The sequence below is a fragment of the Heteronotia binoei genome, chromosome 11 (assembly GCF_032191835.1).
Source record: "Heteronotia binoei isolate CCM8104 ecotype False Entrance Well chromosome 11, APGP_CSIRO_Hbin_v1, whole genome shotgun sequence".
Lineage (NCBI taxonomy): Eukaryota > Metazoa > Chordata > Lepidosauria > Squamata > Gekkonidae > Heteronotia > Heteronotia binoei.
Window position 1 is genome coordinate 10,024,111 of NC_083233.1, and position 288,358 is coordinate 10,312,468.

The 288,358-nt window shown below is 47.7% G+C and overlaps 3 protein-coding genes across 3 annotated transcripts; 1 reads left to right on the top strand and 2 right to left on the bottom strand.

Annotated features, from left to right (window-relative positions):
• Positions 1-50,644: 50,644 nt before the first annotated feature.
• ZC4H2 (zinc finger C4H2-type containing) lies at positions 50,645-76,213 on the bottom strand. The gene is made up of 5 exons (XM_060249931.1): positions 75,991-76,213; positions 64,543-64,714; positions 62,186-62,358; positions 56,426-56,588; positions 50,645-53,624 (listed from the first exon to the last, which is right to left on the bottom strand). The coding sequence occupies exons 1-5, from the start codon at positions 76,041-76,043 to the stop codon at positions 53,511-53,513; spliced, it is 675 nt and encodes a 224-aa protein (XP_060105914.1). The 5' UTR covers positions 76,044-76,213; the 3' UTR covers positions 50,645-53,510.
• Positions 76,214-89,308: 13,095 nt separating this feature from the next.
• Positions 89,309-159,536, top strand: ZC3H12B (zinc finger CCCH-type containing 12B). The gene is made up of 6 exons (XM_060249624.1): positions 89,309-89,350; positions 150,986-151,726; positions 152,806-152,945; positions 154,132-154,366; positions 157,060-157,166; positions 158,107-159,536. Exons 2-6 carry the CDS (start codon positions 151,125-151,127, stop codon positions 159,528-159,530), a joined length of 2,508 nt encoding a protein of 835 aa, XP_060105607.1. The 5' UTR covers positions 89,309-89,350; positions 150,986-151,124; the 3' UTR covers positions 159,531-159,536.
• Positions 159,537-165,478: 5,942 nt separating this feature from the next.
• Positions 165,479-216,940, bottom strand: LAS1L (LAS1 like ribosome biogenesis factor). Its single transcript, XM_060249984.1, is given in 13 exon segments — positions 165,479-165,793; positions 179,731-179,875; positions 183,382-183,737; positions 190,489-190,636; positions 191,384-191,596; positions 193,570-193,655; positions 202,517-202,626; positions 205,735-205,781; positions 210,489-210,677; positions 212,158-212,239; positions 212,768-212,837; positions 213,765-213,890; positions 216,704-216,940. Coding segments are annotated over 13 exon segments (1,854 nt in total). The 5' UTR covers positions 216,895-216,940; the 3' UTR covers positions 165,479-165,702.
• Between the last annotated feature and the right edge of the window lie 71,418 nt (positions 216,941-288,358).

Here is a 288,358-nt window from a genome sequence, read left to right on the forward strand (position 1 = left end):
TGAATTGTACTCTGAACATTCTCTGGAATTGTTCTGCGTTTATCAGTTTTTAAAGAAATATGTATTAAATATGTCCCATTTTTATTATTTCATTAGCTTCCCCGTGATGAAGCTGCACACAAAACACATAAGGCTGTTGCAAAAAAAATTCTAAGGTGGCCCCTTTATGAAACGTCTAGAGAGATACTTAGTTATGGGCTGAAGTATTTAATGTACTTATTGCCTACAAGCTCTAGGAGACCCTGAAGGACTCAGCAGCCTGAAAGAGTATTATCTTAGGTCAAATAAGGGTCTAATCAGGACACTCAGATGGGAGGAGGGATAGAAAGGAGCACTTTTGGCAAGAAAAATGTTTGGGGTCACTGAAGATGAGAAACTCCTCTTATCAAGATTCTCTCACTGGACATTATCAGAGTCCAGATGTCATCAAAGGGAGATGGAAATTAGTCAACACGCAAGTGCTTCTGTTCTAGCAGGTGTTGAGTGATGTGTCAAAATTAAGATTTATAGGCAAGATGCTTATCTTAAACAAAGCTTTTGAAGACAATGGGGTCACACGCTCAGATGGTATATAAGGGCTGAATTTTTTTCTATATCTTGCTGTCATCTCAGAGAGCTAATACTGTCTGGGAGGGCCAGCCAGAAAAGGTTTTCTCCTGTAGAGATCCTGTTAGATATCTATAAGAGAACTTAGCATTTCTGAGAGCTTTTGAGACTTAGCCTCTGAAAATGCTTAACAGACTTGGAATCTAGCAGAGACTTAGGAGCTAACAGGTATCAGGTAAATAATAAAAGCCCAAGCATGGTGGCAATTCTCAGGATTTTTATTGGATGGATGTGGCTTGAGCAGGATTGGCTCACACTGTCTCTGCCGTGCCATTGGCTGAATCTGCTCTTCCCCGCCCACCGCCAGCCCCATCAGGCAAGAACCCCAGCAGAAGGCCAGTGACCTTCGACGGAGAGTTCTCTTCTGACAGGAAGCTTACTGAGCAGGACTACTTCTCCTCAGGGCCTGTTATAGGAAGTTCAGGACAGTCCATCTGAGAGCAGGCAAGGAGGTGTGAGAGTATAAAACAGGGGAAAGATTTGTGGTGCCTGGCCACCCTCCCCCAGCTACGGGCCTGTGTTCATGAGAAAACAGTAGGGTTCCTTCTCTTATGTTCAGAGTAAGAAAAAGAGCAAGGACATGGTAGCCCCATTGCGAGAGCAAGAAAGTGAAATTGTAACAGGTAATGAAGAGAGGACCGAATTGCTCAATTCCTACTTGGCAATTCCAACATGGCAAAAACAGAACATATAAGGAGGGTATGAAGTTCCAAATTAGGATCAGCATAGGGATAGTACATAAACACCTAGTTTCTTTAAATGAAACTAAGTCCTCAGGGCCAGATGAATTGCATCCAAGGGTTCTAAAAGAGCTTGCGGATGTAATTTCTGAGCCTCTGGCTAGTATTTCTGAGAATTCTTGGAGAACAGGAGAGGTGCCAGAAAATTGCAGGCAGGCAAATGTTGTCCCCATCTTCAAGAAGGGGGAAAAAACTGATCCGGGTAACTACCGACTCGTCAGCTTGACGTCTATACCTGGAAAAGTTTTAGAACAAATAATCAAACAGTCGGTCCTGGAACATTTAGAAAGAATGGATGTGATTACTAAGAGCCAGCATGGGTTTCTCAAGATCAAGTCATGTCAGACTGATCTCTTTTTGAGAAAGTGATTACCTTGCTGGATCGGGGGAATGCTGTAGACATCATTGATTTCAGTAAGGCTTTTGATAAGGTTCCACATACTTTCTTTGTTGATAAGTTGGTAAAATGTGGTTTGGATCCTGTTACCGTTAGGTGAATCTGTAACTGCTTGACGTCTGCACCCAAAGAGTGCTTGTGAATGGTTTCTCATCCTCTTGGAGAGGAGTGATAAGTGGAGTGCCTCAGGGATCTGTCCTGGGACCTGTTTTGTTGAACATATGAACATATGAAGCTGCCTTATACTGAATCAGACCCTCGGTCCATCAAAGTCAGTATTGTCTTCTCAGACTGGCAGCAGCTCTCCAGGGTCCCAAGCTTAGGTTTTTCACACCTATTTGCCTGGACCCTTTTTTGGAGATGCCAGGGATTGAACCTGGGACCTTCTGCTTCCCAAGCAGATGCTTTACCACTGAGCCACCGTCCCTCCCCAAACATCTTTATCAATGATTTGGATGAAGGAATAGAGGGAATGCTTATTAAATTTGCAGGTGATATGATATTGGGAGGGGTTGCAAACCCAGAAGAAGACAGAAGCAGGATACAGGATGACCTTGACAGGCTGGAAAACTGGGCTAAAATCAATAAAATGAATTTTAACGGGGACAAATGTCAAGTTCTGCATTTCTGTAGGAAAAATCCAATGCATGGTTATAGGATGGGGAAGACTTGTCTTAGCAGTAGTATGTGCGAAAAGGATCTAGGGGTCTTAGTGGATCATATGGTGAACATGAGTCAACAGTGTGATGTGGTGGCTAAAAAGGCAAATGCAATTCTGGGCTGTATCAACAGAAGTATAGTGTCCAGATCACGTGATGTAATGGTATTGCTTTACTCTGCTCTGGTAAGACCTCACCTGGAGTATTGTGTTCAGTTTTGGGCACCACATTTTAAGAAGGTTATAGACAAGCTAGAACAGGTCCAGAGAAGGGCGACGAAGATGGTGAGGGGTCTGGAGACCAAGTCCTATGAGGAAAGATTGAAGGACCTGGTGATGTTTAGCCTGGAGAGGAGGCAGCTAAGAGGTGATATGATCACCATCAAGTACTTGAAGGGCTGTCATCTAGAGGATGGTGTGGAATTGTTTTCTGTGGCCCCGGAAGGTAGGACCAGAACCAATGGGTTGAAATTAAATCAAAAGAGTTTCCAGCTCAACATTAGGAAGAACTTCCTGACTGTTATAGTGATTCCTCAGTGGAACAGGCTTCCTCGGGAGGTGGTGGGCTCTCCTTCCTTGGAGGTTTTTAAAGAGAGGCTAGATGGCCATCTGACAGCAGTGAAGATCCTGTGAATTTAGGAGGAGGTGTTTGTGAGTTTCCTGCATTGTGCAGGGGTTGGACTAGATGTGGGACCCAGGGGGCCAGCACAGCGGCCCGCCGAAGCAGCCTGTCACTAATAACACAGGTCGAGATGCAGGACAGGAACCCGGAAGTGACTGACAGGCTGCTTCAGCAAGCCGCTGCGCCGGCCCCCTCGGTCTCACAATGATGGGACTGATGCCACAGGGACGGGCTCGAAACACTCTATAACCCCTCAAAAGAACAGCAGTCTAGCTCGCTTCTCCCGAGCCCTGCCGCCATAAGCCTCAAGGGTGCTCATTTTGCGGCATTTCCCGGCGGGAGGGTGGCACCCGCACGGGACACATATCAAATGAAAGAGGGGGCGCAGGGCTATCAGAAACAGCTGGCGGAGGGAGTCGGGAGACCACCCCACTGGGGGATCCACACCCCGAAAGTGATGAAGGTGGCGCAGATAGAGCCAACAGAGCAAACAGGACAAAATAAATAGGCTGCATTATGCAGCACAGTTGAGAAAGTGCCTTATCCCATATACTGATGAAGTAAATACAGGATTTGAGAACAAAATTGCACCAGAAGACACAAACACAAAGCTCCCTTACACTGAATCAGTGCTTGGGTCCACCAAAGTCAGTATTGTCTACTCCAGGGGTGGCCAGAGTCGCTTAACAAAAGAGCAACACAGAATAAAGGTCAGATGTTTGAGAGCCGCAAGACATGAACATTGGATATTTGAAAGCCACGGAAGGAAGGAAGGAAGGAAGGAAGGAAGGAAGGAAGGAAGGAAGGAAGGAAGGAAGGAAGGAAGGAAGGAAGGAAGGAAGGAAGGAAGGAAGGAGGGAAGGAGGAAGGGAGGGAGGGAAGGAAGGGAGGAGGGAGGGAGGGAGGGAAGGAAGGAAGGAAGGAAGGAAGGAAGGAAGGAAGGAAGGAAGGAGGAAGGAAGGAAGAAAGGGAGGAAGGAAGGAAGGAGGGAGGGAAGGGAGGGAGGAGGGAGGGAGGGAAGGAAGGAAGGAGGGAAGGAGGGAGGAAGGAAGAAAGGAAGGAAGGAAGGAGGGAGGGAAGGAAGGGAGGAGGGAGGGAGGGAAAGAAGGGAGGAGGGAACGAGGGAGGGAGGAAGGAAGGAAGAAAGGGAGGAAGGAAGGAGGGAGGGAGGGAAGGAAGGGAGGAGGGAGGGAAGGAAGGGAGGGAGGGAAGGAGGGAGGGAGGGAGGGAAGGAGGGAGGAAGGAAGAAAGGAAGGAAGGAGGAAGGAAGGAGGGAGGGAAGAAGGAGGGAGGGAGGGAAGGAGGGAAGGAAGAAAGGAAGGAAGGAGGGAGGAAGGAGGGAGGGAGGGAAGGAGGAGGGAGGGAAGGAGGGAGGGAAGGAAGGAGGGAGGAAGGAAGGAAGAAAGGAAGGAAGGAAAGAGGGAGGGAGGGAGGGAAGGAAAGAGGGAGGGAGGGAGGGAAGGAAGGAAGGAAGGAAGGAAGGAAGGAAGGAAGGAAGGAAGGAAGGAAGGAAGGAAGGAAGGAAGGAAGGAAGGAAGGAAGGAAGGCCGCCCCTTCCCGCCAGCCGCCCCCCCGCTTTCGGCCCCCTCCCTCCCTCCCTGCCTTCCGGCTTACCTTCTCCCAGGGCGCGGCCTCCCCTCCAGGCGGGCGGGCTGGCCAGGAGGCGCAGCGGCGGCTGGTGCTGCTGGCGGCGCTGCTGGCGGGGCTGGCGGCGGCTGAGGAGGAGGCGGCCGAGCCCACCGACCCGGGGCCTCCCACCACGCAGGCGCCGCCGGCCCGCCTCCTGCTCCAGCCACGGCCTCCACCACCGCCTTCGCCGCCGCCGCCGCCTCCCCCTCTGCCGCCGCCGGGGCCCTACGCCAGCTAGAGGAGCCGGCGGGCCGCGTGCGCGGTCGGGGAAGGCGGCGAGTGAGGGACCGAGCGTCCCTGCGTGTGCGCACGGCGGTGTGGCAGGCCCTACGCTGCCCACTCTGCTGGCCCCGTGCATGCGCAGAGCCTGCCACACCACCGTGCGCACGCGCAGGGACGCTCGGTCCCTCACTCTCCGCCTTCCCTGACCGCGTGTGCGGCCCGCCGGCTCCCCGCTGGCTAAACCGGGATCTCTAATGGTCCCGGTATAGCCAGCCCGGGAGGTGGGAATTGGGGGCCAGAATCGGGACTTTCCCGGGCAACCGGGACGATCTGGCTACCGTAAAGGTTACTTACATCTACTGAGGCATGTAGATTTATTATGCATCTACTGAAAGAAAGGAAAGAGGAAGAGAGGGGGGAAGGATGAAGGGGAAAGTATGGATGTAACAACAATTAGAAATAGCATGCTTGACAGCAACATCACCCCAGAGTCAGAAACGACTGGTGTTTGCACAGGGAACCTTTCCTTTCCTATTGTTCATTGATGTATGTAGGATCATAAGAAGTACTGGAATGTTGAGATTCTCCTCAGCCCCTCCTCGGAAAAGACTCTTTTGAAATGGAGCATTATTGAGGCTGGCATCTCTGTGGGAGGAGGCCTGAGAAGTTCTTTACTCATACGAAGAGAAGATAAATGGGCACTACAAGCACTTTTTACAAGTACCTTCTATTACAAGCACTTTCTGTCTATCAAGTTTGTAGTTTTGACTGACTTTCATGAACTTTGGGATTGAATTCATCACTTTCATGAACTTTGGGGGTGTGAACTGTATTTATAAATAGTCTGTTATTGAATCTGTTTTGGAATTAGCAAATATACGGTGTTTATGAATATATGTTAGGTGGCAATTCGGTTCATCATGGTATTATATTTGTCGTTTTCCTGGTATAAGCAGGACTTTCTGAATCACCCTCATCATCAAAAGCTTGTCCTGGGCCCGCCCTCTGCATTCCTGATTGCCATGGCCTGAGCCTCTCCCCTTGCAGCCAAAATCCACATTTCAAGGTACTTGGCCTGTTATCCTTACCTTGGTCTTAAATTATATAACAAGACAAGCGGGAGCAGGTGGGAGATATAGCTTTGCCAGAGAGAGGAGCCGGCTAATTTGTTTCAGCTGAGTGAATTTAAGAGGGTGGAAGGTCCTCTTTCCCACCCCCACCCCCAGGCAGGCTCCTCCTCCTTTTAAAAAAAACTGCTACTGACCTGGAATTGGATTCTTTGGGTGGATAATTGGAACCGTTTTCCCACACAGCTTACCTCAGAGTGAAGTCCCTCTTCACCGCGCAGCGTCTGCTCGGATTTCCCACCACCTGCTCCACAAAAGCAGGAAGAGCCATGGCTTTTGCATCGCTAACGTCAACTGGGTTTTAGCGATTTACATTTGCGACGCAAAAGGCCCGGCACTTCCTGCTTCTGCGGAGCAGATGGTGGGAAATCCGAGCAGACGCTGCGCGGTGAAGAGGGACTTCACTCCGAGGTAAGCTTTGTGGGAAAACGGTTATATTCTAGATCCAGGTTTGAGTGAACCAAAAAGGAGGAAAGAGCAATCCTTGGCATTGATTGGGCGGTGGGAAGTGCTGCCAAGTCACAGCTGCGTCATGGTGACTCCGTAGGATTCTCAAGGCAAGAGACATTCAGAAGTGGTTTGCCATTGGCCTGCCTTTGGATCGTGACCCTGGGCTTCCTTAGTGGTCTCCCATCCAAGTCTTAACCCAGGGCCAGCCCTGCTTAGCTTCTGAGATCTGAAGACGCTGGGCTAACCGAGGCCATCCAGGTCAGGGCAGGGTTCACTTAGTGCTTTAGAGCAGGGGTCCCCAAACCCCAGGCCACAGACTGCTATCAGTCCGTGGCCTGTTAGCAACCGGGCTGCAGAGTGAGGCAGAGATGCCACTCTGCCCCTTCTTCCCAGCTTCACTCTGAGACTCCCTCCCCAAGAAGAAGAAGAAGAAGAAGAAGACGACCGCAGATTTATACCCTGCCCTTCTCTCTGAATCAGAGACTCGGAGCAGCTTACAATCTCCTTTCCCTTCCTCCCCCACAACAGACACCCTGTGAGGTAGATGAAGATATTTGATTTATATCCCGCCCTCCACTCCGAAGAGTCTCAGAGCGGCTCACAATCTCCTTTCCCTTCCTCCCCCACAACAGACACCCTGTGAGGTAGATGAAGATATTGGATTTATATCCCGCCCTCCACTCCGAAGAGTCTCAGAGCGGCTCACAATCTCCTTTACCTTCCTCCCCCACAACAGACACCCTGTGAGGTAGATGAAGATACTGGATTTATATCCCGCCCTCCTCTCCGAAGAGTCTCAGAGCGGCTCACAATCTCCTTTCCCTTCTTCCCCCACAACACACCCTGTGAGGTAGATGAAGATACTGGATTTATATCCTGCCCTCCACTCCGAAGAGTCTCAGAGCGGCTCACAATCTCCTTTCCCTTCCTCCCCCACAACAGACACCCTGTGAGGTAGATGAAGATACTGGATTTATATCCCGCCCTCCTCTCCGAAGAGTCTCAGAGCGGCTCACAATCTCCTTTACCTTCCCCCCCCCACACACAACAGACACCCTGTGAGGTAGATGAAGATATTGGATTTATATCCCACCCTCCACTCCGAAGAGTCTCAGAGCGGCTCACAATCTCCTTTCCCTCCCCCCACCCACAACAGACACCCTGTGAGGTGGGTGGGGCTGAGAGGGCTCTCACAGCAGCTGCCCTTTCAAGGACAGAATCTCAGAGCTGCCTACAATCTCCCTTCCCTTCTTCCCCCACAACAGACACCCTATGAGGTGGGTGGGGCTGAGAGGGTTCTCACAGAAGCTGCCCTTTCAAGGACAGAGAGCGGCCTACAATCTCCTTTCCCTTCCTTCCCCACAACAGACACCCTGTGAGTGGGTGGGGCTGGAGAGGGCTCTCCCAGCAGCTGCCTTTTCAAGGACAGAGAGAGGCCTACAGTCTCCTTTCCCTTCCTCCCCCACAACAGACACCCTGTGAGGTGGGTGGGGTTGAGAGAGCTCTCACAGCAGCTGCCCTTTCAAGGACAACCTCTGCCAGAGCTATGGCTGACCCAAGGCCATTCCAGCAGCTGCAAGTAGAGGAGTGGGGAATCAAACCCGGTTCCCCAGATAAGAGTCTGCACACTTAACCACTGCACCAAACTGGCAGGTCCCCATTGTGCCTGGGATTTCCAGGGTGGTTTCTTGCCACTGGATTGTCATGCTAGACCTTCCATGGCGTGGTGGCCAGAGCCCTGGCAAGACCCTCTCCTGCTGCTGAAGTCAGTGCTGCTTGCCTTTGGCAGGGTGCCTTGTTGGGTCCTGCCTGCAGCTGCCATCCATCTGCCAGAGGCCCAGTGGGCCCATATGTATGGGGTAGGGTTTCCAAGCCTATGTTGGAAAATACCCAGAGAATTTGGGGGTGGATTTGGGAGAGGGCAGGGTTTGGGGAGGGGAGGGGTCTCAGCAGTGTGCAATGCCCTAAAGTCCACTATCCAAAGCTGCCGTTTTCTCCAGGGGAGCGGATATCTGCCAGCTGGAGATCAGTCGTAAAAGCTGGTGATCTCCAGCTAGGGTTGCCGAGTCCAATTCAAGAAATATCTGGGGAATTTGGGGGTGGAGCCAGGAGACATTGGGGTGGAGCCAAGATCAAGGCTGTGACAAGCATAATTGAACTCCAAAGGGAGTTCTGGCCTTCATATTTAAAGGGACGGCACACCTTTTCAATTCCTTCCTTCCATAGGAAATAATGAAGAATAGGAGCACCTTCTTTTGGAGCTCATAGAATTGGACCCCTTGGTCCAATCTTTTTGAAACTTGGGGGGTATTTTGGGGAGAGGCACTAGATGCTATACTGAAAATTTGGTGCCTCTAACCCCAAAAAACAGCCCCCCCCAGAGCCTCAGATACCCTCGGATCAATTCTCCTTATCCTTCTTCCACAGGGCCTGTGTGGGTTTCTCAGCACCGCGGTGACCTCTGATTTGGCTCAAAAAGACAAGATGAAATCCCTCTTTCCTTTCCAATGTTAACAGCAGAGCAACAGGTTTCAAGACAAAAACCAAGTGCAGGTTAAAGAATGAAGCCCTCTTTCCCTTTCCTGCTTAGCCCTGAGGCAAACGGAGAATTCCTGAGGCCGCAATTTGGATTTTAGAGACCGGCTGAGATGCATGATCTTTGCTTCATCTGCTGGAGGCCTCCGTGGCTGGCCCAAAGTCCTGCAGTGATCTTCATAACTGAAGTTCAAGCTGCATGTTGTGTGAAGTCCCTTCCTGTGGTTCCTCCAGAGCAAGCTGAATCTGAGTGGAAGAAGAAGGCATGGCAAGAAACCGCTATCCTTTCCCAGTTCAGAATGACTTTCCCCAAGTCTACCTTTCCTCCCCCCCCCCCAAAGCAAGCAGATTCATCACTTTCTTTTTTGCAACGTTTTTCAGAAAGAAATATTTTTTGCCTAAGTGTATTTGGCAGCTCATTCTGGAGTTCCGCAAAAGTCATACCTTCCCCTGTCACAAAATGAGAACAGAGATGGCATGCGTCAAGACAGGTTCTGAATTCAGCGAATCTCACGGTCAGCTTGTATATGATGGAACATTTCTTTCATCAGAGCCCTGTTTTTCCCAGCGATTCTTCTGCTGTTCTTTTCCCCCTTCCTTCCCATAAAGGGAAGCAAGACAAAGGCTGGGCTCTAAGACAGAGCAGAGAAACCCACCTCAGTGGAAAGGCAGATAATGCAGAAGAGATCAGTAGTGCTGAAGTGGAAGTAGGATGCAGAAGATATTGAAGATATTGGATTTATATCCTGCCCTCCACTCCAAAGAGTCTCAGAGCGGCTCACAATCTCCTTTACCTTCCTCCCCCACAACAGTCACCCTGTGAGGTGGGTGGGGCTGGAGAGGGCTCTCCCAGCAGCTGCCCTTTCAAGGACAACCTCTGCCAGAGCTATGGCTGACCCAAGGCCATTCCAGCAGGTGCAAGTGGAGGAGTGGGGAATCAAACCCGGTTCTCCCGGATAAGAGTCTGCACACTTAACCACTACACCAAACCAGCTCTCCAGGGGGCTGTGGATGGGACAGAGAAGGCAAACTGCACAGGTCTTCTGGAGGTAGGCCCAATCAAGGTGTGGGCAAGTGTTAGGATTGTGCCTTTCACAAGCAGGAGACCAGGGAGATCCTCTATTGGCTGCCATCACTCTGGGAAGGGTCTGTCTGGGAAGACCTAGAGCACCCACCCAACCCTTGTGTCTTCCTTCTTAGCAAGTACCTTTTCACTGTGACCGAAGAGATGTGATGACCCAGGCAGCGTAAGTTTATTGAAAGTGCTCAAAACAAGTGGTTTTAGTTATTAGTGCAACAGTGAAAGTGGAAAAATACAGTAAAGTGGTGCAAAGGAAAAAAAAAAAAGCTCTGATGCAACTAACAATATGTTCCCTTCCTTCTGCATCCAGCTAACTCACCACTTTTGGAAGAGGGAACTCTCATGACTGCAGCCTTCTTTCCAGCTCAGCCTTTCCAGAGAAAGCACACTTCCCGCTCTACCTAGTCCTTTTATTGTTTCCTTCCAGGCCCACCCCTTTTTTCTTCAGTGGGCAATTTTTCCCTCCAAAACTTCTGCCCACCCAATCAGAGAGACAGAAGGGATCCTGGGAAATGTAGGCCTGATTGCTACTCTAACCCAGGCTTCCCTGGAGCTTGTAGGTTACACTAGGCCTAGGATCATGACAGTGCCCATGACCCTCTTGAACTACTCAGATTCTGCACACAGACTTTCCACAAGCAAAACATGCACAAGTGCTCTGGCAGTTGGCAGGAAAAGTTCCAGGCACCCTGGCCCAGCTCTATGGATGCTATTGCTATGGAGTGGGTGCAGTTGCTGCATGTTGAAGTAGCACTAATAAATCCAGGCCCTGCTGTACCGGAGGGGAGAGAAGAAGGCAGCCGATGCTGCAGCTCTGTGTCTTCCTGAAGTGCTTCTTTATGCTGAGCTGATCTGCCTGCCAGCAGCCATTAATCCCAAACTATTCCTGGGTGGGAAATTCACATTAGAGAGTCCATTCTTTCCCCCTTTGCTGACAAACAGTGTGAAGAAATGCATTTTTCCCGGGAGCTCTGAAACACTTGCAGAAAGAGGAGCACCAACCAAATTTGGCTGGGATCTGGCTGGTGACAGTATGAGCTTGGGAGGGGATAAATCCCTGCCCCTCTGCAGAGAACGGTCTGGGAAGGAGGATGGAAGGCTTTCCAGGCTCATCTCAGCTACCTCTTAGGAAATGCTAACGGGTCTAGCTAGAGACAAGGGGAGCAGCAGTTTGGAGGAATGAAATGCAAGAGAGACGCAGGAAGGATATGCTTAGAATTTCCAGAAGTTTCTTTGAGCTGGCCTGACCATGTCAGTGGGAGGGAAAACAAATATGCAGCAAGAAGAAGGTCTCTCTCCCTTGGGTGTGCACACAGACCTCTCCACTGGTAAGGCAGCCATTGACCATGTGCTTGCCTCAAGAGCTCAAGCAAGCTTCAGAGTACTGAAAACTCTATAAGGATCTGTAACTTCCTAACAAAAGGGAGCCTGTCCTATAGTTTAACAGAGGTTTAACCTGGAGGTTGGCATGTACAGAAGGCAAAATAAGAAGGGGACAGCAAAAGATGAGATGGCTGGGCAGCATTACTCGTGTAACTAACACGAATTTGAGCAGACTTCGGAGGATGGTGGAAGACAGGAGGGCCTGGCGTGACTTTGTCCATGGGGTCGCAAAGAGTCAGACTCGACAAGACCGGTTCAAGGTATTTTTTGACCCCAAGTGGAGGAATTTATCCCCTCCCATGCTCATACTGTCACCAGCCAGATCCCAGCCAAGTTTGGTTGGTGCTCCTCTTTCTGCAACTCCCAATAGCTCCTCAGTGTCTTGGTTAGTGTCAGGTTCCCTGACAATTGTTTAGCTGCTCATACTTACACTGTATTATCATGTATTCACTGTACTGGTCATTTGTTGCATTTACTCCACTGGGCATATATTCACTGTATTGCCTTGCCAAATATTTACACATTCATCCTATATGGTAGTGTCTGCATGCTTGTAACATTTCCCTTAAGTTATGCAGGATGTGACTATCACAGAGAGCTGGCTATCTGGTAACTATGGTAATGATTTGAATTAGCAGAGTAACCTTGAGCACTCAGGGAAGATGTCTTGTGTTTACATCAGAGCTTGGGAAATGTAACAGACTTTGGGGGGAGCTTAACTTCTGCACGCCTTTTGTGTTTTCTGCCCTGTCTGTATACAAATTGTTCTCGGCAATGGCTCTTCAGCAGAAGGCCATTGCTTTGTACCTGACTCTCATTAAATCTTGACCATATTCATGTGTGTTTGAGTTCCTGAGGTCAGTATCTGGCAAATCCTTCAGCCAGGGGACTAGCCCTGCAAGAGGTACTAAGGCTTGACACACACCTGCAATGCCACAGCAGGAAAAAATCAGAGAGGCATAGTGGTTAGAGTGCCAGAATAGGATTGAGAGGACCCAGGTTTGAATCCCCACTCTGCTCACCCAGATGGAACCCTAGCTCCCAAACTTCTTTTTTGAAGTTTAAAAGGAATCCCAGGATAGTCTTACAAGGACTTCCACTTGAATGTCTAGCTTGTCCCTCATAGGTGAGGCTTCTTGCCAGACAACCTTTGGTCTTTTCCCATTTCCAAACAAATGTGTAGAATTTAGGGGGAGGTGTTTGTGAGTTTCCTGCATTGTACAGGGGGTTGGACTAGATGACCCTGGAGGTCCCTTCCAACTCTCTAATTTTTTAAAAAAAAATTAACATTAAAATTTAAATTAAAAAAAAATAATATCATGAGATTACCCATGTGTTGATCACCCCGAATATATTTTACATGCTTCCTCTCTCCACACTTGAGACTAGGGTTGCCAATCCCCAGGTGGGGGCAAGGGATCCCCCAGTTTGGAGGCCCTCCCCCAGCTTCAGGGTCGTCAGAAAGCGGGGGGAGGGGAGGGAAATGTCTGCTGGGAACTCTATTATTCCCTTTGGAGATTTATTCCCATAGAAAATAATGGAGAATTGATCCACGGGTATCTGGGGCTCTGGGGGGGCTGTTTTTTGGGGTAGAGGCACCAAATTTTCCGTATAGCATCTAGTGCCTCTCCCCAAAGTACCCCCCAAGTTTCAAAAAGATTGGACCAGGGGGTCCAATTCTATGAGCCCCAAAAGAAGGTGCCTCTATCCTTCATGATTTCCTATGGAAGGAAGGAATTGAAAAGGTGTGCCGTCCCTTTAAATGTGATGGCCAGAACTCCCTTTGGAGTTCAATTATGCTTGTCACAGCCTTGATCTTGGCTCCACCCCAATGTATCCTGGCTCCACCCTCAAAGTCTCCTGGCTCCACCCCCAAAGTCCCCAGATATTTCTTGAATTGGACTTGGCAACCCTACTTGAGACAGTAGACAAAGCAACAAATAATTGGAAAAGAGCACAATCCATAAAACACACAATTCTTTACCAGGGACAGTCCTCAGTTTCTGTTGTCTCTAATAAAATGCTGCCCCCGTTTTACCTTTTAGAGAGAGTTTGAGGATGAATTTTAAACATGAGATTAGTATACTTATGCTTGATTCTTTAAGTTTCAGCTTTTCCTCCTGGTGGTTTGATGGTAGAAAGAGCCATCAAGTCCCAGCCAACTTATGGCAACCCCACAGAGTTTTCAAGTCAAGAGACTCAGAAGTGGTTTGCCTTTGGCTTCCTCGGCATAGTGACCCTGAACTTCTTTGGTGGTCTCCCATTTGAGTACCAGTCAGGACTGACCCTGCTTAGCTTCTGGGATCTGATGAGATCCGGCTGGCAAGTAACGGCCAGGTGAACACATGAACATATGAAGCTGCCTTATACTGAATCAGACCCTGGGTCCATCAAAGTCGGTATTGTCTTCTCAGACTGGCAGCGGCTCTCCAGGGTCTCAAGCTGAGGTTTTTCACACCTATTTGCCTGGACCCTTTTGAGTTGGAGATGCCGGGGGTTGAACCTGGGACCTTCTGCTTCCCAAGCAGATGCTCTACCACTGAGCCACCGTCCCTCCCCAAAACATATGAACATATGAAGCTGCCTTATACTGAATCAGACCTTTGGTCCATCAAAGTCAGTATTGTCTTCTCAGACTGGCAGCGGCTCTCCAGGGTCTCAAGCTGAGGTTTTTCACACCTATATGCCTGGACCCTTTTTGGGAGATGCCGGAGATTGAACCTGGGACCTTCTGCTTCCCAAGCAGATGCTCTACCACTGAGCCACCATCCCTCCCCGAACATGAAGATCAGTTCATCAAGGTCATTATTATCTACTCAGACTGACAGTGGCAGAGGTCTTTCACATCACCTACCACCTCATTCTTTTAGCTGCGGAAGCCGGGGATTGAACCTGGGAGTTTCTGCATGCCAAGCAGATGCTCTATGACTGAGCCACAGCCCCTCCCCATTAGGGAAAAGCAGAATTGATGCTTGGTTGTTAAATATTTCAGAGAAGGCAACATGGCTGCTAGTAACACAGGTGTCTAGTGCAGATGCATGACAGAGCCAGCCCTGAGGACACCAAACACCAGCCCACTCCTGTCCTTGAATCTCACCATAATCTTCTCTTCTTCTTTCCTCAAGCAGAGCAAATCATGCAGAGTGTCACACCATCTCCTACAACTGGCTTGTGCAGAACTGGCGCCGTGACGGAATAATTCATCTTTGCCTAAATCAGGCTTCACAAAGGGAAAAAGGGAACCTAATGCCTTTGCATAGGATTGATCATAAAATTACAAAGATGCAACCCGGCCAGAATTGCTAGGAATGGCTGGGCTTCATTTTGGCAAAAAGGCATTCTCCAGAGGCAACCAAATGGGTTTCCAAACACTGCTTCCATGTTCTTTCTTTGCAGGGAAAGATAGGGAGGGGGATGGCTAGCCCCTTTTTCCTTTCCTTCTCCTCTGTGCCTCAGGGCCCCAATCCAAATCACATGGCAGCCATTAGACTTTTACAATGAGGAGGGTGCAAACAGACAACCAAAACATGGGGAGCAGGATAAACCCTTTTGAACCCCACCAAAGCCTCCCACTTGCACAGGACACAACATTCAACAGATGCCAGGATGGTTCTTGAGAACCAGGATAGGAGGGTGAGGGCCGCCTCACACAAGCAACTTAAATTCCCTGGGAGGGCACTCAGGAGCAGCGGCTGCCTTTCCCACACCCTGGAGAGGTCCCACCAATCAGCTGATCGCCGAGGCCTTTGAATCACCCGGAAGGCCAGTGCCTGCCCCTGGTCAGTCTCCCAATTGCATGAAAGCGCCGGCAGAAGCAGCCAAGCCAGCCTCCCCCTCCATTTAAAAAGCCTGGTCAGCAGGATCTTTAAATTGTGCAGGAAGGGCAGCAGCTGCTCCTGCCATTCTCCCCTTGTGATGTGAATAACGGGTGGAGGAAGGGCAGCCTTCAAGCCTTCAGCCTTCAAGCTGGTCTCTGGGCTGATTTAAAGGCCCCGCCAATCAGCTGATTGGCAGGACCTTTCCCGAGGGTAAGAAGGGCAGCCACTGCCTGGGAGGAAGGAGGAGACCCCCACTTTCCCAGCCTGGCCCTGGTCCTCAAGTAGGGTTGCCAAGTCCAATTCAAGAAATATCTGGGGACTCTGGGGGTGGAGCCAGGAGACATTGGGGGCGGAGTCAGGAGCAAGGGTGTGACAAGCGTAATTGACCTCCAAGGGAGGTCTGGCCATCACATTTAAAGGGACAGCACACCTTTTTAAATTTCTTCCTTCCATAGGAAATGATGAAGGATGGGGCACCTTCTTTTGTGGCTTATAGAATTGGACCCCCTGGTCCAATTGTTTTGAAACTTGGGGGTTATTTTGGGGAGAGGCACTAGATGCGATACTGAAAATTTGGTGCCTCTACCTCAAAAAACAGCTCCCGCAGAGCCCCCCGATACCCGCAGATCAATTCCCCATTATTCCCTATGGGAATCATTCTTCATAAGGAATAATTGCCCAGTAGACATTTCCCTCCCCCCACTGCCGTTTTCTGATGACCCTAAAGTGGGGGGAAGGGCCTCCAAACCTGGGGATTGGCAACCCTCTCTCTCACACAGACAGACACTGGGTCTGGTTCCTCCACAACGACATCTGAAAAGAACAGGGGATACGCTGCTCCCCCCCCCTCTCTCTCTCACACACACACAGTTGCTCTGAAACAAAAGCAAAACAAGCCGAAGGACTGTGTCGCTGATCCTTCCCATGAAGTACTTCCTGCTCAACTTTAAAGGCACACGCACATTTTGAAACAGGACCTGTTAGGAGATTTCTAAGCCTGCCCAAGATCTAGAGCTGCGTGGTGGCTGTGGGGGTGGGGGTGGGGCTTCCCCCGCTGGCCAACTGGCTGGGGGTGGGGGGAACTGGAAGCCTGTAAAACCAGGGGATCCCTCACTGGGACCTGGGGATTGGGAAGCCTATCCTCAAGAGCCATCCTGGCATCTGTTGAATGGGCTCTGCTGTTAATTTTTTATGCCTGCACAAGTGGGAGACATCGGTGGGTGCCAGGGAGGGTTGTGTGTTGTGCTGTTTCTTAAATTTTAGACTGCTATTAATTGTATTTATTGTTATTCCTACATTGCAGTGACCATCCCTGAGCCCGCTTGCAGGAAGGGCAGGATATAAATCCAAAGATAAATAAATAAATGGGAGGGGGGTGTATTTTGCATCTTATGCAGAGGCAAGTCTGAATTGCCATTGAGCCTTCAAAACCTTTCCTTCCTCCTCCTCCCTTCTGCCGTCATCACCCATTCCGGGGTCCCAACCCACCATCTGACAGCCGCTACATTACAAGGTTGTCGTAAGGATGATCAGAGGCCCCAAGATAGCCTGATCTCATTGGATATTCGAAGCTAAGCAGAGAACACCAAGGAAGACCAGAGTTGCTACGCAGAAGCAGGCAACGGCAAACCAACTCTGAATGTCTCTTGCCGTGACAACCCGACAAGGCCGCCATAAGTCAGATGCAACTCGAGGGCACTTCCCACCACCACATAAGCACTGAACAAGAGTGACTTCTTCCGATAGTTCAGTCTTTTTGGCTAAAGGTTTTGTCTTACGTTAAAGATATTACAAGCATTATAGTTCCAATGCGGGCAGATATTATGCTTCTTAACAACTGGTACTTAGTTAAAGCTTTTCCTTCAAAAAAATCTCTGCTTATTACTCTTATAACGGCAGCCAGAGCCTTTTTTGAGCAGGAACTCACAGGAACACAGTTCCGGCTTGCTTGGCATCAGGGGGTGTGGCATAATATGCAAATGAGTGCCTGCTGGGCTTTTTCTACAAAAGAGCTCTGTATGGGACAATGGTGATGTCAGGAGGTGTGGCCTAATATCTAAATGAGTGCCTGCTGGGCTTTTTCTACAAACGAAGCCCTGGCGGCAGCTAAATCCATTGTTGCTCAATACTGGAAATTTTCCCAAAATCTCAGTATAGACTGTTGGCCTTCTAAAAATTTGGGACTACATAACAGTGGACAAAATCACTGCTGATTTAGATGTTACTGACCCTGTAAAAGCTGCCCAGAACTTCTTTGCCAAATGGTATCCTGTACTTTCAAAACTTGAAGATGAACCCATATACAGTACACTAATTCAATTAACAAACATTCCATATACAAGAGTATTTTACTCTCCTGATCCATATTTACTGTGTGATTTGACTCTCCCCCTTGCTGTAGTAGTATTTATTGTCAGTTTGATTAATATATAAATGTTATTTTCTACATTATACTTTTTTTAGTATGTATATTGATTTTTTGCTTTATGTATTACCCTTTTCCTTCCTTTAATAGTTAATAAAAATTGTTTGTGGGGAAAAAAGAGTGACTTCTTCCCACTCTGAAACATGAATGGCATTGTAATTAATGCACTCCACATTTGCTTAACCCAATATGCCTTTTCAAAGTCCTTGTGGTGTGCGCACGTTGTCTGTGTTCCACAGCAACTTCACCTAAACAGCAAGAGAGCACATGACAACTCAGAATGCCCCCTCGCTGCCCCAGAAGGTGTGAGATGAACTCATTTAGATAATAATAATAATAATAATAATAATAATAATAATAATAATAATAATAATAATAATGTTTTATTTATATCCCGCCCTCCCCGCCGAAGCAGGCTCAGGGCAGCTCACAACATATAACAAATACAAAATTACAATATAAAACTTTATCTCAGTACAATATATAATTTGCTAATTAAAACCATTATAATTAAAACCATCAAAATTAAAACTAACATTTACAGCGCTATGTTCTAAGTGTTCTCCTCGGTAGTTTATGATGGCCGTACGTAGCAGACTAAAATCCACATTAAGCGAAGGCCAGTTGGAAAAGGGTAGTCTTGCAGGCCCGACAGAATCTTTCAAGACTCCACAGGGTCCGCACTTCATCCGGTAGTTGGTTCCAACGTGTAAGAGAGGCTTTGGTATCAGGAAAAATCCCAGCGGGGTCCTGACCCAGCTGGTTGAGCAGTGTCCCATCCCCTAATCTGCTTATGCAGCCCATCAAATCGACAGACAGAGCAGCAAGGCTTAAAGCACAAGCATCCCCAGTCAAGGCGGGTGGGGCAGCTGATGTCCATCCAGACTGCAATGCTTAAAGAGTAGCATTAAAAATCTTAGCTTAATGAGTCTGGGCTGAGGGGAGGGGAAGATCGCATTGCCTCCAGATGGAAGAGACGCAAATAAATTGTTTTTGCTTCTAATCAGAAACAATCCACCACGGATTCCATGAAGGATGTTTTCTATTGCACAAGGGGAAGGGTAAAAACAGAAGGTTCTGTGCTTCACTATAACATATTTATTAACAAAAGAAATCTCTCTAAAAGATCCAGGTAAAAGTAGAACGTGCAAAGCAATATGCGTTTGCTAGCTCCAGGTTGGAAAATACCTGGAGGTCTGTAGGGTGGAGCCTGAGGCAGGTAGGAACGGGGGAGGGGTTTCAATGGGATGGACTGCAATAGAGTCCACTTTCCTACATGGCCATTTTCTCCAGGTGAGCTAGGGTTGCCAAGTCCAATTCAAGAAATATCTGGGGACTTTGGGGGTGGAGCCAGGAGACATTAGGGGTGGAGCCAAGATCAAGGCTGTGACAAGCATAATTGAACTCCAAAGGGAATTCTGGCCATCACATTTAAAGGGACGGCACACCTTTTCAATTCCTTCCTTCCATAGGAAATAATGAAGGATAGGGGCACCTTCTTTTGGGGCTCATAGAATTGGACCCCCTGGTCCAATCTTTTTGAAATTGGGGGAGGGGGTATTTTGGGGAGAGGCACTAGATGCTGTACTGAAAATTTGGTGCCTCTACCCCAGAAAACAGCCCCCCCAGAGCCCCAGATACCCGCAGATCAATTCTCCATGATTTTCTATGGGAATAAATCTCCATAGGGAATAATAGAGTTCCCAGCAGACATTTCTCTCCCCTCCCCCCGCTTTCTGACCACCCTGAAGCGGGGGGAGGGCCTCCAAACCGGGGGATCCACTGCCCCCATCTGGGGATTGGCAACCCTAAAGTGAGCTAATCTCTGATGCCTGGAGATCAGCTATAATTCCAGGTGATCTCCCACCAGCACCTGGAGGTTGGCAACCTTAAAGTGGAACCAACTCCTATCTGTTTCTAAGATGGGGCCTGGCTCTTCTTGACTCTGTGGCCTCCACTAAAGTTAAAGTTTCTGCTGTTTGCTTTTTAAATTTCAAATGCTGAGCCTCCCTTCCTCCCTCCCTCTTTTCCTCCTTCCCTCTTTTCCTTCCTTCCTCCCTCCCTCCCTCCCTCCCTCCCTCCCTCCTTCCTTCCTTCCTTCCTTCCTTCCTTCCTTCCTTCCTTCCTTCCTTCCTTCCTTCCTTCCTTCCTCCCTCCCTCCCTTCCTTCCTTCCTTCCTTCCTTCCTTCCTTCCTTCCTCCCTCCCTCCCTCCCTTCCCTCCTTCTTTCCTCCCTTCTTTCCTCCCTCCCTCCCTCCCTTCCTTCCAAATTTATCTGCCAGGATTTCTTAATCAAGGTGGAGAACTGATTCAGGGAATGCAACTGACCACATCTCTTCCCAGGGCCAAGGGGTGGCCAGGTCTGACTCTAGAAATTCCTGAGGAGGAAGGCAGAGTTTGGGAGAGAAGGTCAGCAGGCCTGGGATGCCACAGGGGGACTGACTGGCACAGCTGGGAGATCAGTTGTGATTCCAGAAGGCTCCCAGGCACTCCCTGGAAGTCGGCTTCCCTATGGAAAGAGCCACCCCGGCTTTCTTTGATCTCTACAGGGGAAGAAAGCACACGGTGAGGGATTCTTAGCAGGAACAAAAGCAGATTGATGTGGCTCTTTCAGGGATGCCAGCCTCCAGGTGGGACTGGGGATCCCCCAGAATGACAGCTCATCTCCTCGGAGGAAGTGGATGCTTTAGAGAGTGGACTCCAGGGCACTGTAGTGTACCCCGCTGATAGGGTTGCCATGTCACCCGTGGTCACCGCCAGGGGATGGGGGGCAGTGTTACCAGATCCAGGTTGGGGAACTCCTGGAGATTTGGGGTGGAGCCTGGGGAGGACAGGGACCTCAGTGGGGTAAAATGCCATAGAGTGCATCCTCCAAAGTACTCATTTTCTCCAGGGGAACTGATTCTGTGGTCTAGAGATGAGCTGTGATTCCAGGGCATCCCCAGGTCCTACCTGGAGGCTGGCATCCAAACCCACTGAGGTCCCTGTCCTCTCCAGGCTCCATCCCCAAATCTTCAGGAGTTTCCCAATCTGGATCTGGCAACCTTACTCCCCCATCCCCTACCAGTATCCAAGGTAGGCCTGGCAACCCTGAACAGCATATAGGGAGGAAAGGGTTAAAGTCTCTCTTCCCCCCCCCCCCCATAAAGCATTCCTGCCAGCCAAATTTGCAAGAATAAGAAACTGTGAAGGCAAATCTGTCAGGCAATGCTTCATTGAAGTCAACTGTACTTAGTAATAATGTTTAATCCATGCTTACTAACACTAATGCTTAACAAGATGCTAGTTATTAACGATTGCGCACTGCACTAAAAGGAGGGGTGGGAAGAGGGTTGCCAAAACTCCAAAGAGCAGCCTGGCCTTTGAAGTGTAAAATACCAGGCTGACCGCTCCAGCGCCTTCCGGGCGGGCGAGAGCAAGGACACCAACAGGAGGGAGGATGTAACTATGCCTGAGGGAAAAGATAACCGGTGTGTGAAAGTAACAAGTGCAGGACGAATGTAGATTTATTATGAGAAGTAGTTTGTAGCCCTAGTCTTTGATGTATGTTCATAAATACCAATGATTCCAGTTACTCGTTATCAGTTTCAATGAACATGTGCAGAGAGCAACATTGTTGTAATCAATAAATGAAACTTAGTTTTGAACAAAGACAAGCCTGATCATTTTGGATACTTCAATGAATCCTTTGCTGACAAAATCTCTCTCTCCAAACACACACACACACACACACACACACACACACGGACTTCAAAGTAATTTTAACTGAAATAACAGAAACCAAGTCTGTCTGCATTGACTGATATGATAGCATTGCAAACAGCTGCCATAAAGCAAGTGTCAATAAATATCTATCTATCCATGTGCTCTCTCTAGGTGCGTTCACACTAAGGGCGCATTCACACTACACTAAAAAATGCATTTTGCAACTAGATTTTTACTGCATAAGAACAGCAAAAATCCAGTTGCAAAACGCATTATTTAGTGTAGTGTGGATGCACCCTACGACTGTTTGCAAGTGGATTTTTCCATTTCACGTAGTAAAATCTAATAGCAAATTGCATTAAAATGAATTTTGGGTGTGAGAATGCACCTTCTCTCTCCCTGTCTCTTTCGAGCAGTCAAGCTGCTGAAGAGGAAAAGGAGCCTGAGGGGCATAATTTTGAGAGGGAAAATACCTGGAAGAGAAAGAGTTAAGTACCCCTGTCCTGCCTGTCTTCCCTCCTGATTGCTTCCTTTGACTGCTGTTCATCAGAAAAGAGAGAAAAAGTTGAGGCCAAGAATCGTGGCCTTGCTTGGTGACAGATTCTGTGTCACACAGTAGCCAAAACCCAGGTGCCATCAAGAGGTCCACCAGTGGGGCCAGAACTCCAGAAGCCCTGGCCCCCCAAGCACCAAGAATACAGAGCATCGCTGCCCCAGTCACAGTGCGCCCTCTATACCTTGTAGCTAAGATGGACCTCTGCTCCAGATGTTTATCCAGTCCCCTCTTGAAGCCACCAGAAGTTTCTGGGCCAGTGAATTCCACATGTTTAATTACTCATTGGGTGAAGAAGTGCTTTTTAAAATCTGTTCTAAGCCTACTGCTCATGAATTGCATTGAGGCGTCCACAGGCTCGTGTATTGTGAGAAAGTACATCTATCTCTGTTTTCTCTGTCCCATGCAAAATTTTGTAAATTTCTATCATGGCATCCCTTAACTGTTGTTTCTCCAGGCTAAAGAGCCCTAATAGTTTTCATTGCCCTTTTCTGCACCTTTTCCAGTGCTATAATATCCCTTTTAAGGTGCAACACCCAGAACTGTACACAGTATTCATTTGAAGCCACACCATAGATTTATACAGGGATGTTATGATACTGGCTGATTGATTTTCAGTGCCCAAGACTCTGGAAGAGATCCTCCAAAATGGGCGAAGGAGAGCTCACTGTGCGAAGGAGACAAGGGCTCTCATTCCCTCAAGCTGCCCGGACGATTGTGGGCCCATCTGTTGGTATCTTTAATCTCCTCTCCCTTCATTCATTAGTTTGTGGAGCATGGGGAAAGGATAGGGGAAGGTCATCGTTCCTCAGCTGGTTTTGATTGGACACATTGTCTTTCCCATGACAGCCTGTCAAATGCCCAATGTTCTTCTGATGGTTCTGAAAATTGAAGTTACCAGAACATAATTTTTTTAAAAAAATTATCATGGTATTTCCGCCCCCCCTCCACTAACATTTGTGGGTACAGACCCTGGTGAAGCCAGAAAAGTTTTGTTAAACAAATTGTAAATGATCCCTTTTGTTAAACTGATACTTCCAGAAGAGCTGGGCTGGCTTTCACATTGTCCTACACCCCAGGGCTTTTTTTTGCAGAAAAAGCCCAGCAGGAACTCATTTGCATATTAGGCCACACCTCCTGGCATCACCATTGTTTCACCATTTGTAGGGAAAGTCCACCGGAGCCTCATTTGCATGTTAGGCCACACCCCCTGGCACCAACAGCCGGAACTGCGTTCCTGCCTACATCAAATAAATAATCATAATTTGTAGTCTGATTTGTTCTCTTGCTTTGCATAACTATATCCAAGGCTGCCAACTCCAGGTTGGGGAAGTCCTGCAGACCTGAGGATGGAAACAGGTGAGGGCAGGGTTTCGGGAGGGAAGGGAGGGAGCTCAATGTGTGTGTGATTTCATGCAGCCCCCCCTCTGAAGCTGCCATTTTCTCCCGGGGAACTGATCTCTGTAGGCTGCAGGTGAGTTGTGATTCCAGATCACCAAGCTCCACCTGGAGATGGGCAACCCTATTTATATCCCAGCTTCTTTCCCATAGAAGAGTCCCATGGCGCAGAGTGGTAAAGCTGCAGTACTGCAGTCGGCGCCCTCTGCTCACGACCTGAAGTTGATCCCAGCAGAAGCTGGTTCAGGTAGCTGGCTCCAGGTTGACTCAGCCTTCTATCCTTCCGAGGTTGGTAAAATGAGTCCCCAGCTTGCTGAGGGGAAAGTGGAGATGACTGGGGAAGGCAATGGCAAACCACCCTGTAAAACGTCTCCTGTGAAAATGTTGTGAAAGCAACATCACCCCAGAGTTGGAAACGATTGGTGCTTGCACAGGGGACTACCTTTACCTTTGAAGAAAGAAAAAATGTATATCGAATGGGATCAAAGTGGCCAGAGAGATGACACCTTATTCTTGCTCTCGTTCTCCTGCCAGCTGCAGAGTAGCTGTCTGGCAATGCCTTATTGGGGGGCGGGGTGCATGCCCCCCTGGCACAGCTTCACAGATGACTGGAAAGGGCAGCCTGCTCTCCCCTGCAGCTGTTGGATGGATGGCTCCAATGCAGCTAGGGTTGCCAACTGTAGGTTGGGGAACTCCTGGAGATTTAGGGGTGGAGCCTTGGGAGGGTGGGATTTGAGGGGGGGACATCAGTAGGGTAGAATGCCACAGAGCCTACTCTCCAAAGCAGTCTTTTTCTCCCGAGGGACTGAATCGGATGCTTCTCCCAACTTCAAATATTTGAGGCTCTGCTGTGATGGAATTTGAACCCAAGCATAAACAGTGGACTGGGGTTGCCAACTCCAGGTTGGGGAATTCCTGGAGATTTGGAGGTGAAGTTTTGGGAGGGCAGCGTTTAAGGAGAGGAGGAGCAGGGTCTAAGGCCTCCAAAGCAGCCATTTTCTCCAGGGAAGACTGATCTTTGTCTTCGGATGATCAGATGTCATTCTGGGAGGTCTCCAGGGCCGGCAACCCTTGATGCAACCCAAGAAAAGTCAGGCAAAGGGGTGCCAGCATCCCCCTTCCTCTCTCTCAGCCAGGGTGCAGCGATTCACTTTGGACATTTATTTGTCTCAGCTATTTCTTTTTTTTTGGTGGGGGGGGCAACTTTTAATCTGAAATATGAAGCTGCTGCTTGAAGAACAATACATGGGTTTTGATATGAGAAGAGGAAAGGATCGGCAACGGGCTCAAAGCGGTCCCTTCTCCACCCAACAGACCAGCCTAGCATCACCCACTGATCCCGATCAACAAAATCAAGTAAAGCGTGGCAGAATGTTTGAAGGGAGCCAAGGTGTTCCTTGAGGTATTTCTAGAAAGTGCTCATTATAAACAGACCTTGGCCTTTGAGAAAGGCTGGTTGTTTTCCTTGGTCCAGAAGGGAACCCCTCCTTTCCCAGGTATTTTGTTGGGATCCAGCAGCCCCTCCTAGTGCGGAAGGGCAGCCGCAACACAGCTCTCTTTCTTCTGCTCTCTGCAGAGGCTGCTGATCATGGGATTGGGGAGGATTCTCCTCTGCTTGCTATAGGCTTGCATTGCTTCCCTCAGCCACAGCAGCCCTGCACTGATTGCAAAGGCAAAGGGCGATGCACTCTTTCTGCTAAAGAGGCACTACAGAAACATCACAATCAGATAATAGATCGTCAGCCTTGACCTGGGTGGCCCAGGCTAGCGCGATCTCATCAGACTGTGGAAGCCAATCAGGGTTGGCCCTGGTTAGTCCTTGGATGGGGGCCCCCCAAGGAAATGGTTGAATGGGGTCATGGCACAGAGGCAGGTAACAGCAAGCCATCTCTGTTCGGTTCTTGCCTCGAAAACTCTAGGGCGGGGGTGGCCAACATTAGCTCTCCAGATGTTTTTTGCCTACAACTCCCATCAGCCCCAGCTGTCAAGTCTGTGTACAACTCTGGCTCAGTCAAAGAGCATTCTGGGTAGAACCAAAGTATATTCAAATGCTGCTAGCTCAAACTCTCCCTACCCCCCTTCCCTTTATTATGTAGTGTTGCTTTGAAATGGAGAGATGTGAAAGTCTTATCTGTGCCTTCTCAGGCCTGGTTCGGAAGGGAGTCAGGAGTCTACTATGATCAAGGCCAAGCAGGCCTGAGAACGAATTGGTAACATCAATGTGTGAATGTTCCCTGCATAACTCCCCCCCTAGGAATTCCTTTGAAGTATCCCTTATATGCTGGTATCTACTGTATGTTCTTTAGTCTTTCAATACTGGCCTAGCCTCAAGTAACAGTATCAATAAACTAGTTTCTTTGTATCAACAACGACTCGTTATTGAACCTGCCGACTTGACACCAGCCATTGGCCATGCTGGCTGGGGCTGATTGGAGTTGTAGGCAAAAGAACATCTGGAGAGCTACCGTTGGCCACCCCTGCTCGAGGGGGTTGCCAGAAATTGGCTGCAACTTGGCAGCACTTCCCACCCCCCAATAGTTTATCAAGCAATGAGAAAATGCTCCAGCATCTGTAGCGCATGAAAAGTCAGGCTGTGTCGCGCGCGAAGACTTCGTGTACACACCCACAAGATAAAGCAGGCATCCAAGCCACCCCTGCCACCAGGAATCTAACTCTGAGAGTCTCTCGAGAAAGAACTGGACCCTGAAAGACAATCACAAAGCATTCCCAAAAGGCAGGGTGTCAAACAAAGTTGCTAGTTTATTGATAAGGATGCACTTGGATAGCTTCAGATTGAAAGACTAAAGATCATACAGTACAATGCCATCATATAAGGTACACTTCAAAGGGATTCTTAAGGGAGGGGCACTATGCAGGGCACATTCACACATTGATGTTACAATTTCTTTCTCAGGCCGGCTTTAGCCTTGAGCGTCCTTTGGCTCCAACCTCCCCCCGATGCCCAGCCTGAGAAGGCACAGATTATAGCTTCCCATATTCCCATTTCAAAGCAAGGCTACATAAAAAAGGAAAAGGAGGGGGGTTAGGGAGAGGCTTAGCTAGCAGCATTGGAATACAGAAAGGCTTTACCCAGAAGGCTCTTTGCTTGAACCAAAGTACAGTACAGACTTGACCAAGGTTTTACAGAGACTTGACACAGGGAGCGAGAGAGACCAAGTTGCCAACTCTGGGTTGGGGAATTCCTGGAGATGTAGGAGTGGAGCCTGGGGAGGGCAGAGTTTGGAAGGGGAGGGATGTCAGCAGGAGTAATGCCATAGAACCCACCCTCCAAAACGACCACTTTCTGCAGGGGTACTCTGTCGTCTAGAGATTGCTTGTAATTCCAGGAGATCTCCAGTCGCCACCTGTAAGCTGGCAACTAGGACTGGCCCTAGATTGTCTTGCACCCTAGGCAAGGCTAACTTCTGGCAACCCCCCCCCCCCCTCCACCCCGCGCTGATAACATCACTGAGTCACATCGCCTAGGTTTGCCGAATAGTGGGCTGGTCCTGGTGGCGACCCAAGCCCCCTGCTAAGCCAGGCAAGTTGGAGAGTCAGCGGTAAATCAGCGTCGCTTGTCTTTTTGCTGGATTGTAAATTCGCTCAAGCAGAACACAAACATTAGGGTTTGTAGAATCTTTCGGGCTCAAGTGCCGTGTTCTACTGGAGAAAGTTTTCCTTCCAGACGTTTCGTTCTCAGCTGCGGAGAACATCCTCAGTGGCGTTGCAGCCGGAGCAGGTGCTCTGACCTTCTTGGCTGCTGTGCACTGAGTGGGGCCAGGGCTGCTGGAGAGCTGCTATTTCTAGGCTGGAGGGGGTGTGGTGAAAGGGCAATTGGTTTGTGGATGTGCCCATTGTTTGGTGGGGCTTTAGAACTTTAGAACACAGACACAGGGGCTTTTAAGGATCTGCTGAGCTATCTTTCAGGTGGGTCACTGTGTTGGTCTGAAGCAACAGAACAAAGTCGGAGTCCCGTGGCACCTTGAAGACCCACAAAGTTTAATTCTGGGCATAACCTTTCATGGGAACACACAGCTTATACCCAGAGTTGAACTTTGTTGGTCTTAACAGTGCCACGGGACTCCAACTGTGTTCTGAGCTAACTTTCAGTCTCCCAAGCACATTTGCACCCTGCCCTTCCTCCAAAGAGTTCCGGGGAGCAGACATCTGTTTCCTCTCCACAGTTTTACCCTCCCAACAACCCTGTGAGGTAGGTTAGGCTGAGAGAGGTCACCTAGCCAGCTTAATGGCATCGTGGGATTTGCACCTGGGCCTTCGTAGTCCAGTCCAACATTCTCTCCACTTAGGGTTCCCAAGTCCAACCCCCAAAATATCTGGGGACTTTGGGTGTGGAGTCAGGAGACAATGGGGTGGAGCTAGGGGGGAGGGGGGGAAACGGCGAGCCGCTCCTGCGCAGCTGACGCCTCTTCTCTGCTCGCCGTGGTTGCTCCTCCGAGATGGGCTCAGGCTGAGCCCATCTCGGAGGAGCAGCCACGGCGAGCGGAGAAGAGGCTGCCACACCGCTGCCACCTCGCCCGCTCCGCCTCTGGGGTGGAAGCGGAGGGGGGGGTGGAGGCGGGCCAGGGGCGTGGCAAGCCGCGAGTCCAGGTCCTAGAAGGGCCCGGATTCGCGGCTCGCCATGCTCCTGGCCTGCCTTGCCCTCCCCTGTGCTACTGCCGCCTCTTGGCTGCTCCTCTGAGATGGGCTCAGCCTGGGCTCATCTCGGAGGAGCAGCTGCGGTGGGAGAGGAGGGGAGGGGGCAACAGTGGTGCGGCGGCCTCACCGGCTCCGGGATGCGGCGGCTGGCCATGCTCCTCGGCGCCGTTTCCACCCCCTCCCCCCGCTTCCGTTTTTTGGGGGAGCGGGGGGAAGAGGGTGGAAATCCTGGGGTCCCCCGCCAGGGCGGGAGGGTTGGGAAGCCTATCTCCACTACACCATGTGAGCTCCTTTCTTTCTGTTCTCCTGCTGAGTCTGGACAAACGGGTGTTTGAAACACTACAAAACCCCTGGAAACCATGTAAACAAAGATAAAGGTGTAGGCAGCAGGCACACAGGGAGCAACAATGCCTCACCTTCATTTAGGGTTGCCAACTCTGGGCTGGGAAATTCCTGGAGATTTGGGGGTGCAGTCTGGGGAAGGTGGGGTTTGGGAAGAGAGGGACCTCAACAGTGTACAATGCCATAGAATCCACACTCCAACGCAGCCATTTCCCCCAGGGCAGCTGATCTTTGTTGTGTGGAGAGCAGTTATAATTTGGGAGATCTCCAGGCCCCACATGGAAGTTGGCAACCCTGTCTCCATTGTATCTTCTTCATTCCACAGAGACAAAAAAAGTTCCCTCCCTCCAATTCTGAAAATGCTCCAGCAGCGTCCCGTTGTAATTGAAAGGTTTCCAGGCAGTGACAATCAATGCTACTGTTTGTGGGGCCTTCTTTCATTCTTCTTTTCCATGCCGACAGTTCAAAGGCATCTTTCCAGGTTGGATTTTGCTGCCCTGAATGGGGAGAGAAATAGCCTGGACTTTTTTCAAGCCTTGTCATCCTTTATTTCCCTTGGTGCTATTATTATGGTTTTGCACAGAGTTACAGCTCCTTAACCGGAGACAAAAATTGATTGGCAGAACATCGAAGCCGTCTTTTCGGGAGATGTTTAATGAGCCTTGCTTGACCCTTCTTGGAGAAGCAGCACATTTGCAAAAGTTGCACTGCTAAGACGGAACGTGAAGAAAAATCTCCTGCAAAACGGAAGCGTGTGTGTTTGCGTGTGTCCCTGCGGCCTCTTTCTGTCAGCCGTCTTGAGTTGCCAGCCTGCATCTCTTCTTCTCTCTTTCATGTCTGCAAAATGCCCTTGTGGGATTCTGCTGCTCTGCCTTGATCATTTCCAGGCAACATCGTCTCCCTTCTCTCTTTGACCTGCTGCCCCACACTCGCTTTTCTCCTGACAAACTCTCAGCTCCAGCATCCATCCCAGTCCCTTGCTTTTTTCGAGTATTCGGCACACTCAGGTGAAGGGCATCCTAAAAATAAAGGACTCTTGCATTTGTTGAGAATAAAAGAGGTGGCAAGAATGGAGGGATGCCAAACTCCAGGAGGGACCTGGGGAATTACACCTCCTCTCCAGACTGCAAAGATCAGCTGCCCTAGAGAAAATGGATGCCATGGAGGGTGGACTATACAGTGTTATATCCAACTGAGGTCCCTGTCCTCCCCAGGCTCCAGCCCCTCATCTACCGGAGGTTCCCAACCTGGATCTGGCCACCTTACCCCTCATCCCCAACCCGTGGCAGTGCCAGTGGGGGGGGGGACTGGCACCCCTACCCTATTCAGTTCTTGTGCTGTGGTGGCAACTGAGGCCAAAGCAAGGTTTTTTAAAACCTGCAAAGCCAACCAGATCTTCAGCCAGAAACTGTGGCAGTCATCTTTAAATTCCTGCATCTCCTCCAGGGCCCTAAATTCTTGTGCTTTGGACTTTGTGCAAATCCAAGTGGTTGTCAGCTAACCAGAAGCCTGGGACCTCCACTGGATGGGTGGGGCTGAGCAAGCCTCAAAAGGGTGAAGAAAAACTTCTTTCCTTCTGTCAGACTGGAGGTTTGGTGGCTCTGGAAAGGAGCAAGGCTTTTATGGGGCTTTCTAGTCAGAGTTTGGGGGTTGACTGAAGGGAAGAAAGCTTATTTTTGTGTTACAAAGAAGCACCCTGTGAAGGGCTGCTGCGTCCTGACTGGTGGGTGTGCAGGTTCTGAGGAAAGGGGCTCTGGAGGGGAAAGAGCAGCCTGGAACCTGCTGAGGTCCACCCGGCCAGAGGGAGGGGAATCCAGTCTCCCCTCTAGGGCTATTAACTTTACTTGAGAGCCAGCTTTGCTTTGCATATCTAAGTCAGGCTTTTCTTGAGCAGGAATGCACAGGAACACAGTTCTGTCTAGCTTGGTGCCAGGGGGTGTGGCCTAATAGGCAAATGAGTTCCTGCTGGGCTTTTTCTACAAAAAAAGCCCTGATCTAAGTTATCTGCACATCATATTTACCTCATTAAATGTTTTATTTTCTGCTAAATAAACCATTCATGTTCCTCTCTCTGGGTCTTGCCTGTCAAGTAGGGCTGCCAAGCCCCCGGGCCAGGCAGGGGTTTTCCTGCCCTAGAGGTTCCCAACCCACCAGCCCAATGTGTGGGGAACCTCCCCCGATGTCGCTGGCACAATGTCGCCACCCACAAGTGCCGTCATCGCACCAGCCACTCTAGGCGGTTCCGGGAAAACTCGATGGTTTTCCTGGACGCTCTAGCATTTCGGGAGGAAAACTCTATGGTACAATAGGTGCCATAGAGTTTTCTCTCCCAAATTGCTAGAGTGTCTGGTAAAACCATAGAGTTTCCCCAGAAACGCTGAGAGTGGCCGGCGCATGACATCACCGGCGCAATAACGTCACTTGCAGGAGATGTCATTGCACCACGTGCACTTTGCACATGAAAAAAAGTCCCCCGCTGGAGGCCATGGGAGATTTGGCAACCCTACTGTTAAGACAAAAATCTAAGAAGCAGGGGTCTCTGTTTACCTCACATATATATAAGTACAGTCTGGCAGATTTCCAAATAAGAGACCTTCAGGGAGCACATAGTTTACACACTATCAGCTGTCTATTTGAAGCTTTTGTACCCCTTTTTATTTGATTGTGGGTAGGCTTGCCAATCCCCAGGTCCCAGCAGGGGTTCTTCTGCTTTCCCAGGCTCCTTCCTGCCCCCAGTCAGCTGGCTGGCGGTGGGGGGAAGCCTCGCCCCCTTAGCTGCCATCTGACTTTCCACCTCCGGAGGCTTCAGTCTCCGATTGAAAGGCTTTCTCTTGGGATGGTGTGTCTGTGTTACTTGGAAGAAGTTGTCAGCAACTCGTGAGTGGAGAGGCCAATCCCTCGCTTCAGAGTCACCAGAAACGGGGTTGGATGGGGAGGGAAATGTCTGCTGAGCACTTCATTATTCCCTATTCAGTGATCGATTCTCATAGGGTATAATGGGGAATTGATCTGGAGGTTTTGGGGGCTCTGGGGGAGCTGTTTTTTGAGTTAGAGGCACCAAATTTTCAGTATAGTATCTAGTGCCTCTCCCCAGAGTACCCCCCAAGTTTCAAAATGATGGGATCAGGGAGTCCAATTCTATGAGCCCCAAAAGAAGGTGCCCCTATCCTTCATTATTTCAGCAGCAGCCCCATGGTTATCGGATAACCTCCCCAGAGGGGTGCACCTGAACCCCACATTTCAGGAGGCAGCTGAAAGATGGTTTTACTTAGGAAAGCCCTATATGGCCGAGGACCTGCCTACCTTAGGGACCGTCTTTCCCCATACAAACCCCAGAGAGCGCTGAGGTCAGCTGGGAAGAACTTGCTGACTATCCCCGGGCCGAGAGAGGTAAAGCTTCAGAGCACCCGTGATCGGGCTTTCTCGGTTATGGCTCCACGCCTATGGAACTAGCTTCCGGAGGATCTGTGGGCCCTGCGGGAATTTGAACAGTTCCGCAGGGCCTGCAAGACCACCCTGTTCCGATTGGCCTTCACCGATTAAGGGAAACTGCTAGTGAAACCTATACAATAGCACCAGTATATTAATTTTAAAGATTTTATTGATTAAAGAGTTTTAGTAGAATTTTAATTAATGTTAATTAGTTATGTTCAAATACCTTGTAAAACTAATATATTGATTATGTTGTTAGCCGCCCTGAGCCTGCTTCGGCGGGGAGGGCGGGATACAAATAAAAATTGATCGATTGACTTAGGACTGCATTTGATTAAAGCGGCCTTAAATTGCGATTTTAAATTTTGCCTTTATGTGTGTTTCTATAATGTATTTTTTAAAATTTTTATGTATTTTAATGTATTTTTAATTCGTACTGCAAGACATCGTGAGTTCCATAAGGAAGAAATAAAGTTTTAAATAAATTAACAAAGAAGTAAATACTCAGCGAGTTTGAGCCAATACGACTAAGTGGAACTACAACTAGACTCCGGCCGATTCCGCAGTAGCCTTTGCTCCGGCTTCATGTCGGTTTTCGCATGTTCTGACCCACATCGGCTGTTTGACCCACCTCTAAAGCAGGGTCGCCCTGCGCCAAGGAGATCCTCATTTCCTGAGAAGTTTAGTTTTGTTCCGGGCTCGGGGTTCGAGATTTCTGTGCAAAACTCATACCAACGAGCTGTAAAGTTTCCACGTCAGTAGAACACACCCACAAAAATCCCACGCCCATGATCCTGCCCTGTTATTTCGTCATAAATTTCCTCCAAAGCAGAGGGAAGACTTTGTTGCCTCTAGGCCCTTTCTGTTGGCTCTCCAGAGCCATTAGTTGGGCATCTTGTGAATAGGTTTGCCAGGTCCAGTTCAAGAAATATCTGAGGGCTTTGGGGGCAGAGCCAAGAGGGAGGGCAGGCCAAGCATGACTGAACTCCAAAGGGAGTTCTGGCCATCACATTTAAAGGGACCACACACTTTTTAAATGCCTTCCCTCCATTTGGAAATAATGAAGGATAGGGGGCACCTTCTTTTGGGGCTCATAGCATTGGACCCCTGGTTCAATCTTTTTGAAACTTGGGGAATGTTTTGATGAGAGGCACTGGCTGCTATGCTGAAAATTTGGTGCCTCTGTCTCAAAAAACAGCACCCCCAGATACCCACAGATCAATTATCCATTATACCCTATGGGAATCGGCCTTCATGGGGTATAATGGAGTGCCCAGCAGACATTTCCCTACCCCCCTCCACTTTCTGATAATCCGGAAGCGGGGGAGGGCCTCCAAACTGGGGGGTCTCCTGCCCCCAATTGGGGATTGGCAACCCTACCTGTGAGCTATGTGGACCACTGCTCTGATCCAGCAGGGCTCTTCTTAAGTTCTTAGCAGCCAGCACCAAAAAGTGATATGAACATATGAAGCTGCCTTATACTGAATCAGACCCTTGGTCCATCAAAGTCAGTATTGTCTTCTCAGACTGGCAGTGGTTCTCCAGGGTCTCAAGCTGAGGTTTTTCACACCTATTTGCCTGGACCCTTTTGAGTTGGAGATGCCAGGGATTGAACCTGGGACCTTCTGCTTACCAAGCAGATGCTCTACCACTGAGCCACTGTCCCTCCCCAAAACATATGAACATATGAAGCTGCCTTATACTGAATCAGACCCTTGGTCCATCAAAGTCAGTATTGTCTTCTCAGACTGGCAGCGGTTCTCCAGGGTCTCAAGCTGAGGTTTTTCACACCTATTTGCCTGGACCGTTTTTAGTTGGAGATGCCAGGGATTGAACCTGGGACCTTCTGCTTACCAAGCAGATGCTCTACCACTGAGCCACCGTCCCTCCTGCAGATGTCATCACCTGCACCCCCACCTGGTTCTGCTCTCCATTCAGCAGTTGTGTGCCAGCTGTGGGCACTTGTGGGCTTTGTGCCTCTGCAACCACCTCCTGAACGGAGCTTCATGTCCACCCTTCAGCAGTGCTAAGTGGGGGGAGTTGGAATACTCCCTGGGATCCACTATGCAAGCAAGCAGAAAAAACTAGTTATATTTCCATGTACTAGTATTGGGGAGACGTCACTGGGGAGCACATCTATCATATATAAATTGCAGGTGGAGGTTCCAGTACCCCAGAGTGTCCTTTTCACATGTACAAGATGTTGGTCAGTACACGCTTGATCGCTGAAAAGAAGTGTCTTGCTGACCCTCTGACAGAAGCAGTGACATCTTTCATTCATGCTGAAATGAAAAAAACACCAGAAGCTTTTTTCCCAGCTTGTCAATGTCTTTTTTTTTTTAATTTTGTAAGCACAGTCAGGACTGGGAACAAACCCTCCATCATTATTTGTTGGCAACCCTACAATTTACTGCCATTGACAAGGCAATAAAAACTCCCATCAACGTTGTCCATGACTTTCAGATTCCAGGGGCCTCACCAGACTTTGAATCTCTACCGACACAATAATATCAAAATAACGAGTTCTCCATTTGCTTGGTTAAAGCAAAACCCTGATGTTTACGACTCCAGAAATGGAATTTGCTTCTTGACAAAATGCTGCAAACGAAGCCCTCTTTTCAAATAATGAAAGTGACTTTGGTAACTGGAAGGCTGGGTGTTCTTGAACTCAAGGCAGTTGAAGCCTGACCTAACAAAGCTTACAAAAGACGAGATGGCCACACTTGTTTATCCATGCTTTCGCCTTGTTGATGCATTATATTCTATTTTTAGCCTGCTTTCCCACCAAGTATCGCAGGAAGGAGAATACAGTATATAGGACACTTTGATTTAAAAAAAAAAAAATGCCTTCCAAAGGGGATTCTCAGGGCCGAGCTTGATGCCTGCAGTTTTGTGACTGGATTTCCCAGCTCTTCCCCCTCCCCACCCCCCAAAAATGCAATGATGAGGTGCACAGTGGCTTGACTCTGATTGGAACTATGGCACGAGGCAAAGGAAGCAGTGGTTAAACTCCCCACAGAGACACACAGGCACACCGTTTTTCCAGCCTGAAAAAGCCCCGGGGAGCTCTTATTTGCTTTGTTGGGGGAGGAATTATGAGAACGGATATGGGCATGAGTGCTAGAGTTGCCAGCTCTGGATTGGGAAATATCTGGAGATTTGGGGGTGCAGCCTAGGAAGGGTTTGGGGAGGGGCCTGAGTGGGGTATAATGCCATAGACTCCATCCTCCAACGGAGCCATTTTCTCTGGGGAACCAGTCTCTATTGTCTGGAGAGCAGCTGGAATGCTGAGAGATCGCCAGGCCCCACTTGGCAGCCAGCATCCCCGTGGCCAAATACAGATATGACCAACAGCTCTCCAGGACCATTTTGGTTTGGAAAACTGAAAGCCCCCCTCCACTTGTCCCCATATCCCGATCAGAATCAGGCTTCTGAAGACCCACTGATTGCATGTTTTCAAACTCCCTGCCCCCCTGGAAGAGCCTTGCTCATGGAACTCCAGGGTGGCCACGCCCTCAAATAGGGTTGCCAAGTCCAATTCAAAAAATCTCTGGGAGGTGGAGCCAGGAGACTTTGAGGGTGGGGCCAGGAGACATTGGGGGCGGAGCCAGGAACAAGGCTGTGACAAGCATAATTGAACTCCAAGGGAGTTCTGGCCATCACATTTAAAGGGACAGCACACCTTTCTAAATGTCTTCCTTCCATAGGAAATAATGAAGGATAGGGGCACCTTCTTTTGGGGCTCATAGAATTGGACCCCCTGGTCCAATCGTTTTGAAACTTGGGGGGGGGGGTACTTTGGGGAGAGGCACTAGATACTATACTGAAAATTCAATGCCTCTACCTAAAAAAACAGCTCCCCCAGAGCCGCCGAAACCTCCAGATCAATTCCCCATTATACCCTATGAGAATCGATCTCCACTTAGGGAATAATGAGGTGCTCAGCATACGTTTCCCTCCCCCTGCCCCCCGCCGTTTCTGGTGACTCTGAAGCGAGGGATTGGCCTATCTACTCATGAGTTGCTGCCAACTTTTTCCAAGTAACACAGACACCCCATCCGAAGAAGAAGCCTTTCAATCGAGGCCTGAAGCCTCCGGAGGTGGAAAGTCACATGGTGACTGTGGGGGTAGGGCTTCCCCCTGCCGGCCAGCCGACTGGGGGCGGGAAGGAGCCTGGGAAAGGCTGCCTTCTCACCTTTCAGAGAGGGTGCTGCCTTCTTTCATGCTGCCTTCTTGCCTTTCAGAGAGGGTGGCCAACCTTCTGATGGGGCCTTGAGATCCCCCAGAATTACAACTGATCTCCAGACTACTGAGATCAGTTCCTCTGGAGAAAACTGCTGGCTTGAGGGGCAGAATCTATGGCATTATACCCTGTTGAGGTTCCTTTCATTCTCAAACTCTGTCCTTCCCTGGCTCTGCACCCAAATATCCAGGAATTTACCACCCCAGAGTTGGCAGCCCTACTTTCAGACCCCGTTTCTGCTTAACTTACAGATTCTACATTTGGAGTGGCTGATGTGTTAAGGATGTGTGCTGTAGCCTGAAAGGCAACAGGGCTGATAATATGACTGTTCTAATGAGGCTTTTAATAAGCAGCCAGGCTGTAGAATGCTCCTGCAACTTTCTCCCACAAATAGAACTGCTCCCAAGGAATCATGTGAGGATGGAGCCATGTTCCTCCTCCCTCAAAGGTTCCCTTGGGGACAGATGTTAGACCCTGAATGTTCCACTTTAGTATCTCCAAACCTGACACACATTTCAATTTTACATCTAAGACCACAAGCAGCGACCTTCACATATTTGCAGCTGCCTGCAGAGATGGCTGGCTCTCCAACCAGCATAATTATTCTCTTTTTTTTCATTGGCCTCCTGTTCATCCTAAACATTTTAAGAGGAAGAAAGGCTCCAAGAGCGGAGCAAATTAATTTCTAAAAAAAAGGCCTGGCATGCCAGTAAATGGACACTTTTAGGTAATGTCAGGAAGAGAGTCTAGGCAGGCAACAAAAATCATGTGGCACGATTTTACAGTTCTCATCTCTAGAGGGGAGCCTCATAATATTGAGAGCTGGAAGAAGCTTCTTCCCAGTGAATGAGTATGTAGCTTGCCAAGATAATATTCACAGTAAACTGTTTGTGAGTACATAAATCGGGGAAACAGCCTGACTTCAGTGCCACACACCAAATGCCCAATTTCATAGGAACGCCTATCCATGTGTGAGGATGTCATGATCTGAAGCCTAGTGCAGCCTAGAGGGCAGGGAAAAGCCTGCCTAGGAGGTAGACACAGGAGACGACATCTCCCAGGCAGTGTTCCCTCTAAGCTGAGTTAGCATAGGCTTCCCAATCCCCAGGTCCCAGCGGGGGATCCCCTGGTTTTACAGGCTTCCCCCACCCCCAGCCAGCTGGCCGGTGGGGAAGCCCCGCCCCCTCAGCCACCATGCAGCTCTAGGTCTTGGCCCGGTTTGGAAACCTGCAAACAGGTCCATTTCAAAATGTGTGCGTGTGTGTGCCTTTAAAGTTGAGCAGGAAGTACTTCATGGGAAGGGTCAGCAATGCTTGTTTTGCTTTCGTTTCAGAGCAACTGTGTGTGTGTGAGAGAGAGAGAGGGAGCAGCACCAGATCCAGTAAGTGTGTGAGCATGTGTGAGAGAGAGGGTTGCCAATCCCCAGGTTTGGAGCCCCTCCCCCGCTTTAGGGTCATCAGAACTGCTCAGCAATGTCATTGAGTGGCCACGAGTTCTTGTATTGTGAGAAAGGGAGAAAAGTACGTCTCTATCTTCTCTATCCCATGCATAAACTTGTATTTCATGCAACTGAATTTATTTATTTATAGCGATCATAGACCAGCACACAATTCATAAAAGTTCAATTCATAACCAATAAAAGGTGATATAAATATACAATAATTATTATACACTAAAATATACCACCTAAAATATACATAAAATACGAATGCAGACTTTAAGACACTGACAGTGAAGATGTAAAATTAGTGTTAAAACCAAGGATAAACGAAAAACCCTGTCTAGACCTCTTTGTTTCTTCCCTTAATAAATAAATTATTTATTCACTGCCTAAGCCAGCATTTAAAACAGTAAAATCATACAAAATTAAAACTGTGTCCATAAAAACATACATAAAAGGCATAAATACTGTTATAAAACTACAAATATAACAAAACATGGCAGTTACAGCCAACAGATTGGCAAAGGTGTTTAGCCATTTCCTGACTGAATTATTAGAGTTTTCCTTATAATCTTGTAAACCTCTATCATTTCACTCCACTCAGCCATCGTTTCTCCAAGCTAGAGAGTCCCAAACGCTTTAACCTTTCTTCATAAAGGGAAAGTGTTCCAACCCTTTAATTGTTCTAGTTGCCCTTTTCAGCACTTTTTCAAATACATGTGCATTATTAGGCTCCATTTTTCTGTTGGATCAATTTTTTTTTTTGTTCTTTGGACTGAATCCTTTTTTGGGGGAGTATTTTTATTGATTGAAGTTTTATTATTGCATGTTGTATTTTTACTCTTTGGAAGCCAGTAGGCTATAGGATATTGAATGTTAAGAACATATACATTAAATGACCCAAATAAACACTGTCCAGGGCCTTGCCCGGCCTCCATTTCTCCCAAGAGGGGATTGGATCAACATCTGGAGCAGAGGTAGGCTTCCCAACCCTCCCGCCCTGGCAGGGGACCCCCGAATTTTCAGCCTCCTCCCCCGCTCTTAAAAAATCTGGGGGCGGGGGGAGAGAGAACATACCTGTAGGCATCATGTTGTTTTACAGCTTGGGGTCCATTTTTAAAATGTGTCCCTTTAAGGCTGCACAGGAAACAGGAACGGCCCCTCCCTTTCTTTTCCTGTGCAGCTTGCTTTCGTTTTCACAGCGAGCAAATTCTGCTGGAAGAAGACCAAGTACGGTAAGTATTTGTGTGTGTGTGTGCGCGAGAGAGAGAGGAAGGGGGGGATTCCCTGGTATGGAGGCCCCCCCCTTTAGAAAGCATGTGGGGGGGAGGGAAATGTCTACTAGGCACTCTATTATTCCCTATGGAGAACGATTCCCATAGAGAATAATAGGGAATTGATCCATGGGTATTGGGGGCTCGGGGGGGGCTATTTTTTGAGGTAGAGGCACCAGATTTTTAGTATAGCAGCTAGTGCCTTTCCCCAAAATACCCCCCAAGTTTCAAAAATATTGGACTAGGGGGTCCAATTCTATGAGCCCCAAAAGATGGTGCCCCTATCCTTAATTATTTCTTATGGAAGAAAGGCATTTAAAAAGGCGTGCTGTCCCTTTAAAAGTGATGGCCAGAACTCCCTTGGAGTTCAATTATGCTTGTCACATCCTTGTTCCTGGCTCCACCCCCAATGTCTCCTGGCTCCACCCGCAAAGTCTCCTGGCTCCACCCCCAAAGTCCCCAGATTTTTCTTTAATTGGACTTGGCAACCGTAAGCAGAGGTCTATCAGTGGCTGCTGATTTCGGGAGGGGTATTGAAAGACCTGAATCAGATTGAGGTGACGAGACAGAAGATCCTACAACAAACTAAAAACTGATAAATAACCAAGCCCAGATGGCATACATCACATGTGAACTTGTGGCTCTCCTGTCAAAAATATGTAATCTGCCTCCATTTCTGATGACTAGAAGGTAGCTAATCTCCCCCCACTCCCCATCTTAAAAAAGAGCTCCAGAGGAGATCCAGGAAATTACAGGCCAGTCAGTCTGACGTCAATCCTGGGTAAGCTAGATCTTCTGCACTCAGTCATTGCGCAGTCGGTTGGTGAGTGGGTGAGAACCCCCATGTGACTGGGGAACCCCCATGTGATTGGGCCTATGCATTCATATATGCTACAGCAACAAGGGATCTTGTCCCCATACTCCAAGAGGTATGTCTACAATCATAGAAGTTCAAATAAAATATATACCGCAGGTTAGGAAAGGCACAAACCGGGGGCGGGGGGGGGGGGAGCCTGCATGGTTAACAAATGAAGTAATGGAAGCTGTAAAACGTAAGAAGGATTCCTTTAAGTGGCAGAAAGCTAATCTAAGTGAGGTTACTAAAAGGGAACACAGGCAAATAAAATGCAAGTCTGTGATGAGGCAGGCAAAAAGGGAATATGAGAGCATATTTCAAAAAGCATAAAGACCAACAATAAAAGTTTCTTCAAATACATTAGAAGTAGGAAACCAGCCAGGGAGGCAGTGGGGTCCTTGGATTACTAATGGGTAAAAGGATTACTAAAGAAGCTCCCAAAGGCTCAAAGTACCCACACCATGGAGAAGGTGTGGGAAAGGGTGACCGCTGGGCCTTTGTGTGATTTGCTGGCAGGGGCAAGTGGAAATTACCAGTCCTCAGAGCAGGTTACTTATCTTCCCTGAGTCTTTCTCCATTCAGTCAGGAAGCCGCTTGCTGCACATGAAAGCTTATACCCAGAATTATACTTTGTTGGTCTTAAAGGTGCCACTGGACTCCGACTTTGTTCACTTCCTACAGAGGATCGTTTCAAAGGGTATCTGTGTTGGTCTGCCGAAGAATAGAGATATCTTACTCTCAGAGACATCCATTCCTACTTGCGCCTGATGAAGAGAGCTTTGAATCTCAAAAGCATCCTATGACATTCTTGGTGCTCTCTAAAGTGCTATTGGACTCAAATCTAATGATTTGACAGAAGCAGCTGTTTTGCTTTTTCTCCCCAATGCAAGAGCTTCAGGATCTCCAATGAAGAATCAGTCGAAAGAACAGATAGATAGCTGGCAATAAGGTAAGTTGAAAGAATGGATGCTTGCCTGCCGGATCGGAAGGCGGGAGGAAGTGCCACCTGAAAAACACCATTGCTCTGCTTAGCTGTTTGTGTGCATGCAGAAATACATAATGCTTGGCCACCACCTTGTGCTTAAAGAGGCAAATTACACTTCCTACAGTTTCAGTAAATATTTGGCTTGTACAATTAGTGCTGCCAGCTAAAGGCTGGGAATAACCTGCAGATTTTGGGGGGTAGAGTCTGGTGAGGGTGGGGTTTGGGGAAGGGAGGGGCCTCAGCAGAATATCATGCCACAGAGTCCACCCTCCAGAACAGCCACTTTCAGGGGAACTGATCTCTGTCATTTGGATCAGTTGTAATACTGGCAGATCTCCAGGTGTCCTCTGGAGGTTGGCAGCCCTGTTGCATCTCCATTCCATAACTTGCCACTGATGCTGCTTTTACAGTATGGTAAATCAAACCGAAACCTCCAAGATATGTAGAAAAAGAGTGGAAAATAAAAGGACATTGGACAATTTTTGATAATGATTAAGTTTTTTTAAAAAACAAAAGTATAATTTTTGGTTTTTTAATAGTTAAAGGTACCTTTAATATTTGGTTTTTTTAAGTAAATAACACTGGTGGGGGGTCAAGTAACGGGGGGAGGGCTGGGGGGAAAGTAAGATATGGGGTAGAAGAATTTTTCTTTTTTAGATCTTTATAAGATGTAGATATAGTTTTACTACCATATGTTACTAATAAAAATTGTTTATTGACAAAGAAACCTCCAAGTAAAATATCAAAATGACACTTATTTCATATAGCCATTGCTATCACACAATTTCCAAATTCATAACATAGCTTTCCAACTTTTCCCATAGATAATTCAACTTCATACATTAATCACGGCTCCAAGAATCCTTAACAACAAAACTGAAGTGTGTACACTGGTATTATTAGAAAGTCTCCAGTACTACCATGCTGTAATAAGTTGCAACTTCCTTGTGCAAAATATATGGACCAGTGAGTGTCACCCCAATGAATAAGTGACAACGTACTTTCTGGATTTTAGCTCAAACAGAGGAGTGCACCTTTTAGTTCTGTTGTTAAGGATTCGTGGAATCATGATCGACGTATGAAGATGAATTATCTATGGGAAAAGTTGAAAAATTACGTTATGAATTTGGAAATTGTGTGATAGTAATGGTTATATGACATAAGTGACATTGTGACATTTTACACAGAAGTTTGTGTTTGATTTACAATATCTTGTACCCCGTTAATTTGCTTTTAAACACAGGACTGCATTGAATCAATGGTGTTATCTATGTGGCCCTGAAACTGATGGATTCAGATCCCAACCCAGAATGTGTTTTGGAGCTGACATTTTTATGGTAACCTGGAAGGGTGGTCCCTCCAAAAGTAGAAGCCCTGTGCCACTACAACAAGCAGGGCCATACAAAGGAGAAACCTAAGTTGGGGGAACAGTTTGGGCTGCCAGCTTTGCTCTTTGAGCAGGCTGCCTATGTGTGTTTTCCTGTTTTCTCCTCAAAAACAAACCTGCATCAAAGGCCGTGCCTTGTATGTGCTCACCTTCAGAGGTGAGATGGGCCTAGGGTAGGGTTGCCAATCCCCAGGTGGGGGCAGGGGATCCCCTGGTTTGGAGGCCCTTCCCCCGCTTCAGGGTCATCAGAAAGCGGGGGGAGGGGAGGGAAATGTCTGCTGGGAACTCTGTTATTCCCTATGGAGATTTATTCCCACAGGAAATAATGGAGCATTGATCCATGAGTATCTGGGCCTCTGGGGGAGCTGTCGTTTGAGGTAGAGGCACCAAATTTTCAGTATAGCATCCAGCGCCGCTCCCCAAAATGCTCCCCAAGTTTCAAAAGGATTGGACCAGGGGATCCAATTATATGAGCCCCCAAAGAAGGTGCCTCTCTCCTTCATTATTTCCTATGGAAGGAAGGCATTCAAAAAGGTGTGCGGTCCCTTTAAATGTGCTTGCCAGAACTTTGGAGTTCAATGATGCTTGTCACACCTTTGCTCTGCCCCCAATGTCTCCTGGCTCCACCCCCAAAGTCCCCAGATGTTTCTTGAATAGGACTTGGCAACCCTCGCCTAGGGACAAGCCTTTTTGCTGTAGTGGCACCTCATCTACTCCAACCACCAGGAGTGCACTCCAACAGTTTTGTAAGTCACAATGGCTCTGGACTGGAAGTAAATGGCCTGACCCACAATGTCACTTGGCTTCATTGTGACCCACAAAAGTGTTGGGAGGATCAGAACACCATGTCTCAAATGTTCTTGTAGCTGAGAGCATTATGATCCCCCCACAATGGAAAATGGCCCTGTTATATCCCAGAGTTGTCTCTCTATGTGTTTGTGGGTGTGTGTACACAGAGGCTGCCAAACTCTGGGTGGGAACTGGAGAAATCTCCCAAAATTACAACTGCTCTCCAGGTGACAGAGATCAGTTCCCCTGGGGGAAAAAAACGGATGCTGCGGAGGACGGACTCTGTGGCGTCACATCCCTACTGAACCCTTTCCCCAAATTCTTCCCTCTCCGGCTCTACCCCCAAATCTCCAGGAATTGCTCAATCCAAAGTTGGCAACCTGAAAATAAATTAAGAGTAAATTAATTTTATATTTTGGTAATTTATTCTTCGTTATTAGAAGGCTGATAAATAATTCCCGTTTATTTGTTTTCAATATAAAATGCATGATAGTAGAACATCAATCCTTCTATTAGAGGATCTTGTAAAGAAATGAAGGCGTCAGTACAATTAGCATATAAAGAAGAGCCTGATTAATATTATGTTGTAAAAGTCACTGAAACTAATAAAGGTGACAGACAGTTAATCCAGTAAGAGGAGCAATGATCCTTCTTTATTCTTAGAAAACCATATGTGTCAGTAGAGGCTCTGTCAGAGAGTAAAGTTCCACCCATTAGTCCTTAAATGTATCCTGTTCATTAGAAAGACATTTGCTGATCAGTTTCACTGCACTGTGGAGTGTAGAGAACGCAGGGCCGTCTCTGCCGCTAGGCAAACTAGGTGATTGCTTGGGCGCCCGTCTTCTGAGGGCACCTAACTGGGTGTCCCCATGTGACACGGTGATGTTATTAGTGCAGTCTAAGGCCGGTCCTGAGAGAATGGCAAAAAAAGAAAAGAAAAGACTCGTTGTCTTCTGCAAAGTCTGTCAATTCACCAAGAAAACGAATAGTCTCCCACTGTTAGGCTCTTTAGGTAGTGCTCCAGATAGGGTTGCCAAGTCCAATTCAAGAAATATCTGGGGACTTTGGGGGTGGAGCCAGGAGACTTTGGGGATGGAGCCAGGAGACATTAGGGGTGGAGCCAAGATCAAGGCTGTGACAAGCATAATTGAACTCCAAAGGGAGTTCTGGCCATCACATTTAAAGGGACAGCACACCTTTTCAATGCCTTCCTTCCATAGGAAATAATGAAGGATAGGGGCACCTTCTTTTGGGGCTCATTGAATTGGACCCCCTGGTCCAATCTTTTTGAAACTTGGGGGGTATTTTGGGGAGAGGCACTAGATGCTATACTGAAAATTTGGTGCCTCTACCCCAAAAAAACAGCCCCCCCCAGAGCCCCAGATACCCGCAGATCAATTCTCCATGATTTTCTATGGGAATAAATCTCCATAGGGAATAATAGAGTTCCCAGCAGACATTTCCCTCCCCTCCCTCCGCTTTCTGATGACCCTGAAGCGGGGGGAGGGCCTCCAAACCGGGGGATCCCCTGCCCCCACCTGGGGATTGGCAACCCTAGCTCCAGAAGGTATCTGTAGCCATGCTCCTTTGTTGCTTGCCTGTGCCATGAGCCAGAGCTACAGTTTTCACTAAGGAGAAGGGGTGGCTGCCTCCCCCACAGAAGCACTCCCATAATGTCCCCTCCCCGCCTTCCAGTCTTTGAAGAGGAACAGAAGAACTCCTTCAGGGGTCTCAGACACCTGCCAACAGAAGCATTAGATCAGGGGTTCCCAGGGTGGCACCCATAGTCATCGTGGTGCTGACATCTTTCCTGGGTCCCACTGAGGGTTTTTCGAAAGTGGGCAGGGCTAGATGAAGCTTTTGTCCTGCAGGGCTTCTGATTGGCCACTGGAGATATGATTGGCGGTGTAGATGTTTTAAAAATACAGCAGCTGCCACGAGAGCACTAGAATCTTCACGGCAGGACTGGAGGTACGCTGGGCTTAAGCAAGAACATACTTGTAAAGAATACGCTCATTTATAAAAAGGCACTCTGTTAAGCAGCGCTTCTGCCTGAAATGCTGAAGAGTTAGAATTACACATAAGCTCACTCCCAGACATTTTGTGGTTGGCTTCACCTTAAGCAGCAGCCATTTTGTGGCTGTGCCCATCACCCTGTGTCAGAATTCCAAAGATTTATTTATTTATTTATTTGTTCGATTTATATCCCGCCCTACCCCACCAAGGCGGGCTCAGGGCGGCTTAGGATGGCCTTAGGATCAGAAAGGTCTGGAGCCACTTGCTGTAGCAATTTGGGCCAGGCACGGTTAATATCTTATGGTAAAATGCTGTAAGCCACTTTGAGACCCTTGTGGCCTCACATTGCAGTGTAAAAATAACAGGTCATGATACTTGTCGGTTTTGTTTTCTAGGGCTACCAACCACCAGGTTACACCCGGAAATAATCTCCCTCTATTACAGTTGGATAAAATGGCCACTTTGGAAGGTGGAGTCCCTTGTCACCCTCCGTAGGCTCCACCCCCAAATCTCCAGATATATCCCAACCCAGAGCTGATAACCCTGTCTTAAATTCAGATGGGCAGCCATGTTGGTCTGAAGCAACAGAACAAAGTTTTGAGTCCAGTGGCACCTTTAAGACCAACAAAGTTTTCATGTGCATGCACTCAGAATTAAACTTTGTTTAAGGATCTAAGGAGTGGGGAATCAAACTCCCTTCTGCAGATTAGCGTTCCCCCTGATGGAACTGGACTTGCCCAAGCTGTTTAGTAAAATACACCCTGTTTTCCACTGCAGTCTTATCCGTCAAGATCCGGGTGGGTCGAAGTGGCACCCTCGGGACACCGAACCGGAACCTATTCTGGTGAAGGGTCAGAAACATCACGAAGTGAAGGAGATTCTCGACTCTAAAATACAACGGGGGGTTCTGCACTACTTGGTCCGCTGGCGCTATTTTCCACCCAGTTGTGACGAGTGGGTGAAGTCCTCTGATCTCAAAGCTCCTCAGTTACTTAAGCAATTTTACCTACTGCACCCAGACAAACCCCGAGCAAGAGCTTAGGGGGGGCAGTATGTCAGCCAGTGTTCCATTGAAGCTAATTCTGCTGTTTGAAATGTTTATTTACTGCTAACTAACCCTGTAAATCTCTGCCTACTAACACTAGTGCCATTGTAGAATGTGAGGGGGGGTGGGTGGGAAGGAAGAAGTGATTGAGGTGCCAGAGGCCCGAGAGGTCTTTGAAGTGCAGAAATGCTCGGATGCTTCCCAGGCACCTGCTGGAGCTGAGCAAGGACACCACCGGGAGGAAGACACAGTTTACATATGTAGGAGATAAGGAGTGTGTGAACTGGGTACTTCCAGGAGACAAACTGTTACTTTATTATGAGAAGTGATTTAAACCCCTCTATGCTTTGATGTACTTCCATAAATGCCAATACCTGCCTTTCCTCGTTATCAGTTTCAAAGAACCTGTGTAGAGAGTAGCATTGTCGTAATCAATAAATGAAGCTTTACTTTTGAACAAAGATAAGTCTGATCATTCTGAAACTTCAATGAACTCTTTGCTGACATGGATGGCACCTGGAAGTGACGTTATCACACTGAGTACATCATGGGGAGACACTCTAGCATTTGGAAAAAAAACTTTATGATAATCGTAGAGCTTTTTCCAAAGTGCTAGAGCATCGCCCTGCGATGTGCCCAGTGTGATGTCACTTCTGAGTGACATCTTCACGCCATGCATGCAGATCCCCCACTGAGAGCCAAGTAAGACCAGGTAACTGTATATAGAACCTGCCTTCCAAAGCAGCCATTTCCTCCAGGAGAACTGATATCTCTTGCCTGTAGATCAGTTGTAATCCCAAGAGATCTCCAGCCATCACCTGGAGGTTGGCAGCCCTATAAATGCAAAGCCTGTATGGCCAAAGATAAATCTCCGGAAAAGTAGAAGTCTCACACTCCATAACCCCTTTGTCATGCTCTCTTCTGCTGTCTGGAAAAAAGCATCTGTCTTTTGCTAACTTCTCCCCCCCTCCCCCCGTTTTGAGATGCCACACCGAAAACAGAAAATGTCCCTGACAAATGCAAGTCCAGGAGCTTATTGTATTGCAGATTAAACTACAGCATCTCAATAACATTTTAAAAAGGGATTTCAGGTCCAGGCCTTTGATAGCTAAAATATGCCGCAGAACAAATTGCTCCACTTGACTGTGGAAGATAGCATAGACAAAGTGCAATCCATTAAAATACTGTACAGTTCTTTGCTTTCTTTTTATCTTCAAGGCTAAGGATCAGAGAGATGCTGGTGAAGAGGTAATTCAAAGGAGTCGGTTTCTGCCTTGAAGTGCTTAAGCAGGGCCTAACTTCTTTCAAACCTTTAATTGAAACCAAATGCACTCCAAAAAGACTCACTCCCATCTTTTCATGTGCCTCTTAGGTGCCAATAACAGCATTCACTCTCCTCAAGATTATTTCTTCCCTTCCCCATTTTCCTCCCCTTGAAGTCAGTTGGCCAGCATTTGCTACCCAGGGAAAGGAAGAGCAAGTCTTATTTTCTTGCATTAGAAGCCTGATATTTCCTTTGAACAGTCTACAGCTCTCTTTAAGCTTTATAGCAGTCTGTAGCTCTCTTTCAGGCTACCCAGGGAAAGGAAGAGCAAAGTCTTATTTTCTTCCATTAGAAAATGGATGTTTTCTTTAAACAGTCTGTAGCTCTCTTTTAGGCTTTATAACAATGAGGATCTAAGGAGTGGACTGAGAAATGTTGTGGATTAGATTATTCAGGGTTATGATGTGTAAAGGGGTTCTTCAGTTGCTCTCATTTAGAAGAATGAGAAGACTTGGCTATTACACTCTGCTTTTCTCTACCGTAAGGAGTCTCAAAGCGGCTTACCTCGCCTCCCTTAAGGAATTGCAAAGCGCCTGCCCTTCCTCTCCCCACAAACGGTACCTTGTGAGGTTGGTGGGGCTGAGAGAGTTCTGAGAGAACTAAGACTGGCCCAAGGAGGCATCATGTGGAGGAGGAGCGGGGAATCAAACTCCCTTCTGCAGATTAGAGTCCACCTCGTGTAACCACTACACCATGCAGGTTCTCTTTAATCACATGCACGGCATGTCATTGTCAGAGTTACGCTCCTGAGTACCACTGCAAATAAGCGCACGTACGCACAAAAGATCTCGTTTCTCTTTGGCTTGCTTTCCCAGTTGCAGGTGGTAGAAAGTGCTGAAAGTCGCAACCAAGATTTTCCAAGGCAAGAGATGAACAGAGGTGTGATTGCTTGCCTCTTTGTAGCAACCCTGGACCATATCAAGGGGCCAGTTGCAGGAGGATACAAAAATGCAGCTCATAAAATGAATACTTTTGCATCTATATAGCAGCATGTTTGTGTAATGTATAATCTGTAATTCTTACAACAAGCTTTTGAAATATGTGGCAGGTTGATACAGTCCTTATACTGAAGTTCGCAGTCTGAAGATTACCTGAGGACACCTAGTGAGTTCATGACATAGATCTGATTTGGACTGAAGGATTCCTGGAATTCTCTGCTGGGTGTCAAGCATCGATATTTCTCAATAATTAGTCTTTTGTTGTTAAATCAAAAGTTGCTTTATTGTAGAAACTCAGAAGCTTTACCAAGGACAGAATCCTTGGAAGTAATGACGTATACATGGTTACATAGTTACTATATAGGATTATTTCAAAGGATAGTATACAGATGCAGTTTGAGTCACGGGTTCAAAAGTTACTACATAGTATCTCTTTTATTACTAAGGAATTTAGGCTATTAAAAACATCTCCCTTTCTCACACTTCTTCCAGACCTGATAAGAACCGTCTGTGTGAATCTGGGGGAGAGGCACCTCACAGCCAGGCTGTAGCGTAAACATCCTTGGGCTAGATAGATTTACTGCTTGCCCAAACATTGTAAAAAGGAGGGGGGGGCGGTGGATACTAGCGGCCTGCTCTCTGTCTAAGAAACCATCCTGGCACTTAGAAATATGTATGCTTGACACAGGGACAGTCATTCACATCTGCCACTCTTGAAAAACTTTTGTCAGGGGTTGGCAGCTGGTTAACTCCCTCATTCATAGCCGTGTCCCTTGGACACAGTGACAATCTCATTTAAAAAATGAAAAACTAATGGAGAATGCTTTCTGCTTCATTAATGGGAACCTGATGCATAGCATGCAGGTGCGGGGTAGAGAGCTTCTTAGAGACTCTACGGAATCACATCCTTGCTGAGCTTCCTCCCCTTCCCATACCCTGCTGTCTCCAAGATGCATTCCCAAATCTCCAGGAATCTCCCAGCACAAAGTTGGCAACCATATGAAAAACAAGGACCTAACTTCACATGACTTGTGACCCAACTAATAGTCCCATGTGCATGGAGAGCTCACCTGAAAAAAACACTATGGGGCCCAATTTTTTCTCTGGAAAAACAGTATCGTTTTCCCCCTGCCTTTCCTCCAAGGGGTGCCAGACTCCCATGGAGGTGGAGTCCTCCACCACCAGGCCTTACCCCCTAACTAATGATCAGCTGGCCAGCAGGGGGACTTACCAATAGAAAGAGGAAGGCCCAGGCCACATCATTGGTATCACACAGGAAGTGACATCATCACACCAGCGACTTCTGGGTGATGCTTTGGTATTTGGGCAAAAACTCTTGTGGTGGAAGCTGGTTTTCCATAGAGTTTTTGCTCAAATACCAGAGCATTACCCAGAAGTCACTGGTGTGATGTCACTTCCTGTTTGCCAGCAACATGACCTGGGCCTCCCTCTATTGGTAAGTCCACCTGCTGGTCAGCTGACCAGCAGCTGAGGGGAGGGCCTGGCGGCTGGGAACCCACCTCCACGTGGATAAGCCTAATTTTGTCAGTGCTCAGCTTGAATTTCGTATGAGAAGCGCAACTGGAGTTGAAGAATGGATGAAATATGCCATCAAATGGGCTGTGACTTCCAACCATAAATCTCAGTCTGTGCTTGATATGGAACATTAGTTCTGGTCACTTTTTGTCAGGTTCTCATATTCATGGCAGAAGTTTCCGTGTAGAATTTTGGAGTAGAGTATTATTTTATTTTGATCTACTCACCGAGAGTCAGTTTCCAGGTTGTGTACGAGAATATCATTATACCATTTGACAGGGTGAATAATCAGAAAATCTTTACTCTTCTTCAGACATCCAGCAGGGCCCTCTTCACACTCCATGAGAGGCCTGGAATTTTAATTTATATTTACTTCATTTATACCCCAGCTTCCTCCCTGACTGGGACCGACATTGTTCTCCTCTCCTCTTTTTTATCCTCACAACATCCCTGAGAGAGAATGTGTGTGACTGGCCCAAGGTCACCCCAACTGAGTGTGTGACTGGCCCAAGGTCACCCTTGCTGTTCTCTGGAAATCTGCATTCAGTTGGGTGAATTTTTCCTTTTCACCTTTGCTTTTTGCTTTCCTTCTTTCCTCAGCTATTTGTAAAGCCTCAAAAGACAGCCACTTCACGTTCTTGCATTTCTTTTTCTTTGGGATGGTGTTGATTGCTGCCTCCTGTACAGTATCACAAACCTCCGAGCATAGTTCTTCAGGCACTCTATCAAATCTAATCTAATCTAGACTTCAACTATTAGTACCTTTACTTCTTTGCCATTTTAAATCCTTGCTGAAGGAGGGGGGGGGAATCAATTAGGATTTGGGGGAAGACCTTTTCCTACAATATTCGTTAATCCCCCTGCTTTAGTTCTTACAGCTTCAGAAGCACCAGATATTTTATAGCATGCTGGTTTGTGGGAAAGGGAAATTAAGAGCAAATTCTAATCCTCCCAGATGTTCCTGCCCCATGAAAATGTGATTGCATTACAACATCACAGGGTACAGAAGCTAGTCAAAAACACATCAAATGACCAGGGATATAAACTTTACTGACAACCTTGGTTAAAAGAGCATATATGTACACATTAAATCTTCAAAAAGACAGACACACGTTGAGCACAAAAGGCACATAAAAATTAGTGGGAAGGGGAGGGGTTAAAACAAACACTGCCTTTATTTAAAAAATGACATTTCAACAGTTGGAATCAAAATTTAGAAAAGCCGCCACAATTACCCACTCCAAAGGATGCCTCTAAAATGGCGTCGACCTCAAAGCTAAAGATGCTGTTGAGATCCAGCTGAAACCAGCTTCTATTGGTAGGTCTGGAAATGCCGTTGAACGATACTGAGCTCTGCGATCTGCAGCTGAATGTGCTTACAGACTGGGGGCTTCATTGATCTGCATTGCTACCTGAGGTGCTGAAGTTTTCTGCACATGGGTGGGGATAGTGGATGACGCCACCAGTCACGCCAAAGCCATCCCTGGCCTGTGGCATGGCCCAATAATAGATTGAGGCTGCCTGTCGGACCTGGGCCAGGCCATTCAGAACCTAGGAGTCTGGACTGAGTTCAATCAGGTCTAGATAGAAACAGAGTTTGCCCAAACCTCTTGGAGCGGTTTATACACACATAGGCCTCGTAGCAAAAGAAAATTGGCACAAAAAGTTCCAACCGGAGTTCTGCAAAGCACAGCGTTATCTCTGTTCTGTCTGGGGTGTTTAAATGCATCGCCCCTTTAAGAGGTTCTCAATGTCCCTGGAGCAATCAAGAAAGAAGGCGACTGTTTAAACTTAAAACACTAGTTATTCTAATCACAGTATTGTCTCCCTTGCTCTCTGCTTCAACATCATCCTTTTCTTACGCTGCTGTAGGGTGAGTCCTTGCTTCTGTTGCATTGAAGATGAGCCAGGCCAAGTGCCTCGAAGGACTGAGTCGCATGTACTCCTGGCAAGCAGACATTTTTATTATACTGGAGCAGGAAGGGGAATAAATCTGTACAGTAAGAAGATGCCATGACTGGGATGCCCCAGGCTGCTCTGCCCTCATCAGATCTCAGAAGCTAAGTAGGGTCAGCCAGGATTAGGGCTTGGACAGGAGACCACCAAGGAAGTTCAGAGTGGCTATGCAGGCAGGTAATGTCAAGCAATGGCAAAGCCACCTCTGAACATCTCTTCCCTTGAAAACTCTACAGAGTTGCTGTAGGCTGGCTGCAACTTAACAGTGCTTTCCAGCACCCTAAGAAAACAATCTTTTACAGAGCTTTTTTTGTAGCAGGAACTCCTTTGTATATTAGGCCACACACCCCTGATATAGCCAATCCTCCAAGAGCTTACAGTAGGCCCTGTAAGAAGAGCCCTGTAAACTCTTGGAGGATTGGCTGCATCAGGGGGGGTGTAGCTTAATATGCAAAGGAGTTCCTGCTACAAAAAAAAGCCCTACTTTTGCATCTCTTGCATCTGACAGGGCTAGACACATTCAGAGATTTTGGGGGGAGGGGACACAGAAGCCCCACAGGATCCTATTCCACAGGTGAGGAATTAAGCTTCCTGAGAAATTCAACTTTCATTTTGAAAAGAACAGGCCCCGGTCCTTGCAGATGTGGAAACAATTTACAGCTAAGAATGCAGGATGTCCCTGGTTCAAATTTGGCCTCTGCCATGCACTCACTAGATGGCCTGAGGCTCTCCTTCCCAGGGTCTATGGAGAAATACTGGCCTGCTTCACAGGGCTGTTGTGAGAACTGTAAGACTGTGTGCTTGAAATGCACTGCACACTGAAAGGCCTATCAACATTCTATGTATTACTGACAGAGATGATTTTCAATCCTACCCTTTGTCCAAGGAACTCAGAATAAAATACATGGCTTTTCCTTCCTCTGTTTTGTGACTACAATGACATTGTGGGGACGTTTGGCTGCGAGATGTGACTGGCCCAAGATCATCCAGCAAAGGTTATAATTGAGCTGGGATTTGAACCTGGGTCTCCCCAGTCTTAGCATGAGACGCCACACGGCATCAGCGCTGTGCTTGGAATTGTGTGGGAAACGCTGGCTGAAATCTCAAAGGGCAGACGGGTGACTCAGTAAGATTTCCTGTCCTCCCGAGGTGCAGCTTCGACATCCTTCACAGCTCCTTGGCTCTCTGAGCGACTAGCAAAACTGGCCTCAATTATGCAAAATGGCAGCATTAAGCCAAGTATGAGTAAAATGCAAACGTGCTTAATTTCCATAATGCAGACAGGAAGCTTAATTAATGCAGACAGGAAGCAAACTTGAGTTTTTGTTGAGGTGGAGCTTGAACTACCTTGGCTCAAAACTCCCGTTTCTTTTAGCTGGGAGACATCTGCAACAAGGAAGCATTTAGTAACCTATCCCACAAAATCCATAATATATACAGCTGACCTACAAAGCTCTTAAGACTACTGGACGGCACAGGATCCAGGCGTGACAATAACGGTTGTGGTAAAAACCATACAGAGAATCACAACCGATGACATGTCGGCAACTGGGGTAGAATAGGGCCAGATCGGTTTACTAGACGAAATGCATTTTGGCAAATGGATAAAAGCTATCCTTCCCATATAAAATGTCCTTCTGCATTCACAGTCTGCCTGTACAGATTCTACTGGTGTGCAGAATTCAAAAGAAGGAATGACCGAACGGTGATATGGCAGCACTCTCAGCTTTTATCTGACTATAAAGAAACTGATCAAAGGCTGGTTGGGGATCAGGACCAAAGGGGAAAACGTTGTGCTTACATCACATGAAACAGAAACAAAGCTTCGGTCACCCTCGTCTTTGTGTCCCAATGAATGTTTACAGTTCTACCAGAGAAAAAGGGAGGGGGAGGTCTGGTGGGGTCACGAGCTTCTTTGCCGAGAGCTCCTTCCCCCTTCTCTTCATTCATCTTGTTTCCTCTTGGGCTTCTTCGGATTCCGAGACCGGCTTTTCGCTTTGCACAGCGGGCAAATGGGCGCGTTCCGGTGGATCTGCTGATGGCACGACAAGCAGGCCTGAAAGGTGAGCACAGCATCCCCAGTTAGTAACTCCGCTTTGTTGTACGACAGAGACAGACCGTTTCTTCACCTTCTGGGGGACTGCAAAATCCCTGGACAGGCTGCTGCTGCTGCAGCTGGGGCAGTGGCCACTGAGCAGGCGGAAGGGGGGGCTGGTATTGCCTCCCCTCTGCTGACTCCTTCAAAAAGCTTGACAAGGCCATTTGTTCAGTTAGCTCAGGGCCATCTGCAGGAAAAGAGTTCCATTTGAGTCCAGGAGCACCTTAGAGACTTACAAAAGTTTCAGGGGATGAGAGCCAGTTTGGTGTAGTGGTCAAGTGTGCAGACTCTTATCTGGGAGAACCAGGTTTGATTCCCCACTCCTCCACTTGCACCTGCTGGAATGGCCTCTGGTCAGTCAGAGCTCTTAAAGGAGTTGTCCTTGAAAGGGCAGTTCCTGTGAGAGCTCTCTCAGCCCCACCCACCTCACAGGGTGTCTGGAGTGGGGGGAGAAGATATAGGAGATTGTGAGCCGCTCTGAGACTCTGAGTGGAGGGTGGGATATAAATCCAATGTCTTCTTCTCTTCATTTGGGAGTCTGTTAGATAACATGAAGGGATCTTTGGCTCTTGGAAGTTTATACCCTGAAACTCTTGTTGGTCTCTAAGTTGCTCCTGGACTCGAATCTGTTTCACTGCAGTGGCTCTCCAGAGCCTCCCAAGACCTGCACCTGGAGATCCTTTTAAGTGGGACAGAATCTGGGACCTTCTGCATGCCGAGCAGGTGCTCTACCGCTGAGTTGGGGAGGGACGGTGGCTCAGTGGTGGAGCATCTGCTTGGGAAGCAGAAGGTCCCAGGTCCAATCCCCGGCATCTCCAAAAAAGGGTCCAGGCAAATTGGTGTGAAAAACCTCAGCTGGAGACCCTGGAGAGCCGCTGCCAGTCTGAGAAGACAATACTGACTTTGATGGATCAAAGGTCTGATTCAGTATAAGGCAGCTTCATATGTTCATGTTCATATGTGTGTATGTGTTGCGGCCCCACCCACAAATGACCTGCTCTACCAGGCTGGGGACATTGGAAGACACCCTTCCTGCTATAACAGGAGAAGACATCCCAAAGGAAGAGGATGTCCCTTTATATGCCTTCTGGCTAAGAGTGCGTTGAGCCACATGGTCCAGGGACTGCTGTCTTCCTCTGTCCAAAAGAAGCACAAAACGCCACCTCTGAGAGACATATAAAGCCTAGGCAGAATCAGCTACACCCATGAAGCTGCCTTATACTGAATCAGACCATTGGTCTCTCAAAGTCAATATTCCCTACTCGGATTGGCTCTCTGGGGTCTCAGGCTGAGGTCTTTCACATCACCTACTGCCTTGTCCTTTTAACTTGCGATGCCAGGGATACAACCTAGGATCTGCTATGCCACATCCCCACCACAGTTACTCATGACGATCAACTCAGGCTAAACAACATCTGGTTTGCTCTCTTGCCTGGAAACCAGGATCCTGAAACAGGATCAAGCCGTGGTTTAGACTCCTGATGGATGGCAAGAGCACAATCCAGCCTGTATAATTTTGCTTGACTTGGATGTCCACCACAACGGTGGCTTGTTCCAAACTGTGGCTTGCTATGAGTGAGGGAAGGAGGAACTGGGGGGGAGGGTGGGCAGAGCACACAAGTTTGAAGCCTTCCTGGTTTGGTCTCGTCCTAAATAACAGGGCTGTGTTCCGGGCATCCAGCTATAGAAGAAGAAGAAGAAGAAGAAGATATTGGATTTATATCCCGCCTCCACTCCGAAGAGTCTCAGAGCGGCTCACAATCTCCTTTCCCTTCCTCCCCCACAACAGACACCCTGTGAGGTAGATGAAGATATTGGATTTATATCCCGCCCTCCACTCCGAAGAGTCTCAGAGCGGCTCACAATCTCCTTTCCCTTCCTCCCCCACAACAGACACCCTGTGAGGTAGATGAAGATATTGGATTTATATCCCGCCCTCCACTCCGAAGAGTCTCAGAGCGGCTCACAATCTCCTTTACCTTCCTCCCCCACAACAGACACCCTGTGAGGTAGATGAAGATATTGGATTTATATCCCGCCTTCCAGTCCAAAGAGTCTCAGAGGGGCTCACAATCTCCTTTCCCTTCCTCCCCCACAACAGACACCCTGTGAGGTAGATGAAGATATTGGATTTATATCCCGCCCTCCACTCCGAAGAGTCTCAGAGCGGCTCACAATCTCCTTTCCCTTCCTCCCCCACAACAGACACCCTGTGAGGTAAATGAAGATATTGGATTTATATCCCGCCCTCCACTCCAAAGAGTCTCAGAGTGGCTCACAATCTCCTTTCCCTTCCTCCCCCACAACAGACACCCTGTGAGGTAGATGAAGATATTGGATTTATATCCCGCCCTCCACTCCAAAGAGTCTCAGAGCGGCTCACAATCTCCTTTCCCTTCCTCCCCCACAACAGACACCCTGTGAGGTAGATGAAGATATTGGATTTATATCCCACCCTCCACTCCGAAGAGCCTCAGAGCGGCTCACAATCTCCTTTATCTCCCCCCCCCCCCACAACAAACACCCTGTGAGGTGGGTGGGGCTGGAGAGGGCTCTCACAGCAGCTGCCCTTTCAAGGACAACCTCTGCCAGAGCTATGGCTGACCCAAGGCCATTCCAGCAGGTGCAAGTGGAGGAGTGGGGAATCAAACCCGGTTCTCCCAGATAAGAGTCCGCACACTTTAACCACTACACCAAACTGGCTTGCAGTGGCTTGCCACCCAACCAACTGAAGTGGATTCTGTTCTGCAAGGCCGTACCTTCATAGGCGGGGGCTGTTGTCTGAACGTGGCCGTCTGCCTGGTGTCCTGCTTCCGGGCCACCTGCAGTTGTTGTGCTGCAGCCGCAGCCGCAGCCAAAGACTCTGGGATGGGCGGTTCCTGGGGCTCCGTTTGCCATTCGGCTTTCTGCTTCTCAAAGTAACTAGACAAAACAAGCCAAACAAAACGCACCGTTCACAATTACAGCCGTCTTTTTTTTATTCCTGCAGCATTTCAGAGCAGTGTTTCCCAACCTATGAGTTGAGACCCAAAAGCAGGTCACAGGCCAGCTTTCCCTAATGGCCCTCCCTGCCCTTCCCACTGCTCTCTTTGTATTCTGGACACTGAAATCGAACCCTGAAAACAGAATCTTCCACTACTTGGTATTTTTTCTTCACTGCATGTTCACGTTGATCAAGTGAAACCTGATGACAACGAGAGTGCGTTTCTTAGTATCTCAGGGAGGATTAGAAGGGGCAATAGAGGAAGAGGTGGGGGTCAAAATCTGGAATGCAAGCCCCCCATGCAAAGGCTGTGTCTGTCAGAATGCTGCTTGCCGGGGGTTCAGAGTGGGGGCAGCTGTGCTTTTCATACAGCGTTTGTTGATTTCTCAAAGGTCAGCCACTGTAGAAAATGGAATGCTGAACTCAGTGGGCATAGTTTGCTTGGGGTGTCTTGGCCCAGCCCTGGATGGGTCACAATACTAAGTAAATGTGAACTGGTGGGTCACCATAATGAAAAAGCTGGGAACTGCCGTTTTAGAAAGTCTTGACCCGTAAGGTTAAAATCTGCATGGAAGCCAGAATGGAACCAGTTCATTTTACTCAGGCCTTGATTGGCCTCAGTTGACCGTGGAACAACAGAAAAAAAAAACACAAGGATAACTCAAATCAAAGTAGAAAGAGACAAAAGCTGTACAAAAGAGCTGCAAGCTCTGCTCAAAACCCTGGGATTCGGAAACCGCAGAGCCACAGCGTTTAATGTATCAGCACCGCTTTGGGATTCTGGAATTTGATCCATTGCCCTCAGTGGTTCAGAAATGCTCCAGAAGGACCTGCCAGTGCAGGAGCTTATCTGCGACACCCCGTGAGCTGCCCAATGGATCTCTCACGCCTGGAACCCCCTCCCGGAAAGAGCCCATGGGGCCACCTTCTTTCGTCAAACCCCAGCTCAACACTTATTCTCCTCCTGCGGGGCCCCTGGCTTCACCCTTTAGCTCTCACCCCAGCAGAGGGCCAAACGACACGGGGCGGGCAAACACAACGGCCCTGCCTTTGCTGAGAAGATGCCTGGAGGAGGAGGACGGCTAAGAACAGAGAATCAGCAGCAGAAAGGAAGTGGATCTTTGCGCCACCTGTTTGCCTGCTCCAAGTCACCCCTTTCCCTCCTGCCTTCACTACGGATTTCAAAAGGGCCAAAAAGGACCCCCCCCCCAGCAGGTGTGACTGTCGTTCCTTGTCTTAATCCCTTGTTACCCCCATTCTTGCTCTTGCCTCCCTTTCTTGATATCAAAACTGTAAGCTCCTTGCAGTAGAGAGCACTGTTCCTTATGTTACCTTGATAATAGAAGAAGAAGAAGATATTGGATTTATATCCCGCCCTCCACTCCAAAGAGTCTCAGAGCGGCTCACAATCTCCTTTCCCTTTTTCCCCCACAACAGACACCCTGTGAGGTAGATGAAGATATTGGATTAATATCCCGCTCTCCACTCCAAAGAGTCTCAGAGCGGCTCACAATCTCCTTTCCCTTCCTCCCCCACAACAGTCACCCTGTGAGGTAGATGAAGATATTGGATTTATATCCCGCCCTCCACTCCGAAGAGTCTCAGAGCGGCTCACAATCTCCTTTACCTTCCTCCCCCACAACAGGCACCCTGTGAGGTAGATGAAGATATTGGATTTATATCCCGCCCTCCACTCCAAAGAGTCTCAGAGCGGCTCACAATCTCCTTTACCTTCCTCCCCCACAACAGACACCCTGTGAGGTAGATGAAGATATTGGATTTATATCCCGCCCTCCACTCCGAAGAGTCTCAGAGCGGCTCACAATCTCCTTTACCTTCCCTCCCCCACAACAGACACCCTGTGAGGTAGATGAAGATATTGGATTTATATCCCGCCCTCCACTCCAAAGAGTCTCAGAGCGGCTCACAATCTCCTTTACCTTCCTCCCCCGCAACAGACACCCTGTGAGGTAGATGAAGATATTGGATTTATATCCCGCCCTCCATTCCGAAGAGTCTCAGAGCGGCTCACAATCTCCTTTACCTTCCTCCCCCACAACAGTCACCCTGTGAGGTGGGTGGGGCTGGAGAGGGCTCTCACAGCAGCTGCCCTTTCAAGGACAACCTCTGCCAGAGCTACGGCTGACCCAAGGCCATTCCAGCAGCTGCAAGTGGAGGAGTGGGGAATCAAACCCGGTTCTCCAGATAAGAGTCCACACACTTAACCACTACACCAAACCGGCTCTCCGAATAGTGAACAGCGAATCCTAAAAGCCTTAACACATTTATTCTTCCAATAAACAGAATCACTTTGAAATCTAACAATTTCATTTTGGTGTAAGCTTTCATGAGCTGGAGGTTGAGATGGATGAAGTGATAACTTCAGTGGAGACAAAAAGATAGATAGAGAGGTGGGAGAAATGTTTCTCGGAAAAACTTAGCTTGACCTTGTAAAAACAGCAGACATTCAAAACATACCTAAACACTCAGGTGACCGCTTCAGACATCTGGCCAAGGTGCTCACAAAAGCTTACAGCAAAATAGGTGTGCCACTCCGCGAGGTGACAGACAGCTCTCTGTAGTTACTGCTGCAAGGTTACCCTTTTGTAAATTCCAAAGTAACAGTTTGATATGCACAGTTAAATAGAAAAGGCGCTGGGAAAACCCGGAAGTGACATCAAGTAGTAATAGGAATCACTGGAAACTCTGTGATTAAACCATAGTAACTGTATTAGATGAATAGCTAAATAAAGAAATCCATGTAAACCTTGGAAGTGGCATTGGTTCTAGAAATCACCGGTAAGTATGATAAAATCATGGTATGATAGGGTTTCCGGGTTTTGGCATCACGAGCTCGGTGGGGTCCGCGGAGCTTGCTCGCGGCGCCCCCCCCCCTGAACCGGGCAGTAGGAGGGGTGCCACAACTGTGGCGCCCCAAGGAAGACTCTGGAGGGGTCTTCTGATAGAAAAGGGCTCTCTTCTTTCTGCCCCGATGCTTCTCCGTTGCAGTCGCCATGATGGCAGCAAGAGATTAATACCCGACTGCTTTTTTTTCTAACAAGCTTCTACTATAACACATCATATTTCTACCTTAAACATCAAGATGCTACCTTAAACATCAAGATGCAATTACAGTGCAATTAAGTCTTTCTTTTTATTACCACCAACTAATGGATCTTCTGGTATAACGTCAATCGGGACTGTTCAAAAAAAGGGGGAAGAGGAGGATATCCTCCCCCTTCTCTCTTCCCGAGTGAGGCTTCAAAATGACAAAGAACAAACTTAACAACACTTAAGAATTTAAACGATCTGAACAGGGATATTTGAATGGATTTGGCTTACAACTAAACAAGCTACAATAAGAGTATTATTTTATCTTAATACGGTCTGAATAAAAGTCACGTATATTTTTAAGAGAAATGCTTCTGGTATCTGATTGGGATGGAATTGATTACAAGCGGACTGTAAGAGGAAAGCACACAGCCAGAAGAGATTCAGAAAGATCGATTACCTGGGACTTGGAGTTGGGTTTTTTTAGCTTTGATTACCAGACTGAGTTTAACTGTAGAGAAGATGGCGATTCAACCAAATGAAACGTTTGGAAAAAAAAAAGATATTATGGTTGCCATATCTTCCTTAAAGAAGGAAATCGGTCTGTTGGCAGACTTAATACAGAACAAGGTGGAAATCTTTGTTTTAAAACACAGCTAAATGGAAAATATATACGAGTGGAGTGATGAAGGGATCCCAGTGATGTCTATGGAGATGAAAGAGCTGGATAAAGATCCAGTAGGAAAGGAGTCAAAAGAATCAAAATGGAGACATTGTGTGTAGCTACAAAAAGGAGGCAGAAATCAAGCTGGATTAAAGTTTTTGCAGGAGGAAGTGATAGCGTGGCGATCTCATCATTTTCAATAAAATGGATATATGTGCTAAAAGGGAGAAAAGGCAGACTACTTTAAGAAGACCAAGTCGTGGAAAGCTTTTAAAAAGAAGGGATTATAGATTGTTGCTCTTTCTTGTAATTGGCTAACATGGAATTAATAAAAAGGAAGAAAAGGGCATTCAGCCTTGAATGGCTCAGAAATGACAAGTGAGACTTCCAGAGAAGCGTGACTTCGAAATGGCAAAGAGACTCTTAAAATCGGAATGCTTCTTTTCTGCTTGCTCTTTGATTTGTGAAGCGTATATTTTTAAAGTTAAATAGAGTAATTTAATAGAGAGTGGATTATAGAGAGGTATGATTTTTTTCTATGGGTTAAAATAAATAAGTGTGAGAGAGGAGGCCGTTTTCACTTAGAGATTTGATTTTTTTTTTAAGTCAAATAGAGTATTTTAATAGAGTGGATTATAGAAAGTATATATTTTTTTTATTTAAGAAAAATAATAAGTATGGAAAATGAGGCTGTCATTGCTTATTAAATTTGCATCTGTCGTTCTTTCCCTCTTAAGGTAATATGGAAATAGGAGATATAGTCCCCAAAAAGTTTAATGAAGTTAAATACTTAAATATCTACCTTAGATAAATAACTAATTTGTGTCAATTTATAATAATCTAGACAACACAAGTATTTGGAAGCTTTAAAGATCTGCTCCTGCTTATTTTTTTTAATAATAGATCCTGTTGATATTGTAACAGATAAGTACTGTCTACTAGTTTTATTTTGGCCTTTTGTTATTTCTATTTCTATTTTTTTATGTTGGAAACAGTTAAGGTAGTATTAAAGATAAAATGATTATACTCATCTTCTCTGCTTATGATTATGGTTATTACTGTTAAAATTAGTACTTATCCCTAATATGGTTAAGATTACTTAGTGGCTTTTATTTTGTGTTGGCTTTGATGCTTTTCTCATTTGTTGGTAACAAAGATGAATTAGATTCACATTATAAGCATAAATAGCAAAAAAACCCACTATAATAAAATAACATGACTGTAGAATGTAATGGTTGTATTGGATTAAAATGTAAGACTTGCAGGTAGAAAAAATTTAATATCAGGTTTGAAAGGTAGAAATGTAACAGCTATATCTATTCCTTTTCTCTGTTTTGTTCCCCCCCCCCAATTCCCTTCCTTTTTTGCTTCTGTATCCCTGCATTTTCCCCCTTTATACTGAAAACCAATAAAAATTAAAATCATGGTATGATACATACAGCTAAATAAAAAAGAGATCTTGGAAACTCTGAAATTGACATTGGGCTGCTTTAGGAATCACTATGACAAAACTACTGTACCTACTGAAACTCTATGACAATACTACTTTAATGGTAAATATGCATCACTGAATGAAGAGATCTGGGAAACTGGGGAAGTGATATCGAGTAGCTCTAGAAGTCACTGGAAACTCTATGATAAAACCACAGTAATAGTATGATATGCACAGCTAAAGAAAGAGAGATCCTGGGGACTTAAGAACTTGTAGCCCAGCATACAATCACAACTCGATTTTCCTTTGTGAAACTACACGAACACACACACACACATCCCACCCCCCAGCTCACCCTGTGCCCAGTCAAAACCAGTGTGCCAGCTTACTCAAGAGAGAGCTTCTCTTCTTCCTCACACAAGTCGGGCAACCTCTGCAAGCCCAGCGTCATCCTCAAGGCGTCCACGTGCTCCTTCAGGGGCTTGTACTCCTCGTGCAGACGGCGGGTGGATTCCAAGAGTTTGTTCAGGTCGTTCTCTGACTGCTTGATCGTGTTCTCCATCTAGAGCCAAGAGGAAGCAGGCATTGGTCAGTGCGGACCATTATGTTTTGAAGAGCTAAAAAAATGCTTTAAAACGGTTAGCCAAACGTTTCACTTGCAGGAGTGGCATGCACTTTCCCTTTTTTAGTGAGGAAAAAAAAATGTGCCTCCATGACTAGTAGCCTGCAAAACACTAAAGCACAGTATTAGCCATTAGCCTTCCAGGATTTGCTCACCTACTCTCAAATTGCATGCCCACTAAGCACTGTAATGGAACAACACCATCTATACTGAGTACAGTATGCTGAATCAGACCCTGGGTCCATCAAAGTCAGGATGGTCAACTCCAGGGGTGGCCAACGGTAGCTCTCCAGATGTTTTTTGCCTACAACTCCCATCAGCCCCAGCCAGCATGGCCAATGGCTGGGGCTGATGGGAGTTGTAGGCAAAAGACATCTGGAGAGCTACCTTTGGCCACCCCTGGTCTACTCAACACTGGCAGTGGCTTTCCAGAGGTCTCTCACATCAGCTGTTGCCTGATCCTATCCACTGGAGAAGGCAGGGATTAAACCTGGGACCTTCTGCATGCCAAGCAGATGCTCTCCCACTGAGCCACAGCCCCTACATCTGGGGGACTGACATATGGGTAGCCCTTCCGCATGTCAATGGGAAAGCTGGAAGGGATAGCAGGCTGCCAACACCAGTGGGCAGACAGCACATCAGGACAGACAAAAGGAAATACTACTTTTACACAGAGAGTGATTAAAATGTGGAATTTGCTGCCCGAGAAAGTAGTAATGGCCACAGGCACAAACAGCTTTAAAGGGGGATTAGACAGGTTTGTGGAAGAGAGGTTGATAAGTGGCTGCTAACCCTGGTGACTGCACAGAACCTCCACATGCAGAGGCAGTCAGCCTCGGAATCCCTGTGCCAAGGCAGGAGGCAACATCACGGGAAGGCCTCAGCCTCTACCCTGTTGTTGGTTGTCTAGAGGAACTGGTTGGCCACTGTGTGAGGCAGGATGCTGGACTAGATGGGCCATTGGTCTGATCCAGTGGGGCTCTTCTTATGTTCTTATGATTAAAATGAGGAATTCGCTCCCAAAGGATGTCATGATGGCCACAGGAATAAACAGCCTTATAAAGGGATTAGATAGCTTCATGAGGAGAGGTCTACTAGACTAAGCTACTAGGCTACTAGCTATCAGTAAGGGGGACCTCCGCATTCAGAGGCACTAAACCTCTGAAAGCCAGAGCCAGAAGGCAACATCAGAGGAAGGCCTTGGCCTCTGTGCCCTGTTGGTGACCCTGTTGCTTAGCCACTGTGTGTGAGGAGAAGGAGAAGAAGAAGGAGAAGAAGAAGGAGGAGAAGAAGAAGAAGGAGAAGAAGGAGAAGAAGAAGAAGATGATGATGATGATGATATTAGGATTTATATCCCGCCCTCCACTCCGAAGAGTCTCAGAGCAGATCACAATCTCCTTTACCTTCCTCCCCCACAACAGACACCCTGTGAGGTGGGTGGGGCTGGAGAGGGCTCTCCCAGCAGCTGCTCTTTCAAGGACAACCTCTGCCAGAGCTATGGCTGACCCAAGGCCATGCCAGCAGGTGCAAGTGGAGGAGTGGGGAATCAAACCCGGTTCTCCCAGATAAGAGTCCGCACACTTAACCACTACACCAAACTGGCTCCACCAAACTGAGACAGGATGCTGAACTAGAACTATTGGTCTGATCCAGCAGGGCTCTTCTTATGTTCTTATGGAATTACGTGAAATTCGCTGGATGCCTATAGGCATACAAAGCTTTAAAAGGGGATTAGATAGATTCATGGAGGTAAGATTATCAGCCATGGTTTTAGATAGATTCATGGTAAGAGTATCAACTATGGAGGTAGATTATCAGCTACTAGCATGGTTTTACCATAGAACTTCCAGTGATACCTAGAGCTACCCCATGTCACACCTGGGTTTCCCCCAGATATAATGTTACAGCACACACAATGCCAATTATTTTTTTCATTCTCCCACTGCTGTGGTAGGCAACGCAGGTTGCCAGGGGGAGGCTTCCCACCATAGCCGGACACCTGGCAGCCCTGCTTCTGACAGTAGAGCAGCACTAGGCACACGGCCTGCCTACTCGGGCTGATCTCCCCACACATAAAAAGCCACCCTTGGAAATTCTTTTTCCCCACGCCTGCCTGCCACTTACTACATTGATGTCCGCATGTATGAGGCGCAGTTCCTCGACGTGGGCCATCTTCTCTTGCAGCAGCAGGTCCATCTCCTGCTTGTATTCCTTCAGGTGCCTTTCCTCGGACTCCAGCGCCTCGAACTCGGCCTTCAAGCGGGCCTTGATCTTTTCCATCTGCAGAGTCTTATTTCTACAACAGAAGCAAAAGCACAGGAAAGATGAGAAGAGAGTGGCATCAGGGTGTGCTAAAGGGGAGGGACGGTGGCTCAGTGGTAGAGCATCTGCTTGGTAAGCAGAAGGTCCCAGGTTCAATCCCCGGCATCTCCAAAAAAGGGTCCAGGCAAATAGGTGTGAAAAACCTCAGCTTGAAACCCTGGAGAGCCGCTGCCAGTCTGAGGACACAAGACTGACTTTGATGGACCAAGGGTCTGATTCAGTAGAAGGCAACTTCATATGTTCAAGGATCGGGGCAGGTCACTGGGGGTGAAGGTGAATGAAGTGCGACTAAAATGGTTTGCAAGGATCAGAGGCGTCACTAGGGTGGGTTGCACCCTGGGGTGTAACTGATTCAAGTCACCCCCCCCCCCATTGGGCATCACCCCTTTTGGAGGGCTGCGTCACCCCCTCCACACACAACCCCGCCCACTTCACATGGCCCCTCCCTCATCCACCCTCTGGTCACATGACCAGCCCCCGTAATCCAAGATACCAGTTTTGCAGCATTTAAGTTTCCCCCACTCACCCACACGCTTTTAGCTGAGCCGGCGGCAGCGCCGCCCCGGTTTCAGAATCCCGGCCAGCCCACACACAGCAGCAGCGTTCTAGTCCCAGGGCCAGCCCCTTCCTGTTGGGGGCGGTCATGGGTCAGTGCCTGGGGCCAATGAGAATGCTCTGGGGGAGGGCCGATGGCCCCCTTGGCCCCGCCCTAGTGACGCCGCTGGCAAGGATTAAGCCCCCAAGAAAGTGGACCCTCCTTGCCTCTTGGTCAACTGAAAGACAATTGCAATGGGAGACTGAGAGTGGGAAGGGCAGTCAAGAAGGAACTAGAAAAGATCCTTAAGGGATGCTTTGCTAGCAACCAAGATCAACACAACTCATACTATAGTATTTCCCCATTATTATGAATGGGTGTGAAAGCTGGACAGCGAAGGTAGCTGACAGGAAGAAAATGGGATTCATTTGAAATATGGTGTTGGAGGAGAGTTTTACAGGCATCAGGGACTGCCAGAAGACAAATCAGTGAGGCATATCAGCGGATCAAAGAAAATAATGCTAGGAGAAGTTGAAAGCGGTAGGAAAAAAGAAAGACCCTGCATGAGATGAACTACCTGACTAAAACAAGCCACGCCCTCAGTTCACAAGACCTGAGCAAGGCTGTTCAAAAGAGGATCTTTCGGAGGAGGTCATTAATTCACAGGGTCACCATAAGTCAAAAGGGACCTGACAGCACTTCCCACACACATCTGATAGGCAAGTGGCTGGCTGAATGCCTATTAGTAGGGTAACAAAACTGCAGTGTAAGGCTTTCTGAAGACTTGTGTGTTTAGGTGTGTGAGGAAGACTAGGCTTTTAAGCAGTGAGAGAAAGAGGTAAAAAGGGGGCATGGACACATATGCACAGCCTGAGCGTGCTCATTCCCTTCCTGTGGCCACAGAATGTTGAGGGCAGTTGAGCATCAGCCAAAAGAAAATAAGGTGGCAAGCAGGGATGGGGAGGAGTGGGCTTGCTTGCCACCTTATTTTCTTTTGGCTGTTGCTCAACTGCCCTCAACATTCTGTGGCCACAGGAAGGCAATGAGCACGCTCAGGCTGTGCATAGGTGTCCATGCCCCCTTTCTATCTCTTTCTCTCACCTTATATGTGCCCCAACAGCTTTGAAGATCCTAGAATGGGCAGTGGAAAGAGGGCTGGAGGGTGTATGCCGTGAAGCCCATATCTCCCGCTCCTAGGACCTGGGTTCTTGAAATGACCAGCTTCGGACATTTTTCAGCAGCAGACTTGGGAAAAGGGATAAAAATGCAGTAACTAAGTAAACATTCACCTAGGCTTCTTCGCACTGGCACATATAAACTGGCCTGCTATCTGTGCAAATAGCTCCTTGGGCTTAGACAGCATACCCACAAGACACCAAACATGGTCTACAAATCTCTGGCATGCTAACAAAGCCCATGTAGCTGCTTTGCCTGGGCTGCAGAGTGCAGCAAGATGAGGGCTCTGCCCAAGCCTTTGCCGGCGCTCCTAGTGGAGAAGAAGCAGTTAAAGAGTTTTCCCTTTGATAAAAGAGACCACTGCATAAGAAAAGATTCAGGTGAGTGGCCATGTTGGTCTGAAGCAACAGAACAAACCTGAAGTCCAGTGACATCTTTCAGACCCCAAAAGTTTAATTCTGGGTATAAACTGTTGTGTGCACGAAGAATTAAACTTTGCTGGCCTTCGAGGTGCTACTGGACGCCAGCTTTGTTCTGCATAAGAAAAGGTTTCTGGCCTTGGGCAGCAAAACAGAAAGCCTGGGAGGCTAGAATGTGCTCCGGCACTGCTCGTTGCCCTCTGGAAACTTCGTTACGTGTTAGATTCGAATCCAGTAGCTCCTTCTTGAAAGCTCCTACCCTGCAAATCTGGTTGGTCTTTAAGGTGTTCCTGGACACAAATCTGACTGTTCCACTGCAGACCGACATGGCCGCCCTCTGAAACGATCTTTGAAAGTTATGAAAAGGTGTATATCCTGCCTGCCTACAAATCTGTAACCAAGACAGCTCACAACATAGCAAGAAATGATAATAAAACGAACCCCAACCCTATGAGCTCAACAGCAGAGCTCTTGCTTGGCATTCAGAAGGTCCTGAGCATCCAGGTAAGAGAGCTCAGGCCGCAAGGAAAGTCCTCTCAAAAGCACCGGTGAGACCCTGCCAGTCTCAGCAGACAATATTTGGGCAAGAAAGAAGGAGGGAGGAGGAGGAGGAGGAGAAGGAGGAGGAGAAGGAGAAGGAGAAGGAGAAGGAGAAGGAGAAGGAGAAGGAGAAGGAGAAGAAGAAGGAGAAGGAGGAGAAGAAGAAGAAGAAGAAGAAGAAGAAGAAGAAGAAGAAGAAGAAGAAGAAGAAGAAGAAGAAGAAGAAGAAGATGATATTGGATTTATATCCTGCCCTCCACTCCGAAGAGTCTCAGAGCGGCTCACAATCTCCTTGACCTTCCTCCCCACAACAGACACCCTGTGAGGTAGATGAAGATATTGGATTTATATCCCGCCCTCCACTCCGAAGAGTCTCAGAGCGGCTCACAATCTCCTTTACCTTCCTCCCCCACAACAGACACCCTGTGAGGTGGGTGGGGCTGGAGAGGGCTCTCACAGCAGCTGCCCTTTCAAGGACAACCTCTGCCAGAGCTCTGGCTGACCCAAGGCCATGCTAGCAGGTGCAAGTGGAGGAGTGGGGAATCAAACCCGGTTCTCCCAGATAAGAGTCCGCACACTTAACCACTACACCAAACTGGCTCTCCAAAGACAAAAATGAAGATCCCGTGTGAGGCAGCTTGATAGGTTCAATGGATGGACCCAGATCTTTTTTAGGTATTAAAAGCACCCCCACCCAATAGCTTCTTCCAGTCCATTGATTTATCACAGTCTGCATCTAGAGAGGGGGCAAGGGAGGCGAAGAGATCACTGATATTGCCTATGTTAGAGCCAGACTACATGTTACATTTGCCGCATAATCTGCACGGGGACAGGCAAACCTTTGACAACTGTGAGTTCTCCATGGGAATTCAATTCAGAAGTGCCACAGGGACACAGTTTGGACCACAGAGATGGCACAGAGCAGGGGTGGCCAACAGTAGCTCTCCAGATGTTTTTTTTGCCTACAACTCCCATCAGCCCCAGCCAGCATGGCCAATGGCTGGGGCTGATGGGAGTTGTAGGCAAAAAAACAAATCTGGAGAGCTACCATTAGCCACCCCTGGCATAGAGGGAGCCCTTAGTGCCCTGCATCACACTCCTGATCCAAATCAAGCCCCCACAGAACTTCTACATTGAGGTCCCACAAGGAACTTGCGGCTGGTGAATGGCTGATGGTACTGTGCTAATGGGATGTGCAGTCTGTGCCACAGACGTATACTTAATCTGTGTTCTCTGACTTGCTTCCAGTCAATCAATTTACTGAAGTTTGACCACTTCCCCCAGATGATGCTTTCGCGCAGCAAACAGAAAGAGAAGCATCCAAGGATGTGTGGAGAAAAAACAGAAGTGGCAGCAGCGAGCTCTCTTCTGAGCCAGGCATTCAACATTTTATTTATTTATTTAAAACAAATATCAGCCACCTCTTCATTAAAAAGCACCCTTCTCAAAGCAGCTCACAGAAGGAGGGAGGGAGGGAGGGAGGGAGGGAGGGAGGGAGGGAGGGAGGGAGGGAGGGAGGGAGGGAGGGAGGGAGGAAGGGAGGGAGGGAGGAAGGAAGGAAGGAAGGAAGGAAGGAAGGAAGGAAGGAAGGAAGGAAGGAAGGAAGGAAGGAAGGAAGGAAGGAAGGAAGGAAGGAAGGAAGGAAGAAGGAAGGAAGGAAGAAGGAAGGAAGGAAGGAAGGAAGGAAGGAAGGAAGGAAGGAAGGAAGGAAGGAGAGAGAGACATTCAGAAGTACAGCTTGAAGTCAAGATGAAGAGAATGGAGAACTGGAAAATCTGGAGAATTGTTCTAGGTACAATAATATGAAATTTAGAGGTCTTCCAGAAGGCTGTACACATTTATTTCATTTTATTTGCTTCACTTGTACTGTGCATTTTTCATTAATAGGGACCCCAAAGTGGCTTGAATCATTATCTTCTCCATTGTATCTTCACAACAACCCTCTAAGGCAGGTTAGGCTGGAAGTGTGTGGAACATGGGGATGGAACAGCAGTCCTGCCAAACTGGCTCCGGCAAACGCTGGGTTTTGGAGCTGATTATAGAAAGTGAATGCTGGGAGGTTAACACATGAACACACGGAACTGTCTTATGCTGAATCAGACCTTTGGTTCATCAGAGTAACTCTTGTCTACTCAGACTGGCAGCAGCTCTCCAGAGTCTCAGGCTGAGCTCCTTCACACCATCTACTGCCAGATCTTTTAACAAGAGATGCTGAGAATTGAACCTGGAACCTTCTGCATGCCAAGCAGATGCTCTCCCACTGACCCGCAGTGCAAGCCTAAGCAGAATCACATCTTTTGAAGCAAATGATGCCAAAGAGCTTTAATTCTGCTTAAGACTGCACTATCAGAAATTTTGCTGGTGACTTTAAAACAGAACTACCGATGAACAGATGCAGGGCTTTTTTTCTGGAAAAAGAGGTGCCAGAAGGGAAAATGAGGAAACACACGGGTACCCCTCATGAGCTTTTAAACATTTTTTGAGAATTTTGTTTCCAGGAAGAGGTCCTGGAACTCCGTTCTGCTGCATTCCACTAGGGAAAAAAAGCCCTGCTATTATGTTAGGAAAACTGAGATATGTAGGGGGAATTACCTCACATCAGAAATGAAAAAGTGCCAGTCCTTGGAGATCGTCATAGAAGCTCTTTGGAAGTTCCCCCTCCTCAGTGGTGTAATCCCAGCCCGCATTGTTTTCCACTCACTGCTTTTTACGCTCAAACAACATTGGTTGTTCCAGTCACAGGACTCCAGAGCCATCTGTGGCTTGGCCCCCAAGTGCTCCTACCTCGATGCTTTCGAAACTAAAAGCCCAAGGACTGAACTGGGAACTTCTGCAACTAGGAGGGACTGGATCCCTCAGCCACACTGATACAGACGTGTGGCAAGACTCCCTGCCCTCAGCAGAGATGACCTGTTGTGCCTCTGTGCAAGTCCCGGCTCAGAGCTTTCCACCTTCCAAATCAATGCTGATCCCTGTACATTGAATGGGATTAGATTGTTCAGTTTTCCTAATACAGAGATGTGGCAAAGTGACCCACTCTCAGAAGAGACTGCACATCGTGTCTCTGCTTAAGTCCCTGCTCTGTGTTGTATCTTTTCAGAACAGCGCATGGCACAGTGACACTGCAGTGGAGCTCCTCTTACTGTTCCGCATGCTAAAAGGAGGGGGGCATAAGAGTTAAACACGTCTCCCATTCTAACTTATCAGAGGTTCGAAAAGAAACAGGGAGAGAAAGCTTAAACGGATCCGGTAAGCTGACAACTTTGCTTTTCTTATGTAAAGCAATGGTACATTCAGGGGTCTCTAAGGCATGCTTTCCTGTGGGGTGCCTTTCTTTTACCCTGGCCTCTGAATCCCATCCTGAACTTCAGGTGCAGGCCAGCCCAAGACTATCTGGCAACCTTGGCAAGGTTAAACAGATGAATTGTGGGGGAAATGATAAGCACAACATTTCCAACAGCATCTTCAATCCATTCAACCTACAGACTAATGCCAGGCATGCTAAAAATTGAAACAGGCAATACGCTTATTAACTTATTTCTTTATGTACTTCATTTATAGTCTGCCTTTCATAAATAGCAGTTCTCTGCTATGATTATTTTTATCCCACCCTTCTTTCAATCTCCGGCATCTCCAACGAAAAAGGGTCCAGGCCAATAGGCGTGAAAAACCTCAGCTTGAGACCCTGGAGAGCAGGGGAGAGAGAGTGGCTCAGTGGTAGAGCATCTGCTTGGGAAGCAGAAGGTCCCAGGTTCAATCCCCGGCATCTCCAAAAAAGGGTCCGGGCAAAGAGGTGTGAAAAAACCTCAGCTTGAGACCCTGGAGAGCAGGGGAGGGACGGTGGCTCAGTGGCAGAGCATCTGCTTGGGAAGCAGAAGGTCCCTGGTTCAATCCCCGGCATCTCCAAAAAAGGGTCCAGGCAAATAGGTGTGAAAAACCTCAGCTTGAGACCCTGGAGAGCCGCTGCCAGTCTGTGTAGACAATACTGACTTTGATGGACTGAGGGTCTGATTCAGTAGAAGGCAGCCTCATATGCTCATATATGAGGTGCCCCCTCTCCCCCGGCTGCCCGCCGCCGTCCCTTCCCCATGCCTGCTGCCATTCGCCTCCCCACACCGCTGCCATTCGTCTCCCTGCAGCCGCCTGCCACCCTCCCCTCCCCCGCAGCCGCCTGCCTGCCCTCCAGTAGCCGCCATTTAGTTCCCCTCGCCCACCACCACCCCCTGCCCGCCACCGCCCACCCTCTGCGCTGGCTGCCAGGGGTGGGCGGTGGCGGGCCAGGCGGGTAGGCCTGGAGGGCCGATGGCAGGAACTAATATGAGCAGGCATCTTTGCCGAGCCAGCAGCCAGCACGGGGGGAGGGGGGTGGCGGTGGGCAGGGGACGGCAGCGGGCGAGGGGAAGTAAACGGTGGCGGCAAGCGGGCGGGCAGCCAGCAGGCAGCTGTGGGGAGGGGAGGGCAGTGATGTCATTATGACGTCACTGGCGTGTGCACGCTGTGCGTGTGCAAAAAAAACCCGGGGGGGGGGGGCGGAGGTTGGGGATTCGGCCTAGCGGTTCAGGCACCCCGGGCCTGCCTTTATTCCCCAAGGACAAAAAGTCAACACACAGCCCCCTTTCAGAGATTTCTGTTGGGAACTGGAAGGACGATGATCAGTGAGAACAGGCCGGTGCTGTATGTCAGGGGAGCTACAATTTCCTAGAAGCCGGAGAAACTGGATCACTCCATTCCAGTGACAAAGGAAGGCCTTGGGGAGACTTCAGCCTGACAAACCAAGCTCTGCCCAGTCCTGGAGAATATCCCATTGTCCTCTTGCTCACCTGCTTTCCTCCTCCGGCTTGGGCGGCCACTGGCTCTGTGCTCCACACTGGCACCTGGCCAAGACTATGGCAAAGAGGAACCAAGGAGGCAGCTGCACCAATTGCTGGTGACCACATGCACTGCTGGCTCCCTCCGCTGTTGGCGCAGGAGCAGTCCAACGCTGCGCAGCTTCGGGGGAAGTCTGGGACAGAAGCAGGCCAGCAGCGGCATGTCACATGAGGTTACATGACATCACTGAGTCACATGGGGAGCCCCTCAGATTTGACGCCCCCGAAGGCCAGCACACTAGGCAACCACCTATTTTTCCTAGTGGCAGGGCTGGCCCTGGTAACAGTGCACTCAGCACAAATGGTGGTGGGAAGAGCCATCAATTTTGGGCTATATCAACAGAACTAGTGTCCAGATCACATGAAGTGATGGTATCGCTTTACTCTGCCCTGGTAAGACCTCGCCTGGAGTATTGTGTTCAGTTTTGGGCACCACATTTTAAGAAGGATATAAACAAGCTGGAACGGGTCCAGAGGAGGGCAACGAAGACGGTGAGGGGTCTTGGAGACCAAGCCCTATGAAGAAAGGTTGAAGGAGCTGGGCATGTTTAGCCAGGAGAGGAGGCGGCTGAGAGGTGATAGGATCACCATCTTCAAGTACTTGAAAAGCTATCATATAGACTCTATAGAGGATGTTGTGGAATTGTTTTCTGTGGCCCCAGAAAGCAGGACCAGAACTAGTGGGTTGAAATTAAATCGAAAGAGTTTCTGGCTCAACATTAGGAAGAACTTCCTGACTGTTAGAGCGGGTTCCTCAGTGGAATAGGCTTCCTCGGGAGGTGGTGGGCTCGAGGTTTTTAAACAGAGGCTAGATGGCCATCTGACAGAATGAAGATCCTGTGAATTCGGGGTAGGTATTTGTGAGTTCCTGTATAGTGCAGGGGGTTGGACTAGTTGACCCTGGAGGTCCCTTCCAACTCTATGATTCTGTGATCAAGTAACAGCCAACTGATGGCTACCCCACAGAGTTTTCAAGGCAACAGATATTCAGAGGTGGTTTGCTGTTGCCTGCCTCTGTGTGGCAACCCTAGACTTCCTTGGTGGTCTCCCATTCAACCAGCTTCTGCAATCTGATGAGATCAGGCTAGCCTGGGCTTTATACAAATACCATCCCTCGTTAAACAGTATATGATAACTGAAACAAAGTAAGCGGATGCCTAATCAAGAGTGGTATGAAGAATTATTGCCGGGGCACAACTCTTGGCTAGCATGCCAGCAAGGTACAGAAGCCTCAATATGAAAGGTAAATTTCTCATCACAGACAAAGGGCACAATCCAGTGTGAAGTTCTCTGGCACAAACTCCACTGAAGGAGCTGCACATGTACAGGAGAACTTCCTAGTCAACTATATCTCTAATAATTCCCAAATCTGTGTGCTTGGTTTCAGCCTCCTGCGAAGTATTGCTTTGCATCTAAATACAACATTAACACCATTCTTGATCATACATGTTACATGTCAACAGCACCTTCATCTTCACGTCTGCAAATTTACCAAGACAATCAGTATCATATAAAAACAATGTTTGTCAGATGTTTGATCCAACAACTCCTAGAAGGACGGCATGCTTACTCTCTCCCAGTGTATGGACTTATCGTCACCACAGCAGGCTTAGACAATAGACAAACTGGCCTTATACTGAATCAGAGGATGTTTGGCAAGGTCAGTATTGTCTATTCAGACTGGTGGTGGCTCTCAGATGGAGGTCTTCCACCTCACCTACTGCCTGGTACTTTTAATTGGAGGATTGAACCTGGGACCTTCTGCATGCCAAGCAGATGCCACTGAGCCACAGTCTATCCCCTAAAGGGAGATAGAACCATGATGCGGTGTTCAAATTATAACACAGGCACAAATGCCACCTTTGAAGCTGAAGAGAAGCAACCTCTGCTCCTTTACTGCGGTCTGTGACAGGCTCTGTTACAGAGCATGACACGGACACAATGTATTGAAAGGCACTGCATTAAAACTAACAGTATATTGGGCTGTGCGGGAGAGTGAAGGATCCCAGCTGCTCTCATTGTGGAGGCTGCCTCTGCGGAATGCCCATTATCTCCCCCACCGCCTTTAGTGTCACATTCCTCCTTCTTCTAATCCAAAGGACCCCAGTATGGGCTTGCTCCCATTCAACAATCCTCTTCAATATACAAGGATTGTCTTGTGCACACATGAATGTGTCTCCCTCCTGTGAATTCTGCCTGTCTCTTGCAATGGGATCTTAAATTATCTCTCCGAAGTCATTTTAGTTTTGCAAACAATTGTGCACCTGCTGCCCCAGGTGTTTGTTATATGGATGGCTGCCTATCTATACATTTTCAAGCATCTCCAGAGCTCAAGTTTTGCTCTTTGGTTTTTGCTGGGATTTTTCAAACGCTCTCAGGCTGCCCGCAATCCTATGCCCACTCCCTTATGAATGAGCTACACCGAACAAACCAGATCCTTATTCTGAATAAGCATAAACAGGGTTGGGCTGTGAATGTGACGAATCGAAGGGTTTGTTCCCCGCCCGCCCGCTCCCATCCTTCCAAAGTACACATGAACACATGGAGATAGTTTCAGAGGCAGCAGAATAGCTAGATTTGAAATACCTGGCAAAGGGAGTTTTCAGTGTAGAAAGATTACACCCCACCCCCCCAATCTTGTTAATCTCTAAAGTGCTGCTGGACTAGATGAATGCATGGAGTTGCCTTCTGCTGAATGAGACCTTCAGTCCGTCAAAGTCAATATTGTCTACTCAGACAGGCAGCGGCTCTCCAGGGTCTCAGGCTGAGCCACTGCACGTCATCGACTACCAGATCCTTTATCTAGAGATGCCGGGAGATTGAACCCGGGACCTCCTGCATGCTAAACTGATGCTCTGCCACTGAGCCACGGCCCAGCCCAGCGCAGCCTGGGGACCCCAGGGCCCAGGGCAGAAAGGCTTCAACAACCTATAACTTGCATGTGAAGCCATACGGTTCTCATCTGTCCACCGCTGCCGCACTCAGCCAGCCCGCAGCCACAATAACAGAACAGGGTTGCCGTCCCTATTTGGGGTGGCTCGGTGGCAGAGCATCTGCTTGGCAAGCAGAAGGTCCCAGGTTCAATCCCCGGCATCTCCAACTCAAAAGGGTCCAGGCGAATAGGTGTGGAAAACCTCAGCTTGAGACCCTGGAGAGCCGTTGCCAATCTGAGTAGACAATACTGACTTTGATGGACCCAGGGTCTGAGTCAGTAGAAGGCAGCTTCAGATGTTCATCTTCTGAAAAGCCCCAAAGAGGACATATCCCCCACGACTGACTGCAAGCGACCACTGCGACAAATCTCATTTCCAACGCTCCACCTTTAGGCTAAATGCTAGAGGGGGGTCCCCTAAAAAGAGGACATCTGGCAACCCTAGAATAGAATGCCATTCTCTGCAGAATGCATTCTGGGTTTCCGCTGCGTCTCTCCTCCTCTTCTCCGTTTGCAGCTTCTTTCCGAGGAGCTCCGCGCGAGGAAGGCTTCGTGCGTGCCCGGCCGCTCCTCACTTTCGCATTTGGGATAAAAAAAAATCCCCCCTCCCCGGACTTGCCCAAGGAGAGCAAAGGGAGGCGGCGGGAGAAACCAGGCTGGGGCTCCGCTCCCCTGCGCGCAGCGGCTCTTACTCCCGAGCAAGCCTGCACCGCCCGGGGCCCCCTGCAGCCCCGCACAAAGGGGACAGATGCAAGGCGAGCCAGACGAAGCGGCACCTACCGGATCTCCTTGATGCTCTCCAGTTTGCACATGAGCTCCTGCTCATCGGCCATGCTGTTCTGCCTCCCCCCTCCCCCGACGCCCCCCTCCCGGGTTAAAGCTCCGGTGAAAACGCACAAAATGCCCAGAAAGGGGAAGAAAAGGGAGGGACGAGGGGAAGCCGATACAATAGACACAAGGGAGTCGCCCCGCCGGGCTGCTGGGCGCAAAGACTGCGGTGGGAGCGAGCGAGCGAGGTCTTCTGGGAGTTCGAGTCCCGGGCCTCCCGGCAGCGCAGGCTCCGGCGGCCCCCTGGAACTACGAATCCCGCCACGCACAGCGCGGAGCGGCTCGTCTCCCTTCCGGCTCGCGGGCCTGTCCATTTGTCTACAGCTAATCCTGGCAAAGGGGGGGCGGGGCTTGGAAGGGGTCTTTTGTTGGGCGACGCTGCTGCCCGTCAAGCGTTCCAAGCCGTTGCGGTGACCATTGCATCCTCGCGAACAAAAGGCAAGCGCAAGTCGGAAGAGGAGCTCTTCTGAGAACTGCTGAACCTTTTTCAGCGATATCGGAACGGCAGAGCTGGAGGCATTCCTCCTTCTTCTTCTTGCTGTGATGTCGATGGGTTTGGTTTTCATAGTGTATTTGAAATTGATTTTAATGCGGAGTTCCCACTTGGGCAAACTAAAATCAAAGCACGGTGGAAAAAAAACCCCACACAGTGATGATGACGAATTGTCAGAGAGTTGACCGATAGGCACGCGGTGTTCTGCGATTCCAGCTATTTTTATTATGGTGGAGCAGCCTTTCCTTCTGGAGTAGGATTTTTGTTTTTATTCTGATAGGCAGCTGCCGTGTTGCGCAACGTGAAATGTGCAGAGTACTCGATCCTTTCTCTTATAAAAAGAAGCTTCGTGTTATTGTTGGGGGAGAAACCAGCTAAACATGAGCCATGGCGGGGTAAACTGTCTTACACTGAATCAGACCCAAGCAGGAGACACCTTTAAGTCCACCTAAGCTTTATTCAGAATGTAAGCTTTTGTATGCTCTTAAGCAGACTTCATCAGACTTGTCCATCATAAGAACATAAGAGAAGCCATGTTGGATCAGGCCAGTGGCCCTTCCAGTCCAACACTCTGTGTCACATAAGAACATAAGAGAAGCCATGTTGGATCAGGCCAATGGCTCATCCAGTCCAACACTGTGTCACAGAAGAGAAGCCATGTTGGATCAGGCCAATGGCCCCTCCAGTCCAACACTCTGTGTCACATAAGAACATAAGAGAAGCCCTGTTGGATCAGGCCAATGGCCCATCCAGTCCAACACTCTGTGTCACAGAAGAACATAAGAGAAGCCATGCTGGATCAGGCCAATGGCCCATCCAGTCCAACACTCTGTGTCACAGAAGAACCTAAGAGAAGCCATGCTGGATCAGGCCAATGGCCCCTCCAGTCCAACACTCTGTGTCACATAAGAGAAGCCCTGTTGGATCAGGCCAATGGCCCATCGAGTCCAACACTCTGTGTCACATAAGAACATAAGAGAAGCCCTGTTGGATCAGGCCAATGGCCCATCCAGTCCAACACTCTGTGTCACATAAGTACATAAGAGAAGCCCTGTTGGAACAGGCCAGTGGCCCCTCCAGTCCAACACTCTGTGTCACATAAGAACATAAGAGAAGCCATGTTGGATCAGGCCAGTAGCCCCTCCAGTCCAACACTCTGTGTCACATAAGAACATAAGAGAAGCCATGTTGGATCAGGCCAATGGCCCATCCAGTCCAACACTCTGTGTCACATAAGAACATAAGAGAAGCCACGTTGGATCAGGCCAATGGCCCATCCAGTCCAACACTCTGTGTCACATAAGTACATAAGAGAAGCCATGTTGGATCAGGCCAGTGGCCCATCCAGTCCAACACTCTGTGTCACAGAAAAGCACAAGAGAAGCCCTGTTGGATCAGGCCAATGGCCCATCCAGTCCAACAGTCAGTGTCACATAAGAGAAGCCCTGTTGGATCAGGCCAATGGCCCATCCAGTCCAACACTGTGTCACACAGTGGCCAAAAAAAAATTATACACACACACACACACACACACACACACTGTGGCTAATAGCCACTGAAGGACCTCTGCTCCATATTTTTATCTAAACCCTTCTTGAAGGTGGCTAGTCAGTGGTCAGTGTTGCCTCTTCAAGGTCTCTGCTAGAGGTCTTTCACATCCCCTGAGACCTGAAGTGCTTGAGGCGCCGAGGACTGGATCTGGAGCCTTCAGCAAACAAAGCAGATGCTCTGCAATTGAGCCAAGTTTGAAAGTCTTCAGAGGCGCAATATCACAAATGAAAAAGGGGATTGGAAACACTTTGCATGGCAGTAAAAACAGCAACAAAACCTCGAGCATTTCTGAAAGCATGAAGGCATCCAAAGTAATAAGGCCGCCTGGTGCCCAGATGTAAGCACATCATTTACTTTGGTTACAAAAAGGTCTAGATGCAGTTTTTAAAAAAATGTTTCCAAGTGGATTCCAGTACATGGCTTGCCTCCAGAGAACGAAGGAGAAAAGGCAAGCCACGCTTCGTGAACACACTTTGCAGAACTCAGTGCTCTTGAACTCTGCAGGTTTTTAATCCTGGGTAGGAAAAGGGAGGTCTTGACCCAGCTAGAGAAGACTGTGTGTGCGTTAAGTGCCATCAAGTTGATTCTGGCTTGTGGTAACCCTGTGTCCTATGAATTAATGGAACAGCCCTGTGGCGCAGAGTGGTAAGCTGCAGTACTGCAGTCCTAAGCTCTGCTCATGATCTGAGTTCGATCCCAGCGGAAGCTGCGTTCAGGTAGTCAACTTAAGGTTGACTCAGCCTTCTATCCTTCCGAGGTCGGTAAAATGAGTACCCAGCTTACTGGGGGGAAAGTGTAGATGACTGGGGAAGTAATGGCAAACCACCCCATAAAAAGTCAGCCGAGAAAACGTGATGTGACGTCACCCCATGGGTCGGTAACTGCTCAGTGCTTGCACAGAGGACTACCTTTACCTTTTTATGAATTAATGATCTCCGAAGTGTCCCAGCCTTGCTCAAATCTTGCAAACTGTGGGCCTTCATTGAGTCCGTCCATCTCATGCCTGCTCTTCCTCTTTTCTTGCTGTCTTTGACTTTTCCTGAGATTGCCTTTTCCAGTGAGTCTTGCCTTCTCATAATGTGACCAAAGTATGATAGCCTCAGTTAATTTATTTATTTATTACGTTCGACTTATATCCCGCCCTCTCCGCAAGCGGACTCAGGGCGGCTGAAGTCAGCTAAGTTATTTTAGGTCCTAGGGAGAATTCAGCCTTGATCTAGAACCCACCTCTTTGGTTTTTTGGAGGTCCAGGGCATCTGCAAAACCTCTCCTCCACCACATTTCTAAGGAATCGACTTTCTTCCTGTCAGCTTTCTTCATTGTCCAACTTCCGCACCCATACATAGTAATGGGGAACACTGTGGCATGAATTAACTTGACCTTGGTCAGCAATGACACATCCTTACCCGTAGGCATCTTTTCTAGCTCCTTCGTGGCTGTCCTTCCCGGTTCCGATCGCCTGATTTCTTGGTTGCAGCCTCCTTTTCAGTTGAGGATGAAGCCAAAGAACAAAGACTCTTGAATAATTTCAGTTTCTTTGTTGACAGCCTTAAATGTCATGTGATTCCCCAGAAGTCATTACTTTTGTCTTCTTGATGTTCAGCTGTAATCCTGCTTCGCCACTTTCTGCTTCTAGCTAAAGGTATGCAACTGAGACCCTGAATTCAAGGTGCACAATGCATGTCTCATAGGTGGTCAGCAGAGCTGTCGCTTGTGACTTACAGGGTCTCCTCCTCCCCTGAGGCTGGGGAGAGGGAAAGGAAAGGTCCCCTGTGCAAGCACCAGTTGTTTCCAACTCTGGGGTGACGTTGCTTTCACAACATTTTCACGGCAGACTTTTTATGGGGCGGTTTGCCGTGGCGCAGAGTGGTAAAGCTGCCGTACTGTGGTCTGAACTCTCTGCTCATGACCCGAGTTCGATTCCAGCGGAAGCTGGGTTCAGGTAGCTGGCTCGAGGTTGACTCAGCCTTCCATCCTTCTGAGGTTGGTAAAATGGGGGGGGGGGGAAGTGTAGATGACTGGGGAAGGCAATGGCAAACCACCCCGTAAAAAGTCTGCTGTGAAAACGTTGTGAAAGCAACGTCACCCCAGAGTCAAAAACGACTGGTGCTTGCACAGGGGACCTTTCCTTTCCCTTCCCCAATGCCTTGACAAGCTGCTGGGATGGGAAGGCTGCCTGAGAGAGACATTTTGACAGGTGGCTGCTTGCTGTTGTCATAGCAACTGCAGCATCTCAGGGGATCCAGTGAGCTGCACACGTAGACTCACCTGCCCCCTCTTCACCACTGTGATGTCCCTTGGCAGGGCCTGGCAATATTCTGGGGGAGGGGCCATGGCTGAGAGGGAGAGCATCTGCTTGGCATGCAGAAGGTCCCAGGTCCAATCCTGGCATCTTAAGTTAAAAGGATCAGGTAGGAGGTGATGTGAAAGACCTCCGCTTGAGACCTTGGGAAGCTGCTGCCAGTCTGAGGAGACAGCGCTGACCTTGATGAGCCAGTGGTCTGATTCAGTGGAAGCTTCATGTGTTCATGGACTGGCCCTCCTGGCTTGAGTCAAGGCCCATGCAAGCCTTTCTGAGGTGCATTTCTGGGAAAGGCAGGATATAAATAAAGTAGATAAATAAAGTGGATTGTTTCCCCGAAGTGCCTGTTAATAGTTATACAGTTACACAATTGGTACATCCTAGAACAGGGAGAACAGAAGTCGATCAAGAAAAGATTATACCAAACTGGACGCTGATGAGATAGAATTCTTTGTGTTTGTTTCATGATTAGTTGCTAAATATTGTTTGTAGCTACATGTATTCTGCTCTGAGGAAGCCTACTGAAACAGCAATGAAGATCCTGTGAATTTAGGGGGAGGTATTTGTGAATTTCCTGCATTGTGCAGGGGGTTGGACTAGATGACCCTGGAGGTCCCTTCCAACTCTATGATTCTGATTCTAGGCGTTTGAATGAGCATGTCTGCAGAATCATGACCTTTTATGCTATTTGTCTACAACTTAACACGAGTATAAGAAAGACACAAAGGACATTTATTGTCTGTTGCACTTTATTTTTACCGGATGATGCTTGAGGTGAAGAGGACCAAGCAGATTCCTGCAAAAGAGAAGAGCTTCAGATGACTGGACTGTGCTTGTTGTTACCATTGTAGAGTCATTCCTTGAGGCTCATGCCTATCTGAATACACAGAAATGTATTAATAATTATAAAACACTTGGAAAATGTACATAGTCTTTGGTAAATATATCACAGTTGTTGTTATTTACTTTCTATTCACTAATCCTGTGATCTTTGGTTACTTCAACCTCTTGGTCGTGGCTGGAGATCTCCTGGGATTACAACTGATCTGCTGGCAACCAAGATCAGTCCACCTGGAGAAAATGGCTGCTTTGGAAGGTGGACTCTAAGGCATTGTGCCCCATTGAAGTCCCTCCCCTAATTCCACCCTCTTCAGGCTCCACCCCCTGCACAGCTCCAGGTATTTCTCAAGCCAGAGTTGGTGGCTCTTTTGGAAGGGTGCGTGAGTGTGGGAGGCTGGGATGATTTGAGGCTTTCCAAAAGAATCCAATTGGTCTCAATGGCCAGTTTTTTTAAAGCACTGTTGCGCTGAGGCAGGCATTAGTTTTCTTTTGTTGGTTTCAAAAGACCAGCGGAAAAACTGAAAAAGTGGGCCAGGGTGTATGTTTGCCAGAAACACGTTCCTTTGATGTGCTGTTTAATTAGAAGAGCTGATTGCTTTGAGGGGGTGAGGGATGAGAGCTTCAGCGGGCCAGAGAATCTCTGGTTGCTAAGACACTGAAGGAGGAAGAGCAGAGGAGAGGGGATGAGGAGGGAGGGAGAAGATTCCTCAAGGCACCTAAGACATGAGCAGTGGCCTCTATGAACGGTATACCCACTCATTTTGATTACAGTTATTCTCCCACCGCCCCAGGTGACATTTGGAAGCTGGATAAATGCTCTAAAACTGGTTTCCTTCAGGTTCCTATCTCATCACCAGAAAAGAAGCTGAGTAAGGCGGCAGTCTTCAACTCCTCTCCATTGGCAGACGTCTATGCCAAGGCAATTTGATCCTTATTGACTCCTACAGGAAGAATCTTAACAGCAAAAACTGGCGAACTTGCAATCCGTCTCCTAAAAACAAATGCTTTCTAATAAAGTAATTCAGAGAGATCCAGGTGGGCAGCCGTGTTGGTCTGAAGCAACAGAGTCCAGGGGCACCTTTAAGACCAACGAAGTTTTATTCTTTCATGCACACAAATCCTCCAGTGAAATTGGTAGGGTTGCCAATCCCCAGATGGGGCAAGGGGATCCCCCGGTTTGGAGGCCCTCCCCCCGCTTCAGGGTCATCAGAAAGTGGGGGGAGGGGAGGGAAATGTCTGCTGGGCAATCGATTGTTCCCTATGGAGATTTATTCCCATAGAAAATCATGGAGAATTGATCTGTGGGTATCCGGGGCTCTGGGGGGGGCAGTTTTTTGAGGTAGAGGCACCACATTTTCAGTATAGCATCTAGTGCCTCTCCCCAAAATACTCCCCAAGTTTAAAAAAGATTGGACTAGGGGGTCCAATTCTATGAGCCCCAAAAGAAGGTGCCCCTATCCTTCATGATTTCCTATGGAAGGAAGGAATTGAAAAGGTGTGCCGTCCCTTTAAATGTGAAGGCCAGAACTCCCTTTGGAGTTCATTTATGCTTGTCACACCCTTGCTCCTGGTTCCGCCCCTAATGTCTCCTGGCTCCACCCCCAAAGTCCCCAGATATTTCTTGAATTGGACTTGGCAACCCTAGAAACTGGACAAACAACTGCTTTACACGGTACATAGCTTATGGGATCTATTGACACAAGATGTGATTGTGACCATCTGTTTAGATGGCATCCTGTATGGACAAATTTTTGAAAGCTGCGAATTCATAATTATTACCCGTGAGAGCTCAATAAAGCCTCCATGCTCAGCGGCAGAATACCTCTGCATACCTTGTGCTAGGGGCAAGCAGTGGAGAGAGCCTTCATTCTTCGTTTACAGTTTCTGTGAACCATCCTGCTGACCACAGAAATGCAATTACTAGACTGGCTGGATCTTTAGCCTGATCCAGCAGGGCTCTTCTAATATGTTACTCCCCAGGAACCTACTACATTAGTATCATAATGCCCCTGTATAAATCGATGGTGCGGTCTCATTTGGAATATTGTGTGCAATTCTGGTTGCCGCACCTCAAAAAGGATATTATAGCATTGGAAAAAGTGCAGAAAAAGGCAACTAGAATGATTACAGGCTTGGAACACTTTCCCTATGAAGAAAGGTTGAAACGCTTGGGGCTCTTTAGCTTGGAGAAATGTCAACTGCGGGGTGACATGATAAGAGTTTTACAAGATAATGCATGGGATGGAGAAAGTAGAAGAGTCTCAGAGCGGCTCACAATCTCCTTTACCTTCCTCCCCCACAACAGACACCCTGTGAGGTGGGTGGGGCTGGAGAGGGCTCTCACAGCAGCTGCCCTTTCAAGGACAACCTTTGCCAGAGCTATGGCTGACCCAAGGCCATGCTAGCAGGTGCAAGTGGAGGAGTAGGGAATCAAACCCGGTTCTCCCAGATAAGAGTCCGCACACTTAACCACTATACCAAACTGGCTCTCCAGTAGAGAAAGTAGAGAAAGAAGTCCTTTTCTCCCTTTCTCACAATACAAGAACTCGTGGGCATTCAATGAAATTGCTGAACAGACAGGTTAAAACGGATAGAAGGAAGTACTTCTTCATCCAAAGGGTGATTAACATGTGCAATTCACTGCCACAGGAGGTGGTGGCGGCTACAGGCATAGCCAGCTTCAAGAGGGGGTTAGATAAAAATATGGAGCAGAGGTCCATCAGTGGCTATTAGCCACAGTGTGTATATATATGTGTGTGTGTGTGTATATATATATTGGCCACTGTGTGATACAGTGTTGGACTGGATGGGCCGTTGGCCTGATCCAACATGGCTTTTCTTGTGTTCTTATGTACTAAGTCAATAGATTTTTTCACTCAAGCACACATGTGACTTTGATGAAAATAATAAATGTAGATACATTTAGACCTACTTTCCATAAAGATTTAAGAAGGGTCATAAATCAACTGACTCACTTCGTTATTAAAGGGCAAATCAATATGTGATGAGAGAAATGAAATTTCTCATCAAAATTTTCCTTTCATAAATTCCTTTCATAAAAATTCTTGACCAATTCCGCAGGGCCTGCAAGACTACTCTCTTTAAGATGGCCTTCGCTGAATGCTGAGCAAATGATAGATTCGCTGCTGTTGTATTCCGCTATCAATTTATTAAAAACCTGTAATTTAGCACCATAACTGTTAATTTTAATTGGAATGTCGATTTAAATGATGGTTTTATAATGTACTATTTATTGACATATGATTTTATTGTATTGTATTGAACCAGTATGTTGTGAGCCGCCCTGAGCCTCCTTCGGCGGGGAGGGTGGGATATAAATGAAATCATTATTGTTATTATTATCGCCTCAAGAATTACACACACCTCCTTGTACCTCAGTCTTCTGGACTTTCTGTACATTAGCCCCACTTAATTTCAGTATAATGCTTGGCTCACTTGTAGAAACGCCTTCAAAAGCTCAGCCGGTGCAATGGGCCAGGCAGTAAACAAATGTCGTTGGCTGCCTCCAACCTTAGGTCTCCTGAAATGAATGGATTTAGACTGGAGTAATGCTGCATAGGAGTTCATTGTGTGTTGGCGGCACATGTGTGCAATCGCCTTCCTCTGTGCAGCCACACTGGACTTCCCTGGTGGCCTCTTGTCCAGGTATTAACCAACCAAGGCCAACCCTGCTTAGCTTCCAAGATCTGATGAGACTGGGCTAGTCCCAGACTCCATCCTCAAATCTTTAATAATTTCCCAACCCTGAGTTGGCAGCCCTAGCCTGGAATAAGCCTCCTTTCCTGGCGGGATTTCCATAAATACATTTGGGTTGTCCTCTAGCCCTTCAAACGGATGCTTCTGCCACTCACGGAGGCTTAGTTAGCCCTGCCCCCGGAGACTGGCCATGCAACTCCATCATTCGCTATCTAATCTCATTGTCAGAGCTGCTTACTAGCTGAACAAAATGTAGGGGTTAAACGCATTCATTTGGCTTCCTTATCAGTTAAAAGGGCAACGCAATTTCAGATTTCTAGGCAGCATTTCTCTTCCCCCCCCCCAAATGTTAACTTTTATTACAGATAAATCAGATACCACTATATCATCTTAATCCATCCTTAAACAAAAATAATAATAAATGAAGTTCTTACATATGTATGTCCCATTTCAAAAATAAATTAGGTTGTTATACACTGGGTTGGTAGGTATAATTTCTTTCTCCAATAAATATGTAACTATTGCGTACCAAAGTGCTACAACTTTTTTCCGCCCATATAGTACTGGTGAAACATCCATGGTGGAATACGCAAGTTTAGAAAGAATAATCCCAAAGTTTTTTCCTCCGATTTGCAATCATTGGAGCTATAGGACTTTTCCAGTTATAGGCCAATAGAGTCTTTGCAATTGATAACAGAACTGAGATTATCTCTCTATGTCTGTACTCAGCTCCAGATTGAAATGGCAGCGTTTCTGAATGTTAAAAAGACCAATGGAAAATTTTGGGTTACGACTTTAAGAAAACTGCAGAGACGTTCTTGCTTGGATTACAATTAGAAAAATTTCCAAAGGAAGACAGGACTCTAATCTGGTACTTGCTATCAGCTGCTAGGACATTGTATGCGCAGCTATGGAAACAAGAAAAAATACCAGAGAAATGGGACTGGACCATGAAAGTTTTATCATGGAGTGAAATGGACAAACTAACTAGAACGCTAAGAGACTATGACTTAGAGATATTCAAAAAGGAGTAGAAGAAATTTAAAGGATATATGGAGAAAGAGTGGAACGTAAAAAGACATTGGACAATTTTTTAGTATTAATGGAAATATATATAAATATATATGTATTGAACTTTGATCAGTTAGAAGTACCTTTAGTATTGAACTTGAATCTATAACTCCGGGGAAGTCAACATTGGAGGGAGGGGGGATTGTAATGCCATATGGGTTAGCACTGAAAATTTAAAATTAAGATTTGTAACCATATGTTATCAATAACTTGTTAAAACACGAAAAAAGACCAATGGAAGTAGAAAACTGCCCTGATCTGGATGGCTCAGGCTCGCCAGATCTTGGAAGCTAAGATGGGTCAACCCTGGTTAGTACCTGTGTGGAAGACCTTCAAGGAAGTCCAGAAGCCGGCAATAGCAAACCACCTCTGCGTATCTTTCCTTGAAAACCCAATGAGGGGTTGCTATAAGTAATCTGCAACTTGATTCTACTTTACACCCAAAAGTAGAAAAGTAGTAAATTGAGGAGAAGAGTTCTCAGCTAAGTGCTAGTTTTCTACTAGCTTGGAGTTTCTTGTTTTCAAACTAAAAAAGTGAAAGTACAAATACAACAGGAAAGATTACAAGAAGAACATTAACGGGAATCAGCGTTTCATGTTGATATCTGTTCTAATAGTCCATTAGTGGAAGCCATTTCTGTCCAAATCTGGCAGAAGAATTTCTTCAACGAATTTTGTCTGCAAGGGTATCTGTTTCTTCCAAATCCAAAGTTATAAAGTTTGTATGACATGTAGTATTTTGGCCAAAAAATCTTAGTGGCAACAAAGATTTACCATCAGTTTTATAGCATCCTAATAGATCAAATCAGCCAGTGTGGGCAGAGAAATGATATCTATGTGGGGTTGCATATGGGGACAGCTTCACCAAAAGCTTTAGTTGCCAGTCTCTAGATTGTGGCAGGAAATCTCCTGGGATTACAACTGATCACCAGGCAACAGTGATCAGTTCGCCTGCAGAAAATGGCTGTTTGGGAAGGTGGACTGTATGGCATTATACCTTGCTGAAGTCCCTCCTTACCCCTTCTCAGGTCCCCCCCCCAAACAAAAAAATCTGTGTTTCCCAACCCAGAGCTGGCGACCCTGTGTCACTTGCATGTGGAGTGAAGCATCTCTTGTACCTGGCTTAGTCTGTTGGAACACTTTATTTAATCTTGCAGGAGTAACATGTTGCCCTGAGCTTTTCATGGAGTAACTAAACAAGATGATCTTAATTACAGCATATATCTTACTTCAAATATTGTCAGAAACGACAGACTCCACATCCTTTCCCCGTGATCCTTGCTTCTGCAATATTGAATAAACTGAGGAAAGAGCCCCCTTCTTTCTTAGGTTACTCAGGACTCATTAAGACATCTGTAACTGCACTCCCAGTGTCGATAAGAACACAATGGCTAAGTTCAAAGTATTGGAGCCAGGGTCATAATCCGTAGGCATGCGTGTTGATTTCATTTATACCTCACCTTTCTCCCCAATGAGGACCCAAAGCAGCTTCCATCACTCTCCTCTCCTTTGTTCTCACAACAACAACCCTGTGAGGTAGGTGAGGCTGAGAGTGTGTCTGGCCCAAGGTCACCCAGCCAGCTTCTGTGGCACAAGTGGAGATTTGAATCTGGGTCTCCTGGCAGCAGCCTGACACTCTCTTAACCACTACACCACACACATTCTTTGTTTAGGAAAAGGGAATATAACCCAGTGCTTGCAGTATGGCCTTTAACATTTATTTGTCGCTTTTCTCCCTTGTGGAACTCGTGTCCTGCAATATGAATCAAATGTTATTTAAAATGCAATAAAAACAACTATTATCATACCCATAAAAGTCCACAATTTAAAATCTCCAATTAGGACTACCAATAAATAAAAACTAAATCAGTCAGATGCAGTCCTAAATAAACCCATCGTCAACTGCCTTCTGAACATCAATGATTTATTTATCAATTATGCAGCAGCCCTTGAGGGGGTTGCTCCATAATTGTGGGGCTGCCACGGAAAAGGCCCTTTCTTGGGTATGAATGAAAAAAAAACCTGTCTTGACTTACAGCCCCAAAATGGTCCAGTGGAACCTCCTGCTCACTCTAGTCATCCTTGGAGGCCCTGCTTCGGTTGCCCCTCACCTCTGAGGCTAGATGTGGGGCAGGGGGTGACCAGGAAAGGGCCTTTTCTGTCATGGCACCAAAACTCTGGAACTCTCTCCCCTGGGCAATTGGTCTTGTCTCCCTCGATCAGTGTCAGGAGATGGATGGCAGGGCCTCAGTTAATTATTCTCAGCATTCTACAATTAAGGATACATCAATCTCCAACGGGCATATTTATTTCCTTCACTGCTTTCCCCCTCACCTCCCCAGATTAAGCCCAAACAAATGGTAACCACAGATACACCAAACTTGCTATTTGGTCGTTGAATGTGTTAATCATCTTCACTGTGCCGCATGCTAATTTATTGCTCACCCTCCACGTCAGGAGTGGCCAAAGGTAGCTCTCCAGATGTTTTTTGCCTACAACTCCCATCAGCCCCAGCCAGCATGCTGGCTGGGGCTGCTGGGAGTTGTAGGCAAAAAACATCTGGAGAGCTACCGTTGGCCACCCCTGCTCTACGTATATGTATGGACTACTAATTTCCTATTCACTGTATCCGAAGAAGTGTGCCTGCACAACAAAGCTGGTCTCTTGAATAACAACTCTGTGCAGTCCTTGCAGGCGCCGCCGGACTCAAAGTTCGTTCTAATAACTTGCAGTTAATAATAAGTCGTTGCAGTTATTATTAGCTGAGCGGCGTGTTGCAGTTCAGCCTCCTCCCGTTCCACTTTCCCTTGGCCTCCCCGAGGGCTGAGAAGCGTCCTCCCTCCTTCCGCAGGCTCCACCGAGCAGCTCCAGACCGCGCATCGCCAGCGACCGGCGGAGCGGGTCGGCTTTCCCAGCGCGCACGCGCTCTCGGACAGCCGCTCTTCGGCTCCTAACCAAGCTGGAGCCGGCTTCAGTCGCGCGCACGCGCAGGAACCCCCCCCCTTCCCCCTTCCACGCCAAGCCGGAGCGGCAAGGGCTATGTGTCACGGGCGCATGCGCGGCGCTGTAGCCTCTCCGGAGCGGCGGCGGTAGTAGGGGCTGGGCGCGGTTGCTAGGAGACGGCGCCCGAGCGGCCTTGCTGAAGAGAAGCCGCGCCAGAAGGAGCCGGGGAAAGGTGGAGGCGGCGGCAGCAGCGGGGGCCCGGCGGCTCCCCCCCTCGCCCTGGGGCCGGCGCCGCTTCTCCCCTATGCCCGGGGTGCCGCCGGGCGGGAGTGTCCGCAACGGGGCCCCCGAAGCGCCGCCGCCGGCCTTGGGCACCGCATCGGGAGCAGGAGCGGGTGAGGAGGAGGAGGAGGCAGTGGGGGCGCCGGGCCTCTCTCTCTCCCGGAGGGGGCGGGGCTCCGGCGGGAGGCCGCGGCGAGCTTCCCCCTGCAGGGGCAGTGCACCTTTCTCCGCGCAGAGGGGGACGGGAGGGAGTCGCTGCTTAGGTGGGCAAGCAGAGAGGGGCCATCGCCTGCTCCAAGCCATCCTGGGACACTGGTGGCCAAACTGTGGCTCTTCCACGCACCTTCTGTGCCTCTCGAAGCCCCCAGGGCTCGCTTGGCCGGCTTGGAGAAAGCGTTTGTCTCTTGAAATCCCTCTGCCCAGCCAGCTGGCAGTTTGGAGGATGTGCTTAAAGTTAAAAGAAGTTGTTCTCTTGCAATCTGTGCCTCCCTCCCCCCCTCCCCCACCTATCTTCCTTCCCTCCCTCCCACATCTGATGTTCGTTTCTCGTGGCTCTCAAACATCTGATGTTTATTCTGTGTGGCTCTGACATTCAGCAAGTTTGGCCACCCCTGTCCACGCAGCTGGCTGTTGGCTAGATGGGCCTTTGCTCACATCCATCTGGGTTCTTGTTACGTTAGGCGGCGGGACTCGGAGCAACTAACTGCTCGTGCTGAGTGAGGAGCTTGCCCCAGAGTTTGACAGCATCTCTGTGGAATGCTGTTCTGGGACCCTACTCTTTGAGAACAAAAAAATGGCATTCCTGAATCCGACCAAAGTGTTTTAAAGTCCTAACAGCTTGAGAGGCTCATACCTTGAGACGCTCAGGGGAGCGATGGTGGCTCAGCGGTAGAGCATCTGCTTGGGAAGCAGAAGGTCCCAGGTTCAGTCCCTGGCATCTCCAAAAAAGGGTCCAGGCAAATAGGTGTGAAAAACCTCAGCTTGAGACCCTGGAGAGCAGGGGAGGGACGGTGGCTCAGTGGCAGAGCATCTGCTTGGGAAGCAATCCCCGGCATCTCCAAAAAAGGGTCCAGGCAAATAGGTGTGAAAAACCTCAGCTTGAGACCCTGGAGAGCCGCTGCCAGTCTGAGAAGACAATACTGACTTTGATGGACCAAGGGTCTGATTCAGTAGAAGGCAGCTTCATATGTACCTTTGGGACTGCCTCTCCTGACATGATCTTTCCCGTCTTCTCCAACCTTCATCTCGGAGCTTATTGAAGGTCCCTGGTCCACGAACTGCCTGCCTTGTGTCAACATTGCCGAGGGCCTTCTCAGTAGTGGCCCCTGTTCTGTGGAACCAGCTGCCCAAAGAGGTTCAAGCCTTGTGGGACCTCCCTAGGTTCCACTGGCCATGCAAGGCTGCTGTTTTTCAGGTGGCCTTTGGGTGATTGTGATCTACCAGGCAGCTGGTATACTTCAGCTGTGTCTTCACCGTCTATGTATCCTACCCTGCTTGATAGTGGGTAGATTTTTAACTTTATTTACTGTATCTTTTTATTGGAGTATCTTACATGCTGTTAGCTGCTACAAGTCCCATTCAGGGGAGAGGGAGTGGGATAGACATTTGATAAATTAATAAAATAAATAGATTATGTTTCTGGTAATGATCATCCCGATGCTTCTGGGAAGACCAGTGAGCAGAATAAAGGCGATGATTCTCCCCTGTTTGTTCCCCACATCAGAACAACATGGCTCCATTTAGCTGTAATAGCTACGTTGATAGATGTCCTACCCATGGATTTGTTGAGAGCTTCTTAGTGATCACTGCATTTTGTGCTCATTAGTTCCATAAGTTCACTTGGGTGAAGAAGTCTCTGTTTCTGTCAATCATGATATTATTGCCAGTGAGCTTCGTTGGGGGAGCCTAATGTCTGGTATGATATGATATATCCTCTGTACGCCATTCATAATTTTATAAATCTTCCTTCAGCTTCCTCCAACCCCCTGATTGTTTTAGTATCCTGATTGTTTTAGCTCTAGGATATATTTTCGGAGAACAAGTGCACAAAACACAGTACTTTAAATGTGGCAATACTAGTGATTTTTGCAAGCACATTATGATAATTGCTGTTTTATTTTCAGTCTTTTCTTAATTTGAATTTGCTTTTTTTTACTTCGCTGTACGCTGAGTTGATGTTTATACTTCACTACAGCCGGTTTGGTGTAGTGGTTAAGTGTGTGGACTCTTATCTGGGAGAACTGGGTTTGATTCCCCACTCCTCCACCTGCACCTGCTGGAATGGCCTTGGGTCAGCCATAGGTCTGGCAGAGGTTGTCCTTGAAAGGGCAGCTGCTGTGAGAGCTCTCTCCAGCCCCACCCACCTCACAGGGTGTCTGTTGTGGGGGAGGAAGGTAAAGGAGATTGTAGGCCACTCTGAGACTCTTCGGAGTGGAGGGCGGGATATAAATCCAATATCTTCATCTACCTCACAGGGTGTCTGTTGTGGGGGAGGAAGGTAAAGGAAATTGTGAGTCGCTCTGAGACTCTTCGGAGTGGAGGGCGGGATATAAATCCAATATCTTCTCATCTTCTTTCCACCACAATTCCATGATCTTATTCCTGGGAAGAAGGGTTAGTAGAATATGTAAAACAAAGTAGGAGTCAAGGAGCACCTTTAAGACCAGCAAAGTTTTATTCAGAATGTAAACTTTCATGTGCATGCATACTTCTTCAGATGAGGAACCTTAAAGGTGCTCCTTGACTCCTGCTTTGTTCTACTGCTTCAGACCAACATGGCTGCCCACCTGGATCTAGAATATGTAAAGTTAAACTAGTTTGCCTATTGCAAAAAAAGGGTCTATGCTTTTTATCTGGGGGAGTGTGACAGAACAGAGTTCTGAAACTTTTTTTCTGCTGGGGGAGTGTGACAGAACAGAGTTCTGAAACTTCTTAATGAAAACAAAATTTTCAAAAAAAAAAGTTAATAAAGGTCATTCGTGCGTTTCTCCTTCCATTTCCCTCTTGAGAGTTCAGACACCTCTTATTTTCAGGGAAAAAGCCCTATTAGTAGACTCTAGAGATTTCCTTTTGGAGCTGAATAAATGGGTGAGCTCTTTTTCCTCTTGATCCATATTTACTGAATTCTGTGCATCTTGATGTATCACCTGTCACGTGATACCTGATGGCTTCTTTGTAGGCTATATGCAATGTGACACCACTGATTATCACAATTTCTGTTGACCGTATGCCTCTGTCCTCTTAGTTTTACAGTAGCCCATTTTGGCTGGGACACTCGGGCATTAGCATATAAAGTGTTTTGTGGTTGTGTCCCTCGTTAAAGATATTTCATGGTGTGTGCCTTTTCCCATATATGTTGATCTGGCTGTAATTAGTTTGTGTGTACTTTTATACCACATGCCCATGTAGCATGTGAAATAGACCATCATCACGAAAGGGCATCTAATTCCAAATAGGATGCACTTCAGCCTCCTAGTTATGTGTCTCTCGCCCCACTGGTTTGGGAGTTCCTGACTTTAAAAAAAGTTCCAGGAGTTTGATTGCATTGCAGTTCAGATGGAGAACATCTATTTTGTGCAGTCTCCCATTGCCCAAAATATGTTCTGCATGTCTAGAAAAATCTAAAACATTCCTCCGAGTGCCACCATCTCATCATTGTATTCAGGTTCTATAGCTCTCCTAGGCCACCTGTAGCTAGGTCTTGCGTGTGACAGGGTGGTGCTTCGAAAAACACTGCCTTGGGGACACTGGGTCTCCTCCTCCTCACGAGCAGTCTATATTTGGCTCCTAGGACATCGTGACTACATTTCCTAATGTCACCGGTGCCCATGTGTACCATAATAATTGAGTCCACCCCCACACCATCCAACAGCATACCTGTGTGGCTTGTGATGCCAGCAAACTTTGCACTAGGCAGGCATAACACTGTGGGGAAAACATGCCTGTCATTGTGTATCTGTCAAAATGAGTAAGTGAGTAAGCATTCTTATCAGCTTTGAGAAGAGTATTTTATGCATTTTAATATATATGTGTGAGAGATTTTTTTTTTAACCTAGTGGGTTGTGTCCCAGATGTCAGCTGGCCCCATGTTTGCTACCTTTAGACATAGAATCATACGATCACAGAGCTGAAAGAGGCCATGCAGGCCATCTTGTTCAACCCCCTGTTCAATGCAGGATCAGCCTAGAGCATCCCTGGCAAGTGTTTTCAAAGAAGGGAAGAGGGATGACCCGGGAAACTACAGGCCAGTCAGCCTGACTTCTATCCCAGGGAAGATACTGGAGCAGACTTTTAAGGGATCAATCTGTGAGCATGTAAAAGACAACTTGGTGAAGTCAGCATGAATTTGTCCCCAACAGATCCTGCCAGGCCAACCTCGTTTTCTTTTTCGATTGAGTGATGAGCTTACTGGATTGAAGGAATGCTGATGATGTTGTATACCTAGATTTCAGTAAAACTTTTGACGGGGTTCCCCATGATGTTCTGATGGGCAAACTAGAGGACTGTGGACTACTCAATGAGTAGTTGTCAGTGGCATTTCATCTGAATGGAGGGAGATGTCCAGTGGGGTGCCGTGCCACAGGGTTCAGTTCTGGGCCTGGGTACTTTTCAATATTTTTATAAACGAGGGTGTGGAGGGTGAAAAACTAGAAAAATTCGTTGCTGGCCCTGAGCCTTTAATCTATGTCAGGCATAGCTGAAGAGTTAGTCTAAGCGTTATTCTGCAGCTAGGACAAATGCAGACTAGGTTAGAAAAAGAGTGGTTATTTTTGTTACCCTGATTTCCACTCTGCCAAGGTCTGCATGGACATAAATTAGGTTGACAAGTTGCATGTTTTGTTAGTTATAGAATTGGCTTGGATCTTGCTAAGTGGTCCAGGTATAGTTATTCTTTCAATTTTACAGAGAAGGGAGTAGAGATTCAGCTGTTCCCGAAAGATTTCAGAGCTGAGTAGGGATTTGAACCACATCTAGTTCTACAGGCTGTCCAAAAGCTGCCCACCATGTTTGTAAAGGTAAAGGTAGTCCCTTGTGCAGGCACCAGTCATTTCTGACTCTGGGGTGACGTTGCTTTCACAACTTTTTCATGGCAGACTTTTTATGGAGTGGTTTATCATTGCCTTCCCCATCTACACTTTCCCCCCAGCAAGCTGGGTACTCATTTTACCAACCTCGGAAGGATGGAAGACTGAGTCAACCTCGAGCCAGCTACCTGAACCCAGCTTCTGCTGAGATCGAACTCAGGTCGTGAGCAGAGCTTAGGACTGCAGTACTGTAGCTTTACTGCAGTCCTAAGCTCTGTACAGGGCCACTGTATGAGAGGGTGCCACTGTGGTATGTACACATGCTGTTGGACTGAGTTGAAAAGGAGTTTATATTTTGTGAATATTATTAGCAGAATTTAGACAAACCTTTTTTGACCTTTTTAAGTATTGCAATCAGAAGGGGACAAGAAAGTTCACCTTTTAAAGGGAACTAAGGCAAAATGTCCAGTGACATGTTAAAGACTTACAGATCCCCCCACCCCCGCCACTTAATCCTTCATAAATCAGACCTCAATTCTTCAGATAAGTATCGAGTGCAGAGTCATTTTACAGATTAATTTATAACCCAGAACTTGTTGGTCTGTAGGGTGCTGCTAGAATTCTGTTGTATTTTGCTGCAGCAGAGTAACAAAGCCACAAACAAGGATACCCTTTGACAGTTTTCAAAGCGGGGTCAGTGCTTCCAAATTGACTTTTTGCACGTAACCGTGTTGATCTAGTTACATAGCATTTGTGAGAGCAACTTCATTCGTAATGTGATCATGGGCAAAAGGAGATACCTCTTTACACAGCAAGTGATTGAAATGTGGAATTTGCTGCCAAAGGATGTGGTAATTGCCAGAGACATAGTTTTAAAAAGGGATGAGACAGATTTATGGAGGATAGACTACTAGCCATGGTGACTGAAGGAACCTCCATGTCTAGAGGAAGGAAACTTCTGAATACCAGTGTCAGAAGGCAACATTAGGGGATGCCGTGTTCTTGACCCTCCAGAGAAACTGCTTGGCCGCTGTATGAAACAGGTGCTGCACTAGATGGGCCACCAGTCTGATCCAGCAGTTCTCTTCTTATGAGTAACTGAAGAAGAAAACGCCAAAGTACTAAGAAGCAACAGGCCATTTGCTGTTATAACTCAGTGATAACTCAGCAAAGAGAGGGAAACCATGGAACAACTGTGAAAATTTTCACAGTTTGGGAGGGGATAGGGAGAGTCCCCTTCTAGATAGTGTAATTTTTGTCCTGGAAATCAAGACAGGAAAATATTTGGCAGTCTTCTGAAGCCCACATACTTTGGTGTGGCTTTGTCCTCAGGCCTCCTGAACTGGGGGAGTAGGCAGTAGCATAGCATGAACAAGGCAAGCAGAACAGGAGTCTAAGCCACACTCAACACCATAGCTGGTTCACTAAGCCTTCCTGCGTTTTGTGTAAGAGTGTCCCAGCTGTTGCTTCCTGTGTTTGAGGGTGGCTGCCTTGCCCAAGGGATCAGGCTTGCTGTGTATGTGACTGCCCAGGTAGGCAAAGTGCTGGCCCAGAAATTACCATCATGCCTAACCCTTGTTCTACCAAACAGTTTATTTAGTGTGAACACTTGGGATTTTGTTGAAGGAAATGAGTGGCTTGAGAATAAAAATTGAAGTAGTGGACTCCATCATCTACCTGAAATTAGTCTGAAAATCTAGGGGGAGGACAGGAAGGTAGTATATTGGGTCCAGCCAGGTTTTTGTCTGGTGAACAAGGGAAGAGGCAGGTCCCCTTTAACCACTTAAATGGTTGTGCTGGGAATCATGAGACCTGCATGGATAAGGGCCTATGGGGCACGAGCTAGGATGGAGGGGAACTGGGCGCGATCCTGATTGGGCGAAAAAGTGGCTTAAAAATAAAATGGTTTGTGCTTGCATTTCGTTGATGAATCTCGGCTGTAGCAGAAGTTGTCTGTGCATTATAGAGACAAAGCAATCTGGTTACAGTTTAGTTTTCTTTCAAGGTGTATATATTTTGATTTTTATATGGATCATGGAGAGCCAGTTTAGTGTAGTGGTTAAGTGAGCGGACTCTTATCTGGGAGAACCGGGTTTGATTCCCCACTCCTCCACTAGCACCTGCTGGAATGGCCTTGGGTCAGCCATAGCTCTGGCAGAGGTTGTCCTTGAAAGGGCAGCTGCTGTGAGAGCCTTCTCCAGCCCCACCCACCTCACAGGGTGTCTGTTGTGGGGGAGGAAGGTAAAGGAGATTGTGAGCCGCTCTGAGACTCTTCGGAGTGGAGGGCGGGATATAAATCCAATATCGTCGTCTTCTTCTTCTTCTTCTTAAAAAAATCCTCCCAATTGTGAAAAAGTTTTTGGGAGTATTACGGCAGCATCATTACGTTGCATTTGATTAGTTCATCCTTGCATTTGATGAGTTCATCCTTTAAGCCAGCGGCTCCCAACCTTTTTGGCACCAGGGACCAGTTTCGTGGAAGTCTATTTTTCCACAGACCAGTGGTGGTATTTGGGGTTTTGCCCCCCCCCCAGGTTTCCCCCCTGTCCATGCCCCATCCCTGCCCTCCATGGGGGTCTTTAAATGAGGGGTAGGCGAAGGTCCTGGGTGGGCGGAAGGGGTGGCAGGGCTGCTCTGCTTCGGTCTGAGGCTGCCCACAAGGGGAGGGAACCTTGGAGTGAGGCCACACTGCCTCTTTCTTCTGGCCGGGCCGTGTAGTGCCTCTGCCTCACTCCGCGGCCCAGTTGCTAACAGGCCACAGACCGGTACTGGTCTGCGGCCTGAGGGTTAGGGACCCCTGCTTTTAGCAACTGGTCTGATCTGACTAAGTGTGTCCTCTCCGCACCCCGCACACCCCTAATCACACATTAATGCAGCAGTCAAATGTGATGAAATGTCAGTGCTCAAACCCTTCTCTGTTGCAAAATACCCTCAATGGGAAGCATTTTGCATTTGAGGAAAGGCAAGTGTGTGTGCCCTGTGTTTGCTAATCTGGAGAGCGCAGCAAAGCAGGGTTGTAGTTTTTTTATGGGGAGGGGAGATTGCTCCTTACTTTTCTGTCTCTTCTTTAATGCAAATTGCCCCTTGTTAGGGGAAGTAAAGGGCTACACCTCTGGAGCTTCCTTACACAACTGTAGTGTAGTGTGTAGCTTGCCCATCAGCTGTTCAAAGCCCTAAACAAATGTTAACTGAGGTCAGTTTTATTTATAGGTGGTTATGTCATTACAGTGAAAGAATCCTAAATGTTGGATAGTCAATGCTGATCTAAGAAGAGTTTCTTAGTTTTCTCAGAAATGGAAGTACCAAGAAATACAAGCATTTTCCATCAGAATATAATGCATCATTTATCTTGCAAAGTGGGCCTTGACTCACAAATCTTACGCCACAACAAATTCAGTCATGCGCAAGACTATCTATGGTTAATAGGTCTTTTGAAAGTACTGTGTGAGTAAAAAATGGAAATATATTTTGATTTTCTTGTTACTCTCTCCTCTCCAACTATTTCTCCCCCAAAGTTAACTCACAGCCTAACTGTACCTGTGTCTAGCCTCCCCCTCGGCATGTGGGTCTGACATTGTCGTGGTTGACATTTAGGCACCAGGCAAAGTTTGTCATGTTCTGATGTCGTGTGTGTGTGTGTGTGTGTGTGTAATATCCTTTTAGCTGTTGTTCTTATATCCCTATAGAATTTTTAGTCTGCTTGCTTGCTCGTTTTTATTTATGGGATGGTTTTGAGAATTGTCTTTGTGGTTTTATTTGTTTTATGAGTTTTCAGCTGTCATGAGGAATTTCCATGAGAGGCTGGATGGATTCTTGAAATAATCAGTCCTCTGCCATAAATGTGCTTCCTGTTTATATAAAAAAATGCATGGGTTAACTGGAAGCTCCCGCTAGTTTTTTCAAATGTTTTGTTCCTTTTTCTGAATTTGTCTTACAAACTTTCTTGTAAAGATTCTGCATGTGCATACTGAGAACTAAATTCCATGGAATTCAGTAGATCTTACTCCTTAGTAAATGTGACTGTAACCTTAGTAAATAATTGCTGAGATTTTATGGACATCTGACACATATGAGGCTGCCCTATACTGGCTCAGACTGTCAGTCCATCAAGGTCAGAACTGTCTACTCTGACAGGTAGTGGCTTTCCCAGGGTCTCAGGCAGAGGTCTTCCTCACTACCTTTTAACTGAAGATACCAGTGATTGAACCTGAGACGTTCTGCAACGCTGAGCCATGGCCTTATGTGCGTTTACCTGAGAAAAGATTCTACTGAAATTAATGGGACTTTCGAGCTAATGTGTGCAGGATGTGGGTGTCAAAATTGCAAAACAGCTCAAAATCCTAAAATCAGATCCTCAAGCCTAACCTCATTTTACTTGGAGTCATGCGTCTTTATAGAAATTAAAGGTTATTCTAGAGCAAGGATACTGAGCGCCTGTGAAAGTTTTACAATACAGTCCTAAAAAGAGTTATTCCAGTCTAAACTCATCAATTTCAAAGGGTTTATAGTAATTCTGTTTAGGATTGCATTGCCAGTGGCTTAAAACATTTAGCTTTTTTGGTGAATGCATCATGAGCGTGAGTCTTTACTTTTAGATGTATAATCTTGAAACTAAATTATAACTTCCCAGCAGTACATCCTGTTTTGCATCCCTCCCTTTTGATGCACGTTATTGTTTCCCACATGTTAGTGTTATTAATGCATAGTCTAAAAGCACGTTTTAATATACCCAAATTATGTTGGCTTTATTTCTTCCATTAGGGAAGGTTCCTAATTTGGAAGAGCCCTTGTAATATTTTTGTGTTGCAAAATAAAGCAGCCTATATGCAATGAGCAGTTATGTGGTGAGTTTAATGTGGGATAATTTATGCCTATTTTGTAATGCTGCAATTCACAACCATTAAAATCAATGGGAGACTTACAATTGGTCTCACTGGGAGGTGGATTGCAGCCAAAATGAATAAACTGAGGCACCAGCAGGTTAACAGTACAATCCTAAACAGAGTTATATCCTAAATTCTTTGAATTCAGTGGGTTTAGAAGGATTGAACTCTGTGTAGGATGATTCTGTAACATACTGGTTTATAGTGTGGAGTGATACAGGGCTGGTGCTGGAGAAAGACTAGCAATCTCATAATTATGATTAAGTGTCTGGGAATGGGTTTGCTCCCTCTCTCTTTTGTGGTCTCATGTCACCAGTCTACCATCTCTTGCATCAGGGCTGTTTTTGGTTGAGGAAAAAAAAAACCCTGCAGGAACTCATTTGCATATTAGGCCACACACCCCATCATCACCCTTGTTTCACGCAGGGCTTTTTGTGTGGGGAAAGACCAGTATGAACTCATTTGCATATCTAGCCACACCCCCTGACACCAAGCCTGCCAGAACCGTGTTCCTGTTCAAAAAAAGCCCTGGCTTGACTTAATGATGAGCCAGCAGAGTACGTGTTCCTAAACTACCCACAGTTTATACAAACTAGGGCTTGAAGTTTATATGCAAGCCAGTGATTGAGAATCGTGTGATGCTGATTTGCTTGAACATATGAACATATGAAACTGCCTTATACTGAATCAGACCCTTGGTCCATCAAAGTCAGTATTGTCTTCTCAGACTGGCAGCGGCTCTCCAGGGTCTCAAGCTGAGGTTTTTCACACCTCTTTGCCTGGACCCTTTTTTAATAATAATAATAAACTTTTATTTATACCCCGCCCTCCCCGCCTAGGCAGGCTCAGGGCGGCTAACAGGACATGGTAGAAACCATGATACAAATAAACAATAGATAATACTGTTAATAATTTAAAGAATAAAACCAATAAAACAGTAAGACATTAAAATACAGTCGAATGGCATATAAGATGGCTCGTTATTATTGATCTTATCAAGAGTTCTGTCTTAAAAAGCTAGCCGGGAGAGGACAGTTTTGCAGGCCTTACGGAATTGGTTAAGATCCCGTAGGGCCCGCACCTCTTCCGGCAATTGGTTCCACCATTGGGGGGCCTTTGTAGAGAACGCCTGTTCTCTGGTAGCTTTTAATTTAGTTTCTTTTGGCCCAGGGATTTCAAGAAGATTTTTTGAGCTTGATTGCAGTGCTCTCTGGGGAATGTATGGAGAGAGGCGGTCCCTAAGGTAGGCAGGTCCTCGACCATATAGGGCTTTAAAGGTAATGACCAGCACCTTGTAACAAACCCGGTAAACAATTGGCAGCCAGTGCAACTCCCGCAGCCCAGACTGCACATGTTCCCACCGAGGCAGTCCCAGTAGCAGCCTGGCTGCTGCATTTTGCACTAGCTGCAGTTTCCGGGTTCGGTACAGGGGCAGCCCCATGTAGAGGGCATTACAGTAGTCCAACCTCGAGGTGACCGTTGCATGGATCACTGTAGCCAGGTCGCTACGCTCCAGGAAGGGGGCCAGCTGCCTTGGCCTGTCTAAGGTGAAAAAGGCGGACTTGGCAGTAGCTACTATCTGGGCCTTTTTGGAGATGCCAGGGATTGAACCTGGGACCTTCTGCTTCCCAAGCAGATGCTCTACCACTGACCACTGAGCCACCATCCCTCCATCAAGCTTCATACTTGATGTCAGCAAGAGGGGCTGGAAGGAAGGAGGAGGGAATAGATGCACATTGATCTACAGCAGTTTTCAGTCTTTCTGCAGTAACAGCCATTCTGTACCAGGTGACCTTTCAAAGTAAAATATGCGCAATCCAGCTATTTCTAAATATTTTTATTCGTTGACAAAGCTGTTTAAGTTGTAGCACTGGCATTCCATGCATCTTTGTATCACTTGCTCATTCTGTCATTTAAAAAAAGTTTTAAAAAATGTTTTTAGTTTATCTCCTCAGTAGTTGAAAGCTTCTAAAAACGTTTATTTATTTTATTTTGTACTTTACTTTTCTCACCAGTGGGGACTCAGAGCAGCCTACATTGTTCTCACCGTCTCCGTTTTATCCTCCTAACAGCCCTGTGATCAGGGCTGGTGCCAGGGTTTTTGGCGCCCTAGGCCCCACCCCCATGCCTGCCCTGCCACCCCTGCTCAGTCTCTTCCCCGTTGCCACCTGCCCGTAGTACTCCTGGCCAGGCTGGGCAGCGGAGAGGCGGGTGGTGGCGAGGGCAAGTCTGATGGTGGCAGGGCTGTGCAGCAAGGGAGGGCAGGCACTGAGCACTTCCAAGCACACACACTGCCCTGCTGCCACTGCTCAGCCTTCCCTGGAAGCACAGACCTGGGAAGGCTGAGTGAGGGCAGCAGGGTGGTGCATGCACTTGGAGGTGCTCAGAGCCTGCCCTCCCTTGTCATGGAAGGCAGCAAGGGGGAGCGCACTGGAGAAGGGGCACCAGGGGCAGCGGGGCATGTGCAGGGGGAGGGGTGTCCCCAGCCCACCCCTGTGGGCAAGTGGTGCCCTAGGTGGTCACCTACCTGGGATAATGGGAAGCGCCGGCCCAGCCTTTGATGGAGGTTAAGCAACCCAAGAGAAACCACGGCTAAAGGAAAGGAGAACCACAGGTTCTGTGATACACCAGCCTCAAAAATACTAAATACAAATGATGACTCTAAACAAATATCGAATTAAATAGAAGTTTTAAATAACTTCAAAATCCAATTACAGAAATTCCCGAACAGTATTTCAAAATGGGAATCCAACAGATGAGATGAAAACCTATTTTGTAAACACAGTCCAAAATGACTTAGAAGAGAATAGTCCAAAATTGTCTTCACTAAATACAGTAATTGAAACAATGTCCTCATAAAGTGGGGCTAGGCACAGATATCCTCAGTGTGCAGCTATGCACGATGAATCCTTAGTGCGACGGGATGGTGCTCAGTTGTCCCTGTTTCACTGATGCGTCTTCCAGCTGCATAAAAGAGTGCCACAACTTTTTTATAGTACAAATTCGTGATATGAAAGGGCTAAACCAGTTCAAATACAAATATAAATACAAAATGTTAAATGTAATTTTAATCCCACCTTAATGCTGCTAGAATCAGGACGTGGCAAGAATGCTTCAAGACACTTTCATCTCTGTAGTGCAGTAGCTAAAGTCTTGCATATCGTAAAACACACAGGTAGGTACTTAAAAACACAGGTGTAGGCCCATCAATAAGGTTAGGCTGAGTGGCTTGAGGACACCCACCAAGTTTCCATGGCATGTGGAGATTCGGACTTGGGTCTCCCAGATCCAGTCTCACCATAACACCACCCTGGCGTGTGCTGCTTCTTGGAACAGAGTCACTAAAAGGAACCAACATGTATCCTAGTTGTGAGAAGGGGCTATATTGCCTTCATGTCCTGTGTTTGGGGTTCTGGGATAACTTGGCCACACTGGGAAACGGGTTGCTAGAACAGACAGTCCTTGGGCCTTATCCAACAGGGCTGTTCTTATGGATTTTGAACAGTACTGTGTTCATTACACAGGAAAATAATGTCCAAGACTTGTGGATAAGTTTAAACACAGCAGCGGCAAATGTTGCTATGAAACCAGGGTGCCAAGTCTTTTAAAAATTACTTTTATTTTGGGAGGAAGGATGTAGATTTTTTTATTCGTATATTTTTAAAGATAAATTGAAAAAAAGAGCATCTACTATAAATGTTTGTTTAGCTCACAATCTTAGTCTGAATTACTTGAAGGTGTTTATGATATTCAACTGCCTGTTTCAGTGTGTTGAAAATTCTTTTAGGCTTGGTGGCTTGCACTGTGCGTGGCTTGAACAGATTTTTATGAATTGTTCATCACAAGCACAAATTACAATTTTGCCTAACACAGTTCAGCCCACATTGGGAAGGTTTGTAGTGGCATCCAAATTACATTTTGTGCTCAAGATGAACAATTCAGACAGCCTGCTTGTCAATACACAGCACAGTCTGGCTTGGATTGGCTAGCAGCTGCCCCCTTCCATTGCTTTCTGCTTTCATTTGCTTCTGTCATAAATGTCCCTATAACTGTTTGCTTGTTGTCTCTTCTTTTGGTACGTTGAAATTTGCAGTCATCCATGCATAGAGTTTAGAGTAACTTACTATTAGGTCAAATACTGATCCGTAAGATTTGGGGGGATGGTTTTTATTCCTTTGGTGCATGCACACTTTTTTTTAAAAAAAAGTTATTTCCATAAGAGCCAAAAGGCTCTTATAATTGTAAGGCTTCTTATAATCAGAGTACCTTTGTTGATCTGCAGTAGAAGAGCTAGATTTGAGTCCAGTAACATCTTAAGAGACCCACAAGATTATGGTGGTATGAGCTATTGAGAGTTTTCTAATAAGGGAGCTTTGATCGTCAAAAGGTGCTATCCTGAACATCTTGTTGGTTTTAAGTTACTGGACTCGAATCTAGCTGAAAGTCTTAATTCATATTAACTGAATATCAACATTTGTGGGTAAAAGCATGTACTAACTCTGAGCCTGGGAAAATAATAAAGTGGCATGGCAAACTGCCCCCCACCCCACCCCAGGTCTGCTTAGATTGGCAGTGGCTCTCCAGTATAATATCCCCCTTTGACTGTGGGTTCCCAGGTTAGAGTACTCACGAGGTCAGGTTCATTGAGTAGAGACAAGCTGGCTCAGAGCATCAACCCTTTATTTGCAAGGACACAACTCTAGGAAGCCTGAGCTTCAGCTGTCTATATAGGAAAACTGAAAGTGAAATTGATCTCCACTCCATTGAAACACACTGCGGCACAGACAAAGCTGCAAGGAAAACATGGAATGGATCTTCCATCAGGGTTCTATATGTCTGGGCACAGAGACCTTAATGGAAAATCTGCTCCATGTTCATCCTGCAGCTTTGATGGAGAGTCTGTTCCATGTTTTCCTTGCAGCTTTGTCTGTGCTGCAGCCTGCAAAGACAAGACAGGGAACTGAAAGAGCAGGGAACTTCAAGCAGGGAGGAAGGAGAAGAGTGTGTGTGTGTGTGTGTGTGTGGGGAGGCTGATTAAAGCCCTGAGCAGGCCAGTTGTGGTCTGCAGGACGGACATTTGACACCCCCAGTCTAGATAATTTCTGTATCCTAAGGCAGAATCCTGCTTGCATTAAATTGAACAAGGACTGACTTCCTTTCCCAGGGATTGCGGTGTGCCACAAACACAAGTTTGCCTCATCCTGCCTTTTTTTGTTATTCAGATAACAATTCAGATCAACCAGATAGCCAAGGAATGAAGCGAAGCTGCATGCTGTGGGGGGAAAGCATAGCTGCATTCTAAATTCCCTTCGGATTCTTAATGTGAAGGTTTGCCGTTGAAGCCACAGGTACACAATGTGTAATTAAGAAAAAGTGCTCTACTATGATTTAAAGAAAACTGTACATTCTGCTTTGTATGTGAGGCTTGGGAATGTACATTTGGTGGCCCCAATTGCCTGCCTTCTGCTGCAGCATTTAAAAACAACAACTTTTTAATATTCTGAAACACTTGGGTACAATCTAGAAGAGGTGACTGCACTTGCTTAATGTAAGAGCCACATACGTAGAATAAATGTCAGATGTTTGAGAGCTGCAAGACATGAATGTCAGGTGCTTGAGGGGAGGGAGGAAGGAGGAGGAAGAGTAGAAGATGACATTGGATTTATATTCCTCTCTCCACTCTGAATCTCAGAGTCTCAGAGTGGCTCACAATCTCCTTTATCTTCCTCCCCTGCAACAAACACCCTGTGAGGTAGGTGGGGCTGAGAGAGCTCTCCTAGAAGCTGCCCTTTCAAGGACAACTCTGTGAATGTTATGACTGACCCAAGGCCATTCCAGCAGCTGCAAGTGGAGGAGTGGAGATTCAAACCCGGTTCTCTCATACGCGAGTCTATGTACTTAACCACTACACCAAATTGGCATTACACCGAACTGTAAGGCAGGCAAATAGATGGGGGAGGAAGGTAGAGGTGGAAAGAAAGCAACTTTAACTTTCAAGGCATTCTCCAAGCTGCTGGCTGGCTTGGCTTGGAGAAGTGATTTAAAGAGAGAAATGCCTTTTCCAAGCCAGACAGTGGGGGCTTTGAGAGCCACACAATATGGCCCTTTTCACACTTACCAGTGGAAGCTGGAAGGGAGTCGGTATTGTGCCGCCTTGCAGTAATCCGAGACAGGGATGGGAGTTTTCAGGCACATGTTTTGTTTCCCGGTAGGGTTCCGTGATTGAAGCAAGCCATTTCACACTGTTCCGCTTTTATCTCGCTTCCACCAGCGCCAGCCGTTTTCGCCTGCCGGCGCGCGATCTCCGGCTTATTTTTTTTTTTTGGAACGTCGGGCAAAGATTGCTATAGCGCTATAGCGTCGTATCACAACAGCACCACCGTAGAGATGGCTAGGCTCCATTGAGATAAGTTACCAAGTTTCAGCGGCGGCAATCTATGGTGATGCTGTTGTGATATGTCACTATAGCGCTATAGCGATCTTAGCCGACGTTCCAAAAAAAAAAGCTGGAGATCGTGTGCCGGCGGGCGAAAAAGGGCGCGAAAACTGCTCCCGGGTTAGATACTGGACATTTCACACAGCGCCCCATAGTGATTTCAACCCGGAAGGAGGGGTTGAAAAGTGGAAGAAGCTGCTCTTTGTTAGTAACGACTCAGGCATGCCTCACTACCGGGACAGCCGCAGGACTGTGTGAAAAGGTGACAGTATTCCGGTAGCAGCCAGTTACTGAATCGGGTCTGTCTGAAATGCCAACAGAAACCCGTTACTGTTCAGTAACTGACCAGCTGCCATACCGGAATACTTAGGCTGCGTGAAAAAGATCTATGTTGAAAGAGCCACATGTGGCTTCCGAGCTGCAGTTTGGCCATCCCTGATCTGGAAGGAAGTTCTTCTACGCAAACCTCACTGAAACACAGAAGAGCCGTGTTCAGTGTTGTGTTACTTGGATACCTTCAGCTAAGACTGTTCTCTGGTAAAGGGGGAAAGATATCTTTTTGAACAGTTAGTGTATTTTTCTTACTAGTGAAGAGGTTTTAGTTAGTGCCTAGCCCTCGATGACAAATGGTAGGCTGACGATTTGATGGAATGCTTCTGGTGATTTGTACAGTACTGAGTGGTCTTGATGGGCCACAACAGTTTGGCACCAAAACATCAACCCCTCTGTAGCTCTCAGTGTTAAGTCACGACCAGTGGATCTGAGCAGAGATGCCTCTGGGGTGGAGCCAGTGGCTACCTTTGCTTACCTGATGCTCCATTTTTTCCTCACTCAAGTTCTTTTTTTAAACTTCTTAATTTGTAACAGTTTCTATTTAAAGGAAGAGTTCCTGTTTAGAATAGGAAAATGTTGAATTGTTAGAACCATGAAATGGCAGGATACTTGAAGGGAAGCAAAAGGATGTGACTTAAGGGGAAGTTGTTTAGTAGGTGAAAGCTTTTGACCTTAACTGCTCTTCAGCGTCTTCATACTTTTCAGTGCTAACCATTGATCGACACTAAAATAAAACCAGTCACACTGCGCCACCATGATGTGCCTGTCACTTGCGCGGGGGGGGGACCCTTCATTTTTATGAAGACCGCTTGGAACAGTGGAAGTACTCCCGGAGTGAGAGTCCCAATCTGCTTGCAGATGCATGTCCAGGTGTATGGAAGGCTGCCTCTCAGAGCGACAGACAATTCTTTGGGTCACTGAATCTTAACAAAGTTTATTATTGGTGTGTTGCTGTCAAGTTGGACTTCTAGATTACTGAGCAGTTGCCTTAAGTGATGCATGGGCACGGAAGCAGTCAGTTTTGCATGCAGATTAGAGCCAGGACTCTAATCTGGAGAACCAGGCTTATGTTAATTTTATTTTATTTTTTGATTTGATTTGATTTATATCCCGCCCTCCCCACCGAAGCAGGCTCAGCCGAAGCGGTTTGATTCCCTGCTCCTCTGCATACAGCCAGCTGGATGACCTTGGGTCGGTCACAGTTCCGTCAGAGCTGTTCTCTCAAGAGCAATTCTCCCAGAGCTCTCTCAGCCCCACCTACAGGCGTCTGTTGTGGGGAGAGGAAGAGAAGAAAATTATAAACCGTTCTGAGACTACGAGTGAAGGGCAAGATATAAATCTTATCTCCTTTAAATAGTAGCCTTTTGTGCCTCGAAAAGTGTCTGAGTGAAATTGCTCTCCTTCATTTTTGGCAAGTTTAGCTATATCAGTTTGTGATGGGTGGGTGTTGTCACTGGGACCACACAAGGAGTCATTGCGACGCCACCTTCTCCACAAGGAATAGTGTGGTTGTAGCTCAAGTGGCAGCTGTACTGCTATTTGGATATAATAGTGCAAAATCCCTGTCACAGGAACTGACTCACCTGCTCTTGCTGTAGTGCTGACAAAGTAGTGCTAAGTCACATTTTTCCTAGTCTGCTGTGGAAGTGGAAGAATATGCAGCAGCACCAGCTGATAGAGAAGTCAGCTAAAGTCAAAGAAGCGTTGCAAAGCTATCTTAAGTTGCAACCTGCTGAAGGGCACTCATCTTTTAATCAAATGCAAATGGACCCCTGAAATAGTTTGTCCACTTCTGGAATTCAGATGCTTAGGCATCACATATCAGGGTTGGGAGTTTTTTTTTTTTTAGCAAATATTTTGCCTGCTCAGTCTGGAAGCTCTAATTCAAGGTAGAATTCATAATGTCCAGTCGCCACAACAAAGTGGAATAACAGCCTGAAATAAAGAAATTATGTTGTGCCTTTATTATTTGAACAGATTTTTTTGAGTCTTGTGAGTTTGTTGTAGCAGCGTTAAGGATATCTCTTAAATATCAAAAACAAAAGTGCATCTTACTATTTATTTTGTTCATATACTTCTCTTCCTGAAAGGTCCCAGAGAGCCTCATAACAACAGGAAAATGCTATATATCTACTGCTGACAAAGGCGGTAGCCTCTGGCCATGCCCAGCCGACCTGCGCCCCGGAAAATCTAGATCGGGCATTACATGCCGTGGCTGAGTGGCTCAGACTGAGCAGGCTGAAGCTTAACCCTGCGAAGACAGAGGTCCTTTGCCTGGGTCGCCGCGGCCCGGGAAGGGGAATCCCCCTACCAGCCTTTGACGGTGCGCCACTGATAGCGGCGGACAGGGTCAGGAGCTTGGGGGTGCTATTGGAGCCTTCCTTAAAGATGGAGGCTCAGATAGCAGCCACTGCCAAGTCCGCGTTTTTTCACCTTAGGCGGGCAAGGCAGTTGGCCCCCTTCCTGGAGCGTGACGACCTAGCAACAGTGATCCATGCTACTGTCACCTCGAGGTTGGACTACTGTAATGCCCTCTACATGGGGCTGCCCCTGTCCCGAACTCAGAAATTGCAGCTGGTGCAGAATGCCGCGGCCCGGCTGTTACTGGGTCTCCCAAAGTGGGGACACATTCAGCCGGGCCTTCGGACCCTGCACTGGCTTCCAGTGATGTACCGAGACCGGTACAAGGTGCTGGTTATCACCTTTAAAGCCCTATATGGCTTGGGACCTGTCTACCTGAAGGACCATCTTTCCCCTCATGTTCCCCAGAGAGTACTGAGGTCGGGAACACAAAATCTCCTTACTGTCCCTGGGCCGAAAGAAGCCCGCTTGAAATCCACCAGAGAAAGGGCTTTCTCTGTTATGGCCCCTACATGGTGGAATCAGCTGCCGGAAGAGGTGAGGGCCCTGCGGGACCTTGTCCAGTTCCGCAGGGCCTGTAAGACGACCCTCTTCCAGCTAGCCTATACCTGGCTTGAGAATTTAATGCACTTGCCAGATCTCTTTTATATATATTTGGAATATTTATTAATCTTTAAGGTTTTATCTGTTTTATCTGTTTTAAATGTTTAATCCTTTACATGTTTAAATATTGTTTAATTTTTATGTCGGATCTATTATTGGAAGCCGCCCTGAGCCACTCGTGGGAAGGGTGGGATATAAATTCTAAATAAATAAATAAATTCTTGGAGGCAGGAAGGAGGCAAAAACACAGGTGCAGCTGGCAAGACATTCTCCCAACTAGCAAGAGGGGCACTGTTTCCCTTATGCCTAGTCTCTGGGCTTCCTAGGGGCAGCTCAGTGGCCACAGTGAGAAAACAGGGTGCCCAACCAGATGTACCAAGGTTTGATTCAGTAGGACTGCTCTTGTGTTCTTACAGCCTAGATACAACCTGTATAGACACATCCAGGATGTCCTTCAGTATGCCAGATAATGGCCCTTTATAGGGTAAAGTTAGTTGTTTGCAAGAGTTAGTGTTTTCATTGTGCTTTCGCTGTTCAGAATTTTGCCACAGTCATTGCAACAGCCTTATAACGTGGGCAAGTATTAGTATCCCCATACTGCAGAGAGGGGAGTGATGGTGAGACTTAGAGGTTCACCTGTGACTACTTAATGGATTTAGATTTGAACTGGGGAGCTCTTGGATCACAGTTCTGTCTATTAGCCACTGTATGTTACCTGACCTCATTAGTTCAGTTGCTTGGGGCTTTTGAGTTTACATAGGCAAATAAGTAATCTGTTCTAACAGATCAAGATGGGTAACCATGTTAGTCTGTCTGTAGCAGAAGAAAAGAGCCAGAGTCCAGTAGCACCTTGAAGACCATCAAAATTTGTGGTAGGTCTGCCATAAATGTGCCACAGATTTTGTTAGTCTTTAAGAGTGATAATATTGTTCCACATCCTGCCTTTCCTGAGAGGTGAGAAATTTGAGGGCAGCATTGACAGGGAAGAGAAAGATCTAGACTCCTTCTGGCAATTTATCTCGATACCTTTTGAGCAGGCACTGCATGGGCAACAGAATATGCAAGCAATCTCAGCTCTCAGCATCTGACAGAATTATCCAGACAAGTTTTGCTTTCTACAGCTCTCCCAATGTCCATTAGTTGCAGGCCTGGGCGAGGTATTTTGTCACTTGAAGAAAGCTACACCCCTTGCCTCCTGGTTGTTCCATGAGACCTTTGACTGGGGCCAAAAGCAGATGCCAGCTGGCTGCTAGCTGGGAATGATCTGAGCACTGGTGGCCCCCTTCCTTGTGTCACCATGAGCAGACTGCTTGGGTGGCTTGACTAGAGAATGAGCTCTAGTCAAGAATGAGTGTGAGTGCTAGTAACTCTGGCACCAGAACTTCTGTGATGTTCCTAGGAGAAATCCCTTTCTCTCTCATATTGCCTCATTTGGCAATATTGCCTCGATTGGTGTGGCCCAGGCTAGCCAAATCTTGTAAGATCTTAGAAGCTAAGCAGGGTCAGACCTGGTTAGTATTCAGATGAGAGACCACCAAGGAGACTCAGGGTTGCTACGCAGAGGCGGACAATGACAAGCCACTTCTGAACATCTCTTTCCTCAAAACCCCTACTGGGTCACCAGAAGTCAGCTACGACTTAATGGCACTTTCCACCAAATCCAGAATAGTGGGTGGGAGGTCTCCAGGAGGATGCAACTCACAGTAGGGATTAGGGGAAATTGTGCATCACTCTGGAAAGTCTGATCTGATCAGGATGGGATGGTGCTTGGAGGAGAATAACTAAATTCGGGTGCCCTCTTCCCCTTTCCAGTTTTATTGTTTGCCCCCTCACTGAACGAAAAGATAAGTGGGTATTTGGATTTCTTCAGCTGATGTAATATTTATAGCAGCCATTTTAAATGTTTCTATCACCTCTGTTCCAAGCCAGCTGAGACTGTAGGAGATCCATAAATGGATCTTCGAAGTGATTTTTATTAGCAAATAATTACGAGGGCATCTAGAGCAGGGGATTAATGTGGGAGAAGAGTATGTTTAAGAAAATTCTCCCTTTGCCCTTTTCATTGGCCCTCCCTCCAATTGCTGCGAAGATTACTTGTATGTTTTCTCCAGCATTTTTTGTGAGGCTGGGAAGATGGAACACATTTTCCTCGTGCTCTGTCCTCATTCTGTCTCTCCCTCTGATGCTGCCATTTGCCGATAAAAGGCTCATCTACTCGAACTCGGTCTGTGTCTGCTGAGATTTTTTTTTAGAAATTAAATGGACTTAGGTACTGTTATAGAAAATTACGTTACATCAAACATTGTTTTACTAATGTTTTCTGTTTAAGGCTACTGAGGCATGCGGTTCTGTCATCTTTTTTTTTTAACTACTAGGAATTGCTGCATCTTCCACATGGGACTGAAATTTATTTATTTATTTATTTATTACTTTGCATTTATATCCCGCCCTCTCCGCAAGCGGACTCAGGGCGGCTTACAGTATCATAAAAACAATCATTCCATAAAACATATAAAACCATAATACATTTATCAGTTAAAACTATTACGCTATCTCGATCCAGTCTGGCGGTATTGGGTTCTGACTATGACCACCAGCTTCTGTAGGATGTCCGGTGGCAGCTCATTTTCAGTCAACCAGAAATGCCTGTCTAAACAGTTCGGTCTTACAGGCCCCAAAGCATGAGTTTTGCTCTTTGAGGAATAGAAAAGATCAGCTTTAATTGTAAGTTAAATTTCTTTGGTTGGAAAGACATCCCATCCCTTAAGAACATAAGAGAAGCCATGTTAGACCAGGCCAATGGCCCATCCAGTCCAACACTCTGTGTCACACAGTGGCCAAAAAAAAATTATATATAGACAGACAGACACACACACACACACACACACTGTGGCTAATAGCCACTGATGGACCCCTGCTCCATATTTTTATCTAACCCCCTCTTGAAGGTGGCTATGCTTGTGGCCGCCACCACCTCCTGTGACAGAGAATTCCACATGTTAATCACCCTTTGGGTGAAGAAGTACTTCCTTTTATCCGTTTTAACCTGTCTGCTCAGCAATTTCATCAAATGCCCATGAGTTCTTGTATTGTGAGAAAGGGAGAAAAGTACTTCTTTCTCTACTTTCTCCATCCCATGCATTATCTTGTAAACCTCTATCATGTCACCCCGCAGTCGACGTTTCTCCAAGCTAAAGAGCCCCAAGCATTTCAACCTTTCTTCATAGGGAAAATGTTCCAGCCCTTTAATCATTCTAGTTGCCCTTTTCTGGACTTTCACCAATGCTATAATATCCTTTTTGAGGTGTGGCGACCAGAACTGCACACAGTACTCCAAATGAGACCGCACCATCGATTTATACAGGGGCATTATGATACTGGCTGATTTGTTTTCAATTCCCTTCCTAATAATTCCCAGCATGGCGTTGGCCTTTTTTATTGCAAACGCACACTGTCTTGACATTTTCAGTGAGTTATCTACCATGACCCCAAGATCTCTCTCTTGGTCAGTCTCTGCCAGTTCACACCCCATCAACTTGTATTTGTAGCTGGGATTCTTGGCCCCAATGTGCATTACTTTGCACTTGGCCACATTGAACTGCATCTGCCACGTTGACGCCCACTCACCCAGCCTCAACAGATCCCTTTGGAGTTCCTCAGAATCCTCTCTGGTTCTCACCACCCTGAAGAATTTAGTGTCATCTGCAAACTTGGCCACTTCACTGCTCACTCCCAACTCTAAATCATTTATGAACAAGTTAAAGAGCATGGGACCCAGTACTGAGCCCTGCTGCACCCCACTGCTTACCGTCCTCCACTGCGAAGACTGCCCTTTTTATACTCACTCTCTGTTTCCTATTACTCAGCCAGTTTTTGATCCACAAGAGGACCTGTCCTTTTACTCCATGACTCTCAAGCTTTCTAAGGAGCCTTTGATGAGGAACTTTATCAAAAGCTTTCTGGAAGTCAAGGTAAACAACATCGGGTCTCCTTTGTCCACATGTTTGTTCACCCCCTCAAAGAACTGTAACAGGTTAGTGAGGCAAGATATTCCCCTACAGAACCCATGCTGAGTCTTCCTCAATAACCCGTGTTCATCAATATGCTTACTCATTCTGTCCTTGATAATGGTTTCTACCAACTTTCCCGGTATTGAAGTCAGACTGACTGGCCTGTAATTTCCCGGATCTCCTCTGGAACCCTTTTTAAAGATGGGGGTGACATTTGCTACCTTCCAGTCCTCAGGAACGGAGGCAGATTTCAATGAAAGATTACAGATTTTTGTTAGAAGATCAACAAGTTCAACTTTGAGTTCTTTCAGAACTCTTGGATGTATGCCATCCGGACCCGGTGACTTATTAGTTTTTAATTCGTCTATCACTTCTCTTTTGTCACCTCAATCTGACTCAGGTCTTTCAACACCCCTTCCAAAATTAGTGGTTCTGGGGCGGGCAAAAAGTTCTCATCTTCCACAGTGAAGACGGAGGCAAAAAATGCATTCAGCTTCTCAGCCATTTCCCTATCCTCCTTCAGTAATCCTTTTACCCCATGGTCATCCAAGGGCCCCACTGCCTCCCTGGCTGGTTTCCTGCTTCTAATATATTTGAAGAAATTTTTATTGTTGGTCTTTATGTTTTTTGCAATATGCTCCTCATAGTCCCTGGTAGCTGCTGATTCTGAATTGCAAGGCCATTTCCAGTTAACAAAGGGTTAGCAACTGGAGCGCAATCCCCGATGACCCATCACTGGAGCTGGAGCTGCTGCTGGAAGTGCCCAAGCCAGTTTTCTTTAGTAAACTGCTATGCCAGATATACTTACTTGCTTTCTGTATGATCATATTTTAAAAAGCTTTGCTAAAAAAAAGTAGGGCTGCATGTTTAATATTAACACTACAAAGATCCCATGGAAATATATTTGTAATAATTGAATTGCATACTTACATCTTTAATAACTATGGCAGACTTCAAAGTGGTGCCCAGGACAATCACTGTGCATTAGTTAGATATGTGTATACATGCACATATGCAATTTTAACACTCACCCAGTTAAATGGAGGAGCAGAGTTACTACCCAAGCAAGCAGTCTCCCATTTAAATGAGGTTTTTGTAGGTGGACAATGATTTTGGAAAACCTTGCGCTTACCTGAAGTGCTAATGGTGCTTGATGGCCAGTTGGGAAAAGCTGCCAGGTTTTGTGAATAGTGTTAAGTGTTGCTTTATTAGGTAGATGGGTGAGGGGAAGGGAGGCTGGGTGTGGACGGGGTTAATCCAAGGTGAGGAGATCTGGGGGGGGGGGGGATCCATTGTCCTCAATTACTCATCACTTTAGTGTGGGGAGGAGATTGTTAGTCGGTCAGCTGCTCTTATATGTTCAGACTTGTCTTTGGCTTGGCATCCATTTTGTGTCAATTTAGGCCTGGTAGTACATTGCCGCTTATGATAGTTGATCTGATTTATAACATTAGGAAGTGTGTTTATGGCCTTTCTAGTGCAAGGCTTTGCCCAGAATTTACCACAAGACTTCTTGAGTAAATGCAAAAGAAGCTTTTAATGAAGAATCAGGTAGCAAACAGTTGTAGCAGGTGCACGCAAGACTACTTGTCTCACCAGACTGACAATATGTGAAAGATACAGTCCAAATATAGGTTACAGGTTAATGACTTATTTCTCCTGCCTAAACTTCTCCCACACAAAAGTCTTTGAAGTAGTTCCCAGGCTCCGGTATTGCTTTCCCCCAGAGTCACATTCTAGCTTTGCAGATATCTTCAGTTGATACCTATCTTCTGTTACTAGGAAGACATGATTAGGCCGTTGCTTTCCAAAATGATCTACTCTCTGTTGTGGCCTCATTTTGTTACTAACACTATTCCACATCTATAAAAGAATATAATTAATATATATAAAGGTTAGTAAATATTAATATTCTAATACATAAATTAGTACAGGCATGAATACATGTGTATAACTGTGTATATGAATACAGAAAACAATATAGTTACCGATATATGAATATGCTTTGGATAATTGACCATTCATCAGCAATAACAATACTATTAGGAAAATCAATAGACTGTTTCTGGATCACAGATCTCAAACAAATCTTTGACAGGGACTTGTACCTGCCATCTAGCTATAAACTGCCCCTCAGTGAGAAGAGGGGTCTGTCTGCTAACAGCACTGGTTCCAGACTTTTGCTTCTTGAGACCGCTGACCCCTCCCCCTGGGAGCTGGAGTATCTCTCTCTCCCCCTGTCCTTGAAAAATGCCCCAGCAAGCTACACATTCCTTGTATGGCTTCTCAAACAATTCCAAGATGCCTTCCTATTGCAAGAGCTTAGCCATCGTCCTGCCGATTGCTGTGGGGGTTTGAGCTGGTTTTTTTTTAGAGAGAGCTGGAATCCACACATATCCCAAACTCTCATGGGACTGTCAGGTATAAGTACTTGACAAGGATTTGTTTCATAGCTATACTTTGTGTAGACTTAATTGATTTTCTCAATAGTATTATCATTGTTGATGAAGAGCCAATTAGCCAAGACGTGTTTCTAGTTACCCTCACATTGCCCTAACTGCATTGTCATATGTGTCTGCACCTATAACTGCACTAACACATGTCTGAGTATTTGTAATGTTATTAATTACTATATATTTCTCATGTGATCTTGCTATCTTTCATGTATGAGAAGGAAAGCCACCATAGGGGGAGAGAAGTCCCGGTGGGAAGCTCCAGCTGAATCTCCTTTCTCTAGCAACAGCAGACAAGTACCGACTGAAGATGTCTGTGATTTGAAATGTGGCCTTGATGGATAGTAACGCTACGGCCTGAGAATTAATTCAAAGATTTTTGAACGGGAGGTTTTAGGCAGGAGAGGTGATGGGCTGTTAACCTATAACCTATATTTAGCTTGTAAGTTTCATTTTATATTAGTCTGGCAAGGCAGTAGCCTTGTGTATACATGCTACAAGTGTTTGCTATGTGTTTCTTCATTAAAGCTTCTGCATTTACTCAGGAAGTCTTGTGATAGATTCTGGGCAAAACCTTACAGAGATATCATAGTCTCACAAGAGTCTGACCATCATTTTGGTTGTCTGAGCAACTGTGGTAATTGGCAGGCCTGCAAGAGCATCCAAAATGATGGCCAGACTCTGGTGAGAGAAGGGTATTCAAATTGTGAGTCTGTGAAGTTGGTTTGTTGTGTTGTTCTTACACAGGACTAGTTTTTTGTTAGGCACCTGGGATGTTGCAGAGGGAAGGACAGTGGGTGGGCAAGATGAACAGCAGCTGCCTCTTTTGTCCTAGTGGCAGAGGAGACTGCTAAGAGGCGTCTCAAACCACTGAGAAACCTCTGACAGGACTAGTTTCAGGTGGGTTGCTGTATAAGTCTGTCGTCGTAGAACAAAATTTATCAGAGTATAAGCTTTCATGGGTCAAAGCTTACTTCTTACCTCTGACAGAATGAGCTTTGACTCACAAAAGCTTATACCCTGGTAAATTTTGTTGGTCTGTGTATATGGAAAGTGCCATCAATTTGCAGCTGATCCCAGCAAGGGGCTTTCAAGGCAAGTGAGAAGCAGAGGTGGTTGGTCATTGCCTTCCTCTACAGCAGGGGTGGCCAACAGTAGCTTTCCAGATGTTTTTTGCCTACAACTCCCATCAGCCCCAACCATTGGCCATGCCATAGGCAAAACATCTGGAGAGCTACCTTTGGCCACCCCTGCTCTACAGTCTTCCTTCCTGCTTAGCTTCCAAGATCTGACAAGATCAGGCTATACCATGCTGCCTTCCCTCCCCTTTAAGGCGGTACCAGTCTTGAATTTTGTTCTTTGAGAGGAATGTGGAGTAGCACTCTCTCCTGTCTGGTATTACTCTTGCCCCCTTGGAAGATGCATGGTGTGTGTGTGTGTGGGAGTAATAATGCTGCTTTTCTCACAGTAAAGGAGAAAGTGAGTGTAGTTTTTTCTTCTGCATGATACCTACAGGGAAGAGGCATTTGGGGAATTTTTTGCAGATGAGTGGTCAAAGAGGGACCTAACACATTAAGCTTTCCAATGGTACCACCCATGCCGTGGCTGCAGATATGGACAGGAAGTGGAACTACTTTGGAACATGGCTTTGAAACACACAAAGCCTGCGATCCTGCAACGGAACGCACAGTGCCTGCGATGGACGGAGAACTCTTTCTGTAGTCCAAGAAGTTCTTCCATGTTGGTGGGTGGTTATGGTCACTAGCATCATGCATAAGAAAAGGCTTGAAGTGAAAAATGGGGCTTTAATTGTTGGGATTCGTTTTTCATTTGGTAAAATGTTGAGTCAGCTGATCTTTTGAACTATTTTGTGTCACCCAGTAAACTTTCCCAGCCCCAAGCACTTGTGATTTTGATGAGTCACCACTTGTCTGTGCTTAAGAACATACAGTTTCAAAAGGGATTATATCGTTTGCCTTAATTCTAAGCAATTTAACAAATCAAACAAAAAAGATTAGATCAATAATTGGAAGTATTACCACACTGCCAATTACTATTTATTTAAAATATCACCACTTCTCCATTTGAATTTGCTGGGGCAGCAGACATGGTCAGATGAAATGATTGCACTTTACTAACACAGCCCAGACAGGAAAAAAACCCAGTTCCATAATTCATGTGCCTTGTCTTGGTTCTTGTGCTGCCCCCTGAAGGAAAGGGAAGAAAACAGGTGTTCTGCACAGTACTTACCGCAAGGCCCCGTACAAGGCTAGTGGTGCTCTTGGGTGGACAAGTGCTAGAGGTGACTAGAAGAGCTTTCTCGCAGTTTAAGATGGCTCGCCAGCTGCAGGCATTTTTGGAGAAAGTCTCAGTAACATGACTCAGTAACAATGAGATGCCATAAAATGGGCTCTCTTTGATGGTGGTTGGAAATCTCAACTAATACAAACCATGGTGGCCAGAATGTTACTAGGGATCTGCATAGGCTTCCCAACCCCCCCACCCTGCCGGGGGACCCCTAAATTAGCAGCCTAATCCCCCGCTCCCTAAAAATCTGATAGCGGGGTGGGGGGTGGGGTGGAACGGCGTCGTGTCTCTTTCCCTGCCTGGCTTCAGGCTTCTCCCTTCCTCCGAGTCACAAAGACCCGCCCACCGCCGGCCTGCTATTCGCTCCAGTCCGGCCTCCCTTCACGAGGTGCATGCTGGAACTTGTAGTCCTTGCATCCTCTCACGTCTGCTGAGCATTATTCTCTATGTGGAGATTGATTCTCATAGGGTATAATGGGGAATTGATCTGGAGGTTTCGGGGGCTCTGGGGGAGCTGTTTTTTGAGGTAGAGGCACAAAATTTTCAGTATAGTATCTAGTGACTATCCCCAAAGTATCTCCCAAGTTTCAAAACGATTGGACCAGGGGGTCCCATTCTATGAGCCCCAAAAGAAGGTGCCCCTATCCTTCATTATTTCCTATGGAAGGAAGACATTTAAAAAGGTGTGTGGTTCCTTTAAATGTGATGGCCAGAACTCCCTTGGAGTTCAATTATGCTTGTCACACCCTTGTTCCTGGCTCCGCCCCAATATCTCCTGGCTCCACCCCCAAAGTCTCCTGGCTCCACCCCCAAAGTCCCCAGATATTTCTTGAATTGGACTTGGCAACCCTAGATCTGCAATAACACACATGATAAGCTGCTGTTGAAAACTTGTTTCCAGTTTTGTTTCCAGGTGCAATTTAAAGCTCTCAGTGGCTTGGGTCCAATATACCTGAATTGTCTCCTCCTGTATAAACCTACCGAAGCCCTGAGATCATTAGAGCAGTGGGTGCTTACTGTGGAAACCTTCGCTTCAGAAGTTTGACTGCCTGGAGTTAGTGGAAGGACCTTCTTGGACACTGCCCCCAACCTGTGGGTCTTAGAGGAAGTGCAGTCGGTGCCAGGGCCGGTGCGTGGGAGTAGGTGACCTAGGCAATTGCCTAGGGCACCAGCTCCCAACAGGGGCGGAGGGTGGGCGCCCCCTCCCCACTTGCACCGTCCCTGAACCTCTGACTGGATGCTGAGGGGTCGGAGAAACTCCCACGACCCCTCAGTGCCCAGAAACAATGGTGCTTTCAGTCCTCTGCCCTCTCCAAACTCAGAGAGTGCCAAGGACTGAAAGTGGCATGCGCTCTTTCTGGGCACTGAGGGGTTGGAAAAACTTCCCTGGCCCCTCAACGCCCCAAAACAATGGTGATCTTCTTCGTGGTCTCTGTGCAGTCCCACACATGGGTCTTGCCGCAGGCAACGGATCCATACCTCGGAGCTCCAATAGCTCGTCTATAACGTCTTTTGGCGCGCTTTCCTCCCGCCCTGGGGAGCGGGCAGCGACCGCGCATGCCTGGAGCGGGGGGAGAGCGCCCATTCCACTCAGTTTCTTTCCTACCGCCGCCCGGACAACACCCTCCTCGCTGCGTTCCTCCTTAGCTCGTCCGTTACCTCATCTCTTATTCCTTCTTTCACTACTTAGTATTTTCCTCTTCTCGCTACCCTCTTCGTCCCAGAAAAACAAAAAAAAAAAAAAAAAACCGCTCCCTGCGCTATTCTCTCCTTTTTCCCTTCCCTCCCCTCCCTTGTCCGGGGCGCATGGAAGGGAAAGTTACCTTTAAAAAGTGCACGCGCTGTGGGACCAAAATCCCTTCGTCAGACGGCCACAGCCACTGCCTGTTTTGTTTGGGCGAAGCTCATCGAGTTGACTCCTGCCCTCACTGTGCGAACTTCGGCAAGCAAGCCCGGAAAAACCGTGCAGCCAGGCTCCGGAGTTTCCTTATTGAACTGTCCCTGAGGGCTATGCCCGCCTCGGACCCGCCGCCTCCCCAACAACAATCGGGAGCTTCGGCCTCTGCGGACGTGTCTCTTCCTAAGCAGAAGCACAAGTCCGTTAAAAAATCTTCGAAGCACGCCGATCCAGGCCATAAGGCTTCGAAAAAATCGCGCCATCTCGAATCTTCCGATTCGGCGCCCAAAAAATCTCGCCTTTCCGAATCGGCTGATTCGGCTCCGAGGAAACTACACCACTCGCACTCGGCTCCTAAAGAGCCTCGGGCTCCAGTTTCGACGCCTATGGATACCACGGCCTCGACGCAGCCCGCACTTCCGCTTGAACTGTCGGCTCCTTCTGACGTCATCACCGACATGCCGCAACTGACTCCTCACTCATCTACAGCAGTAGAGGTCATACCGGTCCACTCTCGTTCGCCTTCAGTGCACAGCGTGGTCCCTGCCGACTTCATGCAACCCGACCTGACTACAGATTCGACTCAGGCCTATCTTAAGCCTCCGCTTCGGATCGGATCCTTCCGAGACATCGGGATTTCTCCCCTGTATAGGGATTCGGCCACTCAAGCTTCAAATGAAGGCCGCGCTCGCTCACCTCTTCATCGAGCCCTATCTCGGTCGCCGCCTCGTAGAGGCCGCTCCAGATCGCCACGCAGGCGCCGAGACTCCGACTCTTCGGGCCAGTATCGACAATACTACGCCCTTTCGAGGTACGACCGCCATTTCTCTCGGTCCCCTTCTCCTAAACGTCGGTTCCATCGCCATCCTTCTCGGTCCCCATCCGTGGAGGGTTCCGATTTCTCAACGTACTCTGCTATTCGATACGCGGATTCTCCTAGACCCCGTGATCGACCCCGTGATTCCCTACGATGACTCCGGGATTCCCCACGACACTCCCCGCGCTTCCGCGATGTCGAGCGCTTTCCCGATTCGCCTAGGATCCGTGATCGCTACTATCCGCGACCCCGTGGTCAAGATCGGGCCCGAGAACCTTATCCGATCCGAGAACCTGATTATTCTCGTTACTCCCCCCGACTCCGTGAGCGACTACGGGAATGTATACAGCAATCTCGGGACTCTTACCAGGCAGAAGGTGCTAGACCGCGCACTCCGTTAGCTTCTACCTCGACTGCTCCTCCGGTCCATACCCACACGGACCAACGCGACCAGGTGCTGAAGCCTCAGACCGCCCCTTCGGACCCGATTCCGCCACCGCCCCCTCCTTCCGGTGACGACTCCCGTTCCGACGCCGACTCCGTAGCTTCATCTGACTCCGAGGACCACCCAGACTCGGTAGTCTCGGATTCGGCACCACAGCCCCGACTCTCTCCATCTGATGCCTCCAAGGCCTACCTCCATCTGATTACTGCTATGGCCGAGGCTTTAAACATTACCCTTCCGTCGGACTCACCTAAGGTCTCTGATATCGTACACGACCTTGTACAAACGGACTTTCCACCTGGTTCACTACTCCCTATGCTACCGGTGCACCTCGAAGGCCTCCGTGAGACCTGGGAAAAACCAGCCTCCATTCCCCCTACTTCTAAACGCTTGGACTCGCTTTATAGGGTTCATGCTCCCGAGGCTAAATTTCTTGCTTCCCATCCAGCACCCAATTCCATTATCGTGCACTCAGCCACTAAGGCTAAGCCCTCCAGACATCCAACACCTCCAGACCGAGAGGGCAGGAAGCTGGACACCCTAGCCAGAAAAATGTTCAACCTTGCCTCAACAAATTCGAAACTGAACAATTATCTTGCCTACTTCTCGGCCTACATCTTCCATCTGGCCAACCAATTTACACCTCTCATCCCTTCCCTTCCGGAACCCTCTCAAAAGGTGGCCTCTGGGCTAGTATCAGAACTATCTAGGGTATCGAAGCAACAAATAAATTCCATTCGCCACGCTGTCTCCTGCTCTTCAAGGGTTTTTGCGTCATCTGTCGCCCTTCGCCGTCATGGCTGGCTAAGGTCCACCAACTTACAGCCGGACATTAAGCAAAAGATCGAAGATCTCCCCTTTGATGGCCTGGGTCTCTTCCATGCCTCTACTGATGAGGTTCTCACCTCAGTGGACGACGGGCGCAAGCGCGCAAAACGTCTGGGAGTTTCTCAACCGTTCTCCCAGCAGCCTAACCGTACAAGATCCTGGAGACCATCATTCCAGAGGCGCCAACGATCTCCTAGGCGCAATGATTTCTGGAAACGGAAGAGTGGACAACAGAAACCTGCGTTTCAACAGAGGCCTCGCTCACAGCAGCCCAAAAAGTCCTCCCTTCCTTCAAAGCAGTCTCTTTGACTCTCCTCACACTCTGACGCCCCGCACCCGTCTCTCACCCTTCCTTCGAACTTGGAATTCGATAACAACAGACTCCTGGGTGCTGACCATCGTGCGCCTAGGTTACGCAATCGAGTTCATTTCTCCACCTCATCACCATTCCTTCATCGCTACACCCCCGTCTTCTCCCCTGCATCAGGAGATTCTGGACTTACTGCACAAGAACGCCATAGAACCCGTCCCTCCTCTCCACCGAGGGACAGGCTTTTATTCAAAATACTTCCTAGTCCCCAAGAGGGATGGAGGCAGGCGCCCCATTCTGGATCTGAGGAGGCTCAACAAATACATCCAATACAGGAGGTTCAGAATGATCTCCCTGCAGTCCATCTTGCCCCTCATACCCAGGAATTCCTGGATGGCCTCTCTCGATCTTCAGGACGCCTACTTCCATGTGACCATCCGACCTCAACATCGGAAGTATCTGCGTTTTGCCATGGGCGAGGACCACTACCAATATGTTTCCCTACCATTCGGCCTTTCCACTGCGCCCCGCGTTTTTACAAAGTGCATGGCAGTCTTCCCATATATAGACGACTGGCTTCTGGTGGCCCCAACTCAACAACAACTAGAGCACAACCTCGACACAGCTCTCACTCTCCTGACTTCCCTGGGCCTTCGTGTGAATGCCTCAAAATCACACCTCACACCTACCCAGGAGCTCAAATTTATAGGAGCTCTTCTCCACACCTCCCTACATCGAGTCTTTCTTCCCGAAGATCGGGCACAGACAATTATCACCCTAGCCAAGTCAGTACAACAACAACCCTGTCAGTCCGCGCTTACAATCCAACGCCTGCTGGGCCTCATGGCCGCCACTACGTCCGTCCTCCGCTTTGCCAGGTTAAGGATGCGACAACTGCAAGTCTGGTTTGTAAGAGCTTACCACCCTCAGACACAATCTCAAAGTTCTTTGCTGACTGTTCCACACAAGGCGCTTCTCTCCCTCACGTGGTGGACTGTTCCCAACAATCTCCTCGAGGGCAGGCCGTTTCTGTCAACCTCTCCAACGGCCATAGTTACAACAGATGCCTCCTGGTGGGGTTGGGGAGCCCACCTAAAGGACAAGACTGTGAGAGGTCTCTGGACAACCTCCGAGAGAACCATGCATATAAATTGCTTGGAACTGATCGCGGTACACAGAGCTCTACAGTCCTTTCTTCCCCTGATAAGGGACCGGCACGTTCAGATCTCCACGGACAATATGGCAACAGTTTATTACATAAACAAACAAGGCGGCACCAGATCCCTCCGTCTCTGCCGTATAGCCGTACTGCTCTGGGAATGGTGTGTCAAGCACAACATCTACATGACTGCCATTCACCTCCCAGGTGTGGAGAATGCTCTGGCCGACTCCCTCAGCAGGTTTCGCATAGACGATCACGAATGGTCCATCAATCCAACCTACCTTCGACGCATCTTCCGATGCTTCGGAATACCCAAGGTGGACGTCTTTGCATCCCGGGACAATGCCAAATGCCCTCGGTTTTACTCCAGGAGGGGCAACGACGCCTTCCTACACAACTGGACGGGCCCCCTTCATTACTTCTTCCCACCAACTCCTCTTCTGACGCGGGTGTTGGTGAAGATAGCTCGGGATGGAACAGACTGCATCCTCATTGCGCCATGGTGGCCTCGACAACCGTGGTTCACGGGGCTTCTTCAACTCTCATGCCACACTTACCGCCGACTTCCTCCTGCGGGCGACCTTCTCTCCCAGGCCAACGGTCAGGTTCTGCATCACAACCCTCGAGTCCTGGCCCTGACAGCCTGGAGAATACACCCTCCTACCTCTCTGCAGAGGTAGCCAATGTCATCCTTAACGCAAGGAAGCCTTCCACGAGACTTTCCTATCAGCGTAAATGGAAGCGCTTCTGTTCCTTTACGACATCTAAGCATCTACAGCCGGAGTCGGCACCCTTGAACCTGATCCTGGACTATCTGCTCTCTCTGCAAAAAGCAGGACTCTGTTATTCTTCCTTAAAGGTGCATCTTTCTGCTGTCTCTGCTTTCCACAATTTGGTTGACGGCAAGACTGTGTTCTCCCATCCCTTATCCAAGTCCTTTCTTAAGGGCATGTTGCACCTCAACCCACCTGTTAAACCCTTTGCCCCGACCTGGAGTTTATCGTTAGTTCTTTCCTGCCTGATAAGGGCCCCCTTTGAACCTATGGCCACCGCAGACCTCAACCTTCTTTCCTGGAAGACGGCATTGCTCGTAGCCCTCACCTCAGGCAAACGGGCAAGTGACTTATGCGCCTTCCGTTACGATCCTCCCTACACCATGTTCCACAGGGACAAAGTTGTTTTACGACCGGACCCTGCGTTCCTGCCTAAGGTTGTCTCCCAGTTCCACTTATCGACCTCAACTTCCTTACCAACGTTTTTCTCCAACCCATCCGACCAGGGACAACGAGCCCTACACTCTTTGGACGTCAGAAGGGCTTTGTCCTTCTACCTTGATCGTACACAACCTTTCCGTAAGGACCCTAATCTGTTTGTGGCCTACGGCAACCCTCACAAGGGTCACAAAATTTCTACCCAAAGACTGTCTAAATGGGTAGTTAGTGCCATCAGGTTGTGCTACGAACTGGCTAAGCAGCCTCTACCCGAAGGCCTTAAGGCCCACTCTACTAGAGCGGTCTCGACGTCTTCGGCTTTCCTGCAAGGCGTTTCTCTGGAGGACATTTGTGCGGCTGCATCCTGGTCCTCTCCATCCACGTTCGTCTCCCATTATGCGCTAGACGTTCGTGCGAGACGTGACGCCTCCTTCGGTCAGGCGGTCCTCAAATCCATCTTCCACTGAAGCTTCGGGTGAGTGCATCCGCTTCCATCTTTAACTTGCATACCATGTTGCATATGTTGTTGCATATTTCATGTTGCAATGTGATTGCATTTGACTGATTACAATGTAATTGCATTTGACTGATTGTTTTACGTGACTAACTTCTTCTTTACCAGCACCCTCCTCCAGGACACCTAGCTGGCTAGTCACCCATGTGTGGGACTGCACAGAGACCACGAAGAAGATAAACAGGTTGCTTACCTGTAACTGATGATCTTCGAGTGGTCATCTGTGCAGTCACACACGCCCACCCAGCCTTCCCCGCTGCTGGCTCCTGGTGATTGTTCATTAACCTCTTACTCTTCATAGTGTCTCTGCCAGCGGCGGCTGGAAGAAACTGAGTGGAATGGGCGCTCTCCCCCCGCTCCAGGCATGCGCGGTCGCTGCCCGCTCCCCAGGGCGGGAGGAAAGCGCGCCAAAAGACGTTATAGACGAGCTATTGGAGCTCCGAGGTATGGATCCGTTGCCTGCGGCAAGACCCATGTGTGTGACTGCACAGATGACCACTCGAAGATCATCAGTTACAGGTAAGCAACCTGTTTTTTTCAGTGACCAACATGATGACTTCACCTCTGGGTGGGAGGGGCTGGGTGGGTGCATGTCGGGGTTCTGCCCACGTTTTCTCAAGAATGTGCTTGAGAAAAAAAATCCATATTTGTATGTGTTTTCAGACCAACATGAAAGGAAAGTGGAAATCTCTATTTCATTGTTGGTCTTTTGAAACCTCTTGAAAGCTGCTGATGGAACGTGATGCTTCTGCCTTGGGTTTTAATTGTATATTTTTAACTGTTGTATTTATCATGTCTGAGCCATCTTGGTTATTTAAATAGAAAGGCAGCATAGAAATTTGATAAATAAACGGAGTTGAAATGGATGTGATTTTTTTTTAGCTGTAGGAAGTTTGATATAGTGGTTAAGTGCACAGACTGTTATCTAAGAGAACCGGGTTTGATTCCTCACTCCTCCACATATGCCAGCTGATGTGACCTTGACTCAGTCACAAGTTCTCGCAGAGCTGTTTCTCTCAAGAGCAGTTTCTCTCAGAGCTCTCTCAGCTCCACTTACCTCACAGGGTGTCTTTTGTGGGGAGGGGAAGGGAAAGGAGATGATAAGCTGCTCTGAGGGCGTTTTCGCACTCACCTTCAGCCAGCGCGACCCCCCTCTTCACCGTGCAGGATCTGCGCGGATTTCGCACTAAATGCCGCGGAGCAGCCGGAAGAGCTGGAAACTCCCGGCGCAAAAGCCGCTCAAACGTAAACCGCCAAAAAGCAGTTTCCATTTGCGCGGCTTTTGCGACGGGAGTTTCCGGCTCTTCCGGCTGCTCTGCGGCATTTAGTGCGAAATCTGCGCAGATCCTGCGCGGTGAAGAGGGGGGTCGCGCCGGCTGAAGGTGAGTGCGAAAACGCCCTGAGACTCCTTTGAGTAGAATGTTGGAAGTTTTTCACCTTGTAGATAGTTTAGGCAGGAGAGGCTCTGGTTAAGGGCAGCTGGACATCTTTTGGGCCAGGGATCACCAGTAGATTCTGCTCTTCTGCTTGCAAAGCTCTTTGGGGGGACATATTGGGAGAGACAGCCCTGCAGGTATGCTGTTCCCAGACCGTTTAGGGCCTTGAAAGTTAGAATCAAAACTTTGAAGCCGATCCGATACTCAACCTGGAGACAGTACAGCTGGCGAAGACCTGGTTAAATGTGTGCTGTCATTGGGGTACCTGTGAGTACCCACCCTGCTGCATTCTGACTCAGTCGTAATTTCTGGGACAGCTTCAAGGGGCAGCCCTGCATAGAACCAGTTACAGTAATCCAGCCTTGAGGTGACCATTGCGTTGATCACTGCAGCTAGGTCAGGATGAGGGAGGAAGGGTCAGTCCAGCTGTCTGCAGAGGTTGCAAATGAGGGTGACCGGTGCCATCTCCATCCCGTAGCCAGGGTGGAAGCCAGACTGCTGTGGGTCTCGGGCTGTAGGAAACCCAGGAGCTGCTCTGCTCTGCCACTGCTCTGTCAGTTACATTGCCAGGAAACAAAGATTCGAGACTGGGTGATAACTGGCAAAACTCAGCAGATCTAACGATGGCTTTTTCAGGAGCAGTGTTGCCATGGCCTCTTTTAGCCCCCCTTACGGGGACTTTGGGGACTTTCTGTCCCTTATGGGAGGGATGTAAAAAAACAAACCAACCACATTGGTATCAACCGGAGCAGAATACAGGACAAGACAAAAGCAAGTTAAAATAACAGGGGCTTTGCCTGCGGCTTTAGTGTCAATAATAAGTTATCATGGTTAGACCTCATGGGAGAGGGTGTCCCAGTGGTGCGGAGTTAAAACTGAGAAGGAGTTTCGTTACCAGTCTCCTTGCCTCTGACTGCAGTTTCTGCTCTCTTGGGAAAACCCAGCATGTGCTTCTGATGCTGGAGGAAACGGGCAGCTTACGCAAGATCACTGGTGTGGAGGAAGAGTTTTCTTCCTCTTCCAGGGAATGCACTGACTGTTGTGATTCCTTGATGGCTTCTGGAAAAGCTCTCACAGCTTTTTGTACTTTCAAGGGCCGCAGGAGGAAAACCAACAAATTATAGGAATTAAGTCTTTTTAGGTTCCCTTGATGAATGATGTCAATTATTCCTCAGTGGGAGATTCCCTCCCCCTTGTAATGTTACAGTTAGTAGTAATTTTTACCAGCTCTTGTAAAAGCATAAATGTATCAGAGAAATGGCAAATACATTAAATGAAATGTTTGGGAGGATCTGTGCTGTAACTAGAGCTAATAAACTTTCCATATCTTTCCCACCCAACCCTGCATTTAGAGAGAGGTTCTTTTTGTCCCAGAGAGGTTGCCAGTTTGGTGTAGTGGTTAAGCGGTTAATTGTGTGGACTCTTATCTGGGAGAACCAGGTTTGATTCCCCACTTCTCCATTTGGAGCTGCTGGAATGACCTTGGGTAAGCCAGAGCTCTGGTAGGAGTTGTCCTTGAAAGGGCAGTTGCTGTGAGAGCCCTCTCAGCTCCACCCACCTCCCAGGGTGTCTGTTGTGTGGGGAGAAGATATAGGAGATTATAAGATGCTCTGAGTCTCTGATTCAGGGAGAAGGGCGGGGTATAAATCTGCAGTCTTCTTCCCTTCTGGATGTCACTGTCATGCTGCTCCAAAAATACTTAAATGACTGATCATGGCTTGTCCCCGTGGAGCTGGCAGTAGTGTCATTAACACCTGAATGAACTTGACTATCTGCATATATTCCACCCTTCACCTACTAGTAGAGCAGTACAGGATCCAGGCACGGGGCAATACCAGAAGATAGTCTCAGAGGGGTAGCCTCAGAGGGGTCTGCATTAGAACAGCTGGAGAGGGAGCTTTGATTCTGAAAGGCTTATACCCCCCAAATCTTGTTGGTCTCTAAGGTGCTACTGGAACTGGAATCTAGTTATGGCTCCCCAATTATACATAAGTCTTGTAGGCAATGAAGTGAAATCCTCATCCACCCATAACTGAAAAACTAGTTTTTGCTTCTAGGGAACTTCTGTTGACCTTATTTCTTTGGGATTGGAGGTTCTGGAAGCAGAAACTGGCTTATTGGAAGCTTCTGATTTCATTCGATTCTGTGTGGTCAGAATAACTCTTTGCAGTCCCTCTGTGAGGAAATGAAAAGTATTAGCAACAAAGATTCTTGTTGTATATTCTAGCTGCATCACAGTAAAGAGTTATTGTGTGCAATGATGTGTCTGCCTTTATGCCTTCTTTGAGAAAACTGGAATAGAAAACATGCAATTCAAAAATTATTTAATCACCATGTAATCTTGTTATAGTGTATTATTACTGGGTAGGCATCTTTTATTTTATTGTGCGGCAAATTGTGTTGATACTTGAAATTCAACACTCTGTGAGCAGAATGCAAGCACTTCTGGAGCACTCGTCCATCTCTCTTTCTGAATCACACCCCACCCATCAGTCAGTCGTGACTCTGCTGAAAGGAGGTGTTTAGGTAAGGATGCCTGGTTGCTAAGCGATGGGCATCAGAGGCTTAAACTCTTAAAGCCGTAGCACAAAGTTTTGATGTGTGAGTTGTGTGTGTTAAAGGGGAAGGCTTCGGTGACGGGTCTTTGCTCATTCAGATTCATATTTCATATAAGGTGGAATGTATTGCTTGCTTTTAGAGAAACCCACTTTTCTGTAATTTTACATACTTTTCCTGGTTGGAGATGGCACAGTCATTTACCTCCTTTTTATTACGTTGCTGGGGGAAGGAGGAGAGAATAAGCCGTCCGTTTCAAAATACTGCTTTTAGTTATCTGAAATTTATGTACATTTTAAAAAACTGAAGCTGCTGGTTGAACATTAATGGTGACTGGGATCAGAACAAATGGAAGGGGAGGGGGAGAAAGAGCTACGGCTAAAGGAGTGCTCGGCAGCCTGTGTAGCAGCTGGCATCTTTCATTATTTGCAGGGTGTCCTTCTCGCTGTTTCTCCTGGGAGGGATGACCACAGGCATAAACAGCTTTGAAGGGGGATTAGGCAGATTCATGGAGAAGAGGTCTTATCAGTACTGCCAGCCACAGTGACTAAAGGAAGCCTCCACTTTCAGAGGCAGTAAATCTCTGAATACACAGGGCCAGGAGGCAATTTGAGGGGAAGGCCTTGGCCTGTATGCCCTATAACTGGTTGTCCCAGGCCTCTAGCTACAGGGGGGGCTGTGGCAGCCCTGACTTCCTGGCAGGTGCCTCAACTCAGGTGCCCTGACCTTCCCTCCCTCTCCCTGCCACCACCATGGGGATGAAAGCTGAGAGGCTGGGGTCTGCCCTCTCCCTCCCATTGTTTAAATTGCATGGGAGGGGTACCCAGGAGCATCTGCTGCCCCTCCCACCACATTTAGAGGGCCTACTGATCAGCAGGCCCTTTAAATAGTGGGGGGAGGACAGTGGCTGCTCCTTGGTGCCCTTCCTATGCAATTTCGATCACCGGGGAGGAAGGGGGTGGGCCCAGCCTCTCAGCTTTCACTGCTGCAGAGTCTCAGGTAGTGGCGGTGGCTGTCATATATGGCTTAGTGCAGCAGGGAGGACCCCCGCTCAAGTTGGCAGCCGAGCCTGTAACTGGCCCCTCTCGCCCTTCTGAGGTTGACAGCTTGTCGCTGCCTGAGCCATCATCTCCCGCACCTGACCCAGCAGCAGAGGAGGAGGCACAGCTGCAAGCAGAGAGCCCACCCGACTCACCCCCCCCCCCCCGCAGGTAGCTCAGTTGAGGGAGCAACTCCACTGAGACTTAGCAGCCTGGCAGAGGGACACATGCCTATGAGGAAGGAGGTCTCTGAGTTTTAGCAGGAGCCTCCCCGCTTGCTAATTGGAGCATCACTGAAGGCTCATTTAGCCCCCTGCTCAGGGCTGGGCTCTCCATGGAAGCAACAAGTCACTTTTGTGGCAACTCATGTCCACTCCAGCTCTTGCACTCTTCAGTTTCCTGACTCCCGGCTCCAGACAATCTTGCTCATTGCCCCCGGACTCAGCTACCTGACTCGGCTTCAGTTTGAACTCTTTGGCTTGACCCCAGACTGGACTTGGACTTTGCTCCCCTGCACCCAGCCCATGACAGTGGCAGAAGGGAAGGTCAGACACCCTGAGTCGGGCGCCCTGAGTCACAGTGGCGGTGGCCAGGGGAGGAGAGCTGCTAAGTCCCTCCTGATTTTTTACATACCCTCCAACTTTTAAAATCCTGGCTATGGGCTTGGTTTGGCCTCTGTGCGAAACAGGATGCTGAACTAGATGGCCAACTGGTCTGATCCAGCAGGGCTCTTCTTACATTAAGGCAATGTGCACCAGTGTTTCTAGTTTCCTGGACCTCCTGATGGTGCCTGATTTTTTTGGCCACTGCGTGACACAGTGTGTTGGACTGGATTGGCCACTGGCATGATCCAACATGGCTTCTCTTATGTTCTTAGGATTGGATGGTACAGACAATGTATACTTCATGCACTCTTCAGCTGGCCATAGACACCGACTGTCCTTGGCAGCCTTTCTCTATGGCTGTGCAGGGAGTATGTGTTTCTTTTTCTGAAACCAGACAGCACACCCCCAACCAGATACCCAATCCAAGTTTTCCTTTGCATTCTTGAGCAAGAGGTGTTTCAGAAGAACTCAGGAGACATCATCCTTACATGTGCAAAGAGTGCGTATTCCTAGGCCCACGTTGCAGGAGAATGCCTGGCTTGGAGTTTCAAAACAATGTTGCAGAAACCTCCCAGTGTTTTGTGATGGGAGCCATCCCCGTGGCAGCCATTTTTGTGGTAGTATCTGCCATCCTTTTTCAAAATTCCAGAAGTGCCTCATTCACTCCGTGATGTTGGGGACCTTGTCTAGGTTATCTGACCTTTAAGTGGATTTTGAAGGTTTGGCGAGTAATCTCACAATTGCCTCCTTTCAGACATAGTTCAGTAGTTGTGTGCAGACTGAATTTCTGTCTAATACCACAGAATCATATATGCTAGTTTCTCAAAATATGGAACCTCAAACTTCAGTACTGTGATTTGTTCTGCTTTTCATTTTATACAGGAGGCCAGCTGTAAGTGTTATGTCCTCATTACACACGGGGGCTCCTAGACTCATTCTGAGATGCCTGAGAGCAGGGGTGCCTTCAGAGGGTGACGAGGTCAGGCACTTGTGTAAGTCCACTGTTAACCTCCACAAAGGCTCCATTCTGACCTTGCAAGATTCACCCAAGGTGAACGTGAGAGCATGAGAGGATTGGTGGTCTGTGCACCCCCCCTGCTTTCAGGTTAAGGAGCCCACTCTGAAAATCTTGTTCAGTGGTCCTCAAAATCCTGGAACCAACACTGCCTAAACTCTTTTGCAGTTAACTTACAATAACTATCATTATAACCTATAATGATAAAAATAAATATTTGATCTTTAGGAGGCCGTTACACAGTTTTATTTAGGACTGCATTTGGTTAAGTTACTAGCAAATTGTGATTTTAATTTTTTTTCTTTGTTTTTAATGTGTTCCATTCTGTGTGTTTTATGTGTGCTGTAAGCTGCCTTGAGCTCTGTACGGAAGTCAGCTAAAGAATGTTTCTAATAAAATAAACAAACTCTTCTCTTCAATACAGCAGCGGACAGCATTTAAGAATTGGTTCATACGTCATTCTTTTAACTTCCTTCCCCTCCTAGGCTGCTAATTTGGGTCTGCAGTGTTACAAAGGAGGCATGATAATTGGGAGTTCCTTGTTTTCTACTTTGTGAGAAAGAATGGCTTATTGGGGACTGTTTTGTGATATCCTTAAACCTGTTTGCCCTGTCAACCTGCAGACTTCTGGAGTTTTCCTTTTGTTCAGACATCTCTAGAAAAAGTTCCAAGATGTACTGGTTCCTGTTGACTTTTGATCTTTCTGGCTAAGGGGCTGAGAGCTGGAGGAGCTGAAAGCACAGTAGATGTTATTTTCAGTTTTGTACAGGTCTCGTGTGTGTTTATTGTTGAAAGTGGCATTCCATCCATTGCAAGCTGCTTTGAGCGTACAGAAAACAGATCTTTATTGTTCTTTAAAATAAGCGTAAATGTAGGAAACCTTGAAGAGTTGAAACATATGCACGAATCAGAAGACTTGAAGCTCTGTAATGTCACCTGACCATAGTTTTGTGCACACAACCCTGTGTGCATAGAGAGGTACAAATGTGCTGGCTCCATCCTTATCACCAATGCACAGTCTCTGGTTTGTGAATTCAGAATACACTGGGATAGGAAGAGTACATACCTGGACATCCTCAGGAGCATTAAAAAACCAATATTCTGAGTCATAGAAAGGGAACACGTGTGTATATTCCTACGTGTGCATCTGCCATGTTCACAGACTGGCTCGCAATCGTTCATGTGGATGGTGAACATGCCCGCTGCCACCTGTGGACATTGATTTCACTGAGTATAGTTTCATGTATGGTGGGTGGTGGAATGTCCTGCGAAGTCACATAGAATCATAGAGTTGGAAGGGACCTCCAGGGTCATCTATTCCAACCCCCTGCACAATGCAGGAAACCCACAAATACCTACACCAAATTCACAGGATCTTCATCGCTGTCAGATGGCCATCTAGCCTCTGTTTAAAAACCTCCAAGGAAGGAGAGCCCATCACCTCCCGAGGAAGCCTGTTCGACTGAGGAATCGCTCTAACAGTCAGGAAGTTCTTCCTGATGTTGAGCCAGAAACTCTTTTGATTTAATTTCAACCCATTGGTTCTGGTCCTCCCTTCTGGGGCACAGAAAACAATTCCACACCATCCTCTATATGACAGCCCTTCAAGTACTTGAAGATGGTGATCATATCAACTCTCAGCCGCCTCCTCTCCAGGCTAAACATCCCCAGCTCTTTCAACCTTTCCTCATAGAACTTGGTTTCCAGACCCTTCACCATCTTTGTCACCCTCTTCTGAACCCGTTCCAGCTTGTCTATATCCTTCTTAAAATGTGGTGCCCAAAACTGAACACAATACTCCAGGTGAGGTCTTACCAGAGCAGAGTAAAGCGATACCATCACATCACATGATCTGGACACTATACTTCTGTTGATACAGCCCAAAATTGCATTTGCCTTTTTAGCCACCACATCACAATGTTGACTTATGTTCAGCGTATGATCTACTAAGACCCCTAGATCCTTTTCGCATATACTACTGCTAAGACAAGTCTCCTCCATCCTATAACTATGCATGGGATTTTTCCTACCGAAATGCAGAACTTTACATTTATCCCTGTAAAAATTCATTTTATTGGTTTTATCCCAGTTTTCCAGCCTGTCAGGGTCATCCTATATCCTGTTTCTGTCTTCTTCTGTATTTGCAACCCCTCCCAATTTAGTATCATCAGCAAATAAGCATTCCCTCTATTCCTTCATCCAAATCATTGATAAAGATGTTGAACAAAACAGGTCCCAGGGCAGATCCTTGAGGCATTCCACTTGTCACTCCTCTCCAAGAGGATGAGGAACCATTCACAAGCACTCTTTGGGTGCGATCTGTCAACCAGTTACAGATCCACCTAACGGTAACAGGATCCAAACCACATTTTACCAACTTGTCAACAAGGATGGTATGTGGAACCTTATCAAAACCTTATCACAGCCGATGTATGGCAGCCTGATATGGTTATTAAGGCAAGAGAGATTCAGAAGTGGTCTGCTATGGCCTGCCTCTGTGTAGCAACCCTGGGCTTCCTTGGTGGTCTCCCATCCAAGCACTAACCACGGCCGACCCCGCTTAGAGTCTAAGATCTAAGACTGGCTTAGCCTGGGCCATCTGGGTCAGGGCAGTGCCACGTATAACAGCCTCTTGTTTCTGTTTGAATTGACCTGTGTGTGTTAAGTGCCATCAAGTCACTTCCAGCCCTCCAACGCATCCTGTTGTTAGCAGCCTTGCTCAGGTCTTACCAACTGAGGGCCCTTGTGGCTTCCTTAGCTGAGCCCATCCATTTCACGTCGGGTCTTCCTCTTGGCCTGCTGCCTTCGACTTTTCCTAGCGTTATTGTCTTTTTCAGTGACTCTGGTCTTTTCATAATGGGACCGAAGTGCAATAGCCAGTGCAACAAACTGCGGTGCATCAGTTTGAAACCATTCCTTATACCCTTGCTTGCCCTTACGATGCACTTGATAGGGCAATGTGCCATATTGTGAGAATGTCGGCGATGCTTTTGGGTTGCCCAGCCAACTAGAGAAGGCTGAAGAGCAGCCACCTGCTTTGGGCTCTGTGCGACCTCCCCTCTCCTGTTTGGAAACAGCTTGGCACTGGTGCGGTCGATGGTGCGGTCTCATTTGGAGTACTGTGTGCAGTTCTGGTCGCCGCACCTCAAAAAGGATATTATAGCTTTAGAGAAGGTGCAGAGAAGGGCAACTAGAATGATTAAAGGGCTGGAGCACTTTCCCTATGAAGAAAGGTTGAAATGCTTGGGACTCTTTAGCTTGGAGAAATGTCTGCGGGGTGACATGATAGAGGTTTACAAGATAATGCATGGAATGGAGAAAGTAGAGAAAGAAGTACTTTTCTCCCTTTCTCACAATACAAGAACTCGTGGGCATTCGATGAAATTGCTGAGCAGACAGGTTAAAACGGATAAAAGGAAGTCCTTCTTCACCCAAAGGGTGATTAACATGTGGAATTCACTGCCACAGGAGGTGGTGGCGTCCACAAGTATAGCCACCTTCAAGAGGGGTTTAGATAAAAATATGGAGCACAGGTCCATCAGTGGCTATTAGCCACAGTGTATGTGTGTATATAACATTTTTTGCCACTGTGTGACACAGAGTGTTGGACTTGATGGGCCGTTGGCCTGATCCAACATGGCTTCTCTTATGTTCTTATGGTGGGTGGGGCCTCGGAGCTCTCTCAGCAGTGGCAAGCAGGTGTTACCACGTTTTCCGTTGAGCACACTGTGGCTGGATTTGAACCTAGATTATTTGCTTCCAAGCTAATTCTTCCTGCTAAACTTTAATGTCTCTGGACTTGGTTATGATTTGCAAATATGCGTTATTTGTTTCCCAGGTCTGTCCCATTGTTCCTCAAAGAGAGGCGTCCCCTTTTAGTCTTTGAAACGACATTGTGGGGCTGATCGAGGTTGAATGCTAAAGGTTGAACATATGAACATATGAAGCTGCCTTATACTGAATCAGACCCTTGGTCCATCAAAGTCAGTATTGTCTTCTCAGACTGGCAGCAGCTCTCCAGGGTCTCCAGCTGAGGTTTTTCACACCTATTTCACACCCTTTTTTGGAGATGCCAGGGATTGAACCTGGGACCTTCTGCTTCCCAAGCAGATGCTCTACCACTGAGCCACCGTCCCTCCCAAGGTTGACCAAAGGTCAGCCAGCAAGGTTCATGGCTGGGGCTAAAATTAGACTTTACTCACAGTTGCGCAACTCCCATCATTTTTATTTTTTACCAAAAGTAATATAGGGGAAACTATGGCTTTTGAGAGGAGGAATAGCGAAGTGTTGCTTAACTCTTTCTCCTTTGGGCATTTGCAAATCAGAATCCCCCCGCAAGCTGTTTTTCTACCCACAGGGGAACTTTCCTTCCAAAATGGAAAGGCAGCTTGAAGGGAGGAGTTTGGCTGGCGGGAGACAGTGGGTTGAGCAGCACCAGCCCCCCACTGCTTATTTGGACTTAAGGTCCCCCCAACTCTGCATTTGCTTTTGATTTAAAGAAAGGTTTCACACAGCAGGAACTGATGTTTTAATACTTTACTTAGTAGATAAAACATAGAATTAACCAGTCCACACCATCTAATGCATATGTTGCTACTTCAAAATTTTCCACAATTAAGAAGGCCACAGAAGGGTTTTTTTTTTCAAAAAGACAACTATATTTAATGTGAGCTAATCAGAATTTATATTATATTCAACTGAATGTGTTTGATGATATATTTCAAGCTAAGGATATAACGGAGTGAGGCTTCCAAATATCAAATAAGCCCTTACAGAGAATAAACCTTCTATATCCAGAGAATTGGCCATATATAGCTTAGTACAGCAGAAACTAACGTTGAAGGGCTTGATTTAAATGTGATGCTGGTGAGGCAGAAGCCCTTTTCCCTGGGACTCTCTTGACCTGGCCACCCCCTTGGAAAGAGGCTGTGGGACACAATTGCTTTGCATGAGTAGAAGTGTCGTCTGGCCACAAGCAGAGATTAAAGTTGGGGTCTCTTTAAACCCACGATTCTAACTGCTGCACCAGATACATTTTAATAGGAAAGAAGCTTAAAAGGAAATTCAGGCTTTTAATATAACAGTTTTCTGTTTTTGTTCCTGTCTGGAGAGCAGCAGCATGTTATCTGGACTGAGCAGCATCATATTTAGCTTGGTAATATTTATGTTGTTTTAATGTTTTGATTTCTGCTGCCCTGGTGGGACCCTATTTGGGTGGGGAAATGGCAGAGAAATAAACTATGTTTAAATAAAACATTTGTTATGGAGCTTTATTTGACCATCCTCATGGAGAGTCAGCATTTTTTAGCTTCCCTGCGCTGTTGTGCATAAAGTTGAAACGGCAGTCTGGAGAACGCGTCTGAGAACAGATATTCCGATAGGGGATTTTAGAAGAACGCACGAGAGAGGTGAATGCAATCCATGCTAACCCTGCAGTGCAATATCAAAATATTAGTATTACCAACTTCTGTAGCAGTCCTTGTTTGCATACCCTTTTCTGCAATGCTTATATGGCTAGCCCAGTCTCATCAGATCTTGTAAGCTGAGTAGGGCCAGCCTCTGGTTAGTACATGGATGGGAGACCACCAAGGCAGGCAAAGGCTAACCACCTCCATTTGTGTCTTGCCTTGTAAACTCTGTGGTGTGGCCATAAGTTGCCTGTGATTTGATGGCAGTTTTCACGCCCACTTAAGCAGACCCTTTTCTCCTGTTTGTCATTCTAATTGTTTCTTCTGTACTTTCCTCTTCTTGTGCTGCTTTTGCTTCACTCCTTCCTTATCAGCCTCCGTAATGTAGAAGAACCTTCCTGCATCACCCAGGTTTTCTTTTATGATGACACACCTAGTTTCCTTTATCTATTAAAAGGTGATACTTTCATCAGTCTCCATTCACTTATTTAATGGCAGAATTTCCTTGTTTCTTCCTCTCCCCCCCCCCCTCCTAGATTTTACTTTTCTACTTCCACCACTGAGGGACCATTATCTACTAGATGAGTGTTTTTCTATAGGTTTCCTGGGAAGGAACACCCACCCGAAGAATGAGTCATATTAATCCTGCTGATTTGATATTGTTAGATGCAATCGTTTTCTCTATGAGGACGGTCAGTATGTTAAAACTAGGTTGATGAAATAGCTTTCTGGCATGGATTTAATTGTGCCTCTGTATCTTAACGTTTAGTAGTACCGTGGGGACAGAAACATTTCAGGTCTTACATAATCACTTCCTCGCAAACCTTCATTTGGGGGCAATAGAGATTTCATCTCACGTGACATTCCTTTTTTCCCCCTGCTGTTGCTTTTCAATGGAAGGATGACACAACTAAATTTTCCTGGTTAATAGTTCTCAACTGAGAGTTGACAGTTACTTAAAAAAAAAAAATGCTGAGAAACTCCTGTGAGTCATGGAAGTGGGTGTGTTTCTGTAGAGAGCAGCTTTCATAACACATCCACCAATCCGTCACCAGAGGCCAAAAAATAGAAACCCCCCCTGCACACCGGCTGTGCTCTGGCAGAGGGCAACCCTCCTCGACTGCAGGCGACACCTACCAGCCTGGATTACAGCTGAGTTGCTCTCTTAAAGGCACAGTGGAAGTGAGTATGCCAGCAGCAATGACACCTCCCCCCCCCCCCCGCCGGTGTGATTTAGAGGTGGTTTTTCTGCTTTGCTGTTAAAATCTGTCTTGGCTCTGGAGCAAATGCAAGCGTCTCTTATTCATAATATTGTAGTTCAAAAAAGGCAGCCTCCAGGAAGCATCTGTTGAGAACTGTGAGCAGTTTGGGGAGGGACGGTGGCTCAGTGGTAGAGCATCTGCTTGGGAAGCAGAAGGTCCCAGGTTCAATCCCTGGCATCTCCAAAAAAAGGGTCCAGGCAAATAGGTGTGAAAAACCTCAGCTTGAGACCCTGGAGAGCCGCTGCCAGTCTGAGAAGACAATACTGACTTCGATGGACCAAGGGTCTGATTCAGTATAAGGCAGCTTCAGATGTTCATATGTTACAGGGGGTTCCAATGGGTGTTTGAAGCTTTACATAGAGAAATGGGTCAAAAGAGTGAAGGTGACCCAAAGACGTAATGAAAAGAAATAAAATTGCAGCCTTATGCTTTACGCTTGAAGAGAGAGGGTACCTTTCTTAGAGGTTTTAGGAACAGGAAGTAGGCTCGGGTTGTCCATTCATATGGATGCTATGTGCTACGCGTGGGAGGAACAGTTTGCATTGGGAAGAGGAGTGGGTTGATGTGATGGGCATGCCATGCCAGCTGTCTGTCCCTTGAAGTTTCCCTGCTGCATGTGCTCTCAGCATTGTTCTTGGTTGCCTACCTTGCAGACTGGGACCTAGAATTCTGGTGACTGAATGAATTCAGGTGAGGGAGTGTTCTGGAGGGCTCACATCTTCTCCTCTTCTACCGCTTCTCCCTGTCAAGGGCCTCCTCCTCTCAGAAAGGACTGTGGCCATTTTGTTACACATGACATCAGCATAATGTGTCACTTGCCCAATCGTTCTTGCTGTTTAAAATGATACTTTTAATCGTGAAGGGGGAAATACAAAGTTCATCTACAAAATCATAAAGCTTTGGCCTCTGTAGCTGCATATTGAACAAGAAAAAGGACTTAGCAAACTCACCAACTCTTTCAAACTTTTCCTTATGGTGATGTATCAGAAAGTAACAGAGGGTAGAACAGAGTTTTCGGTCTAGGAGCACCTCGGAGACCAACAAGAGTTTCAGGGCAGGAGTTTCAAGAGTTAAAGCTCTAGGTTAAGCAGTCACGGAATTATTCTTTGTAAGGATACCTGTGTCAGTATTCTCAATTAATTTCCTTTTCATTTCCCTCCCTGCCCTGTTGGCCCCTTGATGAGTTTGCTCATCCCAGGACAGTGGGTTCCAGGTATTTTTGAATGATAGTGGATTTGGTGTATTGTACAAAATACAATGCTCTCTGGGAGTGTGATATAATTCAGTTGAGTTTAATTTTTCAATTTATACCCCACCCTATTCTGCAAGTGGACTCAAGGCGGCTTACAACATTAAAACATTAAAATTAAAAACAACAGATGTAACAGGAGTGGGGCAGGGTCAGACATGACCCTTGCCTTCCTGGCCAAAAGAAATGAGCAAAAGAATTAGTCTGTAGTGATAGAGCTCGCCAAAAATCCTCCAGTAGTGATGGAGAGAGGACTCATCAGGGTGATGGACTTCTTGAGATACTTGGCTGAACTATGTAGGAGAAGATTACTGTCCCTTTAATGAGCTACTAAAGATTGTTACAGTTGTTATGAAAACCCTACACGCACTCAACAATATCAGTAGTTTCATGCAGTTGTGTGGCAGTTCACGTTAGTGTGTATTGAGAGCCAATTTGGGGTAGTAGTTATCATGTTGGATTAGTGTCTTGAACACCCAGCTTGGAATCCTTGTTTGGTCCATGAAAGTTCTTTGGATGACCTTGGGCCATTCATATTCTTTCAGCCTAACCTACCTCACAGAGTTGTGAGTGTAAAATGGAGGAGAGGAGAATGTTATAAACTGCTTTGGGTCCTCATTGGGATGAAAGGTGAAGTATATGTGAATTATTATTTTTAAAATAATTGTCTGTCTGGCAATCTTGTGTTACCCTACTTTGAAGTGAATTCTGTTAAAGAGTTTGAAAGTACGTATAGTATCCTGAACATTTGCAGAAAGAAACCAGAAACTAGAATGCTAACTAGATGCTGTAGGTCTATACCAATTCCTTAGACTTCTTTCAGTAAAGGATCAGGCAAAAAATGGACTCTCACAGACTGGTCATATTTACTATTATTTTGCTTGAATTCCACTCAGAAAGCTGAGAGTCATTTGTGGAGGGGCACGCAGCATCCTCTAAGCCAGGCACTTACTGGATCTGTATTTGTTTAGGTTCCATGAACTTACATCTAGGACTCTGATATTATCTAGTCTGCTATGAATTTTTTAAAAGTACTTTTCACTTTTCCAGATGTGTGTTTAAGCCGCATTGATTATTCTTACATTTTAAATTGGTGGGGGGGGGGCAATTGGCTCAATTTTGAAGATGAAGCCTTCCCAAACGGCAGATGCTCAGTGCTGAATTCTAAGGTTTGTGTTCTGTTGTCATCTGATTCACAGAGAATGGGAAGGCAGGCTTCGGCCGGAGGTAGGACATGCCTGATAGCGCTGTCTGTGATGGCAGGATGTTAAGGAGTAAAGAAGCGAACAGTTTGGAAGTTCTTCTAAATGTAGTTACCAAATCTCACTTTCTGGTAATATTAAAACTGTTGGCTTTTTGATTCGTTCAAGAGGGATCGGTTCAACAGAGACATCTCTGTTCCTCTTTTTACAAAATAGCAGTAGTATTTTTTTTTTGAAGAAAAAACCTGAGAAAGTGGCCTCAGCCTCTATGCCCTGTTTTGAGACCTCCAGAGGAACTGGTTGGCCATAGTGTGAGACAGGAGGCTGGACTAGATAAACCACTGGTCTGATCCAGCAAAGCTCTTCTTAAGTGATACCAAAGGCTATGATTTTTGAAAAGCTACAAGCTATGTCCATTACTTTTACATTTTATATGGGGCCTGAGTCTCAAAAATGAACAAATCCTAAATGCATCAATGCTATTTGAACTGAGGGAGACTTGGGTTAGGATGGCCGCTTGTCCAGGAGGTTCACAGGGTGTCCTTGGGCTAGCCAGTCTTTCCTGGTCTAGCTACAGGGTTGTTCAGAGAATAAAAGGGGGGGTTGGGGGGGAGAAACTGTTGAATTCCTTGGGGACAGCACAGTGTAAAGAAGGATCAGTAGATCCTGCTGACTTATCCTGGTGAATTTTGTAGACATCTGTGTGCTTTACTCAGTGCCACTATTATTTAGTCCCTATTTTGCACCCTATTTTGACGCCTTGGTCACTTCAGCAGTTTATTTCCAGTGTTTAATAATGTCCATGTTGTGTTCTAGAATATGCTTGTTAAGTATTGTGTAGGAGGAGGCTGCAGTTCCTGGGTTGGATCCACCCAGCTTTTTCACTCAGTCTCACCAACTTCTGTCCTTACTAAAGCCCCTCATCCCACACAGCCCTCTGGCCTTGCAGGTCCTCTGTGGTGGTGGGACACTCCCCCCACCCCGCTGTATTATTGTGACCCTGAATGAGGCTAAAAGTTTGTATTGTAAGTGTTATAAAATGGCCCATGCCTCTCTTGTCTTTTCATCTGCGACATTCAGGCAAATAAATCATCATTATATTATAGTTGTCATAACTGTAAGGCTGCGATAACATAGTTCGGCATGCCTTTGTCCTGTGCCATTAATATAACTTCTAGCTTGAGGAAGGGACTTCAGGTTTCCTTGACGCTTCAGCCACAGATAGAAAAGCCAGATTGAAGGCCACCCGGGATCGGGCCTTCTCTATTGCAGCTCCACTGCTGTGGAATCAACTCCTGGAAGAGGTACGGGCCCTGCGATGCTTAGATCAATTCCGCAGGGCCTGTAAGACCCACCTCTTCAAAATAGCCTTCAACTAATGACAAGCTAAGAAAGTGCCGCTGAAATTGCTTTTAGCTACTGAATTCTATTGAAGATTTAATGTTTATAGCACCATAATGTTAATTTTAATATAACCTGTAATCTATTTTTAATCATGATTTTATAAGTATAACTGTCGATGTATAATGTATTTTATGTTGTGAGCCGCCCTGAGCCTGCCTCGGCGGGGAGGGCGGGATATAAATAAAAGGTATTATTATTATTATTATTATTATTATAAAAGGGAGAAATTGCAAAAAGCCTTTTGTGTTATCTCTAATCAAGCATTTCATGTAAGAGTGCCAGTTGTAGATGTGTGAAAGGATCTAACCACTTGGAAGAGAAACCAGCTGTGGCTGCAGTATCCCTAAAGACAGTCCTTTCCCCGTTGTATATGTGATGGGGCAGACTCACAGTCTAGCTGTTACCTTGCCTGCTTTGTCTCCAAATGACATGGAACTGAGGGTAGTTAAACAAAGGTTCGTTGATATGCATTTTATGGTTTTAGGACGTAATGTGGATTTTTCTTTTTAATGGTAAGCATCTTTGAGTCCTTCTTAGGACGTACGTGGCATGGAATTGAGGGTAGTTAAATAGGGGTGCTCACAGAGAGTGATTAGACTGTGGCGTCTGCAACCAGAGGATGGAGTGGTGGCCATGGTGGGAATGAACAGCTCTAAAAGGGGATTAGATAGATTCCTGGAGGATAAGTCCTTCAATGGCTACCAGACTGTTGGCAGGGTAACTAACACAGAGTAGGAAAAGGTTTGTTTAGGAGTTAACATACTTGACAGGAAAGGGGGAGAGGCAGAGGTGGGTTCCTAACTACCTCCCTAGCTGAGAGAGAGGGCAGGACTGAGTGCAGCACTTCCCAGAAGAGGGCGGAAATTGCCCTGAGAGCAGCAGTCTGTCCACAGACGAGGAATGCCACTTAACAGGAGAGAAGGTGCTGACCTCGCTATCCTATCTAATTGTCTTCTTGCCGCCCCCTGCAGGGTGGTCTTCTCTTCTTTGTACACCAGACATTGCTTTTTCAAACACAGACATGGTGACTGAGGGGCACTTCCACAATCTGGAGTTGGGAGTAAGCAGTGAAGTGGCCAAGTTTGCAGATGACACTAAATTGTTCAGGGTGGTGAGAACCAGAGAGGATTCTGAAGCTCTCCAAAGGGATCTGTTGAGGCTGGGTGAGTGGGCGTCAACGTGGCAGATGAGGTTCAATGTGGCCAAGTGCAAAGTAATGCACATTGGGGCCAAGAATCCCAGCTACAAATACAAGTTGATGGGGTGTGAATTGGCAGAGACTGACCAAGAGAGAGATCTTGGGGTCGTGGTAGATAACTCACTGAAAATGTCAAGACAGTGTGCGTTTGCAATAAAAAAGGCCAACGCCATGCTGGGAATTATTAGGAAGAGAATTGAAAACAAATCAGCCAGTATCATAATGTCCCTGTACAAATCATTTGGATTACTGTGTGCAGTTCTGGTCACCGCACCTCAAAAAGGATATTATAGCATTGGAAAAAGTGCAGAAAAGGGCAACTAGAATGATTAAAGGATTGGAACATTTTCCCTATGAAGAAAGGTTGAAATGCTTGGGGCTCTTTAGCTTGGAGAAACGTCGACTGCGGGGTGACATGATAGAGGTTTACAAGATAATGCATGGGATGGAGAAAGTAGCGAAAGAAGTCCTTTTCTCCCTTTCTCACAATACAAGAACTCGTGGGCATTCGATGAAATTGCTAAGCAGTCAGGTTAAAATGGATAAAAGGAAGTACTTTTAGGATTAGCATGTGGAATTCACTGCCACAGGAAGTTGTCTGGAACAGTGAATTAGGTCTTATTTTCATAATTGCTTCCAAAGCTGTATGCAGGACCCCACCACAAGAAAGTCAATGGTACATGCAGGACTGGGCAAGGTGACGTGTTTTCTGCTGCTGCAGGAGTGTTAGTGTGCATCAGTGCACTGAAGCTAGGTTGCCAGAATCCCTGGAGTTTGGGGGTGGAGCCTGAGGAGAGTGGGGTTTGAGGAGGGGAGGGACTTCAATTAGGCAGAATGCTATAGAATCTACTTTTCAGAGTGGACATTTTCTCCAGGTGAGCTGATTTATGTTGTCTGGAGATTAGCAATAATCCAGGAAGATCTCCAGTTACCACCTGGAGGTTGGCAGCCCTAATTGAAGCCAGTGCTCCAGAGTCCTGCAAATGTGGTGGCCTTTGCATAGCCACAATTAAACATGGCTCCGGTGGCTGGAAGTCTGTCCGGTGTGTGGCTGCCACATCAGAGGAGGTGAGGAGCGCTGTGATCAGGCATTGTGTTCCTTAGCTGAGTCATACACTGGGTTTTTTTAAAATTCAGAATTCCCCTTTTTGACTTGAATACTTGGACCGGATTGCTAATCAAGGGATTCACCGATGCATAGGGCAGTTTTCAGTTTCTGCCTGTGGTAACTTAAGGCAACAGCATGCTTTAATTTTAAAATAGACCATCTCACTGCAAAACTATTCCGATATTGCAAAATGTGTCATCAGAATAGTCTTTACTGTATTAGCTTAGTTTTGCTTATTTGCCTGGTAAATGCTGGGGAAAAGTTGGTGGAAATAGTAATGACATTGTCCAAAGCCAGTTTTTCTTAGCTGTATAATTCACTATAGAAAAATAAGTTCCGAAAGAGACCTTTACTGCTTAGGGGTTATACATGAAAGGAAGTCATACAAATGCAAAGAATCTGCCGTTCTTTAAGCAACCCCTGTAGATAATTTCTTTTGCCATTCCTTGGCCACTGCATTTTTTAAATTATATCAGTTGTCAGCAAAAGTGTATAAACTGCTTAAGAGCTACCTTTAAATTTGAAAGCTTTTACCTTGTTAATGGTTCCTTATCCATTACAATACAAGAACTCGTGGGCATTCGATGAAATTGCAGAGCAGTCGGTTAAAACGGATAAAAGGAAGTACTTCTTCACCCAGAGGGTGATTAACATGTGGAATTCACTGCCACGGGAGGTGGCGGCGGCTACAGGCATAGCCAGCTTCAAGAGGGGGTTGGATAAAAATATGGAGCAGAGGTCCATCAGTGGCTATTAGCCACAGTGTGTGTGTGTGTGTGTAGATAGATAGATATAGATATAGATATATATAATTTTTTTGGCCACTGTGTGACACAGAGTGTTGGACTGGATGGGCCATTGGCCTGATCCAACATGGCTTCTCTTATGTTCTTATCCTCTTGGAGAGGAGTGACAAATGGAGTGCCTCAAGGATCTGTCCTGAGATCTGTTTTGTTCAGCATCTTTATAAATGATTTGGATGAAGGAATAGAGGGAATGCTTATTAAATTTTCAGATGATACTAAATTAGGAGGAGTCACAAATACAGTAGAAGACAAAGTGAGAATACAGGATGCTCTTGACAGGCTGGAAAACTGGGCTACAAATAAAATGAATTTTAACAGGGGTAAATGTGAAGTTCTCTGCATTTAGGTAGGAAAAACCCAGTGCATCATTATAGGACGGGGGAGTCTTGTCTTGGTAGTAGTATGTGCAGAAAGGATCCAGGGGTCTTAGTAGACTATACACTGAACATGAGTCAGCAGTGTGAAACGGCAGCTAAAAAGGCCAGTGTTGTATCAAAAGAAGTCGTGTCCAGATCATGCAATGTGATGGTATCACTTTACTCTGGTTAGACCTCACCTAGAGTATTGTGTTCAGTTTTGGGCACCACAATTTAAGAAAGATATAGACAAGCTGGAACGCTTCCAGTGGAGAGCAACAAAGATAGTGAGGGGTCCAGAGACCAGAGGCTGAAAGAGCTGGGTACCTGGAGAGGAGATGGCATCTTCAAGAAGGGCTGTCACATAGAGGATGGTGTAGAGTTGTTTTTGTGGCCCCAGAAGGTCAGACCAGACCCGACAGGTTGAAATTAAATCAAAAGAGTTTTTGACTAAACATTAATAAGAACTTCCTTACAGAGCAGTTCCTCAGTGGAACAGGCTTCCTTGAATGGTGGTGGGCTCTCTGGAGGTTTTCAAACAGGCTGGATGGCCATCTGACAGCAATGCTGATGATTCTGTGAACTTGGACAGATCATGAGAAGAGGGGCAGGAAGGGTTGCATCAGTGCTTAGTTCTCGTGGCCCCTTCTTAAACGCCCAGGGAAATGCTGATCAGCACTTTAGAGTCATGTAGTAATTTTTCTCCAGGCCAGTTTTGCCAAGGATCCTGGAGAGGTTTGGGATTTTTTTGCCATCTTCTGGGCATGGGGCAGGGGTGGTGGTGGGGAGGTATTTGTGAATTTCCTGCATTGTGCAGAGGGTTGGACTAGATGACCGTAGAAGTCCCTTCTGGAGAGCCAGTTTGGTGTAGTGGTGAAGTGTGCGGACTCTTATCTGGGAGAACCGGGTTTGATTCCCCACTCCTCCACTTGCAGCTGCTGGAATGGCCTTGGGTCAGCCATAGCTCTGGCAGAGGTTGTCCTTGAAAGGGCAGCTGCTGTGAGAGCCCTCTCCAGCCCCACCCACCTCACAGGGTGTTTGTTGTGGGGGAGGAAGGTAAAGGAGATTGTGAGCCGCTCTGAGACTCTTCTGAGTGGAGGGCGGGATATAAATCCAATATCATCTACTTCTTCTCTTCCTCTTCCTTCTCCAACTCTATGATTCTATACTTCTACCAAAAATTAACATTTCTCTTGAGTAATAAGAATAATAATTGACATATCCAGCCTCTCTTTCATGGGTTTCAAGGCAACTTATCTGATCTGACAAGACCTGCTTTGTTCGGCAGAGGTGACTGTATCATATACCTTAGACCACCATGGTCCAGTCCACTTTCTATCTTTGTAAGCAGCCTGCCATATTTACAGTTCTAAGGTTGGATTTCTACCAATCCTTTCTGCTACAGATCCTGAAGGACGGCAGATGCTGAAGGCGGGGGAAGGGGGGGGTCCTTCTGTCTGCTTCTTTGCCTCAGGAGCAGCATTTTGTGGAGCTCGGGGGTCTGCAGCAGGAGAGGAGAGGCAGTAAAGTTCTGCTCTGCCTTCAGAACACTTTGTCTGCATCCAGCCCATGGCATTTAAACAGATAGTTTAAACATGGCAAGGATGGTAAATCTTGAAAAATGCCATTTATAGCCACGAAGTTCTCAAGTTGGCAGCACAGTGCAATTAAAGTAGGGGATGTTTTGAGCACTTCCGTTTTATATACCGCCAGTTGATTTTCAATAAACAAGTAAACACTGAAGCTTTTCCCCTGTAAACAAGGTTCCATTCTTCAAAAGGAAGTTCCCATGTCACAAATATAAAATCGTGTTTTACAAATCGCTGTGCTCGGTGGGACCAGGAGGCCTCATGGCTCCATCTTGCCTGTTGCCCTTTTTTGAGGCTGGTCTTCACATTTCCTTTTTAAATAAAAAGGTCCTTTATGCCCTCACCTGGATGGCTCAGACTTGCCTGATCTTGTCAGATCTCGGAAGCTGAGCAGGGTCGGTCCTGGTCAGTGGTTGGATGGGAGGACCACCAAGGAAGTCCAGGGTTGCTACACAGAGGCAGGCGAGGGCAAAACCACCTCTGAATATCTCTTGCCTTGAAAATTCTGCAGGGTCGCCATGATTTGGCTGTGACTTGATGGCTCTTTCCGCCACCATTTGTACTGAGTACACTATTGCACACCTGAAGTTCAGGATGGGACCCAGAGGCCAGGGGTAAAAGAAAGGCACCCCATAGGAAAGCATGCCTTGGAGACCCCTGGATGTACCATTGCTTTACATAAGAAAGGAAGACCAGCAGTGGCGACCCCCCACCTCTGAAATGCCTCTCGCCTTGAAAACCGACAGGCTCCCCATAAGTCAGCTGTGACTTGATGGCCAGAGATAAAGATTCAGTTGTTTCACAGGAGAAAATAGGAGCACTCCTATACTTCTGTCCTTTCACCTAGGTCACTGTCTGAACCTGTCCCCATTGCACTTTGATAAAGTTTTGCTACCTCCTGCTGTATTTTGTGTCGGTCTGTGTATTTCGGTGGCAGCCTGTTATGCAAAAGTGGTAATAACTTGACTGCAAGAGTTTCTTCTTTAAAAGAGAATACCCACCGAACAAAACCAGGCATCCCAGAATGTTTAATCTTATGACGGATCTGATCACACTTACTAATAAATGACTGCAGCTCAAGCTGGCTCAGCAGTATCCTTGCGCCTGTGTGGAAGGGGAGCAGTGCTCTGGCCATTCTGCCTCCACGGGTGTGAGGTCTTAGAATCAAGATGCATCTGTCAGGTTGAGCCTGCCATGATTTCTTTCTTCTGAATGACAGTTAAGTTTTGTTTCTTTAGTGCTTGCCTGTAACTATACCTTGTTCAGTGGGCGCAGGAGGGAGATGGAGGACAGAGACCTCGTTATGCATATCTTCTTAAGAACATAAGCGAAGCCATGTTAGATCAGGCCAATGGCCCATCCAGTCCAACACTCTGTGTCACACAGTGGCAAAATTTTATATATATATATATATATACACACACACGCACACACTGTGGCTAATAGCCACTGATGGACCTCTGCTCCATATTTTTATCAAAACCCCTCTTGAAGGTGGCCATGCTTGTGGCCGCCACCACCTCCTGCGGCAGTGAATTCCACATGTTAATCACCCTCTGGGTGAAGAAGTACTTCCTTTTATCCGTTTTAACCTGACTGCTCAGCAATTTCATCGAATGCCCATGAGTTCTTGTATAGTGAGAAAGGGAGAAAAGGACTTCTTTCTCTACTTTCTCCATCCCATGCATTATCTTGTAAACCTCTCTCATGTCACCCCGCAGTCGACGTTTCTCCAAGCTAAAGAGTCCCAAGCGTTTCAACCTTTCTTCATAGGGAAAGTGTTCTTGTTGTATGTCAAAAGCTTGCTTATCTAGTTGTTACAGTAACGGGCCAGTTTGGTCTGGGAATGCAGCAGCAGCCTTGGAGGTGGGGAAGCCTTGGAAGATGCCTGAGTCTTGTAGTGCCAGTTTCGCTCCTTGAAGTACAAACCTCTACGGGGATAATATTAGGAGGTGGGGATAATATTAGCCCACGTTTTTGTTGTGTATAATTGTAACCCTTTTGCCTATTAGGTCATTCCTGGCAATGGCTTTCCAGCAGGTCATTTCTTGTATCTGACTTTAATCAATCCTATTCCTATGAGTAGGGATTTGTGGAGTTGATCACTGGCAGAACCTTACAGCATCCCTTTCCACCAAGAACTGGGGCACATCCCAGCCAAAGGGACTTAGTTGTGACCAGGATGGCCCGTTGGTTTCATTGGGGTTTAGATGTGACAGAAACTAGTGCACGAGTGCATACGGACAGTTTTTCAAACGTCATCCGAAACATGTGCCTCAAAGGCAAAATAGGGATAACTGGAGGATATGAGGCCTTGGTAGCTAGTCATATAGGAAGAGCCAATGTGGAGTGTTGTTGAACAGTGTTGCCCTGCGATCTGGGAAACCAAAATTAGAATCCCTGCTCTCCCCTGGGAACTTGCTGGGTGGCCTTGGGCCAGTTACATACTCTCAGACCATCCTATCTCAGAGGGTTGTTATGAGAATTAATTGGAGGGAGGGAGGACAACGTTGTCAGCCACTTTGAGAAAGGCAGAGTATAAAAGCCCTCTCCAGCCCCACCCACCTCACAGGGTGTCTGTTGTGGGGGAGGAAGGGAAAGGAGATTGTGAGCTGCTCTGAGACTCTTCAGAGTGGAGGGCAGGATATAAATCCAATATCTTCATCTACCTCACAGGGTGTCTGTTGTGGGGGAGGAAGGTAAAGGAGATTGTGAGCCGCTCTGAGACTCTTCGGAGTGGAGGGCGGGATATAAATCCAATATCTTCATCTACCTCACAGGGTGTCTGTTGTGGGTGAGGAAGGGAAAGGAGATCGTGAGCCGCTCTGAGACTCTTCGGAGTGGAGGGCGGGATATAAATCCAATATCTTCTTCTTCTTCAATAAAAGAAACAAATAGCCACACCGATATCTTTCCTTGCATTGGGACAATTGTGGACTGTAATATAGGGATCAGCCTTTAGCCTGGCTATTTAGTAAGAGTTTTGAAATAAGATAAAACTGCACAAGGTGCAGGCATAGAAGTCATGGCCAGCAGGCACATTGTTCAAGCTGGATTGTGTGCATGCCTTCTGGTTGGAATGGGACAGACTTTCAAGGTAGCATGTCCTGAGCTCTGTGCTTGACAGTGCTCATCAGTGCAAAACATTGTTCCAGGAGGGGAGCTGCTGCTGAGAATTAAACAGAGCCAGTTTGGTGTAGTGGTTAAGTGTGCGGACTCTTATCTGGGAGAACTGGGTTTGATTCCCCACTCCTCCACTTGCACCTGCTGGAATGGCCTTGGGTCGGCCATAGCTCTTGCTGGAGTTGTCCTTGAAAGGGCAGTTGCTCTCAGCCCCACCCACCTCACAGGGTGTCTGTTGTGGGGAAGGAAGATAAAGGAGATTGTGAGCCGCTCTGAGTCTCTGATTCAGAGAGAAGGGCGGGGTATCAACCTGCAGTTGTCAGTCGAGGGGAGCTGTGTTCATCTGTGGCAGCAAACGTGAACCAGACTAGAGCCCACAAGTCTCCTCTTTGTTTAGCAGACCTCGCAGCTCCCCATTCCCCAAAAGTGAATTATTTCAGTTAGTCATCATGACTAACTCAGCCTATTGATTTCTGTAAGACTGAACTACAACTGACTTCTTCTGGCTTGGCCCCAACATCTTCAATTCTCAGCAGCGGTTGTGACAGGCAGCTGCTTGATGGTGCATTAACCTTGGCAGTGAATTCGCTCTGTAGGCGGCACAGGTATAATAGTCATCGCTACCTTAAATGCAGTTGTTGCGGGGAGCGAGGAGAAGGGAATCTAATTTCCTGGGACGAGAATTGCAAACTTGGGTGTAATGAAATGAAATAAAACACCTATTGTAAACATATATTTTGCAGGAAATCATTTTGCACAAAGTTTAATTCCGTGTGTTGTGTCTTTTCCCCCTCTAGAAGAACATACGGTTGGCTTTTATGCGCCACCAATGAAACCCAGCCTTGGAAGTAGCCATCGCGATGCTGCAGAGTACCCGCCTCAGGCTGTTGTGGAAGTGAGACCGATTTAGGAGTATCTGGCTTGAAGCTGAACGTGATGACGGCCTGGTCTATGGTGGAAAGGTTGAAAATGGAGAAGAGGCATCGCCCGGAAGAGACGCCTCTGGAACAGGACGGCGGGGATTGCAGTGCTGAGTCTGAGGAATGGACCAGTTCAGAAAGTGAGCCGGAACAGCCGAGCTTCAGGAACAGCCCCAGCAACGCCCACTGGAGGGAGAAAGAGATTTCTCACAAGCCTCATCGGCAGCTCTGCCGCTCTCCCTGCCTGGATCGCCCCAGTTTTTCACAGAGCAGCCTCCTTCAGGATTTGAAGTTGGAAGAGAACAAAGCCAACTTGAACAAGGAATATCAGTCTAAGATCGACTTTGCTTTAAAGCTGGGGTATGCTGGAGATCAGATCCAAGCTGTGTTGAACAAGCTGGGGCCTGATGCGCTCATCAATGACATTTTAGCAGAACTGGTGAGACTTGGAAACAAGGCTGAGAGTGAAGGACAAGGCAGTACTGGAAGTACTGCCAGCAGCACTGGTCCTGGGACGAAGGAGTCAGCTAGCCCTGAACTGTCTCTGGAAGATGAAGTGGTGGACAGCTCGGACAACTTGAGACCGATTGTCATTGATGGCAGCAACGTGGCAATGAGGTAGTTTGGCAGCATGACGGTACTTTGAAGAAACACTGGGCTGCCCCTGCATGTAAATGATTCAGATAGAGGCCACCATCACAGTAGATTTTGTTCATTAAGTTTATTCATTGAAAGAGAGGTTTTCTGCTTGAAACGGGGGTAAAATTGAGGGGTGCCCTCTTAAAGGGCAATTGTGAGAGCTGTGTTGGGAAAAAAAAGTGAGTTTAGTGCTTTGTCTCACAAACTGCTTTGGAAGCTTCTTGGTTTCAAGAAGTAGTGTGACTTCATCTGCACTGTCACTACCTTGAGATGCGTTGCATTGTTGCTCATCTGTGTGGCTATGCAATGCCTGACATATAAGGAATTATAAATGATACGTTTGTTATTCAGCTAGATATATTTTAAGAATGCAGCACTGAAAGCGCTTTTCCAGTTTGGCAATAAAAAATTGGTGTGCAGTGTATTGTGCATCTGCCCTCCCTCGGAGAGTGATAGGAACAACGTTTTTGACATCATATTTATTTATTTTTAACTTTTCCAAAGGGGAACAATTGGCATTAATGGCTTTAAGCAAATAATTGATATTTAATTCATACTCTAATCAGGTGTATTTTGCTATGTGCAACAGATCTAGAAAGCGATATAAATGTTGCAAACCATTCACTCAGCAGCCAGTTTATATTCAGATCTAGCTGGAACTCATTACATCAAAGCGTTGGTTGAAAATGGAGGCTAGGCTTTTCCCCTCCCCCCTCCAAATTTATTTGATTGTTCCTTATAATGCATTTCCTTTCTCTGGTTTTCGGATACATTAGGAAGCAAATAGCACCGCAGACCTTCATAACATGGGGAGGGACGGTGGCTCAGTGGTAGAGCATCTGCTTGGTAAGCAGAAGGTCCCAGGTTCGATCCCCGGCATCTCCAACTAAAAGGGTCCAGGCAAATAGGTGTGAAAAACCTCAGTTTGAGACCCTGGAGAGCCGCTGCCAGTCTGAGTAGACAATACTGACTTTGATGGACCGAGGGTCTGATTCAGTATAAGGCAGCTTCCTATGTTCATAGCAGTGACCTCTAAAATACCGTGCTCTCTTTTTCAGTCACGGGAATAAAGAAGGATTTTCCTGTCGGGGGATTCAGCTCGCTGTTGACTGGTTTCTGGAAAAAGGTCACAAAGATATTACCGTGTTTGTGCCTGCATGGAGGAAAGAACAATCTCGACCAGATGCACCAATTACAGGTAGCAGCCCAAACGCAGGCTTGTTTTTTCAACTGGCAAAACAGTTGCTGTTACCAAGAATACAGCTGTGGAGGTCACTCGTGTTCCCTGTTGCAGTGGCAGTCCTTTTTTTTTTTTTAAAGAGCATTCATACTCTTTGTGACACTATAAATCCCATCACTTGGGATATGTATGTGTATATGTAGCTTCAGTAGACTTGGGTACCAAATGAATGTTTGAACTGTGAAATGGTTGCAAGGGCCAAGAAAAGTCACTTAGTGAGGCAGGTGACTGCTTTCTTCAGGCCTACCAACTGTGTGTGCAAGTTAGCTGGATTTTGTGGTGCAGGGAAGATAAAGTATATTGCAGAGAGACCAGTGAACATTCCCTTCCAAGTTTTCATGGGCTGTAGAGCACTATATGGGCACTATATGTGAGGCTGTTGCCTTTGCAGAATGCCAGGATCCTTCTTCTCCAGAAGGGTTTCTTGCACTGATCTCCCCAGCACACTCCACATGCATTTTCATCTGTGAAACTTGGAATGATTCTCATTTTACAGACTTAAGAGACACTGGCTTCTCCATTGTCTCCTTAAAAATTGTTAGAGTGATAGCATATATCATACAGAGGCCCCTTGTGGCTCTCTTGCAATTGTATCTTAAATTATTTGTCTCACCTGGTGAGACTTTAAAGTAGGATTGATGTAAATTGACATCCCTCCTATGGCTTATCTGTAGAGCATCTGTTCGGCATGCAGAAGGTCTCAAATTCAATCCCTGGCCCCTCTACGTAAAAGGATGAGTAGTGAGTGATGTGAAAAACCTCTACATAAGACTCTGGAGAGCCGCTGCCAGTCTGAATAGACAAGACTGACTTGGATGGACCAGGGGTCCGATTCAGTAGAAGGCACCTTCATGTGTTCATGTTAGGTTTTCATAACTAGGCAGGTATCACTGTCAGCCTTAAAGATGGCAAAGAAAGTATAGTGATAGTGAAGGCAGGGCACGCTATGTGATGTGAAAGGCACACACTGAGGAAAATACCTTTGAAATCCTTTGGTGAAAGGTTGTGGCCCAAGACTGAGCCAAATAATGTTGGTCAAGACTTCCTTCTGTCTGTTCCAGCAACAGAGTTGCTAAGAATGGCATCTTCCTTATCAGGGCATCTTGGTTTTGAAAGGTTCTTGTACAAACGTAAATTTTTGCAGATCAAGAAATTTTACACAAACTGGAGAAGGAGAAAATCCTTGTCTTCACACCATCGCGACGAGTTCAAGGCAGAAGAGTAGTCTGCTACGACGATCGCTTCATAGTGAAACTGGCTTATGACTCTGATGGCATCATCGTGTCCAACGATAATTACCGTGACCTTCAGAACGAAAAGCCAGAATGGAAGAAATTCATTGAGGAACGGCTGCTGATGTATTCTTTTGTGAATGACAAGTAGGTTTCCTTTTTCACGAGTGGGATTTCTAATCTTAGCATTTGAATACCGGAAGCCCTTTGTGCCCATTCCCGCTAGTGAGACCCAGTTTGGTGTAGCGACTAAGAACAGCAGACTCTAATCTAGAGAACTGGGCTTGATTCCCCACTCCTCCACAGGGTGTCTGTTGTGGGGAGAGGAAGGGAAGGCGATTGGAAGGCACTCTGAGACTCCTTCAGGTAGCGAAGGGCAGAGTATAAAACCAGCCTTCTTCCTGATAGCAGCCCCTTATTTGCACACTGGAAAAATCACGAAAGTGAAATGGTTTAAAACAACCACCTGTCGGGTTCCCTGACAATTGGGTCAGAGTGTCAGATGGTTGTGCTGTATTGAGGTGCTCATTCATATTCAGTCATTCTTATTTCTTTGCACTGTATTACAACCCTATGTTATACCCTCATAACCTGGACTTTGTATTCATTTTCTCCCTTGCTCAAACATGTCTCAATCTGTGCTGCCCAAGTCAATATTTGGGCACAAAAAATCTTGAAAATAAAAATTAGTCATGTACCAGAACTATACCTCTTGAATATTTGTAGACAAAACTTTCCTACGACAAAACTAAAACTATTACTATACATAGTTACTGTTGCCAGAATACTTTATGCTAAGTATTGGAAGACCAATAAAATCCCCAACAGAGAGGAATTCATTACCAAACTGTTAGATGCCGCAGAATCTGATTTAATGTCCATAAGATTAAGAGATGGCAATGTGCAAAAATGCCAGGAGGAATGGGATCCCATATATAAGTGGGTAAAAAGTAAAGGTGTTGATTTGGAGTAACAGAAGTTTATTAATCCTCTCCATTCCTTAGTGTGAATGAGTTTGTAGTTGTAGTGGTTTTTCTTTTCAATTGTATTGTTGTGTATTCCCTATTGTGTTCTATTGTGTTCTATTGTGTTTTATTATCTTTTCGCTTATTGTTGTTTTGGATGTATTTGTTTCTTTTTATTATTTGTTTGTTTGCTTGCTTGCTTAATAAAAAACTATATCCAGATATCAATCTGTGCTTGCTTTGGCATTTCACTTGCTGGTAACTTTTCACAAGATGCGCAGGAGGAAGACTTTGGCAGTGGAATTGTTATCTGGTAGCTGTGGCAACATCTGGCTCTGACCAGATGACCTTGAGCACCGGGAAGAGACTCTCTATGTTATACGCCTAATCCTGGGGACCTTAATGGACAGGGGTTGGCTTTAGCTTGTGCACCTTTTCTGCTTGTTATATTATTGGTTCTGTTTGTAAGTTACCCCATTCTCAGCAATGGCTTCACAGCATGCAGGTCTGTTGCTCTGTATTGATCTCCAATCAACTTCTGATTATTTTCACATGTGCTCAGTTGACTGGGGTCAGTAACTGGCAAAACTTCACACCACCACCATTTAGCCGCCCTGAGCCACTTGGTGGGAAGGGCGGGATATAAATCATAAAATAAATAAATAAATAAATTTACTGTAGTTCAATAAAGTGTAATATACTACCACATACATGTACAATGTTCATAATCAAGGATCACACACAATACAATTAAATGACAATTTATAATAGCTACTGTTCTGTAATTCCATTTTGACTCTGTCTCTAAAAGTTATACAGCCCCAACCTTGTATAAAGGGAGCTTAAACAAGATCACATTTTTGTCCCAATTTTCATATGGGCATCTAAGCTTCAATCGCTTCCTTTAGCAAAGTCTGTTCCTTATAGAGCAGTGAGAACAGATGAGCAGATAAGAGAATCCACGGAATATAAACGAGAGAGAGAGAGAATTCGTCCTTTTGAAACTTACAGACAGCTTCGTATGTCTTTGTTAACTCAGTCCATCTTTGCAATGCAAATATTCTTCTCAGAACCACAGAGAGATACAATTCATACATGGATCAACCTTCAAACAATCTCCATCCAGCTCTTAATTCAAGCTTGGGCTGTATAACTTTTAAAGTGACAGAGTCAAAACAGAATTCCAGAACAGTAGCCAGGTCTCATTTTGGACAAGAACTCACAGGAGCAGAGCTCCAGAACCTCGTAAATTTTACTGTGCTTTCTTCCTCCCCCGCCTCCCCCGCCCAACAATACTTGCTTCTGGGGCTCCATTGTTCAAACCCCTGTGGGAATTTTGCTATACTTTGAAATTTGACAAACTTTCTAATATTTTTTCTCCGCAAAAAAAATGGGAAAATAACCAAAACATATAAAGCAGACGTGGAAATCTTCATCATGCCACTGTGGCCACATAGGAGGAAGTAATTTAAAAAGTATGATGGGAGTCAGGTTTTATTATGACAAGAAGCATTTGAAGGTAGACGCTGAGCTGATATAATTTAGTACACCATCTGGTGATGTCAGGGGTGCATGGCATATGCAAATGAGTTATGTAAATGAGTTGTGCTAATGAGCTCCGGCACCTGTTTTTCTACAGAATGACCCGAATTGTTATAAATTGTCATTTAATTGTATTGTATATGATACTTGATTATGAACATTGTACATGTATATTACACTTTATTGAACTACAGTAAATAGCGGTGGTTGTTTTAAACCATTTACTTCGACGATTTTTCTAGTTTGTCCTATTGACACTGTAGCCTGTATATTTTTGGGATTATCCTTATTTGCCCACCAGCTGATAACCTTTGCCTGTCTACTTTTCACTAGGTTTATGCCTCCTGATGACCCGTTAGGAAGGCATGGCCCCAGCCTTGAGAATTTCTTAAGGAAAAAGCCTGTTATTCCAGAACACAAAAAGCAGCCATGTCCCTACGGTAAGTCTTTAGGACTTGGAAGATTTTGAGAGATGGTGTGAGCATGTCTCTCTCTCTCTTTTTAAAAATAACACACATGTGTCTATGATGAGAAGCATGAAGAGCGCAGCAGGCTGATGGGGTGGAAGGAAGGGGCAGCATCCCCCGAAGCCTGACTGGAAGAGAGAGGCTCTTAGATGGCCTTTGGAAGCAGTCCCCAGTGAAAGATCCCCAGTTGAGCTGTATTTTATGATAGCCCCAGTATAAAGAAAAGGAATAAAGATCATTGCTCATAATACAGAAATAGAAGTGTATAGTGATGACCCTAAAATAACCTCTGCATTCAACTATGTACTATACATAAAAGATGCATGGGTCTGAAGGACCCTGTGTTCTAGAAACAAGCACAGAATAACATTGTGACAAAAATATGGAAGTGCTCAGTGTATACTGGTGAATTACTGAATCTTGTAACTGTTGCATGGAAATTAGAGCAGCCATTGATTTGTTAAATTGGATCTTTCCCCATACTATAATAGAGTCACACAGCTTTTTTAGGTGTTTCCCAGGGGGAAGTAGTGTACAAGCCCAGTGGGGGTTTTGTCTTAGATTCTCCCTTCCCCCAGCAACTGCCCTTGCTCACAAGTAGCTTGCCGATTTTGGTACAAGGGCGCGCTATTTGAGAAACACAGTCATGGAGTTTTCTTGCCAAGAAGAATGAGGGCACTTGCCTGTCTTCTGGGGTATTTGCAGTGTCATCCTAAACAGAGTAACTTCTTTCTAACTTCATTGATTCCATGGCTTAGGATGGCACTGTTATGAACCCCCCAGTATCCTGAATGCCCACTCTTTATTTTTCTCCATTCATGTTCAGGGGGCCAACTAAACCAAATTCTCTTAGTGGTATTATCACAAATCTCTTATAAAGGATCTCGATCTAATCCGCGAAGTCTTTTTACAGGGAAAAAATGCACCTATGGACACAAATGCAAATATTACCATCCTGAACGAGCAAACCAGCCCCTGAGGTCCGTAGCCGATGAGCTTCGCATCAGTGCCAAATTATCCGCTGTGAAGACTATGAGTGAAGGAGCTTTGGCTAAATGTGGCACGGGGACCTCTCTTTCCAAAGGAGAGATCCATTCAGAAGTGAAGCGCATCGCTCCGAAACGTCAGTCGGATCCAAGCATCCGTTCTGTGCCTGTGGAACCCGAGGACAGGCTGTTGATGACCCGGAAGTCAGAGGCCAACTCTGTTCCTTCCCTTGTTTCTGCATTGAGTGTACCCACCATTCCGCCTTCTAAAAGCCATGCTGTTGGGGCATTAAATACCCGGTCAGCAAGTAGCCCTGTTCCAGGATCATCTCAGTTCACCCATCAAAAGTCATCACTGGAGCACATGGCCAGTGTCCAGTACCCTCCCATCTTGGTGACCAATAGCCATGGCACTTCCATCAACTACACAGAACAGTACCCAAAATACGAGTCTTTAGGAGATCATGGGTATTATTCCATGCTCAGTGACTTCTCCAATTTGAGTATTAGCAGCATGCATAATGCAGATTATTATGGGGCTGATCTAGACCAAGGTATCTACTCAAGGAATTCTAGCCCCTGTCCAGACAGTTGCTTAAGCCATACGAGTAATGATGCTTATTCCTCTTATACTGACTTGTACCTAGGCGTAGGAGATGCAAATCCCGAAGATAGTGTTAAGGTTCATCGACTCCCCCCACAAAGCCATCTTCAGCCATTCTCCCACGCCTACCACGAGAACTTAACCAGAGTTCAGAGCTATGGTACCGAAGGGACAAAGCATCTTCCTCGCAAACATTCGGCTTCCCACTTAGCACTGCATGTCCAACACCCAGTTGTTGGCGCACGATCCAGTTGCCCAGGAGACTATCCGGTACCCCAGAATGTTCACCCGTCAGCCACTGCCCAGCCAAGCCGTGCTCTTGTCATGACGAGGATGGACAGTATTTCTGACTCTCGGCTTTATGAAAGTCATCCCACTCGACAAAAAAGGCCACCCCTCTGTCGAGAGCAGCACGCCAGCTGGGACCCCCTGCCCTGTGCAACTGACACCTACGGTTACCATTCGTCCCCCCTGAGCAGCAACCTCATGCAGCCGTGCTATGAGCCCGTGATGGTGAGGAGCATGCCTGAGAAGATGGAGCAGCTGTGGAGGAATCCTTGGGTGGGAGTCTGCGGGGAGCCCCAAGAGCCCCACATTATCCCAGAGCATCAGTATCAAACCTACAAAAATCTCTGCAACATTTTCCCTGCAAGTGTGGTCCTCTCTGTAATGGAGAAGAATCCTCACATGACAGACGCACAGCAGTTGGCAGCTATGATTGTTGCCAAATTGAGAACGGGGCGTTAAAAGGAACATGGGGGTGTGGGTTTTTTTTTTTTTGAGCTTCTCTTTGGATTCTGAAAGATAAATAACGAACATGCAGTGCAATTATTTGGGAGGAGATCTCCACAATCCAGAAGATAGACTTGATTTTGTAAATATTTTCTAACTGCGGCATACAGCTGTGTATATTGTTGTATCGATTATATTTAATATATGTGTGAAGCATTCTGTAAAATCAGATTGTGCTATAAATAGAAGTATTTAAAAGGGATTTTTAAAGTGGGGATTTTTAAAAAGGCATTTTACAGGAAGTGCATACCTTATGCATGGATGTATCATTATTGAATTCGAAAGGTCAGATGTTGGTATGTCTGAGACAGATCGTTCAAAACTATTAGCAATTATATTGCATGAGTCAGTGTATAGTTTCAGTATTAACTGCCATGTTGCTTTGTAGCAAATTGGGCGTTTTTAAAATAAGCCTCGATCACTTGAAAAATCCTCACAGAGAGTTATTTGGCCTGTCAGGGATTCGTCTTCAAAGAGCTACAACAACACAAGCCCAGTCAGGTGACAGGAATGTGTCCGCAATGTGTCCTGAAGAGCAACTGCTCACTAACCCACAGGCTCCAGTGTGCATTGATGCTTTTGGGTACGTAGGGGCTACCCAGATCACTGTTCTGACATGGGAGAATCCGCCTTGTGCACAGTGGGAATTTTCTGCTACTCACAAGAAGTGTTGCCTCACCTGAAAAGGAATAAAGGGACAGTTAATGTCTGGGGGGGAGTGGGGAGGGTGCACAATGGCAGCACTGGGGCAGCTAGGTAGTTATAGCTGGTGCTCTTCAGGGCACGAACAATCGTAGCAAATAGCGAGTAAAATGATCGTCAGCTATCTTTATACAGGTGACGGTTTGCCCTCTTGAAAGTTATGGATTGAGCGTCTGATTTCAGGAGCCAACTCGCTATAGATGAAGATTCAACTACCAATTACAACCTGGTGAAGTTGTAACTTCTCTGGTTTAAATTCTGCTAAAAGCTGTGGGTGTTTTGACCCAAAGCATACCAAAAACGGTTGTGCCTAATGGATGCTCATGTGTGAATAAGCAAATTAGGTGCCCCCCCCCCCCCCCCCGAATCGCAGCCTGTTTCGGATGATGTTTCAAAGCAGGCTGAGCTGGAAAAGGAGGCTAAGAGCTTTTGCTTCCTGCCAGATTGCTTCAGTTTTGCACTTTAAAATCCATGCAAAGGTGTGCATGTAACTTCCTGGAACTCTTTCTGACAGGCCAAAAGCTGCCAGTCTTTGTGCCAACCGGTATTTTGCTCAGGGGTGGGCAGCCTTGTAGCTGAGCGTCCCCCCCCCCCCCCCCCGAGAGGCATTGGTGAGAGTGATGGCTTTTTTTGGTGTGTGTGTTTCTTTTTAAAGGCTGCACTGACTGGGACACCCTTTTTAAATCCATGTGTATTTCAACATTTTGAACCACTGCTAACTCGACACGTCTCGAGCTAGGACTTGTTGACTTCTACTGTAGTTTTTTTTCATGAAAGTTGAGAAGGCCTACTTTACGGCCTTTTGTTTCTTCATGAGAAGGTGTGACACTGCCTAAATGTTTCTTACTATGAAACACACGGAACGTGAGGCTGCAGTCAGGGTTGTTTCTGGTGTTTTGATAAGGGCTTGCACGCTGCTTTCCCCATTATTCGCTCATTTGTTAATCCCGGGGGCCCAGAAGCAACACAAACCATAACCCAAGAGATTGGATCCTGCGTTTGAGTTGTCTGAAGGGTCATTTGTCTTGGGCCAACTTGTGTACACTTTGGACGGTTCTGTGGAGAGGCCGATGGTGCAGGAGATGGGGTATCCAACTAGCTGCTGTATGTGGTGATCGTTCCAATTGTGCAGGTGGCCTGGGCTAGATCTGTGTGGATCTCTTCTGCTAAGTGCTTTCTCCCAGTGCAAGGAGCCCCCGTTGAGCCTCGAGCATCAAGGGAGGACTCTTTGCGCCTGGGGAAGGCACCCTGTATGTAGAATGAATCTGCAGGACCCGCCTTCATTTGTCTTCACTGAAACGGGCAGGCTTTGATCGACCGGTGCCCAAAGCAATTCGCTTTTGCCAGCCTGCTTGTAGGAAACGGTGCAGGAAAAAGCTGTCTGGACGTGCCCTTTGAAATTCAGTCGCAGATGACATCACGTTGGCTGGCTCAGGGGACTCCCTTTGCCTAGCATGGAGGCTATTTCAGGATGTCCAACACAATCTAAAACGGAGTGGCAGAAGTGGCATTCCTCGCTGGGGGCGATCACCCAGAGCTCTGACTGTTGCACCCAGTCTTTGCAAAGGGCACAGGGCTTTAACTGGTACACCATCATGCACAGTGATGGCCAATATCTTTGGCGTTTAAATCTGGGTGGGTTTTTGTTTTTTAAAACTCTTGGGTCAAATTTCTCAACCAGCTTGTCAGAATGCGATCTCTTTTGTTCAGTTCTTTTCTACTTCAAGCAGCTGAGAGCAATGCCTCAAATAACCAGAAATGACCTTTTGTTTGTTGATACAAATTGTATCTCTTTCTTGATTGTATAAAATAAATGTACAAAAAGCCATCTCTAGGTTAGCTTCAATATTGTACTTTCATCACTATGTTTGCGACACTGTGTGTCGCACCAAAGTAGCCCATGGAGGATTATGAATCTTTTTATTTAAAAATGGGCGCTTAACAGTTTCTAGAAGAACAAAGACAACTTTTCGAATCCACTTTATTAATACAACGTGCACAAAGTGTGTACGGTTAAGGGCACTATGCTGCATAAGTTATCTTGAGTCTATTTATTAAATGAATGCATTCTTGCAATGGATTTCTTTTTTTTTTTTTTTGTAAAACGTATCAGTGTTAAATTAAGGTAGATGTCGATATTTATATTCAGAGCTGTTAACATTAAAACTGCTGTAGTTCCTGCTTTTGTTCTCAACGGAGAATTGCTACAGTATGATTTTGGTTCAGTGCAAAATTTATTCACTCTCTTGCATGGATTTGTGTTTCTGTGTATGAAAACCGATGTATTCCATTATGCTCCTGTTTTAAGGTAATCTCTGGCAAGGGACTTGGGAGGAGTCGGTCAGCAAGTGCATGAGCTTTTAATTGGCGATATTTTCTTGTAACCGTCTTGCCATTAGGTTCTTAATGTATCGAGGGTTTCTTCCAAGTCTTTCTCTTGAGGGTTCTTGAGAAGAAATATTGCTCTTCGTGAGGTCGTGGCACCCCAGAACTGTAGCATATGCCTCTTCCTTAAACCAGGAGGGATCCCCCCTCTCCCTAAAATGGTCCCCCCAATATTTTTTTCGCACAAAGCTTCTGTTTCACAGGGCAGGGAGAATGAAACACTCTAGGAGCCTCCACATGCCTCCCTGCCGTTTATTTTCCTTCAAGAAACTTTTATGCCTGGTTCAGTTTATGCATCTTGATATGTTTCTGTTAACCCTTTTCTCTACTAAGTATTTGCTCATGCTCGTTCAAACACACTGACATTTCACTGCGTTCATCTCTTAAGGCAGAATTGCTTCTACCATAGAAGGGATACAAAAAGTCGCTTTTACCCATCTGTAAATACCAGACTTTGCTTTAAAATGCTCTTTTTGAGAGTATTCAACTTTTAAAAATTGTGTAACAAACACCTTCACAGTCTCTACCTGCATATGTTTTTAAATGGCCCAGTGGAGACCAAACAACAGGGATCTCCCACTTGTCAAATATTAATTTGAAATTTGTGTTTCTGTGATTTATTCCTGAAAGTGCTGACATTTGCTAGGTGACTTGAGTTGTGTCTGGAAAAACACCAAAAGGCATTTCTTTGAATGTGATATTAAGTTAAGTGCTTTTGTAGATAGTAACTGTTACCTTGTATGGTTTTTGCTCGTACCTGTTATTTGACTACTGTTCCTGTTGATGCATTATTGAGCTACAGTAGTTTGCTTTCCTCATTTGTAGAATTAAACATTACTGTTTAATTGTTATTTAAAAAATTCTAAGATCTCTTTGGGTTTTTTGGTTGACCCAAATATAATGTAAGTCTCAATGACAAAGAGTGACGATGGATTTTAAAGCCAATTGACCTGATCCAGTGAGAGCAAAGCGTATGCAGAAGCTGGCTTGTGCACACGCGGCAGAATCCAGTGGTGCAGCTGTCTTGAGATGCTCATCCAGAGCTGATTGAACTAGCTGGATGTGCCTTTTGATGCTGCAGACGATGCACGCCACGATCCGCGGCCACTGCCGTTGGCCATGTGCAAGTGGAGCTGGTCAGGGCCAGCATGTGGTGTGTCTGTTTTGTGCAGTGCTTGATTTCCAAATGCATGCTTGAGGCATCCACTGGCATGGGCATGCATGCGGCCTTTTAAAAAAAAGTGTTTTATAAAAGTGGTTAATATAATTACCAAAGCATCATCTTGCGGGGGCGGGGAGGGGCAGAAACCAGTTTTACTTAATGTGAAAAACCTATGCCTTTGTGGGGGGGGGGGGATCTGAAGATGATGGACTTTTCCTAACAAGCCACTTGTACATGTTTCCCTGTCATGCCTCCTGTGCAGGGGGGCGGGGTATACTTCAGTAAATCTCTTCTAGATAGGACATTACCTCAGCAGCTCTCTGATCCCACCAATGTGAGTGGGCCAAATTTTCTGACAGGTGTGTCTGTCCCTGGTGTGCATCTGAGCAGGTGGTTGGAAAGTCTACTTGAGAGCAGGGAAGTGACTGCTGCTTAGAAAACTGACCAGAGATGTGTTACTGTGTTTTGAAGTGCTAATTCGAAGCAATTACGAGACGTGCTGGGCCGCTGAACAGCCAAGGGTTCAGAGAGTTGTTCTTTCTTTGGCAGACGTCTTGCCCAAGGGATCCGTCCACCTGCCGCTTCTGACGAGTAGCCCGCCCCAGCCAGGGCTTCAGCAGTAACCTGCTTCCCCGAAGGTCATGGGGCCTGCCCATTTGTCGGGCAGGACCTAGTGAGCATGTGGGACATTTTAGAGTAAGGCACTCTTTTCCCATAGGCATGCGGTTTGTACACACACAGCCATCCGTTCCGCTGTCCTTTCATGCTGAAAGAATGCAAGCGATCATTCACCGCCATGGCCGTTTAGTGTGGCTCAGTCTTATTTTGTGCTTCAGGCCCACCATTTGCGCTGAGTGATGCACACAAATTAGTTTTTCTATGGCTGCATCCCCAGGGTGGTTTCGGGAATGTTCGTTTTATTTTCCTCCCCCTTCCTTAGTGCAATTCTGAATACCAGGTTGACGTCGCTGTTTTATATCCCAGCCTTTACGTAAATGTATTCAGTATTCAATAAAATTATTTGCGTACTCCATCACCTTTGAAATCGTCTTGTGTATTTCTCTTTACAACTTTTGGAAAAAACACTTAACAGGCTTTAGTTGAAGTAGGTTTCGAAACACATGCTACAGATGACAGTGCCCTCCCAAGATTTCAAAATCCTTTATAAATTCAAGAGAACTTAACAATATTCCTTTTTTGCTGATTTTGTCTGCTGACCTTCAGAAACAAAATTTAGGGGGGCTTCATAGGCTGGCTAGAGACTCACCATTAAGCATCACTATTGTGCATAATTAAGAGCCCCGTGGTGCAGAGTGGTAAAGCTGCAGTACTGCAGTCCTAAGCTCTGCTCACAACCTGAGTTCGATCCTGGCAGAAGCTGGGTTCAGGTAGCCGGCTCAAGGTTGACTCAGCCTTCCATCCTTCCAAGGTTGGTCAAATGAGTACCCAGCTTGCTGGGGGGAAAGTGTAGATGACTGGGGAAGGCAATGGCAAACCACCCTGTAAAAAGTCTGCCATGAAAGCAATGTCACCCCAGAGGTGGAAACGACTGGTGCTTGCACAGGGGCCTACCTTTACCTTTATTGTGCATAATAAGTAATTAAGCTCTGAACTGGTTCCAAAATTGTAGAACACAAAGAATATCCCATATTCCTTTTTATAGGTTTCCAGTATTTTTTATTAAAATGCAAAATAAGTATCAATAGGCGCTTGTTCTATTATTAACCGCTAATGTAAAACAATGAGTTTACACATTGTCCCTCACCATAATTTCAGGGCAAAAATCACACCCTGCTGTTCTGGACAGGAAGTCAGTGTTGAGTCTGGGCCTTCTCTTCTCTCTGGATGCCTCCGTGTGTCCAGCCGCCAAAATTCCACTCAGAAAAGCTGAAGGCCGCTTCTTAGTTTTTGGAGCTCGCTCTGGGTCCACAATAATCCCTCAGCACCTGACCCGTTCCATTCTGAGGAGCTAGCGGGAAGAGAAAAAGTTTCAAGCAGTTTCTTCCATTAAGCACACTATTATTTTTGATCCTTAAAGGTTTTTTTAAAAAAGAGGTAATTGCTACAATCTACTTGTTGGTCATAAAGCAAGCAAATGCTTCATCATTTTACCTCATTACCACCGAAATGAACATCAAACTGAATTAAATGCACATGTTGTACTTCAAGAAACTGACATATCAACCAGCATTATTTCTATATTTTTTTCCTTGAAGCAGGTGCTTTAAGCCTGCCCACACCAGGTGTAAGGAACAGACTTCATTTGTCATTCAGAATCTTAGGGCTGCTCTATGCTATCATGGGCAGGTCACAGTAAGCAGCAGCCGATCTGGGAGATATAGACAAACCCCCAGAAATCTCATCTTCGGGGCTGAGCCAGAGAGCCACAAGCGGCAGGCTGAATGCACATTAGAGCAAGCTTTGAGAAATTTTCTTTGCTCTTGGAGTCAGCCTAAAAATTTAGTAGCCAAGCTCATTTTTCAGCCAACAGGATTTTTGTATTTTAACACTGGTTCTAATTATTCTTACTGGGGGAAAAAAAATCTAATTATTACCCCCCCCCTCAAAAAAAAAAAATCTTGCCACCCTGTCTTACAGTTTTATTAAAGCTCTGACAAAAGGTTGGGGGAGGATCTCATTCCCCCTCCATTATTTTTTCTCTCCCTTCCCTGAAACCCTGAAACCTTTGTGCTTCAACCTCAATGAAATTTCTAGGTGCCAGAGTGACAGACAGCCTAGGCTTTGTCAAGCCCTGCTCTAGAGTTCCCTCCTCCTGTTTTCCCAGACTGCAGTGGGTTTCAGGGGTGGGTGGGTGGGTCAAACCTATTGCAGCATAGCCCACAGGAGTGCGGGAGGGGAATACAAGGAAATAAATCTGCTTTGGCAGTACTGCCTTCTTCTGCAAACACTTGGAATCCAAAGCATAATCTGTATTCTGTTTTATGAAAAACTTTGGTTTTACTAGAGGAGTACATTACTGAACCACAGTGAAAGTTTCCTTTTCACTAGCTAACAGGTCCTTTCGAATACATGAGCTATGACTGGAGAACTTCCTGCGTCAACAGCCAAGCAGCTCAATCAATCAATCATTTTATTTATATCCCGCCCTCCCCGCCGAAGCAGGCTCAGGACGGCTGCCCTGGTCTCCAAAGCGCAGAGAACAGACTCCCTGGAGAAAATGCAAAGCCAAGCTGCTAGGCCTGCCTATGTGGAAGAGGACTCGGGGGAGATTCGGAGACTTTAATAGATGTCCACACTTCAGCAAATTGCTCTTGAGAAGAGGCAAGACTCACTGGAGTTCAAGGGGGAATTTGCCTCTCTTCTTGCTCTCAAGTCTGCACAGCAGCTGATGTTCAAAAGGTCGAAACGTTAAATACCAGGTGATAACATGATTAAAACCAGCAGTCTCATTCAGACCCTGACCCCCCCCCTCCAGTTACACCCAATGTTTCTAGTAGGGATGTTTGGGCTCCTGCTGGTTTGGATCAAATCACAATAGCCAGTTGTAACTGATCGATGATTAGATTTGAGTACTTGCCAAGCAATTTGCCAGAGTTCACTGGGTGGCTACATGTCTAACACAACAGCATGCTTGTATGCCCAGAGATCAACCAAATCGTACAGCTTAAGAAGCAAAGGAAACTACCGCACAGCTGCCAACTAGTTTCTAAGGAGTTTGGGACATCTGCTTTACCAGCAAACGAATCTTGGAATCAACTCGTCATAATTGCTCCCCATCTAATATGTTAAGCTCATCTGACAAACTCATTCAGAGCCAGTTTGGTGTAGTGGTTAAGTGTGCGGACTCTTATCTGGGAGAACCGGATTTGATTCCCCACTCCTCCAATTGTAGCTGCTGGAATGGCCTTGGGTCAGCCAGAGCTCTGGCAGAGGTTGTCCTTGAAAGGGCAGCTGCTGGGAGAGCCCTCTCCAGCCCCACCCACCTCACAGGGTGTCTGTTGTGGGGAAGGAAGGGAAAGGAGATTGTGAGCCGCTCTGAGACTCTTCGGAGTGGAGGGCGGGATATAAATCCAATATCTTCATCTACCTCACAGGGTGTCTATTGTGGGGGAGGAAGGGAAAGGAGATTGTGAGCCACTCTGAGACTCTTTGGAGTGGAGAGCGGGATATTAATCCAATATCGTCATCTACCTCACAGGGTGTCTATTGTGGGGGAGGAAGATAAAGGAGATTGTGAGCCGCTCTGAGACTCTTCGGAGTGGAGGGTGGGATATAAATCCAATATCTTCATCTACCTCACAGGGTGTCTGTTGTGGGGGAGGAAGGGAAAGGAGATTGTGAGCCACTCTGAGACTCTTTGGAGTGGAGGGCGGGATATTAATCCAATATCTTCATCTACCTCACAGGGTGTCTATTGTGGGGGAGGAAGGGAAAGGAGATTGTGAGCCGCTCTGAGACTCTTTGGAGTGGAGAGCGGGATATTAATCCAATATCTTCATCTACCTCACAGGGTGTCTGTTGTGGGGGAGGAAGGGAAAGGAAATTGTGAGCCGCTCTGAGACTCTTCGGAGTGGAGGGTGGGATATAAATCCAATATCTTCATCTACCTCACAGGGTGTCTGTTGTGGGGGAGGAAGGGAAAGGAGATTGTGAGCCACTCTGAGACTCTTTGGCGTGGAGGGCGGGATATTAATCCAATATCTTCATCTACCTCACAGGGTGTCTATTGTGGGGGAGGAAAGGAAAGGAGATTGTGAGCCGCTCTGAGACTCTTTGGAGTGGAGAGCGGGATATTAATCCAATATCTTCATCTACCTCACAGGGTGTCTGTTGTGGGGGAGGAAGGGAAAGGAGGTTGTGAGCCGCTCTGAGACTCTTCGGAGTGGAGGGCGGGATAGAAATCCAATATCTTCATCTACCTCACAGGGTGCCTGTTGTGGGGGAGGAAGGGAAAGGAGATTGTGAGCTGCTCTGAGACTCTTTGGAGTGGAGGGCGGGATATAAATCCAATATCATCATCTTCAAAGTTTGTGGCATCCTGAATTTTCAGGCCCTCCCCTAAAAGCTAATTTTTTTTTAAAAAAGCCCCTGAGTTTCTCATGGCTAATCAGAAAGTGTCTGCTCAGTCTCCCTTGGGAGTGGGTATTCCACAGGCAAGGGGCCACCACCAGAACTGCCACACTAGCAGTACAGGCCAGTTTTCTTTGTGCAATCTGCACCTCACTTTCCTATCTCCTATGCTGTCCAAGGAAATTTACACTAAAAGGTTAACAGTAGAACACAAGATGAGAGGAGATAGAGAATAATATATGGAACAAGTCAACCCTAAAAGCAGCAGACATTATGGCAACAATTTATCCACTGGCAATCTGCAACACAGGACAAACACCAGTTTGTTCTGAAGTTGGTCTGAAACAGGTTTTTAAGACTGCACCCAAAGATGGGGGCAGCCATGCTTCCAGCTGCAAGGAGCTCCACAAACGGGGGCAGGAGCTGCAAAAAATCTTATCCAGAACCCACCAACCTTAATTCCAGGAACAGGCTCTTGCAAGAGAGCAGCACAGCCTGTGACTGCAGGGTGGCTTGCAATAGCAGAAGCAGCACTCCTGGTATTCGGGATTCACAGCAACCTGGGAAACTACTGCAGGTGGCAAAGAACCGGTGTTACATGTCGAATGCATAAAGCTGCCTGGTACAGTTTCTTGAGGTCATTACTGTCTACTCTGCCTGAGGTCCTCCAGGGGATCAGGTGGACATCTTTCACAGCACTGCCCACCTGGTCCTTTTGGCTAGAGATGCCGCAGACTGAACATGGCACCTTCTATGCACATGAAGCTGCCTTATACAGAGTCAGACCCTCAGTCTATGAAGGTCAGCACAGTTCGGTGGACATTTTAGTGGGTTTTGTATTTATATCCAACTTTTCTTCCAACATGACATTTTAAATTGCGTAAGCTGCACTGGATTCCAAGGACGTCTCTTATCTGGCCCCTAAGCAGCTTGTTATCAATGTCTCACCAGCCAGATAAATCAGTTTGAATGTCTCCATGTTTGAGTTTGGCCCCATCCTCTCCCCCCGCCACCTCACTCCTATGCTAAAGCAGCATCTTGGCCAGGGACCCACCCCAGTGGCTGCGAGGGATATGGCCCTTAAAAGCTGGCAGGCTGGAAGGGGTGTGGAGGATTCAGATACAGTGAAATGAGAAATAAAGTTTACCGGGGAAAAGTAATATAAGCTGCTGGCCCAGAGAACTACCAAACTGACACTATGTTGAGCATATTATAATGCCCAACCCTAGAAAGCCCACGTTAAGCACTAGAGATTCCATGAGGATTTAAGTGTCCAGGCAGGCAATAAGAAAAAAATAATCTGGGGAAAAAGGCAACCAAGGAGAAGACGATTGCAGATTTATACCCTGCCCTTCTCTCTCAATCCGAGACTCAGAGCAGCTTACAATCTCCTCTATCTTCTCCCCGCCCCCCAACAGACACCCTGTGAGATGCGTGGGGCTGAGAGGGCTCTCACAGCAGCTGCCCTTTCAAGGACAACTCCTGCGAGAGCTATGGCTGACCCAAGGCCATTCCAGCAGCAGCTGCAAGTGGAGGAGTGGGGAATTGAATCCGGTTCTCCCAGATAAGAGTCCGAACACTTAACCGCTACACCAAAAGAGATGGGATGATGCATCTAGACTTTGTCGCGCGTGAGGCGAGTGTCATTCTGAGCAAGTAAAGCTCGCTCTTGCCTCGGTCCCAGTTATAGGACAAGAGGCTTGAGCAAAAGGATTCTTTTCATCACGGGCTTGGAAAGGTCGGTAGGGAGAGCACGTGTGAGAACAAATGGTGTTTGGAATGAGCCAACCAGTAAAAGCAGACACCACCTTTGCCTGCCAACTGTCTTGTAAACACGAGTGGCTCCCCGTCCAACAGTGATGTCCTCCAGAAAGTAGCTGCATCCTGAAACGTCGCTCAGCCTCTTCCTCTTTTGCTTAAAAGAGAGGCTGGGGAAGACCCCACCGCTCCTCATGACAGGTGCTTGATACTGATACTTGGCGGCCGACTTCCTTCTTGAGAACAGCACAACTGTGAACCTAACCTCATCCTCCCCACCTTCCTGGCCGACGCAACGTCACACCTCACTGCTGCAGTGAGACCTCCAGCTTCCCCTGTAGGAGGCTCTCCCTGGCCTCAGAGCAAGAAGAACCTTTATGCAGCGATGTCATTTAAATCTCCCAGGTGGGGGCAGGCAGTGGGGGAGACAAAACCCACAAGCCCAGTCAAACAGCCTGGTATTTGAATAGGCTCAGACAAACCAAAAGTGCCTTTCGTCGATCTACTGTATGTTTAGAAGCCCGTGACTGAGGGGGATTCCTTATCTGTGCAACTGGGGAAGGTTTGGCTGGCGGCCAGCAGAGGAGAATCAGAAGGCATCGAGAAAACAAGAGAGCTTGAGTCACAGTGAGTTAGGCCGGATGACTCTGTTTTTTCAATGATTTAAGGAAGGGAAGTCCTTTGGGAATCACCTGTGACCAATCTGTTCTCTGGCACAAAAGATCAGCTGAAGAATAATGTAGAGCAGGGATGGCCAACGGTAGCTCTCCACATGCTTTCTGCCTACAACTCTCATCAGCCCCAGCCAGCATGGCCAATGGCTGGGGCTGATGCGAGTTGTAGGCAAAAAAACATCTGGAGAGCTACCATTGGCCACCCCTGATGTAGAGGATCTCCTTGCATGCTGCATGCCAAGCTTCTCTTGTATCTCAGAGCAGGTGGCTTTGGGCCCAAGTGCTGAAAAATACCATGTCTGCCTGCGAAGGTGTGCTGGCCAAAAAATGGGGGTTAGAGGTGGGATGAGAAGAGCTGTACTTGAACAGAGGCACTTGGAATAGTACGGACAGCACCTCCGGGATTCACCTTGGACTTGACTGGTGGCTGTGCTGGTCTGAGAAAGGAAAGGATGTCAGGCTAGGGTAGGATAGGTCTGTTGGTGGCCAAAGAGAACCTCCACATTCAGAGGTAAATCTCAGGATCCCAGTGCCAGGAGGCAATGGCAAGGGAGGGCGTTAACCTCCATGCCCTGCTGTTGGCCCTCTAGAGGGACTGGTTGGCCATATGAGACAGGATGCTGCATTAGATGGACCAGTGGTCTGATCCAGCAGGGCTCTTCTGATGGTCTTATGCTGGGAATCGGGTGGCACAGAGAGAACACATACGCAATGCACTTCTGGCTTGGCAACTTTCTCAAATACCTTGCCTTGGCGACCCTATCGCCCAATCAGCCTACTCTCCATCTCATGTAAGCTGTATTCTAAACATCTTGAACGTCACCTAAATCGGTTAACCAAAGAGAAGATAACTGGTCCAGAACAAATTGGTTTCCTCAAAGGGAAATCTACAACTGATCATTGTTCCACCCTTGCCTTCATGGCAGATAAATATCTGAAGCCTAAAAGCAGGAAATTGCATGTAGCCTTTATTGATTTAAAGGGGGCTTTCAACTCAGCCACCAGAGATCTGCTTTGGGAAAAACTTAAAATCCTGGGGATGGAACCTGCCTACTTTTCTTAATCAAGAAATTTCATGCTGCTACCTCAGGTGTTATTAAAGTATCCCCTGATGGTCAACTCTCTTCCAGTTTCCCAATTACTAAAGGAGTAAAACAGGGCTGTGTTCTTGCCCCTTATCTCTTGAGAGCCAGTTTGGTGTAGTGGTTAAGTGTGCGGACTCTTATCTGGGAGAACCGGGTTTGATTCCCCACTCCTCCACCTGCACCTGCTGGAATGGCCTTGAGTTAGCCATAGCTCTGGCAGAGGTTGTCCTTGAAAGGGCAGCTGCTGTGAGAGCCCTCTTAGCTCCACCCACCTCACAGGGTGTCTGTTGTGGGGGGAGAAGATATAGGAGATTGTAAGCCGCTCTGAGTCTCTGATTCAGAGAGAAGGGCGGGGTATAAATCTGCAGTCTTCTTCAGTCTTCTTAATCTGTTTCTGAATGAATTGAACCAATGTATGTCTGCTGTGAATGGCCACCCTCCCTTCTTAGAACAATTAGCAGTGCCCTTACTGCTATATGCTGACAACACCGTTATTCTTTCACATACCAGAATTGGCCTCCAAAAATCCTTGAAAGCCTTTCACCAATACTGTAGATTGAATCGACTGGTAATTAATTATGAAAAATCAAAAATCCTGGTTTTTTCGAAGAGCTGGCACCTATTTAAATGGCACACTGGTACAGAAGAAATCAAACAAGCGAAGGCTTACAAATATCTGGCAATTACCTTTAACTACAACCTTAGATGGCCAACGCATCATAATAGATCTGTAAGTTTAGTAAAATGCTCTCTGGTGCAAATTAAAAAGTTCTATTTCTTAGGAGGTAACCAGTTCATTCCAGCAGCTCTGAAAATTTACAATGCCAAAATCCTTCCTCAGTTGCTCTATGGAATACCTTTGTGGATTGGAGCCTTTAGTCCCTGCGTGGAGAACGTGCAATCACCATTCTGCCGTCAGATTTTAGATGCTCCCAAATGAGTCCCCTACTCATCCATTTGTGCAGAGCTAGGCTTACACCTTCTAGAAACCAGGGCCTGGATATGGCTTTTAAGTTCTGGCTAAAAATTCATTTCAGAAGGGATCCAGGAAGTTTACTAGACTACCTGATGAAAGGCAGGCACAGCATTGCTTGGCTCTACGTTTACCCACAAACTACAAAAACTTGGTATTGCGGTGGACACTCTTTTCTTATGTGACGAACTATATATTTTAAGAACAATCCAACTAAGGCTTATGGATCACGAATACAGAAAGTGTTCCCCTCACATCCCCCTGTTTGCTCTGCAGCCAATCTAGGTATACTCCAAAGACATGGGAAGATACCCCATTATTTTTTTACTTTAGATTCCCCATTCCATCGTCGAACTTTTACTCTGGCACGTTTAAATGCCTTCCCATCAACAATTCTCTTTGGTAGGTTTAGACAGATACTTCTCCAAAATAGATTATGTCCATGTGAATTAGGAGTCCTTGATTCTATATCCCATATTATTTCAGAATGTCCTTTCCTGGCCTCACAACGTAGACACTTTTTAGCTGAATATCTCCAACACAATGTATTTACTAAAAGGAAAACTCTAACCTACTTTTTAGAAAATGTTAATCCCCACATTACTACATGTGTTGCGAATTTCTTAGTAGAAGCCTAGAAAATTAAATCTAGGCATACTTCTGTATTTTAATTGCTGGGTGTCCACTTTCGATTAGTATTACTGGCTGCCATTTTAATTGATTGCTTTATGTATTGTTCTTACTATACTTCAGGCCTTTTGATTGTGAATCATTATTGCTTTTATGCCAATGGAGGTCTGAACTGAACTGAACTACATGAACATCCTTATAGGCAAGAGAACTAGCCTGCACCGCTGTGGCTGCTAAAAGCTGTTAGTACCACTTGCAATTATGGCTTGCTCCCGTTACAAATCTACGCTCCCAGGACAGATCAGCGCTGGCCTGGATAGCCTAGGCTAGGACCCACGTATCTTCGGGACTGCCTCTCTCCTGGTATACCCCTTGAAGAGCATTGCACTTGGGTGGTAAGCACCTCCTGGGGGTCCCTGACTTGAGAGGCACCCGGCCGTCCTCGTTCTCTGCCCTGGCCCCACCTAGGGGAACTCTCTGCCAAGCAATATCCGTGCCCTGCAGAACTTAAGGCAGTTCTGCAGGGCATGTAAGACAGAGATGCTCCGCCAGGTTTGTGGCTGAGGACGGTGATGACTTCCCACCTGGCTGGTACTCCTGTCTTCCCTGCCTCCCTCACCACGAGGCAGCAGCATATTCTGGCAGTCTCATCACCGCTTTATTGGTTATAGGCTCGGACTGCGATAGTAATGTAAAATTATGAACTCTGTTATTTTAGTTGTGAATGTATATGCAGTTGGTTTTTTCCACTGAAGTACCCCAAGCCCTAGTCCACAGGGGAGCATGGTTTAAAGATCTAATTTTAAAGTAAAGGAAAGTAAGAGCCTGATATCTTGGAATCCATGCAGGGACAGCCCCGGTTTGTCCTTGGGAGACCACCACAGAAGACCTGGGTCGCTATGCAGAGGCAGGCAATGGCAAACCGCCTCTGTTCATCTCTTGCCGTGAAAACCCCCCGAGGGGTCATCGTAAGAAAGCTGCTGCTTGGCAGTACACATCAAGCTGACCAAGAGACATTCTTTGCAATAATTTAATTGGGTGGTGGAAGTCTTGTGCCTAAGTCAAAGTCAGCGGACAGGTCCACAAGAGAGAGGGGGAAAGAGCAGCCTGCTAAGTTACCGCTGGCCTATGAAAAGGTGGCCCTACGTGCTCTCCATTATTGAATGGGGAGGGGGGAGTGTCTGTAAACCCAAGTATGAGCTGTTGTCTTTTCGGGCTCAAGTTCCAGAGAAAGGCCCCTCAGCAGCTTCACCGCTTATGTGAACAGATTAAATAGCTCTGGAAACTCCCTGGCTTATCCTGGATCTCATGGGCTTAAATGCTGCAGATAAACTGTTCTGGGGTCGGGGATTGTTATTTCAAGATAAAGAATTTAGTAACCAGAAGGATCGGAGAGGGATCTGGAGATGCAACAAGTTAATCGGGGCCAGCCACAGAACTGCTCCCCCTACCATAAGCACTCCTCCACCTGGCCGAAGAAATACCTTCTGGGAAGAGAACAGGGATGTTGACCAGGGATGGGCATGAACCAATGGATGACCTGAAGTTGAAAAGCTGCAGGGAGCACAAAGCAGGGTTTAAATGGCTTGGAGCACAAAACAGGGTTTAAATGGCTTGGAGCCATTTAAACCAAAGAGCCGAGCAGTGGTCCTGCCGCTCAGCTGTTAGGAAACCCCTAGTTTCTGCTCCCTGTGAAAAGCCAGGTTCATGGTTCAGCCATCCCTCATGATGCCCATCTGCAATGCTGCTGAGAATCTCACACGAAAGGCCCAGCAGCTGCAGCTCTCTAGCTAACTGTCCCCACCCCGCCCGAGACAAGTGCATTCACACCCCCTTGTCCTTGCTAAATCCTTGAGGCCTGTTAGTAAATTCCAAGCACCTACAAACCAACAGCCAATGATGGCACCATACAAAGCTTCATGTCCTTGCTTGTACCATCTCTGAAATACTTGAGTTCAGTTCTTGGGGAACAACTAACTCATTTCAGCAAAAATGCCATCATATCATCACCCAAGGGAGAACGGAGCTCCTGAGCCAGGTACTGCATGCCTAGCTTAGAATGCAAAAACCAGGACGCCTCTTCCTCCCAGAGCAATGAAGCCGCTCTTGATTAATTCACAAGTTACCTCTGCACAAAATCGCAGAGTTTGTTTACTGCAAGGGACAGATGCTGGGGACCTCTGCTGTAAGCTCGTCAGCCTCCTTCCTTCCCAACTGGTTGAAGTAAAAGTCAGAGGCTAACTCAACACATACTACTGAGGTCATTTGTGGCTTCTAGGGAGATGATGATTAGCTTCCGTCTAGGCACAATTAATAGATTTCCATTGTTCATTTGGCATTTATTCACATTCCAGCTCTGTAGGCTTAAAGAAGACACATGGACAGCCAAGTTGCTAAGAAACTAATTTTGAGGGGCTGGAAATCCAAATTTGCAACTCACACAGATGCCTGAGCAGCGGAATGTTTAAAATTAGAAACCCAAGCGTGTGATGCTTTTTTGAACAAAGACTACATATCAATTTAATGGCACATGGGATGCTTTTCTCAACTGCACTGATAGCAGCCATTGCAACCCAGTCTGATGTTTGCACAGGTGATACACACCTCTCCTCCTCCCATTTCGTCATCCTTTTTCCTCTCCTCCTTTTTACCAGGATGAAGACAGAACTGTAAATTCACACACCAGGAAGAATTTAATTGTAGATGCTGCTTCTCCTCCAGCTAACTTTGAACTCCAGCCAAATACATATTTCCTTTCCTGAATGTGAAGTTTGCTTTTTAAAAAATTACATACTAAGCTGCATCAACAGAAGACCGCTTATACTGGGGAAATTCAGTGGTGTCAGCAAGAGGTGCCCAAAGGATCCCAACACAAGCACTCTCTCTTGAATTGTTAAGAGAAAAGGGGGAAATTTCAATATGCTATTAAAAACCCACCAAACTAAAAGTGGGGAAGCTGCTACTGCCAGGGCTGACCTCTCCACCAGGCCACTCACATGAGAGGCTGGCTTGTGTGAGCAACAGAATGTACTCGTTGAACTTGCTCAAGACTGCGATATTTCTTCCGCCTTTCATGAACAAACCACAATTAGCAGTGTTCTTGCTTATGGAGGGGAAAAGGCAATCTTGTGTAATGCCATGCTTTCAACGTTGAGAGGGGCTGTGGCTCAGGGAAAGAGCCTCTGCTTGGCATACAGAAGGCCCCAGGTTCAATTCCTGGCACCTCCAGCTAAAAAGGACCGGGCAGTAGGAGATGAGAAAGACCTCCACCTGAGACCCTTGAAAGCCACTGCCAGGCTGAGTACACAAGACTGACTTTGATGAGCCACAGTTCAGCACAAGTTAGCTTCACGTATGTTAATGAACCAGAAAAACTTTTGTCAAGGCCCGGCCTAAAATAGACAGCTGCCATGCAGATATACACGCCATGCATACCAAACCACATTAGGCAAATTGACTATCTGTGCAGTCCACAACCCAGCTGCAAGTGGCTGGTTCTCAAGGACGGCTAATTCAACAACTGTGAGTTGTGGAGAGACACTGAGTCTGAAACAGCAGAAACCAATTCAACCAAGGATGAGACCTGAGGGACTAAAACTCACAGCACAATCCTAACCACTTTTTACTGAAAGTGCCACAGTGTTCAATGGTCTTACTCCCAAGTAAACGTGCAGAGAAGAGATAGATTTTAGGTCAGTTGCACCTTAGAGACTTACAGGCAATACCCCCTCTAAGCTGTGGAGTCTTGTGAGCAAAAAATCTGCATTGTGAGCTACTGGCATGAAAGTTGTGAGCTACTTCAGAAATTAGTTTGCTCTGGGGCCATTTTTCCCAAACTGAGACAAAACTGTGTGAGTCAGAGGCTAAAAAACTGTGAGCTAACTCACACTAACTCAGCTTAGAGGGAACACTGCTTACAGGGTATAAGCTTTCCAGAGCTGAAGTTCCCTTTATCAGACACAAGAAGGAACGCAGATTTGAGTCTTTATATCGCAGTCCAAAAATGGGAGGAGTGTTATAAAGAATGCTTGGAGAGGATGCGTATTATCTAATCAGTTTGCTTAGAGCAGAGGGGAATTGCTCGAGGGCAGAAAATGAACAACTGGACTGAGAGAAGAATCCTCTGTCCCTATTCAGCCCTGAGGGGTCCACTGTTCTGAACCTGTGAATGAGCTCTCAAGTTCTGCAATCTTGTACTGTCATCTCCCCTTGAAGAATGGCATTGCCAGTCAATACGAGTTTTAGACACGTGCTCAAATGGGCATAAATCTGCACATAAAAAAAATAATAGGTCTGGATTCCCCCCCCCCCCCCAGTCTTTATTACAGCAGATGTCATTTTGAAAGAGGCATTCCACAGTGAGGGGAATCCCTCTCGCAAGACAAAACCTACCACCCCCTTCCTTTCTTAAAATAACCAGACTGCAGCTACATTCAGATGACCCAATAAACTCAGTTCGGGCACTGGATTAATTTCACACATCCCAATTTGCACGTGATTCCTGGGAAGGGGCGGGGGGGAGCAGCCTGCAGACCAGTCCTGCCTCTCTGTGCCCTGGCAGCTGCAACCATATGAACATACGAAGCTGCCTTATACTGAAGCAGACCCTTGGTCCATCAAAGTCAGTATTGTCTTCTCAGACTGGCAGCGGCTCTCCAGGGTCTCGAGCTGAGGTTTTCCACACCTATTTGCCTGGACCCTTTTTTGGAGATGCCGGGGATTGAACCTGGGACCTTCTGCTTCCCAAGCAGATGCTCTACCACTGAGCCACTGTCCCTCCCCAAAACATATGAACATATGAAGCTGCCTTATACTGAATCAGACCCTTGGTCCATCAAAGTCAGTATTGTCTTCTCAGACTGGCAGCGGCTCTCCAGGGTCTCAAGCTGAGGTTTTTCACACCTATTTGCCTGGACCCTTTTTAGTTGGAGATGCCAGGGATTGAACCTGGGACCTTCTGCTTCCCAAGCAGATGCTCTACCACTGAGCCACTGTCCCTCCCCAAAACATATGAACATATGAAGCTGCCTTATACTGAATCAGACCCTTGGTCCATCAAAGTCAGTATTGTCTTCTCAGACTGGCAGCGGCTCTCCAGGGTCTCAAGCTGAGGTTTTCCACACCTATTTGCCTGGACCCTTTTTTGGAGATGCCGGGGATTGAACCTGGGACCTTCTGCTTCCCAAGCAGATGCTCTACCACTGAGCCACTGTCCCTCCCACAGGCTAATAAATAGGAATTGACCACAGGCTAATAAATAGGAAGCATAAACTCCATGGAAGCCCAGAAAGGCCTCCCTGGTCTGAGAGTCGTGAAAGTCCAAGCCAAAAAAGGTGGTCATGGAGATGTATACCTGATAAACTGACACAGTCAGATAATAAAGTAACAGTCTGTCATGACTATACTTCTACGTTGTTTGTCTCAGTGAACACTGGAAGTATGTCCTTTAGCTGATGTCCTGTTTGGGCTAAAAAAAACCCCACCAGGTATATTTTGAATATCTATCTAGACATTTTTATATTCTTACTGCACCCCTGAAAACTGAAGGCATGAGTTCTGAGCGATGTTTTATCTAGCTCATCCGGTGATCTTTGATTTTGACGCTGAGTCGTATTGAATTTTGTAAAATGACGTCACCAAAAAACCCGAACTAAATAAATAAGGTAACTTGACAACTGCATCGCAGACAGCTGCAAACTACCGAGAAGAGAGAAGGCTCCGTCCCAGTTTGCACCACCAGATCTGCAATACTCACGCAACACAAGGCGGGGCTCTCTGGTCTCCATTCACCGGCTGCTCCAGAGTCGACATCATGGAATACTCTTCCACCCGCAGGGCATCAGGATCATCTGTCTGACCGGGCAGCTTCCCCAGAGGGTACTGCTGCCACTTGGTCCCCTCTGCAAGAGAAAAAACATCCAGGGGACATCACATAGACAGATTTGGAACTGGGAATGGACAACACGTGAGGGACGGTGGCTCAGTGGTAGAGCATCTGCTTGGGAAGCAGAAGGTCCCAGGTTCAATCCCTGGCATCTTCAAAAAGGGTCCAGGCAAAGAGGTGTGAAAAACCTCAGCTTGAGACCCTGGAGAGCAGGGGAGGGACGGTGGCTCAGTGGTAGAGCATCTGCTTGGGAAGCAGAAGGTCCCAGGTTCAATCCCTGGCATCTCCAACTAAGAAGGGTTCAGGCAAGTAGGCGTGAAAATCCTCAGCTTGAGACCCTGGAGAGCCGCTGCCAGTCCGAGTAGGCAATACTGACTTTGATGGACCCAGGGTCTGATTCAGTATAAGGCAGCTTCATATGTTCTGTGCCCCGCCTGCGTGATTCCATCTTTGTGACACGCTGGGGCTTAGCTGCCCTGAGTCTTGTGAGAGGACGATGTTCAGCTGCTCCAAAAAGAACTCCCCCCCCCCGCCCCTCTCTCTCATGCTCATTGGCAGCCCTTCTCTTCAAACCTGGGTTGTTCCTTCCTACAACTGGAGGCCAGGTGCAAGATTTGGGACCTAGCATTTGGGACAGCTTAATTAATGACTTTCTTGACTCATAGCTAGTGCTTAGAGTATAAGAGTCCTGGTTTTATTGAGGCACATGATCTCAGATTCTGGCAAGCTTCTCTGTGCACCACACGCTCGAGCCCCAGCTGATGGGAATTTAGCCAGCATTTTCTGTACACTTGATGCTTTGCTAAAAAATCTCTTTGTGAGCAAACCTGGGTCTCGAGTATCATTTCACTGGGATTTCTTCAAATCTGGAACAACCTACTGCACTCTAGGCTTATTCTTACAAATCACAGACAGGGATGAGCGTCAGGTTTTAATTCAAGCTCAGGTCACTTGAGGTGCTGGCGTACCAGCCTCTTGCACGTGAGATCAGAGCAGGAAGTGGCAGAGAGGGGCAAGTCCCCCCTTCACGGGTGAAAGGGCAATGATACAACTCAGAATATGGGGTGCAGACAGCTCCTCATCAGAACATAACAGAATCAGGATCAGACCAGTCACCCATCCAGTCCAACACTCTGTGGCCCACAGTGGCCAAAAAACCCAGGTGCCATCAGGAGGTCCATCAGTGGGGCCAGAACTCCGGAAGCCCTCCCACTGTTGCCCCCCCACAAGCACCAAGAATACAGAGCATCACTGCCCCAGTCAGAAGAACGTAAGAGAAGCCATGTTGGATCAGACCAATGGCCCATCCAGTCCCTCTGTGTCACACAGTGGCCCAAAAACCCAAGTGCCATCAGGAGGTCCATCAGTGGGAACAGGACACTAGAAGCCCTGAGAGAGAGATCTGGGTTGGAAGCTGTGGGAGCCCCACTGAGCTCTCTCAAAGAAGAGCGGGAGGGAAAGGTATAAATAGCAAGGAAGCCACCCTTGGAACAAGCAGAATTCAAAAAATACTTCCGTAACTTGGAGGGAAAAGTGTAATCAGTACTTTCATTAATGCCTATCAGATATGCTTACAATACGTAAGTATGATATATTTCTGACTCCAGGCTGTTTCTGGAAGTCCACCAGGAGGAGACTTTTGCCATCTCTTTTTGGAAATTCCCTAAAATACAAGATCTTTGAAAGTTCTGTTTTGCGCCATCCATTTCCGAGAAGTGATTATACAAGTCACTCAAGACTGCGTGCTCTTCAACTGTGCAAAAGATCAGGAAAACTGAAAAAAAAGGTGACAGGTGCCAGAAAGAGGGAGGAGACCTGGGAATGGGACCAGGCGCTCTGACTAATCTGTCTTCGGATCAATGACTCTTCTGAGCACCTGGAGGGAATTCTGCCTTCTTCCTGGTAATGCTGGAAGGGGCCATGCCCCAAGAAGCTGAAGTGTTCATTTCTAACAAAAGGGAGCATTTCACACAGCACAGAATAGCTTAGGGAGTTCACTACAACAGGATGGGATGTCCATTGGTCTAGGTGGCTTAGAAAAATTATACAAATCCATGTAAGACAAGTCCTAATGGTTTATTAGCCACATTAGCTACGTGGAACTTCCACGTTCAGAGTGCATCTTCCACGTTCAGAGCGCATCTTGCTGGGGAAAGGGAAATGATGGCTATTGTCCTGTTTAGGGCTTTATTTTGTAGCAGGAACTCCTTTGCATATTAGGCCACACACCCCTGATGTACCCAATCCTCCTGGAGTTTACAGTAGGCCCTGTACGAAGAGCTCTTTAAGGAATTCTAGCAGAAGCTCCTTAGCATATTAAGCCACACACCCTGAGGTAGCCAATCCTCCTGGAGCTTACAGTAGGCCATGTGCTGAGAGCCCTGGGTCTGTAGGCTCTCGGAGGATTGGCTGCATCAGGGGTGTGTGGCCTAATATGCAAAGGAGTTCCTGCTACAAAGAAAAAGCCCTGGTCCTGTTACGGAGAAGGGTTTGGCTGCCCTCTGTGGGAAACAGAACTGGGCCTGATCTGGCAAATTAGTTCTGTTGCTTCTTTCTATGAGCAAATGGACAGAAGGGGAGGGGCAAGGAAAAAGAAGAAGAGACTGGATTTATACCGCGCCCTTCACTACCCGAAGGAGTCTCAGAGCGGCTTACAATCTCCTTTCCCTTCCCCTCCTCACAAAAGACACCCTGTGAGGTAGGTGAGGCCGAGAGAGCTCTGACAGAAACTGCTCGAGAGGAACAGCTCTGCGAGAACTTGTGAAGACCCAAGGTCAAATCAGCAGGTGCATGTGGAGGAGTGGGGAATCAAACCCGGTTCTCCAAGATTAGAGTCTGCACTCCTAACCACTACACCAAACTGAGGAGATGGCAAATTTGTTTGGAATGTATTTGGAAACTGCCGACACCTTTTCCGATGCCTGGGAACTACTTTTAGACATTGGATGAGCCCGTTGGGACATTTCCCCAGCAAGGCTTCTGATTGGCCGTGCAGATTTTCTGAAAGGTTGCTACCACAGCACAAGGATCTTGTTGCATGGCGTAAAAAGCGGGCTCCACCTCCTGCGGCAGCCATTGTGTGACTGCACGAAACCAGCAGAATTCCAAAGCTGCCTGCAGGCTCAAAAAAGGTTCAGGACCAAAAAACAAAAACAAACCCCCCCCCCCCCAAAGGCTCAAGACCTCTGGTGAAGAAAAAGGAGATTAAAAACCATTCCTTAACATCATGAGCCAGACCGTCCTCAGTCCACTGTGAAAGACAAGAAAGATCTTTCCTCTTCCCACTCTGGTAACACCTGCACGCTAGGGCTGGGAGGAGGGGCGGGGTGTGCACGGGGAAATGGGTTATGCGCTCCCTGGTACCCACAGTATGTTCCCATGGGGCCAAACAAGCCCTAGATCCTGGATCCCGTTTTGCATGCTCCACCCACCCACTGCTGCCGGGGTGCACATCTGGAAGTGACATCAGCCACCCTCACAGACGACCCTCCTGCCCCCACCGACCCCAGAGGCAGGCTGAACCTGAGCTGACTTGCCAGGCCGACCCCTGGAGCGCTGCCCTCTTCTCCGCTAAAGCCACGGCGTTCTCCGCATGGAACGATTCTGGCAGAGGCACCGGCTGGGCTTCCATCTCTTCTTCCTCTTCTTCCAGGCCCTCCTCTTCGAAGAGACCCTCTGCCCTTCTGGTCCTCTTGCCCAGCCCGCTCTGTTTGGCTTTCCACTGCAGGCTCTCCACTGTGTAGATGGGCTGCCTGCGGAGGTCTGCGGCTGAGCCCGGGCTGGGAAGCGAGTCGTCTTCTTGGGTGTAGATGGAGGTGAGGTAGAGAAGCTTCTCCTGCTTGTCTGAAGGCAAAGGGGGCACCATGCTCAGCAGAATCCTAGGAATGGAAAGCAAGCCGGGGCAAAACCAATCATTCCAAAATGGGTATAAGGCTGAATCAGAACCTCAGAGGGGGTGCTTTCACACACACTGCGTAACACACTTCCAATTCACTTTGGATGCACTTTGCAACTGGATTTTACACTGTGAAATGGCAAGATCCACTTGCAAACGGTGGCTGGACTGGATTGAAACGGCATTATTTAGCATGCCTGCTGTGCTGGATCATCCCAAGGCAGCATCAGGACCAGGCTCTTGTTGCCAACAAGGCCAGCTGCCCCCGGGAAGTCCACAGGCAAGACATAAAGGCAGCAGCTGGGCTCTACCGCTACACTGCCCTTGGACATGGAGGCTCCATTTATTCACAGATACACTTCCCCGTATAAACTGGGGTCATTCTTTCTGCTTGGCGCAGGCTTTGTTTTCCATTGTTTCATCTCCTGGAAAGACAAACAAAACCTGCTCCAAACCCGAAGCTGATCTAGACAGGTTTTTTAAAAAGCACACCCAGGAACCTGACATATTTCTACAATTAAATACACACGCGGCATCTTTTCTTTCTCCAGATCCCCTCCTTAAAGCGTTCTTTTCCCAACGTCTGTATTTAAGAAACTTGTAGCCCCTTGTTCCAATTTAAAAAAAAAAATACTCAACACAACTCGAAATGCTGCTCTGGAGAGGGGGGGAGTGGCTTCGTGCCTGACCTGAGGATCAACCAATCAGCACTCTGGGCGGCCAGCTTCTGATGGAAACAGGAAGAGCTGCTTGCTCCTGAATTGAGTTCTCTGAGAAAAGTCATTCTTCTGATCAGGGGTCGCTTTGTAGAAAAAGAGGTGGTGGAGCTCATCCAGGGATTGTTATGCAGCTGCACCTACTATTCAATGGACAAGGTGGGGAGGAGGAGGGGGGACCCTCAGAAAGGTTCAGGAGCTGCACTCCTGTGAGCTCCTGCTGAATTAAGAACATAAGAGAAGCCATGTTGGATCAGGCCAATGGCCCATCCAGTCCAATTTTATACATACACACACACTGTGGCTAATAGCCACTGATGGACTTCTGCTCCATATTTTTCTCTAAACCCCTCTTGAAGATGGCTATGCTTGTGGCCGCCACCACCTCCTGTGGCAGTGAATTCCACATGTTAATCACCCTTCAGGTGAAGTACTTCCTTTTATCCGTTTTAACCTGTCTGCTCATCAATTTCATCGAATGCCCATGAGATCTTGTATTGTGAGAAAGGGAGAAAAGTACTTCTTTCTCTACTTTCTCCATCCCATGCATAATCTTGTAAACCTCTTATCATGCCACCCTGCAGTTGATGTTTCTCCAAGCTAAAGAGCCCCAAGCGTTTCAACCTTTCTTCATAGGGAAAGTGCTCCAGCCCTTTAATCATTCTAGTTGCCCTTTTCTGGACTTTCTCCAATGCTATAATATCCTTTCTGAGGTGCGGCGACCAGAACTGCACACAATTCAAGGCCTGCTTCTGATTAAAAACAGGGCCTTTTGGCTCATCACTCAACGTCAGCATGCCTGTAAGAACCCTAAACGCTGCAACAAGAAAATGACTGGGACTCCTTTCCGTTATGGCTCAGGGAGGACACCTATTCCCCACAAGCAGTTGTGTAAAGCACGAAAGCTTGTTGCCACCAATAACTGTAGGCAGAGGCCCACTCATTTATGCTCACCTAAGTATGTGCTTTTTTTTCTTGGTGACCACTCCATTAAGTGTTCTCGGATGTGTGCACGTTTGTGTGCCTGCACAGAGGATTCTGGGAAAGCACAAGGGTGGTTTCCCATTTTTAAAATCACATTCTTCCTCAAAAGAGCTTAAGGCAGCAGAAATGGCTCCTCTCCCCCTCTGAGGTCAGCTAGCTAAGACGGGAACAGAACAGACCAAGATGCGGCCGGTGAGCTTCATGGCTGAAGAAAGACTAGCATCTGGGTCTCCTAGCCTAGACGTCCCCAGACCCCCACAACGCACCATGGCACCTGACACCTTTCTAAGTGTTTTTAGAAGTGGGTGGGGCTTCCCCCCAGCAAGGCTTCTGGTTGGCTATGCAGATTCTTCAAACGTTGCTTTGGCAGCAGCAGTCACCTCCGCACAAGCATCTTCACTGCGCACTGCATGACTGAAGGGAAGCAATGGCAGCCATTTTGTGGCTGGCTCCCATCTTTCTGTGTCAGAATTCCAAAGGAGCCCACAGGCTCAAAAAGGCTGGGGAGGGACCCCCTGCTCTAACACTGTCCCATGCTTGTCTCTTGCTCTGGGCAAGACATCAGGGAAGACTGGATAGGCAAGAAACTGGCTCCACTTCCCACTTTCCTTAAACCCAGCAGCATAAAGCAAAAACCGACCTCCCTAAAGCAAGTCCCAAAGGGTGCAGAGGAGTGGGTGAGGGCTGGACTCTCTTGCCGGCCACAGGCTCATCCCTCTCCAAGTTCCCTGCCATCCATGAAAAGCTTAACCCAAGGGAAAGACTTTGTACTGGGCATCCAGGAGAGGAGAAGCCATCAGGAATGAGAACCATGAGAACTCAGTTGAGAACCTCAGTTGAGAGTCACTGGGTAAAAATAAAAGGAGTAAGAAACAACAGTGATAGTATTGTGGGAGTTTGCTATAGACCAGCAAGCCAAGCAGAGGACTTGGATGAGATACTTCTACAGCAGATTGCAAAGTTCTCCAAGAGAAGGGATACAGTGATCATGGGAGATTTCAATTACTCGGACATCTGTTGGAAGTCCAACTCTGCTAACAATGAAAAGTCAAATAGATTCCTAACTTGTCTTGCTGACAACTTCCTTTTCCAGAAAGTGAAGAAGGAAACAAGGTGTCAAGCATGGTAGAATTCCATTGGTAATTGATTGTTTTAGGGTCCCCCATAAAGCTGGCCTATGAAATATCATGAAGGATCAAGGTCTGTTAACTCTGTTATTCTTTCTTAAAAGCGAAATACTGAAAGCGCAATGACAGACGATTCCTATGAGAAGAAAAAAATGGAAAAAGCCTAAAGAAGCCGAAGTGGCTCCATAAACAGCTCTCTAAAGACTTGAGAAATAAAAAAGACTCCTTTAGGAATTGGAAGGAGGGCCTTATAACCAAGGATGAATTTAAACAAATCACCAGGGCTTGTAGAGAAAAAGTTAGGAAAGCTAAAGCTCAGGCTGGCCAAAGATGCTAAAAACAGCAAAAAAGGGTTATTTTCTTATGTTCAGAGTAAGAAAAAGAGCAAGGACACGGTGGGCCCATTGCGAGGGCAAGGAAGTGAAATTGTAACGGGTAATGAAGAGAGGGCGGAACTGCTCAATTCCTACTTTTCCTCAGTCTTCTCTTCTGAGGGAAACGGTGCTCAACATGGCAAAAACAGAACATATAAGAAGGGTATGAAGTTCCAACCTAGGATCAGCATAGGGATAGTACATAAATACCTAGTTTCTTTAAATGAAACTAAGTCCTCAGGGCCGGATGAACTGCATCCAAGGATTCTAAAAGAGCTTGCGGATGTAATTTCTGAGCCTCTGGCTATTATTTTTGAGAATTCTTGGAGAACTGGAGAGGTGCCAGAAGATTGGAGGTGGGCGAATGTTGTCCCCATCTTCAAGAAAGGGAAAAAAGACAATCTGAGTAACTACCGACCCGTCAGCTTGACTTCTATACCTGGAAAAGTTTTAGAACAAATCATCAAACAGTCGGTCCTGGAACATTTAGAAAGAATGGACGGTGATTACTAAGAGCCAGCATGGGTTTCTCAAGAACAAGTCATGTCAGACTAGCCTTTTTGAGAAAGTGACTACCTTGCTGGATCAGGGGAATGCTGTAGACATCGTTCATCTTGATTTCAGTAAGGCTTTTGATAAGTTTCCACATACTATCCTTGTTGACAAGTTGGTAAAATGTGGTTTGGATCCTGTTACCTTTAGGTGGATCGGTAACTGGTTGACAGATCGCACCCAAAGAGTGCTTGTGAATGGTTCTTCATCCTCTTGGAGAGGAGTGACAAGTGGAGTGCCTCAAGGATCTGTCCTGGGACCTGTTTTGTTCAACATCTTTATCAATGATTTGGATGAAGGAATAGAGGGAATGCTTATTAAATCTGCAGATGATACTAAATTGGGAGGGGTTGCAAACACAGAAGAAGACAGATATAGGATATAGGATGACCTTGACAGGCTGGAAAACTGGGCTAAAATCAATAAAATGAATTTTAACAGGGATAAATGTAAAGTTCTGCATTTAGGAAGGAAAAATCCAATGCATGGTTATAGGATGGGGGAGACTTGTCTTAGCAGTAGTATGTACAAAAAGGATCTAGGGGTCTTAGTGGATCATATGCTGAACATGAGCCAATAGTGTGATGTGATGGCTAAAAAGGCAAATGCAATTTTGGGCTGTATCAACTGAAGTATAGTGTTCAGTTAACTCTGCTCTGGTAAGACCTCACCTGGAGTATTGTGTTCAGTTTTAGGCATTGCATTTTAAGCAGGATATAGACAAGCTGGAACGGGTCCAGAGGAGGGCAACAAAGATGGTGAGGGGTCTGGAGACCAAGCCCTATGAAGAAAGGTTGAAGGAGCTGGGCATGTTTAGCCTGGAGAGGAGGCGGCTGAGAGGTGATAGGATCACCATCTTCAATTACTTGAAGGGCTGTCATATAGAGGATGGTGTGGAACTGTTTTCTGTGGCCCCAGAGGGTAGGACCAGAACCAATGGGTTGAAATTAAATCAAAAGAGTTTCCTGCTCAACATTAGGAAGAACTTCCTGACCGTTAGAGTGATTCCTCAGTGGAACAGGCTTCCTCGGGAGGTGGTGGGTTCCCCTTCCTTGGAGGTTTTTAAACAGAGGCTAGATGGCCACCTGACAGCAATGAAGATCCTGTGAATTTAGGGGGAGGTGTTTGTGAGTTTCCTGTATTGTGCAGGGGGTTGGACTAGATGACCCTGGAGGTACCTTCCAACTCTATGATTCTATGATGGAGTGGCAGAGCGCAGGGCGCAAGCTGTGCAGACTGCTTCAAACACCCCCTCCCTCCTGCTGCCAGCACAAAGTTCATCGGCACTCGCTCTCTTGGATGAGACATACTGCGTAGGGCTGTCTTGAAGGAAGGGTGGAACAAGAACACATGCAAGAGGGAGAGAATAAGAGAGAAGCCATGTTGGATCAGGCCAATGACCCATCCAGTCCAACACTCTGTGTCACATAAGAACATCAGAGAAGCCATGTTGGATCAGGCCAGTGGCCATCCAGTCCAACACTCTGTGTCACATAAGAACATCAGAGAAGCCATGTTGGATCAGGCCAATGGCCATCCAGTCCAACACTCTGTGTCACATAAGAACATCAGAGAAGCCATGTTGGATCAGGCCAGTGGCCCATCCAGTCCAACACTCTGTGTCACATAAGAACATCAGAGAAGCCATGTTGGATCAGGCCAGTGGCCCATCCAGTCCAACACTCTGTGTCACATAAGAACATCAGAGAAGCCATGTTGGATCAGGCCAGTGGCCATCCAGTCCAATACTCTGTGTCACATAAGAACATCAGAGAAGCCATGTTGGATCAGGCCAGTGGCCCATCCAGTCCAACACTCTGTGCCACATAAGAACATCAGAGAAGCCATGTTGGATCAGGCCAGTGGCCCATCCAGTCCAACACTCTGTGCCACATAAGAACATCAGAGAAGCCATGTTGGATCAGGCCAATGGCCCATCCAGTCTAACACTCTGTGCCACATAAGAACAGAAGAGAAGCCATGTTGGATCCGGCCAGTGGCCCATCCAGTCCAACACTCTGTGCCACATAAGAACATCAGAGAAGCCATGTTGGATCAGGCCAATGGCCCCTCCAGTCCAACACTCTGTGTCACACGGTGGCCAAAACCCAGGTGCCATCAGAAGGTCCACCAGTGGGGCTAGGACACTAGAAGCCCTCCCACCGTGCCCCCCCCCACAAAGCACCAGGAATACAGAGCATCACTGCCCCAGACAGAGAGTTCCATCAATACCCTGTGGCTAATAGTCCATGACAGGGTGGAGGAAAGGTGGAGCCTGTTGGGGAGGAGTCTCCAGCGAGGGGCTTGCAGGCCCCATGGTGCCCACCAACACCTTTCCTGGCACCTGCCAAGTGTTTTGAGAAAGTGGGTGGAGCCAGATGGAGCTGTTGCCCAGCAGGCCTTCTGATTGGCCACTGGAGATCTGATTGGCTGTGCAGATTTTGTAAAATGTTGCTCCAGCAGAACAATGATCTCCACCGAGTGACCAAAGGCAAGCTGTGGGTATGCAAGAAAATATTCTTCAACCATATATTCATTTTCAAAGGCATCCTGCTAAATGGGGGTTCTGCCTGAAATGTGGAAGAGTTACTATTTAAGATGTGTGTGATCTTATTCGGTGACATGCTGTAGTGGGGTCTGCCTCCTGTGGCAGCCATTTTGTGGTTGGCTCCACCTCCTGTGGCAGCCATTTTGTGGTTGGCCCCACCTCCTTTGGCAGCCACTCTACGGTTGGCTCCAGTTCCTCCGGCAGCCACTCTGTGGTTTTACCCACCACCCTGTGCTGGAATTTCCGACTCATAAAGATTGGGAACCCCAGTTCTAGTGGATGAAAGCACCAAGCCTGTAAGAATCTGTGAAGGCAGAACTGGATCTACAGCAACAGGGAAGCCAAGGCACACCGTCTGTGCCCTGAAAACACTCCAGATGCTAAAGCCACAGAGCTCAACTCTTCACACCCGAAGTCCCTGAGGTTCACTTACAGATGCAGGAGGTGGGGACTTGCCCAGCAAGGCGCTTCCAAGCAATCCTCAAGGAGCTTCAACCACTGCAGTGAAACATGATGTCTAAAAAGCACCGGAGAGCTTTCGTTCCCATTTTTGGAGCTTCTGGAAGAGCTCTTGGACTTCTCTTCAGGCAGAGCCATGGGAAAAAAAATGAAAATGAAAGAAACGTAAGCTGGCATAGTGCAGAGTGACATGAAAAGGAAGAGCTGGGCACAGCGTCAGATTTGCCATGAACTCCTCTCATGGCCATGAGCCACTGCCTCCCCTCCTGACCTTGGCCTCAGTTCTTCCACCTGTAAAATGGGTGTGAGAGCAGCTTACTCCTTTATTTAAAGACTAGAAGGAAATCAGTAAAATTTCCTACAAGTCTTCATGGTAGGTAATGCTGCTGGCTACTTGTCAGTTTCAAGGCAACGATTGGTGATCGGAAATGACCTTTACTTAACACGCTTAGCGGGCAAGCATCTATTTACATCCCTGCTCTAAAACCTGCGAAGCAGTGAGTCTTCTTCATTCCATTTCCCCTGAGTCCCCGTTTCATATTATTTTAGGTAAATGGTGACCTTCATTTGAAATCTGCAAAGAATATTCTACTGAGATGTGGGGTTAAAAAAATCATAAAGGCTAAGTCACAGAGGAAGAAACCAGATGCAAAGACCTTTCTCAATGCATGCTGGTTTGATCGTCAAGCACCCAAGATAATTTTCAGTCAAGGGGTAAGTAAGGGAGAGAAAGAGACCGGATCCCAGTCACAGAATCTCACTGGATTCTGCATATTAAATACATACAACCCCATTAAAGACCACACAGTGGGAGGCCTTCGTTTCTAAGTCCACCACTAAACCTTTGGGGGGGGGGTTGTCTCTGGGACACTTACTGGCTTCCTTGTTGGTCTTCAGAATTTCTGTGATCCAGTTGACAAGATACCGGGTCCGGAGCCCCAACTCCCGCGCATGTTGCTTCAGCTCACCAAACATTTTCTCGAGGAGGGTCTGTATGAAATTCCTGGAGTGGAGGCCCTTCAGCAGGGGTTGCCAAAAGCGAAAGAAGGTTGGGGGGATTCTAAAGTCCCACTCTTTGGTTTCTGAAGAGCACAGCCAAAGGGGAGAAACAGGTTACGGTTGTAAAAACAAGCAAACCAGGAAGACACAAAACACCTTATATACAACCCCAAGCACTGTTCCCGTAAAGTTTCGAGCCACAAAGACTGAATCCTGTTTTATTCAGGGATATCAGCAGCAAGGCAGCAGTTGAAACCAGAAGCTCCTGACAGATGGGTGAACCTTGTTAGAAACTTTCACGGTTACAATGGCATGAATGGACACAAGGTCCCCACCCCCCCCAACACAGCCCATGTACATTCTCTGCCTTCAGTCCAATCCCTTGTGCAGGGGGCTCCAACATGGTGCCTACATAAGATCTGCCAACACCTTTCCTGATGCTCGACAAATGATTTGAGGAAGTGCTTTTAGGAAGCCAGGCTTCTGGTTGGCCACTGGAGATCTGATCAGCTGGGAAGATTTTTAAAAATGCAGCTTTGGCAACAGCTGCCACCGCAGCACAAGGTTCACCGCTACGGAGGCCATTTTGTGGCTGGCTCTGCCTCCTGCAGCTACTAGTTTGTGGCAGCCATTTTGTAGATATGCCCACCACGATCTGTTGGAATTCCAAAGGTGCCTATATGCTAAAAAAGGTTGAAGACCCCTATCTGGGGCCAAATGCCATTCTCTTAAATCAGCCCAGATCTCACACTCCAATAAAATACGTTCTAGGAGCAGATCCACATATACAGACTGTCCAAATACACTCTGCCTGTGAATCGGCTTTCCAGTACAGCAAAGGAAAAAGAGTTTAACCATAAATAATCAAGCGTCTGGCCCCACTGGGTAACCTCCTGGTGGCACTTCGGTTTTGACTACTGTATGACACAGAGTGTTGGACTGGATGGGCCACTGGCCTGATCCAACAGGGCTTCTCTTATGTTCTTATGTGACACAGAGTGTTGGACTGGATGGGCCACTGGCCTGATCCAACAGGGCTTCTCCGATGTTCTTATGTGACACAGAGAGTTGGACTGGATGGGCCATTGGCCTGATCCAACAGGGCTTCTCTTATGTGACACAGAGTGTTGGACTGGATGGGCCACTGGCCTGATCCAACAGGGCTTTCTCCTATGATCATGAAGTCTTTTACACAGCTCAGAATAGCACAAGAGAAGGGGATGCCAAAGAATGCAGATTAATATACACACCATGACTTAAATAGGTACTTGGTCTATCCAAATTCAGTACTGAGGACTTCATTTGTTTTATGACATCCACATCTTTATCACTGAGGCTACCTGGCTTTCTGTTCCTTCCTCTACTGCAAGGTGATTTTGGGGGATATACAGCAGGGCCTTCTTTACGGTGGCACCTTTCTTGTATGGTGTTCGGTCTGGGGAGACCCACCAAGCAACATGCGTCTTCTTTTACTCATTTAACACATTTCTTCACTGCCTCTCCAAGGGAAAAAAAATGCTTGAAGCAACTTGCAACATTAAAAACTTAAACTAAGATGAACAATAGTTGCATTTATTAAAAAAAAAACACAGAGCAACAGACAAAACTACACAATTTTTCAAATACGTGAGCAAACTATAGTTTTCCCAGCAGTTAATACTGACCTGGATGAAAGGAGCTTTGACCCTCAAAGTCATAGTCTAAAACTCTTGTCAGTCCGTAATGTACCATGGGACTCATATCTACTCTTCTAGCCTTGAAAAGCTAATGCATTACTGGGATTTCACCCGCAGCAAGTTTGACTCCTCAAGATAAAATGGCATGTTTAATACAACTGCCCTGGCAAAAAAAGGGCCCTGTCCCTTTAACAGAGGCTTACTGAGCTGCAACTGACCCCAGGTAGCACGACTCACTTCCACGAAAGCTCCACTAGCACTCTGCCACACGTCTGGCCTCTGCTCAAGGGAGAGGACTTTTCTCCTCCAGGCCTGTTGGCAACTTAAGCCAAGGAGCACCCACCCCTTCAGTTCAAACAGCAGTGGGATGAGACACTCACCTTGGAGGTCGAGGTTCAAGGTCCGCAGGTCTTCCGCTGTTGGGATGAGAAAGCCATTCCCGAGCATCACTCTGGCCACCACCTCCCTAGTGCAAGAACAAACCCCCGTTAGCACACTCACCACAGGCTTTGCGCTGACTCACAACAACCTCCCGGCATTCAAAACACTGCATTTCAAGAAGAGCCAGTCGGACTTCTGCTGGGCTGGGCTCAGTCACTTGGATACTACAAGGAATTGGAGGCTTCTACCATAAGAATGACTTCTAAAAAATGCATTAAGGAGCTTGATTTTGGTAGCAGCGATTTGAGCTCATCGTCCTCGCTTTGCTCAGTTTTTTGGTGTCCCACCCCCAAGACGTTGACAATCATATACTTTTCAAAGAGCCCTTCTTCCTTGCCAGATTAAATGCAAACCCTTCGATGGTTATGAAAGGTAAATATGTTAAGTTACCTTATTCCGAATGGTGCCTTGACCTGGGTAACTCAGGCTAGCCTGATTTCATAGAATCACAGAGTTGGAAGGGCCCTGCAGGCTCACCTAGTCCAACCCACTGCGCGATGCAGGAAACTCACAAACACCTCCCCCTAAATTCACAGGATCGGTATGGCTGTCAGATGGCCATCTAGCCTCTGTTGTCCAGAATCATCTGACCTTGGAAGGTAAGCAGGGTTGGCACGGGTCAATATTGGGATGGGCAACCTCCAAGGAATACCAGGGCTGTGCATGCAGAGGCAGGCAACGGCCAACCACCTCTGAACGTCTCTTGCCTTGAAAACCCCACCAGGGGTGGCCATAAGTCAGCTGTGACTTGGGAGGAGGAAAAAAAAATGTGGATTGGGCCTGTTTGCATTCCTCTGGCTCCAGGGATTCTCTAGCACATGTTCCCGACACGTCTCTTTTATGAGGTTCTTAGACTGCGACATTATCTTTTAATTGCTTGGCCTGGATTATTCGTGCCTGAGGTAATACTTTTTATCGAGTGACAGGGATCCGGTTACACTGGCCATTTGCCCTTAAGAAACAGGTTGAAAGACTCCCTCTGCTCCAGGCCTGTGTCTCCAAGAGCCTCTGAGGGGATAAAGGAAAGGATGCTGCAAAGGGGGCAGAGCCTCGATTGGCCACCGAACGGGTCTCAGGGAGGGAAGTTCCCTTTGGGGGCTGCTTCTTTCCAAGCTACTGGAAGTGGGATCAGGTTGTATAGCTGGAAGACGGCTGTGTACACGGTCCTCTTGCCAAAGCGATGTCATTGTCGTTTCTAAAAAAAAATCTGCATAGCCAATCAAATCTCCACCAGCCAATCAGAATGGGCAAAAGTCCCGCCTGGCCCCAGCCATTTTCTAAAAACACTCAGCAGGTGCCAAGAAAGGGAACGGCGGGTGTCCAGGGACGGAATGGCGGGGACCCTCCAGCTTAGTGGCTTCTGCCCCAGTTGCTTTCTCTTGTGAACAACCTGGAGCAAACAGGCCAGGTTGGCCCAAAGGGGAGGAGGAGAACATCGCCCCCTTTCTTTTTTACTGCCAAGGCTGAGCTGTTCAATTCTTTGCTTTATAAAAAATATCAATATTTTAATAAAAACTACACACAGGAAAAAATTGATAAGAACAATTAATAAGAGCAAACGTTTGACTGGTTCAAGGGCACAAAGAACAAGCTCAGTTTTCTCCAGAAATTCTCACACTTTCCCTGCGAGTAGATAAGACCTGTCTGTGTGAATCTGGGGGAGAGGCACATTGCACTGTTACCAGCAAGGCTAACCTTTCCCTTCTTTAACCCTCTTGCCCTCATGTGAACGGAGTCATCAGAACGACCCTACAGATTCTTCCATGCCACCATGTCAGTGAGGAGGCTTTTCCATCCAGAGGCTACCCACATTTTTTGCTGTAACAAAATTATTAATTCAACAGTCTCCACTATGAGGGTTGCCAACCTCCAGGGGGTGGCTAGAGATCTCTTAGGATGACAACTCATCTCCAGGTAACCCTGAAGATTGGTTCACATGGAGAAAATGGCCACTCTGGAGGGTAGACTCTATGGTATTATATCTCTCCCCTCCTCAGGCTCCACTCCCACAACCTAGAGCTTGCAATCCTAACTGTGTGTCAAGCATCGATATTTCCCAATAATCAGTCTTTTGTTATTGAATCAAAAGTTGCTTTATTGTAGAAACTCCATAGCTTTGCCAAGGACAGACTCCTTGGAAGTAATGACGTATACAGACTTACAGTTACTTTATAGGATCGCTTCAAAGGATAACATACAGATGCAATTTGAGTCACGGGTTCAAAGGTTACTACAAAGTATCTCTTTTATTACTAAGGAATGTAGTTATTAAAAACATCTCCGTTTCTCACACTTTCCTTGCGAGTAGATAAGACCTGTCTGTGTGAATCTGGGGGAGAGGCACATCGCACTGTTACCAGCAAGGCTAACCTAAACATCCTTGGGCCAGATGGATTTATTACTGCCCTTAGGTTGTAAAAAGAGGGGGGAGCAGGAGAGCTTGGTGTTCTGCTCTTTTTCTGGTGGACCATCATGGCACTCAGAAATATGCACGCTTGACACTGTGATAGCCTTCGAAAATAGTCCAGAAGTATAATGGGATAGTATACCCCATCGTTTCATTAACCACTTCCAAGTATCTGTTTTCAGAACATAAGAAGAGCCTCGCTGGATGAGACCTATGGTCCAGCCTCCGGTCTCACACAACGGCCAACCAGTTCCTCTGGAGAGCCGACAACAGGGCACAAAGGCTGAGGCCTTCCCCTAATGCTGTCTCCTGGCTCTGACTGCCTCTGAATGTGGAGGTCAGTAGAAGTCCACGATTGCAACTTAGAAATAAAGCCCGATGAAAAAAGGGAAATGCCAATGTCAACAGTTATTGGGTGTATTTTATGTAGGTTTCAGCCTACAGGGGGGAAAAGACACCAATAAAACTGGATTTTATCAAACAATATACTTATTTACAGCAACATCCCCTACTATGCTTTGCTACCTTTCCACATTCAAGACAATTCTTGTGCAGAAACGTTATCATCTATAGGGATGCTGCCATGACAACAAGCTTTTCCGATTCCAGAAAAACTATACACTGATGAATCCTTAACAACACGGTTCATGCAAGGCGGGCTGCCATCTTAAGTCTGTCCGTAGCAGCAGCAAAGAGCAGAAGTCCAAGAGCACTTTAAAAACTAACAGCATTTGTGGCCGCGGGGGAGGCGCTTTTAATAACATTTAGAATAACAACATTTAATTCCTATCCCACCCTCCCCGCCAAAGCAGGCTCAGGGCGGCTTTTGTAGGTCACTGCAGAAGCTTCCTCCCCTTCCACAACTTTTTTTTAGTCTTTATGGTCCTCCTGGACTTTTGCTCTTTTCTGCCGCTTTTCCGTGAGACGCTGTTGATGTCAGCTAGTTTAAATGCTGCTGACAGTTAAAAGCCATTTGCCCTTTATAAAACATTACTTTTGTGGTTTTCTAACAAGTGCGCCGATTTGCTTTTGCAATCGGCATGAAGCGATCAGTCTCTTTCTTCAACCCAGGACTGGCAGGCTTCAGAACAGCAGGCCCCCGGAAAGCAGGCTGGGTTTCTGGGGAGGGTCGGGCAAGAGTAACAGCAGGCAAGGCTAAGCGCCCCTCCCCCCACACTCCCCCAACTTCTGGGAAGCCCCGCCCACCACAACCGCGGACAAACACTGTCAGTTAATGCAGGACCATTTGCCAAGCGGTCCAGATGTGGCTGCAAGAACAGGATTGGATCGCCTACGGCCATACCACCCTGAAGATGCCCGATCTCGTCAGAACAGGATTGGATCATTTCTTCTGATACCCCCTACCCCACATGAGAAATATGCATCGTTTTACAAACAAGGGAGGACGCGGCAGCAGGAGAATTTATTTATTTATGCTCCATTTTTCTCCCACAGCTAGGACCCAAAGTGGCTTAGAATGTTCCATTCCTTCACAACAACCCTGTGGGGTAGGCCAGGTTGAGACGGGCCCAAGGTCACCCAGGGAGCTTCCATGGCAGAAGTGGGGATTCAAACCCAGGATCCTAGTCTGTCTATCAGCTAACCACATTGGCACTCCCAGTGGGACACAATGAAACCACTTTTGTCCATGCTTCATGGGGGAACAGACAAGTATTGCACATTCTGGAGAGCCAGTTCGGTGTAGTGGTGAAGTGTGCGGACTCTTATCTGGGAGAACCGGGTTTGATTCTCCACTCCTCCACTTGCACCTGCTGGAATGGCCTTGGGTCAGCCATAGCTCTGGCAGAGCTGTCCTTGTGAGAGCCAGTTTGGTATAGTGGTTAAGTGTGCAGACTCTTATCTGGGAGAACCGGGTATGATTCCCCACTCCTCCACTTGCACCTGCTGGAATGGTCTTGGGTCAGCCATAGCTCTCGCAGGAGTTGTCCTCGAAAGGGCAGCTTCTGTCAGAGCTCTATCAGCCCCACATACCTTTTGAGAGCCAGTTTGGTGTAGTGGTTAAGTGTGTGGACTCTTATCTGGGAGAACTGGGTTTGATTCTTCACTCCTCCACTTGCAGCTGCTGGGATGGCCTTGGGTCAGCCATAGCTCTGGCAGAGGTTGTCCTTCAAAGGGCAGCTGCTGTGAGAGCCCTCTCCAGCCCCACCCACCTCACAGGGTGTCTGTTGTAGGGGAGGAAGGTAAAGGAGATTGTGAGCCGCTCTGAGACTCTTTGGAGTGGAGGGCGGGATATAAATCCAATATCATCATCATCATCATCATCATCATCATCTTCTTCTTCTTCTTCTTCTATTCCTTTAAAAGTCTGCCTTGTCTCTTTTCTTCTTAAGAGGGTTTGCTTTCTGGTGTAATCTACGCACTGCTTGTTTCATTTAAACTGAATTTGCTGCTAATGAGAACTTTCATGCATGGGTCATTTTAATTGTTTCGAAAACTGCAATTATAATTTTTTAAACTGAATTAATCTTTAACATGAGAAATACCTTCTGCATCAAAAACAATTATCAGACCTAATTACAGCTACAATTAAAATTTAAAGGTTTTTTTTAACCCGGATATTTATTCTACCGGCACCACATATTTTATATGACCTCCTTCTGCCATGGAGGCTGCCTCATTAGCCACAGGAGATTTTTCCAGTTCACTCAAGTTTCGTTGATTCAGGATCTACTATTTGTAAAATTTTAAAAAAATAATTTACTAGATTTCTCCCCTGCCTTTCTCCCCAAAGGGCATTTTTATCTTCAGAGCCGCCCTGGGAGGCAGGCAGGCTAGGCTGAGAATGTGTGGCAAAACCAAGGGCAAAGATCCTGTGCAAGATCCCCTGCGTCCCAACAAACAGCTGAAGACCCTTTGCACTGTGTTAATACGGCAGCTTACAAACTGACAGGAAGGTGAGAAAGGACCATTCTTCAATTTTACAGTGGTATTTAAATAGGCTTCTTCCCAGTCCACCCTCACCTCCATAGCCCAGGCTAGCTGATCTTGGCAGATCTCGGAAGCTAAGCAGGGTCGGCCCTGGTTAGCACTTGGATGGGAGACCACCAAAGGAGCCCAGGGTTGCTACGCAGAGGCAGGCAAAGGCCAGACCACCTCTGCACATCTCAGAGCTTGAAAATCCTAATGGGTCGCCTGTAATTTGATGGCAAAAAATTAAAATAAAAAAATTAAATTGCCACTTTAGAGTAAATGAAAGGTATCTAGAAGTTACTGATATTTCCTGGTAACTATTTATGTAACAAAAATCACGAAGTGGAGAATACCCAAAGCAAGAGATGGGAGTGCAGACAACCCCCTTGCCCCCAACCCAGAGACTGGGAAACTCCTGCCGTGAGAAGAGGAGAGGAGAAAAGAGAAGAGAGGCCCGGCGGCTGGGCCCTGCAGCTGAAAAGCTATTTCAGACTTGAGGTTTTAACATTTACGACAGTTTACCAGGCTGCCTTTTCCCACTCTACAACTGAGGAAATCCTTGCCAGTGAAATGCAGAACTGAAATTTCAGCATTTATTTGGTCTCTAGGCCTACTCGACAGACGATCACTCCACTCCAGCGACCGCTGGGTAAAAACCACCTGTATTTTCCTCACAAGCAAAAGCTAGCTTTCTCTCCAGAGCCTTTTAAAATTATATTTTATTAAAGTTTCCGTTTCCATCCTTCCAAGGTTGGTAAAATGAGTGCCCAGCTTGCTGGGGGCAAAGTGTAGATGACGGGGGAAGGCAATGGCAAACCACCTCATAAAAAATCTGCTGTGAAAACATCGTGATGTGACATCACCCCATGGGTCGGAGACAACTTGGTGCTTCCACCTTTACCTTAAAGCTTCCATAATTTGGCTTCGACGAGACTTTTAAATGATCCAGCATTAAAAATCCTGACAACAGTATTAGCAATGTTAATCCTTAACATTTATGAGCCGTTTGAGAGTTCAAAGTACTTCATATGCAACATTTTAATTTCACTATAGCATTAATATAAGCACAATGTAATAATATATACGGCACTAATATAAATGCTACAGCACTAACGGAGTTGCTATAACATTAATATAATCAATCGCACACATTTTTTAAAAAAAAATGCACAGAGGGACCAAAAATGTTTAAGTAGTTGAATCCAATAGCTTTCCGTGCAGAATTTGGGATGGTTCCAGGAAATGTACTTTAAAGCTGTTCTGATGCATAAATATCTACTAAGTTTGTGTTTCCCCCCTTCCTCCAAGTGAGAGCAGCAATAACAGTCCACTACCCCATTTGAGCCCTGCAGTTGTCAAGTCTGAGTATAACTTCGGCTCAACCAAAGAGCATGCTGGGTAGGTTCAAAGGAGAACCAAATGCTGCTAGTGCCTCTATACTGTTCCCCCTCCCTTTCTTAGAAGCTCTCCCTGCTTTGAAATGGTGATGTGTGAAAAGTCTTATCTGAATAGGGTTGCCAAGTCCAATTCAAGAAATATCTGGGAACTTTGGGGGTGGAGCCAGGAGACATTAGGGCGGAGCCAGGAACAAGGGTGTGACAAGCATAACTGAACTCCAAGGGAGTTCTGGCCATCACATTTAAAGGGACGGCACACCTTTTTAAATGCCTTCCTTCCATAGGAAATAATGAAGGATAGGGGCACCTTCTTTTGGGGCTCCTAGAATTGGACCCCATGGTCCAATCGTTTTGAAACTTGGCGGATACTTTGGAGAGAGTCACTAGATACTATACTGAAAATTTGGTGCCTCTACCTCAAAAAACAGCGCCCCCAGAGCCCTCAAAACCTCCAGATCAATTCCTCATTATACCCTATGAGAATCAATCTCCACATAGAGAATAATGTACTCAGCAGACCCCCCCCCCCCATTTCTGGCAACACTGAAGTGGGATTAGCCTCTCTACTCATGAGTTGCTGCCAACTTCTTCAAAGTAACACAGACACCCCATCCCAAGAGGAAGCCTTTCAATCAGCGACTGAAGCCTCCGGAGGTAGAAACGCACATGGTCCTCTGGGGGCGGAGCTCCCCCCCCTCCACCGGCCAGACTCCCCGAGGAGACGCCTGTAGCAGCCAGAGAGGATGCAAGGACTACGAATCCCAGCATGCACCTCGCGAAGGGAGGCCGCGCCGTTTCCCCCCCCCACCCCTCCCGCTTCCACGTTCTTGGAGGATGGGGGGGAAAGGCTCCTAATCCAGGGGTCCCCCAGCAGGGCAGGGGGGTTGGGAACCTTCTCAGCTCAGGCCCGGGGGAGTCCTAGGAGCCTGGTGAAACATCAAGGCCACTACGCCGAATCAACATGAGAATGTATTGGTAACATCTATGTGTGGATGTCCTCTGCACAATTTCCCTGCCCGTAGGAATGTTTTTGAAGTACTCTTTATATGCAATGTATTTACTGTATGGTTTCAGTCTCTTCAAGCTTTGGCCTAGGCCGCAAGTGTCCAGTATCAATAAACTAGTTTCTTTGTATCTACATCGACTCGTTATTGAATCTGCAGACTTGACAGCAGTGGGAGCAACGGTGGGAGTCTCTGACTTTGCTGCAGAGCAGAAGTTTGGCCACCAAGGTGCTAAACCAGCCCTTTAACCATCACACTGTCTATTAGCAAGGCTCACACTGCTGCCCCCAACATGGTGGGGCCCGCAAGTCCCCCTCCCAGAGGCTCTTGTTTTCTACAGAGTGAATGGAATAACATATTTTATAAAGGAGCAGGTTGTCCTACAAGAATAGGAACCCAAAAGGATGAAAATCCAGAGAGAACAATCAATGGAATAAAATCAAGTATAAAATCCAGCCCCAGCCTGCTTGGCCCAGGCTAGCCCAATCTTGTCAGACCTGCAAGCGAAGCATTTTGCTATCGGATTCTAACTTTGTACCGCTTTGCATTCTTAACCACTGCCCATCAGCTCTGTGTAGCTCTGCTCACTGTACCCCATTCCATCGCCTGGGGAAGTCTGCATGCAATACGAAAAGCTTACATTCTGAATAAAACTTTGTTGTCTACAATTGGACTCCTACTTAGAAAGAGCACAAGAGCCATGTGAAGGACAGTGAGGAGGGACACGCAATTGACCCGTGGGACTTGCACCCAGGGATGGGCCAGGGAACAGCCATCTTTCAGTCATATTAACCAAGCATCAGCAGATGCTTGTTATAATGAGAGACGGACAGCCCAATCATGTCAGATCTGGGAAGCAAAGTAGGGTCAGTCTTGGTCAGTATTGGATGGGAGGAAACCTAGGGCTGTTACACAGAGAGGCAGGCAATGCAAACCTCTTTGGTTCATCTACTTTAGCCTGGATGGCCTAGGCCAGCCTGATTTCATGAGATCCATCTAGCCTGCCGCCCCTTGTCTTGGCACACACCACGCACTGCACTCTAGGCTCTCCATGGCTGCTAGCTGGGATCGCAGGTGACCTCTGCAGGCTACTGGGCAGCAGCTCTTTTGCAGTCTTCACTCCAGGGTAAGCAACTGTGCCCCTTACCTGTTCTCTTGCAGTAAGTCTTTCATCTGGGCCACGATCCACTGAATCTCCGAGGAAGAGCTGCGCCACTCTGCCCAGGCCTTGTCGACGCTCTGCAGCTTCTGAAGAACCTAGACAGGAGAAGGTGGTCCTAATTTAATAGAAAGGCATTGGGCAGAGACAGTCTGGCTGCAAGAAGCCAGCACACCTGGTACCCGCTGCACCGCGTGATGCAGCCAAACACCAGTCTCATTTTACTGATGGGGAAAATGGACGAGGGGAGTGTGTCTTTCCACAGTGACTACATTCTTGAGCAAGGCCAAAGACCACCCAACAGGGCAGGGGTCCCAAACTTTTCTGAACCTGCGGGCATCTTTGGTATTTGGGCACAGAGCAGCGGGCCCAGTCGCAAAATGGCTGCCACAGGAGGTGGAGCTGTCTGCAAAATGTCAAGGTGCAAGGTTTAAGCTCTGCTAAATGAGATGCCTTGGAATCTGTATGGCCAGTCAGAAGTCCTGCTGGGCACAAGCCTGACTTTCTAAAAGCACCTGGTGGGCACCACAAAAGGCAGCAACAGGCCACGTGTGTCAGACAGTGGAACTTCAAAGTAAGCAGGCTTCCACTGGTTACAATGTTAAGACTTTATTTGATAATCCAAAGGTTCTGAACACAGGTTCATTGGAACTGATACTTTGTTCCTGGAGCACAGATGCTTTAACTAGAAGCACATCAAAGACTTTCTAAACAAATCTACATTCTCACATAACAGCCATCCATTTCACACGTTTGCTTTCTCTTATCTTATGCGGTTCACTTTCCCACAGGAACAGCTCTGCTAGCTGCCCCTGAGGCATTTTATCTTCAAAGGATCGTTGCCTTTGTTAGTATCAAGGACAGGAATTTACAACAGGGTCGGTAACAGTTTCATTTCTGCTTTGATATGCAAGGCTTCTATTTGGGGTTAGTAGCAAATGTTAGAAAATGGAGTCAGTTAGGTCAAGCACCTCGTTGCCTTTTGAACATAGCATTATATCATAACAGTAAGCTTTCCAATGTCTGACAACGTGGCCCTCGTGTTGGGAATTGCTGCCGTAGAGCCATTGATACCATTTTAGCCAAAAACCTCTCACTGATCTGGGTCCAGAAAACCCGATTCAAGATGAACAAACATGAAGTATAAATGGTACCCGGGGCTTCAAGGGTTCCTACAGGGCTTTCCATAGCCAAGGCGAGCAGCAGCCAAGCAAGCAAGCGGCCAAACAGCAGAACACCTAGCAAGCTGTTTGGTGATCCATGGAGGGTCGCTTCACCCGACAACAAGAGAGGATGCAAATTTCCCAGCCGCTGCCTAGAATATTTCTGCCGGAAGAGCCTTTGCTGATATAGAAACAGCAGGGAAATAAGACTTCTTCGCTGCTGTTGACGGCATAATAAAAAAAAAAGCTCCAAGGCACGATCAGGAGTGGTGGGCATCTAAGATCTTCCACTGCTTGCGTTCAAGCAACCTTCCTTGCAATTTCAAGGTCTCAAGATCCTTAGCAAATCCAGGGCTCCGCTGTGAAGGGAAAGCGTGCCAGGGGACAATCGTGTTGAGGAACTGGGAGTGTTGGAGACTCCTGTCGTCCGTCAGCTGAGAGGTTAACAAGGCTGATGAACTGCTGACTAGCTGACCAAAGCCACTGTGCATAGCGAAAACCGAGCAGAGCACTTGAATTATGATGTACTAAAAGAAGGACTAGTGGAGCATGATTAATTGAGCTGGTCAGTGCAGTGAGATATGGTGGGGAAAGACAGAGGACGCCAATAAAGACACCACATGCTCAAAGAAGTACCGCATAAATCCACATCCCTTTGACAAAGGACTGAAACAGACTGTACAGACATTCAAAACTGTCAGGGGACAAACACCAAGAGAATTTTGCAAGCACTGCAGCCATATTGAGGTTACATGGTCATACAGCCTCATCACGGCTCTTTTGGAAAATTGATTGCAACTATTGTTAAGTGTCTGTTACACTGGAATTATCAAAAAGCTGTTGTGCAAAAATACTGAGATGTTTATAAAACTGTAAAGAACTGTATACTATTCAATAGACACAATAATTTCGTAGCACGGTGAGTTTATTTGATATTTTGGATTTGTTACTCCCATGGTTCCAGTATTTGTTATTGTTGTTTAGATCAGCTGACCAAGGCATTTTGGAAACCAAATGGATCCATCAGCTCTGGGGGCTGGACCCACAATCTGTGACACAATCTCATCTCGCCCCCCCCCCCCACCAGTATCATAATGCCCCTGTATAAATCGATGGTGCGGTCTCATTTGGAGTACTATGTGCAATTCTGGTCACCGTACCTCAAAAAGGATATTATAGCATTGGAAAAAGTCCAGAAAAGGGCAACTGGAATGATTAAAGGTTTGTAACACTTTCCCTATGAAGAAAGGTTAAAACTCTTGGGGCTCTTTAGCTTGGAGAAATGTCGACTGCGGGGTGACATGATAGAGGTTTACAAGATAATGCATGGGATGGAGAAAGTAGAGAAAGAAGTACCTTTCTCCCTTTCTCACAATACAAGAACTTGCGGGCATTCAATGAAATTGCTGAGCTGTCAGGTTAAAACTGATAAAAGGAAGTACTTCTTCACCCAGAAGGTGATTAACATGTGGAATTCACTGCCACAGGAGGTGGTGGCGGCTACAAGCATAGCCAGCTTTAAGAGGGGATTGGATAAAAATATGGAGCAGAGGTCCATCAGTGGCTATTAGCCACGGTATGTGTGTGTGTGTATATGTGTGTGTAAGTATATGTATGTGCGTGTGTGTATATATATGTATAAATATACATACACACATATTGGCCACTGTGTGACACAGAGTGTTGGACTGGATGGGCCACTGGCCTGATCCAACATGGCCTCTCTTGTTCTTAGAATCAGGAGAACATGACATGCGCTGTCATGCAAGATGGCTGGAGGGCTGCCAGACTGCAGATCTCCCGAATTACCTGATTGCCAGACGACAGAGATCAGCTCTCTCGGTGAGAACGGCCTGCTTTGGAGGGCGGACCCTGGAGCACTGCCCCTCCCCTTCCCAAACCCCACCCTCCCCGGGCTTTACCCCCAGATCTCCAGGAACTCCCCAGCTCAGAGCTGGCAGCCCTAAAAATAAGCAATCTCATACTCAAGACTGAAAGACAAAATGGGAAGAAATGGAACGTTTAAGCATCTGTTGGACTTACCCCGAATTGTTGATTTTTATAGGAAAACAAAACTTCAGTGACTTTCTCTACAAGAGAGGGAAAGAGAACATTTTCAAGACCGAGAAACAGACAAGCGTAATCCTTTCCGATAAAGCTACCTTGCTCCCTAAAAAAAAAAGTGTTTTCTTCAAGCACTCATTGGGCCACTTTTATTTTTAAGCAAATCAAACACCTGCAGCAAAGCCAGCAAGTTAAGAGAAAGCCCTTTATGCTCTGCACCAGCAACAGTTACCACATCTGGCTATTATAGGCTCTTTGTAGAGTTACGGACCCTGGCAGCCTGACAGCAGCCTGAATGGCCCTCGCTGACCCAAGCTTTCAAAGCTCAGAAGCTAAGCAGGGTCGGCCTGGGTTAGTACTTGAATGAGAGACCGCCAAGGAAGTCCAGGGTCGCTACGCAGAGGAAGGCAATGGCAAACCCACTGCTGTATATCTTTTGTCCCGACCTCATTGGTCCAGGCTATCCCAGCCTCATCAGATCTCACAAGCTAAGTAGGTTCGGTCCTGGTGAGCACTTGGATGGGAGAGCATCAGGGAAGTCCAGGGTTACTACACACAGATGGGCAATGGCAGACCACCTCTGAACATTTGCCTTGGAAATCCCATGAGGAGTTCAGCACCTTTTACTTTTAAGCAGGACTCTGACTCATTTAACTTCTGTCTTAGTTGAAGAAGAAGAAGAAGAAATTGGATTTATATCCTGCCCTCCACTCCGAAGAGTCTCAGAGCGGCTCACAATCTCCTTTACCTTCCTCCCCCACAAAAGACACCCTGTGAGGTAGATGAAGATATTGGATTTATATCCCGCCCTCCACTCCTAAGAGTCTCAGAGCGGCTCACAATCTCCTTTCCCTTCCTCCCCCACAACAGACACCCTGTGAGGTAGATGAAGATATTGGATTTATATCCCGCCCTCCACTCCTAAGAGTCTCAGAGCGGCTCACAATCTCCTTTCCCTTCCTCCCCCACAACAGACACCCTGTGAGGTAGATGAAGATATTGGATTTATACCCCGCCGTCCACTCCAAAGAGTCTCAGAGCGGCTCACAATCTCCTTTCCCTTCCTCCCCCACAACAGACACGCTGTGAGGTAGATGAAGATACTGGATTTATATCCCAGCCTCCATTCCAAAGAGTCTCAGAGCGGCTCACAATCTCCTTTCCCTTCCTCCCCCACAACAGACACCCTGTGAGGTAGATGAAGATATTGGATTTATATCCCGCCCTCCACTCCGAAGAGTCTCAAAGCGGCTCACAATCTCCTTTACCTTCCTCCCCCACAACAGACACCCTGTGAGGTGGGTGGGGCTGAGAGGGCTCTCACAGCAGCTGCCCTTTCAAGGGCAACCTCTGCCAGAGCTATGGCTGCCCCAAGGCCATGCTAGGAGGTGCAAGTGGAGGAGTGGGGAATCAAACCCGGTTCTCCCAGATAAGAGTCCGCGCACTTAACCACTACACAGTTGCAAGTGTTACTCATGTTAAAATTGTGCTAAGTAATCTTGAAATTATGTTGCTAAAGGTATTGTTATCTCAAGAGACACTGCAGGCCTGGTGGGTGGCAAACAGATGTTTTACCCTGCCATACAGTACTGGGGGGGGGTGGAATCTAGTAATACGATCCAAATATTGCAGCATCATCATTGTTAGAGTTTTAGAAAACAATAACAACCAAGGTATTTGATGCTAAGAAGTATGAACCAGAATTAACGATCGTCGGAGCTCTATCGAGCAGGGGTCCCCAGCATTTTCACACCCGCAGGTGCCTTTGGAATTCTGCAATGGGGGGGGGGCTAGAAAATGGCCACCAGAGAAAGTGGCGCTAACTACGAAAGGCCATGAAGTGAGATCTTGCAAAGCTCTCACACCAACTCCTCAACGTTTCAAGCAGAAGCTCTGCTGCGAGCAAGCCTTTTAAAATAAGCATATCATTTTAAAATATTTTCCTCTTCCGTCTTCGCACAGGGATGTGGTGAAGACTGAAGAGTAATGGCGGCAGCTGTTGCAGAAGCAACTTCTAAAAATTCCTCCCTGACAATCAGATCGCCAGTGGCCAATCAGAAGCCCTGCTGGGCAAAAACCCCACCTGGCCCCTCCCACTTTCTCAAAACACTTGGGGGGGGGGGGTGCCAGGAAAGGTGTCAGCAGGTGCCAGGGCACCCATCAGAGCCCAATGAGGAGACCTGTTAGAGGGTGCATCTCTACAGAGAGACGACTGTAGAACATCTGTAATGACTCCCAATATCAAATTCCTAAGTGGTCTCATAAGCCCTTGTTACTTTACCGCAGGGCTTTTTCTGTGATTTTTTTTTTTTTAACGATTAACCTCTCCTTCGACCAAGCTGTTCCACCAGCCTCAGGGCAGCCGGCACGTGCCTTGGAAGCAGCAGATGTCATTTTTCGCCATTCCCTACAGTTAGAACCCAACTGCCAGAATATTTGACTGACATCTGGAAACAGAAACAAACAAAAACATCCCACAGTTCTGGGAGGTGTGCTTGAAACTCTACAGCAGGGGTCCTCAAACTTTTTAAATAGGGGGCCAGTTCACTGTCCCTCAGACTGTTGGAGGGCTTGACTGCCGTTACTGTACAAGGCCGCGGGCCGTCAGTTCTCCGTCTTCTGCATCTCTCTCCCTTCCCCTCACCACACACCCCGGCCTGGGAACTCACCTCACCTCGGTATCACCTCACACTCTGTCTCCGCCGCCTCAGCCCAGTGCCGGAAGTGTGCGTTGCTAACGCGAGTTTAGGTCGAACGTCACTTCCGGTCTGATTTTGCCATAACCTGGCGGGCCGCATAAACATCCTCAGCGGGCCGCATCTGGCCCGTGGGCCGTAGTTTGAGGACCCCTGCTCTACAGGAAGCCCGTTTCCAGTGCAGTCCTAAACAGACTTACGTTACACCTTTCGAACTTCACTGGGGTAAATTGTTCTTTTCTAATTGTACCTGAGCACTCCTCCCCTGGAGCTCAGAGCACTGCAGACTGGGCCTCAGTGAACTCAGGGTCACACAAAAGTTGTACGTCTTGAGGAGTTGCCCGTGTGGCATCCGAAGAATATTGATCACCACTGACTCCATGGGTGAACATCTCAGTGTGAATAAGGTCCATTCTATACGTGATGAGTTTTATGTACATTTTTTGTTAAATTTATGGAGGGCTCAGTTTGAATTTCTGCCCCGTGATGCAGAGGGTTAAAACTGCAGTACTGCAGTCCTAAGCTCTGCTCACGACCTGAGTTCCATCCCCAGCAGAAGCTGGGTTTTCAGGTGGTCGGCTCGAGGTTGACTCAGCCTTCCATCCTTCCGAGGTCGGTAAAATGAGTACCTAGCTTGCTGGGGGGAAAGTAACTGTAGATGACTGGGGAAGGCAATGGCAAGCCACTCCATAAAAAGGTTTGCCGTGAAAACAATGTGAACGCAACGTCATCCCAGAGTCGGAAACGACTGGTGCTTGACCAGGGGACCTTTCCTTTCCAGTTTGAAGTTATTTTATTATTTGTTTTTTTATTATATTCAATTTTTAGCCCACACTTTCCTAAATGGGCTCTGAGTGGGTGACAACAATCATTAATACAAAGTTAAAATCAGATTCATATAATAAAATACAATAGTCTAAAAACAAACTCTAATTCTGCAGTTGGTGGTATCAGTTTTTTTAATGCTGGGGAAGGCTTTTAGCTGAAACACATTTGGTAACCGTTCTTGTATATGGCTATAATTTGTACCTTTTAACCTGTATTTTTATGACTGGACATCTCTCTATATATTAGGAATATGTACTTCTCTGCACAACCATAGGATTCTGGTTTTTAAATGATATTTTACCACTTTTGAATGTATAATTAAATTATATATGAATATGATCTTTTCTGCATTTGCACTATGTCCATAGCTATATTTTGGCTTCCTTTTTTTGGCCTCAACCTTTTTGGTTACCTTTTTTTGTGTAGGGTTGCTTTTTGGTTACCTTTTTTTGTGTAGGGATGGAGAAAGTAGAGAAAGAAGTACTTTTCTCCCTTTCTCACAATACAAGAACTCGTGGGCATTCGATGAAATTGGTGAGCAGACAGGTTAAAACGGATAAAAGGAAGTACTTCTTCACCCAAAGGGTGATTAACATGTGGAATTCACTGCCACAGGAGGTGGTGGCGGCCACAAGCATAGCCACCTTCAAAAGGGGGTTAGATAAAAATATGGAGCAGAGGTCCATCAGTGGCTATTAGCCACAGTGTGTGTGTGTGTGTGTATTGGCCACTGTGTGACACAGAGTGTTGGACTGGATGGGCCATTGGCCTGATCCAACATGGCTTCTCTTATGTTCTTATGTAAAGGAAGAAATGGATGGAGGTCGTTTGGTCATTGTCCGCCTCTGCACAGTGACCCTGGACTTCCTTGGTGGTCTCCCACTGATGTGCTAATAAGGGCTGACCCTCCTTAGCTTCCAAGATCTGAAAAGATCTGCTTCTCTTCTCTTTTGTCTTTTAAAATGCCTTGTTGGACCTTCCTGTTCGGCACTTTCTGCAGAAGGACAAAAGCGTGGCGGTGTCTCCACCCAGAAAGTGCACCAACAGGGGGAGCTGCCCATCTGCTGGGGAGCACCTTGAGGAAGCTCAAGGGAAAAGGCTGAAGGGAGGGTGATGGGCCTGTGAGTACAAAGTCAAGACCTCCGGTTAATTTTAGGAAGGGCATTGGCCAAAAAAATATATGAGTGTAAAAGAGGGACTTTCACTCACCCTGAAGCTCTTGGTGCTTCTGATGGTCATGTAATTCCAGTTTATCAGGCTCCTCCGGGCTGCTGTCTGCCTCGGCATCGATTGCGGGCGACTCCTCTTCATCCTCCTCTTCGCATTCTCCAGCAACGTCATTGCCCAACTGACGACTCCAGTAGGTATGTCGGAGCCATTCCAGGACAACATCGCACCCTGCAGGTGGGAAACGACAGCACCGTTTTAAACAGATCCCTGCTCACTCTTGGCCAAAAGAAAGAGGGCCGAGCCAAGTCTTAGAACTGCTTCCAATTCATCCACTTACTTAAAACAATTCTTAGCCGCCTTTCTTCCTTATGGAGCTCAAGGCAGCTTACAACATTCATAAAATACATAAAACCGAAATTTGAAATCACAGCGTAGGACTGCTTTAATCAAACACGGTCCTAAATAAAACTATCTTCAACTGCCTCCTAAAGATCGAAAGTGAGAGGGAGACAGATGCACCTCCCTGGGAAAGCTGTTTCATAATCCCGGGGCTGCCAGCAAAAAGGCTCTTTCTTGTGTGCCCACCAGATAAATTTATTTGATTGACAAGTCAGTCAGGAGGGCCCCCCCTGTGTGATCGTAATTCCCAGGCTGGAACATATGAGAGAAGATGGTCCTACAGCCACCCTGGTCCCAAGCTATGTAGGGAAAGGTCAAAACCAACACCTTGAATTGGGCTCGGGAGTGGATCAGTACATATGGAGCTGCCTTATGCTGAATCAGACCATCCGTATGTCAAGATCAGACCTGTCTACTCAAACTGGCAGCAGATCTCTCTAGGGTGTCAGGCAGAGGCCTTTCACATCACCGACCACCTGGAGAGGGTGGGGATTGAGCCTGGGACCTCGGCATGCAAAGCAGATGCTCTACCACTAAGTCCCAGTCCCACCCCCAGTGTATCTGCTGTAGAACTGGCATCCCAAACTCCCAACAGCTGACCCCCAACAAGAGGCTTGGCGGGGGGGGGGGGGGGACGACACTCATTGGAGATCTTCAAGAGATCCTGCAATGCCCGCTTTGGCGGAGTTTTGCTATTTTATTGTTGATTTCAAATGAAGACACATTTGTTATTGTACAATGCCTTGTACCGCAAGGGAAAGAAAATATAAAAGCCCCTCGCCCAAAAACCCTAACTTCTCAAAGAACTAAGCATATTATAGGAGCCACAGAAAGCTGGGGCCATCTGTTAAAGGCAGAAAAACTCTCCTCCAAAAAGAAAGAGAGAAGGAAATGAGGAAGGTGGCTTGCTCAGTCCCTTAAGAGAACAGACTCTGGGAGATCTGGGTTAGGGGGGAGGTTGCTCCCTCCAGCGACACCTCCTGGGAACTGGCCATCTCCTTGCCGGGTGGCTACAGGAGTGATTCCCGCCCACCCACCAGGCCTGCCCCTCCTGCCCCCTTCAAATGGCCATGCAGGCCACTTCCACTCCAAATGCTCCAGGCACCCAGCTGCAGTTTGCAGAGAATCGGGGCTCTCCTCCTGCGTTCTTTTTCAGGAAAGGGATTCAGCTGTTCCTGATGCCACAGCACCACCCAGTGGGACTCTTGAAAAACTGCATGCTGCAGCACATTTAAGACAATTTCTCAATCCACAGAAAGCACTGCCGCAAGAGAAAGAATTCTTTTTGAAAGACGTCAACCAAACTTACCTTTTTGACAAGCGCTCAGTTGGGGAAGGATTCCATGGGTCAAATCGTGACGAAGGTCCACAATCCAAATCGGGATGTTGAACTTTTGAGAAGAACCAAACAGAAATGAAGGTCACAGAAGGGAAACACCCACCACACCCCCCGAATAGCTCCAAACACAGGAGCTCCAAACACAGGAGAGCCAGTTTGGTGTAGTGGTTAAGTGTGCAGACTCTTATCTGGGAGAACCGGGTTTGATTCCCCACTCCTCCACTTGCACCTGCTGGAATGGCCTTGGGTCAGCCATAGCTCTGGCAGAGGTTGTCCTTGAAAGGGCAGCTGCTGTGAGAGTCCTCTTAGCCCCACCCACCTCACAGGGTGTCTGTTGCGGGTGAGGAAGGTAAAGGAGATTGTGAGCCGCTCTGAGACTCTTCAGAGTGGAGGGCGGGATATAAATCCAATATCTTCAATTTATTTATTATAGATTTAAAAAACAGACACCTGGCGCCTTGCTAGAGCCCTTCTCAAGGCGGCTCCTAAGGTAAAAATATTACCTGTGAGCCAACTACGGTAGATGCTTTCTGTGGCCCTGCAAAGGATGGGATTTTGTAGATGTCAGAGCTCTCCTTACCTCCTTAGCCAGCTGTCTCAGAGGTACGGCAAACACTTTCTGCTTCCGTTCTGTGATGAGATTCACAAACCTGCGCATAATTCAACAGAAAGGTGACCATCACGCACGCTCCGCTTCAGATTTCACAAGACGTTATGGACAGAAGCAAAGTTTAACTACTGTGATTCCTAGGACACCTACAAGTAGGTTGGAGACGTATGCTGATAAAAAGCCACAGGAAGGGAAGCGCACGGAGAGCGGCTCGAGAATATCGGGAGACGAATCTCAAAGGGGGATGGAAATCTAGAGGGGGCAAAGCCGAGTCTGTCCTGGCAAAAAATCCCAGGTGCCCAAGATTCCAAAATGTTTTCGCACCCTGAGCAGGAGGGCCCAGGCATATGAACATATGACGAACATCTGAAGCTGCCTTATACTGAATCAGACCTTTGGTCCATCAAAGTCAGTATTGTCTTCTCAGACTGGCAGCGGCTCTCCAGGGTCTCAAGCTGAGGTTTTTCACGCCTCTTTGCCTGGACCCTTTTTTGGAGATGCCAGGGATTGAACCTGGGACCTTCTGCTTCCTAAGGAGATGCTCTACCACTGAGCCACCGTCCCTCCCCTGAGCCACCGTCCCTCCCCTATGAGCCACCGTCCCTCCCCTAAGGCTAGCCTCATCTCCAATCTTGGAAGCTAAGGGTCGGCCCTGGTTAGGACTTGGATGGGACACCATTGAGGAAGCCCAGGGTTGCCACGTAGAGGCAGGCCAGGGCAAACCCCCTCTGTGCATCTCACTTGCCTTGAAAACCCCGTGGGGGTCTCCGTAAGTCGGCTGTGGCTTGGCATCCCTTTCCACGATCAGAGTCCAAACAGCCTTGGCGCCGCATAAACAGAGACTGAGCAGAGAAGATCTAGGGCTACGTTCGCGCTGAATTTGCAAGAGATTCTAGGACTTTTTGGTTTTCGGAGGATGCTGCGTGGGAGCAGCCAGGGTGCTGGCTTGGCCTCCTACAACACTCACCTCACAAGAGCCAGGCCGTACATGAGGACCAGTTCGTGGGATTTCAGACTACCGGAGGCCTCCAGGATTTTACAACGGATTAGATCCGCAGTGCATTCCACCGCTAAAGGCATTCTGTGTCCATACCTAGAATTGCAAGGAATCCAACACAACAAGGTCAAGGAAGACAATCTCCCTGCCAGGATCAAAGGCGTATGGTTAAAGCCCTACGTGGGGTCTCTGAAGGACCGTCTTCCCTCATGGGTCCCTGCCCAGGGTGAGGTCCTCCTGACTGTCCCACCAATCGGAGAAGCTTGTCTGGTGAGCAGACAAGAGAGGGCCTTTTCGGTGACAGCCCCACAATTATGGAACATCCTCTCAAGAGAGCTTTTATTACTGGCAGTCCAGGAGTTTTTAAATTTTGGCTTATTATGAGTTTTATCATTGCTGTTTTTGACAATGTTTTAAATGTTTTGTTTATATTATAAGCCGCTTTGCGTTCTGCAAAGGAGAAAGGTGTCTAATAAATGCTTAAAAGGCACAAAGTTACATGGACCTTCAAGAGCACTGTGTGACGCTCCTTAAGGAGAAGACCAGCAACGAGCAGCAAGCATCCACGGTGCCCACCAAAGCCTTCATCACGGTGGCCTTCCTCACAGAGACATGGGACTGTGGAGTTCATTCTGGGACGTGCTCTCAGTTTATTCAGGGAGATGGATAGGCCAACAGGCCTGGCAGTGAGGACAGTGCCCTGGGACAGGCCCCAGAAATCTTTGCTGAGTTTCCTGGTAGATGTTTGGGGGTGGAGGGAGGGTTTCTTAGAAGATGGGCAAAGGGGGCCTCAAAGGGTGCTTGAAAACTATTGTTCAGAGGCCAAGAACCTGCAGCACAAAACCGTTACTTAGACGGCAGATGACAGATGGACAGAATGAGATACGTGTGTGCCTGTGACAAACCACCAAGGAGATTTCAGAGCTCAATTCACCTGACTGTATCTGTCAAGGAAGTCAATGAGAAATGAGAAGCCACTTTCTACTCTTGGTCCGTCGAGGTCAGTCTTGCCTACTCAGGTTGGCCTGGGCTCTCCAAAGTCTCAGGTAGAGATCCTGCACATCACCTACCGGTCAGCCTACTCGGGATAAAACCTGGGAACTTCTGCATGCAAAGCAGAGGCTTTTCCCCTTTCCCCTGAGCCATCCCCCCCCCGCCGCATTATATCGCACCACATGCTTGAAAATTTTGAAACCCTCATTCCCAAGAAAGACAGCTTATCCAATCTTTCCCTGTAAGGGAGACCCGCAGGATTCCATTCTGTTCATGAATAAAACTGTTCTCATCAGAAGCCGGGTCCCCTTTAGAACCTAGCTTCTTAAAAGGGAGGACAGTCAGTGAGTTTAAAACAAACATGAAGAAGGTCGATGAATGCCTCCATCCAGACACAAAACTGTACAAGTCAGAGCCATTCCTGCACTTTTAGAAGGCAAGCAGACAAGACATCACTTTAGCCGCAGATGCTCCAACTGTGCCCCCCCCCCCCCCCCCCGGGACCTGAGAGAACTTGGATAATCTGGTGCATCAGACATCCGGCTATCATGAGTTGCTGTAGCAGAGGACACATCACTTGAGGGTGTGGATCTGCACCACTACTGCCCCTGCCCCATATTCCCTCCGGGAAGAATAACAATAAGAAGCTGCCAAAACACAAAAATAGAAGCCGCAGCATGGGTTATTAGTGTAAAGACGGCATAAGAATATCAGAAGAGACCAACTGGATCAGACCTGTGGTCCTCCTAGCCCAGCATCCTGTCTCACACAGTGGCCAACCAGTTCCTCTGGAGGGCCAACCACAGGGCATAGAGGCTGAGGCCTTCATAAGAACATCAGAAGAGCTCTGCTGGATCAGACCAGTGGTCCACCTAGTCCAGCATCCCATCTCACACAGTGGCCAACCAGTTCCTCTGGAGGTCAATAGGGCACAGAGGCTGATGCTTTCATAAGAACGTAAGAGCAGCCCTGTTGGATCAGACCAGTGGTCCATCTAGTCCAGCATCCTGTCTCACACAGTGGCCAACCAGTTCCTCTGGAGGGCCAACCACAGGGCATAAGAGGCCGAGGCCTTCCCCTGATGTTGCTTCCTGACTCTGAACCTCCTGGCTTCCTGATTGCCTCTGAACATGGAGGTTCCCTTTAATCACTCTGGCTAGTAGCCACTGATAGACATATCCTCCGCGAATCTATCTAATCCCCTTTTAAAACTGTCTGTGGCTGTGGCCATCACTACATCCTGTGGCAGCAAATTCCACATTTTAATCACTCTCTGTATAACAGTAGTATTTCCTTTTGTTCATCCTCAATCTACCGCCCATGAACTTCACTGGATGCCCTTCGAGTTCTAGTCTTTTGGGAGAGGGAGGGAAATAATATATCTTTGTCGACACTCTCTACCCCATGCACAATTTTATACTCCAAAAAAAAAAAACCAGCACAGGGCATATTCTACAAGCCCTGCCAAGAGCCAACTGATGGTCTCACGCCTCCAGTCTAAGGACAGCCTCATAGCCCATGGGCCAAGAGATGGGAGGAACAAAGGGAATAGCACTGAAAAAGAAAGCTTGAATGTCAGATCAGCCCACCAATGCAAACCGTAAGGATCTAATCGTAAAAGAGAAAGAAAACAACTGAAAACTTGGATCTTCAAATAAAAGTGACCAACCACCTTCCATTGCTCCCAAGCCCAGCTCCAATCAGAGAGGCAATGCGACAAAGAACTCTGTTGATTTTCTGAAGAAAGCTCCCAAAAGGTCACCTGATAGAGCAATGGACTCCAGCAATCCCAACGGCCCCCCTCTCTTTGCTCCAAGGAAGCACAGGGCGGGGACCGACTCCCCTTCTCTCCACCAGCACTGCCCTGTCGCCCTGCTCCTCTAACGCTCCCAGCTCCCTCCCCCGCAACTCCTTACCTGCTCTTCCACGCAGACACGCGGTCCAGCGCATCCCTCTGCATCTGGCAGTCCCCACAATACAGCCCCACCATCACTTGGTCCCATTCAGCCTTGCTCTGCCAGGCCACCACACTCCGGGGCATCTTGCATGGAGCAGCTGCAGCCACCGGCCCTCGCTTCTGGGCAGCGCCACTTGGGCTGCTGGCCATGCTCCTGCCAGACCCTTCCGCCACCTTCCGGAATCCAGCTCTACCACATCTGAAGATTAAAAAAAAAATGGAATGAGTATCCCAAACAATTCTTCTCACCCTCACCCGAAGGGCCAGTGCTTCTTCACCCAGATCTCCCGGAACCGTAACTAACCCAAGTAATGAGCCGAGTCATCCCTCATCTCAAAAGTCCATCTCTTCAGTTCTCCATTCTCTTTCTGGAGCATGACAATAAAAAAGGCCAACGCCATGCTGGGAATTATTAGGAAGGGAATTGAAAACAAATCAGCCAGTATCATAATGCCCCTGTATAAATCGATGGTGCGGTCTCATTTGGAGTACTGTGTGCAGTTCTGGTCGCCGCACCTCAAAAAGGATATTATAGCATTGGAGAAAGTCCAGAAAAGGGCAACTAGAATGATTAAAGGGCTGGAACACTTTCCCTAAGAAGAAAGGTTGAAACGCTTGGGACTCTTTAGCTTGGAGAAACGTCGACTGCGGGGTGACATGATAGAGGTTTACAAGATAATGCATGGGATGGAGAAAGTAGAGAAAGAAGTACTTTTCTCCCTTTCTCACAATACAAGAACTCGTGGGCATTCGATGAAATTGCTGAGGAGACAGGTTAAAATGGATAAAAGGAAGTACGTCTTCACCCAGAGGGTGATTAACATTTGGAATTCACCGCCACAGGAGGTGGTGGCGGCCACAAGCATAGCCACCTTCAAGAGGGGTTTAGATAAAAATGTGGAGCAGAGGTCCATCAGTGGCTATTAGCCACACTGTGTGTGTATATATAAAATTTTTTGCCACTGTGTGACACAGAGTGTTGGACTGGATGGGCCGTTGGCCTGATCCCACACGGCTTATCTTATGTTCTTATGACTCTGTCCCAAAAAGCAGGTGCTGAGTATTATTAAGGGCATCAGGAAGGGGAGAGAAATATAGCCCACAAGGCACTGGGAAGCTCTCCAGAACCACTTCCATTGAGACAAATGGGAGCTAAGCAACAGCATGGTAGGTCACAGTTGCCATGCAGTTCCAAGAAGCTTGCTTCTGGGTAGATTGAGCCCCATGTTATTTGGTGAATGGGAGGGAAGTGGGTTTGGATCTGCTGCCTCAGCTCTCCTCACCTGCTCTTCCGAGCAGACATCTGGTCCAGAGACTTGAGGCTCTTATTCACCACCCCGCCAACTCCTCCCAAATCGAGAACGAGCTCCACATCCCTCTCCCCCAAGAAACAGTGCCATTAGAGCTGCAAACCTGTCGTCTTTTGTGAGCCAACGAACCCTCTCAAAGTAAACACTGATAGGATCGTGCTTGTAAGGTTGCAATCCTGAGCAAATCAGTTAACACGCAGGAGAAACAGTTTACTTCCGAGTAAAGACAGGCTGAGATCTGCTGTGGGGGCCACAGTACAGTCCTTACAGTTCTGGTCTGAAGAAGTGTGCAAGCACATGAAAGCTTACATTCGGAATAAAAGTTTGTTGGTTGTAAAGGCGCTACTGGACTTCTGTTTTGTTCTACTGCTTCGACCAACATAGCTGCGCACCTGGATCTAACTACAGCCCTTAGCACACCTAGGCTGGCTTCTCCTGCATAAGTATCTGTGATAATCTGTGGATGTGCTCTCTCAGGGGTTAAGCATCACTGGTACCAAGGAAGGATTACTTCTGATTTAAAATATGCTTAGAATGCAACTGCAGATTAGGGTTGAGAGTGTCAGTCTAGAACAAAGGTGGCCAAACTGAGGCTCGGGAACCACATGTGGCTCTTTCACGCATAGTGTTTGGTTCTCCAAGCCTCCACCATCCCATTTGCTCTCTTTAAATCACTTTCTCCAAGCCAAGCCAGCTGGTAGCTTGGAGAATGCATTTAAAGTTAAAGTTGCTTTCTTCTTCCCGCTTCCCTGCCCTTCAACTATTTTCCTTCCTTCCGGCTCTCAAGCACCTGACGTTCATGTCTTGTGGCTCTCAAACATCTGGCGTTTATCCTACGTGGCTCTTATGTTAAGCAAGTTTGGCCACCCCTTGTCTAGAACCCGAGTTCAAATCCCTATGCAGCCCCAAAGCTTGCAGAGCCAGTCTTGCTCTCTCACACCAAAACCTACCTTGCAGGGCTAGTGTAAGGATAAAATGAGGGAGGAAAGAACCAGGCATACCACCCACGAACTGCCTTCCTCCCAACCCTCCGGGCATGCAACCGCGCTGCACACTCCCCTCGCTTAGGGTTGCCACCCTCCCGCCATCACAACGGCTGCCCAGGCTACAATTCCCCTTAAGAAAACGGCAGCTTTGGAAGCTGGCCTTTGGGGCACTGAAGAGGACCTCTCCCGTCCCAAAGCGTCAACTGGCAGCCCTACTTGTGCAGAATTTGAACTCGCAAACTCCTCGGGGCAGGAATTTCGCCTCTTTTTTTACACGTTACACCTGCGACTCCTTGAGCGCTTTCATCAGGGCTGCCTTCGCACCATCCTCAACATCCACTGGAGTGACTTTGTGACCAACACTGAAGTCCTCAAGAGGGCGGAGGTTACAAGCATCGAAGCACTGCTGTTGAAGACGCAGCTGCGCTGGGCAGGGCATATTTCTAGGATGGGAAACCACCGCCTTCCCAAGATTGCCCTGTATGGCGAACTTTCCACCGGCCATCGAAATAGAGGGGCACCAAAGAAGAGGTACAAGGACTCCTTGAAGAAATCCCTTGGCACCTGTCGCATCAACCATCACCAGTGGTCTGACCTAGCCTCAGATCGCAAAGCATGGAGGCACACCATCCACCAGGCTGTCTCTTCCTTTGAGAACGCACGCATAGCTGGTCTTGAGGACAAAAGGAGATCGAGGAAGAATCGCACTGCTACAGCACCAACCCCAAGTCAGACTTTTCCCTGCAGCCACTGTGGCCGGATCTGCCTGTCCCACATTCGTCTTGTCAGCCACCAGCGAGCCTGCAACAGACATGGACTACTGCACCCTTCTTAAATCTTCGTTCGCGAAGCTAAGCCGAGAGAGAGACTTTGCAAACCACTGAAGACCTGAGAGCAGAGCCAAAAAGGCACCGACGCCCCGCCCCCCGCCCCCTCCCTTCCAATCAGGAGGTCAACCCCAGGCTCAAGGAATCTATGTCACTATGGCAACGGCGCGGGAGCCCTCCAGCTTCCTCCCTCGCACCACAACACCCCGAGGCCCCCGCCAAGGGCATGCGGCCGTTCTTCCCTCCCGCTCACCGGGCCCCAGAGGCAGGCGGCTCCGCAATCCGGCCCGAGTCCACGCGACCCTGCGGGAGGAAGGGGGGGGGAGGGAAGAGAAACAGGCGGCCAATCAGATGAGGAGGAAGGGACGGGGGCGCGTCAGGAAAAAGATCCGATTGGCCCACAGCAGGCACTTCGCGCCAGGAAGCGGAAATGGTAAGACGTAACACGCGTTGATTGGTAGTTGCGGCCGGCGCTTCCCCGAGGGGCGAGCGTGAGGTAGAGGACGTTTTGCGCAGCTGTCACTTGGGGTTACCGTTTGCAACCGGGGGGGAAGGCTGCAGTTCTCGCGTCTCTCTGCAGCGCTGCCCCCGTTGAGCTCTTTGGCTTCTCTGCAGCTCTCTGTGTGCGCGCGCACACTTACACGCATCTGCAAGGGGAAAGTTTGCCGTCGTTTCTCAGCGTAGCTCTTATTGACTGGAGTTGCCAGCTTTGGGGCGGGAGGTTTATGGGGTGGGGGGAGTGTAGGGACATCCGGGTGGGCAGTCGCGCTGGGCTGAACTGAAGCAGTAGGACAAAGTAGGAGTCAAGGGATGAATTTATGAAGCTGCTTTATACTGAACCAGACCTTTGGTCCATCAAAGTCAGTATTGTCTTCTCAGACTGGCAGCAGCTCTCCAGGGTCTCAAGCGGAGGTTTTTCACACCGTTTTGCCTGGACCCTTTTTGGAGATGCCGGGGATTGAACCTGGGACCTTCTGCTTCCCAAGCAGATGCTCTACCACTGAGCCACCGTCCCTCCCCAAAACATATGAACATATGAAGCTGCCTTATACTGAATCAGACCCTTGGTCCATCAAAGTCAGTATTGTCTACTCAGACTGGCAGCGGCTCTCCGGGGTCTCAAGCTGAGGCTTTTCACACCTATTTGCCTGGACCCTTTTTGGAGATGCCGGGGATTGAACCTGGGACCTTCTGCTTCCCAAGCAGATGCTCTACCACTGAGCCACCGTCCCTCCCCAAAACATATGAACATATGAAACTGCCTTATACTGAATCAGACCTTTGGTCCATCAAAGTCAGTATTGTCTTCTCAGACTGGCAGCGGCTCTCCGGGGTCTCAAGCTGAGGCTTTTCACACCTATTTGCCTGGACCCTTTTTGGAGATGCCGGGGATTGAACCTGGGACCTTCTGCTTCCCAAGCAGATGCTCTACCACTGAGCCACCGTCCCTCCCCAAAACATATGAACATATGAAGCTGCCTTATACTGAATCAGACCCTTGGTCCATCAAAGTCAGTATTGTCTACTCAGACTGGCAGCGGCTCTCCAGGGTCTCAAGCTGAGGCTTTTCACACCTATTTGCCTGGACCCTTTTTGGAGATGCCGGGGATTGAACCTGGGACCTTCTGCTTCCCAAGCAGATGCTCTACCACTGAGCCACCGTCCCTCCCCAAAACATATGAACATATGAAGCTGCCTTATACTGAATCAGACCCTTGGTCCATCAAAGTCAGTATTGTCTACTCAGACTGGCAGCGGCTCTCCAGGGTCTCAAACGGAGGTTTTTCACACCTATTTGCCTGGACCATTGTTAGTTGGAGATGCCTTACTCTGCTCTGGTAAGACCTCACCTGGAGTATTGTGTTCAGCTTTGGGCACCACATTTTTTGTGTGTGTGTATAAGCAATTTTTATTATTCTGCAATATATTGTAACAATAGTATTCATCTATTAAAGTATTTTAAGAAGGATATAGACAAGCTGGAATGGGTCCAGAGGAAGGCGACGAAGATGGTGAGGGGTCTGGAGACCAAGCCCTAGGAGGAAAGGTTGAAGGAGCTGGGCATGTTTAGCCTGGAGAGGAGGCGGCTGAGAGGTGATAGGATCACCATCTTCAAGTACTTGAAGGGCTGTCATCAAGAGGATGGTAGGGAGTTGTTTTCTGTGGCCCCGGAAGGTAGGACCAGAACCAGTGGGTTGAAATTAAATCAATAGAGTTTCCGGCTCAACATTAGGAAGAACTTCCTGACCGTTAGAGCGGTTCCTCAGTGGAACAGGCTTCCTCGGGAGGTGGTGGGCTCTCCTTCCTTGGAGGTTTTTAAACAGAGGCTGGATGGCCGTCTGACAGCGATGAAGATCCTGTGAATTTAGGGGGAGGTGTTTGTGAGTTTCCTCAGTGGAACAGGCATCCTCGGGAGGTGGTGGGCTCTCCTTCCTTGGAGGTTTTTTGTTTGTTTGTTTGTTTAAAACAATTTATTATACTGTAATATATTGTAATAACACTTATAGTTTGTTATTAAAAATTAACACATATACATTACATTTTCTCCCCCTCCCCCCCCTTTGGTGACCCCCCAACAGTGAATTTTAATTAAATCGCTAAAAAAAGGTAATCAATTCAGTCTGTTTAAGAATCTTCATAAAAAAGAAAGCATCATAAAGCAAAAAGAGAAAAGGAAAGAAAAACCATATGTTATAATTCTAATCCATCTTCATAGTAATCCTTTAGTCATTATCAAAAGAACGAAAAAGATAAATTCCAATAATCTTGCTTTTCTACTAGAATCCATGTTACGTTCCTTTAGAATTTAATCATTGTCAAAGATTGCCAAATATCCCTTTACACTCCATTGTTTTTCAACATATTTTTGAAATTTTCCCCACTCATTTTTGAACTTCTCTAAATCATGTTCTTTTAAGATTCTTGTAAGCTTGTCCATTTCACTCCAATGCATAACTTTTAGACTCCATTCCCACTTTTTTTTCCATTTGTAATCCCAACAGAAAAATGTCTGGTGCCTTCTTGATATTATATCCCAAAATTTTCAAAATCTCTTGCTGAATCACTTCTTTGGGGGTTTTTAAACAGAGGCTAGATGGCCATCTGACAGCAATGCTGATCCTGTGAATTTAGGGGGAGGTGTTTGTGAGTTTCCTGCATTGTGCAGGGGGTTGGACTAGATGACCCTGGAGGCCCCTTCCAACTCTATGATTCTATGAAATGGAGAATGGCAGAGCCACACATTATTTGCTTGCAACAAGTCCTACGAGGAAAGGTTGAAGGAGCTGGGGATGTTTAGCCTGGAGAGGAGGTGGCTGAGAGGTGATATGATCACCATCTTCAAGTCCTTGAAGGGCTGTCATATAGAGGATGATGTGGAATTGTTTTCTGTGGCCCTGGAAGGTAGGACCAGAACCAGTGGGTTGAAATTAAATCAAAAGAGTTTCTGGCTCAACATTAGGAAGAACTTTCTGACCGTTAGAGCGATTTCTCAGTGGAACAGGCTTCTTCGGGAGGTGGTGAGCTCTCCTTCCTTGGAGATTTTTAAACAGAGGCTAGATGGCCGTCTGACAGCAATGCTGATCCTGTGAATTTAGGGGGAGGTGTTTGTGAGTTTCCTGCATTGTGCAGGGGGTTGGACTAGATGACCCTGGAGGTCCCTTCCAACTCTATGATTCTAAGTGGTACCTTGAAGACCAACAAGCTTTTATTCAGAATGGAAGCTTTCGTATGCATACAGACTTCATCCTCGTCTGAAGAAGTGCGCATGCACCCACGAAAGCTTCCATTCTGAATAAAACTTTGTTGGTCTTAAAGATGAGACTTGACTCCTACTTCGTTCTATCGCTGAAGTATATAGCTGCAGAGTCCACCCTCCAAAACAGTCATTTCTGCAAAGGAACCGATCTTGGTTGCCTGGAGATCAGTTGTAACAGTGGGAGACCTCCAGGTGCTAGCAGGAGGTTGCCGACCCTGAATTCATTGTTCCTTGTTTCCAAATTTCAGCTGCTCCATCCCCCCAACCCCTCCCGCTTGCAATGCAGAGGATTTCAAGGGGGAGGTGCCCTCAAGTGACTCCACTGTGAACTCAGAGCTGTTCAGCCTCTGAGCAGTGTTCCCTCTAAGCTGAGTTAGTGTGAGCTCAGGTTTTTTTTAGCCTCTGGCTCACATATTTTTCTCTTAGGAAGGATGGCCCCAGAGCAAACGAATTTATGCAGTAGCTTCCAACTTTAATGCCGGTAGCACACGAAGGAGAATTTTTGCTCACAAGACTCTGCAGCTTGGAGAGAGCACTGCCTCTGAGCAAGGTTTAGTTGGGGCTTTCAAAACGTCTCCAGCCAGGGTTGGAGGTGGAGTGCAGGGGAAGGGTTTGGGGGAAAGAGAGACCTCAGAGAGGTGTAAATGCTAGAGAGCCCATCCTCCAAAGCAGCCATTTTTCCTCAGGCGAACAGATCTCTGTAGTGTGAAGCTCCATCCCTCCCTAACTAGATGGTTTGCAGGGCAGGCACCTTCCTTAGTTACAGATGATTAAGATGGTTATTCATTCTCTTCGAGATGGCTACTCCCTCTGGCCCAAGAGCAGAGCTCTGCCTGCTGTGAGCTCGAACCCACGACAGCCTTGAACTGCACTCCCACCCCAAACCACTAATATAAACTTAGGCTTCCCAAATCCCCCGCCTGGGCGGGGGACCCCCGATTTGGAGCCTCCTCCCCCCGCTTGGCAAAAATCCAGAAAGCGGGGGGAATGGCTGCCCTTCCCACGCAGCCTAGAACCCAGCAGCTTTTCCTCTCCCCTTCCCACCGATCCCTGATGCTTCTCCTCCTCCCTTCCCTTCCCACCTCTGATCGCAGCAGCTTCTCCTTGCCCCTCCCCTTCCCACCCAGCTCATCGCAGCAGCCGGAGCTTTCCCAGGCTGCTTCCTGCCCCACCCTAAAGGACCATGTGCCTTTGCACCTCCGGAGGTGGTGAAAGGCTTCAACTTTCTGTCTCTGTGTCTTTGTTACTGTGAAGAAGCTGGCTGGTGAGTAGAGAGCCAATCCCCTACATCAGATTTGCGAGAAGGAGGGGTGTGGAGGAGAGGGAAAGGTTGTCGTTATTCCCTATGTGAAATATTTCTCATAGGGTATAATGGGGAATTGATCTGGAGGTTTCGGGGGCTCTGTGGGAGCTATTTTTTGAGGTAGAGGCACCAAATTTTCAGTATAGTATCTAGTGCCTCTCCCCAAAATACCCTCCAAGTTTCAAAACGATTGGACCAGAGGGTCCAGTTCTATCAGCCCCAAAAGAAGGTGCCCCTATCCTTCATTATTTCCTATGGAAGGAAGACATTTAAAAAGGTGTGCTGTCCCTTTAAATGTGATGACCAGAACTCCCTTGGAGTTCAATTATGCTTGTCACACCCTTGTTCCTGGCTCCGCCCCCAATGTCTCCTGGCTCCACCCCCAAAGTCTCCTGGCTCCACCCCCAAAGTCCCCAGATATTTCTTGAATTGGACTTGGCAACCCTATATAAACTAGTTCCTGGCCCACCCTCCTGTAACATTCTGGGGCAGAGCCCTGATGGAGTCTTTTTCTTTCTAGGGAGCTGCCCTCAGACAGGAGAGGAGGGGGAATGAGGAGGAGACTAGGCCAAGGCCTGCCTCAAGTTTGATAGTTCCTCTCTATCCCACTCACAGGTAAACACAGGTAAACACAAACAAAATGGCGTTACTCCACACAAGCGAAAACCCAAATAAAATGACAAACCCCGAATCTCCCTGCTCCACAGTAAGGCCCGCTCCGGAGTAAGGTCAGTGGGAAAACGGCCACAGATTCTTCTTCCTGCTTGACCAAAATTCTCTTCTGTGTTGACTGTGAAAGGATTGAGCATCATTGATAGCCCCACTCAGCGCCGCTTGGGTGAAATATATGCCTTGCGCAAAGGCTAAGGAAACTTGTTTCTGAGGTATGTTCGGCTCGAGCCGTTTTTAACTTTCCTGTAGATATGCAGTTTGGTAAAATGCCCAGAAAGATTTGCTCGCATGCTACGGAAGGAAGCTTGCTGTTCCCTCTCACCTCCTTCCATGTCCTAGGGTTGCCAGCTCCAGGTTGGGAAATTCCTGGAGATTTTGGGAGTGGCGCCTGTGGAGGGTGATGAGGAAGGGAGGGAGAGGGATCTAGAGTCCACCCTCCAAAGCAGCCACTGGCTCCAAGAGAACTGACCTCTTTAGCCTGGAGAGGCGTTGCCATTCCAGGGGATCTCCCTTTGCCCATGTTGGAGTGCCCTGGGGCCTGCACTGTGCCTGTTCGGAGTGCAGAATGCCCCCCCTCCTCTTTTCTCCTCTTTCTCAGCACCAGGCAAAGCAATAGCACTTATTCAAGGATTTTATGGGGAGAAAGGAAAGGTCTGTATTGCAATAACCCCCCCCTGGTGCATGCATGGGGGGGAGCAGAATCCTCTTGCATTTTTCCACCTCTCATTCTGTCCCATCTTTTCTCCCCATCTTGCTTCAAGACCCAAAGTGGGCCCAGGGCCAGAAGGCAGGGAGGAGGGGAAGGCCGCTCTCCCAGCAGTGCCTGGCCACAGCTTTATTGCAAGAAATAACACAGCTATGAAAACACAACACCAGGTGACCGCCAGGTAGGGTTGCCAACCTCCAGGTGGGTACTTAGCAGAACACAAAACTACAATGTACAGGTTGCTTTGAAGAAGGGAGAGCCTCTTGAAACACGCCCAGTTTACACCTGGGAGACCTGTCATCACTTATCGAAAGCCAAGAATTTAAGAGGAACACTACTGGAAATTGACCAGAGTTTTGGAAACTGACATGGACTTCTTTTTTTGCATTCTAGACATGACTTATGGCTCTGGAAAAGCCATATTGTATTGTATTGTTGAGTGCATGAGTGTGTGCCTAACAATTATTTAATTAAATCCCACTGGTTTAAGTAAGATGCAGTGTTGTTTATTTTGTGGTTGCTCAACCTCGAGGTGGGGCCTAGAGATCTCTCAGAATTGCAGCCCACCTCTAGACTACAGAGATCAGGCCCCTTTACGGTTTCCAGCTTCCAGGTTGGGCATGGAAGTCTGATCTCCACATGAGAGAGATCCCTTCCCCTGCAGAAATGGCCGCCCTGGAGAAGGGATTCTGTGGCCCTGGGCCTTCTGAAGTCTCTCCCCTCCCCAAACCCCGCCTTCTCCAGCTTCCACCCCTACATCTCCAGGAAAGCTGGAGGTGGCGAATCTGGTTCCCCTGGAGAAAAGGACTGCTTTGGCAGGACAACTCTGAAGCATCCTACCCTGGCAGTCCCTCCCCAAATCCTACTTCTTCCCAGCCTCCACCCCCAAATTTCCAGGGATTTCCCAGCCTGGAGCTGGCAACTCCACCCGTGACACATCTGGTGAGATCCTCTGAGAAGGCTGAGCCAAGTGGGCAGCCGTGTAGAACAAAGTAGGAGCCCAGGAGCACTTTTAAGGCCAACAAAATTTTATTCCAAATGGAAGCTTTCGTATGCGTGCCGACTTCTTCAGACAATGGAATGGGGTACAGTGGGCTGAAATACATGTCGTTGGTGGATTAAGAGTGTGAACTGATATAATGGATCCAGTGGCAAAATAGTGTAATAAATTGGAAGACTATTTGGTCTGGAGAGCAAGAAAAGGTAATAAAATTTGCCTGTTAATTGCTGTTGCCGAAAGTCTAAGGTAAAACAAAAGGACGTGTATTTCCTAATTCTTGACCACCCAATTTACTTTTAAGCACCATTCTAGTGGGAGAGCAGTGTTTTCAGAGAAGAGGAGGGCAGGGAAGGGGGGCGGGTTCGCCCTTCTTTCCTCTCAGCTGCTTCCCTTCAGCAAAGGTCCCCTGGGGGGGGCTCCTGACATGCCTGCTGGGGGATGGGAGGGAGACGAATGTTGTGTGTGTGCGGTGAGGGGAGGGGAGCAGAGTGGGAAGAGGTGAAGCCAAGAGAGAGAAACCAAGTATTTTGTAGAAGTATCGATAATAACAGACAGCGCAAGCAGGCCAATGTCCCAGCCAAAGAATTGCTAAGCAACCCAATGTGTTGATCTGTGGTTCTCCGGCTGGTCTCTTTGGATATTGCTCAAGCGTTTTTGTGAAGTAAGGGCTTCGGCAAGTAAGACTGGTGATGAGAAGCCCATTCATCTTGCCAGGTAATAAAAGGAATCGCTGAAATGCACCAGCCGAGGCAGCCTGGGACGGCATAATTTCTCCAGCCTGGCTATTGCCCTCAGGGGTCTTCTCTTCGCTCTGCAATTGAGCTTAATGGGATTAGTTGTCAGCTACAAGCCTGCAAAATGTGTTTCCAGCTTAGTGTCTTTTTACCTTGCTAAAGGGATTGGAAATGGCTGGGGGGGGGGCATGGGAGAGTCGGGGTCAATCTGGTTGTGAGAGTTCCACGAATGGGGCTCCCAGGGAGTTTTCAGAGTTAATTTCACTTTGGATGATGACCATAAGAACATAAGAGAAGTCATGTTGGATCAGGCCAATGGCCCATCCAGTCCAACACTCTGGGTCACACAGTGGCCAATATATGTGTGTGTGTACACACACACACACACATATATATATATATACACACACACACTGTGGCTAATAGCCACTGATGAACCTCTGCTCCATATTTTTATCCAATCCCTTCTTGAAGCTGTCTATGCTTGTGGCCGCCACCACCTCCTGTGGCAGTGAATTCCACATGCTAATCACCCTTTGGGTGAAGAAGTACTTCCTTTTATCCGTTTTAACCTGTCTGCTCAGCAATTTCATCGAATGCCCAGGAGTTCTTGTATTGTGAGAAAGGGAGAAAAGTACCATATTTGAGGCAGGGGGATTCAAGTCTTTCCTGCTGGTAGTAGAAACTGCCATTAGTTGTGGCCGATTTATGGCAACTCCTTAAGGGTTTTCAGGCAGGAGCTGTTCAGAGGTGTTTTGCCATTGCCTGCCTCTGTGTGGCAACTCTGGAATTTCTTGGTGGTCTCCCATCTAAGTACTAACAAGTCCTGCCTTATGATGAGATTGGGCTGGTCTGGGCCATCTAGGTGAGAGCAAGAGATAAGCAGAGGTGGTTTGCCCTTGCCTGCTTCTGAATAGCAACTCTGGCCTTTCTTGGTGGCCTCCCATCCAGGTGCTAACCGCAGCTGACTCTGCTTAGCTTCTGAGGTCTAAAGAGTTTGGGCTACCTGGGCCATTCAGGGCAGGGCATCATTCCATCCTACATCCTGCTTAGCAGGCTGGGTTCAGGCAGGAGGGGGACCAAGGAGAAACTGCCTCCTTCCCACAGTCCCTTGAAGCTACTGAGTCAAGCATGCCTTTCCCATCAAGGAGGCCGTGAAAGCAAGGGACAGCCTCCGAAGAGCACCCCTCCCTCCAGCCTCTACCGCCAGTGCAAGAACCATCCAAACGACGGCAGGCAGCGAATTGTGAGTCTGATGGGACCTTACAGGCCAGCATGAGCTTCCAGGGACTCTTTTGAAGGAAACATAAAGGAGACTGCCAAAGTGGGGTGGAGATCTCTGGGCAGAATGAGACTTGGGATGGGCCCTGCCATCAGTCTTTCAGGTGTGATTCCCTGTGGACTGGACCGGAAGGGAGAGAACTGTCACACCAAATGGATGGCACGAGCAGTCGGTCAGAAGCTCCAGCCTCTCCAGGGGTGCAGAGGAAGTGTTATCAGTTAGGCTTAACCCCACTAATCAAGGAAGAACCAGTCTAAAGTATGTGAAGTTTGGAGAGAGAGCCAGTTTGGTGTCGTGGTTAAGTGTGCGGACTCTTGTATGGGAGAACCAGGTTTGATTCCCCACTCCTCCACTCGCAGCTGCTGGAATGGCCTTGGGTCAGCCAGAGCTCTCGTAGGAGTTGTCCTTGAAAGGACAGCTGCTGGGAGAGCCCTCTCAGCCCCACCCACCTCACAGGGTGTCTGTTGTGGGGGAGGAAGGGAAAGGAGATTGTGAGCCGCTCTGGGACTCTGATTCAGAGAGAAGGGCGGGTTATAGCTCTGCAGTCTTCTTTTTCTGAGAAACTAGCATTAGTAAAGGGTTATAATAAGGTTGCCAGGTCCAGGCTGGGAAATTCCTGGAGATGTGGGGGTAGAGCCTGGGGAGGGCAGGGACCCCAATGGGGCACAAGGCCGCAGAGTCCCCCCTCCTAAGCATCCTCAAATGGCCTCTAGTCTGCAGATGAGCTGTAATTCCAGATCCCACCTGGAGGATGGCATCCCTGCTGGCAACCAGGCCCGTAGCTACGTTAGGGGTATGGGAGGGGCACAGCCCCTGTTTAACCCCCCCCCTTCCCTCTATAGGGCCCCTCCATTGGAGCCGCCGTCTAGGAACCTGACACACTTTCTTTCTCAGCAGGGTCTGCTGAGCGGAGGTGGTGAAGCTGAGTTAAAAGGGGGCGAGAGAGAGTGAGCACCCCCACCAATTTTTTTTTCACCTGGGCCCCTCCACCCAAAATGTCCTGGCTACGGGCCTGCTGGCAACCCTGTGTGCCCAGCTCACCCTCTGCAGAGCAAGTGAAGGGATTTTATCAAAGATTTCAGGTTTTCACGGCTGGTAGCATCATTAGGGTTTGTAGAATCTTTCGGGATCAAGTGCGGTGCTCTACTGGAGAAAGTTTTCCTTCCAGACGTTTCGTTCTCAGCTGCGGAGAACATCCTCAGTGGCGTTGCAGCCAAGAAGGTCTGAGCGCCTGCTCCGGCTGCAGCGCCACTGAGGATGTTCTCCGCAGCTGAGAACGAAACGTCTGGAAGGAAAACTTTCTCCAGTAGAACACGGCACTTGATCTCGAAAGATTCTACAAACCCTAATGAAGGGATTTTGATTCTGCTTGAAGGATTTCTGACCGCTCCCTTGGTCGGAGGACCGCTCCTTAGCCTAAGTCATTATTGTTCATATTTTAAAGCGGGTATATCTGATGATGACTCTCTGAGACTGGCGTAAAAGGTCCATTGATGAAAGAGAATTCTTTCATACGCTTCAGTTCAATGGGATTTAGACTGCCGTGACTTGGGGAGTGTTTAAAGCAAATGGCTTTTCTGCCCAGCAGAGACAAGATAACATTTTGCAAGCTCTTCTTCCCAGCTGGGCTCCAAAATGGAGAGGCTGTCTCCTGACGCCGGAATTAGGCTGCAGGCATCCTTCAGTGGCCTGGCACGCCGCTCATCCAACATGACAGGAGGGCTGAGGACGGCGCTTACTTCTGCTGAGCAAAATCCTTCTCCCTGCAGAGTCTGAACAATAAGCGCCGGGCCCCAGAGACCCCCACGAGGGCCAGGCTCTTCCGTTAAGGAGGATCAAAGCTCTTTCCCCCAAATCCTCCAGCTGCCAGCTTGATCCACCCTCCGCCCCGTAATCAAATTAAGACATAAAAGCTGCATCTGGTTGGAGCTCTTCTTGCTGCTCGATACAATTGCCAGCCTTCAGGTGGGGCCTGGCAGGAGAAGATCCTCGCGAATCACAGCTGATCTCCAGACTAGCGAGACCAGTGACTCTGGAGGAGATGGCTGCTTTGGAGGGTGGACTCTGTGGCATTGTACTCCACAGAGGTGGTGAAAAACCAGGTGAAGAGTACAAAGACAAGTGTGTCTTGCCTACAGTCAAGCATGGTGGTGGGAATGTCATGGCCTGGGGCTGCATGAGTGGTTGCCACCACACACGCTTGACACCATCTGAACCAAATAAGTTTATCTTGGTCTCATTGGACCACAGAAATCCATGTCCTTCGTCTGCTTGTCTGCAGCAAACCGTTTGCAGGCTTTCTTGTGCATCGTCTTTAGAAGAGGCTTCCTTCTGGGACGACAGCCCTGCAGACCAATTTGATGCAGCGTGCGGCGTATGGTCTGAGCACTGACAGGCCGACCCCCCACCCCTTCAACCTCTGTAGCAATGTCATGGTCTTGGGGCTGCATGAGTGCTGCCGGCACTGGGGAGCTACAGTTCATTGAGGGAACCATGAATGCCAACATGTACTGTGACATACTGAAGCAGAGCATGATCCCCTCCCTTCGGAGACTGGGCCACAGGGCAGTATTCCAACATGATAACAACCCCAAACACACCTCCAAAATGACCACTGCCTTGCTAAAGAAGCTGAGGGTAAAGGTGATGGACTGGCCAAGCATGTCTCCAGACCTAAATCCTATTGAGATGTGAGGCATCCTGAAACGGAAGGTGGAGGTGCGCAAGGTCTCTAACATCCACCAGCTACGTGACGTCGTCATGGAGGAGTGGAAGAGGATTCCAGTGGCAACCTGTGAAGCTCTGGTGAACTCTATACCCAAGAGAGTTAAGGCAGTGCTGAAAAATAATGGTGGCCACACAAAATATTGACACTTTGGGCCCCATTTGGACATTATCACTTAGGGGTGTACTCACTTTTGTTGCCAGCAGTTTAGACATTAATGGCTGTGTGTTGGGTGATTTTGAGGGGACATTTGCACTGTTATACAAGCTGTAGACTCACTACTTTACATTGTAGCCAAGTGTCATTTCTTCAGTGTTGTCACATGAAAAGATATACTTAAATATTTACAAAATGTGAGGGGGTGTACTCACTTCGGTGACATACTGTAATAATGGAAGTTATTGTGGTTTCCAGCCATTAATTGTTTTCTTATTAACCAAAGCAGTAAACCTAACTAAGCTTAAATCTCCCAAAATTTAATGGTGCCCAAGGTGGGAATAAGGTCAGGTTTTCAGCTCCAGATAGGGAAATTTATGGAGAACATAAGAGAAGCCATGTTGGATCAGGCCAATGGCCCATCCAGTCCAACACTCTGTGTCACACAGTGGCCACACACACACACACACACACTGTGGCTAATAGCCACTGATGGACCTCTGCTCCATATTTTTATCTAACCCCCTCTTGAAGCTGGCTATGCTTGTAGCCACCACCACTTCCTGTGGCAGTGAATTCCACATGTTAATCACCCTTTGGGTGAAGAAGTACTTCCTTTTATCCGTTCTAGCCCGACTGCTCAGCAATTTCATTGCGTCCCCACGAGTTCTTGTATTGTGAGAAAGGGAGAAAGTACTTCTTTCTCTGCTTTCTCCATCCCATGCATAATCTTGTAAACCTCTATCATGTCACCCCGCAGTTGACGTTTCCCCAAGCTAAAGAGCCCCAAGAGTTTTAACCTTTCTTCATAGGGAAAGTGTTCCAAACCTTTAATCATTCTAGTTGCCCTTTTCTAGACTTTTTCCAATGCTATAATATCCTTTTTGAGGTGCGGTGACCAGAATTGTACACAGTATTCCAAATGACACCACACCATCAATTCCCTTCCTAATAATTCCCAGCATGGCGTTGGCCTTTTTTATTGCAATCGCCCACTGTCTTGACATTTTCAGTGAGTTATCTACCGCGACCCCAAGATCTCTCTCTTAGTCAGTCTCAGATTTGTGGATGGGGCCTGGAGAAGGGATAGAGCTCAGAAGGAATGCAATTCCATAGAGTGTGTCCTCCGAAGGAGCCATTTTCTCCAGGGGGTCTGATCTCTGATGTCTGGAGATCTGTTATAATTCCAGGAGATCAGCAAACCTGGATAAAGCTGGGTTTGGGTGTCTCAGGTGCCACCACAGTGCCGACTAGTGTGGTATGAGAACGAAGTCTGAGTCCAGAAAAAAGCTTATGCCCAGAATTAAACTTTTGTTGGTCTAGTTTGGTGTAGTGGTTAAGTGTGCGGACTCTTATCTGGGAGAACCGGGTTTGATTCCCCACTCCTCCACTTGCACCTGCAGAAATGGCCTTGGGTCAACCATAGCTCTGGCTGAGGTTGTCCTTGAAAGGGCAGCTGCTGGGAGAGCCCTCTCAGCTCACCCACCTCACAGGGTGTCTGTTGTGGGGGAGGAAGGGAAAGGAGATTGTGAGCCGCTCTGAGACTCTTCTTCTTCTTCTTCTTCTTCTTCTTCTTCTTCTTCTTCTTCTTCTTCTTCTTCTTCTTCTTCTTCTTCTTCTTCTTCTTCTTCTTCTTCTTCTTCTTCTTCTTCTTCTTCTTCTTCTTCTTCTTCTTCTTCTTCTTCTTCTTCTTCTCCTTCTCCTTCTCCTTCTCCTTCTCCTTCTCCTTCTCCTTCTCCTTCTCCTTCTCCTTCTCCTTCCCTCTGAACTCAAACTTTGTTCTGTTGCTTCAAACCAACACGGCTGCCCACCTGGATCTAATGTCTGACATGAGGAAGCGATCTGCAGAGACAGGAAGGAGGCAGAAGCTTTCAGGCCTCCTCTGCCCACCTGCCGCTTTCCCCCTGCTGCAACCCCCTCCTCCAGCTTCTTTCCCCCCAGCCATCTTTGACTTGCTTCCGGAAGACCGTTGAAATCTGCTAGGCTTGCATTGGAGCAGCTTGAAAATGGGAGCAGCGATGTGGTGGGCCAGACAGCAGAGGGCGGGGCATGAGCCATGTAAACACCAGGCCAAAGACTAGCTAGGCCAGCCGTCTGGAGAGGGGGCACCATTGTGACCAACAAAGTTTACTTCTGGGAATAAGCTTTTTAGTGTGCGTGTTCACGAAAGCTCATACCCAGAATTAAACTTTGTGGTCTTAAAGGTGCCGCTGGACTCCCAGCTTTGTTCTGCTGCTTCAGACCCACACAGCTCCCTGCCTGAATCTGTCTTCGCAGAGGGGAACTTCCACTTTCGTCCCTGTTGGGCCCAGGTAAGCCACAAACGAGGGATGGTGTCCTTAGAGCAGACAAGAAGGCATGAATCCCTTCTGTGACCTTGTAGCCAAACAGGCCCTAATGTGTGTTTGCAGCTCTTCTACCTGATCTAGGCCTGCCAGCTGCAGGTTGGAGATTCCCTGGAGAACAGAGGTTGGAGGGGTTTTGGGGGGGGGGAGGAGCTCTGTAGGGATCCCCCAGAACCCACCTGCCAAAACTGTCATTTTCTCCAGAGGAGCTGATCTCTCTTGTCTGGAGAGCCATTTGTCATTCCGAGAGAACTCCAGCCCCCACCTTGAAGCTGGCAAGCCTAAAACGAACTTAACAAGTCACTTTCACTACGTCGGATTTACCATAATCCTCTTTCTCATTTAGGACTCAAGCAATGAGAGAACTAAATGTTTCCGTTGTTCCTGTTAATTACAAGAACAAACTCACATATGTCGGCTCTGGGGCACATAAAAGGATGCTTCATTTCTCCACAAATTCCACATGTGTGTGTGGGGGGGGGCTTGATCCGGACTGCCTTATCAGAGATCAGAAGGGCAGCAATCCCACAGCTGTTTGGTGGGAGAGACACTGGGGGTCTAAAGCCAGCCCTCAATCCCCCTCTCGATCAGCACAACCATTAGTTCTCAGATTGGGCTCTGTGTGCTAATTCTCTCGTATGCACATACAGCGCACGCTTCCATTCACAATTTCCCATGCGGCCTAGGCAGCCGGCACAGAAACCTAGATGGCTACAACTGATATTATTTAATTTGCTCTTTTGTTAGGCCTTCCACCAAGTACATATTCTATTTCTGCTTTCACTAGCATTTCCAGATGTAACCAAGGTAGGGTTTTCTGCTCCCAGAGGCGGGTAGGGTGGCCAGGTCCAGGCTGGGGAACTCCTGGAGATTTGGGGGTAGAACCTGAGGAAGATAGGGACCTCAGTAGGGTACAGTGCCCCTCAGTCCACTTTCTCCAGGGGAACTGGTGTCTGTATTTTGGAGATGAGCTACAATTCCCCAGGCCTCACTCTAACAGCAGATCAGCCTTGCTTTTTGGAGATGGATCTAGCTCAGGGGTGGCCAAACTGTGGCTCTTTCACACATACCGTGTGGCTCTCGAAAGCCCCAGCACTCCGTCGGCCAACTTAGAGAAGGCAATTTGTCTCTTTAAATCACTTCTCCAAGATAATCCAGCTGGTGGCTTGGGGAATGCATCTGAGGGACTAAGCTGAGAAGTGGATCTTCCGAAAGTTTCCTCAGCAGAAGCTGCTGCTTACACAGCTACAACGATAAGGATGCGTGTGTGTGTCTCCCTCCCCATCTATTTGCTCCTTCCATCCTTCCTTCCTTCCTCCTTGCCTGCTCTCAAACATCTGACATTCATATCTTGTGGCTCTCAAACATCTGACATTTCTTCTATGTGGCTCTTATGTTAAGCAAGTTTGGTCACCCCTGACCTAGCTGGTGGCCTGGGAGGCCAGCAGCCCTTCCTCCTGCCTTTATGAACAGTTGACGTGACAATTAAAGTAAGAATATACACTCCACAGCAGTGTCCTCCTTGGCCTCACAGAATCATTAGCAGTATTTGACTGAACTCACAGAACGGAAGACCAGTTGATTTGTCAGTTCATCAGCCAACCAGTCTTAATTGTGCTGTACAGATTTTAGTGGGCATCGACATATTCTATTAACATCCTGTTGAACTTCCACAGAAATATCATTAACCCGGTCTAATGGAAGAACGGATAGATTCACGGGGATGAACACAACTGTCTGCCTTCACTGTAGGGTTGCCATAGGGCCACATGGTACAGGACCCCACCCCCACCCCCCGAGGGCCTTGTGAAGCTGGCACTGCAGTGGTTGGGGGTAGAATTGTTTTGGGGGGAAATCACCATCCTTGTCAGTCCTCTCTATAGGAATCACTAAAAACTCTGTGGTAAATCCATATTTTATGGTTTCCAATGATTCCTAGAGAGGTGTGGTAACTTCTGGGTTTTCCTTGAAGTGAAATCAAGCTGTCAATACTACGGTAGCTGCTCCCTGCCCATCTCCTCACTCTTCTGGTCTTCCACTGATTGCCAGGCCAGATCTGGCAACCTGCTTCATTGGCCTGCTCACTGGTCTTCCTTGTTCCAACACAAATTCTTCACTTTGCTGCCCCTCCAAGGGCCCATATTCGTGCCAAAGTTTAAGAACATAAGAGAGGCCATGTTGGATCAGGCCAATGGCCCATCCAGTCCAACACTCTAAGAATATAGTTTCAGCAATGTTTCCCCCCCCACACACACACATTACACATTCTCATTTTCCTTATTTGTAAGTTCCTGTTTTTCGGGGCGAGTGTGTTTGTCTGTTCTGCATGTGTTTTGCTCCTTCAAGTGGCTGATTCAGTATTACACCAGTTTACGTCCAGCATAAAAGGGAAATGCTGGACAAAAATTGGTGTAATATTGAATTGTCCATTAGAGGGAGCAAAACACAAGCAGCTCTGGGTTGGGACCTCCACTGGATTTGGGGGGTGGAGCCTGGGGAAGGGAGGGACATTGGAGGGTTCCCCCACCAAAGCCACCATTTTCTCCAGGTGATCTTGGTTGTGTGGAGATCAGTGTAACCTGCAGGAGATCTCCAGCTGCCACCTGGAGGCGAGCAACCCAGCAGGAGCTTCATGGGGCAGGGATGCAGGAGGAGGCACCTGTGTCAAATCTGCCATGACATCCTTTCTGGGGGAAACTGGCCATAACATCGTTCTAGAAATCAACAGAAGCTCTATGGCAAATCCTAAAAGGAAGTGATGTCACACTGCACTCAGCGCCAGCATGCCTTTTCCCCGTCGCTGCTCAGAGCAGTGTAGGAAGTATCAGCCTTACTCGGAGCTGTCTCTGGGGGTGATGCAGGGCCTCAAGGAAGCATAAAGGGAGCCATCTGAGGGACTAAGCTGAGAAGTGGATCTTCCGAAAGTTTCCTCAGCAGAAGCTGCTGCTTACGCAGCTACAACGATAAGGATGTGTGTGTGTGTGTCAAACTAGGAACCATAACAAGTGCACAGACACACTCTTTACACCGCCGTAGTGATTTGTTGATGGAGGAAGCAACAGAGATCAGCAGGCAATAAGGGCCAAGAAAGATTCTCCCACTGACCCAGCTCAGAGCTGCTAACAGAAAGGGGTTGCCACCCTCCAGGAGGGGCTTGGAGAGCTCCCGGAATTACAATAGCTCCCCAGATGGCTGAGGTCAGTTTCATTGGAGGAAAAGGCAGCTTCGGAGGGTGGGCTTTATGGCATTGCTCCCACTGAGGCCCCTCCCCTCCCCAAAGCTCCACCCCCAAAGCTCCAGGAATTTCCCAGCCCAGAATGGGCCGCACTATACCGCCGGAGGCGGAGCCAACCGCAAAATGGCTGCCTCAAATGACCTTCAGTCAGACAGCGGAGGTCCTTGCACTTTGGTGGCAGCTGTGTTTTTAGAACTCTGCACAGCCAATCAGATCTCCATTCAGAAGCCTTGCTGAGCAAAAGCCCCACCTGGTGCCACCCCCCTCTAGGTACATTTGGCAGGGGCCCTGAAAGGTGTTGGTGGGCGCCACCATTGGGTCCAAGGGCACTACGTTGGGAGGCCCCTCTACTACCAGCCGTTTCCAGGGTTGCCCAGAGATCCGCCTCTCACACTGAATTGGCAACAGAGCTGCTGGAGGGAAATAAGCGCTCTGCCAGCTTTACCTTTAGCAAGCCGGCCTCTCCCCTCGACTCCATGCAGCCTCTACCTCTGCCCTTTCCCTGCAGCAGATACAGAGAATTCAAAGCAGAGATTAGTTTCAAAAAGGACTGGAACGAATCCCCGAGGAATAAATTAAGCGCCTTGCCCTTGAAGAGAGATGATCTTCTTTTCATTTGTGGGGAAAGGTCCTTTCTGCAGTCAGCAAAGAGCTCAGCGCTGCCAACCTCTGCCGCTAAAGTTGGGCTCATTTGGGCAGCCCTGAACCTGCTGGCAGCTGCTGGGGAGGCTTTGCTTGGAGGGGGAAGGGGTTTTACAGCTAGGGTTGCCAAGTCCAATTCAAGAAATATCTGGGGACTTTGGGGGTGGAGCCAGGAGACTTTGGGGGTGGTGCCAGGAGACATTAGGGGTGGAGCCAAGATCAAGGCTGTAACAAGCATCATTGAACTCCAAAGGGAGTTCTGGCCAGCACATTTAAAGGGACGGCACACCTTTTCAATGCCTTCCTTCTAGGGTTGCCAAGTCCAAATCAAGAAATATCTGGGGACTTTGGGGGTGGAGCCAGGAGACTTTGGGGGCGGAGCCAGAAACAAGGGTGTGACAAGCCTAATTGAACTCCAAGGGAGTTCTGGCCATCACATTTAAAGGGACAGCACAGCTTTTAAAATGTCTTCCTTCCATAGGAAATAATGAAAGATAGGGGCACCCTCTTTTGGGGCTCATAGAATTGGACCCCCTGGCCCAATCCTTTTGAAACTTGGAAGGTATTTTGGGGAGAGGCACTAGATGCTATACTGAAAAATTTGGGCACCTCTACCTAAAAAAAAAAGCCCCCCTAGAGCCCCCAATACCCATGGATCAATTCCCCATCATTCCCTATGGGAATAGTTCATGGAGGTGCTTGATGGCTGTGGGGGAGGGGGGAAGTCTGTAAAACCTGGGGATCCCCCTCTGGGACCTGGGGATTGGGAAGCCTACTTCCTTCCATAGGAAATCATGAAGGATAGGGGCACCTTCTTTTGGGGCTCATAGAATTGGACCCCCTGGCCCAATCCTTTTGAAACTTGGAAGGTATTTTGGGGAAAGGCACTAGATGCTATACTGAAAATTTGGTGCCTCTACCCAAAAAAAAAACAGTCCCCCCAGAGCCCCAGATACCCGCGGATCAATTCTCCATGATTTCCTATGGGAATAAATCTCCATAGGGAATAACAGAGTTCCCAGAAGACATTTCCCTCCCCTCCCCCCGCTTTCTGACGACCCTGAAGCAGGGGGGGGGGGAGGGCCTCCAAACCGGGGGATCCCCTGCCCCCACCTGGGGATTGGCAACCCTATTTACAGCACAGGCCCTGTGAGGCCAAGAGGTGAGGGAGGGCTTTTGTTCTCTCTCCTGTAGTGCAGGCGGTGTGCGTTGTCTACACTTCCTTTCTCTGTGGTGTCGTTTTACGGTCAGGTTTCCTTTCATTCTCTAAAACAGACCTCAAAAGGCAACACGGTCAAGAGGTCAGGGCAAACGTCAAGGCGGTTGCTGCATTGCGAGGGCAGAGCCTTCTGGATGTTCTCAGGGGCCTTTTGTCATTCGAATTCTATGTGTTTTAGAGCAGGGGTCCCCAAACCTTTTGAGGTTGTGTACACCTTTGGAATTCAAAGGCAGCCTGGTAGAAGCAGCCACAAAAGAGCTGCCACAAGACAACTGGGGCAGGAGGTGGCAGGGTCTTACCTGGCTGCTGGTGGGGGATCTTCCATGCTGACATCACCTGGAAGTGACATTATCACACCAGTCATGTCAGGGGGTGGAGTGGGGGCACACTAGCATAGAGTTTTTCCCAAATGCTAGAGCCGGGGTGTTAAACTCATCTGTTATGAGGGACGGATCTTCACCTTGTTGGGCCGGGCCGTGTGTGTCATAAAATATAATGCTAGGTAGGAGAGATATAAACTTTATAAAGGACACAGACACACACACTCACTCAGCCTAATCCACCTCACTGGCTTGTTGAGCCTCACCCAACAGAAGAGAGAAGAAGAAGAAGACTGCAGATTTATACCCCGCCCTTCTCTCTGAATCAGAGACTCAGAGCGGTTTACAATCGCCAACATCTTCTCCCCCCACAACAGACACCCTGAGAGGTGGGTGGGGCTGAGAGGACTCTCACAGCAGCTGCCCTTTCAGGGACAGCCTCTGCCAGAGCTATGGCTGACCCAAGGCCATTCCAGCAGGTCCAAGTGAAGGAGGGGGGAATCAAACCCGGTTCTCCCAGATAAGAGTCCGCACACTTAACCACTACACCGGACCAAGAGGCTTGATTCAGTAGCTCTGCTGTGTGACTGAGAGAGCCTGGCAAAGCTAGCTCTCCTCCTCCACTTCCTCCCCAAGGGAGGAGCCTCGCTCTGTTGCTCTTGTGTGATTGAGGAAGCCTGGAAAAGCAAGCTGTGATGTAGAAGGAAGCAAGATGACAGTGAGTTGCTCATGGACTTGATAGGAGCTATCTGGGGGCCTGATTCAGCCCCTGGGCTGCAAGTTTGACACCCCTGTGCTAGAGCGTCACCTCTCCATGCCGGTATTCTTTGGGGGCAGAGCTCCCCCTCCAGCCAGTTCTGTGGCAGCAGTTTGGAGGCCCCGAAATCAGGGGAGTCCCCATCCCCAGTGGGAGGCTGGGAACCCTAGTAGGTGGAGTCAGCCATGAAGTGGTGGCTGCAGCTTCCTTTCAGTCCCACCATGAAGATCCATGCGTTGAGCTGGCGGCTGATGTTGAAGCAGCATCTTTTAAAAAATCTGCTCAGCCAGTCAAATTTCCAGTGGCCCCACCTCCTTTCTCAGCTGCTGTGAGAGCCCTCTCAGCCCCACTTGGCAGGTGGGCACCACACTGGGGACCCCTGGTCTGGGGATAAGCCCTAGCCTCGAAAACAGTTTCCCAAGCGAAGGTCAAGCAAACCGAGGCCCAGATTATTAAGTCTCAGCAGTGTGTTCAAGGTTATGAAAAGGTGGTCTACCCTGGAGGAATAAGGCAGGAGGAAAAGGGATGCCCGAGACGCAGCACAGAGAGACCGAGGAGTGGGCCTGGTCAGAGGACTTTTTTTAAAGGAGGCATGGCAGTTGTCAGAAGCCTCAGTTCGCATAGGGGCAAAGGTGGAGAGGTGGCAAAAGCAGCTACTCTTCCTCCCCTCCACCCGCCTGGGGGGTGCACCCAATTCGGCCCCTCTGCTCCCCCCGCCCGGATCTGGCCCTGGACAGAAGGGGGGAAGAAGAAGAGTTGATAATGGCCATGCCCATCCCCCCCTTCAGGGCTCTGGCCAGTGGGTGGCTCAGCTGCTGCTGGGAACACCTGCTGGCATTTTATGGGGTGAAGGAGGCCAATTGTTTTAGCTCAAGGTGCTTTGGCGGCGGCCATGATTCTGGGGCCCCATCCTCAGGGCCCCGTGTCACCATGACTACTAGGATTTCCAGCTCCAGAAAGGGGATGGAGACTTGGGGGGGGTGGAGCATCAAGAGGGCAGAGTTTGGGGCATCAGGCCATAGAGTCCACCCTCCAAAGCTGCTCTTTTCTCCAGGTGAGCAGATCTCTGTCTCTTGGAGATCCGTGGTAATAGTGAGAGATCTCCAGCCCCCCCCCCCCCCCCCGAGGCTGGCCACCTTAACAACTGCCCCTGCAGGTATGAGCAGGGCTTTTTTTGAGGAGCAGGAATGCCGTTCTGGCTGGCTTGGCATCAGGGGGTGTGGCCTAATATGCAAATGAGTCCCTGCTGGGCTTTTCCTACAGAACAACCCTGTGTGGAACAATGGTGATGTCAGGGGTGTAGCCTAATATGCAAATGAGTTATTGCTGGGCTTTTCCTGCAGAACAACCCTGTGTTGAACAATGGTGATGTCAGGGGTGTGGCCTAATATGCAAATGAGTTCTTGCTGGGCTTTTTCCTACAAAAAACCCCCCCTGGGTATGTGCATTGGAGTTTTACAAGCACAAACCCATTTTTGTTTCTGAAAGGTCAGAAGGCATGCCCATGTCCCATACGCTGAAATATCTCCAAACGGCCTGAATGGAAACGTGGCAAGCGGGGAATTAAAACAACCTCTTCTTCTGAAGTTCTTTTTTTATTTCTTCAAATCCAAAATTAAACATTCTAAAGCTCCTCTTTTTTTTTTGTTAATAAGGGATAATTAGCAGCAAGGTAAGAACATGCAATTAGAGCCCAGTGAGTTATAATTTATAGCTTGCCCTCCTATGTGAAACAATTAATATGGTGTTAAGATGGTTTCCACATTAATTGCTGAGGCGGCAGAGTTCACTCACTCTCTGCTCTGCCTCTCCATCGAAACCTCCTGCACATGCACCCCGTTAAAGACTCCAGCTTCCCTCCACCTCCAGCTTCTTTAGCACCAACCGTACTTGGAGAGGAGACCTTTTCCAAGACACTATCATGTGACACTCTATGGTAGGTGTGACGGAACCGGCCCTATTCTGCCTTCAGACCCGGTCCCGTCAACTCCCTATGGAGTCGCCAACTCCTGGAGGGAGCTATTTCTCCTCCGGCCACTTGGGCTCGCTGCCACCACCTGCTCAGTCTAGGGGCTCAGATTGAGAGGAACAGGACTCCCAATCCCCCTCTCCAGCTATGAGGCCAGGCCTCAAGGTCCTCTGCCACCCTGTACTTGGGTATCACAGAGACCTCAGCACTTCTTTGGGGAACCCCTGGAGGATTGGCACCTTATTCAACTGCATGCCTTCCCCCTTCCCCGGGGCCCCCTTCATAAAGCAGCGTGGTCTAAGCGGTCGGGATCTATGTGGTACAGAGTTTGACTGCCAGCATTCAAAACAGCAAAAATATTTATTTAAAAGAGAAAAAGAAAAGAAAAGAAAAGCACAACGAAAACAGTTGCATGTAAAAGGTTAGCACAGCACAGCACCCGCACAGCAAACAGCATGACAAAGAAAAGGTGGTTATAAACGCATCCTACTGTCCCTGGTCTAAACTTGCCCTGCCTTGAGGATGACTTACTTGGTCTGACTGCCTGGGGGCCTCCTTTTCCTGAGTAGGCCTATCCCACAGTCAGGAGGCTCTAGGAGGCTTTCCCCCTAGAGTTGTTGGTTTGGCTCTGGAAGGGAGGGGGGGGAATGAAAGGAGGGCTAGGCCCCAAAGCCTGCTTAGCAGTTTCATGTTCCCTCCCAACTAAGATGGCGTTTCTCCACAGCAGGTTTTCACATGGCCTAGGTACTCACTAACATATGAAACCGCTTTCAGAAAGTAGAATCATAGAGCTGGAAGGGTCCTCCAGGGTCGTCTAGTCCAACCCCCAGAACAGTGCAGGAACTTCGCACCTACTTCTCTCTGTCAAGCATGCTATTTCTAATTACTGTACCTAGTAAACAGACCAGAGTTAAAGCAGAGTATAACCTTTGTCTTTTCCCCTTTCTTCTTTTCCCCCCTCCTCTCCTTTCTCCCCCTTGGATGCATAATAAATCCATCTGGACCCAGGATGTTTAGTGTAACCTTGTATTAATGGTGTAGAATGCCTCTCCCCCAGATTCACACAGCCATGCCTTATCAGCTCACAGAGACTGTGTGAGAAATGGTGATGTTGTCTTTAGCTAACATTCCTTAGCCATAAAAGAGATACTAGTGAGTAGCCTTTGAACCTTCAAGTCAATTTGCATCTTTATGTTATTCTTTTGAAGTTACCTGTAACCCTGCCTTTTGAAGTTTGCCTATAAGATACTATTCAATACTATGTATGCCATTTTTTCCAAGGAATCCTTGGAGCAAGCTGTGGAGTTTTACAATAAAGCAAGTCTTTGATTAAAGAACAAATGCTTGATTATTGCGAAATATCAATGCTTGAAACTCTCCCACACACAAACATCCCCAGTGACCCCTGCTCTACTATAGATCACGGCCAATGACCCCTGCTCCATGCCCAGAAGATGACAAAAACCTCCAGGATCCCTTGCCAAACTGACCTGGAGAAGAATTGGTTCCTGACCCCAAAGTGTCAATCAGCATTTCCCTGGACTTGTAAGAAAGGGCCACGAGAACGAAGCACTGATGCAACCTTTCCTGCCCTCCCTTCCATGATCTGCCTAATTTGCAGAATATGTTTACAACAGAGAGAGGTCACTGGGAAATGAATAAACACACAACCACAAATGGTTATAGTGATCAACAATTACTAAGACTTGAGCCATTTCTGAGCTGGTGCCTGTCTGAAGTCAGTTGAGACAAAGGCTGATTCCACATTTGGCGTTTGCCTCCCTTTTGCTCCGTGGTTGTTCCATGCGGGTGTGATTTCCCAATTCTGCACTAGAGGATTTCTCCTGGATTCAATTCCCAATCTGTTCTGATTCCGCATTACTGCTGCTCCTGGAGTTTCCCCCACAATCGTAGCAATTTCCCCCTCAAACGTTTCCCTTTTTTTTTAACACGCATGTATGTCCGCGTTAAAACGCGATCGTCTTTGTTTGCGTTACAATGTAATGCCAGAGGCATAATACTGGCAAAGTCACGTGTTTTCCTTTCGCCCTGCTATTGGCAGGTTATCTAAGCCCCGGGAAATCTGAGTCGGTGATCCACCATTTTTATCCACACACACTGAATGTTAAGCACACAGTTTTCCATTAAAAGCTATAACAAATTACAAATAGATGTATGAAGGTGGTGGTGGGGGGGGGAGATTTATGCCGAGGGGTTAAGGCAGAAAGTTTCCCCAATCTATCAAAAATATAAACCTATAAACATAATCAAATTCCCGTTCCCGTTTGAGACCATGGGGCGGGGGGAATTGATAAAGGTGGCTATCACGCATCTTTAAAGTAATTCGTGTAACATTGCTATTTATTTAGTTGCGTTGTAATGATCTTATTTGAAAATAAAATTATAATAGTGAGAAGTGATTTTAATCGGAGGGCGGAAGAAAGTAATCACAATGCAATGACACATTATCAAAATCTCTATGTATTTGTGTATTCTCACCATTATCACATCAATGTATTCCTATATGTATTCTCCACTCCTCCACTTGCACCTGCTGGAATGGCCTTGGGCCCGCCATAGCTCTGGCAGAGGTTGTCCTTGAAAGGACAGCTGCTGTGAGAGTCCTCTCAGCCCCACCCACCTCACAGGGTGTCTCTTGTGGGGGGAGAAGATAAAGGAGATTGTAAGCTGCTCTGAATCTCTGATTCAGGGAGAAGGACAGGGTATAAATCTGCAGTCTCCTTCTTCTTCTTCCAGGTCATTCCATCGCTGACCGAAGAGTGACAGTCCTCAGACAAAGCAACTTCAAAGAGAAATTGCAGCATGAGATTGCTGAATCTGAGCTCCTTCACAAGTACAGAACAAAGGCGGAACAGGGACATAGGAGTCTTAGCTCACTTCAGAGGCTAATTTTCTAGCCCAAAGCCACTGACATCCCTAGCCTGATGATGTCACTTCTGGCACGACCCAGTAGTGACATCATCACATTGCAGGAATGCTAGAGCACGCCCCCACCCGCTGATTAAATCACTTCTGAGTAAAGTTTCTACTCTCCAGGTAGTTCCTGGAGATCTCACGCTACTACAGTTGATCTCCAGATGATTGAGATCAGTTCCCCTGGAGAAAATGGCTGCTTTGTAGGGTGGGCTCTGTGGCAGTATTCCCTGGTGAGGTCCCTCCCCTCCCTATGCTCCACCCCACTCCCCAAGTCTTCCAACCCACAACTGGCAACGCTACTTCTGGGTCACTCTGGAAGTGCTCTCATTGTGCTGGGGATGTCAACTGCACCCCCTATACTCCAGAAACCCCCACCCCCCACCCCATCTCACACTGGCCACCAGGCCGTACCTGGCCACCTGAGCTGAAGGCCCTTTTGTCTGTGGAAGATTTAAACTGGATCCAATCCAGTGATGGCACTGAAGCAAAGCTGAGCTCTTGGGCAGTTTCAGCAAATGCCTTGAATTGATCCCGATTATGACTTCTTATGTCTTGAAGGGTCTTCCCAGAGTGGGATAAACCAATGTGCAGGGAGCCGTTTGTTTGTTTGTTCTTCCTGTCAAATCACAGCTGATTTATGGTGACCTCATGGGGTTTTCAAGGCAAGAGGCATTCAGAGGTGACTTGCCACTGTCAGGCCCCTGGCATTCCTTGGTGGGTTCCTTCCAAATACCGGCTAGGGCCGACCCTACTTAGTTTCCAAGATCTGAGAAGAGCAGGTTAGCCTGGGCCTTCCTGGTCTGGATGTGGCTCACCCAGGGGTGGAATTCTAGCAGGAGCTCCTTTGCATATTAGGCCACACACCCCCTGATGTCGCAGCTTACAAGGCTCTTTTTTGTAAGCTCTTGAAGGATTAAGAACATAAGGGAAGCCATGTTGGATCAGGCCAATGGCCCATCCAGTCCAACACTCTGTGTCACATAAGAACATAAGAGAAGCCCTGTTGGATCAGGCCAGTGGCCCCTCCAGTTCAACACTCTGTGTCACATAAGAACATAAGAGAAGCCATGTTGGATCAGGCCAGTGGCCCATCCAGTCCAACACTCTGTGTCACATAAGAACATAAGAGAAGCCATGTTGGATGAGGCAAGTGGCCCATCCAGTCCAACACTCTGTGTCACATAAGAACATAAGAGAAGCCATGTTGGATCAGGCCAATGGCCCATCCAGTCCAACACTCTGTGTCACACAGTGGCCAAAAAAATTTATACACACACACACTGTGGCTAATAGCCACTGATGGACCTCTGCTCCATGTTTTTATCTAACCCCTTCTTGAAGCTGGCTATGCTTGTAGCCGCCACCACCTCCTGTGGCAGTGAATTCCACATGTTAATCACCCTTTGGGTGAAGAAGTACTTCCTTTTATCCGTTTTAACCCGACTGCTCAGTAATTTCATCGAATGCCCATGTTGTGTCTTGCATTTCAGTCCCGAAATTACAATATAGCGGACGCTACGGAGGTGACCAGTGGAAGTCCACTGGTCCCCGGATGTAGCTCCGCAAATACGCTCCGCCAATCAAGATCTGTGGCGGGAAGTTTAACTGGCCAGGATTGGACCTGGCCAGACTGAGGGTTGTTCCGGGGTATGTATGTAATCGGGACCTGGCCCGCGTTGCCCTACCTTGTGATGTACTCGCTAATAAAGCATGTTGCCTTCAACACGTCTCATCACTCAGTACATTACAGCCCACGAGTTCTTGTATTGTGAGAAAGGGAGAAAAGGACTTCTTTCTCTACCTTCTCCATCCCATGCATAATCTTGTAAACCTCTATCATGTCACCCCGCAGTCGATGTTTCTCCAAGCGTTGGCTACATCAGAGGGGTGTGGCCTAATATGCAAAGGAGCACCTGCTAGAATTCCACCCCTGGGTGTGCCAGAGGTGTGGATAATACCAAAATCTGTGAAAAAAAGCCAACCCCTGTTGACGGAGGTCAGTGCGAAAAATTGAGGGAGGTCTTTGGGGTTTTTTGATAAAAGGCATTGAGAACTGACTCTAATCTCAATGCAAACAAAGAATCCCGATTAAAGCATGCCTTTGCTTGATATAATTACGCGGCCAGCGATTCTTTGCACACTGCTTCTTGCGAGAAAAAAAGGGGAAGGGGAGAAAAACAAACAAGCCAGCAATGGCAGCAAAGAAACAAGGACAGGAACCTTGTACATTTCCCCCAGCTCCCACTTGCGCATTATATATGCAAGCCAGCGTAACACATCATTTTCCTAATCATGTAGAACCGTTGAAATCCTTTGCTAAAATTATAAGCGTTAACCAGCATGCGAATCATACAATAGTGTAGCTGTCAATGGCAATTTTACAGCCCTTCAAAGGAAATCAGCACTCTGTTCCCCCCTTCCCCCTCCCCAAATGTGGCAATTACTCCTTCTCCTATGAGGTCACAGGCTTTAGTCTTAGTGCCAGAATGCATGAGGTGCAAAAGAGAGAGTTCAGAAGAATCCACAGTGGGAGAAAAAACTAGGGGGGAAGGAGCAGGGCTGCGGAACTGGAGCAGGACAGAGGGAACACGGCAGCAACTGCGGTACACGGCAGCAACTGGGGTGCAGTGGGGCCACGGAACTGGAGCAGGACAGAGGGAACTTGGCATCAACTGGGGTGGAGCAACTGCGAACACGGGGAACACGGCAGCAACTGCAGAACACGGCAGCAACTGGGGTGCAGTAGGGCCACGGAACTGGAGCAGGACAGAGGGAACACGGCAGCAACTGGAATGCAGCAACTGGGAACACGGGGAACATGGCAGCAACTGGGGTGCAGTGGGGCCACAGAACTGGAGCAAGACGGAGGGAACACGGCAGCAACTGGGGTGCAGTGGGCCACAGAACTGGAGCAGGACAGAGGGAACACGGCAGCAACTGGGATGCAGCAACTGGGAACACGGGGAACATGGCAGCAACTGGGGTGCAGTGCGGCCACAGAACTGGAGCAGGACGGAGGGAACACGGCAGCAACTGGGGTGCAGTGGGGCCACGGAACTGGAGCAGGATGGAGGGAACACGGCAGCAACTGGGGTGGAGCAACTGGGAACACGGGGAACATGGCAGCAACTGGGGTGCAGTGCGGCCACAGAACTGGAGCAGGACGGAGGGAACACGGCAGCAACTGGGGTGCAGTGGGGCCACGGAACTGGAGCAGGATGGAGGGAACACGGCAGCAACTGGGGTGGAGCAACTGGGAACATGGGGAACACGGCAGCAACTGGGGTGCCTTGGGGCCACGGAACTGGAGCAGGACGGAAGGAACACGGCAGCAACGGGGGTGGAGCAACTGGGAACACGGGGAACATGGCAGCAACCGGGGTGCAGTGCGGCCACAGAACTGGAGCAGGACGGAGGGAACACGGCAGCAACTGGGGTGCAGTGGGGCCACGGAACTGGAGCAGGATGGAGGGAACATGGCAGCAACTGGGGTGGAGCAACTGGGAACATGGGGAACACGGCAGCAACTGGGGTGGAGCAACTGGGAACATGGGGAACACGGCAGCAACTGGGGTGCAGTGGGGCCACGGAACTGGAGCAGGATGGAGGGAACACGGCAGCAACTGGGGTGGAGCAACTGGGAACATGGGGAACACGGCAGCAACTGGGGTGGAGCAACTGGGAACACGGGGAACACGGCAGCAACTGGGGTGCCTTGGGGCCACGGAACTGGAGCAGGACGGAGGGAACACGGCAGCAACTGGGGTGCAGTGGGGCCACGGAACTGGAGCAGGATGGAGGGAACACGGCAGCAACTGGGGTGGAGCAACTGGGAACATGGGGAACACGGCAGCAACTGGGGTGCCTTGGGGCCACGGAACTGGAGCAGGATGGAGGGAACACGGCAGCAACTGGGGTGGAGCAACTGGGAACACGGGGAACATGGCAGCAACCGGGGTGCAGTGCGGCCACAGAACTGGAGCAGGACGGAGGGAACACGGCAGCAACTGGGGTGGAGCAACTGGGAACATGGGGAACACGGCAGCAACTGGGGTGCCTTGGGGCCACGGAACTGGAGCAGGACGGAGGGAACACAGCAGCAACTGGGGTGGAGCAACTGGGAACATGGGGAACACGGCAGCAACTGGGGTGCCTTGGGGCCACGGAACTGGAGCAGGACGGAGGGAACACAGCAGCAACTGGGGTGGAGCAACTGGGAACATGGGGAACACGGCAGCAACTGGGGTGCAGTGGGGCCACGGAACTGGAGCAGGACGGAGGGAACACGGCAGCAGTGGGGTGTCCCAAGAAGGGTGGTCTGGAACATTGAAGGCAACAGGTTGGCGGCACCCAGGACTCTCTGACTCTTGATGCTTAATGTTGATTTTTTAATTTTACCTCATTTAAACCCCACCTTTCTCTCCAAGCAACACGGACCATTCTCTTCACCTCCGTTTTATGTCCACCCATCCGAGTGGGCCTTTAGGACTGGGTGCGAGGCCAGGAGCCACTAAGTACAGTGAAGTGGCAGAAAAGGTGCCTCTCCCTCACCTCGAAATGGGCGAAGGAAACAGGGTTCTCTGTGTCGTTCTCGGCTGAATTACACCCTTGCAAATCCATCAAAGTCAATGGGCCTGGAAGTGTGAAAAGGTAAAGGTAGTCCCCAGTGCAAGCCGCCCTGAGCCTGCCTTTGGCGGGGGAGGGCGGGATACAAAAATAAATTTATTATTATTATTATTATTATTAAGCAAGCACCAGTCGTTTCCGACTCTGGGGTGATGTTGCTTTCACAACGTTTTCACGGCAGACTTTTTTATGGGTGGTTTGCCATTGCCTTCCCCAGTCTTTTACACTTTCGCCTCAGCAAGCTGGGTACTCATTTGACCGACCTCGGAAGGAAGGATGGAAGGCTGAGTCATCCTGGAGCCGGCTACCGGAACCAGCTTCCATTGGGATCGTACTCAGGTCCTGAGCAGAGGGCTCTGACTGCAGTACTGCAGCGTTACCACTCTGCGCCACGGGGCTCTTTCCTGGATGTGTACATAACCATTTTAAGTGTGCCGCTATACCATTTTAATCCAGAGGAAGAAAACTGCTTTAGGCATCCAGGATTAGAAAAAACTGAATACCAAGTTAGTTTCAGCCAGTTAACTCTTAAGGTTGCCAACTGCAGTATGGGGAAATCCTGGAGATTGGGGGGTGGGGGAGGGGAGAGACCTCCATGGGGTCCAATACTAAAGCTGCCATTTTCTCCAGGGGGACTGATTTCTGTCATCTGGAGATTAATCAAAATTCCAAGAAATCTCCAGCCCCCCCAAAGAAGGCAACTCTAGCAGCTGAGCTGTCTTGCAGGGGGAGAGCAGGGTTCGAGTCCTGGAGCAGCTTAGAGACCAACAAGATTTCCTGGGTAGAAGCTTTCGAGAGTTAAAGCTCCCTCCATCGGACACAAGGCTTGGACATGGCAAGAAGCCACATGGCACATGAAAGCCCCCTGCTAAATACACAGGCATGTCTCTGGCTCAGCCTTAGGAAGAACTTCCTGACCGTTAGAACGATTCCTCAGTGGAACAGGCTTCCTCGGGAGGTGGTGGGCTCTCCTTCCTTGGAGGTTTTTAAGCAGAGGCTAGATGGCCATCTGACAGCAATGAGGATCCTGTGAATTTAGGGGGAGGTATTTGTGAGTTTCCTCAGTGGAACAGGCTTCCTCGGGAGGCGGTGGGCTCTCCTTCCTTGGAGGTTTTTAAGCAGAGGCTAGATGGCCATCTGACAGCAATGAGGATCCTGTGAATTTAGGGGGCGGTATTTGAGGTATTTAGAGCCCCGTGGTGCAGAGCAGTAAAGCTGCAGTACTGCAGTCAGAGCCCTCTGCTCACAACCTGAGTTCGATCCCAGCAGAAGCTGGTTCAGGTAGCCGGCTCCAGGTCGACTCAGCCTTCCATCCTTCCGAGGTCGGTAAAATGAGTACCCAGCTTGCTGGGGACGGGGGAAAGTGTAGATGACTGGGGAAGACAATGGCAAACCACCCCACGAAAACGTGAAAGCAACGTCACCCCAGAGTTGAAAATGACTGGTGCTTGCACAGGGTGCTTGCACACCTTTACCTTTTTATTTGTGAGTTTCCTGCATTGTGCAGGGGGTTCAACTAGATGGCCCTGGAGGTCCCTTCCAACTCATTCTTTGTTTCTATTTTGCAGATTATTCATTCATAGTGACATGACAGCCCATCTCACACACACACACACAAACGTCCATCTCTGAGAAATAAATACAATCACATTATATCAAATATCATAGCACAAGATGGCCCATGCAAAAACCCAACACTGGCAGAGTATCTGGAGCTTATCCAACTGTGCAGTGCAGCCATTCCTTCCCTCCCTTCCCAGCCGGTCCTGCCTTACCCAATTGTCTTCCCCTCCTGCCTTTGGCCAGACTTTGCAGGGAGGGAGGAAGCTGTGATTTCCTTCCACTCAGCAGGGTTCTCCCCATCTTTCGCTGGGGGCCCAGGCTGGGCCTATCAAAGAAGGCCAGGGACATGACAGGTCTGTAATCAGAGTCCCCGGCCCTTTTTTTTTTTTGCAATTCTCTTATTATGCATTCGGCTCATTTTCCTTTTCCCGAAGCCAGCCAGCTGGGCTGGATGTCAGCAACGCCGGCTTTGAGCTTAGACCGGCGAGGCTGATGCTGGCTGGGTTGTGCCACCAGTTCCTTGCCTTTGGCCCTGCTGCGCCTGACTCCTTTGCAAGTCGTTCTTAAGCCGGCAGGGCGACATGAGTGACGTGCGAGTAGGAGGAAATGTGACAGATGGGATCAAAAGTGATTGCACTTACAAGATCTCTCCTTGTTAAGGGTGTAGAAGCGCCGGCTCCACTTCTCAGCCTGGTGCTGCAGCAGACTCCATCTGCCTCGTTACACGGTTCAACTGCATGTTCTCCCCTGTTCATTTTGAATGGTTTTCCCTCCCTCCCTCCTTTTGCAAATTTAACTTCCAGGACAGCTTTCTCGAGGAGGAGAACAGCATGGAGGTCCTTTAACTCTTTCTTCCCCTGCCCTTTTCTCACTGGAGAAACCAACCCCCGAGTTATTTTTAGCTCCACTGAAGGAAAAAAAATAGAATCGTAGAGTTGGATTGGACCTCCAGGGTCATCGAGTCCAACCCCTGCACAATGCAGGAACTTCATAAATACCTCCCCCTCCACACATGCATCCCCAGGGACCCCTGCAGGCTCCATGCCCAGAAGATGGCAAAAACCTCCAGGATCCCTGGCCAAACTGGCCTGGAGAAAAATTGTTGATTGACCCCCAAACTGGCAATCAGCATTTCCCTGGGTGTTTAAGAAAGGGCCACAAGAACGAAGCACTGAAGCAGCCCTCCTTCTCACGATCTGCCTACTTGACAGAATTAAAAAAACCAAACTGTCATGTATATGGGCTACTATACTTTTAAAAATAAAAAGACTTATGAATTTCACAAATATAATTTACACAGAGAATAAACAATAACCCCCATAAAAATGTTATGCAGCCATTTTCAACAGAGCTCGTTCTTGTATTGTGATACAGCATATTCAAAACAGAGTTCATGCTAATGCCTGTCGGGGGAGGGCGGGATATAAATCAGATAGATAGATAGATAGATAGATAGATAGATAGATAGATAGATAGATAGATAGATAGATAGATAGATAGATAGATAGATAAAAATAATATTATGATACTATATGATTAACTAGTGGTAGACTCATCTCGTGTTGCCACTTCATCCGAAGTCTTAATGTCTTCCTCTTGTTGGGATGTGAAAAGGAGCAAGCCGGCCTCTTTTTGTAAGCAAGTGCAAAACCTTCTGTTTCATTGCTGGCTGAAACATTCTTATTTAGCCACAGTGTGTATGCATACACACACACATATATATTGGCCACTGTGTGACTCAGAGTGTTGGACTGGATGGGCCATTGGCCTGATCCAACAGGGCTTCTCTGATGTTCTTATGTGACACAGAGTGTTGGACTGGATGGGCCATTGGCCTGATCCAACAGGGCTTCTCTGATGTTCTTATGTGATACAGAGTGTTGGACTGGATGGGCCATTGGCCTGATCCAACATGGCTTCTCTTATGTTCTTATGTGACACAGAGTGCTGGACTGGAAGGGCCATTGGCCTGATCCAACAGGGCTTCTCTGATGTTCTTATGTGACACAGAGTGTTGGACTGGATGGGCCATTGGCCTGATCCAACAGGGCTTCTCTGATGTTCTTATGTGACACAGAGTGTTGGACTGGATGGGCCATTGGCCTGATCCAACGTGGCTTCTCTTATGTTCTTATGTGACATTCTCTGTGGGGACAAGCACTGAGAGACTTCACCAGGGAACCGCCCATTCTTGCAATACACCTTTCTATAAGGAGGAAACCAATCCTGTTCCTTAATCAGGTCCCAAACCTTCAGTTCAATAGCTGGCATAAGGCTCTCCCACAAATGCAAGCCATGAGTCCTCATGAAGGAAAATGCTTCTATAAAAGGGCAAGCCAGTCTTCATTTTTTTAAAAGTGAAAAAAATATCTATTTTATTTTATTATATTTATATCCCACCCTTCCCTGTCAGGCTCAGGGCAGCTCACAACAGTTAAGATACATAATATTAAAATAAGTTACCATAAAATCATTAAAATTCATTGTATACATACAATACATTTACAGTATCAGTCCTAAAATCCCAGATGGCATCAGTATTATTAATTCATATTTGGCACTGCATGCGATAGTGTTGTTCAATGCTGTGGTATACTGGTCGCATTCCCCATTAGTTGTTTGTCAAGCATGCCATTTCTATATGCTAGTCCTAATGGTGTTCCGTAGACAAGTCAGATATCAAGCAGAACACTCTTCATGCTCCCTTCCCTCCTCCCCCCCCCCGCTTGTTCCTTCTAACCAAAGGGTGCATAATAAATCCATCTGGGCCCAGGATGTTTAGAGTTACCTTGTGCTAATGGTGTAGAGTGCCTCTCCCCCAGATTCACACAACCAGGTCTTATCGGTTCCCGGAGAATGTGTGAGAAAGGGAGATGTTTTTATTAGCTGACATTCCTTAGTTACAAAGAGATACTAGTGAGTAGCCTTTGAGCCCTCAACTCAATTTGCATCTTTATGTTATCCTTTTGAAGTTATCTGTAACCTTTCCCTTTGAAGCATGCCTATAAGTTACTATGCAATGCTATATATGTCATTACTTCCAAGGAGTCCGTCCTTGGCAAGCTATGGCGTTTCAACAATAAAGCAACTTTTGATTGAAGAACAAAAGGTTGATTATTGCGAAATATCGATGCTTGACCTTGTTAAAAGCTAATTTAAACAATTCTGTTTTGCAGGCCCTGCGGAATTGTGGCAAGTCCCGCAGGGCCCTGATATTTTCGGGGAGAGCGTACCAGAGGGCAGGGGCTGCTACCGAAAAAGCTCTTGTTCGGGTCTTGTTCAGTTCAGCATCTTCTGGCCCGGGGATCACAAGAAGATTTTGGGTACTTGATCTTAGTGCTCTCTGGGGCTCATATGGGGGAAGGCAGTTCCAAAGGATGACTACTTAGAACTGTTGACAATATAAATTATTTACTTGAGTGTAAAACACTATGGGCGTTTTCGCACTTACCTTAAGCCGGAGCGACGTCCCTCTTCACCGCGCAGTGTCTGCACGGATTTCGCACTAATTGCTCCGCAGAACCTGGAAGAGCCGCAAAGTCCCGCGGCTTTTGCGTCACAAATGTAAACCGCCCAAAACCAGTTTACATTTGCGACGCAAAAGCCGCGGGACTTTTCGGCTCTTCCAGGTTCTGCGGAGCAATTAGTGCGAAATCCGTGCAGATGCTGCGCGGTGAAGAGGGACGTCGCTCCGGCTTAAGGTAAGTGCAAAAACGCCCTATATATAACATATAATATAACATAGGGGTCGCTTTGTAGAAAAATAGGTGGTGGAGCTCATCCAGGGATTGTTATGCAGCTGCACCTACTATTCAAGGGACAAGGTGGAGAGGAGGAGGTGGAACCCTCAGAAAGGTTCAGGAGCTGTGCTCCTGTGAGCTCCTGCTGAATCCGAGGCCTGATATGACATATGCATACAGCTCAATATTTCTACATTCCATACAATCTAATGATGTATAACAGTTACACTCTTGGATTTCCACTCTGGCACTGTCTCTTCAAAAGTCACGTTGCCTGAGCTTACAATGAGAAAGTCCAATGTGATACACTCTCACCTTCTGTTGTTCTCACACAAGTTCTAATTGCATCTTGGAGTTCAGAAGAACTTTGTGTTGAGCGAAGGAAAACAATAAGAGATGATGTTGACCAGGAAATCCACGGAATAAACAATGCCAAAAGAGAGAGAGAGAACACATCTTTCCAGAATTTCCGTCTCTCCAGGCGCAGAGAGTGGAAATTTTGTGTGTCGATCCGTACGTGAATATTATTCTCTGTGGCTCTGTGAAGAAATCAACATACTTTAAAGAGGGATCGAGTGGAGAAAGATACAAAACCACTTAAAAGTTCCAGAAAAGATGTCTTCTCTCTCCAAACCCTCCATCATCAGGGGAGGGACGGTGGCTCAGTGGTAGAGCATCTGCTTGGGAAGCAGAAGGTCCCAGGTTCAATCCCTGGCATCTCCAAAAAAGGGTCCAAGCTCTCTCTCTCTCTCGGCTTGGCTTCGCGAACGAAGATTTAAGAAGGGTGCAATAGTCCACGTTTGCTGCAGGCTCGCTGGTGGCTGACAAGACCAATGTGGGACAGGCAGGTCCGGCCACAGCGGCTGCAGGGAAAAGTCTGATTTAGGGTTGGTCCTGTAGCAGTGCGATTCTTCCTCAATCTCCTTTTGTCCTCAAGACCAGCTATGCGTGCGTTCTCAAAGGAAGAGACAGCCTGGTGGATGGTGTGCCTCCATGCTTTGCGATCTGAGGCTAGGTCAGACCACTGGTGATGGTGGTGATGGTTGATGTGACAGGTAGGTCATGGTGGTGATGGTTGATGTGACAGTGAAGGGTCCAAGCAAATAGGTGTGAAAAACCTCCGCTTGAGACCCTGGAGAGCCGCTGCCAGTCTGAGAAGACAATACTGACTTTGATGGACCAAGGGTCTGATTTAGTATAAGGCAGCTTCATATGTTCATATGTTCATTTCACGGATGAAAATGTGTACATGACACCCTTTATCATACCAAGGATACTTAAGGCCCTTTATCATACCAAGGATACAAGTTCCCAGATTTGGGGAATGTGGTCTGGGTGACCTGGAGCTGATTTGCTTTCCCTGCAGCCATGCACCAGCTGCAATTGCCAGCTCTGGGTTGGGAACACTTGGAGGACTTGAGGGTGGAGCCTGGGAAAGGCAGGGATTGCGGGGGGAGGGGGACTTCAGCAGGGTCTAATGCCACAGAGACCACTTTCCAAAGCAGCCATTTTCTCTGGGGGAACTGATCTCAGTTATAATAGCGGGAGATCTCCAGGTGCCACCTGGAGGTTGGCAGCCTTGTGGGAAAGGCATTTATAAAGTCCACCAGGATTCAATTCGGTTTGGATTAACAGCAGGGAGGGGGCACTCCTGCTATTCCCTGCAGTTGCTGTGTTGCTGTCCTGCCAGGAGTTATCAGCTGTTCAAAGTGAGCCTCACCAGCATGTGAAATGTGCATTGGAACATAAGAACATAAGAGAAGCCATGTTTGATCAGGCCAATGGCCCATCCAGTCCAACACTCTGTGTCACACAGTGGCCAAATACACACACACACACACACTGTGGCTAATAGCCACCAATGGACCTCTGCTTCATATTTTTATCTTACCCCCTCTTGAAGCTGGCTATGCTTGTAGCCGCCACCAGCTCCTGGGGCAGTGAATTCCATTAATGTTCATGCATGTACTTTGATAAGCATGTGTGCCAGAAGGGGGAGAGTGTGCATCCACTTGCCCTAGAGACTTTGGGAAAGAAACAAATGACAACTCTAGAATCTAGCAAAGTTTTAAACAGGCAAAATAAAGATGAAATGAGGAAAATAATAAAGCAGGGACTGATATCAAGAAATTGGACTCTCTTTGGGGAGGGATGGTGGCTCAGTGGTAGAGCATATGCTTGGTAAACAGAAGGTCCCAGGTTCAATCCCCGGCATCTCCAACTAAAAGGGTCCAGGCAAGTAGGCATGAAAAATTGCAGCTTGAGACCCTGGAGAGCCGCTGCAAGTCTGAGTAGACAATACTGACTTTGATGGACCAAGGGTCTGATTCAGTAGAAGGCAGCTTCATATGTTCATATGTTCAAGTGTTTCTATTGAATCAGTCCATTTTAGATTGCCAGGAAAATGACTTTCTTAGTACAGCACATAGTAATCATAGCACTTAGTAGATGAAACCCATGATAGTGTTGTTTATAGCATTATGTTTCCTGTAGTTGTTGAGAATCCAGCTTTTTCATGGAATTGGTGAGTATACTTTTCCCTAATGAAGAGCTGTACAGTCTTGGAATACATTGGATGAGCAGTGAAAAGGCATCTTATAGCTCTCTCTCTCTCTCTTTCTGTTACTGTATATGTTATAATTTGTTCTCAGTAACTTGTTTGGGAGATTGGCTATTTTAAAAGATTTACCATCCTAAATCATCTTGACTAACTTATTCTGAAGTTAGTTGCATAGTTGCAGAGGGCAGGGCCTTTGTGGCCATGGCCCCTTGGCTGTGAAATGCCCTCCCTGCATCTATTTGCCTGGTGCTAAGCCAGAGATTTCAGCACCAAGTCACCGCTCATCTTGAATTCTTTTTCTTTGTGTGCTTTTTGGAAGTTGCAAACTTGTTTCTTCAGTGTTTTCCTGCTGTTTGCATTATAAAGACCACCTGTAGATTTGTTCTAATTGTTATGCAGTCTGTGCTATTGATTGCTCAGAATGTTTGCAAGTTCCTGCTTGTCTTTAACGTTGTGCGGTAATGCTTTTAAGAACTTCTGCTGGCTAATTATAGCATTGTGTTTTTTTACAAATATATATTTTAATCTGTTTTTTAGTGTATGGTTTTAATTTATTGTTAGCTCCCTTGGGATCCCTCTACTGGCTTAGAGTGTGGGGTATAAATGGTTAAAATACATACGTACTCTTTAAAATACAAGTAAGCCAATAACTGTCTTTCCTTTGAAGGGAAGGCCTGCCTTCCCTTCAAAGGAAATTGTCTTGTAAAAAACGAAGGGTATCAGCTCACCACAAGAGGTTTTAATAATGGGCGTTTTCACACTGACCTTATTCCGGAACGACGTCCCTCTTCACCGCGCAGCGTCTGCGCGGATTTCGCACACGTTGCTCCTCAGAACCCGGAAGAGCCGCAAACTCCTGCGGCTTTTGCGTCGCAAATGTAAACCACCAAAAACCAGTTTACATTTGCAACGCAAAAGCTGCGGGACTTTGCGGCTCTTCCGGGTTCTGCGGAGCAACGTGTGCGAAATCCACGCAGACGCTGCGCGGTGAAGAGAGACGTCGCTCCGGAGTAAGGTCAGTGCAAAAACGCCCAATGACTCCAAGTTGCCTACTGGAGATTTGGGAGCAAAGCTAGGGGAGGACAGACTGCCGCAGGATGTAATGCCACTGAATCCACGTTCCAAAGCAGAGACTTCATTCAGGATGCCAGCCTCCAGGTGGGCAAACAAAGAACTGAAAAAATAACAAAAATTATTTCAACCACAATCTATTCAAAAACAGCTTGCAACAATATAATATCACCGCATCAATCACTATTTACTACAATACTATAATCACAATCCTAAAATAGAATACAAGGGATAACAGTCCAAAGTTAATCAGTTCACTCCAGTTTAGCGCAGCCGTCCTTTTCCGACTTTTAAAACTTGTGAAATTTCACCCGCTTCATCGGGTATTGTTAAAGTGCTGGGGCTCCAAAAATTATGTCGCAAATGATCTTTACGACTTCTAAAATCTTCTCGATCGCCCACATCCAAGGCTTTCATTATAGCAGCAAAAACATTCATTTCCAGTTTTCAAAAGTTTTTATTAGTTTCAGAAAAGTTTAGGAAATAGGAAACAGAAAGAAAGGGAAGGGTAAAGGCACCCATACATTCTGTTCTTGTTTTTATAAGTATTTTCCAAAGCCAAAGGGATATTTCTACCATATTTTCTTAAAAAATATTCTCTCTTTTTATTATTTTAATTTATACGATATATATATATATATATATATATTCCATTTTAAAGTTATATAATATAAATCTTTAGTTGTATTCTGATAACTTGCCAGTTTTTCTCAAAATAGATTTAAAAGTTCGCTTAAAACAGCAAAAACATTCATCAGGTAAGGTGGGTATAGCATAACAGGAATGTGCATTTGCTTCTGTTTCCAGGAAACCCCTCTTCAGAGAGGCGTGTCCCACTCTTATAATTTGTCATAGGATCACTAATGCACAGCACCCAACTTGGAGAATTTCTCTTACAGGAGCTGAGCCTCTCTCTGGACTCCTGTGCAGCTCTCTAGCTAGAAGAAAAACCTCTTGATTAATGAGCATTAATAGCTGGTAAAATGCATGCTTTCCATACCACCAACGCAGGGGACCTGGCAACAAAAGATGACTTTCTTTTTGGCAGAGATGTTGAGCCTGCTGCAGAGGGAGCCCCGCACTTCCAAAGCCATGCTCAGATCAGAAGAAGGCCTTGGCCTCTGTGCCCTGCTGCTGGCCCTCTAGAGGAACTGGTTGGCCACTGTGTGAGATGGGATGCTGGATTAGGTGGACCACTGGTCTGATCCAGCAGGGCTCTTCTGATGTTCTTATGAAGGTCTTGGCCTCTGTGCCCAATTGTTGGCCCTCCAGAGGAACTGGCTGGCCACTGTGTGAGACAGGATGCTGGACTAGATGGGCCCTCACTGGCCTGATCCAGCAGAGCTCTTCTGGTGTTCTTACGAAGGCCTCGGCCTCTCTGCCCTATTGTTGGCCCTCCAGAGGAACTGGTTGGCCACTGTGTGAGATAGGATGCTGGACTAGGTGGACCACTGGTCTGATCCAGCAGGGCTCTTCTGATGTTCTTATGAAGGCCTTGGCCTCTGTGCCCTGTTGTTGGCCCTCCAGAGGAACTGGTTGGCTACTGTGTAAGGCAGGATGCTGGACTGGATGGACCCTCGATGGTCTGATCCAGCAGGGCTCTTCTGATGTTCTTCAGGTAAATAATTGCTCTAGATATATTAGGGCTGACTTTGAGCAGGCCAAAGAGTCCCCATCAGCAGCTTTCAATACATTTGGAAATGGGCCTTTTAAGGGCCGTTTCTTGCTCTCTTGCCGTTTTGTCCCCTGCCGCGGCTTTCATCTTTAATTCATTAAGCCCCACGGCACTTAGTGGCAATGAGCATTTGCGCCTGATGAGCCGGCAGAGTTCTAGTGCACTTACATGCTGCTCTGCGAATTGTGAGGGAGAGGACCGCATTAAACCCTGCCCTCTCCGTTGGATGCCAGCCTGCTTGCAGAAAGCAGAAGAGGCAAAATTGGACGGGGAGTTGCCACAAACCTGCTCCCCTAAGAGGATCTGACAACCACCCCCCTCAACCCTTTTTTCTCAGAGCTGTGCAAGCCTGGACTCAAGAGGCTTAAATGAAAAAGAGGCCGAAGAGCCCCTTTAGCTTAGACAAAAAGATGACTGAGGAGGAGAGTTTGGCAGACACCAGGGGCTGATGAAAAGAGACAAGGAAGTAATTTCTACATCAAAGCAAGCCTGAATTCTTCCCAGAAGCTTAATTGAGGCTAGATTTCAATCCAGAGCACCTTAGAGAACAACAGGGTTTCCAGGGTATGAACTTTTGAAAGTCAACGTTCTCTTTGGAGGACTCTACTCAAAAGTGCATTCCACCCCCCACCCCCCCAAAAAAAATCCTGCTGGTTTCTGAGGTGCTACTCGACTCACGTCTAGATGTTCTACTACAGACCAACACAACTACCCTCTGAAACGAAACTGAGGCTGCCGTGCGTTGGTCACCTCTTGAGAAAGCGAGACTCCCAGGGATTGACAATAACGCTAGCAAAAGATGGACGCTGTAGGAAAAGAGGAAGCCACAACATGAGATGGATCGACTCTATAAAGGAAGCCACAGCCTTTGGTTGGCAAGCTCTGAGCGAGGCAGTTAATGATGGGATGTTTTGGAGGTCATTCATTCACAGGAGCGCCATAAATCGGAAGTAGTTTGATGGCGCGTAACGCACAAGAGGAGACATGAGAGAGATTTAGATCATTGTCTCTTCCACAATCCCAGAATTCACAGTCACCCCCAGTCACCCATTCCGCAGGAGCATGTCAAACCTGGCCACAGGCTAGGCTTGCCAATCCCCAGGTCCCAGCGGGGTTTCTTCCGCTTTCCCAGGCTGCTTCCTGCCCCCAGTGAGCTGGCCGGCAGGGGAAGCCCCGCCCCCACAGGACCATGTGCCTTTCCACCTCCGGAGGCTCCAGTCTCCGATTGAAAGGCTTCCTCTTGGGATGGTGTGTCTGTGTTACTTTGAAGAAGTTGGCTGCAACTCATGAGTAGAGAGGCCAATCCCTCGCTTTGGAGACACCGGAAACGGGGTGGGGGAGGGAAACGTCTGCTGAGCACTTCATTATTCCCTATGTGGAGATCGATTCTCATAGGGGAATTGATAATATGGGGAATTGATATAATGGGGAATTGATCTGGAGGTTTCGGGGGCTCTGGGGGAGCTATTTTTTGAGGTAGAGGCACCAAATTTTTAGTATAGTATCCAATGCCTCTCCCCAAAGTACCCCTCAAGTTTCAAAACGATTGGACCAGGGGGTCCAATTCTATGAGCCCCAAAAAAGGTAGAGAAAGAGGTCCTTTTCTCCCTTTCTCACAATACAAGAACTCGTGGGCATTCAATGAAATTGTTGAGCAGACAGGTTAAAACAGATAAAAGGAAGTACTTCTTCACCCAAAGGGCGATTAACATGTGGAATTCACTGCCACAGGAGGTGGTGGCGGCCACAAGTATAGCCACCTTCAAGAGGGGTTTAGATAAAAATATGGAGCACAGGTCCTTCAGTGGCTATTAGCCACAGTGTGTGTGTATATATAAAAAAAATTGCCACTGTGTGACACAGAGTGTTGGACTGGATGGGCCGTTGGCCTGATCCAACATGGCTTCTCTTATGTTCTTATGTGCCCCTATCCTTCATTATTTCCTATGAAAGGAAGACATATTAAAAGGTGTGCTGTCCCTTTAAATGTGATGGCCAGGACTCCCTTGGAGTTCAATTATGCTTGTCACACCCCTGGCTCCGCCCCAATGTCTCCTGGCTCCACCCTCAAAGTCCCCAGGTATTTCTTGAATTGGACTTGGCAACCCTACCACATGCACCTGAGCAGTGGGTGAAGAGCAGCGATGGGCATCAGCTTCACCCACGGCCTCCAGGGCTGCTGCTCTGTTATTAAACTCCTCATCAGAGCATCCCAAGCAGCTGTCTCAGCGGTTTGGGTGGAGACCTGATCCTGAACCCAGCAGGCTTCTTCTTAAAGGGCCCGTGAGCATGCAAAGCTCATTGGTACGTCAAGGTGCTCATTGTCTACTCAGCTCTTCAGTGGTCTCAGGTGAAGGCCTTTTGCATCACCTACTGCCCAGCCCTTTTAGTGAGAGATGCTGGGGATTGAACCTGGGACCTTCTGCGTGCCAGGCTGATGCTCTGCCACTGAGCCACAGCACTTTATCCCTTTTTTTCTTAGATTTATTCAAGGCTTGGGGGGGGGGGGCTTCCCAAACTGCTTACGGTTCCCATTATTCATATCCACAACCATATCTGCAACAAATAATGCTAGCGGTGATCCAGCTGTTGCAGCACCTCTTTGGGGTCAGGGAGGACTTGTTCTTCTGGCCAGCTGGGAGGTTTTTTGCCTTCCTCTGGGCATAGAGCAGGGGTCACTCAGGGAGAGGGGAGAGCTGTGAATTCCCTGCATTGTGCAAGGAGTTGGACTAGATGACTCTTTAATCTCTTCCACCTCAGTGTTTCTGACCCCCCTAAGATATTGATGGTTAGGTGAGGCTGTTTCTCCAGCCAAGCGACTCCTGGGGGTGGCTCAGAGAGAAGGAGGGTGCCGATGGATCACAGGGCCTCAGTTTGTTCCTTTCCATCAGTGATGCATCACTGATTAGCATCGCTTTCTGGTTCTGGGCTGCCATCCCCAGTTGGGCCCAAGCCCAAAATACTTTGAACTGTCCTTGAGGTTAGGAAGAGAGTCGGAGCTTTTCCACAGACGAATCTGTTGACTGACGGCTCTGTCTCTCACCTCTCCAGTCCTTTCCCCTGTATCAGCAACAGGGTGCGGTGGTGGGGGCAAAGTCTCCTTATGACTAAAGTCTTTTCCCCACACCTTCTGCTCCTGGGACTTCTGCAGCCGCTTATATCTCCACTTCTTAAGACTAAAGCCTCCTCCTCTGGGATTTCCCACACTCTGGTGTAGAGAGCCAGTTTGGTGTAGTGGTTAAGTGTGCGGACTCTTATCTGGGAGAACCGGGTTTGATTCCCCACTCCTCCACTTGCACCTGCCGGAATGGCCTTGGGTCAGCCATAGCTCTGGCAGAGGTTGTCCTTGAAAGGGCAGCTGCTGGGAGAGCCTTCTCCAGCCCCACCCACCTCACAGGGTGACTGTTGTGGGGGAGGAAGGGAAAGGAGATTGTGAGCTGCTCTGAGACTCTTCGGAGTGGAGGGCGGGATATAAATCCAATATCTTCATCTACCTCACAGGGTGTTTGTTGTAGGGGAGGAAGGTAAAGGAGATTGTGAGCCGCTCTGAGACTCTTCGGAGTGGAGGGCGGGATATAAATCCAATATCTTCATCTACCTCACAGGGTGTCTGTTGTGGGGGAGGAAGGTAAAGGAGATTGTGAGCTGCTCTGAGACTCTTCGGAGTGGAGGGTGGGATATAAATCCAATATCTTCATCCACCTCACAGGGTGTCTGTTGTGGGAGAGGAAGGTAAAGGAGATTGTGAGCCGCTCTGAGACTCTTCGGAGTGGAGGGCGGGATATAAATCCAATATCTTCATCTACCTCACAGGGTGTCTGTTGTGGGGGGGGGGGAGGTAAAGGAGATTGTGAGCCGCTCTGAGACTCTTCGGAGTGGAGGGCGGGATATAAATCCAATATCTTCATCTTCTTCTGCCACCCATGATGTGCCATTTTGCTTCGGTAGCCCTCATTTCTCCCAACAACCCCCGCTGGGGGAAGAGATGATGGGGCCAGTGTTGGTTAAGGGTGGGGGGGAGATGATGAGAGTGAAAGCAGTCCTATCTCCAGTCCCCTGGCCTCTGCTTCCTAACGAGGGAGACGGCTGGTAAGCAAAAAGAAACACATTCAAAGCAACTCCCTGCCCCTCCAGTCACTTGTCTACATTTACTAGCAGATTTACTTAACTAGTAAATATTTACTAGTAGATTTACTATTTACTTAAAATAGAAGTAGGGCTTAATTCAGCAAGGAGGTATGGAGAATCAAAGCGGAACTTACATATGCGTGTGAAGTGCTATCAAGTCGCTTCTGATTTATGGTGACCAGTCCTGTAGCCAGGATTTAAAATGTTGGAGGGCTTTTTAATTTTTCAGGGGGCACTTAATTAGGGTTGCCAAGTCCCCCGTGGCCTCCGGTGAGGGACATTTTTCATGCCAGTGACGTTGAGCACTGGCTGCTCTAGCAGCTTCTGGGAAAACTCTATGGTCATCCGGAAGCTCCAACAATTTGGGAGGAAAAACTCTATGGTACCATAGAATTTTCCTTTCAAATTGCTAGAGCATCTGGGAAAACCATCGCGTTTCCCCAGAAGCTCCTAGAGCGGTCAGCACACAACATCGCTGGCAGGATGACATCACTCATGATGTCATCTGCGCCAGTGACGTCGGGAGGGTATTTCCCATTGGCCTACTGTGGGCCAGCAGCTTGGGGATCCCCAAAATGGGAGAACCACTGTCTGCTGGGCACTGCATTATTCCCTGGGAAAACCGATTCCCATAGGGTATAATGGAGAATTGATCCGTGGGTATCTGGGACTCTGGGGGGGCTGGTTTTTGAGGTAGAGGAACCAAAGTTGGAGCATAACATCCAGTTCCTCTCCTCAAAACACCCTCCAAGTTTCAAAAAGATTGGCCTAGAGGGTCCAATTCTGTGAGCCCCAAAAGAAGGTGCCACGATCCTTCATTATTTCCAGTGGAGGGAAGGCATTTTAAAGGTGTGTGGTCTCTTTGGAGTTCAGTCGTGCTTGTCACAACCTTGCCCCTGGCTCCACCCCCAAAGTCCTCAGATATTTCTTGAATTGGACTTGGCAATCCTAGGGAAAGGTGCGACGTGACAATTAGTGACATCATAGAAACTGATTGTTAAATGACTGCAAAAATAAATAAACAAATAAAATCCGAATGGAGAAACAAAAAATCTTAGGCACCAGCAAGGCAGACGGACCCCCGTTTACAAAAGAGAGCTGACAAAAAGAAAGCTAGGAGAGGTGCAAAAGATTTGATAGCCAGGGCAGGTGCACCCGCTAGGTGACCATAGGCAGTCACCTAGGGCATGGCCCTGGGGGGAGAAATTGAGCACCCCCTGGGAGGGTAGGGGCCACCCCTTCCCTCCAGGGCAATCTGAACACAAAAATAAAAAAATTGTGAGCCGGAGGCGAAACACTGTGAGCTAGCTCACACTAACTCAGCTTAGAGAGAACGCTGGTTGGGACCCCCAACATCCCCAGGAATTCTGAAGCCTGGATTTGGAAAGTGTAACTAAGAAGGTTATAACTAAGGTCTGCCACTCATGCATTATTTAGCTGTTTGTTAGTTCATGCCCCAGAAGCAGCCCCATGGCACAGAGTGGTAAAGCAGCAGTACTACAGTACTGTGGTCTAAACTCTCTGCTCACGACCTGAGTTCAGTTCCAGCGGAAGCTGGATTCAAGTAGCTGGCCCAAGGTTGACTCAGGCTTCCATCCTTCCGAGGTCGGTAAAATGGGTACCCAGCTTGCTGGGGGGAAAGCGTAGATGACTGGGGAAGGCAATGGCAAACCACCCTGTAAAAAGTCTGCCGTGAAAGTAGTAAATGCGAAAAGGATCTAGGGGTCTTAGTGGATCATACGCTGAACATGAGTCAACAGTGTGATGCGGTGGCTAAAAAGGCAAATGCAATTTTGGGCTGTATCAACAGAAGTATAGTGTCCAGATCATGTGAAGTGATGGTATCACTTTACTCTGCTCTAGTAAGTCCTCACCTGGAGTATTGTGTTCAGTTTTGGGCACCACAATTTAAGAAGGATATAGACAAGCTGGAACGGGTCCAGAGGAGAGCGATGAAGATGGTGAGGGGTCTGGAGACCAAGTCCTATGAGGAAAGGTTGAAGGAGCTGGGGATGTTTAGCCTGGAGAGGAGGCAGCTGAAAGGTGATAGGATCACCATCTTCAAGGACTTGAAGGACTGTCATATAGAGGATGGTGTGGAATTGTTTTCTGTGGCCCCAGAAGGTAGGACCAGAACCAATGGGTTGCAATTAAATCAAAAGAGTTTCCGGCTCAACATTAGGAAGAACTTCCTGACTGTTAGAGCGATTTCTCAGTGGAACACGCTTCCTTGGGAGGTGGTGGGCGCCCCTTCCTTGGAGGTTTTTAAACAGAGGCTACATGGCCATCTGGCAGCCATGAAGATCCTGTGAATTTAGGGGGAGGTGTTTGTGAGTTTCCTGCATTGTGCAGGGGGTTGGATTAGATGACCCTAGAGGTCCCTTCCATCTCTATGATTCTATGAAAACCTTGTGAAAGCAACGTCACCCCAGAGTTGGAAATGACTGATGCTTGCACAGGGGACCTTTCCTTTCCTATTTTATGCCCCACCTTCCTCTCCAAGGGGGTCCCAAAGCAGCTCACATTGTTTACCTCTCCTCTCTTTTATCTTCCAAGTGCTGAGAGGTAGCCTAGGATGAAACCTGTTGCATTTCTTTGAGGGGGTGAACAAACATGTGGACAAAGGAGACCCGATAGATATTGTTTACCTTGACTTCCAGAAAGCTTTTGATAAAGTTCCTCATCAAAGGCTCCTTAGAAAGCTTGAGAATCATGGAGTAAAAGGACAGGTCCTCTTGTGGATCAAAAACTGGCTGAGTAATAGGAAGCAGAGAGTGAGTATAAATGGGCAGTCTTCGCAGTGGAGGACGGTAAGCAGTGGGGTGCCACAGGGCTCGGTACTGGGTCCCATGCTCTTTAACTTGTTCATAAATGATTTAGAGTTGGGAGTGAGCAGTGAAGTGGCCAAGTTTGCGGATGACACTAAATTGTTCAGGGTGGTGAGAACCAGAGAGGATTGTGAGGAACTCCAAAGGGATCTGTTGAGGCTGGGTGAGTGGGCGTCAACGTGGCAGATGCGGTTCAATGTGGCCAAGTGCAAAGTAATGCACATTGGGGCTAAGAATCCCAGCTACAAATACAAGTTGATGGGGTGTGAACTGGCAGAGACTGATCAAGAGAGAGATCTTGGGGTCATGATAGATAACTCACTGAAAGTGTCAAGACAGTGTGCGTTTGCAATAAAAAAGGCCAATGCCATGCTGGGAATTATTAGGAAGGGAATTGAAAACAAATCAGCCAGTATCATAATGCCCCTGTATAAATCGATGGTGCGGTCTCATTTGGAGTACTGTGTGCAGTTCTGGTCGCCGCACCTCAAAAAGGATATTATAGCTTTAGAGAAGGTGCAGAGAAGGGCAACTAGAATGATTAAAGGGCTGGAGCACTTTCCCTATGAAGAAAGGTTGAAACGCTTGGGACTCTTTAGCTTGGAGAAACGTCGACTGCGGGGTGACATGATAGAGGTTTACAAGATAATGCATGGGATGGAGAAAGTAGAGAAAGAAGTACTTTTCTCCCTTTCTCACAATACAAGAACTCGTGGGCATTCGATGAAATTGCTGAGCAGACAGGTTAAAACGGATAAAAGGAAGTACTTCTTCACCCAAAGGGTGATTAACATGTGGAATTCACTGCCACAGGAGGTGGTGGCGGCCACAAGTATAGCCACCTTCAAGAGGGGTTTAGATAAAAATATGGAGCACAGGTCCATCAGTGGCTATTAGCCACAGTGTATGTGTGTATATAACATTTTTTGCCACTGTGTGACACAGAGTGTTGGACTTGATGGGCCGTTGGCCTGATCCAACATGGCTTCTCTTATGTTCTTATGTTCTTAAAATGCGAAATGGACTCTCCTGGATTCTGACTGACAGTGACTTTGGGGAAGAAACTCCTCTCCATGTACAGATTTGTGGATTTGGAGAGAACACCATGCAATGCTGATGGATAAATCAACAGTGTGTGGACAGCAGCTTTAAGCAGGTCTGCTCAGAATCCCGCTCATGTCTCCTTAGTTGGGCTGGGTTTCAGGAAAGTGTCCTTAGGATTGCAGGGAAGAGCACCAATGCATGCCATTGGCACTGGCAGCCATTTCCTAATAATTGGAGTGAGACTTCTCCATTGGAGAAAAAGTGTTGTTATCAATTGTGAAACAGGCATTCAAATGATTTCAGATGTGTTGCCTTGGAACTAAATACGGAATCATAGAGTTGAAAGGGACCTCCAGGGTCGTCTAGTCCAACCCCCTGCACAATGCAGGAAACTCACAAACACATAAATTTTCTGTTTTGGATGTAACATAAGAGTTTAACTGGAAATGTACCTTTATGTGTTCATACGTTAAACAAACAAATGTACCTCTGCAATCCCCAAGGATGTGGCTAGATCTCAAATTGCAAAACACCAACTACAAGCCAAAAATATGTGATAATTCACAATAAAATGATGATGACGATACTGCTCAAACTGACTATAAAGAATGCCACAATAGAATAGCAGTCATGTTGCAATAGAATCTTGGCAAGAAGCATGACTTGCCATCAGCCAGCAATTCATGGGAGCACAAACCAGACAAGATCATGGGGAATGGTGAAACAAAGATTCTTGGGGATTTCCAGTTACAAACAGATAAACCCATGGAGCATAAGACCCCTGATATCACCACTGTGGGAAAAAATAGAAATAAGGTTTGGCTCACTGACATTGATCTTTTTCACACGGGCTGAGTATTCCGGTATGGCAGCTGGTCAGTTACTTAACAGCAACGGGTTTCTGCTGTCATTTCAGACAGACCCAAGTCAATAACTGGCTGCTACCAGAATACTGTTACTTTTTCATACAGTCCCGCGGCTGTCCTGGCAGTGAGGAGCGCCTGAGTCGTTATTAACAAAGAGCAGCTTCTTCCAGTTTTCAACCCCTCCTTCTGGGTTGAAATTGCTATGTGACGCTGTGTGAAATGTCCCATAGTGATTCTGGGAGTGCTGTTTTCGCGCCCTTTTTGCCGGTGGGCGTGCAATCTTTTTTTTTGGAACGTCAGGCTAAGATTGCTATAGCGCTATAGTGATGTCTCAAAACAGCACCACCATTGGGATGCCTGGACTCCATTGAGATGCCTGAGATCACAGACATGTTTCTGTTTTCTTCTTCCTGGCTGCAGTTAAATTTGGAACCAGTGCTCTATCTCTTTCGCTTCACAGCAGTCGCTCTCTGTTTTCAAACTGGAGAACGGACTGCTAATGACCTGCACCACCTCCATAAGAAGTCTCAATACTGTTGTGATGGAAACCATGACTATTAGAGCAAGAGAACTAATAGAACAATAGCCTTCCACACAAACCGCTCACCAACTACAACCCACAGAAATCTGTGCCTTTCCCCTCTGACATTTATACCTGCTGCAACTTGGCACAAGTCACTTTCCAGCCAATAGCCTGTGGGCATGGATGGGTGCACATCAGGCTGGGTTAGCAACATCTGTCTCACCAATCACTGTTGGTTTGTTCTCCTGCCAAAACCTGCTGCCCTATGGGCGTCCCCTCTCCAGGTGGCAACAGCCCCCCCCCCCCCAAATGTGCCTCAGAGTCATCTACAAACCAATCACATTCCCCTGACTCCTGTGTGGGCATGGAAGTGATAGCAACAGGTGACAGACCAATGCCTGGTGCCCTGATCTTCTGCTTGAACGGTGTATCCAATGGGGCACTTGTTACCAAGTGCCAGCAGCAACGATCTCAGGCATCTCAATGGAGCCCAAGCATCCCAATGGTGTTGCTGTTTTGAAACGTCACTATAGCGCTATAGCGATCTTAGCCTGACGTCCCAAAAACACAAAGCCGGAGATCACGTACCAGCAGGCAAAACAGGGCACGAAAATGGCCAGCGCTCGTGGAAGCAAGATAAGAGCGGAATAGTGTGAAATGGCTCGCTTCAATCACGGAACTCTACCGGAAAAAAAAAAAGTGTCTGAAAACTCTCATCCCTGTCCCGGATTACTCCAGGGCAGCACAATACCAATTCCCTTCCAGTTTCCACTGGTAAATGTGAAAAGGGCCATTGCAGCCCCATGAGACAGTAGAATAATAATAATAATAATAATAATAATAATAATAATAATAATAATAATAAATAAATAAATTTTTATTTATATCCCGCCCTCCCCGCCTAGGCAGGCTCAGGGCGGCTAAGAACAGGTTCAATAAAATTATACAATATATAATAAGTTTAAAAGCACCATTTAAATTATACAATAATTTAAAACAACAATATCTAAAACCATTCCAATTATCTAAGCCATTCCATAATTTAACAGCAGCGGTGGTGTTCCTGGCGTTATTCTGTCCATTTATATAATGGCAAAGGTCACTAGATAGAATCATTTGGTGGGTTGAACAGCCATCTTTTGTCAGCAGTCTACAAAGGCCTGCCTGAAAAGAATGGTCTTACAGGCCCTGCGGAATTGGTCCAAATTCCGCAGAGCCTGCACCTCTTCCGGGAGCTGGTTCCAGAGGCACGGGGCTGCAACAGAGAAGGCCCGTGCACGGGTGCTCTGTAATCTGAAAGAACAGGAAAAGATCACTAAATACAAAGACCTACGAACAGCATTAGAGCGCCTCTGAGAGAAGAAGGTGACCATTGTGCCAGTTGTCATTGGAGCCCTTGGAGCAGTGCTGAGAAGTCTGAAGAAACACCTGGGCATTTGGGGCATTAAGCACCTGTCACCAGCTCAGCTCCAGCAGTCAGCGTTGCTTGGAACAGCAAGAATTCTGTGAAGACACCTTTGCAATTCCCATGAACTGGGCTAGATCTCCAATTGCAAAACACCATCTTCCGGTCAAATATCTGACTGTGACAATTAATAACAATAACAACGACAATAATAAAACTGTGTTTTCTTCACCGGTATTTTGATTTTCGTTTGCCCCAGTGGGGCTCTGGCTCTCACTCTCTGTGACCCTTGTGAGGTTTCCCCACCAGGCTCTCTCTAGTCAAAAGAAGGGCCGCATCCTCTCGGTAGCGTTGTGCTCCTCTGGGGATGCAGGCTCCTTGACCCTCTGGAGTCCATCTCTGCCAGGAAGCCTGTTTTTAAAAATGCGGAGTAGCAAGTCTGATCAGCTCGCCTGAGGTCTCTCGCCCGATTAGGTCACCTGGCAAAAGCAGGCGCTTTCAGTCTCAGGAAAACATCCACTTGAATAACTTTGACTGCCGACTGACTGACAGAAGCTGTCTGGAGATTATTTACTGTAGAGAGACAGAGCCCGCTGCCCCCGGCCTCCCGCTCGGAAAGCTGCCTGTGGAAGTTCAGGGAAAGTTTCAGTTATTTCCGCAAGAGACACTTTAACAGGATTCTGAATAGGGTGTGACATCATATAGCCTCTATTAGAGGCAGTCAGAACGCTGGCATTTTTGGCCTCCCAGATGAATTTTTGTTAACCCCTCCCATTCCAAGCTCGGAAGGAAGTCCAATCCAGCCCTCACCATGAGGCTCTCCAGTGAGTTTAGAAGAACACAGCTGGGGAAGAAAGGTGGGGCTAACCGTTGGAGTGAGCAACTCAGCATGCCTGGGTGCTACAACACTCTATAGGTCAGGGGGTGGTCAAACTTGCTTAACATAAGAGCCACACAGAATAAATGTCATATGTTTGAGAGCCGCAAGATAGGCAGGCAAGCAAATAGATGGGGGAAGGGAGTGAGACATGGAAATAAAGCAATTTTAAATGCATTCTCCAAGCTGCTGGAGAATTAAAGAGACAAATTATTCTTCAAGAGCCACACAATATGTGTGACAGAGCCACATGTGGCTCCCGAGCCACAGTTTGGCCACCTCGGCTATAGGTATTATCTCCTTGAATGAAGATGCCTTTCTTTGGTCGTTTTCGCACTCACCTTCCGCCGGCGCGACCCCCCTCTTCACCGCGCAGGATCTGCGCGGATTTCGCACTAAACGCTGCAGAGCAGCCAGAAAAGCCGGAAGCTCCCGGCGCAAAAGCCGCTCAAACTGAAACCGCCAAAAAGCAGTTTGGCGTTTGCGCGTCTTTTGCGACGGGAGCTTCCGGCTTTTCTGGCTGCTCCGCAGCGTTTAGTGCGAAATCCGCGCAGATCCTGCGCGGTGAAGAGGGGGGTCGCGCCGGCGGAAGGTGAGTGCAAAAACGACCTTTGTCTTTACCTGGGAGCTGCCCTCTGACTCCTCCTCTCCCGTTGCCCTCTTACTCACTTCGTGGAGACGCTGCAGGTCTCTCCTGTAGAGACAATGCTCTCATACTCCCACACACACAATACCAGACAAGTGGGCCATTTGTGTTAGTGAAAGTCCTCTTTAGATTAGGCTTCTCTCTCTCTCCCCTTTTGGCTGCAAGCTGAATGTGAACAGAATCTATTTGAATACATGTCAGTTTACCTTTTTTCCAATATACCTCTCGGGAGATTCATGTACTGCACTCAGTATCACGCTTCTATGACTGGGCAAACTCTGCTATGTTAACCAAACATCCCAGTACTAATAGCTTGGAAATGGTTCTGCTAATGACCCGGTAGGACGGAGTCATTAGAATGAAATTATCTAGGATGGTTTTTAAAAAGAACCCTAATAAAAATGGCTATGGCTAGCAAAGTTCCTGCCGTTGTTGTGAATAAATAAATAAAAGGGTAGGGGGCACAGCACCCATATTTTACAGGAACACCTAGAAATTCTGTACTGGTTGCTTTCTTTGATTCATTTAAGCCAAGGGGAACAATTAATTTAAGTAAGGACCAAACTAGACAATACACATGTCCCAACTCTGACCGGGCATCCCCCAACCCAAGTTGTGGTCACACATAGTATTGGGGAACTAAAAGTCCCACACACTCTTGGACCCAATTTGTTTTGGGAGCCTGATGTGAGCAGAAGAGAGGTTTCTGCCTTCCCTCCTGCACCGTTTTCCTGAGCTGAAACTGCTGTGGAAAACCGTGCACCCCACTATAGAGCACCGTGTGATGCACCCTGGACACATGGAGCCCCATGGTGGGGCAAACAGGCCACCTCATGACTGTTTCAGCTTGGCAAAATGGTGCGGCAGGGAAGTCTGAAGCCCTCCCACCCCACACAGTTTGGTGTAGTGGTTAAGTGTGCGGACTCTTATCTGGGAGAACTGGGTATGATTCCCCACTCCTCCACTTGCACCTGCTAGTATGGCCTTGGGTCAGCCATAGCTCTGGCTGAGGTTGTCCTTGAAAGGGCAGCTGCTGTAAGAGCCCTCTCAGCCCCACCCACCTCACAGGGTGTCTGTTGTGGGGGAGGAAGGGAAAGGAGATTGTGAGCCGCTCTGAGACTCTTTGGAGTGGAGGGCGGGATATAAATCCAATATCTTCATCTACCTCACAGGGTGTCTGTTGTGGGGGAGGAAGGAAAAGGAGATTGTGAGCCGGTCTGAGACTCTTCGGAGTGGAGGACGGGATATAAATCCAATATCTTCATCTACCTCACAGGGTGTTTGTTGTGGGGGAGGAAGGGAAAGGAGATTGTGAGCCGCTCTGACTCTTCGGAGTGGAGGGCGGGATATAAATCCAATATCATATTCTTCTTCACATCATGCTCCTGAGCCAAACTGTGCCCTGGAGCACTTAGAAACCTCCACTCCCTAATGTTATGTGTGACTAGAAGTCAGATCACTGCTATTGTGTAGCTTGGCCCCAAAAGAGTCCAGTCAGGGGTGCTGCTGAGGAGGGAGCTGATTTCCTCAGACCTGGTTCCAGGTGTTTTGTCACCCAAGCGAGGCACGCCCATCACCTCCTGAGTCTCAGCAATGCCTAAGTCCAAAGCAATTCATGCCACAGGGACTTGACTTCGACCTGGCCAGAGGCAGAGTGGGCCCAGGATAGGGTTGCCAACCTCCAGCCCAAGCCTGGAGTTCTCCCGGAATTCCAACTAATCTCCAGACTACATTTCACCTAGAGAGCGGGGCAGCTTCAGAGGGCAAACTATGGTACACCACAGAATCTTGATGAAATCCCTCCCCAAATTGTCCTCTCCACAAGCCTCGTCCCCACAATCTCCAGGATTTTCTCAGGCTGAAGTTGGCAATTTCAGCCCAGAAGGGGATGCCAGTCGGTCGCCTCCCTTTGACACTGATGGTTAGAAGTGAGCTGAGCCCCTGTGAGGCATTAGCAGCACCGCCCCCTCCCCCATATACTGTGCCACTTGGAGCAGTTGCTCAGATGACTTGACTGGAGACCTGACCCTGGATTTTCTGTTCTGACGCTGTCCTGAAAGAGCTCAAGGGTGCCCATCGACAAGCGAATACCATTCCCCCACCTTCATTTGCCCCAACCAGCAGTGATTAAATTCAATCAATGCAGACTTCACAAGCTCAGAATACTCAGTCAGAGAGCTTCCTTTATGGCTCTGACCTCACTTCCTCCCAGTCAGACTGTCCTGGGGATGGCTCAAACTGTTCGTCTCTGCAGTGGACTTTACTGCAGCATTCCTTGGTGTCAAGTCTCTGTAAAACCTTGGTCAAGCCTGCACTTAACTTTGGTTCAGGCAAAGAGCCTTCGGGATAAAGCCTGTCTGTATTCCAATGCTGCTAGCTAAACCTCTCCCTACCCCCCTCCCTTTCCTTTGTTATGTAGCCTTGCTTTGAAATGGGAATATGTGAAGCTATAATCTGTGCCTTCTCAGGCTAGGCATCGGGGGAGGTTGGAGCCAAGGACGCTCAAGGCCAAAGCCGGCCTGAGAAAGAAATTGTAACATCAGTGTGCGAATGTACCCTGCATAGTGCCCCTCCCTTAAGAATCCCTTTGAAGTGTACCTTATATGATGGCATTGTACTGTATGATCTTTAGTCTTTCAATCTGAACTTAGCCAAGTACATCCTTATCAATAAACTAGCTACTTTGTTTCAACAATGACTCATTATTGAATTTGGAGACTTGACACTTGGGGCTGTAAAGGGCCATCAATTTGCAGCTGACTTCTGGTGACCCCCTCATGCGGTCTTCAAGGCAAGAGGTGTTCAGAGGGGTTCGCCACTGCCTGCCTCTGCGTAGCAACCCTGGACTTCCTTGGGGGTCTCCCATCCAAGTAGTAACCCTGCTCAGCTTCTGAGATCTGACAAGACCAGGCTAGCCTGGGCTAACCAGGTTAGTATGAAACATTCCTTACCCAAGCATCATCGATGGAGGCTGCCTGTTGCTTCTCTGCAAGAGTGACTTGTGCACATATGCACAAGGTCACCCACCTCCTGTCCTGCTGATGGCTGGGAGCCAGCTGGGCTTTTATGGTGCATCAGAGCCCTTTTCGTTCCGCCACTTCAAGTGGTCGTTTGGGTAGCTTGGCCAGAGAACCGAGCCAGTTGGAAGGAGACTGATTCTTACTCTTCACCGGCCCCGAAGCTGCAGTAGGGTCTGGGGAGGCAGGCTCATCCTTTCAACCCCCCTTCCAATAATGCCCACTATTGGAGCCCGCTATTGGAGGGCCCCCAATCTGTCCCTTTGCTCACCGCTACTCTGAACAAGAAGCAGCATCGCTGCTGGTCTTTTAGCTTTTCCCTCTCCTTTCCCTAGCACAGCATGCAGAGCAAAAGGGTTAGGGTTGCCAAGTCCAATTCAAGAAGTATCTGGGGAATTTGGGGGTGGAGCCAGAAGGACTTTGGGGGTGGAGCCAGGAGACTTTGGGGGTGGAGCCAGGAGACATGGGGGCAGAGCCAGGAACAAGGGTGTGACAAGCATAATTGAACTCCAAGGAAGTTCTGGCCATCACATTTAAAGGGACAGCACACCTTTTTAAATGTCTTCCTTCCATAGGAAATAATGAAGGATAGGGGCACCTTCTTTGGGGGCTCATAGAACTGGACCCCCTGGTCCAATCATTTTGAAACTTGGGGGGTACTTTGGGGAGAGGCACTAGATACTATATTGAAAATTTGGTGCCTCTACCTCAAACAACAGCTCCCCCAGAGCCCCGAAACCTCCAGATCAATTCCCCATTATACCCTATGAGAATCGATCTCCATATAGGGAATAATGAAGTGCTCAGCAGACGTTCCTTCCCCCACCCCGTTTCTGGTGACTCTGAAGTGAGGGATTGGCCTCTCTACTCACAAGTTGCAGCCAACTTCTTCCAGGTAACACAGACACCCCATCCCAAAAGGAAGCCTTTCCAATCCGAGACTGGAGCCTCCGGAGGGGGATAGTCACATGGCGGCTGTGGGGGCGGGGCTTCCCCCTGCCGGCCAGCTGACTGGGGGTGGGAAGCAGCCTGGAAAGCGGAAGAACCCCTGCTGGCACCTGGGCAAGCCTAAAAAGGGTGTGTGGTTAGCTTGTGGAACTCAAGGCAGCTTACAGTACCAAGAGCCCAGGGCCACCAAACTGGGTGGCTGCCTGGCCCCCCAAAGAACAAATCCTGCTGTGAGCCCCACCAAACATGGAATCCTGGCTACGGCCTGCTCTTCAGCCTTCTAAAAGCAAACCTGAGAGGAGGGGACGAATGCAAGAGCTGAGGGTGCCTCCCATTTTAATTCTGGAAGAAACGAAGTGCATCAGCTGTCAGAAACTTGAGGTTACCACAAACATGAGGTAACTCCTGAGTCATGCAAATGAATCCAGAGATCCTAAAAGAGGAGTCCCCGACCTTTTGGAGCCTGTGCGCCCCTTTTGAATTTTGGTGGGTGCAGCGGCCGCATAATGGCTGCACAAGAGGCGGAGCCAGCTACAAAATTTGCCACAGCTTTGCTTCAGCCACGCAGCGAAGATCCTTGTGCTGTGGTGGCAACTGCTGCCAAAGCAACATTTTTGAAATCTGCAGAGCCAATCAAAACTCCCAACGGTCATTCTAAACCTTGCCGGGCAAAAGCCCTACTTAGCCCCACCCACTTCTTAAAAACCCTTGATGAGCACCAGAAAATGTGCTGGCAGGCACCGTGGCAACTGCGGGCACCACGATGGGAACCCCTGTCCTAAGAGGAAGAGCTAAGGATCTGTGTATGTAGAAGGCGGAAGGGATTGAGGGGGAATTCAGCCTAGTAAACGAAGTTTTCTATCTTCCTTTTGCCTCCCTGCGGGTAGCAGCTTCAGATATCGCTTCCATTCAAACTATTGTTAATTCCTCATTATTTCCCCCCTAGACCGCCCTGCCGGTAGTCATCCCTAGCACCAGAGTGCCCCTCCACCTCCAGATTGTGTTGACTGACAGCGCAATTCTTTTATTCCCCACAAGTGGTGATTTATCTTTTATTCATCTCTGCACATTAAGTGCCTTCAGGCTGCCAAGGCCTCCTCTGTCTCTTCCTCACAGATTTATCATTGTTAAGGGAGCTGTGAATGTAAAAGACATGACAGAAAGACCGCCGCCACCAGTTGCGCGAAGGAAGCACCAGCCACGTTCAGGTGACGCCTGGATTTCTCTGGGGCACTGGTCAATGGAAAGGCTTTCTGCACCTCTTCTGGGGTGCCGGCCAATGGGAAGGGCTGATGCTCTGGGCAACTGACCAATGGGAAAGCCTCCCGCTCCTGTTCTTGGGCATGGGCCAATGGGATGGGAAGGCCTCCTGCTGTAGGGCACTGGCCAGTGAGAAGTCTTTCTACTCCTGTTTTGGGACAACAAAAAGGCCTGCATTACATCGAGTGGTTGGGCCTTCTGGCAATGCGCGTGGGGCCCAGCAGCCACCCAACCCAGAAGATGCGACTGCGAAGCAGGGTGCCAGAAGAGAACTTTGTTAGAACATAGACAAGGACTGGCCACAGCCCTGCTAGGCCATCGCCAGCCGGGGCCAGCAACTAACAAGATAAGTGAAAAGTGAGGCTAAAGCAAAGGCTTTTCCCATAAGGGATCACAATATCATAAGGGCACATCAACAAATAGGGTTGCCAAGTCCAATTCAAGAAATATCTGGGGACTTTGGGGGTGGAGCCAGGAGAAAGGATGTGACAAGCAGAATTGAACTCCAAAGGGAGTTCTGGCCATCACATTTAAAGGGACCACAATCCTTTTTGAATGCCTTCCTTCCATAGGAAATAATGGATAGGGGCAACTTCTTTGGGGGCTCATAGAATTGGTCCCCCTGGTCCAATCCTTTTGAAACTTTGGGGGTATTTTGGGGAGAGGCATTGGATGCTATACTGAAATTTCAGTGCCTCTATCTCAAAAAACAGCCTCCCCAGAGCCCTAGATACCCGCAAATCAATTCTCAATTAAATAATAGGAGACCTATAGGAATAAGTCTCCATAGGGAATAATGGAGTTCCCAGCAGACATTTCCCTCCCCTCCCCCCACTTTCTGATGACCCTGAAGCGGGGGGAGGGCCTCCAAACCGGGGGATCTCCTGCCCCCACCTGGGGATTGGCAACCCTATCACCAAACTTACTACACCCCCACGATCTAACAATAAACTCTGCTGAAGCCGCTTGTGGACCAGTGATGTGGAGAAATGCTAGGGTTGGCTCTTTGCTTTGAGGGAGAAGGAAGGGGGTACCTGAAAATACACCAACAGGCACCACGTTGGTGAATACTGGTTTAATGTTTTGTGTTTTGGTTATAGGCTTGCCAACCTCCAGGTGTCAGACTCTGTTCATTGATACTATTTCTGAATATTGATTACTAACCATATTGATCAATAAAAGGTGTATGCTTACTAACCCATGCTGTTATACAGTAGTAGAAGGGGGGGGCATGTAGGGGCCAGCCCAAGAGTAGTTTCCCAGGAATATCAAAGGTTGTAAGTGAGGCTTTGAAGTAGGAAATGCCCGGGCAGATTCTCACCTCCTCCCTAGAGCCAACAAGGACACCGCTGCAGGGAAATGTAACCACCAACGGCAGGAGATAAGGGGGAGCCGTGTGAAATGTATCACATGCAGACAGCCTTTGTTTTGGGAATTAGAATTAGATGCGATTGCTTTGATGTGTAACGTTAAATACCAATGACTCGAACTGTTAGCTATCAGTTCCAATGTCTATCATGCTGAAGTAACTTTGGAGTATACAATAAATGCAACTTAGTTTCAAATAATCAAGTTTGCTTATTTGGGGAACTTCAATGAACCTTCGCTGACACCAGGTGGCACCTGGCAATCTCCTGCTATAACAACTGATCTCCGGGCATCCAAGATCAGTTCCCCTGGAGGACATGGCTGCTTGGGAGGGTGGGCTCTGTGGCATCACAGCCAACGGAGGTTCCTGCCGTCCCCAAACTCCACCCTTTCCAGGCTCTTCCCTCCCCCCCACCCAGTCTTCAAGTATTTCCCCACCCATAGCTGGCAAACTTACTCCTGGGCGCTGTTTCAAATTGTATATTAGGCAAAGGAATGTTTAGTGGGTATCTGTAAGAGGTTCAGTGCATCCAGCGTCTTGCTGTAGGCTGCTTTCAAACTTCACGTAAAAAGCAATGCATTTTATGAACTGAGACAAACAGTCTTTCTGATCCATGCCCCATCTGTCCTGAAGTTTCAGTCCATCAATTTAATTAGGAGACCCCAAGTTCTACTAAGATGGGAGGGAGGGAAAGTTCTTTCTCTCACACACGCTCCGCACCTTGCAAGATAATGGGATAAACCTTGGCCATGTCCTTCCTGAGGCCTCTCTTGTCATCATCGAAAAGCTCTGAACCCAGGGGTGACAAACTCATTTGTTATGAGGGCCGGATCTGAAATAAATGAGACCTTGTTGGACCAGGCCACGCATGTCATCAAATGTAATGCCAGGTAGCAGGGAGGTAAACTTTATAAAGGATATAGACAAACACAAAGACTTTTTAAAAATTTAAAATAAGACATGCTTAAAACATTAGCACTCGTTGGTCTTAAAGGTGCTTTCTTTGTATCTCTCCTGTGCAATCCAGGGAACTGGGCAAAGGAAGCTCTGGCTCTTTCCTTCCCTCCCCAGGGGACCAGGAAGGGGAGGACCCTCAGCCACTAGAAGGAAGAGAGACTTGGCTCAGTAGCTCTGCTATGTGATTAAGAGAGGCTGGCAAAGCAAGCTATTCCTCCTCCCTTCCTCCCCAAGGGAGGAGCCTCAGCCAATGGAGAAAATAGAGGCTTTGCTCTGTAGCTCCTGTGCCACTGAGCAAGCCTGGAAAAGCAAGCTGTGATGCAGAAGGAAGCAAGAGAGAGGGAGAAGGAAGCAGATGACAGCCAGTTGCTCAGGGGCTGATGGGAGCCCTCCAGGTGACTGATTTGGCCCCCAGGCCACATGTTTGACACTCCTGCTTTAACCTTTCCTCATGGAAAAGGTGCTCCAAGACCTTTGATTGCCTTCTCTGCATTTTTTTCACCATTCTCCTAGACTGAGAACTTCTTACTCAAAGAAACCTTATTGTTCAGCCTTATGGGGGTGCCAAACTCCAGGTGCCACCTGGAGATCTTCTGCTATAACCGTTGATCTAGAGACATCCAAGATCAGGTCTTCTGGAGAAAATCCCACCCGCCCCAGCTCTACCTACCAAATATCCAGGTATTTCCCAACGCAGAACTGGCAACGCTAACCTTACACATTACCCACTGGAAGCCCTCGGAATGGTCATAGGCAGGAGTGGCTTGGCTGGTAGGGCCACCTGGGAAAGCTTCCCAGGTTGCCAACCTCCAGGTGGGATCTGGAATCATAACTGATCCCCAGGCTATGGAGATCAATTCCCTGGGAGAAGATGGAGACTCAGTGGCACTATACCCTGTTGAGGTCTCACTGCTTTCCAAACCCCACCCTCTCCAGGCTCCACCTCCAAATCCCCAGGAATTTCTAAAGCTGGAGCTGGCAACCCTAGCTGCCCCAGTCACAATTTTCAGAAGAAGAAGAAGATATTGGATTTATATCCCGCCCTCCACTCCGAAGAGTCTCAGAGCGGCTCACAATCTCCTTTACCTTCCTCCCCCACAACAGGCACCCTGTGAGGTAGATGAAGATATTGGATTTATATCCCACCCTCCACTCCGAAGAGTCTCAGAGCGGCTCACAATCTCCTTTCCCTTCCTCCCCCACAACAGACACCCTGTGAGGTTGATGAAGATATTGGATTTATATCCCGTCCTCCACTCCGAAGAGTCTCAGAGCGGCTCACAAACTCCTTTACCTTCCTCCCCCACAACAGACACCCTGTGAGCTAGATGAAGATATTGGATTTATATCCCGCCCTCCACTCCGAAGAGTCTCAGAGCGGCTCACAATCTCCTTTCCCTTCCCCTCCCCCACAACAGACACCCTGTGAGGTAGATGAAGATATTGGATTTATATCCCACCCTCCACTCCGAAGAGTCTCAGAGCGACTCACAATCTCCTTTCCCTTCCTCCCCCACAACAGACACCCTGTGAGGTTGATGAAGATATTGGATTTATATCCCGTCCTCCACTCCGAAGAGTCTCAGAGCGGCTCACAATCTCCTTTACCTTCCTCCCCCACAACAGACACCCTGTGAGCTAGATGAAGATATTGGATTTATATCCCGCCCTCCACTCCGAAGAGTCTCAGAGCGGCTCACAATCTCCTTTCCCTTCCCCTCCCCCACAACAGACACCCTGTGAGGTAGATGAAGATATTGGATTTATATCCCACCCTCCACTCCGAAGAGTCTCAGAGCGGCTCACAATCTCCTTTCCCTTCCTCCCCCACAACAGACACCCTGTGAGGTTGATGAAGATATTGGATTTATATCCCGTCCTCCACTCCGAAGAGTCTCAGAGCGGCTCACAATCTCCTTTACCTTCCTCCCCCACAACAGACACCCTGTGAGGTAGATGAAGATATTGGATTTATATCCCGCCCTCCACTCCGAAGAGTCTCAGAGCGGCTCACAATCTCCTTTCCCTTCCCCTCCCCCACAACAGACACCCTGTGAGGTAGATGAAGATATTGGATTTATATCCCACCCTCCACTCCGAAGAGTCTCAGAGCGACTCACAATCTCCTTTCCCTTCCTCCCCCACAACAGACACCCTGTGAGGTGGGTGGGGCTGGAGAGGGCTCTCCCAGCAGCTGCCCTTTCAAGGACAACCTCTGCCAGAGCAATGGCTGACCCAAGGCCATGCCAGCAGGTGCAAGTGGAGGAGTGGGGAATCAAACCCGGTTCTCCCAGATAAGAGACCGCACACTTAACCACTACACCAAACTGGCTCTCAGCCTCCTCCCTGATTCCCCCTTACCAGATCTTTTTCTTAAAAAAAAAAATCCCTGTGCTTTTAAATGCATGCTCCTCACACAGCTGTTAAAGGTGCACGGAAATGGTGGCACGTACCAAGCCAATGGCTCTAGCAATTGCTAAGGAAGGGAAACACGGGTTGTTTTCAGGGAACAAACCGTTCCTGCAGTCGAGTCCGGCTGCTGCGTGCATGCCCGCACAGGGGACCCTTTTGTTCCTTCTCAGTTTTAATGGCAAGCAAGAGACCGGGAGAGGCAGAAAGAGATTGATTTATGGCAGCTTGCTAAGGAATGCTTGGATTATATCACGGCTATCGATTCCTATAAATAAACATGCAATGCTGAGCAACAAATCATATTAGTTCTCAGATGTTACGAAGCAGCGTTCCTGAGGAGACTTGCAATTTTGCTGGCCTTATTGATTCGCCACCCGCACCACTTTATTCACCTATTGCCAAGCTCCTCGTAAGTATAGCTGTGTTCTCACAACCAACCAACGAGAGAGAACTCTCACAAGACCAAAGCCATTTTATGTTTTTAAAAAAATCCATGCATGGTGAAAACTAGCATATCAGGAAGAGAAGGTCAAGCCTCCTCAGCTGCAGTTTGTAAGTGCTAGGATGGGTTGCCACCTCAAAGCTGGGGAAAGTACCTGGGTACTTTGGGGGTGGAGCCAGGAGCAAGGTTGTAGCAAACACAATTGAACTCCGAAGGGAGTTCTGGTCATCACGTTTTAAAGGGACCACATTTCTTTTAAATGCCTTCCCTCCATTGGAAATAATGGAAGAAGAAGAAGAAGAAGAATTGCAGATTTATACCCCGCCCTTCTCCCTGAATCAGAGACTCAGAGCGGCTTACAATCTCCTATGTCTTTTCCCCCCACAACAGACACCCTGTGAGGTGGGTGGGGCTGAGAGGGCTCTCCCAGCAGCTGCCCTTTCAAGGACAACCTCTGCCAGAGCTATGGCTAACCCAAGGCCATTCCAGCAGGTGCAAGTGGAGGAGTGGGGAATCAAACCTGGTTCTCCCACATACGAATCCGCACACTTAACCACTGCACCAAACTGGCTCTCAGAAGACAGACACCCTGTAAGGTGGGTGAGGCTAGAGAGGGCTCTCACAGCAGCTGCCCTTTCAAGGACAACCTCTGCCAGAGCTATGGCTGACCCAAGGCCATTCCAGCAGGTGCAAGTGGAGGAGTGGGGAATCGAACCCGGTTCTCCCAGATAAGAGTCCGCACACTTCACCACTACACCAAACTGGCTCTCAGAAGACAGACACCCTGTAAGGTGGGTGAGGCTGGAGAGGGCTCTCCCAGCAGCTGCCCTTTCAAGGACAACCTCTGCCAGAGCTATGGCTGACCCAAGGCCATGCCAGCAGGTGCAAGTGGAGGAGTGGGGAATCAAACCCGGTTCTCCCAGATATGAGTCCGCACACTTAACCACTACACCAAACTGGCTCTCTTAGGTCAGGGACACCTTCTTTTGGGGCTCACAGAATTGAACCCACTGGTCCAATCTTTTTGCAATTTGGGGGGCTTTTTGAGGAGACATACCATACGTTATGCTGGAAAAATGGTGCCTCTAAAAAAACAGCTCACCTCACATACCCATTGATTGATTATACATTATACTCTATGGGGACCAGTCTCCATAGAGTATAATTGAGAGCTCAGTGGACGTTTTCCTCCCCCACCACACACTTTCTGATAACTCTGAAGTGGGGGGAGGGCTTCCAAACCAGGGGATCTCCTGCCCCAACTAGGCATCCTTATGCCATTTTCTCTAGAGGAGCTGATCTCTGGGGTCTGGAGATCAGTTGTCATTCTAGAACTCCAGGCTCTGCCTGGAGGCTGGCAACCCCACCCTCCCTCCGAGTTCTGTGGCAGTTGACCAGACTCTCCTGCTCTGATGCAGGGTTGAGAGCGGCCCCCTCTCTCTTGGAAATGAAGCAGGTTCCTCAGTTGTCCCTTTGGGCAGAGCAGAGTGGACTTCTTTCCTCTTCCTCCTTTGGACAACTACAGGATGCCTCTCCCTGAGCCTCTTCCTCTCCGAAAAACACCACCTGGAGTTGGCACCATGGAACTCGGGGAGAGACTTTCCCAGCCTGGAGATGGCATCCCTACTCTCCACCACCCCCCACTGGTGGCCTGGAGGACCCGGCATCCCTAGCATTGGCACTGCCATGCTGCTTCCGGGGAGATAGGAGGGGGAACCAGGAGGGGGAACTGAGGTTGGTTCCTTTGGGGAAAGGGGCCTGGCTGTCTCTTGGGGAGCCTTTCAAAACTTTCTCTTCCCCAGTTCCTCTTGTATATATGCTTGGCTCTGCCACCTTAGGCATCCATTTTGGACTTGGCTCTGTCTCCTGCAGTCCCCACTACCCTCTCTTAGGGTTGCCAGCTCCAGGCAAAGAAATTCGTAGAGATTTTTTTTTCCGGGGGGGAGGGGGTGGAACCTTGAGAAAGGCAGAGGTCGGGGAGGAGAGGGAGCTGAATGGGATGTGATGCAGCAGGATTCACCCTCTGAAGTTGCCATTCACTTCAGGGAGACCGACTGCTGTAGTCTGGAGCGAAGTGGGAATTCTAGAACACCAGGCTCTGCCTGAGGGTTGGCAACCTTATGGCCTCTCTCAAGCTTCTGTGGCAGTTGGCTGGCCTCCCTGACCCTGCTGGGACAGTTAGCATGGTCACCAGGCTGTCGAAAGTTAAGCAGATTCCTCCATTGGGACTCTGGGCCTGAAGATCTCCTGCAGAGATCAGCTCCCCTGGAGAAAATGGCTGCTTTGAAGAGTGGCCTCTAGGGCATTGGACCATCCTGAGACCCCTCCCCTCCCCAAACTCCGCCTTCTCCTGGATCCACCCCCAAAGTCTCCAGATATTTTCCAACACAGACCTGGCAACCCTACTTTGGGATGAAAGGATTTATTTCCTCTTCTTCATCTGGAAGTAGGCTTCCCAATCCCCAGGTCCCAGCGGGGGATCTCCTGGTTTTACAGGTTTCCCCCCAACCCCAGCCAGCTAGCCGGTGGGGGAAGCCCCACCCCCACAGCCCCCACAGCACTAGATCTCCGGCAGTTTTAGGGAATAATGGGGAATTGATCCGCAGATATCGGGGGCTCTGTTTTGAGGTAGATGCACCAAATTTTCAGTATAGCATCTAGTACCTCTCCCCAAAATACCCCCCAAGTTTCAAAACGATTGGACCAGGGGGTCCAATTCTATGAGCCCTCAAAGAAGGTGCCCCATCCTTCACTATTTCCTATGGAAAGAAAGCATTTAAAAAGGTGTGCTGTCCCTTTCAATGTGATGGCCAGAACTCCCTTGGAGTTCAGATATGCTTGTCACACCCTTGCTCGGCCCCAATGCCTCCTGGCTCCACCCCAAAGTCTCCTGGCTCCACCCTCAAAATCCTCAGATATTTCTTGAGTTGCACTTTGCAACCCTATCTGGAAGACTGCAGAATGCCTCTCCCTCCCTCTCAGAGACTTTCACTTTCAGAAGCCAACTGCAAAAAAAAAAAAAAAGTTTCCAAAGGGGGACTGGGGGAGCACCAAACAGAGAGCCCGCTGCTCAATTTCCCAGCCATTCATCTGTCTTCAGAAGGATCTGGCTCTGAACTCTTACTGATTCTCCTGCCATTCTGTTCTCAGGACCACAACTTCCCTCATGTCTGTTCTCAGCGCACCAAGGCCAACTCTTCTGGAGGAACGGAGTGGTGTTGCTTTTTCCCAGTCGGCTCTTTGGGAAGACAGAGTCACCAGTGTACGTTTCAGGGAGCCGCATGGGAATGGATGAAAAGCTAATAAATTTGATGTGTGGGGGGGGGGTGGGGGGTGGGGAGCTCTGTCATGACTAGTTGAAGGCCATTTGGGCATTTCTTCCTATCAGAAGTCTGGGCACCAAGATGGCAGCAGAGCCCATTGGGTCAGGGGGAGCCAGAGGCTTTCGGGAAGGCCTGAGGCAGAGCCCAGTGGGTTGGGGGGATCTAGTGTGATGGCTGTCCACCACCTCAAAGGCACATTTGTAAAAACAGAGGAGTGGGGCAAGCTTTCTGATGTGCAAGAGGAGAACTGTCTCAGAGCACCAGTCTGCTAACTACCGTACTGTATGTTTCATACAAATATGTAATATGATACAATACATTCCACAGAATACTTTGTGCCACTGTTGGCTTTTTCTCTATCATCAGCCAATTGTCTCTGGCCTTCCATCTCTGGCAAAGGCACTTGTGTGCATATCTTCGCCGCCGATAGGAAGAGGGAGGATAGCATCCTTACCAGTTTTTCAGCCTTGATCAGGTGGGTCTGGACTCTTCTCACAAGTGGTGTTTTCTATTTCAGGGGTCCCCAATCTTTTTGGGCCTGTGGTAAGCTCATAGCCACGGTGGGGCTGGGGGGGCACGGCCCCTCCACACAACCCCCACTTCCACCTGTGTGGCCCCTCCTTTCCCCACTGCTCTCCCTGCGGCCCCGTTTTTGCCGTCGCTCTCCCCAGGTTCTCCCCATTCCGTTCCTGCCTCTCCCGCTCTCCCCGCAGCCCCGTTTTTGCTGCTGCTGCTCTCCTAAGGCTCTTCCCTGCCTCCTCCGCTCTCCCCGCTGCCCCGTTTTTGCTGCCACCGCTCTCCCCAGACTCTTCCCTGCCTCCCCCGCTCTCCCCACAGCCCCGTTTTCACTGCTGCTGCTCTCCTCGGGCTCTTCCCTGCCTCCTCTGCTCTCCCCACAGCCCCGTTTTCACTGCTGCTGCTCTCCTCGGGCTCTTCCCTGCCTCCTCCGCTCTCCCCACAGCCCCGTTTTCACTGCTGCTGCTCTCCTCGGGCTCTTCCCTGCATGCCCCACTCTCCCCGCAGCCTCATTTTCACTGTCACCGCTCTCCCCAAGCTCTTCCCTGCCTCCCAAGCTCTTCCTGCAGCCCCGTTTTCGCCGCCACCGCTCTCCCCCGGCTCTTCTTCCCACCCCCAAGAGCGTGAGAGAGAGCAAGCTGGGATCCGGAGGCTGGCTGCTTGAAGAAGCAACCAAGACTTCACGTCCCCCCCACCCAAAAATTTCTGGCTACAGGGCTGGCCTGTGGACACCTTTGAAAATCTGACACAGTATGGGGGATTTAGACATAAAATGGCTGCAGCAGCGCTAAATCACACGGTGCTGATAATAGTTGCTGGCAAAAAATTTTTTAAGAGAAATCTCCATAACCAGAAGCTTTCCAGGGTAAAAGCCCTATCTGGCAATTCCTAGAGAAGTGTGACAAGTTTGGGGGGGAGTTTTTCCTGGAACTGATA

Excerpts from the sequence above, each read along its gene's own strand:
- ZC4H2 (XM_060249931.1), bottom strand. The coding sequence starts at position 76,043 with ATGGCCGATGAGCAGGAGCTCATGTGCAAACTGGAGAGCATCAAGGAG. Across the intron at positions 64,715-75,990 it reads GAGAGCATCAAGGAGATCCG|AAATAAGACTCTGCAGATGG; the intron begins GTAGGTGCCGCT and ends CTTCTGTTGTAG. Across the intron at positions 56,589-62,185 it reads GAAGAGAAGCTCTCTCTTGA|TTACTTTGAGAAGCAGAAAG; the intron begins GTAAGCTGGCAC and ends TGTTTTGTCTAG.
- ZC3H12B (XM_060249624.1), top strand. The coding sequence starts at position 151,125 with ATGACGGCCTGGTCTATGGTGGAAAGGTTGAAAATGGAGAAGAGGCAT. Across the intron at positions 152,946-154,131 it reads ACCAGATGCACCAATTACAG|ATCAAGAAATTTTACACAAA; the intron begins GTAGCAGCCCAA and ends AAATTTTTGCAG. Across the intron at positions 154,367-157,059 it reads TATTCTTTTGTGAATGACAA|GTTTATGCCTCCTGATGACC; the intron begins GTAGGTTTCCTT and ends ACTTTTCACTAG.